This window comes from Ammospiza caudacuta, chromosome 1 (assembly GCF_027887145.1).
Source record: "Ammospiza caudacuta isolate bAmmCau1 chromosome 1, bAmmCau1.pri, whole genome shotgun sequence".
Classification (NCBI taxonomy): Eukaryota; Metazoa; Chordata; class Aves; order Passeriformes; family Passerellidae; genus Ammospiza; species Ammospiza caudacuta.
This window is the reverse complement of record NC_080593.1, coordinates 106,971,816-107,210,795: the sequence shown is the minus strand read 5'-3', so window position 1 is coordinate 107,210,795 and position 238,980 is coordinate 106,971,816. Positions and strand designations below refer to the sequence as shown.

Below are 238,980 nucleotides of genomic sequence, written 5' to 3'. Positions count from 1 at the left end.
CTACAGCTTCAAAAGAAGTGTCATTAAATAATGAAGTTGACCTCACTGTGGGTATATAAGAAAAAAATGGAAGCACAAATCAGTCCTCTGTTGAAGGCTTTTTGATTATATGAACTGAATTTCATGAATTTTTTAAAGAACTTGGACATTTTAGATGCCTGAAGCAAAAATAAAATCGTGATTTACAGTCCACACAGCTCCTAAAATGCAGTCAATGGAAATGAAAGCCAAGATGCTGATCACAAACATACAGTGTATTGTCTATTAAGAAAGGCAAGTACGGTACCTTCTCAGATTCCTTTCAACCTATTTGAAATGCAGTCATGATTAAAGGATGCAGCTAAGAGTTTGTGAAGCCTTGCTGCATTGTTCAAAACTCCTGACCACCTGAAAAATAAAAAGGGAGAAAATAATCAGAATTACTCATGTCAGCATATAGTTTATAACGAGACAAAAAACCTTCCTGTGGAAACCTGGCCTAGGGTGAAGAAAGGAGCACCAGTGACTATAAAAAGCACATTTTTCTTTAGAGGAATACTTGGTTGAAAGTGCTTGGTTGCTTCTCTATATTCTACCATAAGTCCAAACTCAGAATTTGCACATTTTTGGCACTGAAGTCACTATATGACAGATTAGGAATTTACCACATTAACATGACAAAGTTAACTGTTGTAGAAACATTAAAAAATATATAATAATGCAGATAATGCAGAAGCAATTATTTTACTATTTATAAAGAAACATGGGTGAGCAGTTATCTGTCCTGTAGATCAATGTTCCAAATTAAATCAGAATTAGCTGGTTGCTCTCCTATCTGTCTTTCCATAAAAATATTGAAGGGAAAACATTACTAATAGAAATTGCACTTAATAAAAGAAAATACACCTGAAATATCCCAAGGAATGGTAAAAATGGTGTAGCAAGGAGCAAGCAAAAGAGTAACTTCTAAAATACCTAGGGCTGTACAGAACACCAATTAACATCAGGAAAAGATTTAAATTAAGTTGTCATTGAGTGGACTTTGACAAGACTTTCTTAGGCAGACAAACTGCTTTGGTTTCTCAATAGCAACAGACCATATTTTGCCAAAAGATTTAAAGGAATTTTCCCTGGTGCTCGCAGATGGGATTTTAAGGCTTAAAGCTGGGACTACAGGCACAGGCCCACTGGCAAAACCAGAACTCAGCTGTACACCCCAAATTCAAACTCCAGGTTTTAAAATTAACGCCCTCAAAGCTTCCTCCTCCTCCTCCTCCTCTCAATTTTAAGCGTCAGCCTGTTTAAGAGAGCAGCTGTATCGCTCTCCTCTGGCTCAGGGAAGGTTTTGGGCAGGATTGTTGTGTCCTGAAGGAAGGCACTAAACAGCTCTATTGCCAGGGAGCACGGATGCTGCCCCCACGTCCATCCCTGCCACGCTGGCAGCGTCTCTGGAGCAGAGGGACAGCAGGGATAACACAGAGCCCCCGACCAAACTGTAGGGCTCTGCACAGCCTGCAGCCACTGCAGAACGTCAGTAATCCAATTCCAACTGCTCCTGGCTCTGAAATTGCTATTTTTCAGACACGTGCTGAACATTTCACCTGCTAGTAATGACATTTTTGTATTTTCTTCTAATTACACTCAAAGCTAAGACCTTTGGCCCTAGGCCACAGACCTCTATTCAGGCTGCACACATTCTCTTAAAGGCCCTGAGCCTTTGTTGTCACTCTCAGTCTTTCATCTATTATTTATATCCATTGAGAAGAGAGATACTCCACCATTTGTGAAGCTTTAAAGCTTCTAATCATCTTAATTTCTTCGCCTTTCAACCAGTGCTTCCCCTTATGGACCAATGCCAACAGTGTGACAAAATAATTTTTCAAGCCAAGATCCTCCTGGACCCTTCCCAAACCTTGACACACACTGGGCTGTGAGTGCCTTTTGTCCTTTGCTGGCTGCTTTTGCAAACACAGACCTTTGCTCAGCTTAGGGGTGGGGGGTGCAGATCTGCTTGTCAGAGCATTCAAGGGAGTTTTCTTGGGGTTTTTGTGTTTTTGCACCATTTTCTCTCTGCTAAAAACTCTAACTCAATTAGTACAGCTAAATCAGAGATGCTGTAGGGAACCTTATCTCTTTTAAAAATATTAAATACCTTCTTAAATGCCATCAACCATGAATTTTAAGTTTCCTTTTTTTTTTTCCAAAAGCTAAACTGCTGATTTTTATACTGTTATGTGCCCACTCAGAAATTACAGATAATCACACAACATTTAAGACACATGAAATACCACTGACCCTTTTCCTGAATATTGACAACATTAATTTGCCCTGACCATATAACATAACATGACAAAAAAAAGTTTTTTGTCTTATGTTCAGGTCATCTCCTTCTTATCCTTCCTTATTTGCAAATGAAATAGGAAACAAATCAACAGCATTTTTGCCAAGATGCAGAAGATCTCCTCAGAATTCATCAACCACCAATCTTCATTGCCAAGACCTGTGAGATCTGCTAACGTGACCCACATCTTGGCTCTTTCTTCCACTATGGTCTGCCTTACTTTTGATTTTTAACAGTGCTTCCTTGTTGCCTGTCTCCTCTGAAGACCCCCAACCCCCACGTCTTTTCTTATTTTTACCATTTGCTTCAACCAGCAGTTCACTTGAGACTCATCCATCTTACAATGCCCAAAGTGACAGATGCTCTCAGGAATGACCATACTGTTGAGGGAACAAAAGATAACATCACCTCTAGGAACTCCAGGAGAAATACAACTTCAGCCCTGAGACATGGTTATCCTGGCAGAGACAGCACCATAAACCTCTCTCAAGTGAAAAAAAACCCAACCAACAACTGTGGGGAAAAGGAATCTGACACAATTACAAGCAAAAAGAGTATTCTTTCCACCCTAAGCTGTCGTTAGTGGTGTTGATGAACTTTTTATTTTCTTTTTTTTCCCCCCTAATACCCCACTGAAGAATTTTGTAGAATTTATTTGTGACAAAATCAAGAGAAGAAGAGAGAATGGAGAAAATTCACACAAATAGTGTTTCAGGACCCCTACAGACTTGAGTGGAGGAAGAAAGCACTTGGGAACAGCTTCAGCAGAAGGTCACACAAGTCCTTTGCCAAAACACAGACATTACCTTGTTAAAATCTACACATCCTACAGACCAGCTGTCGCTCAGTTAAATTCCACAGGAATTCAGAATCATCATGCAAGCCTGTGCCCTTGAAAAATGCATACTGTAACCAGAGTAAGATTACTTTAATGTCACAGCTGCTTGATAAACGTGTAATCTGCAAGTAAAAACCCCTCAGTGTTTTGACATTTGAGCATGCATCACTTAAAAACAAAGTTAAATTAGAATGATAGATTTTCCAGCCAACACCCACATATCCAGCTACGGAGTGATGCCTGTTCCTAAACAAAAATCTGTCCTCTATGCTTGTAAGACTGAACTAAAAAATGCTGATCCCAAAATTCTCCATCCAGTCAGTGGAACAGGACTTTTTGAAGAGTCCTGGGTGGTAGAAAATATTACTTAAAAAAAAAAAAGGAAGGTCATATTAGCTTTTCCTGGTGATATATTTGCCAAGGTGACACCACAAATGCTGAGAACCCCTTGTCTGCAGTGAGATACAAAGAATTTCCCTGTCTCTCAGTAAAGCTTTAAACAGCATCTCATGTTCAGTTTCCAAACCCTTCACTTCATGAAATAACCATCATTGCAGTACATGAGACTGGGAACATGTGAGTTGTACAAATGTAAAGTTAGAGTTGTAAAATAAAATGGGGGGCCTGATAATCAAACATCTGTCCAGTATAAAGTCAGGGAAAAACCATAACATGAACTTCTTAAGATTTATTGATTGATTTTATTCAGCCATATTTATTAATTTGTGATGAGGTATGATTTTAGGTCCCCATTCTGATGTAGAGTGTTTCTGCTCTGCTCTCATAGCAGATAACATCAAACTACCAGACTGTAAATGCAGAATTAAAGTATAAATACACCATTTTTAAAAATAGGCCATTTTCCCACAGTAGGCCGTTCTGCAGTGCCATTTTGGACATCCAACACACAGAAATTAAACTAAAAACCACTTTGGTCTTTCCTAAAGAGGATCCCAGTTCTGGGCCTCAGACCACCTTTAGAGTTCCTCTCCCATTCTGAGCCCCTGAGTGATCTGACACCGAAATCTCTGACAAAATCCCCGTCAGTTGGGAAAAAAATGAACAGGAAAATCTACAGAAGACCATTACCAGTCTATGATTGAAAAAGTTTTGTGCAAGACTCTGCTTTCCACCTCATATCTCAGCAACTGGCAGGGTTCAAGGCATACTGCAACCACCAAGAAGAAAAGAAATGAGAAGATTGCCTCTGGGGGATGTACTGGGACATTCTGCTGAGGTACCTGAACCCACAAACGCCACTATACCTTGAGTGTCACCATGTCCAGAACAACTTTCTGAAGCTCCTTCTAACCCAAATAAATCAAATAAGTAAATAATGACGTCTGCACTGAACATCCTCACAGGAAAAAAAGGCTTGAAAATATTCAATGCTTTCACCCAAAACACTTGAAGATCTTGGCATCAGATATGATGAAAAAGTAGTAAACTGTATCCTGCCTTAAAAAATCTGTACTCTGCACCCAAATGGGCATCTTATCAAGCAGCCAGCCCTTACACATTTTATCTCCAAATATTTATCACAGTAGAGGGAAGTGTTTATAATTAATATGCAATCCATCTTCTGCATGCTGCTGCTTTTAAACAAGACAAAATGTGAGTAAAAGGTCAAAGCTACTAGAAAGGGCCTTGAAAAAAACCTCTGCTATAACAACCATTTTGCTGGAAGAGACAAAGTGTAAAATAGATTACTGGAGCCAAACTCCATATGGAATAGGGCAGACCAAGGGTACTGATCCAAACAGCAGTGAACAGTACCAGACCTGTCAGTATTAATGTGTTTGGTAACTCTAGACTGATTTGAAAATCTCTCATTCCATGAGATTCACATTTTCCAATTGAAGCTGAGCATTTTTACATGCATCTGTGCAAAATCAGTTCTCATTCAATGCAATTTTAACATGGAATGACTGAAAAATTGATAATAAACTTACAGGTAACTTCTGTCATTACCATTAAGTTATTGACACTGAAACATGACCTTGAAATGACAGCTTCATTAATGCAAGTTTTACCAGGGAAGGTTTCAAAAAGCCCTGATTAAATTAACTACTTTTAAACACAATAGGATCAATATGTATGCAGAGAATGTACACCCCCATGGCAAGTTCTGCTTGCTTGATTGATCAAAAACAAAACAATCCTGTGGCTTTCCAGATCTCAGCTGGTGCCAGAAATCCACACAGAAAAAAAAAATCCATCTAAATGAAACTCTGAAAAGGTTTACCCTTCACCAGTCTATTTGCACTTCAAAAACTCCTTAAGTCCTTCAGCTAAACCCCAGGGTTGAACCATTTCAAAAATGAGAGGGGGATGGCCATGATTTATCTTCTTTCTGTGCTCTGGACAGAGCTGTAAAATCTGCCTGCTGGTGTCCCTGTGTGCTACAGGCTCCTTTTCATGAACCTTGGACACTTACCCATTTTAGTTAGAAACAACTCTGCTCAATTCCTTACTGCCCTTTATTTCCTTCCATCAGACACAAGTACCATTTATAAGGGAAAATTTTCATTTTTGGGCACCAGCATGCAAGCTGATTAAGCTAAATCAGCAAAATGGCCAAAATTAGCATTTTAAAAGAAAATATAGCAGATCTTATTCATACCTGTAAGGACTGGCTGTTGCCTTAGTGAACTTGTGCTCATGAACACTTGTTTAACAATCTAATTTAAGCCTATCCCTTATATTTACTAGTACCAAACACATTTTTAGCAATAGGCTCAAATAATTTTCTGATTGTAGATATTCAATGTGTTAGGTCACCCAGGATGCATTTTCCAGGCTTCTGTACTTCAAGGTACATTACCAATAGAAGGAAAATGGAGATTTCATGGGTCACAAACTTCTGCATCACGAGGACCTTCAGTGCTGCTATCAGCCTAGTAAAACTGAATCAATACACTCTTGTTTTATTTGTCTACTATTAAAACCACTGCACCCAAATTTCTACAGGGTTGGGTTTTTTTCTGAAGCAAAAATACCAATTGCACAACTATACTGACTTTCTTTGAACACAGTTTAATGCTGTGATATTCAGCTTGAATATTAAAAATATAAACACACATATATAATATATACATAAATCCTACAGCACCAACACTGTGGAAGAGCACAAAGCAAGGGCACTGAAACTTGTTTGTTTCTACTTCAACTTGTTTGTACTTCAACTTTTCTAAAGCTTTCTTCTACTCTTAAGACCCAACCCTATAAACCACATATAAGTGGCACAACTCCTACCAGTCTAAATTCTTCAGACTTGGGTAAACAGATAGACTTGCTCTCAAGGGAAACAACAATAAGAACAGATTAAATATTAAATATTTTTGCATGGAAGGGGCCCATTTATTTCCAAAGTCTTATTCAGATTCTACTTTTATCACTGACTTTTTTCTCTTCCATTCTAAAACAACACAAATGGATGAAAAATACGTTATGAAAATATAAAAACATTGCACATCCTGCCACAGGAGGCTGAGTCTTAATTAGACTAGAGTGAAGCTTCAAAAACATTGACATTGTGCTTGTTTTTGTGCAAGCCAAATACTGGCCCTAACAAAACTGCAGGACTAATCTGGGGAAAAAAAAACCCAACCAACCCTAATCAGTCTATTAATCCCCACTCAAATCCACAAGGATACTTAAGTAAGAGGTTGTGGATATAAGAAGGAATGGCATCTTACTCAGCATCTGACATGCTACTCAACTTAACTCCTCTGAGTCTGAAACTCCCCTTTGCTCCAGAAAAAAAGATGTTTAAATAATATATTCTCTTTTTGCATATGCTTTTCATATTAAAAAACCCTCTCCAGTATAACTTGGTTTTTTGTGAAAACTGTAATAGAATATTTCTTTGACTTTGTCCTTCACTGGTTCACATTTCTCAGACTGTGATGAGGCTGTTTGTAAACTTTCACCTTTCTCCTGGTGTGCTTGCAAAAATTGAGTATTCCAGCTGCCACCTCATTAGCAAAACACTTCAACTTCCCTACATGAGTCAACATTTGCTATTTTAATAAAGTTTTCATAAAGTTGGAAGTTTGTCTCTTTTTACCACATCCCCTATTACCAAGAAAAAGCTTTGTAAAATATGTATTGTAATAAAGAAGTTTTGAGTATTTGTGTAGCCATCTATTTTTTCCATACTTATTTATTCCTGAGAAAACCCCAAATGGACACACTGACCAACAGGATTTGGTACTTCTATTTCAAGCACAGTGAATGTCACCACACCACAGCCAGGTAAACCCACTTTAGAAAGTGAAGTCCAAGCAGACAGAAGAAAAATATCATAAAACAGAAAAAAAAAGAATTTGGAAAAACAAAACACCAGTAAGAAATACCCTGTGGATTCATTAGCAACCAGGGTGGCAGGCTTTCCTCTAATTCCCTTTAAAAGCCCATGACTACCTGCAGAGCCTGGGAGTGCAAATCACATTAGTGGAGCCACCAGATGACCAAAGAAAGCACTGGAGGCCTGGTGAAACCAGTAAACAAAGGGCAGCATTCCAGCTGAATGCCGCTGCTAGAGTCAGCATTGTAAGATGCTTGGATCTGATAACCCAAAAACCAGATTAGCTGCAGGCAACAAAAGAGTAAAATGAGAAACAAAGGGGTCATTTTGACACACGAAGAAATCATTTCCATTAAACCACCTTGAGTTTACTGTGTAGTTATAAAAACTGCTCCTACTTGAAGTGACATTTGAAGCAATGAAGCTGTGACAGTGCAGTGCCTTGGAAAAGCTCCTGAAATAACACATCCTTGAACACCATATAATTTAAAGAGGCAAACTGGCCTCTTTGTCTTTGAATCTTTATGACGTTTTAAAGGTCTAATAATGATTTTTAAATCTGTTGTATAAGTTAGAAGACTTAACACATATGGCTAGGCTGGGGGAACAGATTCACTAGTTTGATCTGTATTTAAAAGTCTCCTGCAGAAAATGCACATACTACAATATTCTCACATAATTACACAAGAAGGCTGCCTTCTCCCCCCAGTCCCCATCTCCTCACGTGTGTGCCTCACTTACTGTCAACACAGGAAAGAATCATATTATATTCCTTATCAGAAGTTTAAAACAGGATTTTTATCCTGAAAAAAAAAGCCCAGGCACACTATAACCACAAGGACCAAACTGCAAAACTCAAACACAAAAGTCTGTAAGAATATGCAGACATCAGGGAGAGAGAGAGAAGTCAAAACTTTCCAGGGTAAAATTGGAAAATTTGCTGCAATTTTGTCTTATACACTCAAAGCCAAAACAAGTCTTTTTCTTTCTTCACAAGACAGTAAATTGTCCTGCTATGAAATATTCACGAGCTAGAAGAAATTTTCTGAAGAACACTGTGGAATGCAGAGAACATTTCAGCTTGCTGGCTTTGCTCTCTGCATCTCTTGCAGCTAGCACAGAACACAGAAGGGCTGATACATGGTGAGGGAACAAGCCTTCCTGGAACACCACATTTCTTCCCTGGGTTTTGAACACATACAGCAACTGAACCCACTAGCATCAGTAAGGATGGGATCTCACATATGCAGCATATCTATCCACAGTCAGCTGATTCCTCTCAGTGACAAATGCAGAGAAAACAGACCCAGAAAAACATCTCAGCAGAGTCTGGTGGGGACAGCATAAAAAAAACCTGCAGCTGTTTCCAGATATAAATATATGGTATGCACTAACCTAGAAATCCTGCTCAGTGAAAGGCTTGTCAGAATAAGCTTTACAAACACCTTCTGCTACTTGGTGAATTTTTCAAAATACAGAGCCATGAAACACATCTGAAAGGGCAAGATGTAATGCCCTCATCTAATTATAGAACATGGCCATCTCTGGGGACATCTGTGCCATCATACCCATCAAAGCCCAAGAGACCAATGGTATGGAGTAGGTACTGTGCACATACAGTTCTTCCCTGCTTCCAAACCACTCTGCTCTGGAATACTACTATGGCATCCATGCTGCTTCTAGTAATTTTGCCACATACATGACCCAAGAGAAAAAGATGGATGGGGAGAAGACAGACAGAGTAAAAGCCCCTCTGCTCTTATTGTTCTTTTAAAGATATCTTCTTACCCAAAAGAGCACTCAGGCATAAACATGCCTTTATAAATCCACAGAAGGAAAACATGAAAGGTGGGTGTGAAGAACAGAATCAAGAAGAAAGGAGATTTCAAAAATAAATAGGACTTGTGGGCAAAATATGCACACATATGTGCTGTAGAAATCTAGTTGGAGGGGAAACACAAGATGCTCTTGTACACCTGGCTCATCTTGAACCCTTATACTGAGGACATTCAGCCTGTCACCATTCAAAGAAACTTGTGTTTGTATTTATAGCAATCAGCCAGTCTGAATGCAAAGATGGATGCAGCTAGTAATCACATAAAATCATCCACTTTAATGCAGTTGGCCTTCGTGCTGCAAAGAGAAAACAACATATTTGGTAGTCATGAAGAGTTAGATTATGACTAGTGATTTTACACTGCATCTTTCCAATAAAATATCAGAGCACTCTAAGCAAAGAAGCAGATCAGTTCAGAATATTAAAAGCAAAAAACATCTTTAAATATTTAATACAAGCAGACCCCATATTGGAATTACAAATGGCTTTCCCAAGCAAGGCTATTTATTTCAGGTTGTGTTGCCTAAATGCTCCCATCACTAAGATATTCTAGAAAAACAGAAACTCCATCAGGGCTTGCTGTTTATGTGATGTTGCTTGTGCAGAAACACTGAGTATGGCCAGACCTTCCTAAAAATGCTAATGTTAAAACTTTTCCTCTCTTTGAGGAATTCTAGTTATTTCTATATAGGGGCAAGCACTGACTCACAAGTACTCCCCTAGCTGGGAATGCCATGGACCCCGTTCTGGGCAGTTGATTGAACACCTGGGAGGTAGAAGAAACTGGTTTCTTGTTCCTAAGGTCATTCAGCAGAGCTGGCACAAGGTCTCTAGAAAGACCCCCACATACACAGAAAAATTGATGGGTTCCTTATAGACCTGATAGGAAAACCACAAAGAGACCAGGGCATCTTCACTACTCATGCTGATCTACATCCTCTATGACTGCAGTTTGGGTCTGCATCTTTTCTCACATCAAAACTGCTTTGGTTGAGAAGCTTTTTATATGAAGACTTGCACAATGCCCAGAGAGTTTCCTTGAGCACAGTTTTGGACCACAAATATTGGACATTGGAATAGTTATCCCAGTAGACCAGGAACCATTCATAGAGAAATTATGTCTAATCCAGACACTGCTTGAAGTGCCATGCTAGAAGTCCAGGAATATTTACAGAAGTGGCTATGGAAGCATTCTACCTCAAAGTGGGAAGAGAAATCAAGCTGCTTTTTGAACAATTAACACAGAAATCTAGCATACACAAAGAGACATGTGAAAGCTGCAGGACTGGGAAAGCATACTGCTCTGCATTCACAAGGAAAAGACAATTGTTAGTGCTTTTATTCAGTCCTTCCACATCTCCAGTGCTCTCATGAAGAGAAACGAAAAAAAAAATATGGCCACAGGAAAAAAAAAAGGTCTTTCAGAAATAAGAATTTAGTAAGACAAAATAGAAAGAGAATACCTTGTCCTCTCTCACACACACTGAAGTAGAGAGATCTCATGAAGACTAGGAATAAAAAAAAGATCATTCTACTTTTGAAGTACAGGAGGGGGCGACAGATAAAAACAGTGCTAAGGAACTCTCTGTGATGATAAACCTGCGAGTCTGATAAAGGTGGGCTAAGGAGGATAATGATAACCATAACCAACTTACACTGAGCTTTTCTGAATGGAGCTGACTTTCCTATGAACAGGTACAGGGCTCTGTTTTTGTCAGGGCTATTTTAGAAACTAACTCAAAATGAAAAGCAAATACAAGAAGATCCTGAAAAAGACATTCATATTCCCACCAGCTAATTATAACAGTAATCACAAGTGTGTAACAAAACATATATCAAGATAATCTAATCCTCTCTACAGCTCTTGTTTTCTCTGAAATGGAAGTCCCCCATCTGTCCCTCTCTTCTTTCAAGGGCAAAGTCTCAATTTCTGCTAAATGTATTGGTTTTCAAGGCCATACCCACACATCAAAATGCTTTGATGGAGTGAAAAATAATCTTTCCACAGGATTCAAAAGGAAGACTATTTTTTGCTCCTCACTTAAATCTATTGTTATTGTACAGGCATTTTCAGAAGGCAGGCAGTGTAAAAGCTATACAGGTAAAAAAAACCACAAAAAAACAACAAAACTGACTTCAATGCCTGTCACCCTTGAAATTCCTAATATGACAATAAGCAATACTTCCCCACCATATCCTATATGCTTCTGGTGCCTTCCAGAAAGCCTTTTTATCTGATGCTGGGAACAGACTCCTGCTGCAGATCTGAACGCTGGGGACTGAAAGTACTGCACAAATGACAGAGAGTTGGGGAAAATGAGTGGTTGGCTATAGAAAGAAACAGGAAATCAATTCTCAGAAATGCTATCTTTGCTTCAGTGCTTCTGTTTGGCCTCTTCCTCCCACACTTGCTCTCTGTCCTTTGCCAGCTTCCTATTTTACCAGCTCTTTACCTTGATACCCAGCAGTGAAGGAGGGAAAATTTACCATGATCATCTTTCCTCTGCTGGTGCATTATGTGTCTGTCTTAAAAGCAGTGTCTCGTTTACCCTGGCCTAGGTTTGGCTGTCATCTAAAAACACAGCAATTCTTTCTTTCAGCCTTTCCTGCTTCCCCAAGTATCAATTCTCATCCCATCTAATGACAGGGTTTGAGAGAAGCACATTTTTCTCATGGAAACTATGAGAATGCAGCAGAAGGATGAAATTATTGTATAAAGAATAAACAGACATATTTTTTTAAAAAGCAGGGGCCAGCTGGATAACAATTCCAGATAAGATTTAAATAAACATATGTGGGAGGTAGCAGGAAAGGCAGTCGGTTCCTCATGCTCAGACGCACACAGGTAATGACCTCTGTCTCTTGCTCTCCTAAAGCTAACAATGCTGGTTACTGCACTCATCCAGTGAGCTCTGGAAAGGATCCAGTGCACTACTGATTACATTTCATCCACAGTTAGTTTAACCTTTGAAACATGACAGTCAGTGGCAGTGAGCAGGCCAGCACATAAGGTCAGCTCAACCTTGTTGGTCCCAGCATTCTCCCAGTGTTTGCACAGAAAACAACCTGGTGATCACGGATTCCTACCCTGCAAATAACAAAAGGGCCAACAGGGATTGTGCCAGAATGCTGATTTTATTGCAAGGTGTCATTCATGGCCATTAATCTGTCAAGATAGAAAAATACAGGTTCTCCTCTTTGAAAAAACCAAAATAGTATTAGACAGAAAGAGTCTCATTTAGGAAGGCAGAGATGTGACTGATCTGCTGTCAGGTACCAGGCAAGTGTTGCACATTACTCCTCCAAGAATAGAAAGACAAAAATACCAAAGAGAAAATAAGTACGTTCTGAAATAATGGTGAGACAGGTAGGTCAGCAAATGTTACAGGAACGCTTTGTGCTCAAACGACAGCTAAAAAACCAATTCCTGTTCAATTGTCCATTTTTCTCAAGTTACTTCCTTTCCAGAACAGCCTCTTTTGAAGCTCACTTTTATCTGCTGTGCACACAATTTTAAAATGAAAAAACAGCCTTGAATTTCTACAGAAAAGTATAGGACTTAGCAAGATCAGATACATTATCTCTTTCTAAATATTATTTCTACATCTTAACAAAGCCCTTAGTCTTGGGAAAACATGCACAGGGAGAACAACAAAGATATTCTAGGCTTCAAAAAGCTTCTAGTTAGTTATTTAGAATTTACCACATTTTTCTTAGGGATAGATTAAAAGCATTTTTAAGGTATTAAAGTGGGAAAAAAAAAATCAATTTTACTCAGAAACAACTGCCCTCTAATATAATAGCAGCGATGAGGATTTTTTTTTAGACCTGCTTAACTATCCCTTGGAGCATATGCACTTGGATTTTTCTTTGGATTATTTGTGTGTTTGTGTGGACAGCTCAGGGAGCACAGGCCTTTCAAGAGCCAGTAAGAGGTGAAGAAAAGGTCATTTCAGCAGAATTCATTTTCTCTTAAATTCTCAGAGAAATGCTGCTAAAAAGAGGCAACAACAAACCCATCCCCACCTCTTCCTCTTGCTATTAGCATTTCCTAAGGTCCTCTCTGCTATAATACAGCAGTATCTTTGGTTATAGCCTATCAACTTCTCAACCTCCTCTAACACAAATGCTGGCAACAGACCTGTTAGGAGCAGGAGCTGGACTAGACCTCCAGACAGCCCTTCCACAGCACCTCAGCACTGCCCTGAGCAATCCACTCGCCCACGAGCTGCATCTGTTGCTGCTCCAGAGGCAACGCATCCCCTCTGCTTCCATTCACATCACTGCAAATCCCCATCACCAGGCACAAACTGGAAACCTTGCCCCTGGACTTTCCTGGAGGCAAATCCAGGGTCCTACAAAGTAGGCAGAAAGCCATGTGGGCTTGCAAAAAGAAACAGCTGTGCACCAAAGTTTACTGTGTGGAGCAGTGTTAATTCTTGTATTTAGAGTTGGAAAGGGGATGATGCTTTAAAAGCTCACAAAAAAAACCAAAGCCTTTGGAAAATCCTGAGTCTTGCTCTCTGAGCTCACTCCCTCCCCACTCTTCACACCTCCCCACCCCCACAAGTCTCTAAAATAGCCTGCACCTTTTTGTAGGTAAAGCTCAATACAGTTTCCAATAGTTTGTGTTCCTTGGAGCTGGCAGTACATGTACAGGGAAATATGCTGCCCTGACCTACAGACTGGCTGCTTCCCCAGGCATCCACACGAGCCAACAGGCCACACAAAGGAATACAGTTACCCCCAGTACACAGAGAAGTGGGTGCTGGAATACACTGGGTAACAGGAAAATCCAATTCCAGAGAGCAGGACCACAGAGCAGAGATGCTTCAGCAGCTCTCCTGACAGCAGCAAGGTCAGGTCAGGACCAGGGTGAAAGAAAAGCCCTTCCCAGAGCAGGGCTGGTGCAGCAACTGGCCACCTCTGGCTTGGAGAAGGCTCTTCCACCCTGGCTCAGGAGCTGTCTGGGTGGGCTCCATGCAGCCACAATTCCATTCCCGCAGCCAAAATGTCTCAGCATATGCAAAAGCTCAAATGAGATGGTGCCAGGGAGTGGGCACGCAACAAGGCTCACCAGTGCTGGGCTGGCTCTGGATCAAAGTCAGCTGGCCCTGGATCAAGGTCACCTGCCCTATGAGGCACTGGGGTGGACATCTCAATAACAAAGGGGAACAAGTAGCAGATAACAGAGAGAAAAAACCCTCAAGGTTTGGAGATTTTTTTGAGGGCCTTGAAAGAAAATATAAAAACCTTGGTCTAACATTATAAAGACCAAAAAAAAAAAAAAAAAAAGAAAAGAAAAAAAGAAAAAGCTGGCAGAGGAGTGCAAAAAGAAAGGGAACACAATCAAGGTGAAACTCAGAAAACAACAGCCACACAGACCAGGCATAAGGAGACATCTGCCTAGTGCAATGAACATAGTCCTGATGTGGTGAAGCTGGAAGCTTGAACCATGGTATTTCCCTCTCCAAAAGAAAAGTAATACAGCTAGGTCAGAGACCTTACACAGGACACAGCCATGGTATAGGTGGCTTGTGCATAGTGGCAGAGAAAAGACACATAACAGAGGACAAGGAGCTAAACATCCTGGAGGAGATGCCAGGGAGAGAGACCAAGATATCAGCTCCAGCCCAGGGAGACCAGTGATTCACTTTATGGCCTGAAAGCACTTCCCACCAAAGTTCACACAGGAAGATAATGTCCCCCTCAAATGAACTTATGCAGATGGCAGTTCATTTGTCAGAGGTTAAAAAGAGCCACTTCCATTTTAAAAGGAGAACACTTGAGGTCCTCAACAGACAAGAACTAACAGAAATTCAGTATCTGTATGTGAGCAGTTTCTGCTCACGCCTGTTATCTGATTTTAGTGGAGTTTACACCACCAGACCTACAAGGCCTGCTGGTCCAAAAAGGGAGATGATTACATCCCATGAAATCTCATACCAAGTCTATATTTCTCAAAAGATGCAAATGAAAAACCCATGGATTGCACAGACTGATGCTCCTGCAACATAACTTCTGAATTAAAAACAAACACTCCAAAATGGACAACTGCTAAAATGATGTGAACCTGGATGCTTCAAGCAAAAACACTTGTGAGGCAATTACCCTTTTTTCTCTTGATTTAGATTAAATCCCCACTTTACTGATGCTAACCTTCAGTAAGACTTAAAAAATGACTGCTTTAGAAAGTATGCCTTGCCCAGTCTATTAGCCAGTTTCCTGTGCCTTTCTCACATGAACTTGTAATCATTGATAAGGTTTACACACATCAAAATAAAGTTTCAAGATGAAAATCACCATTACCTCAACACAAAAACATTGTATCATGTCAGCTGTCTGATACAACACACCAAGCACAATGGCAGAAAGATGTAAAACAAAACATTTCATTTCACTACCGCTGAAATCAGCTACTGAAACGTGTTCATTGATTTTACTTCATTAAAAAATAACTGATTGTAAAAGAAGTATGCTTGGCAGGATCAAAGCCTATCCTACAGGAAACACACACACAAAGCATTTGGAAATGAGGGTTAATTTGGCATGCAATTTAACAGCATTAGCTTTTATCAGCAGCATTTCAAGGTCAGGCACAGTCATGTTTAAAATGTTTGGTTTTGTTACAGTTTCAACTACAGTGTACTAGAGTTCAAAACATCTTCAACCACAACTAATAAAGTAATGTGGCTCTTTAACTCTCCATTTTATTAACTCAAGACTTGACTCTTTCAAGAAAAAACCCAAAACTGTATCAAATTAGCAGATTACAAAAAATGCTCTTCTTCATCTGAGCATGGGATTAAGTTAGATAGATTAGGCCATATGGAAGGAGTCCTTCTACTGACATAGGTTGTTCAAAATTTAAAGAGCTTTCGAAGATAATCTTTTAATATATCAAGTGACTTAGTTAAAATGACCTCATATTTCAAGTAGTGAATTTCTTAAAGTCTACGATTTAGATTTATTCTAAGAAAAACCCCATTTTTTCTTTTTTACCAAAATCTAATCTGCTCAGAATTAAAGCTATTACTTATATTTATTCCTAAAAAGATTAATTCAAAATGTAAGATCAATAATTTTTTATTATACTTTAATTTATTCAAAAACATACAAAAGGATAATGAATAAAAGAAAAAACAAAGCAGATTTGCTCAGCTCCAATATGAAATACTGCAAACACTTACTGGAGATTTTCCCTTTCATTGATTTATAAACTCCAAAAACTAGTGAGTGGTTGCATGTTTTCATGTTCACTGTTATGCTGTGGAAAAGTTTTCTGCATCTTTTTGCTGAAAGCTTATTCTATATAAAGAGTCCCAAGTACCAGTAATGCTGACAGACTTTAACAGCAGTTGGCACCAAATGTTTCATGAGATCAAGTCCACACAGCACTCAGAACAAACACTTTGATTAATCAATTACTGGCAGAACCTCACAGTACTGTGGATGTGTGCCTAAGAGCTTTACAAACGCTTACAGGACAGTGATGTTAGGGGGCTGAAATCTCTTAAGCCTCTTTCTTTACAATTCTCTGCCATGGTTCAGAAGAATGCCACCCCATTACACCAAAACCAGCACGGAAAACAGCCACTCTCCCCTCTTGCAGGAGCATAATTAATCTTGTGACACCTTGACAAAGCAGCTTGTTGATAGTCAAAGAAAGGATTTTTCTGATTTCCTCCCAGGACAGGAGATGGTCTTTATCCATCATCCCTTCTTCCTGATCTCTTCTTCCAGAGTCCCCCATCAGCAGAACTGTCTACAGGAGCGGACAGCAGGAGGGAGAGGTCTGACTGATTGATAGGGCCCAGTGCTCAACAGTGCTATTTAAGTGCAGGGACCTATTGTTAGAATCTTACTTTACAGCAGTTAAACAAATATAATGGCAACCAATTCAACCATTGTGCCACTAGAGTCAGCTCAAGCTAATAAGTAAAGTTAGCTAATTACACTGATCTAATTTAAAACCCAGACAAATTGTAGAGACAGTCAGCATTACTGCATACTGAAAGAGCAGAAATTGTAAAGAAAAAAAGTTTTGCACAGATTATGTTTTCTGAATTGAATTACAGTTCCTTCTCACTCTGCCTTGTGAGAAGGATCACACACTTTCCTTCTCTCCCTGGGCCTGCTCGGTACTCCTAATTAATCAAATCATTTTTCTCACAAAGCAGTTGAAATTTCCTCCTCTTCCCTTACTTACCCCAAATTCTAACATATCTTACTGTTAAGATTGTAAGAAATTCCAGTTTTCAAGGGGAAAACATTATACGGTGGCTCCTTAAAGGGGGATACCATACACTACAAAATATACCAAAGCCCACACTAGTAACATATCTTTGAGGATACTGATTTGGTGTAACCTAAGTACAGGTGTCCTGATGTAAAGAAGATTCTGCACGCTTCTCAGAAACAGATACTCAGTATATAAATCACTGTTTGCATGTAGAAATGCGTATTTTTCTTACATACATATTATATATATATTTATATAAATTTTGTAGTTTCTCTCCACTCATCTCCCTCACCTTCCCAAAAAGATAAGCAAAATATTTGGGCATAATTATATGTTCACTTAATTATTTTCTATACTTACATAAAGGTGGACATTGTGTTAATCATACTTTTACAAAACTCCTAATTCTTTGATAATTGCTGGTCACAGAGGAAACCACTCCAGGTCACAGAGGACCAGGGCATGGCACTCTGTGAACTGTTGCCAGCCAGGGCAAGTCCAACTCAGTTTAAATGTATATTAGTTTCAAATATAAATCAGACCACAATCTGTGTCTCACCAATGGAACAACCAAGGCAGAGCCATATAAGAGCCAGTGTTTTCTTACTGAAGTTGCCAAGAAAAAGACCTTCATCTGGGTCAGAGGAACTTGGTAACTGCTGGGTTTAACTACACCATTCTGACCTTGACTGATTCATTCAGGACTTACCGTTCCACAAAAATAGCTGCCTGTGCTATCTGGCCCAGACCAGCTCTCCAAGCAATCTTCTTTCATTCATTTGTACCAGAACAACTACCACTATTTATCTCTATGAGTAAAATTAGCCATTCAAAAAGTGAACATGGTGTTTGTGCCATAAACTACATGCAATTTCAAGGGATACCAACCAGGCTGGAGCAGTTAAATATTATTTATGTCAGAGCAAGTGTAAAAAAACTACACATTCTTTCTCTCAAGAATACTGTAAGGAGGAAGATCTCCCTGTTTCTTCACTGGCATTTTATGCTTGCAGATATTGAGGCAACAATAGGAACAGCCACCTGCAGTCTCCTACTTTTCCTTATGTAGTTTCCCCAGCTGGGTTTAGAAATCAACAGACCATTAGGTCCTTGTGCCAACAGGATAGATGAAGGAGAGATGGGGAACACTGGCATGGGTGAAGAGACCATCCAAATCCCAAGACCTGGAGTTAAATGCAGGGAGGATGCCAGCTGGGAAGCAAAAGGGACATAGGTTGAAGAAGCAAGGTGGTCTCTGCTGCATGTTGCTAAAGAAGAAAGGAGACTTTCTACACTGGAAGGGGCTAGGCTGGAATTGATGAGACACAGAGCAGCAAAGCTAGGCAATCTGAGTCCAGAGGAACACAAGGGCCGTGAAACACAAGGCTATGGAAAACAAAAGAATATTGGAACTTCAGGGTGCAAAATTTGAGGTTATTCTCTAATCCAAATATCAAATGCTACTAATGGAGATTGTCACATAAGGAATGCAAAAATACAAATAAGACCATCTCCTTTCTTCCCCATATCCCTAGGATGAACTACCAAAAAAGCTGTATTCCTCCATATGCAAGTCATCTTTTTTGCCTCAGAAATAATAATGCATATTTTCTGGATTGCAGTCCCACCTATTTTCTTAAACTGGGAGTACTGAGTCAGACTAGAGGGGGGAAAAACATAGATCAATAAATGGTAAGTGCAAGCTTTAAAAATGCCCAGGGCCAGGCAAATATGAATTCCCTGGAGTAGAGGAAATCACAGAGTTTTCTGTCCATAAAAGCTCTCTACTCCTCAGCTGAACATTTCACCTCTCTGTTGTCAAGTCAGTGGCAAAAAATTATGAAGTGTCTACTGCCACTGTATAGAGTATTACTGCATCACAGGAACTGGACAAGGGCATTAAAAATCACTAGAGAACTGCAAAGGGTTATTTTCAATGAGACTCCAACTATGCAAGAATCACTAGCATTGTACATCCAGCTGGTCTGTATTCCCTTTCCTATTTGCAAAAACCAAAAGCAAGGTGAATGGCTGTCAGTCAGAGGTGAAGTTTAACAGCAAATACAACAATTTCAGTATCTGACTGATGAATTTTGCATTCCATGCCTGAAAACAAAGGAGCAGCTCTCCCCCAGTGGTGGAATGGGAGAGCACTGCAGCAGCTCCTGTGAAGATAAGACATGCCTTTGAGTCTGTTTCTTTTGTTAACAAAGCAGGAGCTGACCTACAGCCCTGACTAGGCTGTATCTTCCCAGCACACGCAGAGCAAAAATATCTGGAGGGAGGAGGCAGCTCAAGAAGCAGAAAGAGCCCACCCACAGCTGCAGGCAGCTTTGAGGGCATCATGTTCTGAGCAGTGGACTGCATAGCTCACATGGAGCTCCTTGCTGTCCTGGGGTCAGTGTCTATCCCAGTCCAATCTTTCTCTAAAGTCATGTTTGGGTACCTTTGCACTGCACTGAAAAAGCATATGAAGAAATACCATGTCTGTGGGTTTTCTGTATGATGATAGAATGGATCAGGACATTCACAAACTGGAAATTCCTTATAGTAAATTGCCACTTTAAAAGAAGGCAGTGCATTTGTTACTAGTGCTATTCCCCTGTATATATTAAGTAGAAGATTGTCAGCACATGCACATTCATTTAAATTCATTTAAATTTAAATTCATGGAGCAGAGCTGTGGATGCTTTTGTGTTGGAAGTAATAGTCACAACATTGAGTACAAAACATTTTCCTCCCTATGCTAAATACTTCTTGGGCACTTAGGTACCAGCTAGCAGAGTTTGAATGTGAGGTTCTCTTCACCAGAAACACAGAATTCCTTTGGAAAGATGAGGCCAAAGGGCACTTGGGCAATGAATTCATTCTAGTGAAGAAAAAGCTATGGATAAAGACTGCTTGCTGCTTTACTAACAACTTCCACTAGTACTTTCTGGCTTGCTTAGGATTCTAAGTCATAATTTACGGCACCATGACAAGGTTTAACCAGATCAAATGCTTCTTCCCATCCTGATGTCTGAATTGCAGATAGAGGGAGGTGCAGTCCTATTAACACCAGGAGCTGTAGGTGTAATATCAGTCTCTGAAGGAGCACCGAAGGAAAAGCTGACTCCAGCAGTGAAGCTCCATCCTGAAGCTGAATGACTACTCAGAGTATTGAAAAAGAATATTCTGACTGACATTTTCTCCCTGCTGACCCTCTGAGGGGGGTTTCACCAGTCAGTTGTTTGTAGGATATGATCATCTCCCTTCACACAGCAAGAACTTGACTTTCCACCCCTATATTGATGGGCAAGAACCTGCTATCAGCTTTGTCCAAGCAGAGAATTTTACTGAGCTTGTGATTAAGTTCTGATGCATAAAAATAAAAGTCAGGTCCCTGAGCGCTAAACATGCAAATACTTGTTAGTCTACATTTTTGGAAACAAAATGTATTTCTGTACTAGAGGCAACTGACAGTGATGAAGTTTCATGACAAATTGTGTAACTTTTTCTTTGCCAACTCATTTATATGGCAGGAGTTTTTGACTTTCCACAAATTAAAAGTAGGGAAACTACAAGTTACTAAACAGCAAACACATACCACTTGTTTCAGAGAGAGCAGAAAACAACACAGAAAGAAAAACAAGGCATAGAATAAACAGATAAAAGCCCAGTACATAAAATAGGCTTAGCTGGGTTTTTATTTAACAGCACTAAGTAGCGAGGAACAAACTCGGAATTTTGAAAGTTCCTCTGACTTTTTGCTTACAGCCACAGCTGTACCTTCCAGCAATGCAGAACCTGGCACCTGAAGAAGGAAGCCCAGTGGAGTGCTCACACTGTCTGTGGTACACAGCTAGCAGAGATTAAATACAATCTGCCCTTCCGAAACTCAAAGCAATAAGCAACTCTCATTTACAACAGAATCTTCTGTTCAAACATTCAGCTTCAATGAAAAAAACTTAATGTTTTTTAGAATACAGTAAAATAAGACTTTCAACCGTGACCAGTAGTAAAGTATAATTGTTTTTAGAGATAACACAACTTTGCTAAGTCACCTATTTAATTTCTTTTTCCACAAAAGACCTCAAAAAACAACCCTCCACTAGAATTGCCAAAGAAAACATGATTCCTCTCAATTATGAGTCTCTCTCACCTGTGCTCTAAAAGACAAACAGCAATATAAATGGTTTTCAAAGTACTCTACAAACTACTGATTTATAATTTAAGATGATTATTATAAATTATTTGACTGAAGAAAAACCAAGTTATATCCAAAGTTTTCATAGGACTACTCTTAGCCATACATGGTGTTAATAATTCAGGTCAATATTTTTCAGTGAGGTCTGCGTTTCCATGAAGCTCTACCAAGAGTTACAGCAAAGGCAATGAAAGAATTGGGTAGTACTGCCAAAACACTTCATGAACCTGCATAATCCCTTTTGCAATCAGCTCTTAAATTTACATATTAACAGTGTGAGGCAGATAATAAGGTAAAAATACAAGTTAAATAAGTTTGAACACTCTTAAAGCAATTTTAACTTTATTAAAATTCTGTCAACATTTTATTCCAATTGCCCTTGTTTTGAAATCCTGACTGACAGATCTTCCAGCAACACTCACCATCACTGTCCAAACCCAGCATTGTTCCAGCCTTACAAACAAGCCCATTACAGCTCTGTGACTATCAAGATTCAGATGCTCATTAGCTGCAGCAAAATATCAGATCTCCAGATGTGAGATTTCCAATGCAGGCCATGCCACCACCAAGAGCAAAAGGCAAGACTGGAAATATAGATGTTTATCGTTTTCAGAGACAAGAAAGTGGTTTAGAAGAACAAAGACTAGGAACAGCTCATTCCAAAATATGATTCAACTCAGATTTGGGCCAGTCATTTAGAGACTTGCCGTCAACAGCTCTTTGATGTACAATAAGAACATAAATTCTAAAAGCAGGATTTAGAAAAAAGAGGTTCTATGTATTTTTAGATTGTTACTTCAACCTAATTTTGAGTCACTTAAATTCAACATGCGCAATTTAGAGAGGTATCTGAATGATTTGTGCTTGTTCAGTGCATGTTGTTCTCATCATTTAGAACATTTCTTATCTTCAAAAAGTACATTTTGTCCTCTGCCCCTCAAGCATGTACACCAAACACTAAGTTACAAAGAAAAGCAGATACATTGAATAATGCTTGTTTATAACTGAAATGAAGTACAGTAAACAATATATTTTTTCCTTCCCTTTCTCTTAACACATACCCAAGATAAAGAATATCGTTATTCCTTGCCTTTTAACAAGTCAGACACCATTTTTGTGTTTTGAAGATACTATTTCAATTATCATTTATGTTCCAATATTACACAGATTTAAAGCTGCACCTATTCTTCACACCATCACCCATTCCTCAGTGTCCAACCAATTAACATCAGTTTCCAACAGAAACACAGATTAATCACTGACTGTGGTGGTTCCACTTGAACACTGTGGAGAATTGAGGAAACCCTTTATAGGACAACTTTTAGCCCAGAACATGAACATATAATCTAGTGTTTTGCAAGGCTGGTAACTAGTTTTTTGTTGCTATTTTATGTGAGACATCTCACAAGTATGAGAGCTCTTCTTTTGAAAGTAACTGCAGTGTGGCATGAGAAAGCAGGTGAAGTTAAGAACAGAACACTTGATAATGCTGATTTTGGAAAGGACAGCTGAAAAGGAAGGTTTTACAGAAAAGTGCTTTTTCATGTACAAAGAAATTGTGCATTATACTAAGCCCATTTTAGAGCAAATATGATCAGAGAGGTATGACAGTCTTCACTTGTTTTCTTTTGACATCCAGTATGTTTACACTAGAGACATCTGAAGACCAATTCTATAAATCTTGGCAATGGAAGCAGACAATACAGAGTGGTTTTTGTCAGTCATCCATGGGCAGCCTGGTAGCTTTTATAGATATTTACTCAACACAGCTTTCAGAAAAAGAGAAAAAAATGGAAACTGCACACTTGTCATCTGCAGATTTTATTCTTCACTTCCATTGTTTGCGTTATGACTTGAAACTAAAAATTTGTAAATCACATTAAAATAAGAAAGAAAAGAGCAAAATTTTAATCTCAAGAAGCAGATAAATAACGTGAGAGAATAGTATAAAGATGTTCTCTTACATAGTAAAAGTTAAAATTATTATAAGTTCTCTGGAATAGGTGCATTTTACATCAATAGTTTCATATAGTTCTTTAATGAAAAATCAGTTTATATCCATTTAATAATAAACCTAATTGCAGTAGTAGCTATCGAAGAGACTTGTGAAACTCCACGCTTTTTTCTAACCAACACAGTCTCATTTTTGCTAGCATATTATCTAATTATCTAGTATTGGACTCTGGAAATGAAGAATGCAAACAAGTTTTAACCTTACCATTTCAAAATATTAAAATTTTAGTTACTGAATAGCTATGACCATTTGCAGTATTCAAAGACTGTCAAGTCAATGACATTTAAGCCAGTCTTACAAACTGCAAAACTGCAATATGCTTCTCAATTGAAGCAAGTTATCCTACTTGCAACAGGGATGTATCAATTTTCTACTCTTGGCAATTTAAAAACAAACATATTTTGTAGGATTGTGTCTGCCCATGACCCACCTTGCTTACATGTGGTTTTGCCCAGTGATTCATACAGCAACACACAGAAATAGATTGTATAACACTGCAGGCACTAAGAGATGGTTTTTATTTTGATTCAGTCCAGTCCAACCAGCCAGAAATGGAACAGATTCAGAGGGTCTTTTCTAATACTTCATGCAGCAAAATAAACAAACATCACACCAATACAAGTATTTCAGTCACCTTCTAAATATTACATGGAATTTATTTGCATATAGATTTTCCTGTGAATTAAGTGAAAATATCCGAAAAAGCTTGACAGCAAAGAGACTACTGACATATAAACATCATATGTGCTTGTTTCAAGAACATGGCAACAAATAGGCAGAATGTGAGCAAAACCTCTACACAGAGTAAGCCTCTCACTCTCCCTACCAAAGAACAGGCAAGAAAGCTAATACAGCATAACAAAAAGTGGGAGACCTAATTAAAGACCTAATCTTAAGAGCAATGTAAAGAACTGACTTCACATCTTGTGCTTCTCTACTGCAGCAAATGCTATATTGCCATGAATTCACACCGTAGTGAAAAGACAACATCTTCAAAATCAACTTCATGTTTAAATGCTGTTCTTCCTGCTCTGTCTTTTCTGGTGATAAATACTTGGAAATCAATGAGGAAACATCATTTGAAGTGAGCCATTCATCATGTACCGAAAATGGTAAGTACCCCATAAATTGCAGTGATCCGTTTCCTATTAGAATCACACAACAGAAGGCAACAGCGTTTCCATTAGCAATTTTTATGACCTCTGTAGGTAGAGGATAAGGCTAGGAAATTGCTTATTTTTGTCAGCTATAAAGCAGTTGTTGAGTGGGGAAGGAAGAAAATTTTCAAGAGAATCAGTTATTAGTGAATCAAAGGGGAGGGGGCAGGGGGAGATACAGCAAACGCTGGCTGCACCAACTGCACGTCTTCATACTTAGGAAATTTGTGGATTGGCAGTTCTCCTATGTAATACTAAATATTTTGGTAAAAATTACTGTCATTAGAACCTTATTAAACTGTGTGTAGGCACAAAAAATTTGCTTTAGTTGCCTGCAACTGCTGCCTAATAAACAACACTTCTCTAAACCTAGAAAATGGATTCATTATTTTAAATGTTCCTCTAAAGCCAGTGTTACAAAAAGGACAAAATAAAAATTCAGGCTTTAAAACAGAAAACCAAATTTTATTAAACTAAGCACTGTATATTACTCTGTCACTGTTTCCCTTCTCCATCCCATCCTGTGCAACACTCTACACTCTCTGCACCAAAACCAGGCAGGATGACCCCACTAGGCAGAAAAAAAGAAATAAAAACTGCAGGTTTTGATGTGCCCCTTTACAACTGACAGTATGACTGCCCTCCCAAAATACCTGCCCTTAAAGAAGAATGAAGCTTTACAAATGAATAGGCTTTTCCCAGAGTTCAGGGAGTGGAGTTGGGAGGAGAAAAGAAAGGAAGAAATAAATTAATTGAAAGAATATTTGAAAATAAAGCTAACTGTATTTAACACAGAAATGCTTTTTAGATTCAGTTTGATATACCAGCAAAAAATTACATTTTTAAGACAACCTCACCCTAAACCCACAAAATCTCAAAGTCCATACACCAAAATATCATCTAGTCTTGTGAAACAAGTTGTAGGAAAGCACCTTGTGTGTGCCTCAAAAGTTAAAAAACCCAGGCAAACAAACAGCCAATGATAATTATTAAATTTAAGGGATAGAAAACCAAATTAAATCAAATAAAATTGTTATACCACTCCTGTGTCCCAAGATTTAGCATGAAAACCACTGGGAAACTCCTCTGACCTGCATTATACACTAAGACAGTCTGAAGGAACATCAAGTCACTTCTGTCTCTACTTCCTCTCCTTCCACATGCAGAGCACTGAATTAACATTGAATAGGTCAACAGAATTCCCACATCTCAAAAACTGTAAATTTGCATTTATTTATTCAAGTTTTTAAGCTTAATTCTACCTGAGCTTCCACCTTACAGAGGGCAGTGCAAGCTACTTGATTTGTTTGAGCCAAAATCCCATGGAAATTCAGATCCAAAACCCACATTTGCTCCATTCTGGCTACACTGGAGCCAGGTAGCTAGGTATGAGTGTTCCCCTCAGGAATGACTGGTATTACCTCACATGCCACCCACAGATGAGCCCATCCCACACTAATTGTTCAGCTACTTTTTGTTGCCAGCAGCCAAGAATAAATGAGTGTTTATTACAGTCATGAAAATGAGGGGCTAGTTAGTCTTCGTAAGTGAGATTAGTTTCACCTACATGAAACCTCACTAATTACTTTTTCTTCTTTCAACATTTCAGACCAGCTTGCACACACACCTCCTTCTTTTCCTCAATGAAAAGTCAGTAATTCTAATTTTCTGGAACAGCCAAGCATATAATTGTAATAATTTGTGGCTTTAGCTGTTTCCCAGAGAACAGATTTTACTCTCCTAACTGTGTTCTCAGGACCTTCTTCATAAACCTTTGTAAAATCAGAGCTCAGAATGTGATTTCAGCATAAAAGTATTTACCGTCTGTCTGTGCCAGTGTACCTGCCATACCCAGGACAAAACAAGGAAACCACCACACATTACAAACACATTTGTGGAACAGGTTCCATACAGAGTGAGGCCTAGTCATCTGCAGTAAGTTAGGAAAAAACACAAAAACACTTTACAAGGGTGCTTTGATTGAACTTTTCTTATGAAAGGAGTCCCCCACTGTGCTGCCCCACCTGACAGCTGCCCCAAATTCAGCCCTACCATCAGAGTGGCAGGTAGATCTTCAAAGAAGGTTTTCTGTGGGCTTGCCAATTTTCCTAAAACTATGTATTATGCTGCAATTTCTACATTTAATCCTTGATCCGCCTTTCTGATACTCTGGGACTCATTCCCAACCATCCCGCTTCACCAGCCTCCTTTTTCAGCATTCCTGTGTTCTGGTGCGTTGTTTGAGTCCAGCCTCGGCCTCAGCCCAGCGTCTGGGCTTTGATGCTTACTCTGGCACACCGGCCCTTCCCACGTTCCACATCACAGCCAGGCATCCACACCCCTGCCTTGCCCCCAAGATTAATGTGTTTGGACTTCTTTGGTCTCTGACCTTGGGTTTTCCTGACCCTGACTGTGACCTCCTTTCTATCCCAGCCACAGCCTGACCCAACAACTAAGCCAAACCCACCAACGTCCTGGCTCCAGCAGTGTGTGATCAGACTGCTGTGAGTATTTGTGGCGATAATTAACCCCCAAACAGGGGAGGAGGTGGGCAACCATTAGTTGATGGTCTGTTTTAATGGAGACAAGCAGAAGTCGAGCCAGTATTCCCACAGATCAGTGAGAACACTGTGGTGCTCACTGTGGCTCCCGTGTCTGCTTGTCCCGCTGGGAGCAACAAAGCTCTTTGGAGTTCCTCTCCTTGAGTCAGGTGCTTCATGTGGAACACCAGTAACGAGGCAAGACCCTGTCACTGAAAAGATTTATGATATTTACTGACAGTATGTATTTGGGTTGTGTGGAAAGGTCGTAGTGGTGGAAGAGTACAAGGATGCCTTCCATGAGAAGCTGCTAGAAAGTTCCTGTGTCCAACAGAGCCAATGCCAGTGGAGTTCAATACAGACATGCTGCAGAAGAACACCAAGCCCATCAGTGACCATGGTAGTGCTTCTGGCATAACAGAGCTAAGAAGGGGGAAAAGTTTATGTGCTACTGCAACTGCAGCTGGAAAGAAGGGTGAGAATATGTGAAAAAGCTCTGCAGACAACAAGGTCACAGAAGAAGGGGAGGGAGGAGGTACCCCAGGCTCAGCAGCTGAACCCCCTGTGAACCTCACATTCCCCGTGAGGCAGGATGTTCTCCTGCAGCCAGGGGAGGTCCGTGTGGAGCAGAGACCCATCTGGAGCCCGTGGAGGGCCCAAAACACTGCTCAAAGGAGTCTGTGACCCCTTGGAAAACCCACACTGGAGTGGGCTTATGGCAGGACCTGTGGGCCAATGGAGGGAGAAGCCCAGGCTGGAGCAGATTTTCTGGAGGACTTGTGACCCCCTAAAGGACACACACAGGAGAAGTCTGTTCCTGAAGGACTGCACCCTGTGAAAAGGGGACCCTCTGGAGAAGAAGGGGAAGAGTGTGAGAAGTCCTCCCCTGAGGAGGAAGGAATGGCAGAGACAACGTGTGATGAACTGAGTGCTGCTGCAGGGGAGCAGGAAGAGAAGTATCACAGAATATAACTTCTGAGTGGGAGGGGACCATAATGTTGAGCCCAGAAACAGGGGTGGAGTTGGGGAAAGGTGTTTAAAGAATTGCGTTTACTTCTTGTTACCCTATCCTGAGTTCATTAGTAATAAATTGAAACTAACTTCCCCAATTGGAGTCTATTTTGATGGCAATGGGTGAGTGATCTCTTCTTGTCCTTATCTCTACCCACAAGCCTTTTGCTGTATGTTCTCTCCCCCATCCAGCTCAAGAAGGGAGTGATAGAGTGATTTTGGTGGGTATCTAGTGTCCAGCCAGGGTCAGCCCAAAACACCGCAGAAAAGTGACAAAAAAAAAAAATTTATCCTTTTTTAGGCATTACAATGGATAAATTTCTGTGGAAACATATTATTCTGATATAACCCTACTGTTTCCACTCCCAGCTGTTTTGTCAAACTCCAGACCAGTCCCTTTCCTTAATCTGAATCCTGTTTACTAGGCCACACTGTGCCAGTTCTTGTCACTCCACAGGGGTCTCATCCCACTCTTGAAGTTTTATTCCAATTCATCAACTCTCTCCCATCATCCCAAGACTCATTACAAAGGATATTGCCTATTTGTATATAAATCTGTCAGAAACACTTGGTTTCAGTACCCTTTTTCCCCCCTCATCTCAGCAGTTCTCAGGTTCCTCGTCAACACATTCTCAGTCTTATTGCCCAGCTTTGCCTTCAACACCCTTCACTTCCCTTTCTGATTCTCAAACACTTCCTCCTCATCCAGCCAATCTTGATTTCTTTTAACATGTGCTTTCCCCTTTAGTTTCCAAGCCCTCAGAATTTGTTATGGCCAGTCCAATCTCCTTCTCAATTTGTTCTACATCCTTCACTCCAAGACTCCCTATCTTTCTCAGCCTCCTTGTTTACTCCCCCCCATGATGATTTCCATTTCCTCACCATCTTCCACCACACATCACCTAAATCCAACCAGTAAAATCATACAGTCACACACACACACACAACAGCCACCCTTAAAAACCTCCTCAGCTTCAGTGTGTTATCTTCAGAAGGGTTGTAAGGATCAGAGGGTACAACTAAAGGCTGTACAGCTGCAGGCAGAACCATAGGGGAGGTGGAATTTTAGCAGTGCAGCATGAGCAAGTTTCTGAGCATGAATAAACTCAAAGTTTTGGGTCTTAAATAGCTTTGGCTAGTTTCTGAAGAGACAGCAAAGATGTAAACTCAAGATTAAATCTACTCCTGCCAAGTACAAAGTAATTAGACAGCAAGGATTAAAGAAAAAAAAAAAAAAAAAAAAAAAAAAAAAAAAAAAAAAAACCACCAAAACCAATCAAGAACAATGTTTTCACAGTATTTTCCCTTCTGCAAGAAAAGCAATTGCTCCAGCTGTGTGCCTGATGCCAAAAACTGCAAACAGCTGAAGTAAGGGCACAGAGTAGCCTTCAACAGCTGTTCAACAAGCCAAAGTTTCAGCCATATGACTGAAGTCTGGTAAAGCACTAGGATACTATACTAAATTGTGTCACAGAAACCACTTGCAAATCTCAGCAGATTATAAATTTCACCTATAGACAACAAAATAATATAATTTGTCGAAAGGTATTTACTGTTTGTTTTTGAAAGTGACTCTTCCTTCACTGCGTGTTTTAACTTTGGCAAGACTTTTAACCTTCATTTTGCCACCACTACTCCCCAGCTCCCAAAGGGAGGCAAACAAGAACATTTAAGCTTACACTCAGCTGTTGCATTGATACATCTGGCTTTAGACCAACTTCTTTAACTTCAGACAAATTTCATATGGATTTGCTATTATCAAACACAAAGTCATTGATTGCATAATTCCAGCCTCTTTTGAGACAAAGATTCTTATCATAAAGCCAAAGTCTTCTTTTTAGTAATTAATAAACTGTTTTGTAAACTGATAAAATTAAGTTCTAGCATCACATCTACCATATTCCTACCATACCTGCATCAGAAGGCCATAAATTCAGGCAAGATTCAAACTAACCAGCTGTATGTTGATGAAACTTTCCTGCGTAAAGAGAAAAAAGAGAAAAAAAAAGAAAAAAGATGACCTCCACATTTAGTCTTGGCAACAAGGAAAATAAAGTCACAACAGCAAAAATTTCACAGGAAAAAGATTAGGTCATCTAATACCTCTTGTCTTCTCAGGCTATTAAGGAGGATACTTCCTAGCACTGTGTCCACTCCAACTGTGACTCAGCTTCCTGATGTCTGACCTGCCCTCTCTCAAAATACTAGTCTAGGATTTTACTACTCCAGAAATCACTCAGCACAGTAACTGGAAAGTATGGTTTTTAAAGTAACAAATAATAGCCTTCATGTCTCCACTTCAAATTTTTAATCACTGTGAGGGGTAACTGAACACACTGCAGTGCAGACTTCCAGCATCCCACAGATGTAAGGTCACTGCATTGCAGAGGAATTAATTCAGAAACAATTTTAAGCTCATGGACACTCAGTTTTGAACATCTGAGCTGGGAAAGAGAAGATACAACCCATGGCCATTTGTCCTACAGCTGCAATTTCCTCCAAACACATTCTGTCTGTCAGAAAACCAAAACAATTCACTCACATATTTTCAGCCATAGGTAAGTAAAGAGCTTTATTTAACATCCTGGGCTTAGCTTGAAGATACCAATATTCAAATTTGTTTTAAAAACTTATTTTTTTAAAGTACACTACAGTCACCACTTACAATCTGTAAGTGCAAAACCACCAATTTTTTTTCCTCCATTAAAGTTTATAGAGGTTAGAAGGAAAAGAAAGTTATCTCAAAACCACAAAGTATGTTTTAAGAAGTTAATTCTCTTTTCTCTTTTAAAGATTACAATAATATTGCTAATCAAGTAGCACCACACAGAAAAATAAACCTAGTGAAGGAGTTGCTCTCATTTTTCATGGGAACATAAAGGAAAACTATCCAAGGCTAAAGTCGCTTACATCAGAACAGAAGCCAGGCAGTTGCTTTGATTCCATCACCCCTCCCAAAGCAGGGAAGATAAGTCAATAAACTGACCCTTTAAGAACTGTCTAGTTCAGTAATTGTCATTGGTATCCAGTTGGCATTAAAAAAAAAGTAGTCATGATCATGACCTTTGCATTTCTGCAAACATTAGCCATTGTCATGAGGGAGACCCCTTTGGCCTCATAATTCACATGCTGTTAACAACCAGCAAGAACACAGCGTGTGTCAGTTACTAAATAATGTAAGAAAAATAGGATGTCACACATACCCCACTGCTCCTGTGCACAGCCATGAGCATTGAACTAACCTGTATTACACTCAAAACTTTAGAAAGATGAACATTAATCTATTTTTTATAATAATGTGATTTTTCAACTATATTAATACTACTTTGCGGTATGATGAAGGATTCTTTGGCTTTTTTGTATTATTTCTAATTATTTTGCACTATTTCTGTTTGCCTGGCTTCCAAGAGAAACATGGCTCATATTACATGTTTTCTGTCAACCACCTCTTAAACCCACAATTCCATGCAAATGAAACAGAGGAACAGAGCTCTGAAAATTATTTCAGTTTCTCAATATTCATGAGGAAACTTAGCCAGTTAGGCAGGACATTTGACTTTAATGGCAGTAAAACAGGAAGCCATTGGAAGGGCTGATCCTAACCACATCCTAAATACAGAAAAAAAATTAAATCATTGTTTATTAACAAAGAAAGAGACAAATCTTTAGGAAACTAGCTTCTTAAGTTCTGGCAACCCTGGAATTGCTTGTTAATATTTAATTTTATTACCTGTCAAACCAACATGGTGCAGACAAGACACCTGTATGCTGCTTTCACCTGGCTCACTGCCTGCAGAAAATGCACTGTGAGCATAGAGCAGACCTGGAACACTTTCTGCAGCCCACCTCACCCAACACTGTGGCCCACACTAATCAAAGAAGAATAATGGAGGGGTCAGATCAACCTAAAAGCAGACACGCCTAAAAGTCAGGCTAGAGGCTGCATTTCCTAGGTCACACAGTGGCCAACAGCAGATACTCAAAGAACACAAATTCCGTGATGTTCCTGCAGTCGTAAGTATCTGAACTATTCTCCCAACCTCCACTCATCTGCAGCTCAAGGCTCATTTAACAGGAACCATAAATTTATCCAGCTGCTTTAGAAAACACCATGCCTGGGACCTGAGAAAGGAGTGTGATAACCCACCTCACACTGGCAATTATCACCTTTTGTTTGCATTCAGCACAGCCCCTGCTAATTTCATTTGATGCTCCTCAGTTCTTTTCCTCCAGAAGACATGAACAACTCTCACCTTCTGCCCCACAGTATTTTATGGACCTCAGCTGTCTGACTTGCAGGGCTGAAGTCTAGTCAATGTAGTTATTCCTTACATAATAGTAGCCTTTATACACTTGGATTGACCTTATTTATTTCTCTGTATTTTTCCACTCTTAATATGTGTTATCACAAAAGCAAGAGGAAGGAGACAAATTGCACATGACCTTCAAGATGCAGGTATCCTAAAGATGCTCTTGCACGGCAGAATAATTTTTTTTGCTTTGGTTTCCTTTTTTCCCCCATTAATGCCTCAACATTTGCTTTTCTTTGTCTTTCCCCCCCTCCATTACAGACCATTAAGATAGCACGTTAATGGCATTGTTTCTGGGCAGTAGCCCATTCAGAGCATCTATACAAAACTGACAGACATCCAGGCACTTTCTAAGATATATATATATACTGAGATATTTCCAAAAGAGAACATTGTATATTCCCTGAACTGCTATTCCAGTCCATCAACCAGATGGAAAAACAGTAGGACAACTGGAATTCAGCTCTATCCTTCCTCTTCTGTTATTACAGTATGCTTGATTGTTACACCAGTTTGCAGGGAGAAGGAAGACATTGCATGTGAAAGAGAGATAATAAACCATAGGTCAACTTAAAAATGGCAGCTGATCAGCCCAAGAACACAAACAAACCTCTTTGTCAACTCATTCTGAAATTTCATACAAAGCTGTGCTGCGTTCAACTATAACAAGTGTGTACTAGGTAATAGGTTTCATTAGAGAAATTTCAGTACAAAAGAGGATTAAATCATCACTGTGTGAAAACCGAAAGATAAGGTGGATTTCTCCTCTCTCCTCTCCTGGAAGCTGGCAAGGATCAGTGAAATTAAACACTGCCCAAGGCAATTGTTAAAAGCGGTTTGGCCATTAAAGTCATGTCATCTGGTGACCCAACTGACCTACATTAAACCCAGGCTAAAGGGCAATGTCATCTTTCTTTTCCTATAGATAGCATGACTTTGCATCTTCAGCACAGATGGAAGACAACCCCCTTGGCCTTCTGGTTTCCACTGGTTTCCTTGCTGCAAACCAAAGTTAGTTGCAACTGATCTTTTGTACTTCTTTGGCCTTAGGAGTACTTTAGTTTTGTGAAACAAAGCTGAAAAACACCAAATTTCTTTCCATAGGGTTATTCAACCAATACCTATCTAACCAGAGGCTGTAGAACCCCATATACTTAATTAAGAAAAAGATTAATAGGCTAATGCAAACATTTAAAAAATTGTCTATTTAATTATCACTGGATACATTCCATTTAGTCTGAATAAATGAAATGTGATAATAATTTTTCTATTATAACACTAAGTGTCAGATGAAGAGGTTACTCAGTGAATTCTTTACTTTAGCTCTAGTTCACGACCAACAGCTTTTCCACACATGTCAAAAAATGGGACATTCTTTAAGACTTTTGTGTGGAAACTCCAAGAAGTCAGTTTATAGGAAAAAAAGAGGATGAGAACAGAATAGGTTTGTACTGCTTTTCATCAGTCTCTCTTTTATGAAATAACTGCATAGTTATTGAGGAGAACCCTCAACTTACTCAGTCACTGTTTCTTATATAGCAAATGGCGTTCAGCACAGGCTGCTTGAAGAAGATATAAAGTAGTTAAATCTTGCAGCCTTAAAAGAGTTCTTGAATTATTTCTCTGTTCTGTTCTCCCAGAGAAAGCCACTTCATCAAAACCCAAAGAATATTCTTACATTTCATTCCATCTCTCTTCAATGCGTGCTGCAAGATACTTATTTATATTGCAAGAATTTTCTCTGCCAACAAAAGACACTTTGAAGAGCTTCCACTGTGCCAGAAATTAAATTTATAGGTTGATCCTGCAATGTCTGTGCCTCTTCAGCAGCCATCATTATCAATGGGAATAAACTGGTAGGCTGCCTAATGGCTCAGAAGAAAACATTTGCATCTGCTGCAGATAATGCAAATTTATAACCATTTATGAGTTATAAATACTATGCAATTAGTCTAGAAATTATATGTCTGCTAAAGCATTAAGTTGTTTTTATCCACAAAGAATAAAAGTCATTCCCTTGTTTGAGCCAGGAGCACACTAAACATTCCAGCAACTAATTCATCTTGTTGGTTTTACCCACACTTTCAGTCTTTAAAATCTTTTAAGACAACTGCAGAAATGCATGCCATATATAAGAATGCAAACAGCTAAGTCAACTCAGAGTTTAAATTCAATTTGCTTTTAACAGCCAAACCATACAGAAAAAGAAACCCCTCCTGTTTTCCCTGATGCTCAACCACAGTTGGTTCTTACTGAAGTAAATACCCTTTTCCTCACTGAATGGTAATTATTTACTGTTGAAAGATCTACAGGTAAGTAAGAAGTAAATTCTTCTGGCTGCTATTTAAAAATAAAGGCATGCAAACATCTTCCATTAAAAAAACCAAAAACCAATCAAAACTAAAAAACACAATGCTGAAACAAAAAACAAACGAACAAACAACAAACACAATGCTGAAAAAAAAATCAAGGTTGCCAAACTCTGATCTCAAATTCAGTGTCAAGACTGGTACTGCTACTTATGAAGCCAGTAAATCTCCTAGAATCTAATCAGCTACCAGCATGTTGAAGGGAAGGACATGAGAACATGTACCGGATGACTCATTAAAGTTTAAGTTTCATATAACTTTATTAACATCTTTTAGTTTGTCTGAAATAATTATCTTGAAAAGAAAGGAGCCTATCCAACAGGAACCTTTCTTAAGATTATCATGAAAGAGAAGTTTTCAACAGGAATTAAAAGTGGAATCTAAAAAGTTGACCAAAAAGGGATAAGAATCATGCTAAAAAAAAACAAAAAAAAACAAAAAAAAAAACAAAAAAAAACATGTTTTTGTGCAAGACTTGCTCCTGCCTTTTGGATGGGGGACCAAAAGAAGGAAGGAGCAAGATTGATTTTCATTATCAAACTGGGAGGCTCCTTTGAGGCCCATACAAATGCTTTTAAATTATATTTGATCAGATTTGGAATGCCAAAGCATGAACAAAACACCCTGATATCCTCCCTGCTCCCTAAAGCGGAGGCTCCCTCCAAACTCCTCTAAAACACTCCATACATCAGAGATGGGTGGAAGTTCATCCCTGTTCCAGTAGGGAAGGAAGATACTTATTATTGGATGGAAAAATTCTGCCAGAGGGTGCTACAGCCTCCTGCCACATTAGTTTTCAGTGATTATCCCCAGTTGGCAAACAGCAGTATGACTTTTCTGTTTGATTTATTTTTTAAACACAAGTTGTTGTGGCTCCTTCTGCATTCAAGTCTGTCCTTAAAACCTTACAGTTCAGAGACTTTTTTTTTCCAACTAAGGAATTTACAAGCCCTCCTAGTAAGCTTACAACTGACACATATCGAATACTGGTAGCTTTGAATCTCAAAAGCTTTGCAAAGCACTAATAATAAATTTGTTTTCCTCTTTTGTTCTACAACTTTCAAAAAACTCAAATAAGTGCTGAAAGTATAAAAACAGGTTTAAAAAAGTTTAAAAAATCCCATAAAAACAAAATAAAAAATTTAACAAACAATTGCATTTTTATGATGCACTACATAATTTTTTGAGTTGCACACCTTATTTCTTTTATGTATTATACATATTTTTAAGTGAGATGGAAGGAAGATGACCTTTCCTTCAGTAATCTCACAAAAGTATACCTATTTTCATACATACATATACATTCATAATTCAGCTTTTTGTATGTACCAGAAAAATTTAAATCTTATCATATATAAATGGCTTATTATAAAGCTACATGTTAGCCGCCATTTTGATGTCAAATCACACTTCTGTCCAGGGCAATGTAAAAACCACAAGTACAAAACTATTAAGGAAATGACCTAATCAAATTAAAGGCTTCCCTGCAAACACTTTAAAATGATAACTTGTGAGAGCTGCGTGCCAAGCACCTTCTGTCCTTGGTTGCAGGGACTAATTCAGTCTGCATTCGGCTTCACCCCTCTGGCGTCAGCCACCCATCTGTCACCTCCCTTTTTCTGGGGTAATCTGCTCTGTATTTATCTGAACACTAGACTCCTAAGTCTTGTCTACCTCAAGAAAGTTGCCTCTTGCTGATATTGGGGGTAGGGATGGTTGAGACCAGGCATATGCCTGGCTGAGCACAAACCACCATCAGCAGCATCTGCAGAACTGTAATAAAATGGTGCTCAACAGGGCCCCTCCACCACCATCATTTATGCTTCCAAAGAAACTATATTTAGCTGCCAATAAGCAGCAATAAAGTTGTTTCATGTAACCCACCTTTATTAAAAAAGTGGTCTAAGGGCATTCTCTGAGTCTTGCCCAGATGGAGACAGCATGGACATTGGTGGGGATTCCCTTCAGCAGCACGGGGATGTCACCGACTGCATGGGTTTGTCCAACAAAGGGCTCTTGAGTCCATGGCAAAAGACTCATTTCAAGGACACTCAGGGAGAACATTACCTGTATTTCCCCTGTCTAGCAGGATTCTTCTCAACTAGGAGCATTTTATTTCTGTCAGACAAAGTGGAATCATTATGTACCATACCTCAGCTGTGTAACACAAATTATCATGATGTAAAGACTTCACTACTTTCACTAAATTTTTTTAAAAACAATTCTCCTAAAACAAATGCTAAAGATCTTTGTTGCACAATGCACTCATTTGCAAGAAGTCAGCAGGTAGTAAATCAATTTGAATATCGTATTCTTGGAGATACACTTACAAGCCAGACCATCTCATCTATAACCCATTTTTACAGTGAAGATGTGAACGAGCATATTTCTGCTTGATCTAAATGGGCAGAGGAGCATCAATAAAGTGTGTTCAAGTACAAGAGTTCTGCCTTTTTCTTTGTTAGAAAAAAAGGTAGGTTTTTTTCCCAGCTGCTTAATTTTTCAAGTATGATTTCACAGATGCAGTAGATAACACAGCTTACAAAATTCGGGTCACTGTCTCAGATGTACTGTAAATAGAGTGACAATACTCTGACACAAACACAAACTTCAGTTTCTTCACAGTTCTAGTCAAAAAAGGCACCAAGTCACATTTGGTACTCCTCACATCTGTATTCAGAGTTCTGTAATTAACACGCTTTAAAAGAAAGCATCTTCCTCTGTCTAAAATCCCCACACTAAACCAGTGTGACATTTTGTGCGTAGCTTCTGAGATGTAGCTGAAAATTTACACAAGGGAAGGTAATTGATTCATTACATCTATTTCTACTATATTTCTTTTTGTATTTTTTTTTTTGGTCGCCATTTCAAAAGGCATTGTTTAAATTGCCCTAATCTGCAAACAGCAACAATAAGTGTAGCAAATACTTGACAATGAAGATGTAAAGCCTCTAAAAACCTGTTACCTTAGTAACCATGGGAATGCAGGAGAATAAGAATACACGCAGTGTCAGGTCATCATTTTGGATTCCACAGGGCTTAGGTTGAAATACAGTCAGCTTTCATTAGCTTTTTGTTTTTCCCAGTAGGTCCTTGGACTTTGAAACAAAACCTGAATGACAGCTATGAGCAATTCCAGCCTCACTCCTCATGAACCACACCAAACAAAACAGCTCTTCACTGTGGACCCCCCTCCTTTGCACCCACCATGACTCGAAACAAACATTATTTATACTGCTGACCCCTCTGGATATCACTAATAAATTGCATTCCAAAAAGAAGAGTAAAATGAAGACCCACTTTCATGGTACTTAGATAATTCACTTTAAACAAACGTACTGCAAGAAAAAAAACAACAAAAAAAAGGTCAGCACATCCTCCCAGGATATTTCTGTAAGCCCACAGTTTATTACAGGCTTTATAGAGTATGTTAATTCAACACCAACACTAAGAATAATTTAGCTGCTTATTTAAGTAACACTTTATTTCCATTTTACTCATGAAGGGGGAAAAGAAAATTAAGAAGATAAAGAATTGAGATCCATGCCCCCACCCCCACCAATGTCTGTTGGGAAGCTTGTGGTCAAGACCGAACAGAACAAAGATCTCCCAGCTGCTGGCTTTAGTTGGTTTAATTTTAGTTCTGTCCCCTTTTTCCTTGCTGCTATCTAGTCACTTAGGAAAGCGATCTGAAAAAACTTCCAGGCAAAACCATTGGAAAAATGAGCCAGAAATTTAACTGCATGAGAATAAGGGTGGGGAAGGAATGAACATATCTTTGCTCAGCAAAGGAAAAGAAAAAGTAGAAGTATTGGTTTACTTGGCCATCATGTGATGACAAAAACCCTTACATCAAAAAGCTGGAGAGTAACAGTAGTTCAGAGCCTTGCTTTACATTGGTTCACTTATTTTTCAGCTGATAAGGTATTTCTTTTCTATTCACAGAAACTGCCATTCCAGGATAACATAGACACACATGAGAGTTACATCTTCCACTGACTTGCAGTCTTCTGCAATCCTTGACCCACATATATAAAGCAATACCTGACAGAGGTAACACTTGTTTAACATGCAATAGTCCAGATTCTCTGGTTTTATAGTGCATTATATGAAATGTCTGGATCAGGTTAAACATTATGAGTAAACACCAAAGTTACATTTTCAAAGCACTGATCATAGTGCAAAACAGCAGTGTATCTCCAGGCAACTGCGACTTACAAGTTAAATCAAAAAGAAGATCTAGATTAAATCAAATCAATGGAAGAATACTTTCTGATCCACTCACATGTTTTTTAGATATATATGGGAGCGGTTATTCCCTATTCCTGAGTGGGAAATGGGCTCATCTCTACAAAGGAAAGCACACTCACAAGAACATTGAGCCAACAGGTTACAAAATAGCTCATTTTATTCAGAAATATGCAGAAGGTACGTTTTGAAACATTAGCTTAGGCCCCAGAACATTAAGCAAAGATTAGAGGATGGATACAGCCCAACATGCTCAAGGCCTGGAGCTCTTTTAAAGGTGAATGTTCACCTAAGCAGCAACTTCTAACACAGAACAGGGCTGTGGTACACTAGGAAGTAACTCCATTGAAGAACATGGGGTTCTTCCTTCCCAAAGTTAAAGTTTCAATTTTGTAGTTTCAGAAAGCTATTTGCTGGAAACAAAAGGTTCTCTAAAAGCCTTTTCTTTGTTGCTTCCTCCCTGAAGTGTCTGTCAGTGGTGCTGATGGCCATACCTTCCTGGAAGGGAAGCCTGTCACTTGCACCTTTGGTGCATGTGGTTTTGGAACTGGGGATTTTGGCTGGGGAGGAAAGGGTCACATCATTCTTATCCTTACAGCATAAAGTCATTGCTACAGTGACCAAACTCTGTCCTGCAAAACACATATAGGCCTTTTTATCACAGGAGAGGAAGATTTCTCAAACTCGTACTAAGGGTGGCACTGCCGTCAGTTCTGTAAATGTCAGCTGAGTCAGAACTACAATAGAGACATTGGCATGACAATGACATAGTACCTGAGGCACATACAATGAACTCACAGAGCATGGTGAAGCAGCTCATCATGACCCTACCTCTGTGCTCCCCCTCCCAAAAGAAAACCCCTGCCAAACACCCTGACATTGAATAGCGGTTCTTCAGACTCTGGTTGGCTGAAGAGCATTCAGATGGGAAAAAACGTTCATAAATAATTCCATCCTTGCAAAAGCAACATGAGAAGGTGAATGCAAGCAGATGCCAGTCTTCTACCAACTTCCCTTTCTAGAATTACTGCCATCCTGTCTGTAGGGTAAGCCACAGGTACTGCGCCTCCTGACTGGCAGATCTGGAGATGCTCTTATCTGGGAACAAAGGGCATGTCAGATCTGTTCTAAGGGGAGAAGCGCAGTACAACCCAGGCAGAGAAAGCACAGAGACAAGTGCAGGACTGTATTCTAACTGTGTCATCTGCACAGGTCACAGACTCAGCTGCTTGCCCCAGATGCCGGAAGAACTGGACTTTTTGTCAGTTCCCTACCATTTGAGTCATCCAGCTTAGTAATGCTCTTTTAAGGGTTCCGAGAAGAACAACCACTCATCATCTTCTGTGGGTCAGACAAAAAAATGAATTCCAAGTATCTAGAACAGGGCTCCATTTTTCATTTATTTCAAGCCTGAAATAAAATTCCCAGTTTTTTTTTTTTTTCTTCACAAAAATAACTCTGCAGGAAGAAACAAAATTTAATCAGTTCTTAAAACAATTCAGAACAGTTCCTTCACTGCCAAGTTTAAAATCTCAGGTCAACATCGACCTAGTTAGCACTAGTTCTACAAAAGATTTTTTTGATCTCAGTATAATTTCAAGACAGACAGAAAATACCCAAAAGGCATGTTGGTGGTACCTATCACTTTCTAACAAAAAAAAATTGGCAAAAAGCAGCACACACATACGCAGGTTCAATTAATTTTACACCTGTCGAGTGTAAAATCCAAAAGTAGGATTTCTCAACCTAAAAGAGAATGTATGCTTAAAAACACTTCACAGTATATTTGGCTCTAGTGGTGTGTGAAAAAATAAAATAAATCTACTCAGTACTGATCACTTCCACCCCATTGTGTTACACTGCACCAGTCAAGCTTGGCATGCCACTCAGTAGGTAAACTGGATCAAGGAATTAATCTAGCTGAAAAGTAACCTGGAAAACTACACTGTTTTTCAAGTAGATCAGTTATTCTGCCAGATCCCACCATGCTCCAAACAAACAGCAGCAAAACAGAGGGAAAGGTTGAGACTGGAGTGAGGAAATGGGCAACCAACAAGAAGCCAAGGGCTGATGGACCCCAAGCCACAGGCTCATTCACATGGTTTGATGTGAACCTCCCTTACTGAGCCAAATCACAGATGCAGCTTTCTTTTGAAAGGATGAAAATCTCTCAGGTATCCCTTGACTCACCATGCACTAAATCACTGTCCAGTAGGCATATTGCCATTGGCTTCCAAAGGAGCTGAGTCCACATGGATCCAGGACCATGCTGAAAGCTGCAGGCAACCTACCTGTGGAAAGCAATCTGGAAAGCACATGGGAAAAATAGAAGAGAAAGGGAAATTAACTTTTCTAACACCTCCAAGTTTGTGAAGTGACCTTTGGGAATTACCTCCAAATTTCATCTACTGAGTGACAAGTAGGCTAAACTCAAATAAGCAAAGACCTGTAAGATGCCAGGACATTTGTATTGAAAGTCTTTCCTTCTCACCCTCCTCTGTAACACATCATAATGGAAATACTCCAGGAAAGAGGTTCAATGACTGAAGGAAATAACAGTGACTATCATCTTCCTACTGCATTGGGTGACTTCACTAGTTTTTTTGCATATATTACCTGTCTCTTTGTGTCACACATGCCTTAGTTCCCTTTCAGCAGATACCTGGAACTATGAAATGCTTCTCTGAATGCTGAAATTCAGGGCAGGGAAGAAAGTGGCATTGGAATGTTTTAAAATAATCACAGCTACAGAGGCCACACACATATTGGCATATGCATGGGCCTTGTACTCTGCATGCATAAAACTAAAGGAAAAATACAGGCTTCTGCAATATAAATAAAACAGATGATTTAAAAATAACTCGAGTTCAAATCTATCCAGCACACTACTACTAAGCAAACATCAGGAGGCAGTCAAACAGAGAATGATTTTCTGACAATTAAGCAAGAACAATAGCAAATATTCCATTTGCAACAAGAATCTGGGTTTTGTTTTCACAGAAACAGTGGGGATTTCTTCAATAGTGACTTCAATTAACTTCTGCTTCCCCCTGACTGACAAAAGGCTTAATGGGCCCAAAACCATGGCTTCTTTTCCCCAACAATTTCAGAGTGAAAAACCAGCTTATTACATCTTCTCTGAGAATGTTTCAATTACATTTATTACACTTGCCTACTGTACTGCAGGCATTCCCAGAGAGCTAAAAACCTAAAAACCAAAACCACAACACAGAAAAATAAATCCCAGTAAAACTAGTCAGGAGCCTCCAAAAATACAAAACCCCTTAAACATTAAAAAAATTATTAAAATTAATAGGTCTGTTTTGTGGTTGCCACAAGGCAACCTGCTGATTCAGGGCAATGTCACCAACAGTATTCTTATCTGTAAAGGGTAAGAATCAATTGTTTGACAGAAACAAAGGAGAGCTCAACAGGAAATCAACCAGCTTGGGACAGATGGTCACTGAATCAAGTTTCACCCCTCCCCTCTCCAAAAATAGGCTTAAGAGGCATTTTCTGTTACCAAGCAACAGCCCAAAGGAAGGCATAAATCTTTTCCTACGTGTTATTCCCCTCCTCCCCGACACACATACATTTCAATCTACTAGGGCGGTATGTTTGTGGCTTTGTTTATTTTCCACATATCAGGTAGAAGGGTTTATTCTGTGCAAGGACAACGCCTTTCTGCATGCTCACTAGCCATGATTCCTTTTTTTGAGGCAAGAAGGGGGTTAACTGTATCCATGCTATAAGAACTACCATGAAGATGGGTTACAAGCAGGGATCCAATGCTAGTTAGTAACCCCTCCTTGCTCTGCCAAGGTGACCTGAGAAATTACTCCCTAAAGAGGGGAGTTCCTAATCACTATTTTATATAAAACAAAGATGACCCTCATCACATCCTGACAAAAGGTCACCACCTTTTTTTTTTAATTCATCAGAAAACCTTGTACCTGCTTTAACCCATGAAAATCCTTAAAATTTAATTCCCAAAAAAAGCACCATGATATCTTTAATACAACACACAGCCCAGCAGGCTTTTAAATAATTTGAATTTCAGGAGCATTAATTCCCCAGTACATCAAACACCCTAAGTGAGAATTGGGGTGTGGGATGAGTAGGAAAGGATAATCAACATTTACTATTCTGGTGAGCCAGTGGAGGAAAGAAGGGCTGGAGTGGGGGGTGGGATGGAGGGGAGAAAGAGACCCGAAGAGGCTGTTTGAGAGATCAGGGAGCAGGGGGAGGGGAGCAGAGCCCGGGGGTGAAGGACAGCGCCTCTGAAATTCAGATTAGCATCCAGGGAACAAACTGGTTTGTTTGACCCCCCCCACTCCATCATACAAACTGAGAACAGATCGGCAGCCAGCAAAAATAGATGGGAGTTAAATTTAGCCACACAAAGAGTAATCTGTGATAAATTAAAAAAAAAAAAAAAAAAAAGAAAAGAAAAGGTTTACGGTTACAACCCTCACAGAAATTAATTACATGGGGAAGAAAAAGTCTCACTTCAGCAACAAACTGGGTAATCATCCTTTAAAAGCAGAGCCTGGATTACTGCTGACACATACTTAGACTACTAAAACATATGGCCAATAAAAAAAAAAGAAAAAAAAGGGGGGTGGGGGGAAGGGAAAGGTTGTGACAGCATGTGGTCTGCAAGAGCTTTATTTACTCCCTCCTCAAGTACTGCTTGCTTTAGCCAGCTGAAGACCTTCTGCAAGACACAGCCTATTTTCACTGGGTATTTCATGTACTCCTTTGACACCAGTGCAGATACTGGTTGTCACCACTATGGTGGGTAAACACGGCCATGGGCTGCTTCCCTGACCAAAGGCCTTGGACTTTTGAATCCATTTCACCATAAAGTCACCTCAGTGGAGACGCCGCCCCGGCTTTCTGCACACGGCAAACAGTTTTCACAGGCAAACCAGAGACTGTGATGTCTAAATTCAATTAATTAAAATTAAGTTAATTGAAATTAAACAGAAGGTTTGAACACAAAAGCCAAATAGCTGCTTGTACGTGTGCCAAGAACACCATTTGTTCTTTGAGGTCTAAAGCTTTCTGACAGGAGCATGAAGCTTAGCAGCCCAAGGACCTGAGCAGGGGACTTGAACTAAGGGCCCTCCAGCCTCAGCCATAAAAAACCTTAACAGAAAATCATTATTATCCTATAGTGCTTCAAAAACTCCCAGGCCAAGAACACATATTTGGTTTAGAGAGAGGGAACCTGAGGCATGTAGAAGCCATGTGCCATCTCTCAGTGGCAGAATTTGGAAATAAACCGGATCTTCCGCAGACCCAATCCACATTACAATATCACCCTGAGTATGCATGTGAAAGCAAGCAAGTTGTTATTTATGTAAATTCATGGCCAACATCAACATTTTTACAGCTGTTTTTTTTGGCCTCTTCACAGCTGAACAAGAGACCTGTAGGTTAAATCCAATTCTTTACCAAAACTAATCTCTCCAATCAGGCAGGCAATGATAGTCATCCCAGAGTTATTCAGGAATGGATACACTTATTTTTCTAACACATTCAGAATTTGGCTAAATAAGACATAAACCTATAACCCTTCTCTAATGCAAGTTAGTAATTTCTCTATAGATATTAAATTAATTATGGAAGGCAAGGGTTTTGTTTCTTTTGTGCATCAGTGTAAATGGTGCTAAATGCACCAGAGTAGCAAAAGCTCCATATTCTTTACCTTCTAATACACAGATCATCATCTGTGAGTAAAACATACATTAGAGCTTTGCACAGGCATTTATTTTAGTTTTAAAAGAGGTGTTTTCCTTTATATTAAATATATGTACTTTAGACCACTCTGCCATGGTAAGAGAGAGGGAACCACTTAAGAGGGGAAAGCAAGGTTGTCTTCTTTTTCCCTCTTAAGTAAATCATCATGCTTTTTCTTCAGTGACCAAAGAAATTTCCATATTCCCCAGCCAAGGTGATATTTCCATACACATTGCATGTTTTTTGGTTGAAATGTAAAAGGACACAAGCTCACCTCAAATCTCTTTCCATAATTCTATGATTCTATGAAATGAGGTCTGAGAAAACTGCATTCTAGTATCCTTTCCTTAGAAAAATCACAACAGTTTTTCTTTGAATTCTCCATTTCTCAAACTGCTGGTTTAGAACTCTAGGTCTTCTAACACAGTTTATTGTAATAATTAGTTTAACTTGACTCTTTACCTTGAACTGAGCCATTCAACAGCAAAATAAAGTTTTTATATGAGAATGATCCAAACAAGTCCCCTTTTTTGCCATAAAATATAATAGCAATAAACAGTGTTCAGAAGATAAGAGCATTCCTCAGTCTTATTAAAATCATAATAGCACTACTTTTCATTAAAGGATGGACAGAAGAATAGAACAGTAAAGAACAGTGATCATCAGTTAAAAGCTCTGTTAAGTAAAAATAACTTTATCCATAGAAACAGAGAAGCAATTACAAAAGGATAACCTACAGGGATAGGTAAGCCAGTGAAAAACTGCAAGTACATAATCGCAAGCCTCATTTCCAAAACAAAGAACATCAGAAACTGAGTATTATCCTTCATGTGGCTATATGGTGGCACTGCATTTAACTATTTACTCCCCAGGCTGACATCAAAGTGTTAAAAGGGAACATTTCGCTTAAAACAATTTTCTGCTTATATATTTAGTTTGGGGCTATTTTTCCTGGCACACATAATGACAGAATGGACACAAGATTCACCCGTGCATTCTCTTATCTCTGCATGCTGGCTGAAAGGAGCACAGTTTATGTAATTTATTCCGGATCAGAAAGGCAGTGTGACAACACAGAGAATAGACCACATTTTCAACAAGCATTTCCTAATGAGAAATTTATCAGTCTCTCTCAGCATGAACTGCACTTTAGAACAGGGAGGACAGAATTGTTTCAATTAATTCATCCTGAGGCCAGCCTCCTTCCAGGCATATGGCCTCAAAATGCACTTGCTTCTGTCTTCGGGACAATGAATCATAAAACAGTTCTGCTTTCTGGCTCTTGTTAACTTGCCAATCAGCTTCTTCTTGAGATGGAATTTCTCAAAGAAAATTCAATCTGCAGTTGCAAATTTCGAGCTCTCCCCCCTCCACTCCCCTTGCTATGTTTTTTTACAAAACCTTAATCACCCCCTCTTTATTCAGATAATCATTTGAAGCAGGAAAAGGTATTTTATCATCCAGCCTCCATTCCTCTTTTCATAATTGCAACAAAAAAAAGCACAACCCCCTTCTTTCCACACTTGGCCAGTTTTCCTCTACATATGGAGTGTGTTCAGCTCTAATATGTCAAGGAGAAACTGCAACCCACATACTGAATCATCACATAAGAATCAATATGTCCAGAAAAATAAAACATATGGACACACATACAACTCAACAGAAAGATGCTGGAGGGCGCATCATTGAAAACTGCAGTTCCCAAATCTCACTAATTAACAAAATAAGTAGTAGAAGTGATTGACTGAAATAACAAGTCTCTCTTTTTTATGCATGCATTATTTTGGCCCTGAAAAAGGTTTAAAATTAATACTCCTGGGCTTATTCCAAGTTTCCTTAGAGTAAAACATTCAATTATGAACGTGAATCTAGACAGACTTGTTTTTAGACAATGCAACAATGTCAATCCATTAGCTATCATTATTATCCTTTGATGCTCAATCTTCCATCCCAGACAGGCCAAACAACCTCTTAGGAAATCACTCAAGCTTTGCAGCCTTCCTATTTACACATGCCCAGCGATGCCTCAATCACCAGACCATTCCTGTTGCCATTCACCAAGGCGACAAGACCAGCAGAGAGCTGCCAGTAGCAGAACTCATGGAGTCTCTCCATCAATGTGTGTGTGTGACTGGATGTGCAACCAGCATCTGCAACACTGGATGTGCAACCAGCACACATTTCTGATGATATACAGAAAGCACATCTGGCACAGAGCAGAAAAATGGCCAGAAAGAAGAAAAGTGGAAAGCAGGTCGCCAAAACAGTTCAGGCTGTCTGTAGCCTGGTTCCTTGAGTATTTTTGCAAAGGCCCTGGGCCAGATGAATTGTTTCTGGAAGCTGTATCTTAACAATAGGTAATACTGCCAAGTTTTATGGGTTTTGTACTACACCATTTTATAACAAACAACAGAACTCTGAAGGTCAACCAGTACAAACTCACACTCTTGGCAGGGCCATATTGGAAATCCCATTAAAACAACACGTATTATGATGCATTTTGGTTCATGGCTGATCTGCATTGATAGTTCTGACTTATTATCCTGTCAAATCTGTGAGGTTCTCAGTGATTCTCAGCTGGAGTACAATGAACCAAGGACTGAAGGTCTGTTTCTTAAAAATAAAAAGCCCAAGGTACAAGCCAGCTTTTGTTACAGGAAATTAAATACTTTATTAATGCAAATGCTTCATCTGTTTCCCAACATGCAGTTTTTGCAATTTAGACAAACTGTTAGTGACCTATAAAGTAAAGATCCAGTCGTGTCAAGGTTATACACTGAGATTCATGCTGTTCTTGTTTATACAGTGAATCAGAATAGAGAACAGTATCAGTAAAGTATCAGTATAGTCTGAGATAAGAAGCACCAAAACTACCCAGCATCTGTTGCATTCCTCTGTCTTTTTCAGCCCTAAACCCCTGAATTGCATGTTTATTGAATTCAAAGTTGAGCCCATTTTCACAGGAAGATTCAATTTAAAAGCATCTGGAAGAACACTGTTTTTTACTGAAACTAAGTCCCAGATCCAATTCTCATTTATTACACTGCTGGGACAGCATCCTTTAAACATGGTAATCAAAAGCAAACGTGTTTTTTTGCTTTCAAACAGACATCAAAGCAACAATGTTAGGATGAATTTTCAACTGTTCTAAGTCTACAGGTTATACAGATCTGCCTTTTCCAGCAGGAGGGACTCTGGCAACACACACGCAACTTCACAAGTTCAACTTGGCAGTTAATCTGTCTGGCTTTAGCACATAATCAGAAATGGATTTACTACAGTGACAGCAAATGGAGCTGAAAACCTACACTGTGCTATGTAGGGGAGTGCTTAACTCCTATTGCAAGCATGGCCTCCCTCCTTCTACACCAAGTCCATGCGACAACTGGAATCTCCCCAAAGCCCAGCTTGACAGAAAGCCAGTCAGCTGTGCTGCAGATGAAAACTGAGCATCTATCTGCACAGACACCAGACACAAGACCTCTCTCAATAAAACAGCCAAGCTGGACAGTCAACAAGCAACACTGTTCATTATGATAGCTGAGAGCAGCCAGAAGAATCCTTTTTTTCCCCTTCCTTCTCAGGCTTTTCTGCCACAAGGTCACATCTGCTGTTTAAAATTACATTGGGTTGTTGTTTTTCTGTGGTGGTGGCCTTTGTTTAAAAGCTTCCAAGGCATACTGTTTTGAATAACATTACTAGTGGCACATCTACTACCCACTAAGAACTTCTGGTCTCTAAAGGAAAACTGTCAACAACACAAAAAAACAGTATAAATAATCTCAGCCAGTCAATCATTTAAAAAAAGAATCTTCTTTAAAGACCTATTAATGAATTGGACCAGTATGATATTAGACCTCAGCATTTCTAATTCCTGTCTTCTTCTCTTTAATATATATATATATATGTACATCCACAAACATACACAATATCCTCTCTAGCTTTGAGTACTCTGGAGAAGGCAACTCCTATGTATTTTCCATGCAGCACTCAAAACATTTTCAGATGTATAGTGAGAAGGAAGAGTATTACTAAGTGAATGCAGCTAAACAGAACATAAAAACCTGCATGTTTAGATGCCCTGTCATTTCATAGCTCTTGACACAAAAGTTTGTGACTGCTAACGTTTTAATCTTTGTGCCCTTGAAATCCAGCTCACCTTCCACATCTGCTATAATCATGACTGTTATTTCACCTTCTGCCTCCAAGTCCACAGTCTGGCAGACAAGTTGTCTTCATCCTTCTCAAAAGGCTTGGAAATTGAGTGCTGATTACTCTACTGAAAAAAAATATGGCAGGCACTAACTGTCAAAATTTACAAAAACTGCTACAAAAGGGACTCTAAGGATATGCATATTTTTCACTCTGGACTTCTGCTTTGAATATCCCATTCAGTGTGCCTCTGGCATGCCTGTAGGCATTAAAGTGTTCTTGAATGGCTTTGCCTTTCCCTTCTCCTCTACATTTTCTTCATAACTGCTCTTCTGTGGGGTGGTACTGATCACTTGGCTAATCCACCTAATTTCTAATTGTTCTCACAACCAGAAATTTCCCTCTAAGAGGTTAAGATTCAAAAGAGTAACAACAGTATCTTAAAAACTTATCTATACATATTAATTTTTGAAAGCAATTTTTACAAGAATGGGAAACCACCATGTTCTTAAATGTCACATACAACACGACTGGCAGGAAGCTGTTTCCCACTTCTTGATTCAGTGCATTGTAGCTGTAAAAAATCAAGACCTATTTCACAGTCTTCCCAAAGGAATCACCTAATTGCACTGAGAATTTGATTCTGCATAAGTGGTTTAAAGAAATTACAAGATTAAGCTTTCTTTATTAAACAGCTGTTCTCCAAGTGCACCAGAAGTGTAAAAGAGCAGGAGAATAAAGCCATCTAATTCTGCAAGGCAACACAGAGTTTGGGAGACTTCCTGAGAAGCCACAGAGAGATGGTCAGCGAGGCAGGAACAAAAGCAGTAAAAGTAGATGGCTTGCTCTGCTGAATGGCAAAACTGAGATGCAGTCGTACACTGTGAAACACATCATCACCAAGGAGATAAGTAAGAAGAGAACTAATAGCAGTGAAGTACTGTACCAGCAGGAAAAGGACACGGGGCTCAGGACAGGGAACACAGCACTTGGCTCTGCAAATCCCAAACCAAGCCATCAAGACACAGTTTTGTCACACAGGCTCTTCATTCTGAGTGTGGGCAGGCAACAGTAATATTTATAAAATGTTGCTGTGAACACCTGTTTCACCAGTGATTCCAGGGTGAAGAGGCAGCTGCCCAGAGTCCTTACAGCACCAGAGGCAGCTGAGCTCAGCTATCTGCATTTGCTGCTCTTTACCACTACACTATCTCTCTGAAGTGGGTGTGATGGAGAAAGAGCTTGGATCTCACTAAGCCCAGAGCTTGGATCTCACTGTGCCACACTTCACTTTTTTTAAATAAGTGATCATTTCCTCTTCACTAGGAAGACTGTGGAGGATCAGGCTCTCAGCAATTTCCAAACACTCCTCTAATTACACAATTACTCCTGAGTGATAACACCACAAGGGACCATACAACTCAGGGTATACACAAGTCTCCCTGAGCACTGGCATTACAATTGCATATGACCACCTCTATCTTAAAGGACAGCTGGAAATAATGCTGGGATGGGGGGAGGGGAGGTGGCATAAGGGAATTCTACCAAGTTAAAAGCATAATTTAACTATCACACTCCCAGAAAAATTGTGCTTAGGTTTCCTTATGCCTACAGATCTGGGAGTCTACAAGAAAGCAAGTTTTGAAGTTGGAGGTAGCATTATAAAAGAAAGGGGAGGGACAAATCATAGCTCTCAAATATGCAGAATTCTAGAGGTAAAATGTTTCGTATGCACACTAATTCTTTATGAAGCCAAATTTAAATTTATTATGGCTCTAGAGAAAGACAGCAGCATAAACAGAGCCTTTCAAAAAAGGCTACTGATTTCCCTGAAATTTCGGTGCTGTGCACTCCATTCAACAGAGAAATCGGTGCTGCAGAGGGAGGTGCAGCAGAATTTGGTGCAAAAGGACAGGAGTACCAGGAAAATGTTCAGCAGCTTGAAATAACCATCTAAAGAAGCTTCACACCGTAAGTTCTAGGGAAATATTATCACTTTTGGTGAGACACACAGATGAATCTTCATTTTAAAAAGGAAGACTATTAATGGAGTGTGTTTCAGACCACTGTTACATTCAGTAACTAACTTTGTCACTTGCCTCAAAGTGCCCTGATCAAATCACACCAAGGGTCTTGAAAAGAGCTAATTACAAACAGTGGTGGAGATAGGAGACAGAACAAGAGGATCTTTGCACAGCATTTCACAAAACTAGTCACTCCAGGCTTGTTCATGGAACCAGTACAACAGATGTCTGGTAATCTCTTAAGTAACAGTATCTTAGGTCTGCCAACACTGTTTTCTGTGCACAGCTCCAGCAGTTTGAAAAATTACCTCAAAATAACCTCTCTAAAACCTTACATGACCAATATTAATCATATCTTGTCATACTGACTCAGGCTGCTCCCTACATTCTTACTCTTCTAGTGATTTTATGTCACAACATATAGTTCTTCCTATCTTTTCTATTTAATATAAATATAAAAAAAATTAAATCCAAATTAACCAAAGCACTTGACAGTACATGATGCAATATTTTCAGCACAAGTATATGGAGGTTTTTCACTAAACGTCTGAGGTACCATGGAACTTAAAATGCTAACTCAATGAGAATAACATTAAATACATTTCAATGAAAGTAGTAATTTACACAATTCTCTATGGTCTGTCATGTCCCGAAAGGATTTCACAGAAATTGTGACATTATTGTGTAACAGAATAAGACAAGAGAAACCAGCTCACCAGGCTTCGGCAGTCATCCAAACCAAACCTAACTATATTTTAGAATCACAGAATCATAGAATGATTTAGGTCAAATAAGACCAATATGATCACCGAGTCCAAGTATCAACCCAGTGCTGCCGAGTTCACCACTAAACTGTGTCTCTAAATGCTATGACTACACTTCTTATAAATATCTCCAAGGCTGGTGATTCAGCAGCTTCCCTGGGCAGGCTGCTACAATGCTGGACAAACCTTTCCATGCAGAATTTATGTGGAAGTTGAGGCCATTTCCTCTTATCCTATCCCTTGTTACCTGGCAGAAGAGGTCAATAACCATCTAGCAAGGTGGTCCCCTCTGGGCCTCTTTTTCTCCAGGCTAAGCAATCCTGCCTCCCTCAGCTGCTCCTCATAGGACTTGTGTTTCAGAACCATCATCAGCTCTGTTGCCCTTCTCTGGACATGCTCCAGCACCTCAACACCCTTCCTAAACTGAGGAGCCCAAACCGGAACACAGGATTAAAGGTGCAGCCTCGTCCAGTGCTGAATACAGAGAGACAACCACTGCCCTGGTCCTGCTGGCCACATTATGATACAGGCCAGGATACCACTGGCCTTCTTGGCCACCTGGGCACACTCTGGCTCACGTTCAGCAGGCTGTCAGCCAATACCCCTGAGTCCTTTTCTACCGGTACATTTCCTGCCACTCTTCCCAAGGCTGTGGTGTTGCACGGGGTTATCATGACCCAAGAGCAGGACTTGGCATTTTACCTCATTAAACCTCATACAGTTGGCCTTGGCCCATCAATCCAGCTTATAATTTGTGTAAGAGCTCCATACTTCTGTTTGATACTTCCAAGCCAAGAACAACAGTGTACGAAATTTGGCTGTCCCCACTGTGAATAAACACTGCTCCAAATTTCTGTGATCTACATTCCTCCAACAGATATCCTGTGTTTTTCACTTCCAGATTATAAAAACCCTAATGATTCTGTTTAATTATTAAGAGCCTAATGCTACTGGATAGTTCACCAACACATGCACCTTGAAAGAATGGCTCCTTGATTTGAGATCATCTTCACTACCTACCTACAAATTCAAATCCATTAACAGGGGATATAGAAGCTTGCTCAGAGTTGCAGATAAGCTTTTGCAATGACTTGCTGATGGTTTATTAACCAGGTCTCTCCTTATTATGTGAGGATATCTTCAGAGTTTTTAGAAACAAGATGTCTTTGGGTTATACAAGACATAAAATTGGTCCATGAATGTATCTCCACAAAGAATACAATATGAAACAAAATGACCAGGTCTGGAATTTTAAAAAATAAAACCTGAAACTACATTAGGCAAAAGCATTTTGAACATATGTAAGTGTTCAAAATGCTTTTGCCTAATGTAAGTGTACACATGCTTGTAAGTATTCTTACAAGCAATACTTTTCTTAACATATTAAGGAAAGTAATGACAAGACAGGATTTGAGGAAAGTCAGCAATTCTGAAAAAAAACCAACAACACATTAATTGTAAAAGTTTAGTGTTGTTTTATGAGTGCTGCTGTAATCTGTTTCAGGATATTAGAGATCTCTTAATTGCTCACTATATCTAATGAACTCCGGTTCACAGGACTAATTCTGTAAAAGACATGATTGTCAGAATATCAAGGCTTATTACTCCTTCATTTGTTGGTTTTCCGAACAGTTCCTCTGCTCACAATTATGTTTTAGAAACAAAAGAAAATGCATCTTTTGCATTACATGTAAGAAGAAATGATTATGCAAGAACAGGCAAAGAATATACATCTCAAAGAGGCTGTTCTTCCAAGGTGTAAAGTATCTGAAATGCTTTTTTACGTTATTGATTTCACAATCCTTTTTTGGCAAGAGTCAAGATGTGATGCCTTAATATCATGTCCAAGCTCCATGTTTTGTTAATTACGTCCTACCTAGCTAAATGCCCCCCATAGTTTCAATTAGACATGGTATTCTTCCTCACTTCCCGTCTTGATTATTGTGCACTGTTGCTAAGCGCTAGTTAACAGTTGCCACATTTACCCAAAGTTGGCTGTGTTTCAGTGGTCATTCAAAGAATTAAATACAAAACATATGGTACAGAACCGTACAAAGCAAAAAAAGCACTTTTAAAAGCCACGTGCTTAATATAAAAGGTACTACAAAACTGGTTACGCCACTGAGAGTAAAATCCTTACAGTCCTATGCCCACTCCAAATTTCCTAGAAGCACTGAAAATTAGAGTGAAAAGCATTCAATCTTTTTTTTCAGCTTTCACTAAAAGGTTTCCTGGAATATATTTTTGACATTATACTGAGTCTAATTTTACACTGAATAAACAGCCCAGCATTCATAGTGTGACTGGTTTCAAGGTACAGACATTTTTCCTTAAAAAAAAAAGCTTAATTTTCTATATCCCATAGTAACTAATGAGAGTCTCCTAAATTTGACTCCAGATTTTCTTTACATTGTATCTGCAAAATACTTGGGACATGACTTGTTGAACTGCCAAATACCAATGCCAGTAGCTATGTGTTTCGAAGACCTTGAACCAAATGTGCTTATTTTGAATTCTAGACAAACTTTTCACACAGTCAGATCACCCCTCCTTTCATCTGTGATGTCCTCATGCCATTTTAAGAAACTTCACATAATTTAATTATCCCAGTAAAAAGCTCAGTAATCAGCTCGCCTATTACTATTTATTCCTTTAGTAATACATGCCGGACTTAAAAACTGCCTTACCAAAAAATCCTCACTATTTATGATTGCTACATTATCTACAGCCAAACCCAACCAATAAAAATTCCTGGTATGTACAAATTGTTTCTTACAGCTAATTTTTTTTCCTGTTGAACAACTTGGAAAAAAATTGTTTTGCACAAACACTACTAACAGTAAGTAGAAATAAACACTGTATTTTTTATCTGTATTTACAGATGTTGAATTAAACCTTCAGGGCTCAGAACCGAATCATTTAAACAGGCAGGCACATATTGAGCATTATTCATTGACTTTCTGGAGCATTTTGTTGGGAATACTTGAGAATATGTGAGAAAAGTAGGCATATGTACAAAATTCACCAATGTTAAAAATTACAAATAACTAAATATTTCTCAACAGCTCTGAGAATACTCACACAATCCCTATTCCTTTGCAAAGAGGTATTTAACAAGCTAATCCTCCAGCTTCATAAGTGCTTTTGTTGTACTCACAAGCAAATTCAACAGGATAATGTTTAAAATCTGTAAAGATTTTTTTTTAATCCACTAGCACATATGTAATAAGTTTTTCAATCAAAATAAGACCCATCCTTGTTTCTCTTTAGAGGGCATATCCCTTCATAAAAACCAAACTTAGGTGTGCCTTACAGTATTTAAAAGTGCTGAAAGCTTTACCTGTCTCAGAAGCAACATATATAACAGTACCTGAAACTGAACTATGCACCTATTTGCTTCACCTCTCAAACAAGAGTAACAATTGTGAAAATAAATTAAATAAAATAAAGCTCCAGTAATTCCTAGTCAGGCAATAAGACACAACACTTTCTTCTCAGCAGCCTTTTTATTTCCATCTTTTAAAAAGCTCTCAGTAACAAGGTATCAATGAAGTATGAAGAATATGAAGTATTATTTCAATAATACCTAAAGTATCATTCATTGGAAAAGAATGAAGAGGCAGCAATTCAAAGAAAGGCAAATGGAATAATGTAAAAAAAGGTCGTATTTTGAGCCTATTCAAAGCAAACATGCTGACAAGCAGCAGACATGGGAAATATTTTTCCACGGGGGTAACTGAAAGAGTCTCCCGCACTTCAAACACATCTAACTATTGATAATTCCTAAATTTCAGAATACGGATAAACATTTGCAGGCTTGGGGCCTAAACAAACAGCAACGCTTGGCCCACCCGCTGAGCTGGCCGAAATCCTGTGGTGTACACAAAGTTTTCATCTTTCGGAGGTTTCGGGGAGCGCCGGGAGCGAAGGGCCGGACCCGGCGGTACCTAAAGGCCCCTGGATACATCTGTCAGCTGCCGCTGGGAGCCGCCGCCGCCTTCATCCCAGCCGCCTTTCCCCCGTTCTACCCATACTTCCCAACAGCAAAGGAGCCGTGTCGGTCAGCTGCCCCGCGGTGGAAGCTTCACGGACGGGCCGCCGGGGGCACGGGCCGCCACCGCGCGTCGGGGCCGCCGCGTCTCCCGGGGACACCGCCGTGCCCCCGCCACAGCGACAGCCCCTCATCCCGCGCGGGGGGCCGGCGCCCATCCTCCGCTCCCTCCTCAAACCCGGCTTGCACACGTCCAGAAGCGCCCCCAAACGCGCCCGTCCCGCGGGCCACCCACGGCCGGCGCTCCCCGCCCCGGGCGCACCTCCCGCGGCCGCGGAGGGCGAGGCGGCCGAGCGCCCTCTGCCGGCGGCCGCCCGCCTGGCAGCGCGGCGCGGGGGCGCGCTCACCGCCCGCCCGCTCCCCGGCCGAGCCACCTGCACCCCCGCGCCCGCTCCGTCCCGAGGCTCGGCTGCCCGCCGCCCGCCCGGCCTCAGCCGTCGCTTTGCTCCCGCAGCCCCCCGGCCGAGCTGCTCCCACCCCCGCCCGGCCCCATCCGCTCGGGTTATTCCCCCCGCCCCGATGCACGACGCCGGTAACAAAGGGCTGGAGCCCACCCAGGGGCGGGCGCCCGCAGCCCGCGGGTGACACGGGTGCTGCCGCCGCGCCGCTGGCAGCCCGCAGCTCTCCGCCGCCGCCCCCGGGGCTGCCTGCGCTCCGCGGGGTGACAGTGCCGGGCGCGACTCCGCCAACGGAGATGCCGCCGCCGCCCCATCCCGCTACCTTTGGGCCCTCCCAGAAACCGGCGAGAAAGCGAAGCAAAGCCCCGTGCCGCTCCCTTACCTTGCTGGGCAGATAGAGAAAAAGTTGAAGCACTCTCCTTCTACACCTCCCTCACTTTTTTGTTTAAATTTAAATATTTGTAATTTTGGGGGTTTGGTTTTGGCTTTTAAATTTTCCCCTCCCTCCCCTCACGCCGAGCACTGCGCTGAGGCAGTCCCTCCGGGCGCCCTCGGTGCCACCGTCTCTCCCTCTCTCCCTCTCCCTCCCTCCGGGTCTCGGTCTCTCGCTCTCTCTCGCTCTCTCTCTCTCGGCGAGAGGAGGGGAGGGGAGGCGAGGGGAGGAGAATGGGGCGGACCCGCAGGTGCCGCCCCTCCTGCTCTGTCAGCCGGAGGAGAGGGGTCGGGGGGCGGCAGGCGCGGGAGCGAGCGGTGCCCGCGGGAGTACCGCGCTCAGGTGCGGGGGTGTCCGGCGGCAGCACCCGTGTCACGGCCCGGCTGGGAAGGGGTGCCAGCGGCGTGTCAGGGACCGAGAGGATGGAACGGGAGCTAGGGTGGGCATGAGTTAGGGAGGAGGCAGGTGAGGCTCGGGACGTAGCGGCAGAGACTCGGTGAGGACGGAGCGAACTAGGGTGCTTCCAGTCTGTGAGGGAAAGAGCACTGAGGGGAGCCAAGCTAGGAAACGTCAAAACCCTGTCGGATATTCAGCGTGGGTCGTTGGCCGGTAGGGCAGAGGATGGCACTGGGAGTGCCCTCTGCCCTGTGGGAGATGGCCCTGCACTGCACGCTGGTCAGAGCTGTGGGCAGAGCTGAAATTTCGGCGGGAGGTTGTGTTCGGGTTTAATTGGCAATGGAGCTGGTCCAGCGGTGCTGAAGTAGAAGCTGAAGGGATTTAGCATACTAGGAGGTTGCTGGAGGCGAACAGTAGAAGGGCAGTCTGCGTATATTTGTGTCTGATATTAAATTGAACTGACACTGTGTCTGACATTTAATTGAAGTGGGTAAAGATGAGGGGGTCTGCGTTGGAGAGATTGGAAACAGAAGGATCTGGAGCATTTAATTAGATCTGTAAATTGTGTCCAAGTGGATGGGGAAGAAGCAGGTTTCGATTCTTGGTATGTACAAAGATGAAGGTCTGACATAGCAGGAGCATGGGAAGGAGATAAGAAATATAGCCAGGTGCTCTGAGGGTAAATATCCATTGAACTGGGGAAAAAATTATTTTGCATTTCCTTCCTTCTGCCTTGGATTGATTAAGCAAGTGTATGAACCATGTCCCTTTTTGCTTTTCACAGGACGTATTTCTTGAGAGCTTTTCAAAAAGTCTTTCTCATCTCTTGGGACCATAGGGCTCAATCCCATGCTATGATAAAAATGTTTTATCTTTCTGCTTCAACACCTGAGAAAAAAATGTACAGTGACAAAAAAGTGGTAGTGTTTGTTCATTTTCTTTGACAGGAACCTGCTGCAGTGTGACATAGAGAAAATAAGTCCAGTACTTTTCTCACATCCTTTTCTTTTGTACTTGCTGGTTAAAACACTAAGTTCCAGCATCCTTCCCATCAAAAAGTGGGAGGGAAAAGAACTGTCCATACACATTGGAGAAAGTAGAGGTGGCACAGCAACAGCGTGGCACTGCAAAAATGCTGCTTGGTCCAGAAATGAGAACAACTGTGGCAGGAGAATAAATGTGAGGAAGTTCTGGAACTCATGGCTATAGCCAAGGCAGAAAAAGGCTAGATTCATTTAATGCTCAAAACCAAGGCAACTCCCAAATAAAGCTTTGCAACTGGGTTGTTCACTGGTTGGCTACTTTGATTCTGATTTCATGCAAATTTTATGTGAATAGCTACATCAATTGTTTTTGAGAGGGCTATTCATATGCTTGAATAGCTTAAAGCTGGGCTTCAAATGGATTACCTGAAAGACAAGCTACCTCCATTAGCTTAAATATCTTGGTATCTCTGCATTTATAAGGTTGCTAATAATATGACCCTTAACTACAGGTAGCTAAGAATTTAGTTGAATCAGAGATTAAGAGAGTTTACCAAAGCAGGTCCGGCTTCAGGATCAAACTTTTGTCACTTTGCCAGTTCTAAGAGGTACATTTTTATGCTGTGTATAGCAACTCTGCTGTTGATATTGCACACAAATATAATGGAATTAAGTAATGTCAGTGTCAGTCCTTTTGAGATAATGTTGCCGTGTGGCTCTGGACACATTTAGATAGTAACTATTGTTGTTATTAAAGGTTTGTGAGAGATTTGAAAGCATATCAAGGTGCCTGTATAATACTGTGCTATAGCTTGTGATAACTCTAACTCAGATTACTTAATTATACCTAAATTGATCCCAGTAATTGCAGTCTAGATTTCCCTCGAAATTTGTGTTTGAATTTAATCAGAGATACGTACTGAATGAGTGAGAATTATTCTGGCAGCTTTAATGCAGTAAATCTTTTCCTATTTGGACTTATTTTTGTTTTGCTTTTTTGAAAAGGAAGAGATTAATTATATGTTTTCTTCTAACTTCTTATTTTGACTATCAACATTTACAGCTTGTAGGGTGGTTTCATCTGCACCATCTGTGGGCCATATTGCACATCAGATGGCAGGATAAAATCTGCAAAGAAAACGTTTTGGGACATAAAAGTCTTTCAGGGTTTGAAGCCATGATATTCACAACACAAATGTGCAGAGCCACTCGTGTATCTGAAACAGAAGAAGCAGAATGCCAAAGCAGCTGCTGGAGTGAAATAAAGGAGAGACCACACAGTTGGAGGAACATGATGACATCAAGAACAAAAGAACATTTGAGGGAAAAAGAAAGCACAACTTCAAGCAGTGAGAAATTGAAGTCAATCATTCAGAATTATTGACAGCAGATATGCACTCACACAGCAATTAGAGACTCACTTTGGGAATCAAGGTCAATTAATACTGAGGTAAAGAGACAGCATCAAAAAAAAAGCACCTTGTCTAACAAACAGCATTTTCTGATTGCTAACAAGGCAACCTAGAAGAAAATTGTCTATCACTGGTTGGGGTTTGGTCATTTCCGTACTCACAAGGCAAAATACCATCACCTTTACTGTGTTGTAAAGGACTACTGTATAAGAACACTGTGTGATACTACACTTTGTGCAAAGATTGATGGGCCACTGCCCAGTGGAACGGCAGAAGTTGATAGGTATCATTCCGACCTGAGCCTTCATTGTTCATCGCATTTCACTCTGCACATGAGTGAAAGTCTCTTCACTTTCTCCATATTTGCTGGGTTTGAGAGCAATAGGAATAAGATCCTTTATGATATAGTGCTCTGGAAGTCCATTTCCTTCTTCCAAGCCATAAAGGCAAATTTCCAACAGATTTCAACCTTTTTTCTCAATCCTACAAGCAAAGGTTTTTAAGTTCATCTTAGATCATTCTCTGAATTGCAGCTTGTGTTGATTGTTGTCATGCCTGTTACATTTAAATATTCGCTGATAATCTGATGTATCCAGCCTCAGGAATTAGGTTTCAAAAAACACAAATAAATAAACAAATAGTCACACAAGAGAACTCTCTGCTTTAATTTCTTATTATTTGTGAACTATTGATTCCATACATACTAAACCCAGTAATTTCTATCCTGTTTTAGTATCAATGTTTTAGTTGATCAAGCCTATGAAACTTTTGGTATTAAATTTTGCCTGAATGAAATGTTGGAATTCCACAGACCTGGTATTGTCATCATTAAAATCTGATTGCAGACTTTGCTTTGATTTCTTTTTTGGGGCTAAAGCAAATCCCACCATCCTTGATGAGTAATTCTGGTTTGAACCTTCTAAATAAGTTCTATCCTTCTATATGAATCACCAATGACCTTTTAAGGTTCATTATACTTTACCCCTTTATTATTTGGATCTTTCCCTAGTTGTAATATTGTAATTAGGATTAGGACCAATACAATTTGGTCTATTTAACATCGAGGCATCTATGAAATGAGCTATTGCCCCAAAAACATTTATTCTAAATGGGTAAAATAGGTGGATAGGATGAACCAGAAAGCATGAGATAGAGATGGGGTGTGAAAGTACATAAAATTAGATGTCTTTAATGCAGACAGTCTGAGGGCAGAGGTAAACTGAATTCAGATCTGATGCTCAGACACTGCTGTAATTCCAATTCCAAGTCATCATATCTAGACTTCCTTATCACTATTATTTCATGGTAATGTTTTAAAAATCCATATTTTGGCATTTGTGTTTTTAGCATGAATATTTAGCACACCTCCTACCAAAAGTTGACAGTGCACAGCAAGATAAAGGAGACAAGAGTGTTTCTTACAACTAGTAAGGACATATTTGCTTTACCTTTCCATTACTCACTCCATAGAAATTGAGCAACTCATTATCAGGCTTTTCTGGAAGTTCAGCAGTAGTACACAGTCAGTGATAGACATATACTTTCTATTCCATTTTGATAGGATTTAAGGTCATTTAGAATGACCATTGTTAATGAGATAATCACAAAAAGAAAAGGATAGTTGTAGCAAAGTTGTGGAGTTAATCAGATCTCAGTCACACTGACTCTAGAAACTATAACAGAGTCTCCATTTTTTAGAAACTTCTATAAAATATTTAGTAGTGTCAGCTCTGGTTTACCAATTGGCAACTGTACAGCATCCATCATGAAAGGCATGGCAGGATGCCATTTCCTTTGCTAGGAATCCTGTCCTTAACAGCGGCCTGGATGCCAGCTAAAGGGAAAATTAACTACATGAGAGACAGTGAATGAACTACATGAGACAGTGTGTCTCTTCATAATTTTTTAAATATGTTTGATTCAGATAAGGCAGTGAAAAAGGACTACCCCTTTTTAGTACTACCACACATATTGCAAAAAAGTATGTTCTCAGTTATGGAAAACTCTAAGTGAGCACTTGTCAAAGCTGACTGTCTACATAGTTTTTATGTTTCCTTTTTTTTTTAATACAAATTTTGATGTCATATTTCACTTTCAGTATTCACTGATCATTCAGTGAATCATTTTTATTAGCTATTGATCAAGGAATCATTTTTGTTACCTATTCTGTGCATTACTTTAGAATATAGCTGAGTAAAATGAATCACATTGTGAATTCGGGTTTTTGATCATGCCTGGTTTTTATACACCATGTGATTAGCACAATCCATTTTTACCTCTTTCAGTGAGAAGATACAGATTTTTTTACTATACAACGAAATGTTATCAATACCACCATCATTTTTAAAGGGAAATTAAAAGCATGGTGGATGCTTGAAACTATTCAAGAAGTGTTTTCTGATTGTTAGTTGGATTTGTTCACTTTAACTACATTATAAAGAATTTCCATGTATCTTTGAGTGCATAGTTAGTATACTCATGAGGCCCATAGATCAAAGATTTGTTTTTTCCCCCTGGGACATCTAGATATTGATTAGTCTTTTCTTCGTCAGGAAATACTGTTTAAAAAAAATAATTTTGCCAATGCTACTTAGCTAATTGTATGTAATAAAAGGTAATACTACCTGTTGTTGAAATGTTTTCAAAGTGCGAGACCATATGAAAAGCAATGTCAACAAAATGGAAAAGGTATGCATAATACAAGGTATGCATAATACTAGCTATTCTATAAAATATCCAGTCTGCTCTGGATTTTTCACCATGGGCTGCTCCTTCAGAGACGCTACTGGAACTTAGATCCATTACTTCTAATTGACACATCTCCATTGCCAAGCACATCCACTCGAATCAAATTATTTTATAGCCTAGAGTGAAATAATCCTTTTAAATAGGGCTCACTTACAGAGGAGGCAGTCTTCCCTAACTTTTAGAGGTATAAAACTTGAGATCTAATCTATCTTTATTTATAGACAGTGAAAATGACTTGGCAGTTTCATCTCATTCTTAAATGAACACCTTCAAAAGGCAATCCCTTTTCTCTTGTTCTCATTGACTTTTGAGTGAGTTTAGAGACCTAGGGGAGACTATGCACCTACACATCACCAATGGTGGGGGAATGCAGACTGTCTCCTTGGGATCACCGGATCATTTACCACAGGGATATAAAAAATTTCTCCCTGTTGTTCACCATTTGACTTGCACAACAGAGCCACTCACAGGCTGGCTGTGAGTCCCCTGGCTAATATACAGCAAAAAGAAAAGTTGCAATTTCATATAAGCATTTACATTTAGAGCTTACAGAAATGGGGGTTTCTCATGGCACTGACATAGTTTGAGGATTAAAGCTCAATGGCTGGTTTTATAAATTTCAAATTTGCAAAGCTTCCTGTAGTTGTGATCACTAAGAGAAGTGACTCTCATAAAAGTTGGTAAAGAATCATAAAATAATAGTTTGGGTTGGAAGGGACATTAAAGATCATCTAGTTCCACCACTCTGCCATTGGCAGGGACAACTTCCACTAGACCAGGTTGCTCAGAGCTCCATTTAATTTGCCTTGCTAGTGTTGGCTGACATTTGTTGGGATATTTATTCTGAATCCAGCTGGGAAATGGCAATTAGTTCCTTTGCTACTTTATTTTTACTGCCCTTTTCTTAAACAGATATTTGCACTGCATAAGATGTGCTCTTATGAACTACAAGTATGTTAACAATAGCAGAGAAAATGTCCCTGAATCCATACTGGAGTCAAAACATGGAAATTGATAATTTTAGAGGTGAAAAACAGTCATCTCACAATTAAATCACCCATGTCTTTAGTGGAATGTCACCCATGGCCTAAGCGTAATATTTGTAGTGCAAGGAATTTTTAGTGTTTTGCACTACCTATGTAGGTTTATCTATGTATCTGTCTATCTAGCTAGCTATCTATCTATCTATCTATCTATCTATCAAAAATAATTTTTATTTTGGTTTGTGAGTTTGTTTTGTTTTTGCCAGAAAGTCACAGATGTGTTTGAACTTTTGGTGATCTTACAAACGGAAAATACTTTTAAGGTGAGGTAGATAAGACTTCACAAGCCCTAACTATTCATGGGTTTGTCACTGTTTCCTTTACACAGAAAAATTTCCTACTTAAAGCAGCCTATGGTAAAGTTACTGGGTTTGTGTAGCTGCCAGAAGTAACAGCAATTCACTCTTCTCCCTGTTTTCCTATTGGCTCCATACACATCATGGTAGACCAGATTCCCTTCCCACTAAGGAAACTCAGTCCAGCATTCACTGTATCTTAACTGGCTCAAATGCTGTCTTAGTCTTGTGGAGGCAAACATCTAAGCCTACACAGATATGTACTCCCATATTTATAAAATCTCCATCTTCTCCAGAAAAGTTTACAGAGATACATGAATGCAGAAAGAGCTTGGCTCAAGAAGCACAGAAAGAAAAATGGGTGTGTGCCATGGGGTGTGACCTGCCAGCAGCTGGGTTTTCCACAGTGAAGGTTTCCCACAGAGCTTCAGAAACATGTCAGATGCCTACCATCCCTCTCTTGGGCAGCTTCCAGGGTCTTGGCATTGAGGTGTCTCAACCTGCACTCTGCAGGTGTGCAGACAAAGAATGCTTTAGTTACTCATCTCCCAGATGTTTCTCCTGTTTCTCCAACAAAAGAGAAAAATAAAACAAACCAAGTTAAATACCAAAAAAACAAGTACCTATATGCCTACAAATCTCATTGCAAAAATAAATTTGTATGTGAGTTATAATGTATTAATTACAAATACTTTTGCCCAACTATCCCTCTTCTGTTTCTTTCTCTTTCTCTGGTGTAACTTTCATGGGAGATTAATTTAGGCCAATGTCTCACAAAACTACTGATTTAATACTGAGATTCATCTGTGTCTCAGGAAAACCAGCTGTTTCATCAAATTAGTGCAATTTTCTGTCTTTTACTGTATTATCATCTCTCAAGCACACGGTACTAAAAAATGCACAGTGAGTTTGTTACCTTTGCTAACAACTTGCTGTAGAGCTTTTGGATTTCTGTGGGTCTTCTTGTGACATCAGGTGGAGAGTCCCTGCTAGCATTGAAAGCAATCTGGGATATGTGGGTTGGCCAGCAGGAAAGGCTGCTGCACTAACTCCCTGCATGGCTTTGCCTTGGAGTCCGCAACAGCCAATCTGTGGCCCCCAGACCCAACTCAGACATGGTTGGATCCTCATGACTGCAATGTGTAGTTTCAGGTCATGTTTTATTTCCATATTGCTTTTTTGTATCAGTTTCTTGGTACCTCCTGACAGTGAAACAGACAGGATTGTGATTGCTGTCTCCAGGGAAGGAAACCTGATTGCTTGCTCCGCTGGTTAGAAACAGTTCCAGAAACAGCTGCTGCCCAGTCAGCCAAAAAGAGCAAGAAAATCCTGAGGGCTACAAAACCTGAACTTATTAATGCTGTGGATTAATCTCTATTCATTTACCTTATTATATGTTTATTGTATTGAATGGCCCATGTTCCAGTACCTCCAGAGAAAGGGCAGATCCAGGTTATGCAAAACAAATTCCTCTGGGTTTTCCAGTTTGTTTAAAAAGAGGTTTTGTTCATCTGAATTAACAAAAAGTCATTTAAGTCTCTTAGTATGTTCACTCATGATATTTAGCAATCTATGAATTTATATGGTATTCCTGTCCTTCTCTGCTTTTTGGTTGGTTAATTGATTGGGCTTTTTGTTTTTGTCTTGTTTGATTTTGGGGTTTTTTTTTTGTTTTCTCTAGTCTGTGAGGAAGGTTTTTCCTCATAAGTAAGTTCGGCTTTACATAACATTTTGTAGTTGAAAGTCCAAAGATTTTCTTGGGTTTTGACACCCCCAAATTAAAATAAGGCATGCTGTTGTCTGTCTCAGCAGGAACCTCCTCAAGAGACTGCCTGAGAGTAACACTTTTCCTAAAGTACCAAATGAGCTTTGTGGTGTCTTACAGATAGTGGCTCCAGCTGTGGTGACAGCTTTTAGTGTTGCCAGAGACTACTCTTGGTGCTTGGATGCTGTCTGCATCGGCTGTAATCATCAGCACCAGGAACGTGAACATTATGCAAACATAAACTTGAAAATCACAAGACTTTGAACTTTTCAATTCCAAATAAAGTTGAGGGTAGGATAAAAAGCACATCACTTGTGAGGTGAAGAGTCGAGGAAGTAGTCCAGTGCTGTCAGCAAGTCAGAGCTGAAAACAGACAGATATTGGGAACAGTTTATGAAATCTTTCAAGAGATGCAACTAAGGAGGGAACCAGAAATCACTAAAACTGGCCTGAGAAGATGGACATGAAATGGAGGCAGGTAAGCACAATGCTCATTAAAGTCCTGGTCAAAACAGAAGCTGCTCTGACTTCATCAAACACTTTGGTCAACTACCTGGTCATTTAACTGCCTGCTGACTGGGAGAACAACGTGGCTGCTCAAATCTTATCTGGTTTCACTGAGATGAGTTGCGGAGCAACCAGTAAGACCAAGAGCAAGCTGAAGAATGTAAATGCCACCTCCCTGCGTTTGTCCTTCATCGCATCACCATCAAGCATACTGCCTTCCCTGTAAACACCAGTTGACACTTACTTGCCTATCAGGGAACAAGAATGGAAATTCCATCACAACATTTGGGGGGGGAAAGCCCTTTCAAGGACTGGTTGCCTGGAGGCACTGAGGAATCTCATACCTTGGCATATTTACAAGTGACTGGAAAAGGCACAGAGTAGCATGTGTTAAATCGGCCCTGTCCTGAGCAGGAGGTCGGAGCAGGTGCTCCCCAGTTGTCCCTTTTTTCATCATCAGTAAGCAACTGCAGAGTGACTCAGTGAAAAAGAAAGGACGCTTTTAGGCACTTTCAGCCTCCTAGTTGCATACACTGTGCTGCTGTCACTAAAATGAAAAGAAATAGCACAGTGGTGAGGTGTTAAGGTGCAGGCAACTTGCAAATACATAAATGATCACACGGGGACACAGGCAAGTGTTGGCATTGGCCACTCTGCACAAAAACAGTCCAAGAGCAAAATATGAGGGCAGAGGAAAGGGTGCTTGAGGTTGAGGAAACCCTTGCAAAAAGAATGAAGGGAAATTTGAAAGTGCTGAGTTGATAGTTTTACTAAATTATCTTAGTGGTCTTTCCCAACCTAAATGTTTCCATGATTCTGTGATTTAATTTGCTATTTTCAGAAGTACAGTAAAGAAATACTTACATTTATCCTCAGAAGCGCATAAGGTTTTCATGTTTCAGATAACTATCCTATGGGACATAATTTTGTTCCCAGTCACAGGTAGAAGCTGGAAAGCTTGACCCCAAAGGTACTTACTTCCATCTAGGAGGAAAATTCAGTTGTATTGAATGGTTTCAGTTCCAGGAAAGTTATTCTTGATAACAACCAGAAATCAATCTTTCAGGTATAAAAAGCTTTGCTTTCACAAATGTCAGTGTTCTGCTTGCTATATTACACCATTTTCTTGTCTATAAGAGAAGTCCCTGGACCATTAGGAGCTCCTTAATGTGTGCTTTGGGTCTAATATAGCAAAATGACACTGACCTCTCCCCCCACTAATGTGGCAACATCCTCCCAGACCCAAACATAGGAGAACTAGACCAAATATTTCCACATAATGGCAAGATTACTAGCAAATCTCAAAATCTTCCTTAGCCCAACTCAAGAGCTCACTTGCCTGTACATCTAAAGGTTCCCCTATCCCTCTAGGTCCTCTTTCAGGGGGAGTTTCTGTTCAGTTGCTGTGTCCCTCTTTCGTGAGTCTTTTCCAGAGCCACTGCTTCAAAGCATAGTTTCCCATCTTGATTTTGTGGCCTTCATTCTCTGTTCTTAGCTATATAGATTCATGTTTACCTGTAATAGGATAGCATATTACATGCTTGCTTTTTGTTTACCAGCTGATTACATCAGTGGCCTATTTTTGTTTCTGTTCCTCTGGTCTGTTGCCATAGGGAGAGTTTATGGGTTTTTTTCTGTACCACAGATCAAAATGGAAAATAGCCAGGAGACAGTCTAGGTGGAGTTTCACTAGTTAATACCCCTGAACAATGAATGATACTGCACAACGAGTGTTTAACATTAAGATAGAGTTAACTACTGGATTGTGAGCTGATATACTGATATACCATAACCTTTCCATCAAAGAGCTGCACAAAACTAAAGCCTTATGCATCTAGCAGCTTTATATGAAAATGGCTTACTCTTATGAGAAAGGTACCAGATTATCTCAGCAAAATCTGTTTTTTGTAAATCCATGCTACTTAGTATAAATAATATACTTTCTTTTATCTTGGTATTTACTTACACAGTCATTTTGGGTAGCACATATTTCAGGATGTGGACTTCCATCAGGCCCAGAGCCAGAAGAATCCAGGCAATGTCAGGGCTGGACAGAAGTTCACTTCCTAAATTGCCTGGGTTGCTCAGTGTGTCTTTCAAATACTGTTTCATTATGAACTTTTCTTTTGACCCTGTGGAGATCCCCTGGATTTCCAGGTCTTCTGAAAGTGAGTTTTAATGACAAGCTTCTGCCAGCTCGTAAGAAGTTCTGGGGTGCTGACACATTTTCTGATGTTAGAATGTCTGGAATTAGTGGCTGCTGTTCTGAGCATTTTGACATGTCCACTCTTCCTCCCCAGCAGTGACCCCACTTGCTTTTACTCCCAGATGCAGAACTGAGGTAGTCATTGAAATTCCCAAAACAGGCCAATTGCAAATCTTTGTTTGGTCTATATTGTGCATAGGCAAAAATCCTGGGCAAACTTGAGTAAAAACTGAGGCAGTCTTAACAAATCCCTTCAAAGTGTTTCCTACTGGAGCACAGCTATGTTGCTTGAAGCCCTATGTGACTGTTATGTTGCTGTGTCACTTATATACTGTCCCCATACAGCAATTAATACATTATTAAAATCCCTTTGTTACCATCATTTAGAGAAACCTTCTTCTGAAATATTTATTATCTGTATTTATGCTGCTCTTCATCTCGGCGGCGTCCTTGCCCTTCTGTGGTGCTACACGGCAGCCGCGTCTCCTGGCTGCGTGCCGCCTGTCAGTCTGTCCTTCCGTGGAGATCCCGACAAACCCTCCAGCACCGGCACTGCTGCCTCGGTGTGGGAGGCACACGAGAACGTGCTTCAGTTCCCTCGGGAGCCGGGGGATGGATGCATCGGCGGTGGCCCGGGCTCCCGGGGAAAAAGGGACAGGGCCGCCGGGGCTCGCTGCAGTACGCAAGTAGCGCCGCGGACGTCATCCTCCCACGGAACCTTCCCTCTGCGCCTAAACCAATTTTTTTAATCACCTTTTTATTTTCCATTATTTTGTTTCTTTTTATATATATACTATATATATAGTTATAATTTTCGCAGCTTCCCAGCCTCTCGAGCAAGCCAGTCCCCTCAGGGCGCGGGGCCGGGCCCGCGCTGCCGCAGCGCCGCCCAGCGGCCCCGAGAGCGCGGGGAGCCGGGCCGGGCCCGCCGCCGCCCGGCGCTGCCTGCCCTGGCCGGGCCGTGAGGGCTCCGCGGCACACACCGCAGTAAGTTTCGCTCCCCTGACCAAGCTGGTTGTTCTCTCCCTTCCTTGGGAGCGGTAGGTGCGGGAGCGAGCCGGCCGCTGCCCATGGCTACCTGGGAACAGAGCTCTGCACCGGGGATGGCATACGTGCTTGCTGGGCTGAGCCCTCCCCTTGCCGCCCCAGCTACCTTCTCCCAGCTTTTACACGTGTGGATTTATCATCTTTCTCTTGAATTATCCCTGTTCCGGGGCAGTATTGTAAAATTTAAGCAGTTCTTCTCTATTACACATATAAGTAACTATTTTCCTTTCTGTTTAGAAACAGCATCTCTGGTTTTTTCCTTCCCTGTCTGGGCCAGCCCTGGAGACAGTAAATGTCTGTGGGCGATGGTCCACAGGTGAAGCCTCTGCCCCGCTGGAGAATGTGACAGTGATTCATGTAGTTTCTAATCGGCTGAAGTTCCTTGTCACTTAAACTATGCCACAATAAACCCACAGCAAATGGTGCCTGAGGAAACATTGTGAGCCCGACTGTGGAAAGAGCCTGTGCACATCTCGGGGAGTATCTCTTCTTCTGGGATCTCTCAAACACTGCTGTGTCAACCTACAGCCCGTGTTTATAGGTGCCAGTACACTAAATAAGGCCAATTCATGGGAGAAATGCAGATTTAGTCTCATTTCTCTCCACCAGACATCTATCTGAAATAAAGTGTTCTTGACTGTAGATGAGGGTGTGTGAGCACACCCCGTGTTAAGGATAGGGTGGAACCAGGATGTCGCCTGCCTGAGAATGTGAAACAGCCGCTTGGCAAAGCACACAACCCCTGGAGACGTGCCCAGAAAACTGGAGCACCCCACAAAAGAAATAAAGCAAACAAATAAAAAATGCAAGCAAAAGAGAGCTCTCACAGTGGCTTCTTTACTTGGGTCAGAGGCAAGTTTTTTGGTTTTGTTTTTTAATTTATTTTGACATTCTGCTGTAAACAACACCCAGGGACAAAAAAGGTACTGCCCATCTATCCTTTGGCTGCTGCCCCTAGGACAGTCCCCTCAAAATCCTTGAATCCTTTTCTATTTAGTGATATGAGAGGATTTAGGCTCAAAGTTTCACTTTGAAGTCTGCCCTCAAGATCCCATTGTACCCACTTTCTCTGGATGAGCTGGTCACCTCAGGAACCAGCAGCACCCTATTGCATCAAGTTCCTTTCTTGTAGTCACACTTCAAAATTCCATCCCTGCACTGCTCCAGCTCTCTTTGGTGCCTATCCTGTGATATTCACATAGAAATGGCACTGTAAACTTCATAATGATGTAAACTTTATCATTATGTATGCTGACAACCTGGGACAGGGCTGAATTTTGGCAGACAGGGCTAGGGAAATACAAACAGTGCACATGATTTATAGTGTGCCTCTTTATAGGTAGAAACCCGTATCTGTTCCTGAGATCATCCTGAGTTTCTTCACTTTCTTCAGCATACAAGGAGAGAGGCAAAGGGTGGGTGCAAAAGAAGAGGTCAAAAGAACATGCAAGGTATCTGTGGCAAATTATGGAAATGGCTGCAATACAGAGATTATTAGATTTTGATTTGGATATGAAAGTAAAGGACACTGACTGGCAACACCAACCTGCAGATGACAAAATAACAAGAAGCTGAAGACTGGCTGATGACATTTGTTCTGACAGTATCAATATAAGCCCAAGTGCCACCTGCACAGAGTTAAGATTGTTTCAAACAGAATTCTGTTAAAAGCATGAAAGTTTTTCTGATCTGACACTGGAAGTCCTAAACCCAAATTTACTGTGTCCCCACATTACAGTTCGTTAAAATATCTTCAATTTTTTTCCTTGCATATTTCTCTTCTGACTGGCGGTCTGGCACTATTTCGGTTATAAAATTCAAAATAGCCTTTGCCTGAGGTGACTAGATTTTCAGGGAAGTGTTTCATGGAGGATCCATCTGCTGTCTTTGAACACAGCAGTCTGCATTGAGACACTAGATCACACCAATTTGGCTTGTTTGCAAGTGTAATTTTGGTCCAATATTTGAGCTGCTTTTTGGAGAGAAAATGCAAAAATGAAAATATAGAAGACTTGAAAATTAAGAGGAAGAAAAATGATGAAAGCATTTTTTTATTATTTTAGCAGAACTTTTTCAGTAACAGACACAAACCAAACAATTAACCTTTATATTACTTTCAATCTCCAGAAATTTATCTTTTGTGAAAGAAATTTTATTTGATTAAGCCCTTAAAATTTATTTTTTATAATAGTTTATATATGGCAGACTTTTTTATTTAAAAGTGACTTTTGGTCTAATAGTTCTGTGTGTTCTGATCAACTCATGGAAAACTTTGTTACATTCAAGAAGACTCCCTTTTGTTTTGTCACTGCCAACATCAGAAGCTACTGTGAGTTGTAGGTATAGCATTGTCCTTCCTGGTATACACTTTTAGATCACCGAGTTTTTTGAGGTTTTAGGGTTTTTTTCCTAGAAACAATGCATCCTCAGTGCTGTTAAAATACCATTAAGGATTTTTTGTGTGATTTATTAAGGAAACACCATTCCTGGCAAGTGGGGAGCTGTAGATGTTCCAGAGAGAGCAACTGAGATGTATGGATGGCTTGTGAGTAATCTGCAGTTACAGCATGAAGCAGCTCATTCTCAAGGAGGAGTCTAAAACATCACTGCAGTGTGACATCATTGCAGTGTGACTACTCTTTAGTCAATGGGACAAAATAAAGCTCTAACTAGAAAGTGCTTGCAACATTTCACAATGTCTAATGCATAATAGTAAATCTCTGAGGTATCAAGCTAGAAGAGATTAATCTCTTAAGTGTCAGTTAGAAGAGATTTAAGCCTCAGGACTTGGTCTCAGGTCCTAGTATTGACACTAGCAAATGCTTTGAAGGTAGGGAAAGGAGTGCCTTATTTTTATAATTGCTGTTCTTTGGCTGAAATACTTAAACAAATTGCATTTTCTTCTTCTGAGAGCTGTTTATCCCAATGCAAATGTAGATACAAACAAACAGAAATAGCTGGTGTTTTCAAAGCCTGAACATCTATCCTAGCTTCCCCAGTTTGGTTCTCAAACTACAGAGGCCAAGCATTCCCAGTGCCAAACTATCATTACCCCGTTGGAGATCACTTGGGAAACCAATAGATTTTTTAACCCCCATTCCCATACTTGGAAATGTATGGGGAAAACAATCTGGGGAAAACAATCATTTGCCCTAAAGATTGCCAGGAGGATGACAAATAACTTCTATATAAATGTGAGTGGAGCTCCAGTTGAAATCAGCAAACTTGAGCTACAGCTGGCAGGTTAAGTAAAGATGGAGTTTTACTCCTAGGGATTTTATCTGTGAGATGGCCAGAGCTCAAAGGTGTGAATTTGGGCTGGGGGGACTCCATCCTTTTGCTAAACACACCTTAATGGCAAGGACAGCCTGCCTACCTGTGCTTGGGTTTTTCACTGTTTCGGGCTTATATGCATATTTGTATAAAATGTAACATCTAAAATCACCTAAAACACTAGGTCATGGAAGTCTAGCTGTCTGATAGAAAACAATCATGAAACAAGGATCTGTATTATTCACATTAAATTTTCAAGAGAGTCAGGTGATGCTGCTGTAGCATGGCTTTCTTCCCCTCTAAACTGAAGACTTGCAGCAATATTGTTAGGGAAAGGCTTTGGAGCCCTACCACTGAAGGCAATGTCATGAAAAGCTTGTACACTGCCATGGCTCATAGCCTCCTGCTGCTGAAAGGTGTTTGCAGCTCCTGGCAGTCTCCTGATGACAGCAGCTGTCAGTGACAGATGTCATTTAGCAAATTCTAGTCTGGCTATAGTGATAAGTACTGAGAAAATGCACAGCTGAACTCCTGTTTTTATTTCTCTTTCCTCATTAATGTTCCCATATAGCTCTGAAATCACTATTGCTGCAAACTTTTTTCAGTTTCTGTTTTCTTGCAAGGAAAAGCTTAACTTTTCATTTATAAGCTGACTCTTCAACAATAATAACAAGACAAAAACTTGTGCTGGAGAAGAGCAAAGAGTTAATTTTTTTTTTCTGGCTGGCCCCAAGTGACCCCTTGTTCCCACTGCTTTTGAAATTACTGGAGTTTGCTTAGCCTGAAAAATTACAGCTATAGCAAAAGTTATGCTTTGCTGATCTATTTTTAAAAGGAACGGCAGAATTTTAAAAATAGAATCCCCCCTTTTTTCTAACTCTGGCATCTCCAACCCAAGTATGTTGATGTAATTTCCAAAGCACTAAGAAATGTCTTAGGACACATTTAAGTCAGATCAGCCAAATCCAGGATTAATGAAAAAATGAGATGTTCATCTGGTCTGGAATGAGATCTTTCTTCCCATCATTCTTAGTTATAAAGATATCTTTTGTGCGGTTAAAGCTAAATTTAAGCCCAGCCTGAGTGTGTTTGTGTAGTATCTACGTGTGTTTTGTGCATCAGCAGCACACTGCATTAGTAGTCTGCACATACAATTATGGATTTATGATCTTTGAAGTCAGCTAATACAAAGATTTATATATTTGCAGCAAAAAAAAAAAAAAAAAAAAACAACCAAGAAAAACCTAGGAAGTAATAAGAATAGGTGTTTCTTAGAGCTACAGTCTGATTTGCCTTTGACTTGAGTTGGTTCGCTCCATTATCTTCAGAGGAATTAGTCCTCTCCCTGATTTCAGCACCAGAAGAAGAGGAGAAATCCATCCCTGAATGTATGACAAGGGAGATCTGCTTTTCTAGAGCTTGCTTTTGTTTCAGACCATAGCCCTGCGGTGGGGGAGCACTGACCGAGGGAGCAGACCCTGTCCCGGGCATTAAACCGTGCGGGGTTTCTTCTGACCAACGAGTCCCAAGGAGCTCCTGAAAGACCGGGGCTGAGGCCGTCTCGGGTGAGCGATGCCGAAGGGGCGGCCCTGACCCTGTCGTGCGGCTCCCGAGGGGCCAGAGTGCCGGGGGGTTCCTGCCCGCTCCGGGTGATGCTCCGCTGGGCACGCCCGGCTGCAGGAGTGAAAGTCTCGTTCAGAGAAGCGTGGACTGAATGGAGGACACGGTAAGGTGAGAACATGCTGATTTAATATATGCACTACTATTTTGCAAGGAACCGTCTTACAGGCTGTTTCTTTGTCAAAGCATTCAGCTACTGTAATAGGATTTCAATGTATAATGAGTTGAACTTTATTAGATCTATAGTAGCAGTTAACTAGCAAAGTCCACGTCTAGCTATTTCCTGCTGCTACAATGTTTTAATAACAATGATACACAAAGACTTGTTTTGTTTAGCATGCACCATATTTTTGCATTGTAGACAAAGTCTTGATTCTCTTAGTCCAAGACAAAGTCTCACTTGTCTCCGTTTGAGACAAAATCTCAGGACAAAAAATATGTATTTGAAATGCCCCAAACTACAGAGGAGTAAAGAATCAGATTAGCATCAACTTCTGCTTCTAGCTACAATGAAAACAAAGATAGGGCAAGTATGTATTTTCTAACTGGAGGGACACATTTAGGAAAGATTTCGTACCTCATCATTCCCTAATTATGAAATCAGAAAAATGAAAATATTCTTCTCATTCTCTGCACACACACCCTACCCCAGGCAGACCTGTTCTTACTGTGATGAGATTTGTTTTCCTACAGCAGAGTTTCCCTTTGAGAGCTCACAGGCATGGAGAGCAGTTTTGTTTACCACCCCCAGGTGCAAAACTCGTTAACTAATGTTTATTTTTGTGTTTTCAGCTTTCAGCAATGGGGCAGGTTGATGGATAGTGAAGATGGTGGTGGTGGGGAGAATGGTAAGGAAAATTCAGGAGCTGGTTTTACACCTTTCAGTTGTGCATGCTCATAGGCAAAATGGCTAGCAGCCTTTTAGCTACACTAAAGAAGAAACCCCAGCCTTGGCAATGGTGACCCTTCTACCTTGGTTTTGGTTTGTTTTTTTCAGGATGGTGGGAAACAAAGCACAGCCAGCCCCCTGACTTTTTGCAAGTTATAAATGCTGTACAAAATTTTAGTTTCAACACCAGAGAATGTTTTCTCCTGTTGTTCAGAGTGACTCCAGATGCTGATGTACTTAGTTACACAGCACAAGTAACCCAACTGGAATGAAAAAGCAAGGTAATTGAGTTTACATTCATCTGTCAATATTCCCAAGGGACAGACTGTTCAGCCTGCCAAGTTTGCTCTGCTTATGCATGCAGAGCATGAACTTAAACCGACTGGAGATTCCCACAGTAGATTCTCCCTGGTGAATAGGGGATCTCTTCTGCTGTAATGTGGTTACACATTCCCCCATATCTCACAGTATCAGGAGATGGGCTGAATGTTAGGCAGGAAAAGAAAGAAAAAAATCATGGTAGAACTGAGTTTTTCTTCATCAAATGTTTGCCTGACCCAAGTCCAATTATTAGAGAAAAAACCATCAGCTTCTTCCTAGGCTTTTCTATGCTTCTCACTATTATAATATCTGGGAGATTCATATATATTTCTTCACCTTTCTATTCTAATGAAGTGAAGGATTGTCATCCCTATATGTGAAGCAGAACATGAGGATCAAAGCAAAGAGTTCCTTTTAACTTTGAGTGAGCAGTCTGGGACAATTGTGAGCGAACATTTGGAAACATATAATCATAAAATATGCTGAGTTGGAAGGGAGCCACAAGGATCATTGAGTCCAACTCCTGGTTCTGCACAGGGCAAGCCCAAGAAATCACACCATGTGCCTTACAGTGCTATCCAAATGTTTCTTAAGCTCTAGCAGTGTTGGTGCTGTGACCACTTCTCTGAGGAGCCTGTTCCAGTGCTCAGCCACCCTCTGGGTGAAAAATCTTTTCCCAATATCCAACCTAAACCTCCTCTGGCACAGCTGCATGCCATTCCCTTGGGTCCTATCACTGATCACCGGAGAGAATAGATCAATACTGGCCCCTTCCCCTCCCCTCATGAGGATGTTGAAGACTGTGGTAAGGTCTTCTCTCAGTCTCCTCCAGGCTGAACAAACCAAGTGATCTCAGACACTCCTTGTATTGCACCCAAAACTGCCCCCAGCACTGGAGGTGAGGCTGCCCCAGTGCAGAGCAGAGCAGGACAGTCCCCTCCCTTGCTTGGTTGGTGATGCTGTGTCTGATGCCCCCAGGACACAGCTGCCCCTCCTGGCTGCCAGGGCACTGCTGACTCAGATTCAACTTGCCATTGACCAGGACTCCCAGGTCCCTTTCTGCAGCACTGCTTTCCAGCCTCTCATTCCCCCAGTTTTCAAATTGCTTACCTTTTTTTACTTTACATGGCTTTGTATTTGACTGTCACCCCTTATTTAAAATAGTTCTATAGGGGATCTCCATGTAGCTAGACCATACAAACAATAACAATCTCTATCCCAAACACAGGAGCAAGTCAATGCCTGTAGCAGAGCAGGCATACAAGACACGTGTGAGGGAATAACCAACTATGGCCAATATTCAGTGCATGTTGGAAATATATGAAAGTAAAACCAGAAAAGATGGGAGAATCTATGAAACAAAGGAACAAAAGATCATTTGATCCTGTGGTCTGGGAAGAAACCAGAGAATGTGTCTCTGAGGAAAATTGAAATTAAGAGCCTCTTCAGCTGAGCTCTGTGTGGCAGGAGCTGGTAAGGACAAACAAAGGCTCTGCCTTCTGATGGTTGCTTCTGCACCATCTGAGGAAACAGCCTTGTAACCAACTCCAGGGAAAAGTGGCTCCACCACAAATTTCTTCATGCTGTAGAAACAACCCTCAGCACATTGGCTCCAATGCCATGTTAAGGCACAAGTGCACAGACAAAAGCATCTGTCTCCCAGTTGGAAAGGCAGGCCAAACAGCAGCTGCCAGTGCACAGCAGGTTTGCTGATATGTGGGTTGGATCCAGTGTGTGCGCACACTATGTAACTGGCATAGACAGGTGCAGCAAATCTTGTAAGTCAGATTTAAGAGTGGGAGGACTCAAAAAAAACACAAGTATGGGAAGCCAGGATGGTTTGTGCAGGCAGGTCAGAGTTACCTTCACATATGTGCTATGCCCAGGGCTGTTGAGCTGGGCTGCCCCTCCTGAGCTTTCCTGTTCTTGTTGCCATCAGTTGTCCCACTGACAAATCTGGCCCAGGCAGTGGCAAGCTGTATTTTCCCTCATGGCCCACTGTGAGAACCTGGGCTTTCACCATGGGTGGTGGTGTCTGTGATGAGTAAGTAACCTTACAGATAGGCAGAAACCAGTCCTGATGAACCAGCACTCAATCCATGTCACCAAGTGTAAGCAGAACTTGTTGGCCCAAGCCCCCTGGTCTCTCCTGAAAAGACTGGCAAAACTGAAGAGAACTGTGGGCAAGCAGGAAGGGGCCAGACACACAAAGGAAGCCAAGTCTGAGTGCCAGTAGTTGAGACCCTGAGACTTTCTGAGCTCAGGCAGCCACAGGTCTAGTTGCTGAGCCTCTTTCTTTGTACTTTCCCATGAATGAGGGACATTTGTCCTGGCACCAGCCAGCGACCAGAAACCACAATTAGAGACACCCCTTTTCATGTCCATAGGGATCCTCTGTATCTCAAAGCAGTGACAGGGTGGTGGGAAGAAGAGGATCAATCTCCAGCTGTGCATTAGCATGCTGGGCAGTGGCACCTGGAAGTAAATCCAGAGTGCCCTAGTCAGTGTGGGGTATGTGTATGAAGAATGTCAGACCATGCAGTGGCATCTCCCTGGGTGTAGGGGACTTTGGGCAGGGTAACAGGACCATGTAGCAAAGAGCAGATTTCCAAGGGACCTGGGTACACTCTGTGGGGCTCATTGTGCCCTTCCTGCTCTGACTGCCGTTGCAGCTGAGGGATCTGTTGTTACTCCCATGCCTCAGGCAGCTGTCGCCTCCAGTGAGAAACAGGGAAATGGGAGAGGCAAATGAGTGAGAATGGGGTAAACAGTATTTTGCTCAAACTGAAGAGGGGAATGTCCTTGCTCAGCAGTTGTTCTCAGCTACCCCAGTGTCCCAGGGCAAGCTCCCTTTAGAAAAACAGAAACTGATCCAGGCCAACATCCTTCTGTAAGAGAGAGCTAAGAGGATACCAGGATGGGGAAGCAAACAAATTCACCCCTTTTCAGACTGTGTTCCTCAGATTTGTTGCTCATTCTCAATTCTGCCCAAGGTAATAATCACCAAGGGCATTTTCCTCACTTTGTATAGTGCAGGAGAAACCTGGGTTTCAAGCCTTTGGCAATTCCTCAGAGGATGGATACACACTCTCCCAAAACAAGGTTTCTTCCTTCCTGGGAAAGTAAAGCCAGCAGTCCAAATCAGAGTTAGAGAAGCAAATATATTTACATAAAATACATAACACATTAAAATAATAAAATAAATAATTAATTAAATTTATTATCAGGAACTATGAACTATTTATGCAAACTAAAATTCTTAACCTCCCAGAGGCAAGTATTCAGGGCATGGAGAAACTCTTTTGAGGCGCCCAGCAGCACTGACACCAAGCAGCAGCTCCATACTTTTCCCAGGAAGGTGTAAGAGCACAAACAGGCCAGCAAAGCTGGAAGCAAATAAAGCAATTTTCCTAGCTGTAAGTGTAGGTTACTGTGCCCTGGGTATTATCACCAGCTCCTGGCAGATTTGCTGGTTACCATGCCCTAATATGCAGGTTCCTGCTTCCAGTTTCTGTTGTGCCTTTCTGCCACAGTCACTTCTTTCCCCTCCCACATGAATTGCTGTGGAGTAAGGAAAAAGGCAGCAGCCCAGAGGGACAAAATGAAAGGCACAAAGAGCCTTGTGGCCTAACTGCTTTATTTTTCTTCTCTCTCCAAGCCAAAAAGTTCCTGAGCATGAGCAAGCCAAAACGTAACTTGGCACCAGTGCCACAGATAAATGTCAGTATTTTCCCTGGCAGCTAGAAACAAAACTGTCCAAGGGGATTTGTCTCTTAGAGGATGGCCTCCCTGCTGCATAGGTTTCTCACAGGCTAGGCATTCCCCAGAGGGAGGTGAGTAGGGTTTTCCTCCCTGCACCTGCAGCAGGAGAACCCCAAGAGCTGCCCTGGTGCTGGAGGTGAAGCTGCTCCCTGGTATGAGCTCCCCAAGAGGTGGTGAACTGGAATTTAGGTGCACATGGGGAAGGGCAGGCACAGCAACACTGCCTACCTGATTGAATTCTGTTATCACCATGGGGTATGCATACAAAAAAGAGCAGGCTAACGTGATTCAGAGTAGCCAGAGAAGACAATTTACAGACCTGCCTCTCTTGAATGCTGCAGAAAGAAAGAAAAGCCTCATGGCAATTTGGAGCAGCCTATGAAGTGTAGCAGGGTAAATAACTCCTTGCAAACAGCAGTGGAAACAAAAACAGGATCAACAGCTGCTCTACCCAGCTCACAACTCATCCTGCCTACTCCAGGTTGAGCTCCTGGCTGATGCCAAGTTCTCTTGCTTTGGAAGAAAATGCTTAACAGTTTGATCAGCTGAGATTGCTGGACAGCATCTCTTGCAGATAGACAAGCATTTCAGGAACCAGTAGTGATTATGGAATGGCCATAGAATGGCTGTTATTTCTCATCATCAATATGGACGTATGGAGCTTTGAAGTACACACTATTTTTAGATATCTGGATGCATTTCTGATGAAGAGACAGCTTTCAGTCACTACAGTCCAGTAATTCTTCTTGTTTGATGCCATTATTTTTCCCAACATTATTTATTGATATTTGTCCTTACATTTGTTTCCAGCAACTTTGTATAGGAATACTATAAAAAGATACCAGTTTCATCAGCAAATGAAGTAATTCATGTATTCCACCCTGGATCATTTTTTCTGTGTAGTTTTACACAGAAAGGAAACCAAAACAATCATGGATGGATATATGCTGTGGATAAACCTAACTACCACTTTTTTTTTTTTTATTTCTGAAGAATATTGAGATTCAATTAGGATTATTGCAGAAAAAGGACTTGACTTTTTTTTACTGGTGCACATGGGAAATGCTGATCACCTACATGCTTCAGTAATCCAGCATATGTGTGATAGCTCTTGGTTAATTCCACTTACTCCCTCTGCAGTTTAATCTGCTTCAGCCAAAACAGAATCCAAGCCCATGTGTACAATTTCCACAGTAACAACTACAACAAATCAGACATGGTAACATTTGTGTCCAAGGATTCTTCCCCATCTGGTGGTAAGGGGAAATATCAGAGAGAAAGGCCATACCATTCTCCAGCTGGACAACAATTACTTGGCTGGTATGAGGCTAATGCTCCCTGCACAACCAGCAGATTTACAATTACTGCAGTCAGAGTTTTCTTAATATCTGGGATGAAATCCTAGACATCAAAGTGAGAAAAATTTCTGTCCTAAATGGAGAAGTATTTCTTCTCATTATGTACACTGCTCAGGACTGGGGTGATGAATAGAAGGCTTGCTTAACAGAAGTCAGATTAGGGCAGTCTTCTCTGTTTAGAAATATTTTATTCACCGTAAGTCTTTTTAATGGGCTGTTGACTGACCCTTTGCTTCAAAAAACAGTAAAAAAAGTAGCCAGTTTGTTTGTAGGCTCGTATGTCTGGACATGAGAGGTGACAAATGACATCTACCAACTTGCAGTATGCCAGATTTGCAACCTGCAGACTTCTATGCATAGACTGTGAAATAGAGGTTTGTTTTATACAAGGACTTCACTGCGGGACTGTCTCTAAGATATAACCTGACATTTTCAAAAGCGGAAAGAACTGCACGAAATTATGTGCTCCCCTAGTGTCTGAGTTGATTTGAAGCCACAAAGTCAACCCTGGAGTTTTATACTGACTCCACATACTGAAGCTATGAAGTTACACTTCCCCTCTTTCTAGTAACCCTACCAATAACTACTGTTTGCAAGCAGAAGACATTTTCATTTAAAATCAGGATTTCTCTCAATGCTACTCACTACTGCACATGCAACTAAGAAAACTTTCCAGCTGTCATAACTTTCATTCCACAACGAAACTGAGATGTTTGTTAAGCATCAAACTCCAGTCCTTGGGACAATTAACATCTTGGCAAGTCTCCTGCTGTGATATCTGGTGGACAGTCATCAGTACATCAAATTATGCATGCTTGCAATTTGATCTTGACCAACGCAATTTCCTTCCCCTCGTTAGGAATTCTTTCACTGCCTTTATGCCCAAGGGATAGATGGAAAAGATAACTGTACACAAACTGCTTCAGCTCTGAAGCTCATACTGAAAAGACAATTTTACTTCTGTTTATACTACTACTTTGCTCTACAAAAATTATCTTAGCAATCTGTGAAATTCAGCATTAAAAAAAACCCCAAACCACAGGGAAATGTATTTACATTTATCCAAAGTGGTTCTTTTGCAGCCTATATAAGAGACAATGGCTTATCTAAGGCAGAAATGCAAAATGACACACAGGGAATTGTGATTTGGTACAATTTTCGTCATATAACTTATTGCTTTTTAAGCATTTAAGAAAACAGATTTGAATTAACTGACTGTGGAAATTATTTTATGTGTACAAGCAATATCAAGAGGCAGGAGAATGCACAGACTGGTTTGCGGCTGCCACAAGTTACAGAGCCCTAGAGAGTTCATATTATACAGGCCAGAGTAATCTTATTAAAAAAAAAAAAAAGAAAGGAAATGTCTCACAAACCAAATAGAACTCCATTGTCAATTAAAATGTTCTGATTTAGATTATTACTCATACTTACATGGTATCTGCAGAAATATTTTTTAGGTATTTGTGAAATTTGACATATTTTGGAAAGTTTAACATTTTTATTACTTTCAACAGACCTTTGAAATTCAAAGTCATTCATCTCAGAGACAACATTTTTCCTGTGTTCTGTGAATTTCTATGTGAGAGTCATTGAGATGGAAACTGTTGGGAACCACCACTGCTTTTCTCTTGTTGGTTTCTCTAGGAAAGGTCAAGGCAGTCTGCCAGAATAGTAATTGGGCAACATCACAGTTTTAAAGACCCAAGTTCTTGCTGACACTGAAACAGTAATAGAAGATTAAGCATTAGAAGAAATTGTACAGCAAAAGCAGAATGAAATTTCTGGACTCAATTTAATATAGATGAAGCTTAAAAAGTTTTAATATGATAGAGGAAACAAAACTTGATTTCTACTAAGTGGTCTTCCAGCTCCAGACCAAATAACTCCTACTTATGCCTGATACTTCAGACCCAATTAATTAAACGTCTGCAATGACTCAATAAAAGGCAAGAGTCTGTGTTTCTCTATGCATGTCACAGGGGACTTCCCTCTGATAGCTTTTTTCTCCCTTGAAAATAGGCTAGAACATCCAATTCCCTATGCTCCAGTCATTAAATAGTGCCACTTAAGCTACAGTTCCATTCCTGATACATTAGAAAGTGGCAGATTTAAGACTCTCTGGACAATCTTTTTTTGTCCCTCCCCATGTGCATATGTTTCCTTACAAACCCTTCCATGACACAGTCAGATTTTAGACTTTCCCACAGGATGCATGCCTCATTCTGTACAACACAGGATAATCACACCCAGTAGCAGAAAGAAATTAGCATAGCAGTCTGGTATTAGGAAATCTGGTATTTCCTAATTTTCCTAATTTCCTTATCCTTCTAAACAATATCCTTTAATGTATTTTTTAACATTACAATTTAAATATATATGTATGCGCATTTGAGTATCTCTCCATCTATCTGGATCTGTTAATGTATTGGTAAACACAAAAGAAAAAGATAAAAGTTGTTTGTTTTTAATTCTTTCAGAACCGTTTGATCTCTCCGCGCTTGTTTTAGCAGCTGCCTGACTGTTTTTCCTCATATGTAAACTTCAAAGTCAATCAGAGGTCAAAACTCTGGACAAAGACAGAATAAGGAAAACAGTGGTGCCTGGCATATGTGATGGGAAGAAGCAGAGGATCTGGATTGTAGAATATTGTGTGTTCCTGGCCACAGCAGGGGGGGGAATTATCTACCTCTTGGACACAACATTTCCTGATCTGAACGTTTGATATGGCTGTCGAGGCCTAATACTTGCCTGGAAATGTATCTCACAGAGAAATGAAGGGTACAGCCATGCATAGAAGGACTTGACATTCACTGCTATTCTTGGTTCAAGCAGTCTGAAAATAACTTAATAGATTACTGTAAAAATGCTGCAGAAACCCAGCTGGTTTCTGTTAAATGCAGAGGGTTTCAGGGGTGGGTATTGCATTTGATTCCCAATTAGTTATTTGCTGTTTCTGGTCATAGGAAAATCAAAGGAAATGCAAGTACTGGAGCAAAGTAATGTGGAGCATTTTCTGTAGGCATGTGCAGTTGTGGTACAGGATGTGTCTTCAGTTCATGTGGTTTTTTCCTTCGGGAGAACATCTGCCTTTCCCCCCCTTCATCTGTCTGCAGAATCAGGCCCCTGCTTGTGCAGAGCCCGGCAGAGGACCATGAGCAAGAGAGTCCCTCCGGCTGGGGGCTGTAGCCTTGCAACTTGCCTGGCACCTGGTAAAACAGCCTGCAGAAACTGGGAACACCTTAGTGATTCACACATCCTCGAAGCAGCTCCTGCCAACAGAGCTGCTGCTGCTGGAGAGGCCCAGCAGAGGCAGAGGTAGATTCCTGTGGATGTGTGTGTGTTTGTGTGTTTGGGTTGGAAGGGACCTTTAAAAGTCCTCAGATTTTGTGTAATTATGGGAATTTGTTGAAATGACCTACAGAATAATTTGCTCTTCAAAAAAATAGTAGTTGGTTAAAATAGTGTTCAGCCAACAGAAAAGATGGAAATGGGACCGGTGCCAATGCATCTCCCCCAGTCTTCTTTGCTTTCATAAGTTTTGGACACCTTTTCTTTTTCCTACAGAAGGTTTAAAATATGTGATTTGTACCGTATGGGCCAGACCCAGGTATCCCTGAAGGTATCCCTGAAGGTATCCCAGGAGGTAGGAGGCTTCTCAGCCGTATAAATTGCAGTGAGCAATATTGTAGGGGGGGGGGGGGGTGTGTCAAAAATGCCAAAGCAAACCTGGTGGTCCTTCTGCAGGACACTGGTGGCAATAACTTGAGTTACAATATAATTTAAATTATTGTTATTATTAAATTATTTCAATTATTTCCCTCAAATAAATTAGCTTGTATTTGTTGCTTCTTCTACTCCCACATTAAAAAAACAAACTCAAAAACCCAATCAAAAACATGCCCAGGTTCTAGTTAAGCTAAAAGCCAGGCTGTGAACCTTGGGACTGTGAGCTGTGCTACCTGACAATATTTTAAAAAATACAAGAATGACACTTTTAAGCTCAGGGAAGCAGACAAACTTTTCCCAGCTGCTTGAATAGCAGGCAGAGGTGTAGCCTGCCACTGGGTGAGAAAGAAGCCGTGAACGGTTGTCTTTCAGCTTGTGGGATGGTAAATGAGTAAGAGATCAACAGAAGGAAATGTTATAGGCCTGGCTGGCTGGTGTGACAGGCAGAGCACACCTTTCTCCTACTGTGAGCCACTCTGCGAGGGCTAAGGAGAGTTTCACTCTCAAAACTCCTTCTAATTCGAGGAATGTAATTAATGTGTGGCTTACTATCCCCTGTTAACATGAACAGAAGCAAATTATTCTCTGTAGCTTCTCATTCAGTGGCCTTTTTCTATGTAGTTCAAGGCCATTGAACATCATGCTTTCCTTTAATTACCTTTCTACCAGTTTTTGTTTTAGTTAAGTGTTAATTTTCAGACCTGCTTCCATAAGTTCTGCAAGAGCTAAATTTTTTCTCACTATTTATCATAAGTCCACCATTAACACCAAAGTGAAGGAAAAAAATCCAGCAAGAAATCAGTGAGAGAAAAGGAAGAGAAAGTGTGAAGAATCTCTGCAAAAAGCCATGTAGGAAAGGGATGTAAGTGGTATAAAGAGCAGCTGAAGAGATGCAGGAGAGAGCAGCTGGGAAACAAAAGCAGAAAGGCTGCTGGAACAAAGTTGGCTGTAGGCGGCCCGGATGGGAGGAAGGGGAAGTGGGAGCAGAAATGGGAGCCGGGAGTTTGTGTTTGGGCTTCGAGTGGAGGGTGAGGAGCTTGCACTGAGGAATTACGACAGGAAGGAAGCCAGTGAAGGCAAATAAAGAGTGGAGATATAGTTTATGTAGTGAAAAAAAGATTAGGGGTAGCATTGGCCATCATATGCTGGCGGACTGCAAAACAGATAATCAGCTTGAAGAGGCAGTGTTGATTCTACAGGAGACAACCTAGAAAAGAATACTGTGGCTTAATTTTAATCCTTTTTTAACCCAGGGTCTCTCCATATAAAGGATGAGCATTGTGTTGCCCCTAGCACTAAATGGAGTGCGTTGTGTTTTGTGCCTTGTCATTGATTCTAAATGCCTTTTGTGTTTCGGGGCTCTGAAAACAAAGGTCAAGTACTAGCAAATTCTGTTTTCTGTGAGAGATTTAATTAAATCCTAAGGACAAAGACAGAGTACTAGAAACAGCTATTGAGTGTGAAAGATGGGTAAATTTGCATTAGCATTTCTCTATCAGTTTGCACATAGCTTTGTAATTTGGTTTTTTGTTTGGTTGTTTTTGGGGATTTTTTTTTTTTTTGGTGTGTGTTTTGATAGACAGGAGAATAAATATTTTAAAAATCAAGGTAAGTCTTACAGATATTATTTTCTGCATGTAAGTTGTCCAATACATGCTTGGAAAAAGATGAGAGGAAACAGAGTGAGAAAGCATATAGAGTAGGATGGAACAATTTCTGAATATAGATTTGGCCTAGTATTTAGTGAGTTTAAATTGTAGGGCTGGAAATGGACTGGGCTGCCTAAGATACTTTTGCATCCTTTATGGACAATAGCAGCAAACCAGAGGGTTTCAGCAATTAATAGAATACTGCTAATCAAACTTACTCATGAATAATCTGAGTAAATTGCTCAGGTAACTATGCTGTGGAAAACTCTGGAATCAAAGGGGAAAATATTTGTCACTTATTCAATATCAAGGCATTATTGTATTAGTCTATTATGCTTTAGAGGGTCTGAATTTTACCATGCCAACCTATTTTTTTCTAATTTAAATAACAAAAAATGAATTAACATATTAAGAAAAGCCATGTTACTGAAACTGAATACAGGTATCTTACTGGCAGACAGAAACCAAGAGATGCCACATGGCTGCCCCAACTAATACTTCAATTTAACAGGTGATAAGGAAGGAATTCTTTCTCAGCTGGTGATAAAGCCTCTGAAGCAAAGAGGCTTTATTGGTGCATGAAGAGGCAAAGTATTGGTGCATGAAGTTGGGAAGATAGACATGATGAAGTCATATGTCTATGGGAGCAGGAAACCATCCAGTTTGCCCACAATTTTGAAATTATGTATGAGTAATGCAGCTCCTTCTCCCAGCGTCAGATTTGATGTACAGGAAAAATCTCATGGACAGTGGGTGTAAAACCAGACAAATAAGAACATGCCATAAGAAAGGAAAAGTTGGAGACCTGGATATGCGGAGCAGATCATGTTCCTATGTCTTAAGTCCCACTGGGGGATTACCCTTCCAGAGCAAAAGTTCAGTTCTCTGCAGATGCAAGGGGAGACATATTTCATAGACGGGCAGCCCCTGTGGCAGTCAGACTTTGGAGGTCACAATGAACCCACTACATTTTACCTGGAAGCTAATGGATTGCCCCCTGGGGTAGACCTGCTAGGCCCTCTCTGCTCCACTAAGGCATTTTCTCTAATAAATAAGCTTTTGTGCTGTGCCAGGGTGGTCTTCTCCCACGCTTCCTGCACGGCTCTGCACCTCTGTGCAGAGACATCTTGCAGATATCCCTGCCGGCAGACATGACTCATTTTGGGGAGTCTGCGTGTGGGGTTTTGCAATAGTCTGATCAGGACATGAAAAGAGACATTAACGAAATGTCTGTTCAGAAGTACAAGGCACCCCACCATGCTCACGTAGATGCTATAAAGATGACTGCTGTGAAATGATCTGCTGGCTGCCCAGGGTGAGGTGGGGGGATTAAAACCTCCACCCAGCTGAGAAGAATGATGGCTAATAGCTGATTGTCTCCCACACTGCAGGACACATACATTTCTTTCCTCATTTTCCCATGGTGTGGCATTACCTCCAGTGCTTTGCAGGCACTTTCCCTCAGACTCAATCTAGTCTAAAGAAGCCCAAATGAAAGACTGGATCCCATGGTTCGCATCAGAAGAAAGTGGGGGACTTCAACTTAACAAGATGCAGAGCATGCACCCTTCTGGTAGGGGATGCTCTGGATCCAGGTTTGAGAAACTGGTTTAAGGACAGTTGCAGTTATTGCTGTGTGAGTGATAAGTCTGTGATGTTTCAGTGCCTTTTGGGAATGAGTCAAGAAGGAAACAGCAACAACTAACCAAAAAAAAAAAAATCATGAGGTCATCAAATAGTAGAAGTACTGGCCACAAGAAATTCTTGCCATAGTTACCCACAGTGCAGATAACATCACTGACCACTGACTGTTATAACTGCATGATTTTTTATAATTGGACAGATTCCTATATTCAAATTACTGAAACTACAAGTATCATATCCAAACTATAACAGAGTTCAGGTTTCCTTCTGTGAAAAGGTCTTGTGTTTATCCAACTTGAAGTAGTGCCCAGCAGGCCCCTGTGGTGATGGTGCCATCATTTTCTACATGTTCAGGTAGCAGCATTATGCTCCCAGCACCATGAAATGCCCATAGGAATTCAGACCATGTCCATGCCGTGCTCAGCAGATGTGATGGCATAATCCAGCTGATTGAGGAACAGCTGCACAAAGCTTCAGCAGGAAGTGGGATTTGGGGCCTGGGCAAATAATATGATGGTCTGTGGAGGCTGATTGTGTCACTGTAGGTGCCTCAGCCAGCTAGCTAGAAACTAGCCCAGGTAAGTCTGGAGCTACAGAGGTGTATGTCCCTTTTCTGCATGCACATTGACAAGCAAGGGATGAATTTCTGGTCTTAAGACCTGGAGCTAGTAGGTAAATCATGTTACCTGCTTTGACTTCAGCCAGCTGGATTAAACAACCACATCTGTCAAAATGTTGTGAATGTGGTCTAAGCTGCTGTGGATATTTTACAGTATAACATTTCTGCCTTCAAGGAATATAAAATTATGGCATGGCCACCACCAAGGAGTGCTGGGAACTCCATGCAAACAGGCAAACAAAAGACATTTTCATTAAAACAAACTCCATAATAATTTGGACATAGTACTTACAGTTTCAATAATCTGTTTAAAAGAATTTAGTCTAGTTCTGAGTTATTCCATAATTTCAGCAAAGTTTGGCACAAAAATTGGAGTGACTGCAAAGGTGTAATGATGTAACTCTTTACAAATACTGCTTTGCATATGCATGTTCCAGCTTTGTTTTCATTGTATAAGACTCCTGAGGGACAGCTTTGTTTGCCACAGTACCTTTTGTTTCTGTGGTAAAGGTTCTAGAACATCAGCCGGAGGCAATTTTGCAAGTATGAGTATGGCTATGGGCCACGAATGAGTCAATCACCTTGTACTTTTTTTAATCCAGTGCTTTATAGAGCAGCCTCATCTATTCTTATGCCGTAGAGGCAGCTTAGGACAATGCTGACATTCTCCAGTCCTGGTGGATGGGCTTTACCCCTCTGCCTAAAAATTCTCCATCAAGAATGTATTATTTTGCATCTACTACATTTTTGAAATGGCCTGTTCCTGGCCTTTGATTTGTCCCTTTGACAGATTATTTTGCTATAATCAAGTTAGGAGTCTGTAGAATCATAGAATGGTTTCTGTTGGAAAAGTCCAACCATTAACCCAACACTGCCAAGTCCACCACTTAAACCATGTCCCCTCACGCCACATCTGCACCTCTTTGAAAAGGAGACTCAACCAGTTCCCTCGGCAGCCTGTTTCAATACTGGACAATCCTTTTGGTTTGTCAGGAAAAACTTTTTCCTAATATCCAATCTAAACCCTTCCTCCTGCAACTTGAGGCCATTTGTTCTTGTCCTATTTCTCTTCTCCATTTCAAATAAGGCAGTTCTGGGGATTTGAAGTAGCCATAATTATAATAAATATTATTATAATAATTAAGAAGCAAAATAATGAGGTAAAACTGATATAAAATTGCCATCTTCTGAGTATCAAGAGTTGAATTTTCCAACAGACTTGCATAGCATTTTATCACAGGAAGAAGGAAGTTTGATGTCTTTATCGTCAAGAAGGGAGGAAGAGAAGAATAAGAAGGTTAACTCTTTGATAAGAGCTTGCTCACACTTTCATACACATAGTTTTCTGCCTCTGATCACACCTGTAAAATTTTCATTTCTGGAGTTTGGCTTGGTATGGCCAAATGAAAGTAGAATTATAATAAAAGTCAATATATAAACAATCTTTGTTGTCTAAGACTAGACTCTCTCAAACCTTATAGATGTGTTCAAAGAGTACCAAAGCTCTACAAAGGAAACAACAGTGGTAGCATTGGTATAAAATAAGGTTTAACAGATTGCCTAGTGGCATGAGATTAAAAAAATATCCTGATTGTGAACAAAATCAGCTTCTGGGATTTAGTTATGAGAGTTCACCAAAAAATTACTAATTTAACTGATTTATAATTCCTGAAGTTGCAGTGAATTTGAATTCTTTTTCAGTGACTAAACTTTTTTTTTAAATATCTGGAAGATAGTCATATGAAACACATGCATTTTGTAAAACTGCATATTTAATGGAATTTGAGTGCATTTAATTTAAGTCATGTAGAATCTTGTGACACTTCATAATATCAAAGCAATTTTCTCTGACTTGTGTTGAGAAACTTTACACTGTGAATGTCAGGAACAGCAACTTCTGCCATTCTGTCCTGAAAAGGATCACACGGAGCCCTCTCTGTTTATACCAGCAAAGTTATGAGATGTGTCATTTAGAAGTTAATTATCTGTTAAGGGCTGAAACTGTTAAATATTTCCCAGCCCCAAGATAAAAAACATGGCTTTTTATGGATTTGTCATAGTCTTCATCACAGCAAAGCATTTACAAGGAGCATAGATATTTAGGACAGCATACATAAAAACAAAGCCAGGGCAATCGAAGCTAGTTTACTTTTAAATTCAGCCTAGTTTACTTTTAACTTTTGTCTTCAGAAGAACTATTTGAGCAAGGACTGCAAAACTAATCCAACCAGAGGAAATGTGATATGTGTATGCCAGGGAAGTAGGAGTAAGGTGGGGTGGGAGAAATTTGTTTTAAGAGAGAGCACTTAGGGTTCTGAACTGGAGAAATAAGAAGAAAACTCCTTAATCTCAGCGGTGAGTCACAGTTAAGATAATAGCAGTGTAGAAAATCGGATTCATGATAGCTTTTAAGAGGCCTAAAATGATGATAATCACTCTACTTTCAATAGAAATACATATTTATTTATATTTCCATTTATACAATGTAAATATATAGACACAAAAGATGTATTATTTCTGCTTATGTCCTGGTGAATGAGACCCTAAGGAGATTACTTTTTAGCTCCTGCTTTAATATACTCCTACATTTCTGAAACCTTTATTTTTTCAGGCATTTTTTTCCACAGTTTTTTGTTGACTTAGAGTTGAATTTGTTTGGCTTTTCAAAGATTTCCAACAAGAAGTACTTGGGCCATTTTTAAGCCCTGGGATATTGAAAATAAAAAAGCTTTTTCTCAAGGAAGAATTTCTGGTATATTGACATTTTCTGTACCTATCAAGTGGCTTTAATGGGAAAATAGTGTTTGCCATGGAAGTGGTCCTTTCTAGGGTACGAATCTTTCAACATTCCAGTGGAATTTTGATTTGCTTTCAAATCAGTTTGTGAGCTTTTGACATACATTGGTTAAAGGATCTTTTTCCTGCACCTTTAAAGCATAAAAGCAGAGGGAGCCTGTGCTGTATATGCACTTGTGGCTGACGTTGGCCTAAGCCATATGGCGACCAGATATGGGAGCTGCTGTCTATCTCTGGGCTCACAGCTGCCCTCCTTTCCAGATACAGCAGAAGTTACTTTGGGAGTGTCTATGCTGTTTGTACAAAGATGCCCTTGTCTGCAGGCAGCAAACACATCTGCGTTTGCACTGGAACAGACAATGCCATCCAGTTTACTTCCTCCCTTGCAGAAGTTTGTTTTCAGACCGGATCCTCTTCATCAGACTGAGCCATGAAGTTCCAAAAGGTATCCCCCCTCTATTTCTAGTTTTACAACAATGATTCAGATTCAGGTGCCCCATTTCTTACTCATCATTCACCATTTGCAGACAGTGGGAGCAGGTTCTCCTCAGGGTTCCAGCACAAGTACTACAGTGCTTGAAAATGCACTGTAATAGGGAACAGCAGCAGCTACCCTCTGCTGGCAAGCTGGGATGCATTGGAACAGGAAAGGCCACAAGCCTGGAGCCTCACACCTTTATTAAATCTGGTGACATGCAGGAAAAACATTTATTTACGTACAGGTATATGTTGCACTGTTTCAACATCAAATATATGTTTGCCAACAGATGTTTGAAAGATACTGCGTGTCTATCCATAGGAAATTGTCTTTTGACCAATTACATGCAAAAGGATTTTCTCATGCTAGCAGTTCTTATTGCCTAGGCCACTTCTATTCTATTTCTGTTAGAGGTCATATGTTTTGCCTCATCAAGAGCCAAGATAACTTTTCTCAGCATGCTGAATTATGACTAATATCTCTCTTTTTTTTACTTTCTCTCTCCTACTCATAGAGCATTTTAACGTGTTCATTGCTCAGAGCACTTTCCACTTCAAGCTTGCAGTCGGTAATTCCCTGAGGAGTCTTTTCAGTGCATAGGTGAGTCCTCAAGGGAGGTGAGGGGGCTGCAGCGTGGTCACCACTGTGACTGCAGCTTTAAACCAGCTACTTACAGACACCAGCATTCATTACCTAACGCAGCCTTTACTTTCCAGGTTTTGCAAGCACACTAAGATCAATGCTAGTGTGACTTTATCATTACTCCAAGTCAGTTCAGATGTCTGCTTGAGCATCCATCACACCTTGCCTGAAGCAGGAAGCTCCTGCAAGTAGCCTGTTCCACAAATGGGCTTTAGCAATGATAAAATATTTTGCCCAAGGACTGGATTTGTTGACCAGTTTTCCTCCCAGGGCTTCAAGCCATGCTGGCCTGTGCTATTAACTGTCCCTAGGACTAGAGCAGAGGCTAAACTAAGCCATTTTTACAGGGCAAAGAAGGAGAGAGGGCGGTGGACTGAAGGCAGGCTTAATATGATGTGATTTAACCTTCATGCTGACTAAATTGGAAGCTGAATGTGAGGGGACCTCATGCATTACTAACTTGGCCTAATATGGTGAACAGGATATAGTCTCATTTCTGTCTTGTGCAACTCTTCTGAAGTCAGCAGCTACTTCAGGAACACGGGTGTCCCAGCCTGTTTTCTCATTCTGAGAGTGTATGCCTTTTAATGTGCACACTCAGTGACCTGAAAAATGTAAATGGCATTTCACTTTATTACAAACTCTTTTGCTTAATTCTTCTTAGCTTTTTCACAAGAAGATGGGAGTAACAGTACCTGCTCAGAGAGGGCTGAGCCAATACTTTGAGTATTCCACTGTTCTTGCGTTCTTGCTGTTTGCTAAATGTTCCTGAAATGAGCATTACTGAAACCTCTTACATGCACAGTTTTATTACTCTCATGTACAAGACTGTTATTTGCAAAATAAACAATATTACTTGTACTTTTTATGAGTATTTTATCATGGTTTAGAGGAAACCAAATGTAGTAATTTGACAGTTTACTGATATTCTGTACTTAATAAGAAATTTCAATCTCTGCCAAACAATCAGTTCTTAAGTCAGTGTCATTTTGTATAACAGAAGAATCAAGAACATTTAAATATCTTATAAAATAGGCAAGAGAATATGGATATGGGGACCATGATTTTAGTTTTATTAGGCTTATCAGTTTGTTAGTTTACTTTGTATAGACAACTTACTTAGAAACACTTTCAAGAATTAGAGATGACATGGTTTTGAAGAGAGAAAAAATGATCCTTTAGGTTTCCATGTTTTATCAGCTCAGTGTTTACAGGTCATGTATATGTTGAGTAATTCTTATCTCACTCAAGAAAACCTAGTTCAATCCAAAATGTGACATAACAAAAGCAACAAGAAGAAATGATCCATTTTTAGTTTATTTATCAGGAAGATAAAACAATTCAATGTTCAAAAGTTCAATGCAGTAGCTGGTTGTGTAGGATGGGGATTCCTATGATTTCTAAGGGGCCAATGCCAGAAATATGTAAGTTCCTAATCATATAGACACAAATAGTCTGACTGAAGTAAGTGAAAATGGGCTTTAAGATCCCAGCATGTGAATGAGTGTTCTCTAGATTAAAAACTATTACATTACACTCTCACGTTACAACGTGAGTACTTATCACACTGGACACTTAACCCATACCTGCTTTTAAAAATTAGAATCTATTATCCTTTTTGATGCTGGTAGCCAAACTGCCTTTTACAGTTTCAAAGCAGTGCTCAGAGTTTCCTAGACAGCTGCATGAGTACCTCCCACACAAATTCTATTCTATTTGAGACAGACAGACAAGCACTTTTAGTCCACCACAGTTGTGAGAAAAGCCCAGTCTGACAGACATGTTTGAAACACAGAGTTTGCACGCAGATGAACACAAACACAGCAGCTTTGCTCACCACAAACACTGGTAGAAGTTCTCAGGTGTACTGCTCCTTCACTGGCAAATAAACATGTGAGGCTGGGCCTGTCTGATGCCCAGCTCTCATCTCTGTGAATTCTCCAAGTCGCCAAGCAATGGGATGGTGCTTCTCTCCACTTTCTGTGTTGAATCTGGGCCACTGCAAAAAAAAAAAAAAAAAAAAAAAAAAAAAAAAAAAAAAAAAAAAAAAAAAAAGGCAAAGAGCAAGACACAGCAACAGAGCAAGACCCATGTAGCTTTGTTTCAGGGAGATCTGGAGAGGATGCAAGGTGTTTTGCGTTTCCAAGAGTACCTGTAAGTTATCCCACAGACACTGGATAAAACACATAAGTGGCATCTGTTGATCACAGTGGTGATCCTGCCCACTAAGCTGCAGAATCAGGCTTCCTCTTCCATACACTATTACAGGCTCATGAATTTTGCATTATTTTCAGCTAGGTGCCTCAAATCACCCTGCTCAGGCCTGGCATCATCCCTAATGCTTAAATCAAGAGCACTCTGAATTAGGCTCTGTATCTCTAGTGATGATTTTCATCTTGCTTGAGATGAAGACTGCAAGAAACATTTTCTGTGTATTTTAGAAATTACTTACTGCTTCACATATGAAATGATCCCAAGCATACACCCTGTAGCTTGCAGAAACGTTCTCTTTGGACTTTGCTTGCTGAAATGGAACATCTGCATTTCCAAGAGCAACCAAACCCTCTGAATCAAAGGGCTGTGGTAGTAGCCAGCACAAAACAACAGAGCAGGAAATGTTGCTGTAGCCTGTATTTTTGCTTTAACTGAACATACTTCCCAGCAGAAAACAAAAACAAAGATGCAGACAGCTGTGGATAAGAAAAAGCAAAATGCAGAAAGCCATTTCTTATTTTTTCTGAATAAAGCAAGACAGCAAGTACTGATATTCAATACTGAATAGCTCAAACACTCTAACATTTGCCTATTGTTTCCTAACCAAGACATGGAAAATAACTTGTAGTGCTAATGATTCAGTTGCTACTGGGAACTGTTCAGTGACCAGAGATCAATGACTTGACAATCTCTATGCAATTTACAGTGATCTTTGTAAAAATGCCATTGCCATTTATGGAACTGCAGTGGAAGTTGAAGAAACCGAAACAGTACGGTGGCGTCTGCCCAGTAATATTTGAAATCATTACTTTGCTCGAGTCTCAAGCTGACCCACAGGAAGGTCAGGTTGGACATTAGGAGGAATTTCTTCATAGAAAAGGTTGTTAAACATTGGAATGGACTGCCCAGGGAGATGGTGGAATCACTATTCCTGAAGCTGTTGTAGAAAAGACAGGATGTAGCATGTTCTAATTGACACGGTGGTGTTTGGTCAGAGGTTGGCCTGGATGCTCTCAGAGGTCCTTTCCAAACTAAGGGATTCTGTGATTGTTTCCTTATTTGAAGAAAAGTTTCCTGCTGCAGTCTGAGGGTAAGGTTTGAATTGGAAACACCAGCACAGGCTGCACAGGTTACATGTTTAGTGCTGGTATTTCTTCTTTCTGTTGGTGTGCTACCTTGCTGTTGTCTGGACGTAAACCAGAATGCTTGAAACTTCTGGCACTGTGGAAGCTGGCCTCTCCTTCCCTGGACACGCACGATGGCAGAGTGGCTGCCACTGAAATGGATCTCTGGAGGCCAGCTTCTCCAGTCCCCCTGATCAGGTAGGACAGAATCGCGGAATCACAGAATGGGTCAAGCTGGAAAGGTACTACGGTGGCAATCTGGTGCAATCTCCCTGCTCAAGCAGGATCATCCCAAAAAACATGGCAAAGGATCGCGCCCATGTAGTTCTGGAATACCTGCAGCGAGGATCACCTAAGGACCACCGACAGCGGCTGCCCAGGGCCTGGCTTTTGAAGATCCGCAAGGACGGAGTCCGCAACAGCTCTTGGGGTGACTCTCACTGCCACTTGTCCCCCCGTGCCAGTGCCAGTGCCCGTGCCGTGCCGAGGCGGCGGGAGCCAACAGCGCTGTGGCGCCTCCGGGGAGCCGGGGGGGAACGCGGCGGCAACATCCCCCCATGGCACGGGGAGCCCGCGACAAGGGGCGCTTTTCCCGGCGGGATGCGGCCCCTCGGCTCCGCGCAATTCCCGCCGGAACCGCCGGGCGGGGGCGGGCGCACAAAGACAGCGGCTCCCGGAAGGGGGATCCCGGGCTGTCCCACGGGGGCCGGCCCGAGCCGATCGCGCTGCCTCCCGCCCGCTCCCGCTTTTTCCTTCACCTGGGCAACGAGGCTGGTGAAGAATCTGGAGCGCATATCCCATGAGGAGCGGCTGAGGGGGCTGGGGGTGTTTATCCTGGAGAAAAGGAGGCTCAGGAGTGACCTTACCGCTCTCTACGACCACTGAAAGAAGGCTGGAGCCAGCTGGGGGTCGGCCTCTTCTCCCAGGCAACAAGCAACAGGACCAGAGAACACAGCCTCAAGCTACGCCAGGGGAGGTTTAGATTGGACATTAGGAAGAGTTTCTTCACAGAAGGGGTGATTAGACACTGGAATAGACTGTCCAGGGAGGTGGTGGTGACTGCCCTGGAGGTGTTTAAGGAAAGACTGGGTGTGGCACTCAGTGCCCTGGTCTGGTTGTCACGGTGGTGTTCGGTCATACGTTGGCTTGGATGGTCTCGGGGTTCTGTTCCAACCTCACCGATTCGGTGACTGTGATTCCTTCCCAAGCGCGCGCGCGCACCTCCTGCCGCCGTCCCGTCCCCGCCGGCACCGGAGCCGTTCCCCCCGCGCATGCGCCCCGTCCCACTGTTCAAACAGGAAGGCGGACATGTTGGTGCCTCTCGCAGGTTCCCTTGCAGCCGCCGGACCTCACGCTCTCCCCTCCCCTTAAGCCGCCTCCTTCCCTCCCCTCTCACGCCGCAACGTCGGGTCCGTCCTGAGGCGGTCCGGGCTGCCGTCCCGTCCGTGAGGCAGCGAGAGGCGGAGAGGGAGGGGCTGAACCGGCGTTGGCAGCGGCGGGAGGCAGCGAGAGGAGGAGAGAGGAAGAAAGATGCTGCTGCGGCCGTTCCGCCGGTGAGGTTACTCGTCCGCCGCCCGCGGGGGCAAGTCGCCCGGTGCCTTCCTCGCTTCCTCGCCCTGTGCCCACGGACGGACCGACCCCACGGCGCTGAGACACACCGTCGAGAGGATTCCCCTAAATTTTATTTTTCCATCAATTTTTTGCCTTGTTGGTGTGGCTGCAGGCTTTTGTCTTTCTTCTGTTCTTTTTTTATTTCTTCCCCCCCCCCCCCCCTTTTTTTTTTTTGCTTCTCCTCTTCTGTTGTTTCTTCTGGTTCACCGGAAAGAAAGCCGCGCTCCGGAACCTGGCACCGACCCGCCGGCGCTGCAGCAGCAGGGCGAGGAGGAGGGACCGCTACGCTGGAGCCCAGGACGGCTTTCCCGGCTGGGAAAATGGGAATGCTGAGGCGGTGGGGCCCGAGCAGAGGAGGGAGGGAGAGGAAACCTGCTGCTGCGGAGCTGTGAGCATCCCGGGAAGCTGCGTGCGTGCCTGGAGGAGGGGGAGAAGCAGCCTCGTCCCCCGCCTGCTGCGGGCTCCCCTTGGATTCTCTGTCCCCTTGGCGGGGACTTGCCCCAGAGACTTCTGTGATTGAAGGGATCTCGCAGGAGGCTCTTCCTCAGCCTGGTGTAGGCTGCAGTTTCTCTTTTGTGCTCGCCTGTTCCTGTTTTTTTTTTTTTTTTACTTTATCATTATTATTATTTTTTAACCTTAACTTTGCTCTGGAATAAGGGAAACTTTTTAACTCCGGAAACATGTCGACGGGAGAGAGTTTTGAGTCTCGGTTTGAAAAAATCGACGTGACTTTGAAGGACCCCAAATCCGAAGTGAACGTGGACTGTTTGCTGGTGAGTACGGAGCGCCGATGGGCCCCCGGTCACGTCTCCCCGAATTCCTTACCCTGTGGGACCGAATCTCGCTCTCCTGGCTGAGTCACCGCCCTGCTCGGCTCCGTGCTGGTGTTTTGTTTACCCAGCGTTGGGCTGAGGGTGCGTGAATGTGCCCGTGTGCCGGGAGAGCGGCTCCTGCCAAGGAGGCGCCTGCCCAGCCCTGCCTCACACTTGTCATCTCTCGCTGCCGGCGCTGCTCTGTGCCCCGCCGGCTGTCACAGGGGCGGCGGAGCCTTTCTTTCCACAAAGGCGGAATTCGTGAGTGCCGCTCCTCTGTGTGAGCACAGGACGTCAAATAGCTTTGACACCAGTTCTCTCTCCAACAGCTTTTTTAAAGACTGAGGTCCTCTTATGCTGTGGTCATGCACTGCAGCGCTGACAGTCGCATACAACGCGATTAATAAGCCCTTACAGGTGGGGGCAGGTGTTTAAATGCATTTTAAACTGGTGGTTGTGCTAGGCCTGCTCGCTTGTTGTTTCCCTAATTGATCACACCTAATAGCTGGGTCTCACCAGTGCTGTCAGTGTTAAAACCGCATCATAGGAAAGCAAAGCATAACACTTCCTGATATAAAACCAACCAACGTCATTTGGTGGCTGATGAGAATTGGATGCTCTTTTAGTCCTCATTTAGTTCACTTAGTACCGCAGTAAACTGCATGCCAAATACAAGCCAAATACAAGCAATTTGCTTGGGATACATCTGGGTCCCTAGATACGCCTAGAGATGTCCTTAAATAGTACCAAAGTGTAATTTGTGCTTTCACACTGAAGTAGAGGGCTTATTTTCTTTGGAGCAAGTGATGGAAGTTCTTTAGTGTATTTTTTTCCCTGGCTTTCTGTTGTCAGAGAGAGGAACAAATAAATTGAATTTGTTCCTCGTATGAACTCTGACATTTGGGGTTGGAAGGGAAGGGAGGTGTGGGGGTGGAGATAGCTCTTAATAGTCATTCTTCATTTTCTGCTGCATGGTTCTTGGCAGAAAGCTTGCTCGAGCATAAGGCGGTGAATAGATTACCAGAATAATGCAAGAATCTGGGCAAGTTCACAATATTGTTTACTCTCTTTAACTTATTACAGGTTTGTGAGCTTCTGAAGTGTTGGCATATCAAACCTGCATCCCTAGATAAAAGCAGAGCCTTGTGGATGCTGCTGTCACAAAGGAAAATAGTGCTGCATCTTCTAGTTAGCTTGCTTCTCTTGATCTGCTTTACCTATCTGTCATCTTAGAGCCACAGCTAATGAGGAAACCTCTGGTTCCTAGGATATAGTGTGTCAATTTTGGTACCTCGAGACTTATCAGACATTTTTACAGCCAGGTTCTATTGATAGGTGTCAAGAGTATAAAGTCAGATAAGAGTTCAGAGTTTATATTAACCATGGCTCAGTTTGTTAGTATGTGCTGAAGTGCTGGCAGTTCTATGGAAACCTTCCTACAGTGGTAGGAAGGAGTTGGCAGGTATCGGACATGCAGTTGGTAGTATCTTTAACTGTATTCCTTAATCTTATAATCAGTTTAAGGATTTGCCCCATTTCAGTTATCTTAATTGTGATTAGGAGCTAAGCTGTAGTCAGTTTGGGAATGAACTTGCTGGGATGCTTCCTGTCATGCTTGTTGAAAGTTTCAGAACATGCGTTTGCATTACAGATTTTAAGGTCCTTTGAAGTGACAATTTTTTAGGCAATTTCTTTTAAACTATTATCAATTAAAAAAGAAATGCTGCTTCTGAGGAAATCACTTGGTAAGCTAACTTTCTATGTGTTTGGTCAATATATCAGTCTTAACTGCTGGCAGGATATATACTTTGCTTCACTTGTTCTTGGGGTCTTTTCCATAGAAGAATTTAAGTATCTTAACATTTTCTAAACGGCTTAAATATTTTACACCAGTTCTTAATGTGAAGATTCACACTGCAAGCATCATTCTTGGCCCAAAGTACTATTTATATATCAAATCCATTAAAATCTGTATGGATATGCTTTTAAGGAAGAAATGCTTAGGTGTAGGTGTGATTGATCTGCATTTGAATACCTTCTGAAATGAACTCCCCATTCTCCTCTGGGCAAGTCTCAGTTAAAGAGGGAAATTTGACAGACTTTAGACGTGGTACACTTAACAAGAAAGTTAAATCATATTCTTCTGATCTGACTACATACAAAAATTCTTTCTAGTAAAACTTTAAAAATCTAAAATATTTTTATCTTTAATTAAAGTTGTGCATTGATGTTCCTTATAACTGCTTTGGCTTTTCCTAAGCAAAGGTGGTAGCTGACTGTGTGTGTCTGAGTGGAAATACAGGAATAGCAGATACACAGACACTTCAGCATCTGATACTCTGTATGTGTAGGTTTAAAATGCTGGGGTTCATTTAGGTTCAGGGAACATTTTATTTGGCTGTATGATGAAAAGTCCCAGCAATGCTCTTGGCTTCTCTTAGGATGGTTTTATCCTCTAACTTGGTTCCATTTTTCTTCTGCTCTTATATTTCTTCCCCATCAGTTTGTACCCTTTGTGAACTAACAGGCAAGACACGGACTAACCTTTAAATCAGCTTTGTAGCCGTTTTGGGTTTTGTTGACTGTTATAAGCTAGAAAGAGTCTAAATTTAAATGTGCAGTAGTATGAGAACTCTAAGAAAAGAAGGTGGGGGTGGGGCCTGATACAAAGGAAGATGTGTTTGTTACCGTTTCAGGAAGGTGTGGGAGAAGAGTGCTGACAACAGAGCAGAGCAGGCGGAAAAGGCACACTGAGGGCCTTGTAACTTCAATTTACATGCTGCAGGAAGGAAATTCATAAAGCCCAAGTGCAGGGCAGAGATGTGTTTATTTTTCCTGTTTGCTCTTATGTAATAAAAAAGAGAGTAAGAAAATGAGTTTAGGTTGCAACTGTCTGTGACAAAATTTGTTTCTTTGAGGCTTCCATGCACTTGATTTAGTATTAGGCAGGGGAATAATAGATAAGCTGTTTTGGTTTTTTTTTTTTTTTTTTTTTTTTTTTTTTTTTTTTTTTTGCTGAGGCCTGAGGAGACTCAAGCCTGATTTAAGTATAGACAATGTGTCACAGCATCATGTAGTGCATTTTCTCAAAATATTTGTTACTAGGAGTCCTACAGTCCCCAAAAGATATAATAACAGTGAAGGTTGTGTTAGAGAGGTGTCACACTGTGGGGTGAGCAGTGGTCAGATCTGGTAATTTCCATAGGGGTGCTGAATAGGCCCAAAGGCAGTGAAGTGACTAACTATTAACTTGAGCTAAGTGAGCTTAAACACTGAAAAGCAGTATTCAGTGAGCATCATTCTACAACAGTTTTTGGAATGAACCCGTGTTTTAGTAAATTCTTGGGTTTTATGGGCTTCCGGTTTTTGGAGAGTGGGAGGTAAGGGGTGTAATAAGTGTGGAGATATGGGACATTTTGACCTGAAATATGTTTTTGATTCTAAAATAACTAGTAAGTTTTCATGGAAATGTGTTTTGGTTCTCCCTCTGTTCAGGTAGGTGCTCACAAAGAGTATTTTCATGGTTTATACAGGCACTTGAATTATTATATATATTCTTTTATATGTATATAACAATATAATATTGTAATTATTCAGGTAGTCAGTTACTTCCATAGTTGATTTTAGAAACTTCAGACTTTTGGTGGTCTTAATCTTTCAAGTTGTCAAATATTTCATTTGCTGAGCAGTTTGTCTTCAAAATAACTGACAGCAGTAAACATTGCAAATCAAAGCATATCACAAGCTTGTTTTATCTGCTCTGAAGAGGTTTCCATTTTTGTTGCACCAGAAATGCATAGCTACAGAGCTTGATTCACCTGTTTTTCCTAGGCCTGTTTCATCAGCTAGATGAATTCATATTCATCTGTCTTGCATAGGAAAAGGCAAGATGATCTCCTCATCTTTGATATTTGGAGTTCTGTATATCTATGTTACTAGACATATTTGCCTTCTGTTAAATGTGTTAGAAAGCACTTCTGAAGACTTTGTGATTAGGGATTTGGATAATAAAATTTTAAAAAGCAATAAATAAAAAGGAAATAACTGAAAGTATTTTTACTTTAGAGGTATCTGTCCAAATAGCTGTTGAAATCATATTGGCTGAAACTACATTAGCTCTGCTCTTAAAGTCTGAGTGATTAAAAGCTAGAAAAATTTGGTGTCTGAGAAGCTTCCTTGATTGCTGATGAAGCTTCTTGTGTGTGGGTGTATATATATATATATGTTTTTATTTTTTTTTTCAAGAAGCAGAACTTCATGAACAGTTGCAGATTGTCAGCTTCAGGATTCTTTAAGTTGTCTGAAGCTGGTCCAAAGTAAGGAAAGTTGTTGTGACTGACACAATCTCCTTGGACATCTTTCAGCCATTCTTTAGATCCCAGTGGAAGGTCTGCAGTTGCATTGGGACAATCACCAGCATCACTACAGACTGGGTGTTGAATGGTTTGAGAGCAGCCCTGTGGAGAAGGATTTAGGGGTTTTATCTGAATTTCTTGCTCATCTGTCAGAAAATGTCCTTTTTGACAGGGGCTGTTAGTGTCAGGGCAAGGGTTTTAAATTGAAACGGATGCAGATTTAGATTGGACATGAGAAAGAAATTTTTTACTGGGAGGATGAGGATGGTGAGGTGCTGGAACAGCTTGCCTAGAGAAGTTGTGGATACACCATCCATGGAAGTGTTCAAGGCTGGATTGGATGGGGCTTTGAGCAGCCTGATCTAGAGGAAGGTGTCTTTGCTATGGCAGGGATTTGGTACTAGATGATCCTTAAAGGTCCCTTCTAACCCAAACCATTCTGTGATTTGGTAGTTAGATTCAAAAAAAGACTTCTGGCTGACCTAGAAATACAATTCCATGTCTTCAGGTTACCTTATCTGAACTTTATATGCAAAAATAATTTATGTTAATTATTACTATTAGTTATTAATGTTAATTAACATTATTAACAATGTTATTTAATGTTAATGTTATCTACTCATCACTACAGATTATGAAATATAAAGATTCATGGTAAGTTAATGATAAAATAGATCTTGATATGTTAGTCAAAGGTAAAATGCAACTCTAAGTCGGCTTTGAGCATACAGTAATTTGATGGTTTCTTATTTCAGGTTGCATCTCTTAAGAGACTTTTAGTAATATGTTAGCCTTTAGAAATTTAACAGTAGAGATGTGGAACTGTCAAAATGTTAGCATTTGTTTCATGGTGTATGGTAGATGTTAGAGAGGAATTAATAGTTAACTTAGCCAGTTCTTCTGCTTATAAACTAGAGGCTGTGTAGGAAAGTAATTATTTATTTTTCCTATAAAAAGTTTTAATGAGAAATGATAATAGAAAGTTGATGTTGACACGTTTCAACAAGAGGAATAAAACACCCAACTAAGCTATAAATGCTCTTACAAAGTAAAAATATTTGTAAACAATGTCCTTTTCCCTGGCAACTACAGTGTGTTTTTTTTTGGCTTGAGGGAAGGAAGAGGGAAACACCTGGAATTTGTTTGCTGGACAAATTGAAAATCAACCTGTTGGTCTGTGAATCTTTGAGGACAGTGATAGTTTCAGGAGCCACTCATTGAGAACTTAATAAATACTGAGGAGCCCTGTGAGCAGATGATGTTGGTAGCTTCACAGTTGCTGTTACCAGAATTCCCTGGGTCATACTTGAGTACTATATAAAAATAAAAAGCTTTTTAAGGTCTCTTACTAAAGAACACTGAGATGTTTGTCTTGATACAGGATGTTTACCTTATATTTAATAGGTCCCAAACCATGTAATTAAAATCTTTTTTTGGTGGATGTTGCTTGATTCTATTTATCAAAACTCCTTTGTTGTCAAGAAATTGCAATTCCAAATAGAAATACTAAAAAGCTGAACTTTTTTTCCTGAGAAAAAAATTGGAGAATGGTTAAAAACTTTTCTGTCTTTGCCTTCAATTGTCCAGTCATTCCATCAGCAATAAAGCCAGAAGGATGATGAAACAGTACTGGTGAAACTGCAGGTAACACCCAGTTATAGCTCAGTTAAAGCAAATGCAAATAACACCATCTTTTAGCTTCCTTAGCAAGCTGCTGAAATTAACCCTGAAATTAATGCCAAGGCACACGGTGTGGACAGCAAACAGGAGGAGCAGGGAGCCGCGCGCAGCGGGAAAACTGGAACACTGAACATTGGAACAGGCTGACACCGGAACACTGGCATGGAACAGGCTCCCCTGGGCTGTGATGGAGTCCCTGTCCCTGGGAGGGAGGTGTAGATGTGGCGCATGGGGACACGGTGTAGGGATTGTGCTTGGCAGTGCTGGGGAAATGATTGGACTCAATGACCTTACAGGTCTTTCCCAGCCGAAATGGTTCTGTGAACAGTGATTGAACAAGTGCTGAAACAGGATCTTTGAGAAGAAGAAAAGTGCTTTGGAGCTTCTCTTGTCCTCGGTGTTTTGCTGTGCTGAGCGGATGGGATTGCCTGTGCTGGAGTCTGCAGGCAGCAGGGCAGAGCTGCTGTGTGGTGTCTCACCTGCAGCAGGGTGTCAGGGTGTGAGGTGTGTGGGGCATCTTCAGTTACAGCTGGCTGGAGGCTGTCTGGACCAGCAGGAGCTGCTTGGCTGGGTTGGCTGCCCATGTTGCTACAGGAGAACCAGCACAGGATCAGCACCAGCTTTTGACTGGAGCAGGGGTCAAAGTCTATTCTGATACTCAAAATCTTGTAAAGGATTGGCTTTCGCTAGCTGAAAGCTTGCCACTCCCTCTCAATATTTATACAATAAAAACTGTCATGGGGACAGTATGTAAGATCTCTTTATTAGTGGATCCTATTTGAAATCCAACTGCAGATTTCTTTATATCAGCTTCTCTTATGCTTTTATACGCATTCATTTTTCTGTTCTTACTCAGAGCTCAGAAATACGTGAAGATTTGCTTGTTTTTTGTCAGTTGCATGGTCTAAGATGATGCAAAGACTGTGCTTGGAAATCTCTGTAGGAAACACTGCACACACTAAGGCTTCATTTTGGACTCTAGATTGGAACTACCTAAGAGTGTTTCTAGCTTGAGTGTGTCTGGGCTGTGGAGCTTATAATTGAACTGGAAACACAAGTGGAACATGTCCTTGTTTTTTCTTACAGATCTTCATGAGTCATAATATTCATTTAAAAAATCCTCAAATTCTAATAGTTATGTAAATATTGACTAATTGTCTTTTTATGTTTTTTCTCTAACAGAGTAGAAAGCAGCATAGTACTTAGTGCTGCACTATATTCAGATGTATGAAATGCTAAGGTATGAGTATATGCAGAAAAAAACTTGATGTGAGATATCTACATAGAAGATGGCTGTTTTCCTGTGTAGTCAGTGACTGCTATGAAAATACTGTGGAGGCTGAGCTTAATTTTTAGCAAATAAATAATGGCCAAAAAAACCCCTGACTACACAAAACTAAGTATGTCATCTGGAATGTGCTTTTTGAAGAAGAGGAAGCCAGAAGATTGTCTTGACATCTGGAAATTTCAGCTAGGAAATTTTTTCCTGTTTTGTGGTTGGAGATGGTACATTTTTCAGCAGATGGTTAGTAAAACTTGTATTATAGCCATAATGGTTATTTCCAGTGGGAAAGTGTAGAGGAACAGTGGTTTCAGGCATTCATCTCCAGCTGGCTGCTGTTTGATCATTTGTTTCTTTTGTCTAAATCACTTACTTTGGATGGTGATTTGGAAGTCTGCCTTCTCAATTTTTATTACCTTGTATTGTGGGAAAGTAGTATATTGTTGAGTACAGATGATGGTTTTTTCACAGAATGATTGAGGCTGGAAGGAACCTCTGGGGGTCCCTCATCCCCCTGCTCTGATAGAGTGGTCTAGACCAGGTTGCCCAGGAAGGCTTTTGACAACTCTGCAACCTCTCTGGGCAACCTGCGATTTTCCACTTCTCAGAATACTTTCTCTGTTGAAGCTTCACCCAACAGAAAATAAAATTCACCAAAACTAAATAGAAAAGTCATCAGTACTCACTTGGCATTTATTTGCAGAGTTCTGGCCTTCTTGTTCAGTAAATCTGTTTCTAGCCCAAATAATTTTTTTGAAGGTATCTGCCACAGAAGATTAGAAGAACTTTTTGCGTGGAGGCATTTGTAGATTTGGATATTTTAAGCATAAAAATTTGTATCTGAGGGATCAGTTGCTGTGAATTTATAAGCTCATATTAATTTGTGAGTGTGGTTGAAACAGAGGTAGGATTTTTCTATTGGAGCTAAAAAGAGAGTCATTGCTTTGTTGTGATCTCCAGTTTGCACTCCACTAGTGCCGCTTCAGTTTTTCATGGTTATGGAGCCTTGTGTTTTCTGTATGTGCACACAGATAATTTTCCTCTTGACAAGCAGTGAGGGGTGCTGAGTAGGGCTTCCTTATTTTCCTGGAAGTGTGAAAAACTTTTTGATACTGACGTGACAGGAACATCTCCCTGAGAGACTGGAGAAGAGGAGAAACTGCTTGTGGAGTTTTTGGGCAGAGTCTTCAGAGGAGAAACTTCAGCTTCAGACTTTGACTTCAGAGAAGCTGAAGTGTAAGGTGTCAGTACAACAAGCACCATCTTCCTAGAGTATGAGATCTGGGGACTCATTTGGCTACAAGTGTTAAAATGACTCTGTCAAGTAGTTAAAGAGGGGAGGAAACCTCTCCAGCCAGGATCTAACCAAGTAGGAGGGGATGGGGAAGATTCCAGGAGGGGTGAGGTGAGGGTGGGACAGGAGTGCAAGTGCACTGGTTGTAGTTGGCTTGTGCTTTTTGCAGATCCTAGGTTGTACAAATAATACTGGGCAGGACATGAAGCTCTGGTTGAAAATAGAGATAATACTCATGCCTCACAACTTTGTTGTGATACTCTGCACTGCTGTCAGTGTAAGAGGTGGAATCATAGAATTCTCTTCTTTGTTATTAAATCTGATTGTACAAATGTGTTTTTATACTAATCTCTTCTTAGAAAGTAGCTTTGATTGTAGGCATGTGAAGAATCCTATTGGTATTGAGCTGAGAGAATTTATTCTTCCCTTTCAGAGAGGGAAGGTGGTTCTGCCACTTCACTGACAGTTTGTTTGTTGCTCTAATACATCTTCTGTGGGTAGCTGTCCTCCTTCTTCAACTTACTACTAAGTTCATTGGCAATTAAACAAACAATTGCCAGCATAACAATGATACAATTTTTGGTGGTCTTGGGATCGTTCAAATCTGGTGTTACATGCTATATATCCTCTTTTGTGGAAATTCAAGGCTGAAAGTGGCACCAGCCAAGTGGTAGACTCACTAGAAATTGAAATTTTTGCTCTGCTAGTACTGGCAACAGTCACCATGGCTTTTGAAAGAGCGACCATTGTTGCCAACATTTGTGTAGCAAAGATGGTGACAAAAATAAAAGAATTGCCCATGAAGACCTGTGAGTGAAATCTGAACAATTGATGTGATTGTGTATTTTAATGGGTTGCTTTTTGTTTGAGCAGTAGGCTTGTTGGTTGTTTTTTTTTTTTTTTTTTTTTTTGTCTAACACACTGAATTTATAATTAGACATGTCATTAATGAGCTAGGCTTTCTCTGTAGCAGATAAATCAGTAGGTTTCCTGGGTGAGCTTTTGTGTGCTGTCTTTTACTAAAATGCCCATGGCTATTTTTAGCCTTTCTCATACTCCACAAACTGTTTTGTATACATGGGTTTTGGAAGCAGCGTGACCTTCAGGTGTTTGGAGATAGTTTTGACTTGCAAAATCTGGTGGTCAGAGAAATTATCAGAGCTAGTCACAATGTGCTTCTGAGTCAAGCTATGAAGACTCTTGGTAGGAAAACCATATTTAGGAGAATTCTGGGTTGTTTGCCTAAAGAAAAAAGTTGTAATACAAAGAAGGTCTTGTATCACATATCTTGCAAGCTCAGAGCTGTTAATTGATTCTGCATGGCAGATTGGATTGGAGTAAGGAAAGGACTAAAAGTCTCTCTTGTTCTTGATGAGTGTAAGGTCAGAGGAATCTTTGAAGTGTTTTCCTTTTGTTTTTTTTTTTTTTTTCCTGTCCTCAAATGCCTTCCGGCTTTGATAAGAAAGCTTTTGTCCTTCTGAATGCAATGTGAGCATAACACTATTATCATTAGTGGTTTGGACTTGGGATCGAAGCAGATACCATGTAGAGGCAAAACTGGGGTGTTGGATGCTGGTGCTGCAGGAGCTGCTTTGTGTCTGGGACTGCAGTGACGGTAGGCAGCTCCTCTGTGCCTTTCTGCCTTCTGGTGTCAGGATTTTTGGTTGGTGTCAGGGAATAGTTGGGATGGCTCCATTGTTCTTTTCTTTGGTTGTCTCTTCTTTGAGCTCCTGTCAAAGAACAAAGTCAGATTAACTTCACCTTCGTATAAAGAATAGTTTCTGTCATAGATCTTTGGAAGTTCATGGGAAAGAAGGGTATGAGAACCATGAGTTTTAGAGGAGAGAAAAAGGTTTTTTTTCTTTTTATATACCCTATTTCATTGCAATTTGACAAACTCCTAGATATGGTCAGGAATAAAAGAAAAGGTTCATCATAAAACCACTTATTTGCAGGTTGGGAAGTTTCTTTCAAAGTTTCTGATGCCCTTGAAGTAGAAACTTAATTTTTCAGTGTAAGATTCAATCAGAATAGGCAGCTGAAGGTTTTCATTCAAATCTGGCTGTCTTGTGAGAGGTTGACTAACTCTACCAATGCAGGACATCTTTTGCTTTCTTTCCTGTATGTTTCAACATCAAAAAACTTACCTTACAGTGGTGCTGTGTTACTTATATTTTGTGAGAATAAATAGCAGTGTTCAGCAAAAATGTAATTCTTCTTTCAAGTTGAAATTCTAAGCTTTTTTCTGAATGATAATTCCACTTATAGGCCCTTACATGTAATTTAGGAACAAGTCTTCTGAGCTGATGGGTTAGCAAAAGTGGGAAAAAAAAGAAACAGTCATGAGTTTTTGAAGAATTACTTCAAAAAGTAATATGATGTTTTTACAAAGTAAGTTGTTTTTCTTTCAGAGGAGTTGGAATCAACCTCTTTCATAACAATGGAAAAATACACAATCTTTAACAAATAACTTGCAACTTAGAGCTAAGCTTGTGCTTAAGATTAGATAATTCTCTGTATATCTTGCTTCCCTTGAATTTCAGCATGATAAACAAATGTCTTTCAGGTATAATGAAGTGCAGCTCACAGAAATGAGCTGGTTTATTTGTTAAGCTTCCTTCCCACATCCAGAAGAAGGTGGAAGCAGTGTTAGCCATAAGAGCACCTGATGAAGTTGGGCAGGATAACCATGTCTTCATCTCTGCAAAATACAAGAATCACCTAATTTTTAAATCCAGAAAGGTGGTGTCTGTTGTCATGATTTTATGTTCTTCAGCCGTCACATAATTTCTGTTTCACTTCTGCAGTAGAAATAAAACCAATAATCATGTTCTGACAAGGAAAGGAGAAGCAACTAAGGGGACAGTCAACAAAAATTATTTTGTCAGTAATGCCAGTCTTGTCAATTTATAGTTTCCAGTTAATTCTTAAACTTGTTCAATGGGTATTTGCCTACCGTAAATTACTTAATTATTGACAGTTATAAAAAATAACTTTATCCTTTTGATGTTGAGGTTGTGAAAAGTCAGTTATTCAATTTAATTCTTACTCTTGTTTGAGTACTAGTCAAATATCTCTTGAAAAGATAGGAGGTGAAATGAAAATTGGTGTGCCATGTTATCCTCTTGCCTTGGTAAATAAAATATCAACAAATAGAAGCATCAGTGCGGTATCCTTGATACTGTGATACATCTTTCTTTGCTTTTGAATATTTTAAGCTGCAGAACACAACAGATTACATTTATGGTGTGGCAGGGGTAGGGTACAAGAACAAAAAAACGCGCTTTGTGGAGAAGGAAGTCTTGTCTGTATGGAAGATAATTACACAAATATGAGGTTTGGAAAACAGGCAGAGAAATTAGTAAGATGATAATTAAAGATGATTTTGGTGTTAGAATTGTTTGTTTGGCCTAATGTGCCTAAAGTTAGGGTTTCCTGATTTCTTCAGTCTTTTTCTGAGAGTGTTTTGTATTTCTGTTTCCTGCATCTAAAATAAGGAAGTACTTCCCCCAACCCCCACAATTTGTGGTTTGATGGCATGGAGGCAAGTTACTTTTTGTACTCCTTTTAAGGGGTAGGGAAATTTCGCTGGTAGTACCGTTAAGTATTCGAAAAGCAGACCTCAAGCTACAAGGACGTGTGTCAAACATGAATGGCCAACAAAAACCTCCACAGCAAGACTTAAAGTCAAAAGGCAGGCTTGAGTCTGTTTAACATTGCATCTTCACTGGTATGTTGCAAACTACTTTTTAAATATAATTAGTTGCTTTCAAATTCTTTAATTATTTTTGTGGAATCACAGAAGTACAGAGTTGGACCCACAAGGATCACCCTGACCTTGCACATTTTACAAACCCCAAGGATCACACCATGTGCCTTAGGGTGTTGTCAGAATGCTTCTTGAACTCTGTCAGGGTTGGTGGTGTGACCAGTTCCCTGAGGAGCCTGTTCCAGTGCCTAACCACCCTCTGGGTGAAGAACCTTTCCTAATACCTAACTTAAACTTCCCTTGACACAGCTTCATGCCATTCTCTTGGGTCCTGTCCCTGATCACCAGAGAGAAATCAGTGTCTGCCCCTGTACTTCCTCTCATGAGGTTGTTATAGGCTACAGTGAGGTCACCCCTGACTCCTCCAGGCTGAGCAAGCTGAGTGATCTCAGCCACTCCTTGTAAAGTCCTGAACCATCTCAGTGGCTCTCCTTTGGACAGTGTCTAATAGCTCTGTATCTTTCTCATTTTGTGGCACCCAGAACTGCCCCCAGCACTTGGGAACTGCCCCCAGCACTGGAGGTGAGGCTGCCCCAGTTAGAGCAGAGCAGGACAATCCCCTCCATTGCCAGGGTAGTGATGCTGTGCCTGATGGCCCCAAGATGCTCTTGGCCTTCCTGGCTGCCAGGGCACTGCTGACTCAGATTCAACTTGCCATGGACCAGAACCCCCAGGTCCCTTCCCCTGGTGCTCCTGTTCAGCATCTCATTCTGGTCTGTGTGTACATCCAGGGCTGCCCATCCTTGGTGCAGAATCCAGCACTTGTCTTTTGTTTATGGTTTGTGGTTGCCCAGCCCTCAGATTTGTTGATGTGTCTCTGCAGGGCCTCCCTGCCTTCGAGGGAGTTAACAATTCTTCCCAATTTAGTATCACTGGAAAAATTACTTAGTATTCCTTCCAGTCCTGCATCCAAGTAATTGATGAAGATGTTGATGAGCACAAGGCCCTGTGGAGGGATAGAGCCCTGCAGACCTCTGCTAGTGGCAGGTTGGCAGTCTGATGTCACCCCATTCAATACAGCTCTTTGTGCCTGACCCATGAGCCAGCTGCTCACCTGTCCCATGCTGTGTTTATCCAGCTGAATGCTGGACATTTCATCTGGTGGGACACTGTGAGACAGTACTGAAAGCTTCACTGAAATCCCAAAAGATTAGATCAGCTGGCTTCCCTGGATACCTTGGTGGGTTACCTTGTCCTAAGAGGGAATTAACTTTGTCGAGCAGGACTTTCCCCTCAGGAGCCCATACTGATTGTGACTGATGACTGCATTGTCCTTCAGGTGTTTTTCAGTATGCCCCCAAATAAGCTTTTCTCTAATAGTCATTGAAGTGACATTGGCAGGCCTGGAGTTTCCAGGGTCATCCTTCTTGCCCTTCTTAAGTTGGGACAATGTTTACCAGCTTCCAGTCAGCTGGAACCTCTCTAGATTCCCAAAATCATTAAAAAATCGAGTGGGTTATCTTTTTGAGTTAGAGCTGTAGTTTTCTTAAGTTCCGGATGTTCCCACAAGTAGGGAAAACTGATGTACATGGACAGAGGCTTATGACTGCAAAAATCTGGTTTTGGGTAAAGAAAATGAGTTTCTCTGCATGCTAATGCAGGTTAGTACATGAACCTAGAAATTACTGTGCTTCAATATAAGTAAATTTTTACAATACATTAGCTTTTTTAGTAGTATGTTCATAATGTTCATCACTCTCTTTGCATTGAATGTGTGATAGAGAATTACTGTATTTTTAGGGGGTAAATTGTATACAAAGAGGAGCTTAATGAAATTTGATGCTTTCAATGGAAAAATGTCAGTGCTAGCTGTTGGAACTGTGCTGTGCATGTATATGAAACTGTTAAAATGAAGATACGTGGACTTTAAGTTGCACTTAAACTGCAGTGTCCAGTGCTCAGCTGATAATGCTCAGTAGTATAAAGGGAGACTCTTCCTGTTTGCCATAGTTTCCAGTGGTGTAATCGCTGGAGGAAAGGAGGGAGATCACTAAAATGTTCCATTGACCTAATTAGCAGTTTGAGGGTTGTGATAAATAAAGTTTATTAGTTCTCGGAAATAATTTTCCTTCTTGTTAGCCTCATCTACTGAGTAGGTAGTGGTTTTGTACCTTAATGAATTCATATACAACTATTGCTTGCTTTTTACACCTGTGAAAAGCTTCATTAATCACTCAAGATCATAATTAAATAAATGAATTGGATAAAAAGAAATTATTAGTACCTCCACAGACTTTTATATACATGTATACACAGTATATGTGATGAAAAATATAAAATCACGACTTTCATTTTCCTTTTAAAAAAATCTGCAAATTCAGTAGAAGTACTCTTAAGTTTCAGAAAAATTGATAAGAGTTTTTGTTTCCAGTACTGTGCAGTTATAATTTTCTACACTAGATTTTATTAGAAGGAAATTGTGATGAGAATATTTCTGTATAGTGAATGGTGACACCAAAATTGCACAAGGAATAATCTACCTAAATTTTGCTAATGTAAAGTTGAAATAACTTTTGTGGGACATCAAATATGTATTATTTTACAAATATATCAGGACTTGTGGTGGTCAGTAGGTTTTACTCAGGCTTGCAGCCTGTCACAAATGGGGTCTTGCAGGGTGGATGCTGGGCCTAATGCTGTCCGGTGCCTTCCTGCATGACCTGGATGGTGGCATTAAAAGTAGCCTCAGTAAATTTGTTGATGGCATTGAACTGAGTAGTGAGGAGACCTTTTAGAAGGAAGAGACATTTTACAGAGAGATCTGGATAGGCTGGAGGAGTGGGCAAGCAAGAACAGTATGAAGTTTAAGGAAGCCAAGAACAGATCCCAAGGTCCAGGCTGGGATCTGTGAGGTTGGGAGCAGCCTTGCTGACCTGGGGCTCCATTGGACAGCAAGGTGGGCATGAGCCAGCAGAGCATGGCTGCAGCAACAAAGGCAGAAAGGCAGATTGGATCCTGGGCTGCATCTACAGCAGGGTCAGTAGCAGATTTGGAGGTGTGATCATTCCACTCAGTGCTGATAAGGCCACATCTGAAGGGAGGTGTCCCGTTCTTGGTTCTGCAATTCAAGGAGAGCTCTAAAGGAGGGTCACAAAGGTGCTCAAAGGGCTGAGAACTTGGTTTGTGAGGGAAAAGTGAACGTGCTTCCCCAGAGATGGCTTGGGGGACCTCATCACAGTGTTCCAATGCTAAAAGGACAGCTACAGAGAAGATGAAAGCTGTCTTTTCAGGAGGAGAAAATGAGCCAACATGTACATTGCCATGGGCATTGGGAGAGGTTTATGTACAATGTCCCGTGTTGCATTGGGGGAGATTTACGCACAAAAAATGTTTTACTGTGGCAATAGTCAGTCATGGTAGCAATGTCCTCAGGGATGAAGTAGAGTCCCCATTGGTGGTGGTTTTCAAGACTCAGCAGGGTGCTGGGCAATGTCATCAAGGCTCCCTTTTGCTTGAACAGTCGGACAAGGTGAACTTTTGAGGTTCCACTAAATCTAGACTGTTCTGTGATCCCCCGTCTTTGGACAAAACATCTTTACAGTTTCACTGGTTGGTTTTCCCTTTGCTTTTTCCTAGCTTTGTTTCAGAGCCTCAGTGAAGCTCTTAAATCAGTGCAACAACATGTTTGCAGCAGTGCTGGTTAAGTAGAAAGTAATGGTATGTGCTATATGTATAAATTGTTTCCTCAGCTATCAAGGTCCCATTTTGTGACCTGTGACACTGTACAGGATATCAGGATATGATATCTGTGCTGAGCACTGCGATGTTAATTCCTCTTTTAAGGGCAGACCTGGTCTCATGAGGGTGAAAGAGACTTAAAGAGAAAAACCTTTAAAGGTAGTGGCCTGGAGACATGGAAGAAACTCAACCACAGAATGCATGCATAAAAAAATCTAAGTTTCTAAGGACAAAAATATAAATTGCCTTTATTTTCTTAAATATTTTTCACTCTAAATGATAGCTCTAAATAGCAATAGTATCGGAATTTAAAAAGGAAAGCATCAGGAAAAGCAGCTTCCACAGAGTTAATTTTTGTCTCTTTGTGACATTTAATACGCTAGAAGTTAAGATGAACTCTGTCTGGAAGGAGGGAAAGAATATTCTGAGAGTTTAAACCAGCAAGTTCACATTATCCATTTAGATTGGAAAGATACCTCTGTTAAGGTAGGAGGAACTTGCAAAATGATCAGAGCTAGTAGTTTTGTCTTATGATGGTTTCAGGTGTGATTAGTATATGCCTCCAAATTAAGAATTAGCATAGAATGAAGTTGTCAGTAAATAGGATGTGATTATTCTTTGTGAGTATGGAAGTAATACAGGTAATTTGGATATGACAGGTTGTTACCATATACAGTCAGATATAGCCAAGCAACATTTAACTTTTACTAGATGAAGATTCGTAGTTTATTTGGGCACAAAATGAAGGCTATAGGTACACTTTCAAAAAATAACCGAAGTAATTGGTTGAATCTGTATTTCTGTTAGAGCCCTAAGAATTATATAGAAACAAATTGTCTAAACTCTGCTCTTAAAGTGTATTTTATTTCTCTGCTGATTATTTTTCTGTAATAAAACTTAAAAGTGCAAGATATTTGTTTTAGAATTCCACTGTACAATAAGACTGGTATTGGAGGGTTCTGTAGCAGCAATCCTCAGGCCAGTCCATCAAGAGTGAGGCCACAATCTTTCTGCAGCAGCCTCTTGTCTCTGTTTTGCAGGCCAGCATCTAACACAGCTACTGCCTTTGTGCTGCATTCAGGAGCTGTAGTATTTAGCCACAGGCCTTTTAGAACTTACCTCCCTCTTATGTTTTGGTTCTGGGGCAGGAGGACGCCTACCGTGATCCATACTGTGATCCACCAGTGAGGTGTATTAGAAGGTGATCCACCAGTGAGGTGTATTCTATTTAGAAGACATTGGAAGAACTCAGTGGAAAGAGCAAATCAAATTCCATTTATTACTTATGGTCTTTTCCCACTGGCCATTGGCATTCCGCATGCACTTTTGAAGAAATGAGATGCTCCAACATCTGTGGTGCCAAACAGGCAAATTCAGTCACTGTCACTGTGGTGTTGGAAGGAAAAGAAATTAAATCAGGATGCCTTTTAGTCATCCCTTTACCATCAGGCTCCTGTTATGTTTCTGCTAGTTCAGAATAATTCAGTGTGTTGGTAGTTGACTCTTGACAGAGCAGATCTAAGCCATATTGGCCTTTTAAGGCACTCAAAGGTATGCTTTTCCCCTTTTACAGAAAATAGCGTATTTATTTTGAGGATTGATAGGAATGTAAGCTGTATTATCCTGATTTTGGGTTTGTAATTTTTAAGATCATACTGCTTGTAATTAAAAATTTTTAAAAACTTGGGACTTAAAAGTCAAAATATGTTTTTGGCATGCTCATGACATTGAACAGCATTTGGAAACACAGCAAGTCGGGCTGTAGGATATTCAGATGATTTTCTGCTGTTAAGGTTAACTTCTATGTAGAAATAGTTTGTAAGAATTTAGAACTGTTCAACTTAGCTTTTCTTCTGAATTTTCTTGCTTGTGTCTTCTGGACAGCCATGGATTTTTATATTGGTTTTCAGAAGGAATAGCTTATCTATTCATAGGCTGGTTTTCTGTTGTTTTCTTAATTCTTTACAGCAACATGTACAAAAAGAGGAATTATCTCGAAAAAGTATTATCTCAGTGTTCTTATTTGTGAAAGCTGGCTTTTAACTGAATCTGTTGAACTGGATTGACTAAGTGTCATCTTCAGAGAATAAGCAGATTAAGAGGTTTTTCAGTGAGGTAAGGTTAAATAAATTGGAAATTTGTCATGTCATAGTTTAGTAAAGGGACAAAACTATAAGAAATGACCAATTTTCATATTTGTCCCTTAATTCTATATTGGAAGAAAAGAAGGAGAGCTCTAAACATGTGAATATGACATGATCTTAGAGTTGATCTACAGCAGTTCAGAAAAGGGAAATTCAGTTCTTTACAGTTTGCTGCAAGTTACTCAACGTGTTATCTTGACTGAGGCAAGTAAGGGGGATTTTAAATGTGCTTTACATGATAGTATTAGGTGAAATGCTGCATTGCTATTCTTCTCTGAAGACTGCATATAGAGCTTTGCACCATGAACTACTTGTAATTTTGCAAGTGAAAAGGAGTTTGTCTCTGTTGTGTCTCTGTTAAAGTATTTGGTACTTATTTCTCTTCCCAAGCAAACAGTTTGTAAAATGTGATTCTGAATGAAAGTGGTGGGTCATTTTCAAAAAAAAAATATTATTATTTGATATGCTTGGTTGTTTGGGATGTGTAAATCTGTGTATAGAGAATGCTTGCATGCACACACTTCCTGGTGTTAGACCTTTCTTAATGTCAGATGGTTGGGTTTTTCCTTTTTTTTAATCTGTAGTTCAGAGTTTAGTTAAATTTAATGATAGTTTACCTCAATGCCAGTGCATTTTGTTTGAATATCACAAAAGATACAACTGCCTTCTTCATTTTCTTTTGAAGTCTCTGAGGCTAGATACATTCAATTATAAAATGACCATGACTGGTAACAAGCATCTGTTTCCAAAATTACTGTTTCCATCCATGTTTTATGTAGTTCTTCAGAAATTGGCTCTGTGGTCCAGCAGACTTCTGGAAAGTGAAGTGCAGGACATCTGACAAAAGTGTGACTCTAAATTCTTGAACTGATTATTACTCTTAATTACATTTCAGAATATCTCATGTTGATACTGCATAGTATTTAGAAATTGGAAACCTGCTGTCCTCAGTGTTTTACAAACAGAATTTGTATGAATGGGAAGTGGCAGATACTGCCTGACCTCATTTGACATGGTCTTTGAATGACTTGGTTTTTTAATATTTTTATATACACATACAATGTATCTCTAATCTCTTAGTTCATGTAGATTTCCAAGAAATCAGTGCTTTTAAAACGACTTCTTTTAAAAAATTAGATACTGGAAAAATGTTCTCATAAAGCAAATCCTGGGGTAAAAATCATATAGAATTTGGATGGAAGTAAAAAGTAGCCTTTCAATTCATTTTGGTTTATTTTGTAAAAAACACATTTTTATCAGGTTTGCTCTCTGCTTGATGAGAAAGTAAATGACAGCTACTCAAAATGGTCTGTGGGATGAAGGAACAGAAAATATCATGTTAGTGCCCTCTGATTTGTCTCGTGGCAGGCTTTTATGGTGTTACAAAAATATTGCCTGCCCTCATCTCCTGTAGAGATTAAGTTAATCAGCCCAGGCTCAGTCTTGCTCCCTTGTAAGGACAGGCAAGAGAGACTTTGACAAGATTCCATGGTTGTGGCAATGGTCCAGACAGCCCTGGCTCTCTTTCCTCTTGGGTTAACATTTGTTTTCTCCTGTGTTCTAAATGCAGAAGAAAATCATGCCTTTGGAGTCTACTGTATACTGTTTGGGTGGTTGGTTTTCTCAGGTTCTAGAGTGCTATGGAGGAAGAATGGTATTGGGGAGGAGTTGACATATTCTTGTGTTGTAGCTGGACAAGTTGGTAGAAGAGTTGCTTTTGCAGTTCTTTCTTAGTATTTTAGTATTTTTCATCCTTATGATTGCAATATATGAGCTTGGTGAAAGTACCCAGTGTTGTAGAAGTTGAATACCACTGTTTTATGAAGTTCTGCTCTCTGTGTCTCATGCTTTAGCAAGTGTATTAGGAATGCATGTGTCATGCTTGAGCAATGGAAATGTTGGGAAAAAACTTCTTTCTTGGTCTGTGGAGTCAGTGGCTTTAGTTTTCCTCAAACTTTAGTCTCAAAGCTTGAAAAGGCACAAAGAAAAACTTGAGTGCGCGTCCCTAACAATCTTGTAAGCGTGATAAATCACATAATCTTTGGACTTCCTTGAAATTAAAAATGTTGGATCCTCTAATGGATTTCTAACATTTCCTCTCCTTCTCTAGTGTTGAAATACTGTACTTGAAAATCCCAGATAAACTGGCTTATATTGTTGCAGTATTACATATGGTAAAATCCTTACTGATTATGATGAGACAGACTCACAGTTTGTAGAAAGCCACCCTCAAGTTTTCATGGACAGCTTTGGTTCTGTTCTGTCATTTCAGTAGTGGAACCATGTGGAATGTGGAACCATGATTTCATGTAAATTTTTGATTTTATAGTTACACCTTTCTTTTTTCACATGCAGTCCAAAGCATTCAGGATTTTAGTCACGATTCTACTATGGTGTCAGAAAGGATAAAAAGAGTACTTAGAGATTTGGTTTAAATCAGAGAACTGTAGAATGTTTTTTGGTTAGAAGGGACCTTAAAGATCATCTAGTTCCAGCCACCTTGCTATGGACAGCCACTATCCACTAGACCAGGTTGCTCAAAGCCCTGTCCAGCTTGGCTTGAAGACTTTTGGGGATGGGACATCCACAATTTCTCTGAAAGCATCTGTTGGGGGAGTATTTTCGACCTGAAAGTATTCACTGTTAGTGACTTGAATATATACTGAAACATCCAGTATTCATTAAAATGGTGTAACTAGTGGCATTGTCTGTATATGATACCATTTTTTCTTCAGGTTGGTTTTGAAAGAGAGCTTGTCTCTTCACACTTAAAAAAAAAAAACCTGCTTGAGGGTAATGGGTAAAACATGTTTTTAAAAATTTACAAATTTAATTAATTGGGTTCTGGACTCTGGAAACAATCTGTTAGCAGAACTGTTTTGGTTCTACATTAACAGTGAAAATTTCCCAAAAATGTGGAAAACTTCCTGTTTTGTTCCTGTTAGTTACAAAATCCTATTAAGTCTGACAAATCTAAGTGGTTGGAAATAGAAATGACTTGTCTATAGCTAAAATAATTCTCATGGAATTTTTATAACCTTTTTTAAAAATAACATCACTTGAAAGTCATTTTTGTGGGTATATTCATCATGGAAAAAAGAACAAATATAAAAAACATTGGTTTTATGTATACAGACATCTTTTTATTGAAAGTGAAGTTTTTCTTTTAATTAATGCACAAAAAAATCTATGGGCTTCACTAGGGCTTGCGATACAGAACTGCCTAATGATGCACAAATTCTTAAATAGTGTTAAGTTCTTGTTTAGTTGCATATTTCAAGTATCTGCTGGACGTGTGATTGCTTGTGCTGGAATGTTTATTGCAGAAATGTAGCGAGAGCTCTGACAGGAGATTGCGCAATCAAAGAAGCTTCTCAGAGTTGATTCCTTGCTTCAGTTGTGCTCAACTTCCCATATTTTTCGTTTTGCAGATTGGTTAGCATGTGACACTAAGGAAAGACATTGCTTTACAAATCACTAATTCATTTTCTGCAGAGTTTTTTTTAGCATAATTCTTTCATAATCTTCATTTCTGGACTTCTCTCATGTAATTGTAGAAGTGTTTTGACTTGCAGAGTTTTAGGGAAGAATTTCCCTTTTAGTGGTGGGGAAGGGGAGATTTTGTGCAGTGTTTCCAGACTGCTAGAAAAATTATGATGTTCCCACTCTTTCTTGAAAAATTATTAAATTAATTGTCTGTGCTCTGTTAAAAAAATTAGGTACTTTTGTTCTCAGCATCTGTTTCCAGTCCCCAGATTATTTTTCTGTGGGGTGGATTTTATTACTACCAGAGGGCTTTTTTTCCTTGATGTACCTTTTTAGAGTCTTTTTTTAAAGCATAATTATTGAGCTAATATAATCTCCAAGACCAAATTGTCAAAGCTAAAGAGAGAACTTCCCTTTTTATTGTTGTATAGTTTATTGTTCATGTCTGTAGTTAGCACTTAGTTATGTTTGCAGCAAACACAATCCAGGTCAGGTGACAGCAGGTTCAGTGTGGCTGATAAGGTATTGTTGCTTTACAGAAAAATTAGCATCCTTTCTAGTGACTTATTATATTGCATACTTTGATGGTAATATTTTTTGTTTGTTTGTTTTTCATAGCAGAGGTATCACTTTTCAAGCAAAAGCATAGTGTGAGAGCTAGAAGCAGCAATTTAAGCTGTTGATGGGAGAACTTAGACTAATTTTAGTGTAATGTAAAGCTAAGAGATCTAAAGTTGCTTTACATATTTGACAGCTTTTAGAAGAGCTAAAGCAATTTTATCGATGTTGTTTTCAATAACTCCTATGAACGTGTTGCTGTCTTGCTATTTCACATCTTGCCCAAGTGACTAAACCTTACTTTCTGAAGTCAAGTTTCATGGATACCTGCCTGGAAAAAACATGGGAGGCAGACAGCAATTTCCTAGGCAACAGATGTGGAGGGGGTTCTGTTTCCTTTGGTAAATACCACTATTTCCTAATGGAGATGTGCAGTTTCTCTTCTTTTGGTGAAGTCTTTAGTCGACTCCTTGCAGGTTGCTGCAAAAGAAGCCTTAGACTTTTGAGCTGGGACTGGACCAGTTTGTCTTCATTCTTTGCTATCTCTGATCTGTCTTTATACATTTTGTCGAAGGGAAGTTATATACCAGTATTTGCATCCATAGTGTTAATTTTTATCCATGTTACTTTTGCTTTCTAATGAGCGTTTCTTAGAGTGTTGACTCCCATTGATCTAAATTCGTAGTTTTGAGTGTTTGTGTTTCAAATGAAAAGGTTGGGAGTCCCAAATCAGAACAGCAGATCTCTCTGCTGCCTGTGGAAGAATCTGCCCTCACAGGATAACCAAGAAAGCTGTGGGGACCTCAAAGACTGTTTGCTGATATTATTTACAAGTGATGTTTGGCTTAAAAAAAAAAATGAAGTAGCTATCTTATATCTTAGTTGAGGGAACAGGGCTTGCCTTATATTTTTGGCTAGCACCATCACTTTGAGAAGTGGAAAGGATGTGAAGTCACTTTTTTCCACGGTGAGGTATTTCTGTGGATAGTGTGTCAGGTTGTTTGCTCATCTCCAGTTGCAGTTGTTGCAGTAGCTGGGAACTCTAGACCTGTGAGGCATTTCCTAATGCCAAGTGCTGCAGTGGCTGTGGAATGCTGCTTCCATGGTGATAAACATCAGTCACTGCTCCTCACCAGGACTCCTTCTTCTTCTAACACTATTTTAATATATATGTTTTAGGTGTACTTGTGTTAATGACATTTAATACAGTTTTCTTGAAAAGGGTGGTTTTAACACTGTACTTATGCTTTATTTAATTCTAGTGTTAGCCAAACGTGGCTTGATAAATCATTTAAACCTAAAGTAGGCTATCTATTGTCTTATTTTCTACACATTAAAGTATAAAGAATATCTGTAGCCTTCCAGATAGTTCTACAATGGTGTTAGTCTTTTTATGTAAAGTATTGTTTTCATGGTAGAATGTGCCACATTTGCTATAGAAGCTTTGAAGTTTGTAAAACTTGTCCAGAGAGCATATTAACCAGTGCAAGGGAACATTTTTTAAGGAAATGAAGCTGCAAGGATCCAGCGATCTCACTTGCTGTGAAATGAATCAGTATAATTTGACATAATGGCAATCAGGTTTTACTCCCATTTCACATGTTCCTGAACTGTTTTCAAATTATATGGTACCTGTTTTCTGCCTAGAATTTACTCAGTACATTCTTGGTGCTGCATTGGTCTATGTTCATCATCATCCTTGAAGACACTCTCATCTGATAGTTGTTCCTAAAGATGCAATACTAAGTGGAATTAATTCTGATGACAAATTGAAATAATAAAGCAGTAATGTAATAAATTGAAGTTTGCGTGTAAAGACTATTGACCACAAGAAATTATGCAATTGTAGTAAAATTAATGTTGTAATGTAGTGTTAGAATTTGGAGTGAAAAGAAACACCCACTGAAATACATCTTCTGGAATATGTCTTCAAACAATGTCAGTTTTCCATAATTTTAGACATAAAATAGTCTCACTGATAGATGTCATTCAGAACAGATATAGTGATTGGCAATTTCTTCATCTAGTCAGTGGACAGAGAGGAGCTCTGGTGTGAAGGATCTATGACTTAGACTCTGTTTTAGTGAAAGACTGAGGTGTGCAGTGGGTGCTAGCAGTACTCCTGCGTGCTTACTGTATATTGGTTGATTTCACAGATTTACACTACATTTTGTTTTAGTTTATTTTTGGAGATGCTTCAGGTGGTAAGATCCATTGCTGGAGTGACGAAACAGCAACACCCAGAAATGCATATGAAAAAAAATTATTACTTGTATGTGTATCTGTCTGTAGACTTGTACCTGTGGTTTCCTAAAGTGCTAATATGGATATAACAATATTGAGAGGCCTTTTGGCTCTGGTGTTAGTTTCAGTGGATATTTTGATGCATGTGATTGTGTATATCAGTATAATGTGAGATATCAGTATAATTTGAGCTATCTGGATTGATTTATAATCTGGTGAGTCATGTAGGAAATGTATATTCCAGGAATTTGTCAGTGCAAGTATTGAACAGCTACTGTTTGAGCAGAAGGCAAGTACGTGTACTTATACATGGGAGCACACAGAATGTGGGTGAAGTTTGCAGCTACACTTGAAATAACCCTTTAAAATGGTCAAAATGAAAGCAATAATCCATACTGCTTACAATAATGCTGTCTTGAAGTTTCAAGATCTCTTTATTCAGTTGTTAAATCTTCACTGAGTCAAACTCTTTGCTCTTTATTGAGCTAACACCCCAGCCCCCCAGTATTTCTGTTTGAAAGGCTATCTGTTTAAGCAAATTTGCAAGAACTCCTAGGAGTATTGCTGCATATGAGGGCAGCAATTCTCTGTAGAGTTCTGTCGTGCTGGGTGATGAATCAAGGGCTTTTTACCAGGCTCACATGTCAGTTTGTGTACTTTGCCTGCTGTAACAATTTAATGAAAATTCTTAAGTGAAGTGCCTTAACTCTGTCTACATTTTCTTGTCCACTTTAAAGATGAAGTGTTAAATTGCAGTTTTCTCTTATTTGGACAGCAAAATTAATGGGTATGATTAACTTAAAACTTAACGGGATCTTTTGTGTATTTGATTAGAGATTGCCAATAGTGCTACATTTATCTTAGTTGACCAGAGAATTATGTATGACAGGATGTTATTGTGAATTATGATGAACATGTGCAAAACAAGGTGAGTCAGGTTTGTAGATTTGATAGTGAGGGGGGAGATCATAGTGCTATAGGGATAGGAAAATGGCTACAATACAGAGAACCAAAATATGGATAGTTAGTTAAGTCGCAGATTTTAAGAGTTACTTTTGTCTCTTGAAAAAAGGAAAAGTGGCAAAGAGTTTAAACTTGGGTAACTGCCAGTCTGTCCAAGAAATGCAAATTTTCTATGCTGGTAATACTCATTAGGTATTTTTTTAGTGCTTTGAATGCTAAATAAATAGTAGAGTAATTAAGTGTCTCAATAACAAAGTTTCAACTGAATTTTGTGTATTTTTGACTTGTGCTAGATGATACTGCATCATAGTGAAATGTGTATAAATAAAATTTCAAAATATAAAAATGCTATAATTGTACCCTGATAATGTTGATCATTTATTGCATTTTCTACTTCATATCACTTATGAATCATAAGATATGTTTTGCTAAATTGGAATTGGTTAATAGTATATATTTTCAAATATCCCTATAAAATTATATTAATATTAATTCATACATTTGAATGAAACCAGCATTACAGAATTGTAGTAAGTTTTGAGATTAGGGAATGTAGTTGCAGAGTGAAGAGCTCTAGTATAGTCAGAGTGCCACTGGCAGTTTGATGCATTAAAACTTTGGAAGTAGGTATAGATCAAAATTTGGGAAAAATCCAGTTAATGTGAGACTGCTTAGGACAAACTGAAGAAAGCCAGTCCATTGTAGATGAATCTAATGAAAAGAGGTTAGCATAACAACCTGAGAAATTCAGCGTTAAGAGATTGTGTAGTTAAGGTATGTGCTATTGGTAAGTTTTGTGTTACAGCATTCTGTATTTTTAGAACAAGTGAAGGGAAAGTATTGGCAAAGGCAGTTGGGCTTGGCTACTTGTATGAATGGATGAATAGATGGAAGCTGGTGATCAGTGTATTCAAAACAGATTGGTAATGAAGTTTAACAGGTGTGTGGTATTTCAAAGTCATAAGGGATCTAAAATGGTGAATAATGATCAATTTATGATGGTAGAGCAGTAAAAATTAAAGATCTAGCAAGTCAAAGAAGAAATTAATAATTTGTGCCTGGCTGATTAAAAGTGGTAGGTAAAATTAGTCTTTGAATGTTGATTGAGTGCATGGGAGAAAAACCTCTCATCTTTACTTATGTTGAACTCGCTTTGATTTGTAATGCCTAGTTTTGTGAAAGAATCAATCTAGTACACAGTGACTAAAAAACTAAGTAGATATTTCAGTGAAGAACTGAAAACATAATGAAGCACAGAACAGGAACTGTTGTAATGCATTGTGTACTTAGGGTGTGCTCACAACTTAAATACAACATGCAGTTTCTCCCTATGTGCCCCTGCCCCAGTTATAAAGTAAATGGTGGAAATAACAAATCACCAGAGGGTGCTGATGGTGAGAATTGAAAAAACTTTCATCCAAGGATAATTGGAAGAGAGTTGGCCAGTGGTGAAATGCTGCAAGTGGGTAAAGCTGTGTCTTGAGGGAGGTGGGTAAAGAGTCATTGTCCCTTTTTTGGCTGAAGAGTGGTAAACTTGAGATGAGGTACACTTTTGTATAGCCTGTAGGTGGTGGAATTCATATCTGTGCAACACTGTAAGAGCAAGAAACTAAAACAGAGAAAACATTTAGACAAAAATCACCAAAAAAAAGTTGTCTAGAAAATTTTCATCATAGTTAGCTGTGACAGTGCCATTTCTGGCTCACACATACAGCTGAGCAGTGCTTGCTCGTATCCTCTTTCCTGGACACACTTTCTGTCATCTCCAGAGCCAGTCTATGCATCTAGACTGACCTTTGGTTTTATTCCATATAACTATGCCTTTTAAACTTTTAATTACGGTGTATTAATGAACAAAATTCAACCAACAGAGTATGTTGAATTGTTGGTTTCATAAGGAAGAACTCTGCATGTTGTAATGACTCCCTAGTGTGCCCTCTTTAAAATTTAAGGATGATATGAGGTCTTCTAAACAGATAATGAAACTATTGAATGAATGTGATATAGAAAAGGGCTGTATCAGATCATGAAACTGACTGAAGAACATTAGAAAAGAAGTTTTTTCCCTCCGAAAAGAAGTTTTAATCACCTCCGAAATACTATTACCATGTAAGTGGAGGTATAGATAATTTATCTTAGTAATCTAATTTAACTGTTACAAGGAAAATACCCTTGAAGGCCTGAAAGCTTAACAGGAAAATTGCTCTGTAATGACAAAATAAGGTAGAACGTAGTGTTAGTTGAAAATACCTCTAAGCCACAATATATGTTTCCAAGAAGTATGGAATGTGCTGTATTTAAAGATACATACATGGCACCCATCCAAGTGGAGGAAAAATCCATCATAAAATTGAGGCTGTCTTGTTTAATACAGTGCATGGTTGCCTGTTATAATGACATCTTGTCATCCTTTAAGAGGAGAAGAGCATGGCTGCTATAGGTCTTGATGGAAGGGTGATGTCCCTTCCTTTCTGTGTTGGCAAAAAAGTCAGATGACATATTGAAAGACTGACCAAGATGGAATGAAGAAAGTTGAGAGATGAGCTATCTCAGCAGCCACTGGCGGTAATGATCATGTCCATTTGGACTTAACCCTTTCCCTGCAAGGCATTATTTCTACAACTCCATAGTGTGTTCCCTTCTCTCTGACTCACTCCGCTTTGAACCAGACTCACTTGGAGCTTGTGTACTCCTCCCTATTTGTCCTCTAGTGATACCATTTAAAAATAGCTGTGCTTCTGTGCTTCCCTTTGTGCTGGGACAGCTTGTAGTGTTTGCAAGTTCTTCTGTTTTAGCTAATGTAAGTAAGGCTGTTTCATATTTTTTGTTATACATTAGGTATCCCAAGTATTTTACTTCCATTAATTATGATTCCAAAAATTGCTTCAAGCTTAGTCTTATATTTGCAGTCTGACACTAAAATAATACCAAGGTCTTTTTTTCTTCAGAAAGTTACTTCAGTTGAAGAAAAGAATTGTTTTGAGAGTTAAGGATTTGCAAGTCTCTTAATTATAGAATATCACCCACCCTTACCTTTTTTTAATGGGAGTTTTGAACCAGTTTATTCTCTGGATACTGTAATGAAGGGGAGCTGATTCTTGAAGAGCCTTTTAAATAAGCAATTCTTGGCATGTAGCTTCCTTAGATATTGTTTGCATGATCATGAAATATGATTTCAAATGAATGGAAGATCAAGAGCTTAAATCTGTATTTCAGAGTTGTTAAGTATTTTAATTGATAGAGTTCATATATAAGAACTGGAAAGTTAAGAACAGAACAGGAAACTTTGTATATGGTGAATTCTGAATTAAACAGTATTGAAATTTGCTTTTGCATGTTAAAAGTGAATTTGTATACTTTTCCCCATCTTTAAATTAAAACTTTAAAGAATAACACAATAAAATACCTAACATGTCTTAGACATCAAGGAAACCATGACCTTTTCTGTACTTACTGCTTCTTTAGTCATGGACTTATATTTTAGTATTTTGAAAGAAAAAGTATGATACAAAAGTAAGATTGATGTTACGAGTTTAAACATATTGCCATTTTTTGTATTGGTGTTTAAAATCTCCCTTCCTATAGAGAAAAAGACTGAATTTTGCCTTTTGAAGCAAGCCCTGAATTGAAACAGACAATTGCATAACCCCAGAGCCAACCAGGATTTGATAATTTTGTGCTTCTGCTTGGCATGGGGAAGTTTTGTGTTAGTTGTGGACCTGGACAAATCAATTGACTCTACAAATTGGAAGGCTTCACAGCAGATTGAACCCCAGATTTTGGTAGTTCATTGCCATCTCTAATTTGCTTTTAAAAATCACTGGATGCGACCCAGCAGCCTCTTAGCCGGTGTTTTCCTACTGCTTCACACAGCATGGAGATAAATGCACAGAAGCTGCTGGTGGACTTTGTACTGCTGTGCAAGCAGTTATCATGGTTCACCCTTAAATTTATTCAACAGAACCAGAGAATTTAATTTTTTTCCTGGATTTCCTGGATATTTACCATGTGTCATTGGAAGAGGTGTCTTTTAGTAGTATTTGCAAAGTATTTCTCACCAGATTAGTTACCCTACCTTCATAGCTTTATTTCTGTATCTACCTTGAGTCCAAATTGTTGTTGGCCTCTTACTCTGTTATTTCTAGTACTGACTGGTTTAATGTTGTTTCCTTGCAATTTGTTTTCTTTTTTCATCATCAGTGTCAGTCCAAAAAGATGATCCTTTAGTGCATAAGATGCAAAACTGACTTTATTTTAGAGAAGTGAAATACTGCAATGCTTTTTTTGATTTGTGTTATTTTCATTTTAGCATTTCTTAGTTCAAAATGAGCCACTGCAGGCAGAGGTAGCTAAAAAATGGAATATTTGTATGAAATTGACAATTTTAATAATAGCCAGCCTTTAAAGTAATTCTGATTATCCTTGTAGGTACTCGTGTTCAAATTCTAGTGTGATTTTACTGCTTACTCTTATTATATCTGAAGTAAATAATTTCTATCTCACAAACTTTAAAACTGAGGACTGCAAGCCAGGAAATAATTTGATTTTGATAGCACTTGGGATTTTTTATAAAGTTAAAAGTCAGTTGTGAAGACTGAGGTGAAATATAGGTGAAATTGAATTTGAAGTGAAAGATCAAAGACTAATATTTCAGTCTAAATCAAATGTGTTCTCCACTATATATTCCTGGAAAATAAGCTTTCAGAAAGCTTGTGCTCTAGCTTTTGTTCATGCATAGTTACTTGATATACTTAGCAAAGACTTATGGATCAGTTTTCAATCCTGAAAAAAAGGATTGGAAAATCCTTTTAAAAGCTAAAAGCAATCAAATTAGGTCTAGTCAGATCTGAACTGATCAGATCAAAGATATGTCTGGTCTAATATCTCACTCCAAGCAGGTTAAAAATAGGTAACATTAACACCTAGCTATGAATGGACAAGTACATCTCTTGCATGCTTTGGTAGCATCCATCAATTTGTATTTTAGGACCTTTGTTTTTGCCGTTGTCACTTACCTTTACCTGAGGGAGAGAGGACTCCCTAATGCACTTTGATTCTTTGTTACATAATTCCTAGAATCCTTGATCATTTTCAAGTCAAAGCCAAATCTGTGATTTTCAGCCCAAAAACTGGGTTTAGTCTTTCTCCAAGAAGATGCTACCCACTGAGGAGTCATTAATACCTAGTGACAAACTTAGACTTAAACTGTAAGTCCCAAAGTTCACAGCACTTAACAAGCCCTTAAAACTATCTCTTTCTTTGTCGTGTTTGGGTTTCCTGATGGTGTTTGGTTTGCCTTTGTTTGTAGGGATGTATGCTGGGGTAGTAGTGCCAGATGGGCTTGTGGCTGTTTGTTTCTAGACTTAAGTAGGAGTGTATAAAGCCAACATCTTGTTCATGAGAATTCACACTGAATTCAGTGGATAAAATGCAGGGGTTTGATTTTGTGAATTAAATTACCATCTTTGTTCTATTTGCCAGTTGCCATTTCATGTTCAAGTGCCTACTGTGTGATGCATTGTGACTTTTTAATATTACTGAACTTCATTAAAACTGCTATTCTTTTTTGTATTTGGAAAAAGTAATTATTTTCATGTAAGTATGGAGCTAATTAAGGTAATAATACATAGAAGCATATGGAATTAAATTTTGATGAGTCCCATGGAAGTGAAGGAGTAACAGCTGCTTCACATAACTGCTAACAGTCATTAAATAAATGTGAATGATTTCATTTGCATGGAAGATTGATAGGGACAACTGTTTTTTTTTAACTTGGCTCTTTAGTTAGCAGCATGGGTAATTATTTTTTCAAATACTTAATTTTGCTTGTTGTTTTGTTTTTTTTTTTTTTTTTTTTCAGGATGGATTAGATGCTTTGGTATATGACTTAGATTTTCCTGCCTTAAGAAAAAACAAGAACATTGATAACTTCTTAAACAGGTGTAAGTATTTAATGTTTAATTTACTAAATAACAGAAGTCTGTAATATCAAAAAGAAAACACCTGTTCTAGCTATTTGAAAGGCAGCTAGGGGTTTGGAGTGCACTGAGTTTTTGGGTGCAAGAGTCTTATTTATTTATTTCCCACTGAGCAGTGACAGCTGCCTATGCAAATCTCATCCCCAGCAATTGAATGTCCAATCTGTTGCCCCTGTAAATGGCCTTGTCTGAAGTGGCACAAAGCCTTTTAAGAGAAAGACCTGTTGTCTTTGTTAGGGCAACTCCCTGGATTCCCATAACTTGTTTTCTATTTTCATGTACTAGGATATCATAACCAATTAGCAATAAAATGGCTTATTGATGTGTACAATGTCATGGAATCATATTAAATATTTGTTCACTAACAGAATTGGAGCATTATTTTGTAAGCTTTTGGGTTTTTTGGTATAAAGGTCTCTTTTAATGAAAATCTTACACTGCATGGCTGATGCATTTACTTGTGTATGCAGCTGATGTGTCTGCAGAATTCTCTGCATTTACTTTGTATTTTTCCACTGCAAGATTTCCTGCACATTATACCCTATAACAACATTTTAAAATAGTAAAGTTGATTTTTAAATAGAAATGAGTTCCATAATTTTCATAATTAAAAAAAAAAAATCAAGATACAGACAAAGAAAATCCCAGAAAAGGTATTTATGAATCAACACTAATCTGAAGGCTGCCAAACTGGCAAATTCTGAAGATCATGGCAGAAATGTTTGCTGATTGAAGACTTGTTTCTGCCTATAGACTAAATGGGCAAAACTTGAAATTAAACTAATACTGTTAAATTTTTACAGCCTTAAGCAATTCAATTCTATAATAAAAGTGGGTTTTTTTGTTAATACAAAATAATTTGACTAAAATAATTTTTGTCTTTGGTTTGACATTTATGTGGAATGTTTTTTTGTTTGTTTCCACGGTGTTTTCAAATGGTTTACTGGGTGCAACTGTAACCTGTAATAGTGAATTTGTGGTGATTATTTTACATTAATCTCCATTTGTGTGAATATTTGAGTCCACTAGATCTCTTTGATGGCTCATTTGCACGTAAGCTGGTTACTGAAAGCCTCAGCTCAAATGTTCTGTTTAACTTGTCACAGTTCAAACTGTATTGATACCATATGCTGAGTTACATGCACATTTTGTATACTCAGTTATTTACTGAGGAGGTGTGGTGAAACTCTTGGAGAAAAGAGAAGTTGTATCAGGCAAAGGAAATACTCATTGCAACAGATAATTTGAATGTAATTTTTATGAGTAGTGAAATCATTAGTGTGTCTCAAAAAGCTTCACTTCTGCAATAGGGGCTGAGTGAAAGAAAACTTTTACATTTACAACCTGATAATGAATATCTTTTAGGTATAAATTATATACTGTGTAAGATGTGACCTGAAGTAATCTGAAGGTGGAGAACAGAACACATTAGTTCCCTTCAAACTGCCTTTGAAACATTAACTTGCAGTGTTTGCTGAAATATGAAAGCAAGCTGTGGATGTGTGAGTAGTGGCCTTAGAGAGAACTGTGAAGTCTTAGTTTGCCTTGAATTTCTATTAAAAAAATAATTTTAAAATTTCATGTTTATTTTATTTTATTAGGAGACTGTTTATAATATCTTTCTGCAGTATCAGCTGCCTGGTTGCAGAATTATCACAGAATTATTGCAGAAATTTAAAATAAATTTCTGGATGGCAAATAAAATGGGAGTTTGCTTCCTTTATTTTGTAGACTGATTGCCCTATGAACTACTCCTTATCCTCTCTTTACTTCTCCCTAATTTACATTGTATATTTGTGGAGCCTCCAAAATCTGCCTCTACTGGCTGAGGTTGTGAGGATGATTTTTGCAAATGTAGAACCTTATTGTTTCTCTACCGTATAGAATTAACAGAATGAAGAAATGAGTATTGCAGGTGTCTGAGAGCCCTGCTTGCAGTGGTGACTCAGTTTATTTCAAGGCAGCATCTGCGCCTATACCCAAAGTTCAGGGCAAGTTGGGAGAGGGTGATTTTGCCATGGGAGCCACCCCAGCTGTTCATACAGCATAAACTGGGCAGGTCCTCCACTGGTCCTGGGAGATAAGGAACTGCCTATTGAGGTCTATTGCAGCCTGATAAACCTTGTTTAACAGATCTAGAACGTGGAGGTCGAATTTCCAACACTCTTGTTACTATAACATGCTCTCTGAAAATAACTGAGTGTTAGTATGTTAGTGTGTATCTCACTTTCAGTAAATTTCAGTAAATTTCAATTTGCAACTGATCAGAAGCTTGGCTTACATAATTTTAAAATCCTTAGTTTAGCTTGCTCTTCAGATATATTTTCCTTAATTCTGCTTTGTTCAAAGGCAATGCTTGTGATTGAATACCATTTAAAGGATTCATATTGTGTTTAAGCTTTTTTGTTCAGAAGAGGTGAACCTCCTGTTGTGAGATTACTAGGGAGGAAGTTAGCAATAGCTAGAAAATTGCCGTCATGAAAATTGCTGCATTTTAGTTCTGTGCAATCTTGCTCCTCCTCTTCTGTAAGCCAGTTGTCACCAGGGCAAATAAGGCAATGCATTATTTGTTGGAACTACTGAATATTTTGATCCTTATGTGGAAGAATTTGTCAGAATTTAAAATTTTGCTATAATTTACTGGAATAAGCCTGTGCTATGCTGCATTGTAAATGGTTACTTTACATTAGATAATAAGGCTGCAGAGTATTTATTCAAACAGAACTATGTTTGTTCCTCTTGAGGTAATAAAATCTTACTGAATTTTTATTGTAGATAGGCAGCTTTTGTTTTAGATTGGGGCCTCTGTAGGTAGAAATCTAATGATAATTTTCTGTTAATTGTTTTGTCAGTTTTTAGTGTATGAACTTAAAATATCCTGTTTCTTTTCCGTTCTCTTCCCCTGTCCTTACTTCTCTCTAAACTTTGCTTTTAGGCCTAGAATACTATTTTTGAAAATAAAATACCATTGCATTATTTTTTTATTAGAAGCATATCTGTTTTAGTAGAACTTCCTGGCTTTTAGAAATACTAAAGCACGAAGCTTTTCTACGTAGTCTCATGCCAGTGTTGACCCACATGGATTAAAATAGACTGTTTTAATCTTTTACCAAATTTGGAATTAGAATTAGAATATCTGCCCACTGGGACTTTGTAAATTATTCTAGTTTATAGAATGACAGGTTTATATAAATAATTGCAGTGATTCCCACTGCATGTTTTAAATTAAAATCTACTTTTTTTGAGTATTAGGAATCATGAAAGTGCAGAAAGGCATAACTTTTTTTCAAAAAATATTTTTTCAAGTGTCTTGTAGTATATTTTCTTATACACTTTCCCAGTTGTGTTGCATATTTATTCAGAAATAATATTTGTATACAGATCAGCTTGCAAACAGGATCATGCTGGATATGAAAGTTTTGCATAGCTTATTTTGTTTTAAGGTAATTATTTTAAACGAAATTTCTAAATTAAGATCTTCTGTAGTAGGATTGTACGCTAGAGTCATTGCATCAGGTTATATCAGGTTTTGGTAACTGGTTGTGAGAATAAGGTCATGCATTCTTGCAGAGAATTTTTCAATAGCAATGTAGGTTCTTTGAGCAGCAGTTCTTCTATAAAAACTATGGAAAATTGAAGTTAGACAAATGGGTTTAATTAAGTTGGCTATATATGAAATGTAAATTTTGTTCCATGTAGATAAAGACACAGTAAATAAAATGAGAGATCTGCGCATGAAAGCTGAAGATTATGAAGTGGTGAAGGTGATCGGTAGAGGGGCATTTGGGGAGGTTCAGTTGGTAAGTTGAGTTTCTATTTGTGCATTTGAATGTATTCTGTAGTATTTGTCATGCGTCTGTTTCTCAGTGTAGTGTTCAGAAGATACAGTCTTAAATATTAAAGCCTTTGGCTCAGTGAAATTTTATTCCTTTACAATTTATGAAAATGTTTTTTGAAAATGTCCTTTTTCAGTCCTGTCCAATTGCACAAGTACTTGTTTTGCATTGTAGTCTTCTCTCTTAAAATGGAATGTGTATTACTCATAATCAAGAAAATTAGCCTTTACCACTACTGTTTACATGGACATGTGAAGAAGTCTTAAGGGCTAGAAGAGTTTCTGCCAGTTCAGGGACTACACCAGATTTTTGTGGACATAGTTCTCACAGATGAGAGATGTGTGTTGTTTGTGATAGGTTAGCAGCCAGGCTTGTTAATCCTGCTTTATTTAATCGAGTGCTGGTGGGAGAAACTGGAGATACAGCAGCAAGTATACACATCTGCTAATGAGCTCTGGAAAATGCTTATAGTTTTAACTTTATGGTATTTAACATCACTAACTTCCAATATTTGTCCTTTTAAAGGCACATACATGCAGATTATGTGACTCCTATACCTATGGACTTCTGTGTTGAAAAGTTCTAGCAAGTATTTTAAAAGTAATGCATTGTCAGATATAATTATTTTGTGTATGTACAGTATAGAATCCTTTATAGTAATGTGAAGAGTCTTACAAAATGTGTTAAATAGTAAAGCAGGAAAAGTAACATTTTCAGTGATGTTCTTCATGTGTTAATATGGCAAACTAATTCTGTGTGTCACATTTGTCTTCACAGGTAAGGCATAAATCCTCAAGGAGAGTGTATGCCATGAAACTTCTGAGCAAATTTGAGATGATAAAAAGATCTGATTCTGCATTCTTCTGGGAAGAAAGGGATATTATGGCTTTTGCTAATAGTCCCTGGGTTGTTCAGGTAAAGTGATACTACTTTTAAAATATTGTCATTCTAGAATAGCTTGGTTGCAACACTGCATGACCTGGAATTACACATTTTGAAGTCTGTTTTTTTGGTCTGCTAGGGTGTATATGACTAAGATAATAGCAATTTTGTACAGCAATGCTATACAAAAGAGCAGGTATAACACTTGCTTCAAACTGTATTTTGTCACATTTACATGATAAACTATTCTCTTTATTATTAAAACTCTTTGCCAGATATATTTTGGTGCATCTGCTCTGTAGTAGTTATTTGGATCATGCAGCATACCAGTAAGCATACCAGAAAGAGGTACTTAAGACAGAGCTTCTGTAAATATTAATTTCTGTGTGTATCTTTGCAAATTATGCCTGCTGTTTATTTTTTCCCCATTTCAGTGTTCTCACTGACAGTTTCTTGGGAGGCGCTGCTGCCTTTGAAGTTCTGAGGAACATGCCTGAACCAATCACTGAGCATTGTGTGTGCACATGTCATCTTGTTAATTTAAACTGTTCTTACCCTTAAGCATATAAATTCTTCTGTTAGGCTGGAATGACACAAACTCATTCAAGATTTACCCAAGTCAAATGGGTAACTGCTTTACTATCTGTCTGGGTGTGATTGTGCAGAATAAAACTTAGGAATTTCATCTAATTTTAAGTAAAGAAAAATCTGCTTGCACTACTCATGTTGAGCAGAGGGCTGGCAACTTTAAAGGAAATATTTTTATTGTTTAAAGTTTAGGCTCATTTTCTATATAATAAATAAATGTTGACAATAGAAAAATAAACATTTACTGATAATACAAATAGAATGGGGCAGATGTTTGCAACAGAGTAATTTTGTCTTTGTATATGGGTGCACTAACATCCCAGAGAGAAAGAAAAAGCATTTGTCTAAATGTAATGAGCTTTCTTTGAAATTATCTCAAAATTGATTTTAGCAAATTCACTAATCATAATTTGTAACCAGAACTCTACTTTTTCCAGGGTAATATAAGGGGATGGAGGATCTGGCTCTGGAGGTTAACTTCTTTTTAGGAGGTTTGCTGAATGATGCAGAGTTGGTGAAGTTATTGTAGCAATTCTATTACTTTGGAAATCAGCTTGCACAGAAATGCCTTTGATTTGCCAACAAGCAAAGAACATAACTGGCTTATTTTTTGGTTTTGCTTTTCTGCAGTTATTTTACGCATTCCAAGATGACCGTTACCTGTACATGGTGATGGAATACATGCCTGGTGGGGACCTGGTGAATTTAATGAGTAACTACGATGTTCCAGAGAAATGGGCAAGATTTTATACTGCTGAAGTTGTACTTGCATTAGATGCAATTCACTCAATGGGTTTTATACACAGGTGAGAAAGAAAAAGATATTACACAGGGTTGTTTATTTCCTGATGCTGCCAGAGTTACTTCAGTTTAGGCAGTTTTAAAATTCAAGATACTACTTCTTTATCGTTATTCCATAATTATTCCATATTAGAAATTGAAAAATTGTTGCCATCAGAAACTGTAAGTCTGAGGTGATACAGTCAAAGAAAAGGTTTTCAGGGGACTGATGTTCCTCAGTTTGGGGAGCAATAAAATTGTCCCACTTTACCAAGAGGTAACAAGAACAAAAGTGGTGTGAGATGCTGGCCCCAAAATGGTTCTTTTACTTTGATTAGAAAAAGCTGTTTAGGGAATTTGATCACAGTAGTATCCACTGTTAGGAATTAATTCTCTGCTAGGCATTTGAAGCCTCAGTGACCCATTAAACAAGAATCTGTGAACAATGTGAGGAAAATCTCCCAGCCATATGTTTTCTTGTGAGGGGCAAGATGGAAAATTGAGATGCAGAGCAAAGGGACTTGGATTAGTTTCATATTATGTACTTGCCCTAAAGTGAAATGTAGTCTTTTGTTGGATAGGTTGAGAAGTTTTCTTTTTGATATTTGAACTTGTATCTGTTTCTAGCTTTTAATTATATTGACTGGGAGCAGAAGAATAAAATTTCCAACAGAAAATACAGGAAGAATTTGAGTAGTGTGTAGTATACACTACAGTATATACATTTTCAGTTGGTAATTTGTTCACAAGATCAGTGTTAACACGTAAGCTTTTGCAAAAAAGGCTAACACAAAGCAAAATAAACTACTAATCCATTGCTCGAGTAGGATCTAGAGCATCATTAATTATGGAGCTATGCTGCGTCTAATGGGTAAATTATCTGGCTGAATGAATCATTTGTATGTGTGTATTGCAAGCTTTAGAAAGCAGGCATTAGAAGATACCAGCAGCACAGAGAGGGTTTTTTCATGAAAATTTAGATTATTTTGACACCAGGAGATTTTTTTAAAAAATTGTTTTCCCTTGTAGTTAATCTGTTCAACTCTGATGAATAAAAAGGAACTTAAGAAAATATGGGCCTACTGCTTAATGGGTCAGGGGCTGAGTGACAAAGGACATGGGAATGGCTGAGGCTGCTGCCTTCTTTGATAAGGTCTGCTTTCAGGCCTCTTGGGTCTTGTGCCCAGTGGCAGAGCTTGGGAGAGGAAGGCATTGCTCTGGCAGAGGAAGACCAAGCTGAGTCCAGTTGGGCAAACTGCATATGCACATGTCCAGGGCACACGGTGGGACATGCCATGGGTGGTGAAGAAGCTGCCAAGTAGCATTATGATACTGCTCTCTGTCACCTTGGAAGGTGTGTTGGAATTAGGAGATCCCAGATGACTGGAAGGAAACAAATGGCACACTTGTCTCGCCCCAAGAAGGGCTGGGAGGAGGGAGTCAGAGGAGCTGAAGGCTAGGCAGCCTAAAGGCAGTTGGATTAAATTGTCAGGAAACAGTTTCCAAGCATGTGGGTGGAGAGGTGATGGTGAGCAGCCTGCATGGATTTATGAAGGGTAATACATGCCTTCCCAAAGCAATTACCTTCTGTGTTGAGATGGTGGGCTTCACTGATGAGGCAGAGTATGTTTGTCTTGACTTCAGCCAGGTTGTAGATGTAGCTGGGTTAGAAAGGTGCAGTTTGAACAGGCAAAACTGTCTAGATCCTCCTTGAGTAGATTGTGCTGTCCAGCAGCAGTCAGCTACCAGTAGTTCCCCAGAGGTTTGGTGCCAGGATCAGCACTGTCTCTGTTCACAACTTGAACAGTGTTCAGGAGGACAGGAAGCAGAACTTAATAAAAAAATTGGACCAGGCTTGAAGTTGCGTGGTGAAAAGATGAAAGGCAATGGATGACATGAGTTGCAATGGGGGAATACCTAGCTATTCATTAGGAGTTGTTTTTTCCACTATGAGGGAGGTCAAACAGTAAAAGAGAAAGGTAATGGATTCTTCATCCTCAAAAAAAGAAAACTTGCCTGGATTTGACCCTGAGTAATGTAATGTAACTTTGAAGTCCAATCTGACTTTGCAGCTATACTTTGATCAGGCAGCTAACTGAGAGTCTTATAAAAATCCCTTCCAACCAAAATTATGCTGTGAATGTACTGGTACATTTGCACTACATTTCATCTGACAGTTATGGCCAGAGTTCTCCTTTGAGAACTCTGAAATACACTTTCTCCTGAAATTTGTGTTATGCTATCTTGGTAATTGATTTTTACTGCTATTCTGCTTCAGTATGTTGAATGACATCAACATGCTACACTTGACCAGTTACTTTATGAAAATTCTGTAGTGGAAGTACTTGGACAGTGCTATAAGTTAATATTCCTCTTCAGTCATGGGAAAATATTTGAATAATAGAATTTTGAAAATGGCATTCAGTTGTTCCCTTGAAATAGAAGTGGTACAGAAATGAAGCTATATTTTCAATGCCTGTTTGACATAATCAGTGAATGTTTTTTAGGAACTTGAAGTTCAAGATTAGTGTCCAGATCTATTAAATTTGGTAACTTAAATGTTCTAATTGTAAAAAATGTTGTTGTTCAGCAGTCTCTGTTGGTCATGATACTTAGAGAAAGCAAAAAAAAGTGGAGGCAATAGTGGTGCTTTAATGTTGCTGTTTTTCCATAAAATGTTGCATCTGAAAAGCAGTTGACTTCCATTGTGTTCATAAGTTAAATTTAATAAATTGAATGTTTAGTTTACTTTTTAAAATACATATTTTTCTTTCAGAGATGTGAAGCCTGATAATATGCTGCTAGATAAAGCTGGTCATTTAAAATTAGCAGATTTTGGTACTTGTATGAAGATGAACAAGGTAAATATATTTTTTATAAGGTTAATGTATTTTAAATAATATGTTTGTGATTTGACTTTTATGTTTGTGAAAGGAAAACATACTTGAAAGTGAAAAGAAAAGATACTGAAAAGTTTTAAGCTAAATGAGAAGAGAGTACTCTGTTCTCTTATTGTTCTTCATGGCCTAGTGAAAGGAACTAGATATGATCTTTAAGGTCCCTTCTAACCCAAATAATTCTATGATTCTGTGATTCATGCATCTTATTCAGTGACAATGCAAAGTGCAGAAATGGTTCTTCAAGTACTGTTTTTTAGAGAAGAATTTTTCTGAATTTTTTTTCTTTTCTGAAGTCAAGCTTTTGATTGTATTTAGATGCTCAGGGTAATTTTTTAAAGTATTTTGGTATGAAAAGTTAATGCAAAGAAATGAGATTATTTTTACGTAGTGTGCCAGAAATTAAAGAATCAAAACTGACATGCCAGTTGCTTAATACCAGTTTTACTTATTAGCCATTGCTGATATAGCCTGAGGACAAATCTGAGGGAAACCGATGTGATAGAATTATTTATTTTTAAAAATGCATTCTGAGGTCATTAAAAAAAAATAAAAATTCAACAACAGTATTCATGTCCTGTATAGCTCTGTTGTTCCCTACACAAAACTGCCTGGTTTGTAAGCCTGCACATATATTTGAGGAAAACATATTTGGAAATCTGAAGTACATGGTAGGTAGTAGAGTTGGTGTAATATGTGCAATCCTATTCCAGGAGATCCGAGTAAGTTACTGTACTTAGCTGCTAAATAAAAGGCACCAATGAAAACCAAGTGCAGGCTATGTGTAAAAACCCTAGTAGTTTTGAGCCTAGTCTGGGTTCCTCTATTCTTTTGAAAGCGAAAGGCTATTCTCTAGAAGAAAAACTGCTCAGCATAGGAGCTTAATTTAGCATTTACTGCATATGCAGTACTAAATTTTATTTGCTTAATTATGTATTTTTATGCCAGTTTTTCCACCGATCCATTTCTAGGAATGGCATGGGATTATTTCAGGAGTGCCTGAATGGCACTGGAAAAGGGTGTGTGGTTACACCTTCAGCATTCTGGATGTCAGCTCCAGTGTGACTGATCTCAGTTCTGCAAGCACTTTCTCAAGGGTGTGAGGAACATCAAATGTTCTTCTCATGTTGCCTGTTTTGAGGTCTCTACATAGATTTTCAAAGCCTTATCTACCTTTAGTCTTCCTAGCATTCAGTATCTTGGGTCAGAGGCCAGAAACTTGCAGTTCAGCTGTTCCTGTTATCAAAATCCCTGATGTTGACCCATTTATGCTAACAGAGGAACTTTCACTGTTTACAGTACATCCTGTCAGCAAATGACAAATTTATACTGGCATGAGTGGCTGTGTGGTGTGTGCAGGGCCTAGATACAATTCTGATTACTTCTTGGATACTAACTGAGGTTTTCAAAGCAACTTCCATTGTGTTTGACAGATCTAGTGCTTTGTTGTAGCTTAGCAGCTTAGACTTCAAAAATATATATAAAAAAAAAATTAAACAGGAATGTTTGTTGACAGAATTTTATGTGGATCTGTTGATGTTGCTTAGGCTGCATAAGCTCATGGAACTTACTGGGAATTTTTGAACTTATATTTGGGCCTGGCTGTTTTCCTGTGTTTTGTAGGAAGGAATGGTACGATGTGACACGGCTGTGGGAACACCAGACTACATCTCTCCTGAAGTATTGAAGTCCCAGGGAGGGGATGGTTACTATGGGCGGGAATGTGACTGGTGGTCAGTTGGAGTCTTCTTGTATGAGATGCTTGTAGGTGAGTAGTAGGATCATCAGAATTGACTGCACTACTTAACTGGACTCCCATGTTAAAATCACTCTTGTTTTTAACATTACAGCTCTTCTGGCATGAGCTGTGGTTTACAGATCCTGGCATTTACAGAATATATTTTAGAAAAATTCTGACAGAATTCTCAAACATTTGTCCTTGCCTCTTTTTCACTTGGTTGCATACATTGTTGTGTATGTAATTCAGATATTTAATTCAAAATACAATAATTTTGATCTGCTTTTTAATGTTTGTTCTGCTTTTTCAGGTGATACACCTTTTTATGCAGATTCTTTGGTTGGAACGTACAGTAAGATTATGAACCATAAGAACTCCCTTACTTTCCCTGATGACAGTGACATTTCTAAAGAGGCAAAAAACCTCATTTGTGCCTTTTTAACTGATAGGTAAGGTTTATATTTTATTCATAATGAAAATAAGCCTTCATTAAGAGTATTTCTTGTCATGTTGGAAAAAACAAGTACTTGTTTTGTGTGCATTTTTAAACTGCTCAGGAGAGGTGAAGTTCTTAGTGCCTGGGCAGGAGTACAGTGTAACAACTTGGCAATTGCCTGAGCTGTCCATGATAGTGGAAACAGAAACAGCAGAGCTTCTAATAGACAAAAGTTAAAACCAGGCTGTGTCTGAAATGTAGCTGCTCTGCTCATATAGAGCTCTTCTTATGAAAACATTTGAGTTACGTGTACATTTTACCGTAGCTTGAGAGGTATTTTATTGTCTCTGTTGTTAGGTTATGCTTTAAGTGAGTCTTTCCTTCAGAATAATGTATGGAATCTCATGTGTTTAACCAAAACACTCTTCAACAGGGAAGTGAGGCTAGGACGAAATGGTGTAGAAGAAATTAAACGGCACCTTTTCTTCAAAAATGATCAGTGGGCTTGGGAAACACTCAGAGACAGTAAGTATAGTGCTTTTTTCAGAAATAATGGTCTGGTTTACCTATGTATCATGTTAGCAAAAGGACTGGTGTATTTTGTTTAAAGGAGTTTACAGTTTTATTTATTTTGTACCAAGCAAAATTTTCTTAGTGACTTGAGTGATGAACTGATTATTATCGTACTATTTTGCATTTTTTCTAGCTGTAGCACCAGTTGTGCCTGACTTAAGTAGTGACATTGACACTAGTAATTTTGATGATCTGGAAGAAGACAAAGGAGAGGAAGAAACATTTCCCATACCAAAAGCATTTGTGGGCAACCAGCTTCCCTTTGTAGGATTTACGTACTACAGCAACCGTCGGTATGTGTGCAGAAAGCAAATTAATGCTGTATTCTTTGTGTGGCACTCTTTCTGACTCTTACCAACCAATATCTAGGTTTAAATCTCTTAAGATACTTACTAATCATTCAGAATACTAAAAATTACACTCTTTTAATACTTTAACAATGATAAAGTACTGCTAGACATCATTACCTTAAAATATTCCATTGTGTTGTTGAGTGTCCTATTCTGCATTGAGAAGATGCTGCAGAAGTGATGCTGCAGAAGCTAAGCAAGAAAATCCACTGTTGCCACTACCAGGCAGAGCTGCCTGCAGAGCACTGAATTGTGTGTAGACTCATGAATCAAGGTTTGAAAGTCCATTTGTTTTACTGCATATTACTGTCCCTGAGCTGAATATGAAGTTTCCATACTTTCCATCAGTGTTTCAGTGTGTGGTAAATTAAACCTTGGCTTACTAGAAATATTTCCTACTTGCCTGCTTTCTGCTTCATAATTTTTCTTTTTTTTTAAGTACACGTCCACTAGACAGAGTGAGATCGTGATGCTGTATGGCTTTCACTCCTGCTTAAAAGACTTTTAAATTACATCAGTTAAACTGTATTAATTAATGCTTTCAACAGTCATTATTATTGTAGGCCCTGTGGATAGGTGCATCTACATTCAAAAATCTCAATAACTTTTTAGTGCTTGGAAAGCTGCTTTTAATTGTGGTGTTAGTCAGGCTTAAAATGGGCTAAAACTTCTAGTCAAACTGTCAGATAGAGACTGTTAGTTTTAATAGCATTTCTGGATAGGAAAATCTTAAAGGAAATAAATCTGGTTTTCGTCCTTGCATGGAAGAGGAAGCACTTTTCCAAGCCTGTGGTGAAATTCTTTCCATCTCTGCAAAGAGTTGGATTTATTGTTACTTTTTGCCATGGTGAGGTGTAGAAGGACTTGTAGGCTTTTCATACACTTTGGGTGAGTTCAGCAGTTCAAGAGTTTCACCTATTGTTCTCGCTTTAGTCTGTAATTTTGGAAAGTTTCCATTTTTGCCTTGCAGGAATATTTTGGAATATATTGTCAAGAAGTAGCATATTAGGAGCATGTTAATAACAGAATTTCTTCCTTCCCTTTTGGGGGACAGTATCAGGAATTTGGAGAGCGAAGTGGCTGTGTTCTTGCTGTCATTGAAGAGTTCAGCTGCTCTCTGCTACTATTGTGACTTTGTAGGCCTACTAGAACTATGATGCTGGCCTAGAGCTGAATTTGGTCCTGTAATATTCTGCTGGTGTGATTGTCTTGAAAAATCTGAAATGACTATTCATGCTTGCTAAGCCTGTAATCCTAACTTTTGTTTTCTTTTTGTACTGGAAATAGTTCAAGCATTACAACAAAAATAAGTCTGTATCTGGACATGTTAACACAGATTCTGGAAACCAGCTGAGAACACTTTGTAGCCCTATCTGGCTTGTGAGTTCTCTTCTAGATCTGATGGAGCTGGTGCTGTGCCTAAGTATCACATTCTTACTGCTCAACAACCCTGGTGTGTAAAATAGGGTGGCTTCTTGTACTGCAAACAGCAAGCTTGTTTCCATAGGAAACTTTCATTTCCACTTTGTAATTTGGTTGTCTGAAAGCCAGATTGATGTTTAATTTCACCATGGTTTGGAGATGCCTTTATTTTACTCTCCTTGATCTTTTGGAGAGGTTTTTTATATCTGGAAATATTCACGTGAAACAAAAAGGACGTGTCCATCTTTCTCAGTTCATGTGTTGGAGTGTTATTTCTCACATAATCTGATGCACTTAATAGATGCTTTATGTCTCTTTAGATCAGTTAGCAGGCCAAGAATATCATATCAAATAGCAAAGGAATTTGAAAACAGTAATTTGTATTTATTTACCTAACTCTCCAGATTCATTGCAACTAGAAATTTATGGTATTTTTAGAAAACATTTACATCAAATAAGAACACTGGCTTCAGGGCAAACTTTTTGTGTGTAGAACTCTTAGTAACTTTGTTGAAAGTTACACAATCTCTGCAGACTTTGCTTCATTACTGCTACTTGCTGCATAAGTGCCTGAGTAAATATTTATGGGATGAAAGCCAATGAGAGTGTTGTAACTAAGGAAAGCAAAGATTTTTTTAATGGTTATTAAAAAAAAGAAAAGTGGTTGCATTGTATTTGGCAGAAATCCTTTTTTTCTGGAGGCCTTCTATTGCAGCTTTGTACTTTAACCTTTCAATAAATTGAATTTTTCAATTAAATGTGCTTAAATCTGATTACATTGCTATTTGATTATCCACATTTTGGAGCAATAAATCTGGGAGTTATATTTTAGGATGTCTCTATTATCTTAATCTTTTTTTAATAATCTTACTTTTAAACAACTCTTGAAATATAACTCTAAAAATTTTTTTGCAGGTATTTAGGTGTCCCTGCAGAAAATTCCAATGACAACAGAACAGGCTCCAGTGTGGACAAAAGTGTGGTATGTCTTCATCTTTGTTGTATCCTAATAAAGAGTCTGCAGTATATATAAATATATATACTGCATATATGCCATAAACTGTTTGAGTTAGAAATGTCTCAAATTATCTTAGTATTTGGGATCAATGAAATCAATGCATGAGTTTTAGCTCTTTAGTATAGCCTCCCTAAGAAAGTTAATGGAAAAGCAGCATTTCACTTCTTAATATAACATTGGTTGTCCTGAATTGAATAAAATAGCCAAAACTTTTTGTGGAAAAGGATTCACAGTTTTTATCATTAGAAATATCAGAGTACTTGTGCTGTGCTTCTAGAGTGCCTCATTGATCCTGGGTTGCTTTGTGGCAACCATGGAGTCTGGACTTCCAGTGAACTCAGTGGAAGGTGGAAGACAATGTACCAAGCATGAGCATTCTGCTCCTTCACAGGCCTTCCCCACAAGCTGTTGGGAGTTGGGGCACTGATGATCTGCATTTCTAGAGCAGCTCACCTAGCAAGAAATGCTCAGGAATGCTTTCAGTTAGATATTCCCAAACATCTCAGCAGTCAGGTTTCCAGGAAGATATGCTAAGGTGTTTGAGACTTGGTTGAGTGCTTGGATTCTATGTAAGTTCTGATATAAATCAAACTGTTCCCTGAAAATGGTTTGATATGTTACAAATTACATTATTTCCAGAAGAAAACATGGTCAAAAATTGATAATTAACTTTAAATCTTGGCTTTGACTAATCTGTGTTCCCTTTTCTCTTAAACTAGCAATGAAAAGGTTTAATGACACATGGCACTACCCAGAGAAAATTTGTACAGGGCATGGCAACTGGTTATGTCCTTTACTGGGCTAGTGAATTTAATAATTGAAATATCTTGATTTTTTATTTATATTGATGTGTTTGATATACTTTCTTTTCTTTATAAGTGTTTGACTGTTGATACACTAAAATTTTAAAACAAAGCCAGACTTACCAGTATTTGAAAGTACTTAAAACTGTGTGCTGGCTTTTGGCTGACTTTGAAGAGAGTTACCGAGTGGACTTGGCATACTCACTGGAATACTACTCAGTGTGTAGTTGAAAAATCCTCAATAGTTCTGTCCATGTTGTCAGACATATTCAAATGTATTGTGACTTCAGCAGTTTTGGGAGGTGAAGGTCTGGAAGAATTTGAGTGATATAGGAAGGTTTAAATTGATATTAAGTCTTTATTACAAGGTATGTTTCCCCCACAGTTCTTTCTCAGCTGTTTTTCTTTCATTTCATGCTGCAATGAAAACAGTAATGTTGCCACATGGTTAGCAAATCAGTTAGTTCCAGAAATATAACACAAGATGCTACCTGGTCTCTGTGCATTTTGATGTCTGTGTTTTGAATGTCTTTGAAGAAAGACGTGAGTGCTACAAATTTCCAAGAAATTACTTGTTTGGCAAGTGTGTAAAACTTAAGAGAATTAGGCCATGGTGTTGTGTGAAAATAGAATTCTATATCCATTTAACTGAATATCAAACCTCTTTGAAGATCTGATTGCTTACTTTGGTTTAGTGCTGCCATAACCACCTGTAAACAGTTTAGATTTTATGAAAAAGGAGATTAAGAGATTCTTTTGCACCGAATCTTAGGTTTTCTTCATTGCTCAGGGTACAGAACCAGTCTCACTATGCTGAAGTGAGTAAGAAAAAAGAAAAAAAAATTACAGTTCCAGAGAGATTTTTCTTTACTTCTCTGTTGCCGAGAGAAGAGAAAGAAGAGAAGCTGACAGGCTTTTCTTAAGTCCTTTCCTGCCCTTCTTCCTACTCAAAATGGAAACCAGGAGCAAACTAAAGCTTAAAGGCGTGCTTTTATACTGAGTTAATTGTATGTAACTCAGGATTTTCTGGAGGTATTCTTTAGTCTATTGATAGCAGATTGTGCAGAGCTTTGCCCGGAAGCCTGTTGTCTCTACTGATATAATTAGACTGCTCAGCGAGCTCAGATGGGTCCCTGGGGTCCAGCCTAATGTGAGAACATGCAGAGGCGCAGAGGCGCAGGAGGATGCGATAGCAGCTCGGGCGAACCGGGGGCAGTACAGAAATGCCTCAGTCGCCAGATGTCTTTGTAGACCTGCTCTCATCTATCCCATTTAGTTCCTCTGTGCGCCCTGTCTGGAAGGGCTATAACATGAGTGAAAGGAAATGGAAGAGCAATCACATGGAACCTTTGTTATCCTCTGGTTTGGGGCATTTGCTGTGGTCCTTTCTTATTACAGTGAGAGCCTCTAAACAGTCTAGCTTCTTGCTTTGTTTCTCAGTGGTTCATACCAAGGAGATAAATGTGTTATGTACTGGTCTTTTCTTTGTCCTCAAAGTCTAGATTTAGAAGCCATCCCTTATTTTTAACTACAAGCATTGTCTGATCCACATAGAGTTATGTTCTGTGTCACACCAGTAATTTGTTTTCCAGAGCTGCTCTGTTAAGTGTTGAAATGTCTAATTTTTGGAAGCTTTTTGATATTTTGGAGTTAAAACGGGAAGCAACAAAGCAAAGCATCAGAAGCACTTGAAAATGTTGCTTTGAAGAGAGTCTAGATTAGGAATCTAGTGCTTCTCTGTGCAGTTCCAAGAGCATTGAAGGAAATACGTAAAAATTAAATAGGCTGAAATCTTTACAATATCAGTGGAAAGGTTTATAAAGAATCAACCAACATGAGGTTGACTTGATGAGCTCCTTCATCATGTTAAATGAGGATTTTGATTTTGGAATGGGATTATTGTGCCTAGATATTCAATAGAAGGTGGTAGATATTTTGAGACTACATGAAAGGAATTAATTTCTGAGTTTATCTTGCTGGCAAACAGTACATGCTATGCAGTAGTGTGCCATATTAACATCTGAAGTTTGTTACTGTCTTTCGAACCTTGGTACAGTTCTAGCTGTAAAAATTACCTCTGACTAAAAAGGTGAGAGCACTTTCTCCCATTGCAGTAACTGGCTGGCCTGGTTCTGCTTCCTGAACTTGTTAGGAGCTTGAAGATGCACTGCAAAATACACGTGGTGGTCATGCTAGAAGAAATTTTGAGACTTACTAAAGTGTCTTCTTACATTTTTGCAGTAATATATTTAGCCAGGTACTGAAGATATGTAAAACAAGGAGGATTTGATTTAGCTTAGCCCTGTGAATTTTGAAGATACCTAAAATTTCATGTGCAATCAAATGAAAAAAACTGTCTTACTTTTTGTAATTTGTGGGAGGGCAGGGAGGAAGGGACATGCATCACATTTTAATAAGGTAAAATGTCTTATTTTGGTAGAAGAAAGTAAGCTGTGATACAATGTAAGCAGAACTGAGTATTATGAAATACTTTTTAACGTTTCTAAATTTAATGCATGTTCTTTCATGTACAAATACATATTTAAAGCTGGAAAATATGCAGAAGATGATCTATGAGTTAGAAGAACAGCTACATAATGAAATGCAGTTGAAAGATGAAATGGAGCAAAAGTGCAGGTGAGCCTTTGAACTTCAATTGTTTACATAATTTAAGTATATCTAACACTTCAGTTCTGTGGTACTGCTTTAGGAATTACCAGGATAACACTAAGAGTAGTGTTGTAGTTCTCCAAGGGAGTTCCAGGCACATATCTAAGTCATTCTAAAATTTTCTTGAGTATGGTATAGAGAAATTTTTTTTTCATTGACAACCCTGTAATACATGTTCTTTCTGAGCACTTAAGTGTTTCAGTTTACCTGATATCTCTGTATTCAGATGTTTTATTCGACTAAGGTACATGCTATGCTCACAATGCTGATTTTTTTTTGAAAATGTGAAATTCTGTATATATGGCATATATTGGATTATTAAAATTAATTAGGTGTTTTCTAAATACAGGGTACTTGTTGGAAAACCACCTTTTTTTTTTTTCTGTGGCTGACATTTAAGAACAATAGTTTGCTTTCTGAAGTTTTGTTTCTACCATGCTGAAGTAGCAGCTATGTGAGAATTGGCATTTTTCCTGCAGTCACATGAACAAACAGTTGAGATTCCCCTTTTCTGATAATCAGACATTTTTACTGAGAGTCATGCAAATGAAATTCCCCTTCAGTTACTTGTCCTTTTGAAGTCTTTTCTGAAGAATTGAATAATCCCAGGAGGCAGCACTAGGTATATGATGCAGGAAGAATTTAGTCTTGTGAATTAGAACCATAGTATGTAGCTGTACCAGCTCCTTAGGTGCAAACTGGTAACTGAAATGGTCTAGTGGGAATTTAGGCTGTGTGACTCTGTTGCTTACTTAAACACAAGCTCACTGTTGGCACATTCTGATTGCTCTCCACAAGCAGAACATACAGTCTTGAAGGATATTCAGTAGCTGTCTTCCTGCAGTACTATTGAAGCTGTCAGAGCACAACTGTGTCTTCTGGTTTGTCATGCCATTCACTGCAGAGTTAGTAGATAGGAGATATCCCTAACTATTATACCTGCCTCTTCTTTTACCTGCCAGGCAGCCTTGTCTGGGTCCTCTTTGTTGGTTCTTTGAAGAGGGATGGCTGCCTGCAGGAATACAATGGATGTGTCAATGCTATTGCCAGTTAAATGATTCACTGTCCATTTCACCACACTCTCTGTAGTTCAGTCTTCTAATACATTGATTCAACAGAGAGACTTTCAAATAATATCATTCATATACCTTTATCTGTAGTAGGGAGCTGTCTGCTGTGGAATTAATGAGCTGTTTTAAATATTTGAAGGTCATAACTAGAGGAAGTTTTAACAGTTTACCAGGGTATTCTAATCTTTAGGATAGCCTGTTGTGTACATACACTGTTTTTTGCAGATTAAGGGATAGAGTGTGACACCTAAAGTTTCACATATTTAATCTGTAACAAAGCTGATAAATACTTAGTGATATATTTTACAAATTATTTGCAATGGTTGATTGTCTTCCTCAGCTTTAAATGTTCATTACAAAATAACATTAGTCAAAATATTAACATTCTCTTTACTAATGGCCATGAATCAGTTCACTAGAAAAACAGTAAGTATAATTTATCTGTTAAATGATCTTGTTTTATTTTTAGGTCTTCAAACATAAAGCTAGACAAGATAATGAAAGAACTGGATGAAGAGGTAATATTTTTCTCCCCTGAAGATGCCTTAATTGGGTAAAGGGTGGAGTTAGGAATAGCACTTTCATGATTCTAAGATATTTTTTCTGAGACTAAAAAATAATTGTTCTGTGTTCCAGTTCGAGACCTAATGATCATGTTTCAATACATAACATTGGGAGATTTCCTTACTTTTTTATTTGTAGTCATTTACAAAAACTTTTCTTTCTGTTAGTCATGCTGATTTCTGTTTACTTTGATAAATATTTTCCTTAGTCTTGCTTGTTGCAAGTTTTCTGGAGTTTATCAAAGTCAATTACTACAAAAATGCAGATGATTTTCTATTGAATCCTTCTCTTGTCTCTTAATAATTTTAGTAGTTACTTTGGATATAATTGTACTAACAACAATTTTTCTAGTAATTGTATAAATTTGTCATGTAGAAGTTAAAAAAGCTGTCTTTTCTGAAAACCTTTCCAAGGAAGCTAGAAATTCATTCATTTGAAACAATCAGTTTCCATGTGTAATTAGTTGCGGAGATCATGCAACTGGTTTAGTGATCATTCCTTAAAATGTAAGTATAAAATACCAATTCTTTGAATTTTAGGGAAATCAAAGGAAGAACTTGGAAACAGCAGTGTCTCAGATTGAGAAGGAAAAGGTGGTATTACAACATAAAATAAATGAGTACCAAAGAAAATTTGAACAAGAGAATGAAAAAAGACGTAATGTGGAAAATGAAGGTATGCAATATTGTCCAAACGTTGACACTGAGGACATACATTATGTGTTTTGGGGAGTAATTTAGTGTCATAGTATCTTAAGTGTTGTGCAACTTTAAGATTTGAAAAGGGATCTTTTCAAATTATGAACACAGATTTTGAGGTTTTTTTTTTTATTATTTTTAAATTCTGTACTCTGCAGCACTGTGCTGTGTTGTTGGTCTGCAGGCACAAAATTCGACATAAAAATATATATAAGAAGCAAAAAGTCAACAAAAACCTATCAATGCAAAACAGTATTTTGGAGCATGTTTGTGTGAAAAAACAAGAATAAAACCCTAAGGTTTTTATAGTATGCTGTATTAATGGTGCAATTTCTCTTTAGTGTCCACACTAAAAGATCAGATGGAAGACTTGAAAAAAATCAGCCAGCATTCACAAATTTCAAATGAGAAGATAACACAGTTACAAAAGCAAGTACGTTGTTTGTGCTCCTTGTCTTTATTATTTCTTAGATTTGAGTATTCAAATGTAGCAAAACTGGCTCCATAGTCTTTATATTTGAGAATCTTTGTCTGGTTTACTTTTACAGCTAGAAGAAGCAAATGATTTGCTGAGGACAGAATCTGACACAGCTGCAAGACTGAGAAAAGGCAACACAGAAATGAGCAAGTCGTTAAGTCAGGTAGAATCACTGAATAGAGAACTGCAGGAAAGGTGCAGAGTTCTGGAAAGCACAAAACTGCAGGTGGAGAAAGATTATTATCAGCTACAAGCAGCTTTGGAGTCAGAACGAAGGGATAGAAGTCATGGATCTGAAATGATTGGAGAACTGCAGGGTAATTATTCTGAATTTATACCTTACCAAAAAAAGTTGTGATAACCTTTTTTAAGTGAAGTAGAGTTTGGTCACGGGAGGAAAGCCAACCTGCAAAAAAAAGGTGTGACTGAACAATTTCTGAAGATTGGATCTGGCTTCCTGATCATGTTGAGCAGCTCTTGGGAAAGAGAGAGAGAGAATATCAAAATCAAAGAGTGTCAAACACTGATAGTGAGTCTGGGGCTGTCCTGACCAAAAGTCTGAGTCCAGTGGTGCTAAAATATGAAGAGCTGATACAGTGCTAGAGAAGATGCAGCACCATCTTACTGCCTTGTGCAATAGCCAAGTTGGTATATCTTGGACTTGCTCTTCTTTCATGTGTGAAGAAGGCTATTATTTTGTTAAATTGCATTTGTTTTCTTTTATGATGATTCTACATTACTTTTACAAGTAAGGTTAAGAGCACAATAAGGGATGCAGATACAGAATCCTTTTTTTCAGGATGATTAAAACTTTCTACTATTTGTATTGATTCTTCCAAAGTAGAAACTATTCAGATGCATTAGTTCATGCCTGTGGCTTTGCTAATGTACCCTGACTCTTAACTTTCCATTTTGAACCATCTGTCTGCAGTATTCAGTTTCCATGAGGTCCTTTTGATGAGGACTCTCCTTTCCCTACTAAAAGAGAGCGTGTAAGACAGAGACTTTTTACCAGGGTTGGTAGTGACAGGACAAGGGGCAATGGTTTTAAATTGAAGGAGAGTATGTTTTCATTAGATATAGGAAGAAATTTTTACAGTAAGGGTGCTGAGACCCTGGGACAGGTTGCCCAGAGAAACTGTTGTTGCCTTGTCCCTGGAAGTGTTTCAGGCTAGGTTGGATGAGGCTTTGAGCAGCAGGGTCTAGTGAGACGTGTTCCTGCGTGTGATAGGGAGATTGGACTAGATGATTTTCAGAGATACCTTCCAAACCACGGGATTCTACTTAGTATTTCATATAAACTCTTATGCCACACAAGGGTAGATGCTGTGGGGTTTAAGGAATAGTCACTTCTTCCATGTCATTACGCTTAAAATCATGGGATGGTTTTTTTTGGAAAAGACCTCTAAGATCATTGATGCCAACTATTAACCCAGAACTGCCAAATCCACCACTAAACCACATCCCTAACTGCCACATTTACACATCTTTTGAACACTTTCGGGGTGGTAATACCACACCTTCCATGGGGAGCCTTTTTCAGTGCCTGACTTCCCCATGGTCTGAGTCACACTTAGGTGAATACATGTTGTGTTAGTACCCAAAAATCCATTTGAAATTAACTTTCTGTATAATGTGCCTTATCTACCCGTTAATGAAGTTAGCATCACTTATAGGTGCTTGTTCCATAGCCTAGCAGAACTTGGGTTAATGAAAGAAATTCTGAATATTAGATAATGGAAGTGATGGAAGGCAGGAGCCATTTTTGCATGATTAGTTTTTGTGAATTGTTACTCATGATGTGCATAAAGAGTGTCTAAAAAGTTCAGTTTGCTCTACAATGTATGGCCTTTGCATGCCTGAACAATTTGAAGTATTTGAAATGTTTTATGGGCCCAGAAATCAATAAAAGTTGCAAAGACAATTGATCTAAGTAATGTAACTAATATTGAGTGATACTTAATTTTTTGTGGCAGTTCGAATTACAGCTTTACAAGAAGAAGTAAAAAACATTAAAAACAATCTTGAAAGAGTGGAAGCAGAAAGAAAACAAGCACAGGATATGCTTAATCATTCAGAAAAGGTATGGTGAAATGATGTTGAGGCTGATGCTCTTTGTCAGCTTTTAACTATATTTTTAAATGTTATTTATGTTTCCAAGTCCTCAGGTAGTTGTTCCTTGTAGCATTGTGCAAGAAAATTGTGTTTGTCATTCATTATCATTGATTCAAGGATCCAATCCCACTGCCAGTAGCAAGGAATTTTTTTCTGCCTGCCTAACTATGACTGCAAAGATTTGCTTCTGAAAATCTATAAACTTTTAAAAAATCTGGTTTTGTTTTTGTGGGGTTTTTTGGGTTTTTTTTGGTGGGGGGAGGTGTTTTTTCTTTTTTAATCTTTACTGGATTTTAATTTGACTGGATCAGTGCCAGGCAGGCTTTTTAATCAACTTTGGTGCGGAATTTTTTTCTGTCCTTCCGTCCTTCCTTCTAAATGTTCCTCTAACATCTCTGATCCCTTCCATATGATGGAAAAACAAGTTAACAGTAAGAGGAAATCCTACACCCTTTCTCCAGACAGACCGCTGTCTGGTGAGGTCAGGTAAAGACTTGCTGGGCTGTGTGGTCTGTGGGAATAAACCAGAGATAGAACAGCCTGTCAGGGAAGGGGACAAGCAATTCTAATTTTTTGTTATGTGAAGAAGCCATTCAAAGCCCAGTGCTTGTCTCTCAAAGCACATCTCCAGTGCTTGTTTGGTGAATTACTGTCAATGCCTGACAATCCTAGCAAGGAAATAACCCAAATCCATCCAGGTAACAATAATTCAGATTCCTCTGTGCTTGAGGATGTCCGTTTGTTAGTTGTATGTTTCCAGTTTAGGTGACTACCGATTATACAAATGGAGAAGTTTCCGTTTTCTTGCAAATTTGTAGACTACTGAAAAAAAGTTAGTGAAATTTTTTTCCAGAGCACTGAGTATAGTTTTGGTCTGTTACTGTTCTTTGCTAAGCGTGGAAAATAACATTGATAATCTCTTGATAAGAGAAATGTAATACTAAAAAAGGGAATAAAAATGTGATTCTTCAGGTATTAGAGAAGTCTGATCACTTTTTCCTTATCTTTAGGAAAAGAATAATTTAGAGATAGATTTGAACTACAAGCTGAAATCCTTACAAGACCGGTTAGAACAGGAAGTGAATGAGCACAAAGTGACAAAAGCGCGGTTAACTGACAAACACCAGTCGATAGAGGAGGCAAGATCAGTTGCAATGTGTGGTAAGTGTTTCCTGCAAGTTTCAGGTGAATACATAATAAAACATGTTCTGATTATGATATTTCAATACACATTGTGTTACACTGTAGTACTCTTGTACCAGTGTTTGATCCCTTCTATAAAGAAAATGTGTATTAAAATCTTAAAACATGAAAACTACACATTTTAAATTATTTTCTCTAACATGCTACTTCATAAAAATTGTTTTGTTTCTTAATGTTTTACATACCTTACTTTAAAGCCTTCCTTGCCTTCTAAAATGCTATTGAATCTTGAGATTCTGTCTAATGCTAAACAGAATTGAAAGAATGCATTATCAAGAGAGATGTCTTAGGGCATTCATTCCTCTGTAACTGCATTGAAAATAACAGAGTTGTATTAGGCTTGTCTGAAGTGAAGTGAGAATTTTTTTTAATAGATGTATATCCATGAATCAAAGGTGTGTCTTGATTTTGTAATTGAGTATGTCAGGTTTTCCTGTGAAGGTCATCAGTACCTAAATGTGGCTTTTAGAGGTAACAATAATGGTAGCATTTTTTTTCTTTTGCTACTATCCATTCATGGAAATGGAACTTTGCCTTACATCAAGAATCTGTGCTTTTTATTTCTTTCACTGTTTATCTTTCAGTTGTCATGATAATATTCCAGTGCTTTGAATGAAGAATGGAATTATTTTTATTTTTTTAGTGTTCCTTGTAATAATGCCAGGATCTTTTTTCTTTCAAAAAAAGAAAAAGAAAAACAAACAGTAGAAAAGCTGAAAATCAAACAGCAGAAATCTTATATAGCTGAACAAAAAGGTCTGAAAAATATTAGGATATTTATGACTGTTTTTACAAATGCACGCTTGCAGATGCTATGTAATAATTTTTGTTATTTTTATTTCCTTAATCTTTTTTAGAAATGGAAAAAAAGATAAGGGAAGAACGGGCAGCAAGAGAAAAGGCAGAAAATAGAATAGTTCAAGCTGAAAAACAGTGTTCCATGTTAGACTTCGACCTGAAGCAATCTCAGCAGAAACTGGAACATCTTCTTCAGCAAAAGGAGAGACTGGAAGATGAAGTAAGTAAAAGGTTCATCACTAATAATTTTCTCTATAAACAAGAAATTAGAGTTGAACTGAGAAATAGAAAATTAAATTCACTTATACTGAGCTCCTTATGTAATACAACTCTCAGTAGAATTGAGGATAGTTGTTGGCCTAAGTAGGTTTAGGTAATTTCTGCTTGTTTCATAACTCTAGCATGTCTTCCATATTTGAACTTCAATTCAATATAACACTTTTTTTTGTGTGTTTTCTCTTTTTCTAAAGAAAAAAAATCTGCTTGTGAATTTGACTGTGCAGTCTGATTGATGTGGATGATTTACAGGTCTGAGTTTGTGTTGTCTAGTTTGCATTCTTTCCTTTTGTTCAAGGAAATGCAATTAGAATATTGAGTGTGAAAACTAGGTACTAAGACTAATAGCTTCATTCTTACTTTTTCTTTACAGGACAGTGGGAATGAAGTTTATAACACCTTTCTTAGGGGTCACAACTCATGTAAATTAGTTTTTATGTACTTGATAAGCTGCATTTTTTTTCTAGGGTGAGAAATTTTTAAGATCTGAAATCCATGGAGAGGTTTGCAGACAATTTAGGTTCCTTCACTTGTTGTCTTTCAGATAAGTTAAATTAGGGACTTGGAAATAACTAAAAATAGGAAAGCTTTATAATTCTGCAGCATCATAGCCATACGTTCTAAGGGCAGCAGCTTTGTCTGAGATTATTGCACTGAAGTGTTTGGAGATTTGACATGTGTTACACAGTGTAGCATCTAGTCAGTAGTTTTTAATATAAAATAATCCATAGGTGAAACCTCTTCAGCCACATGCAATTGGTTATGTAGCAAAGGCTCCTAAATGGAAATATTTCTCATTTAGGTAAGGAATCTGACACTGAAGCTAGAACAAGAGACGAATAAGCGAATAATGGCACAGAATGAATTAAAGGCACAAGCTTTTGAAGCTGATAACTTGAAGGGTTCTGAGAAGCAGCTGAAACAGGAAATCAATACCTTGTTGGAAGCAAAGAGATTACTGGAATTTGAGTTGGCTCAACTTGCAAAGTAAGTAAAAACGTGAAGTAAAATGGAAAAAATTGCGTAATTATACATGTACTATTTTGCCTGTTCCTGCTAGTGAATAAAGTTCTCTGGAGCATAGGCATTTTTTCCTAAACTGAAAGAGTATTTTTAGCTGCATGTTATGATTCCTATGTAGCTGCCTGTTATGATTTCTATATAGCCTTCAGTGTTGGAATATTTTTGTTATGAGCTACAATTCAGAACAGTTCTTGGCTCACCATTCTATGTTAAGGCACACACACATATACATGATTGTGTGTGTATATATATTTGTATATATATATGTGTGTGTGTGTGTGTGTATGTATATTTATATGTGTATATATATATATACATATATATGTATATATATACGCCTTTTTTATTTGAATTACTTTTTTATGGATTGACTCTGATGCTACTTACTAAATCATATGGGGGCTTTTAGTACATGGGAGTCAATAGTTCCCTTTCATTGCCTGATTCATTTTCTTAATGTTTCTTTATCTTAAAATGAAGACATTTTTCATTAATTAGACTTCTATCATATATTCTTTCAGCTGGCTTAATGTTTCTCCATTTAGAGTACTTCTTGGCTTCTAAATTACATACTGAAAGGATCATTGTTTTAGAATAAGAACTGTGTTAAATCAGAATTCTAAGATACAGCAAACTGTTGCTCTTTGTGAAGTCATATGTATGCAAATGGAAGATCATTGTAGAGTGCTGTTCTGGTTACAAATTGTCTTTTGTTAGTAGCTGACTTTTTAAATGTTTCCCTTTTTTTAATTTCTTCAAAGACAGTACAGAGGAAATGAAGGTCAGATGCGAGAGCTACAGGATCAGCTTGAAGCTGAGCAGTATTTTTCGGTAAGACTTGTAAGGAATTGTGTGTAAGGAATTTTGACATAAAATCATTTAACAGTAAATAGTTGAAACTAAAATTGTTTTAATGCAAGTAACAGCCTTGCATAAATCAGAAAATCCTGCTTGAAATACAAACGAGGAGCAAAATATTAGAGAACATTAGATGTTGTATCTAAAATGTTGTTTTCTTGTTTGTCAAAGCTGACATTACATTGAGTAACTCTTACCTGAATTTTTCATCTGAGTTGTTCCGATCCTGAGATTAGAAAGGAGATAGTTTTCTGATTCAATTGCAAACTTTACAGAGAGTTGAAAATCTCCAAACTTACTGGAAAATAGCTCATGCTATTCATCTGCCACACATACATTTAGGAACCCTAGACCCAGTAGCATTCTGCATGTATTCCTTATTCTAAAAATCTACCTTCTCTGCACCTGAATCGCTGAAGGACCTTACTGGGTACTCCAGGTGGCCAAAATGTGTATTTCGTGGATGTAGTTTAGTCTGTTTTGTCTCTGTGAAAAGAAGCAATAGGATAAAATTCTCTGTAACACCTGAACTTCAAATACATTTGTGAATATGGACAGACTCATTTCACTTTGGGAAATACTTTTAAATTTGGTTTTTCCTGGGAGAGGCAGTAAAAAATTTTGTTTACTAAACTGCATATGATTATCATTTCATTATCTGTTACAGAGCCTTTTTCTGCATTTCTCCATGACATACTGCTTATAAGAAGATGCAGAGCATTGTGTTTCTCAGTTTCTTCTTTTTTCGCTAATTTGTATTTAAATAAGACATTCATAATTCAGTCTGAATATTTACAGAAGTAGTTTCCTGTAGAAGATCAGATTTTAACTTTCAAAATTACAGGTGATGGTAATAATAAAAATATAATAATAAAACCCAGAAGTAATTCCCAGCAGTAAGTAATTTACATAAATCGGACCTCAGCTGAATCAGTTACTAAGTTTGTACAGAAAAAGCTTAAGATTCTAAGAGAAAAAGTACATGGACACAAAGAGAATGCAACAGGTGAAAGCACAGAATGATGTTGGGCTTGTTGGATGAACATTTTGAGACAAGTGATGCTCCAAGATGCAGTTTTGCCCTGTTGTGTCTGGGAGACCTGTTCTGCTGTGTCACAGTGCCTTCTGTCTCTTTTGCAGCACCTGTATTTGTGCAGCTATGTAGGGAAACACAATAGAAAATTGAAAACTGATTTGATCATATCAGTTCCCTACCCAACAGAAACTGTAACAAAGCATCTGGGAGAGGAAGGAAGGAGGAAATTTCACTAATGGCAGTATTGGCATGTGTTGGGGTTTGACAAGTTCAAACTAAGTAGTCTGAAAATGAGGAATTTCAGAATGGAATTTGAATAATGATTTTTTGTTATGCTTTCTTTTACAGACACTTTACAAAACTCAGGTTAAGGAACTGAAAGAGGAAATTGATGAAAGGAATAAAGAAACACAAAGGAAAATGCAGGATTTGCAAAATGAAAAGTATGCCCATTTTGTTTGTCACATACACCTAAGTTTTTTCTTGTAATACTGTCTCACTCATGTATACTTTGAATCAGATCTAAGATGTTTTAATTCCTTTAGAAAAAGGCCTCAAAAGTGTTCCATAACACCTTGTAAGTGGCAAATACATAGGATGTTACCTATACTGACTCACAAAGCCAAATATGGTTATTAATATTTGCTTTGGATATTATCATGTCTGTAAGAAGAATAATGACTTCTCTGAAAATTTACTAAGATTCAAAAATTTTGAAAAACATTCAAATTTTGGTTATCATTTCGCCAACTTTTAAAATTTGATTGTATTATCCTGATAATTACTTAATATATTTCTATAGTCGGTAAAATAATTTGAGAAAAAGGTAACGAAGTCTTTAAAATTTAGTATATTTCTGATTAGAGCTAAACTAGTTATTATTAACAACCATGAATTGTGATGTACTATTTTCTAAGCTATCAAATAAGAAAAATAAAATTTAAGCTTGTTTTTCCAGTTTCTTAATTTATTTGATGTTCTGAAGAAGGAGACTGTGGCCTTACGCATCAAGTACAGTTTCTTCTAAAGTCTGTGTCTCTTGTTCTGCCTGAGGATTGACATTGGAAAGCAGTCTGAAGGGCAGAGGTTATGTGCAGTGTTCATTTTGTACAGCAGTTTGGTAGGCTAAGAAAGGGAGAAAGAAAAGATGCTGTGCTAATAAATATGGTGTAGGAGGAAAATATGTGTGTCTCTGCAAGTTGTTCACGAGTGGTAACCAACATAAAGAAATGGGGAGAGAGGAGAAGGTAGGCAAGAGTTCCCTTATTCTCCTTGTGGTTATTTATTTTCTTACTTCTTTTTATAGATGCTTTGTATTCTATTCCCTCTCTATTCTCTGCAATCTTATGTTCATCCTAAACGTTTCTCACTTGGATATAAATATGGTAATTATGATAATGGGCAAATGTGGATTAAGTATCTTTTGTTGGTCCATTCTGTACATATAATTTAGTTTTATTTTCTGTTCCTCAAAGACAGGAGAATCCATATTGGTGTTTCATGGATGATTGAGATGTTAATGAAAATCACAGTAAGCTGGCTGCTGTAGCTTGTGTGGACCATCAAAAGATACAAGTGTACAGAATGCAGTTTTTTAGCTCTTGCTTTTCTTAAGAAACTAAGATAATGACCATTAGTTGAGTGGTATAATTTGGGTTTGATAGTTTTCCTGAAAATTTGGAATGTTTTGCATAGGAAAAGGAAATCTTAATGTCCTTTTTACAGAGAAACACTCGCTGCCCAGTTGGATTTAGCTGAAACCAAAGCTGAGTCGGAGCGGTTGGCACGGGCGCTCGCTGAAGAGCAGTATTATGAACTGAATCAGGAGAGTAAAAAAGCTGCATCAAGGCACAGACAAGAATTGACTGATAAGGACATCATCATAAGAAGGGTAAATTAACTCTTATACCTGTATACATCTCTTCTGGCTGGAAACCAAAATTCATGGTTTTAATTAATGAAGTCCTGTTGTGATCGTAAGTGATAACTAATTAAGTATCTTAAGTTTTGGGCTCACTTGGAACCTTTGCATTTCATCATGTGACAAAATTCACATGATGAATGTGAATTCATCAAAAGAAAATTTATTAATCTGAGCTGAAGCCAGAATGAAAGTCAAGTGAATGTCTGTAATTCAGTTATTAAGCCTTTTGTATTTACTTCTTGTCATTGCCAAGTGTATTATTTAAATCTTGTCAATTTGTAGAGCTGTGTATTAGAGACTCTTATTGCAAAGTAACTTAGTCTTTAAAAAAAAAAAGCCACTTGAGATTCTCAAGTTTCACAACCCAAACCCCAAAATGTAATTTTTGAAGACGCTTTATAGCATAGCTTTTGAATGTTAATATGAGCTTGATAAATGTCTTTGACTGAAAAGTCTCAAACAGCAAGCCATATGTAGCATAGTTATTTTTTCATTGTTTTTTCCCATTTAGCATCAGCTGTGCATGTATTCTTAAAAATTCTGGGGGTGTAAAGTTCCAGGTGTAACTGAGCTTGGCTCAGTTGCTCAAAGCTTTCTGTTAATGCTACCATGGATATTCCATCTCTGTGAAAAGATAGTGCAAATAGTGTTTATTTCATGAATTTGCTTTTTTAAGCTTGAGATTTACAGAATACCACTATTTCTTAAGCAGCATTTAGAAGACTCTGTGGCATCAAAAGAATACCCTCTTGCCAATATATTTTTGGTTTCAAGTTTCCGATAATTTTGTCATACAAAACCTTTATTTCAGAATACAATTATGTATGGTTTTTCACATGTATTTGTTAAGTGATCCTGGCTGTGGCAGTGAACATGGTCACATATTCAAAGTTGTTGAGGTTTTCCTTTCCAACTTTTTTCTTTTTTTTTTGCAAGCTCTGTACATATTTACCTATGTCTGCTTTGTCTTAATCCAAATTTAGTTTTGTTTTTATCCTGATTTTAATGATTTATGCAGTAAATTGTATAAATATGCATATTTTCATGATTAGCAGTGAATGCCTTGTATCTACTCTAAATTTAATGCTGGAGTTATAGCATCTGTCAGCCACTTTTTTTTCTGGGTTCATGGTATCAGGCCTCTACTTACTAGTTTTTCCAAAGTACAACAAATTAAAATTGCCACATTCCATAACTGATAATCTAACTCTGCTTAAGTTGATTTTTGTTTCCACATGACAGTGTTGTCAGTTCTGCAGTGATAATTTTTTTGTCTGGGACCAGGTGCATTTTGAGCCTTCTGGTAAATCAAAACAGCACAAGAATAGTAGCATTTTTTACAAGTTCACATAGGCAGAAGGTGTTCTAAGTAAATGGTTCTTATAGAATTAAGGGTATTTAAAATAATAGTATTATAGATAGTTTTAGAATTTATGTCAAATTCTTTATTCTAAAATGTGTTTCTTTTCATGTAGCTGGAAGAAACTAATAACACTTTAACCAAAGATGTTGATTTAATAACAAAGGAAAATACAGAAATCAGTGAAAAATTTAAGAAACAAGAGGAAGGTATGTCATATTTGGAGTTTTAATTTATCTGTTCTGATGCATGCCTGAATCAAGCATATGTGAAGAAATGGAAAATGGAAGAAGACATTGCTGTTTATCTTCCATATTATTTTGGGCTTGCTGTTGGCTTTAGTATTTCAGCTTTGTGCCTTTCTGATATGTCCTTCTGGTCATTTTCTGTCATTGCAGTAGTGTTAAACTGGTAATTCTTGTCTTTGTAAATTGTATTTTGCTCAAAAAGGGAAGCAACAGGACAACAGTATGGAAAAAAAGATGCACTTACAGAAGTTTAAAAGTTTAAACTTTATAGAAGTTTAAATTAAGTTTAAAAATAATTACCTTGTACTAAAATACCTCAAAATTGAATATTATTTTAACAGATTACAGAATGAAAAAAGAGGAGGAAATCAGTAATATTAGAATGCATTATGAGAAGAGCATAAGCACTGAAAGAACTCTGAAGACACAGGTACAACTTTTTATGCAATTTAATAGCAATTATTACTTTGCATTAACAGAAGTATTTCAGGTTTTTTGCCTTTGTGAGCTAACTCTTAGTTCCTTTGAAATCAAGCTTATATTCACCATGATGTAGAATATGCATTGTTAAATTTACATTTGAAAGAACAAGTTTTGATGCTGTATACTTTTCAGTATTACTTCACTTGTGAGTAAGGGCCATTTGTGTTGGTGAAGGGATTTGTCTTTTAATCAGATCCTTTAACTAGAGGAACTGAGAAGTTTTTTATGAAACATGCTGCATATGTAATTTTTCTTACTGGTTCTCCTTTTTCTTAACAGGCCGTCAACAAACTGGCTGAGATAATGAATCGGAAAGATTTTAAAATAGACAGAAAGAAAGCTAACATGCAAGATTTGAGAAAGAAGGAGAAGGAAAACCGAAAGCTCCAATTAGAACTTAATCAAGAAAAAGAGAAATTCAATCAGATGGTTGTGAAATACCAAAAAGAGCTTAATGAAATGCAAGCGGTAAAATAATTTAATTTTTTAATCATACTGTGGAATATATATATACGCACACACACATATATATATACACATACATATATATCTGTGTGTGTACATGTGTATCTATAGGTATATATATATAGATATATAGGTATATATATAGAGATATATCTATGTATATATATAGACATAGATGTAGATATGAGTTTTGTTTTCAAAATACTTGGCAGCCATGTTTTTGGTCACACAGTAACTATGTGTGTGTGTATAAATACAGCAACTAGCAGAAGAATCTACGTACAGGAATGAGCTCCAGATGCAGCTGGATAGTAAAGAGAGTGACATAGAACAACTACGAAGGAAAATCATGGACCTACAGCAAGGAATGGATTCTACCAGTGTTGCCAGTCTTCCGACAGATGAAACAGATGGAAATCTTTCAGGTATGAGAAAAGCAGATTTGAACCACTTGGCTGTGTTGCATACACATAGTTCTGGAAGGTATTGTTTCGAACAATTACTTGTTATTGCTTCTTAAAGTCTTCTGGCTGTCTACTTCTGTATCACATCTCCATTTTTTTCTTTGTTTCTTTTTTTTAAATTTCATACCTAGGTTGCTTATATTTAAGACTTAATTTTTTCTCTCATCCCACTTCCCACTGTATGGCTTGGTATTAGCATTGTTTATATGCACTTTTGAGGAAGGAGTGTCTTTACATCTCTTGTTTTACAAATACAGTGATTACAATGTGCAGTATTTGATGAATAGAAGACAGGGCCAACACTTCTACAACATCATGGTTATATTTTATATCTTGAATGCAAAATTGTCTTGATCTTATCTCTTCTTATTCAGTCGTGTAGCACCTCTGTGACAACTGGCAGTAATTGCTGTTGTGAAAAATAATTGGAGGAATTTCCATAATAAATTTATGGTTGTATGATACTCTGATTTAGCAGTTGAAAATAAGAACATGCAATACAGCATAGCCAGCCATTTCCATGTATCAGTACCAGGCACTGTACTTTGAGACCCACTGTTAGACTGGTTAGTTATTTACCTCTCTCCTTCCCCAGAGTTGGAAAAGTGTAATCAGTTAGTACTTCCACATGATCCACTTCTGTGTCTCTCAATACAGGAAAAAAATTTAGTGTAATCAGGTGTGCTTGACAATTTCTGCACATCATAGCTAGGTATATCTTTTTTCTATATGCTTAAGTAATTTTTAGAATTCATTGTGAAGTTTTTAATGTAATTTTGATAAGTCTTAATTTCATTGTAGAAAAATATTTTTAGACATACAAAACCAGAATACTATTTTGGGTATTTTATGACTTCAGTGGATGAGTAGTTAGATAAAAGTACATAGAATAATTTTAGTTGTGTCTTTTCCTGTTAATGCACTTCATGCTGCTCAATTGCCACATTCTAGAGTTTATCCAGGAGTCTTAGAGTGATTGAAATTTCAGGTAGGTTATCAGTCTTAGTACATCTTTTGATGTAGTTACTCCTTTCTGTGTCTACTTATGTTTCCTATCTTCCCCTAGTTATTTTTCGATTTTTATTTTTAGTTAATACTGTAATGAATTTCATTTTAGAATAGATTTTTGTTCAGATAATAGTATAGTCTTTTTCTCTGCAACTTCCATTTTGTTCAAGAAGCCTTTGCATTCTGGTGTTTGCTCTGGTAAATTGACATCTGGTAAAGATTTTGTCTTTTGACAGCATCTTCAAGGCAAACTCCCATTGGAAATTCTTAGAATTTTTAGATTGGTTAAGGAACATTTTTTTTCTTAGCTGTCACCTGCTAGAAATTCCTTCTGGTATTTCTGAAGTATCAGTATTTCTCAGGAATTTTTCTCATAGATTCTAATTTTCAGCGTATTCCATTTAACAGGGATAAAAAGGAAATCAGAGGGATTTTGCATATTAAAGTGGATTTTTTTCTCCCCTCAAATTACAAATTGGAATCCACCCTTATTGTTTTTAAGTGTCTTGTAATTGAAGAAGATTGTGGCTCATAATTTTAGTAGAAAATTTCTGAACTCTCTTCAATTGAGATCTTTAGGGTTTTTTCCTACAGCAAAACAGACCAGATTTATTCTAGTCAAAAGAGTAGTTTTGAACTTCCTCACTTCCCTTCTCAGCCATTTTCATTTGATGGCTGTTGTGTATTACATGGAAAACATAAATGCTTCCATCTGGCTGTAGATACCTTCCCTGTTTTTTTCTTGAGGGCAGTAGTGTGTCAGTATGACCCCATTGTGTCCCAGACCTTGGATGGACTGTAGGAAAAAGCTCTTTCTTTGTCTGCCTCAATAAGGAGGGTTATTTTCAGTTTTACCTCTGGAGATGTGTGCAGTCAGGCTTTTGGCTGCATAATCCATTGCTTCCATTTTGGGGCAGAAATTTCAGTCTGTACAAGATCTTTTCAAGTCAGCTGGTAATTCCCATTGTTAATTAGAACATGGCAGTTCTGGTGTTCTTGGGTGAGGTGTCTACTTGTTAGCCCTCAACTATTTCTTTTTTGCCAGCTTTTCAATTCTCTTCTCTTTTTTGCCCTTTTTTCTACACATGCCTCTGATTTTTACTACAGTTGTCCTGCTGGTTTGATACAGGTAGGACCTCTAATACATATTATTAGGACTTATCTAGATTTAGATCATGTCCCTACATGCTGCTTTGGTTTTGTTTTTGTTTTTTTGACTGAGTTTCTGGGTTGATCGGGATCTGAATAAGAAGCAGTTTGGTAATTAAAGGAGATTAAGTGACATTCGTGTAGTCAAATTTCACACACTTGTCAAAGAGCTAAGCAGAGGGTGAAAAACCAGTGCAGGAGCATTGTAAAGATGACAAAGAACCCAGCCAGACTTCAGAATAGAAATAACCCATGCCACAGAAAGAGGAAATTATCCAGCACAGGTTTTTTCCTGCCAACCAGGTAATTAGTGTACAAACCAGAAGGTGACACATTACAGCATCTCATTTGCTACAGTTTTGTTGTGTGATGTTGCTTGTCTTCAACTGTGTGCCAAGTTCCCATCACTCCCACAACCCAAACATGGCCATTCCTTCAGAGCACCTTGAATAGCATCTTATTTTTAAGGGCTGGATGAGATGAGTGGTCAATAGCTGGTGCACCAGCTATTAAGGCAAAGACCCTATTAAAAAATTTTTTAGCAAATAAATGGTTGAATTCTATAATAAGTAATTATAGTATGATTTATTCATTTCCCTGTCAAAATAAAAACATCACCGGGGGAAAAAAAAATATACAAAATAATAGAAGCACATATAAAAGAATGATTCCATGGTCATGATTCTGGCAATGGGCAGTTTTTGGTTTAATTGAGAAAAATTTTTATATTTAAAAAATTGAAAAAAAATCTCTATTTAGAAATAGACACAGAGAAATCACATGATAACACACTTCACAGCTGCATTTCTCTTGGAGCTGTTTTTTGTCTGCCATTGGCTTAAATATTCCCTCAAATTTTGGTAGCTGCTAGGACAACTTACACTCTCCCAAGATGGGGATTGGCCCCTTTACACAATCCAGGCTATTCTCAGGCTCTTGCTCACTTACATGGAAAAGATTATGTGGATGAAATTTTTTCCTTGTATTCAGTTCTAGGCATGTTTTGTAACTCTCACTTCTGATTATTGATTCAGATAGCAGCTCATATCTCAGTTGGTGTCCCCAGTGTTAAGAGTCCTTGCTGAAACAACTGAGGTATTTGCTTTTAAATTATGCCTTTGGAATGACTCTTCCTCCTGGCTGGATTTAGGGAGTCTTTATACTGGCATGATTGTAAACAAAATTCTTTTTTGCCAAGACAGAACACAGTCAGGAATATGAGGGTTTTTTCTCGTAATTGTTACAGGGCACTTAACCTGTTGTGAATTGCTCCTTTTCATCTGATTGGCAAGATCATTTAAGCAATTAAGCTGCCCTACAGGTTTAGCTGCAGCACATAATATTTTACAGCATATGTTGTTATGTTTTGCACAAAGATAAGGTGAAATAATAAATGTGTGGGGCACTTAAGCAGCAGTTTTATTGGACTCACATAAGACTTCCTGAAGCAGCCTGAATAAACCTGAATAAACCCCAAAGAGAGATCCAGTCAGAAATCCTTGGTGCAATCCACATGAAATTATAATAGGACAATCTGCGAAAGGAAAAATCCAAATTGGAAGAATGGAAAGAATTAGCAAGATAGTATCTACAAGTTTTTGGTTGCTGTGGAAGACTCTTAGGAGTAGGAATTCTTGAGCATTGGAAAGAGATGCTCTGCTGTTCCTGAAAGCACCCGCATTACTTAGCTCCATAAGTCTCATAAACACGTACAGTCATGGTTGTCTTGTGTGATTTTATTGAAGTCTTACTGTTAGCACTGCTATCATACTGAATCCCTGTGAATCCTGGTAGTCTGGATACTAGCCATGAAGATGTTTGGAATAGAAATCTAAATTTAAAATACATACAGAGATAACTACATGATCTGTAGCCTTTATGGAATTCTTTCTTCATATCCTATTCAGATATTTTTAAGGCCTATCTTAGACTTTCTAGATTGCAAATATGAGGTATCAATTCTGGTGTTTTTTCCAAAATACAGAGAAGTTGTCAGGCAATAGTTTCGAGCCTATTTTTAAAGACAGGAATGGAAGATTCTTTTTTAAAGTCTAGATAGCCCATATTTTCTTAATTACTTAATCAGAACACTCATAAATATTAGTCTTCCGGATCAAATATTTGTGAAATGGCCAGATGAGCATTTGCAGTTATGCTAAGTCTGTCAAGAGAAATGAAAATGCGCTATAAGTATTACTTGAGAGGAACCTTTGTGGTGAGGTTGGAATGAAGGAGCTCATCTATCCTTTCAAGAGTACATTTGGTTCCAGACAAATTTTAGCTTTGTTGAAAAGATGGTCAGAAACTGTTACTTTCAACTGCAAGATGTTATTCACAGCTCAGAAATCGTCTCTTATTAAAATAGAATTTGCTCCCTAAAATAGACAGAAAAGAATGTTGTTGTAGACAGAAAAGAATGTTGACAGATTCATTTGAAATACCTCATTTACTTCCTACTTCTTTTGAAATTGTTTTCAGAACATGCTGAAGCAGAAGGAAACCTAGAAAAACTTATACTGTCCCTATAAGCATCTTTTAAAATTCATCATCATTGGATCTTTTCAGATTTTCATATGCCACAATTTCAACAGAAGCTTTCTTTGCTTTTTTTAACAAGTCATCCTTCCTATACACTTTTCCATACTTTGTTTTTTATTAGCAATTCATCACTTTGTTTTGCAATGAAAACCTGAGTTCTAGGATGTTTCTATAATTTCTAAAAATGGAAGAATCTTCTCTTAATGTAAAACTTAATCAAAGTATTCAAATCAAGGTAAACATATCTGTGAGGCCTGTAGACATGAAGGAAATAGGTTTTCTTTTCCAAAGCTGCTGAATATCAATAACTGGGGAGTGTCTGGGATAGCAGAGGAGGTAGGCTTGGGGGTGTGGGGCCCCTTACCCCCCAGTCCCCACAGTTCTTATGCAGATGTGAGAAGGCAGGGAGGTACAAATTTCCTTCATTTTTGTGGGAAGTTTTCTTACAGGAATGAGTTCTGCTAACATGCTTTTCTTCCAGTTGATCTCAGTAGTTCAGTGGCCCTCCAGTATTTTGAAGCTATTCTCTGTGGAGAAATGATGGGAAAAGATTCCATATGCCTAAGTGTAGTCCATTTCTAAATATTGCCTGCTGTAAGGTAATGTGGGAAGGGCTTTTACATGCATCATTATAATGCCTTGCTAGGCTGTCAGACCCATTGTAATTCTGTATAGCTAAGCATATGGACAGTAACTTTGGTACATTTGAATGCATTTCAGAACTTGCTGGGTTACACCTCACAAAGAGTAATTCCAGAAGGACAGAAGGAACCAGTAGCTCCTCAGGGCATAAATAGTTGTGGAGAATGTTTTAGAAAATTTCAACTTAAAGTTTTTGAAGTTTTCAGTGCTACTATAACCTTGCTTCATAATTTTAAATTTTAGAAGCCACTCTCAGTTAGCTGGAAGGGCTTTCTAAATCAACAGTCCACATTAGGCAGAATGCTACTTTTTCTGTGGCCCTTTTTTGTATCATGCTAAATTGTTTCACTAATTTAATGGTGGGAAAATAGGGTATTACATTTCTCTTTGGATATTTTTTCACTGAAAATTTGAGTAAAACACTTGTCTCTTATTCTTTATATCTAGTTGATTCTTCCTGCATTCCTTATTTAATTATCTCCTATGCTTATCTTCTGTGAGTAATGGGACACCCATGTAGCTTTGCTTGCTCTTGTGCTGTCTCTCCTTTTTTTGTTTCCTGTGGAAAATGTGGATCTGATTTATTTTACTTCCTGCATCTTCCTGCTGAGTATTTTCATACAGCCCCTCTGAATGTTAAATCATGTTTACATTGAAAGTCTCCTAATTTAAACTGTAATATATTTTCAAAGCAAAGTCTTTCCTGCCTGGCTCTTTGCAAACTATTTACATACAGTGTTAGATGTTGGCATCAAGGAAAACAGCTTTACTTTTATTGTGCAGTAACTGTGTAATCAGATGTTGGCTTGTGATGAAGCATGAATTAAATGCTTATATCTTCATTTTATTTAGCTGTGCTTTTTATTCTGCATTGCTGAATAGGTAATTGCCCATTACTGCATGTAGTACATCTTCCTTTCTAGTGGTAGTTTGCTTTTGTGCTATTCTGCTTTATTATTATAAATACACAAAATTATTAAATATGCATTTTTTAAAACCAGAATCAAGACTTGAAGGTTGGCTTTCAGTACCAAACAAAGGAAATATAAGGCGGCATGGCTGGAAGAAACAGGTACAGATGCCTTTTTTTCTTTCTTCCTCAGTTTCCTTGGAAAAGCTTCTAGGCATGTGGTGAATTGGTTTTACAACTTGTATTTAAGAAACAAACAAAATAATTAAGAGTAATTCAGTGTATGTACATTATTGAAGAAAAAAAACCCCAAGAAAATTCAAGTTCAGTATGAAACCTTTAGTAATGACATTGTGCAAATTTGCAAGAGGGGAGGAAATGCTTTACAATGAGCATCTTGGAACCATTAAAAATCACGTTTCTTCGTTGAGTAAGCATCTTTATAATTCTGTTACTGAAAAAGAACCTCTTTGTGCAACTTGGCAGCACAGAGTAGGGAATACCACACTTAAATGTTCTGAAGGTCATGGAAGAGTGCATCGCACTCTGACTTGCTACATATGATTTCCAAGGATGTTTCTGTCTCCCTTACCTTTAAAATGATAGGTTTCTCTTAAAAATAATTGATTTACTCTCAGAAATGGGATCTCTGTGACAGAATTCCCACTCCAAGTAAAGCAATCTTGTTGTGCCTCTGCAAAGGTTATGATCTGTTTCTTGAAACATCCAATATTCAAATTGAGGTACTTAGAACCATTTTCTGATTATCTTTTCTGGCTTTTCAGTTCCACCCCTTTTATCATCTTTCAGAACAACTAAATACAAAAGTGAACATGGTCTCTAGAATTTTTTTCAATTTTAAAAGCTAATTGTATTAAACAGTTTCTTTTCCTTCATCTTTATATTCAAAGACTGCTACTGGGAACTACTGAGTTGTTAATCACACTTTTGAAGTAACTTCCTAATTCTTGTTGAAAGGTATTTCTTAAGTGCTTCTATTTATATTCACATTCTACAACAGCCGGAAATTATTCCCATAAAATTTAAAGGAGAAGGGATTCATTCCTGTCAGAGAAGCACTTGAGGGTTTGTATTGAGTCTTTAGCTGCTGTGCTCCTTCTTTGAAGTACTGCTATTTTCAGTGGGCTTCCATGGCCTTCTTTATACACTCCAAGTGTTGGAGTTCCAGACCTGCCTATTTTTACATCAATATCAGACCTTGGTGATTTGTCTGTAAGTTAAAACCACCGCCTATTCTGGCTTGCTGGGAGTGAGTGATAAGTTCTGCCCTATTTCAACTAATGGCCAGTCCCCTTTCCCCCACCCCTTTGAGTAAGGGAGAAACAAAAGCAGAATTTATGGCTTAACAGTTTACTAAAAGCACAAAGCAGGACTAAGACAAGCACAATAAAACCAGCAATATTAATAGCAAAAGTACACAGAAAGAGATGGTGCTTTACCCACAAAAAAGGTGTTCACCACCAGGAGCAAAACCAAATAGCAGATGTTCCTGTAGATCTGTTTGATTGCTAGGGCTGCTTGAATCCTCTTGTTATAGAATTGATGATGCCTGGCACAAATCAGGTAGCTTTGTTCTGTTCTGGATTATATAAAATACTGTGTCACTTTTCTGTCAGGATGCTTCTAAGTACCCTTTTGTGGTTTTTTTGTAAAAATGGAGATTATTTTTGCATTCTCTGACAAATGAAATTCTAAACTGCTGATAAATGCAACTTCTTCAGTGAAAGACTATCAGAATTTCTTCAGGCATGCCCAGTATAGGCATATTTACTTGCCTCAAGATATTTTAGGCAGTTAATCCATTCCTTTCCAACACTTCCCTAGTTTGAATGTGCTCACACTTTGGAGGAATTTGAGCTGCAGATGGATGGCTCAGTCATGAAATAAATTGTACTGATAAGGTTCCTTAACTAGCTGAGGCTCATGTCAGTGAGTCACAGTAGTGAGGGACTGTGTTCACTCAGATGTGCTTCTGTTGCCTGAACTGAACTGCAGTTGTTTCAGCTGCTGTTGTAGCTGAAACAAGCTGGCAGGTGGTCAGCCTCCTCAGGTGCTTCTCTTCCTAATTCTCCCGCCGTTTCAGTTTTGTGAAAGTGAGAGGTATATGCAACCTCAAATATAGGCACGCCCAGATTAAATTAAAGGAAAAGCAAAATCATATTATGAGTGTAATTGGATTGATGCCTGAGTTGTTACAACTTGAGCTGCTGCATTTCTGTCTCAAATGTCAGTAATACTAATGGTTTTGCCCAGTGCCCTCTGACTTATTTAGCTTAAGTTAGAAGAGGGCGAGTGTGGAAAACTTACTTACTTGAGAAAAAACATTTGTTACTCCTAAAGCTAGCACTGAAATTGATTACCCTTATTTTTATCTGGAGCTTCATTTCATCCCCAGTGAAGGTGATAAAATATCCTTCAAAAACCGTTGTAGAACAGAACTACTGTCAGAATATTTTTTTATATGTTCACCACAGGATATTGATGCTGTTGTACATAACTTTTTTTTGTGAGGTTAAGTTGTTCTTTCACCAAGGCTTATCTATAGTGTGATAATTGAATTCCTTTACAGCCAGAATTTGCATTTGTGATAGTTGTCATCTGAAGGGCTTGCTCTGATCTCTGAAAGGTGAAGTGCACACTTCAAAGATGAAAAAGGCATTAGTTTTCTATTGGAGTGGATAAAGGAATTGAAGTACAGTCTTTTTCTTCAATGGGAAAAATCACAAGAGGTTCACACTTAGTGCTTACAGAAGCTGATCAGGCTTTCTATTAAGGAATTGTGACAAAATGCCCTTTCATGGCTTTTTTTAGATGCATTTCTGTAGTTGAGATTTACAACTGTAGCTCACACCTTGCACAGCACATTTTAAACATGCTGTTGTATAAACTTAAGGTGACTTTCATTCTCAGGTTTTGAGGTCAGCTTCAATGCTGTGTACAATGAGGTTGAAACCTCCCTTTGTAGAAGGAGTAGACATTTATTCAAATTATCAGTATCTGCAAGTGCAGAAACCCATCCAGTTACCTGCCAGTACTTGGACTCGAGATGAACTAGTGGTGCATTCACTCTCATGCTTTTCTGTCCTTCTGGGTTATATTATACGTGAATCTGGAGATCAGTGTAGACAGAGCTGCCAGTTTCTCTCCTTTTAATCCTCCTTAGTATCTTATATCTTACAGTTCCTTCTAAAACATTTGAAACTACAGGGGAGGGAGCAGCCACAGCTGTCACTGAGCTTATGCTTGTGGACAGTTCCAGCAAAGATCTTAGACTAGCAACTCCCAGTGAAGAGCAGGAGGCAGTGAATTCCAGACTTGAACTTACTGGGATGGGCTTAGGTTAGAGGTGCTTGTTCTTCACTATCTTAGTGTATTTATGAGTACCAGACCTCTGTTTCTGCTGATTCATTTGGGCTCTTTATTTTACCAGTCCATTACATTGGGAGTGTAGGAAATAGCAGGAGCCATGGGACTCTGTTTTAGCCTACCAGCAGTTTGGTGTGAAGTAGCAGTGAGTCCTGCAGGCCTGTAGAACTAGAGAAGTTTTTGACAACATTGTCAATAAGTGATAGCTTTTACTTTGTGTCACACTCAGTGATACAGTAAATTTCCTAGTGACCTGCCAGTGGCAACTGAAATTTGTGAGTTTGTGTACAGATGGACCTGCAGAGTCATCACAAGCATTTTAGAGTGATCCAGGGACAATACAGTCACTGCAGCTGTAGCACTGCACAGCTGTCTGTAGTCTAGCTGCCTTCAGGGTGATTTGAATATCTCCTGATGTTAATTAGAAACCTTTCATTTACTCTGGCTTTTTATGTGCATGTGGGAGTACATTAGGATATATTATTGCTTTTTAAAATGCAATTTCAACTGTTTTACCCTTTCTTTCCACAGTATGTGGTGGTGAGCAGTAAAAAGATACTGTTCTACAATGATGAAAAGGACAAGGACCAGTCTAATCCATCTATGGTACTAGATATAGAGTAAGTAAAGTCATTGTTGATTTTGGATACAAATTGACAAAAGAGTATTGTGTGTGAAATAGCAGATAGCAAATCCAGAAGCTTGAAATAAAAATACCATAAATAATTTTTAATTTCCCATACTAGTTGGAAAATGTCTATCTGTATTTTAGTGTACCATTAACAGAACTTTGACAGTACTTGCTCTTTGTCCTATGATTGCTATAAGTTAGAGAAAAAGAGAAAGGATCATTGCTGTTCTAGTCCAAAGCATTTCTAATTTTTCCAGCTGTTTTCTGTTTGAAGTGGTAAAATATATTAATTGTGATTCCCTTACATTGGTTATACATGAGGAAAATGGTATCAAATATCACTGAAGCCCCTCACTGGTACATGACTGTGATGTTTGAACAGCTGATTGACATTATGGGATTTTACAGAATAGTAATTGAAAAAAGGTTTTAGAATTCATGAATAGATGTATCAAGGACTACAGTGGTCTGGAAGGACTCTCAAACTCAGGAAGTGCTTCAGCTGCCAATTGCTCATAACCAGGAAAAGAGTTATTTTTTCTTAGAACTGTTTCGTACTCTGTTTTCATAAACATCTGCTACAGCCACTGTTGAAAACAGGATCTTGGGAGAGGTGGATTTAGAGTCTTGACTCACATGATGTTTGTTACAATTTAAATAGTTTTTTTCAACAGCTGGTGCCCCAGATTTCCTTTTGTGGTCTTTTGGCATAGATTGTTCATCAGTGTGATTTAGTAAAAAACTACTGGATAGTATTCTACTTAATATGGTTGCTTTCATCCAGGTTTTCACAAATTTTTTCTAGCAATAATGTTAGACTTCCTAGTGTTTTGAGGTAGTATTTGAATGCCTTTATCTTAAGTAAATTTACCATGATGGATCTTGAATCCATTCTAAGATAACCCTCTTTCCATGCTGTGAATTATTTTGGTCTTATGTGGGTAGACAAAATCTCTATGGTTTATGAATTAGTTCCCAAAATCATATTGCAGTGTTGAAGTAGGTCGTGTTGCTTGCATAATTTCTGAGAACTTCAGAGCAGTTTGATAATTGTTCTGAACCATACATAACTTTTTAGCATTTTCTGATTCATGTTTCTTCTAATCTAGTAAGCTGTTTCATGTCCGGCCTGTAACTCAAGGAGATGTATATAGAGCTGAAACTGAAGAAATTCCTAAAATATTCCAGGTAAAAAGATATAGATTGTCCTGTCTATTTAACTCTCTTGAAAAAGTGCTGGTTTCTTTGAAGAGGATATGAAAGTACTTAGTGCTTCAACAGTAACACAGCAGTGTTCTTTTTCAGATTCTCTATGCTAATGAGGGGGAATGCAGGAAGGATTTGGAGGTAGAACCAGTACAGCCGGCAGAGAAGACAAATTTTCTAAATCACAAAGGCCATGAATTTATTCCCACGTTATACCACTTTCCAGCCAACTGTGAGGCCTGTGCCAAACCTCTCTGGCATGTCTTTAAACCCCCTGCTGCCCTAGAATGTCGAAGATGCCATGTGAAGTGCCACAGAGACCACTTGGATAAAAAGGAGGAATTAATTGCACCATGCAAAGGTATACTCATGGTTTTTTTCTGTTCTGTATTCTCCATGTGGTTAAGCCAAACCTGCTGAACTACTGGAGGTGAATAAAAGCACTTCAGTTTAATTTTAAACTTAAAACTGAAGTGATTTTAGATGTGGAAGTTGCTGTTAAAGCAATAGGCTGTTGCAGTGTTTATGAACAGGCAGCTGTGGCAAACCTTTGTAGGGAGGTCTGTGGTGTAGCTGATGGAGCTCTGCTGAGGGCCCTGAGAGCACAAGGTTCCCTAGAGGTTTGTTCCCAAGTACTGGGCAGCTCCTTGGTGCCCTCACCATTTCCTCTGCACTTATACCTGACCCATACTAGGGACAATTGCAGTGGCTGTATTAGCAAGCTCTGCTGAGATGCTGAGACCTTGCAGAGTGGTTCTTCAGCCACCTCACAGACTGGAGGAGAAGTTTCTCCTCTGTGCTGCTGTGAAGTGGAGCATTCAGGGTATGTACTCTGGAACTTGGCCACAAGGCACTCATACAACTTCCCAGCTTATTAAAATTGTAATTAGTGTAAGTTTCTCATTTCTCCAATGCTCATGTTAGACTCAAGAATCTTAATGCAGAATGACAAATCGTGAAAAACATTATATTCATAATCCTCCCTACTGTTTGCTGTCTTCCAAAAATATATAAACAAATGCAATACAAGAATGTATATAGGTTCCATTGTTCCTTCCAGTGGCACAGTTGGTGTGTCATAACTCTTACTTTGAAAAGGAGCCTGGGTTTTCACTGAATCATCTTCCTCCTTTTTCCTTGTAGTGAGCTATGATGTAACTTCAGCAAGAGATATGCTCTTGTTGGCATCCTGTCAAGATGAACAGAAGAAGTGGGTGACACATTTAGTAAAGAAGATCCCTAAGACACCACCATCTACTTTTGTTCGTGCTTCTCCTAGAACTTTGTCTACAAGATCCTCAGCAAACCAGTCATTCCGAAAAGCTGTTAAAAATACTTCTGGAAAAACGAGGTGAGAAATAAGCTACAAAAACTACAGAACTTCTTGGCTAAAAACCCCTCCGTTTATAAGTCCTACTTGTGAAATAATTCCACAGTTATGGCTGTTGAAGTGCTGATACTTAGCTCAAATTCCAAAGGAAGGAGCAGAATTTTCCTATTATTATGGCAAATTTATCAGCTCTTCACATTTGGAAAGGTACCTCCCAATGCTTGGGAGGGAGCTGCTTTCATTTTTATTCCTGTGTGAAGGCAAGGCTCAGTGGATATGTCAGTAATGGCATTTAGCAGCAAGGGTGATCCACAGTCATCCCATCCATGGATTGACTCAGAGCTTGCCTACGCTAGAAGTCTTCTGCAAAAGGGGCTGAAATGAGAAATTTACAGATTCTGTCTGTTGTTAGGCCAATTCTTTTGTTGTGAGGCCAGTTAAGTATTAATTCTGTTCTTCCGGCCTGCTAACTCATTCCAAGTTATCTTCTGTCCCAGCAGTTGTTTTTGTAAACTATTTGTTACCCTATGCATAATGGACATTTTACATCCTGTCCATTAACCAGGACATGATGTAAAATACACTTTTTTAATGCTTAGGTTGCTGTAATCTGATTTTAACCTTTATTAGCTTCCTGATACAGTATATGTGTTGTTTTCTCCTCAAATAACTGAATGAATTGACAGTATGGAGTAGAAACTAGTGTCTCAGTAAGGAAAGAGTCTTCCCAGATTGGCAGGGCTACCAAACATTCCTGGCAATAAACGCAATGGAAGCAGACCTTTATTATATGTTACACCCCATGTCTTCTTACATTATTGTATAAGGAGATATGGGGTATATCATGAAACATCCTCCTTGAAGGGAACAGATGAGGAAAAAATATGAAAGACAAAAGGGGCATTGATTTTCTTGTTCCCAAGACTTCCACCCTAAAACATAAGTGATGATAGAATGGTTTGGGTGGGAAGGGACCTTAAGGATCATCTAGTTCCACCCACTCTGCCAGGGTGGATCAGGTTGCTCAGGGCCCCATCCAGCCAGGCCTTGAACACTCCCAGGGATCATAGTTTTGAGATCGTAATATATTCAGTGAAGCCCTTCAAGATAATCCCATACTTCTTTATTTCACATTTAGATGTTTAGAGTTGTAGACTTTTTCTTCCAAAAACTCTTAAAATTGATTCTGAGTATGCTCTCCATTTATCCGTGAGAGGTCCTCTGGTAGCTGTAATAACCAGCTTTCATGCATGTTCTTATGTGAGAAAAATCCATTTTCTTAAATCAATTAATTGATTCTTTTTCACTCTCTTAATAGAAGCCCTGGTTTGGAGTTACCTTTAGCAAGGATAAGTGTGCAGCAAATCTGTTATAGAAGGAACAGATTGGGATATTTGAAAGTTTACAGTAACTGTTAAAGGAATGGGTATGTTTGGGGACATCAGTTACCCAGACTATTGCTGTTATTAATCCTGTTGGCATTGTCCTGTTGAGAGTGTTACAGAATCACAGAAATGCACAACTAGGGAGTGGAACTTTAAAAAATGAGAAACACCGTTATTAAAGCTCTGTTTTTAAGATCTTAAAGATACAATGAGTCTAATAGCTCTCCAGCACCAGAAGGAGGACCCCTGCACATTCCTGAGCTTTATCTTGTGTCAGTTCATGCTTCACAGATTACCAGAGTGAGTTGATCTATTTTTCAGCAGAAAATTAATCCAGGAATGTTTTGCCTAAAGGAAAACCAAAAAACCCAGAGCATGACAACAAATACAATCCAACCCTAACTCCACAAAAGAAAAGCTTGTGATTTTCTGTTGGGTTCAGAAGTTACAGAGGTTTGGGGCAGAGCCTCAAGAACAAAAGGAGGAAGGATGATGGTGATGTCAGGTCAGATCAGCTGTTCCAAATACTGCAGCCTTGCGTTTTTCCCAGCTGCCCTGGTGTACAACCTCTGCTCACACCTTTCTCCATCACCCAAGGAGATCTTCCAAGTTCTTAGGAAGAATAAAGCTCTTAGGTTTTCAGAAGTTAATACCTGCATGATGTCTTACTTCTTTAGCTCCTTGAATTTATCTGACAAGCTGTGACATGGATCAAACAGTTAACATTTACATGACTCTTCTAGACTGACCCCAAATCCATCAGTGAACTTGATGACATAACTGATATCTTCCTTCTTGATGATATCAAATACTGACAGAGCTTCTAGAACATGTAATTAATTACAAGAAACTCTGTTTTAATGCTGCATATTGTAGTCGCTGATTGTGGAGAAAGAGTCCTATTGAGCATAAGCCATTTAGAGAGGCACAGCACTTGAGCAGCAGGGGTGCTGGGTGTGTGTGTGCTCCTGCCTGTCGTGGTGCCTGGAGATGTCTGCAGGAGGCAGGTGGGGCCCTTGGAGGGGCTCCCTGGGTGTCTTTGTGACACTCTGTCCCCATCTGACAGCTGGCACTGGGTTGACTGGAGTGCAATGGGGCCTGCATGGCACCTGCAGAGCAATGAGAGCTGACAATGAAAAGATTCAGAGTTCCACTGAGCAAAGAAGCATTAGAAAAAGGCCAGGCTGGAACTCTTCATTCTGGCAGCTACACTGTGGACATTTTTGTGGTTTCCTCAGACAAATTTTTTGTGGGTTGTATCTGTGAACTAGACAAGTACTGCTCTGATGGACTGTGCCCAGCCTGTGCCCTGATACCACTTCATATTCTGTCCTGTGTGTTTAAAAAGAAGAGGTGATGGATTTATTTTAGGAAAATTCCCTTCTAATTTGACAGCCTGTTGCTACTTAAAGGGGGGGATTTTCCCTCTTTGTCTTCTTTTCCTTCTTTTCTGTCCTTGGATCCTAGATAAGTGTTTGAAATTATCCATTTTGGACCCTTCCATGAAAGTACACAAATCAGTTTCCTGACTGTCAAAAAAATGTAGACTAACTGTGCCAAGCTAGTGAGTAGATCAGTGCACTGAGAAGTGCAGGGATGGCCAAAGCTGAGGACAGGTAAGTTGGAGGATGCTCTGGTGGGGTCAGGGATAAAGCAGAGGAACACCAGGCTTTTTTCCTCTCAGGAGGCAGTCAGTTATTGGATCAGCCTCTATGGACTCATGCATCCTGCAGTTCTCCTCCTCCCTCACCACTTTACCTAGGTGTGGGAATAAGAGAAGCAGCAATGATTTTTTATGGGATATACATATCTGGCTTTTACTGAGTATCTGAAAATTGTTCTCTTGTCAGGCAGTATAGCAGAACTTGCCCTCGGTGATGGAGTCCTACCATGTAAGCAGGCATTAACTGTTTTGTTGAATGGATACAGACTTGAACACATGCTTGAAGACCTTTCAGTACATTTCATCCAGGGTCTGACTCACCTTTCTTTGCAGTCAGTAGGCAGTGCTTCCTTGACTTCATGGAGAGGTGTCTCAGACCCATTGAAAGGAGCTTTGCATATAAAAGTTCATCCTAAGTTCTATTCTGCATTTTAAGAACTTATCACTAACGACAATGAATCAGAACTTCATGATGAACTTGCTGGCATTTGCAGTACTGCCTCGAGATCAGAACCTACACTTTATAGCTTCCAGTCTGCTGATTTATTCACATTGTATTAGCACAGCTGAGATGTTTTGTTTTAATACAGTTGGACTTGGGCACTTGGTCAAGTTAATGCATGTTTGAAGAGGAAAACAACCAGCCAGCAAAATGTCTGTGCATCAGATGAGCTCTGCAACTGCATGTGCGTGCTCTGAGCCTAGAGAGCCTTTTCTTGTCCTGCAAGTGAAAGAGGGTCACCTTGCATTTGCCATGAATACACCCATGATTGTTGACTCTTAATTGCTTACTTGTAAAGCTGCAGTAATACTATCATCTGTTTGATCTCTGTGTTTGCTTAATGTTGTTTGAAACTGAGAACAGTTTGTGGAAGATGATGTAGGTATGATTTTAGTATTGCACCTTGTCAGTTTAAAAAGAATTCTGTTAAAATCAAGTATTTTCTTCACTGAGGCTCTTGGCAAACATGCACTAGTGTTACAAAGCTAATTTTTATATTTGTTATTAATTGTCTGTTTTCTTTTTTGTTCCAGCTAACCACATGTACAGTGCTTAATGGAACCTCATGGGATGCAGTCAGAGAAACAGGGCTTTTTTTAACCACACAGAGCAGTGCAGATGGGCTGTTGTTCCTCTCAACATAACTATAACAGGCTTCAGGGTTAAGATTGCTATTACTGTCTCCTCCTTGCTTTGGCACAAAAGCACGCTGAGGGTGTTTAATTGCGGGTTTGCCTCAAGGTAGATTAGATTAATTATTACTATGTAATGCAAGTTAAAGCAAATAAAGCTTAGCTAGGTATATAAAAAGGTGCTGCCTTTTGGATTTTTTCAAAAAAGCCTGTCAGTCACAATGAAACGCAGCCAACTTTCTTCGTACCAGTGAAAGAAAAAGACTGTTAACCCTGTGAAGGGGATATTTATATCAAGATGAGCATATGAAACGGAGTAGAAGAGGAAGGTTTCTCAGTGAGAAGGACTGCAATTGCTTTCAAGACTCTTAAATTGTGCTCTTGAAGACTGCAGAACTAGCTTAAAATGAAGCCTTATCACTTGAACTTCAGTGCCTTCACTGCAGAGTTCTTTACAGCCTTAATGCTAACCACCCACTATGGAATGGATCAAAGTGTTAAATATTTTGCATTATGCTTTACAAAATACTGATGCAGCAGGTTTGTAAAGGGGGGAAAACAAGCAATTGCCTTTAATCTATGCATTTTTGCCAAGCCATACTGAATTATTTTATTGTTAGAGGCATTAGAAACTAACAATAAAAAGAACCACCGAGTTTGGAAGCATATTTTGGGGTACATCATTTCTATTACTGTATAATGTATTGCCTTACAATTTTAAGTGATAACATACATTAAGTTAACAAACATTTAAGAATTATATGCACTGTTTGAACTGTAAATTATTCTTAGAACACTTTTACTTGGTTTTACATTGTTCTTTTAGTGCCTTAATTTGAGATAATTGTATTATTGCCATGTCAATAAATGTAGAAACCTAAAACTAAACAAAAGAAACCTCTAAAAAGCTATTGCATATCAGTAGTTTTTACTGAACTATAATTGGTTGAAGTATTGTAGATGCTAGATACATTTCTAAATTAAGTACAATCTTTGAGTGAGAATTCCTCTTACAAAGAAAGACTGATTCTTGTTAATAAGCCAAGAGATGAGTAGGCAATGCAGAAAAAAAAAAGACAAAAAAAGCTCTGGGTGAAATTCAGGAATTTCAGTAAATGCTGTCAGACTCTTGCTTTGTAGCAGGAATACATTCATGGTATGGGCAGTATGGTTTTATTTTATTTTATTTCTTAACCAAATACCTCCTCAATAATTTATATGGCTTTGCAGTTGTGTATTAAATAAGAAGCACTGGAAAACTGATTCGTCCTTAGGACGATTTGCATGTTTCAAGTGGTATTGAAAGCCGCACTGATGGATATGTAATAATAAACATATCTGTTATTAATATGGTAATGACTCTGTGCTCATTTAATGAGAAATAAAGTAATTTATGGAAAGACCCATTTGAACATGACTGGCATGGTGTTTTCTCCTGATTGCAGCTTAAACATATTTCTAAGCATTCAGACATTGCAACAGTTTCCAAGTACAAGGTGCATTTGCATCATAATGCCCAGGGCAGTCTGGAAGGTTTTGTTTTCTTCTTTTACTATTCCTCATGAATAAGTAAATACCATATTAAATGTTTTAATTTCCTTATTCTCATGGCCTGCTGTAGTAGCCTAATTTGTATTTATTATTCAACCACCACCCTTAGCTGGCCTTGTGATTGCTTCATCCTTCATGATGCAGGTTTGGAGTTTCAGAAATTCCACTTATTTGTGGGAGGGAACACTGTTGAAAAGACAAGGCAGTTTTTGTTGGTGGGGGGTTTTGGGATTAGGCTTGTTTGGGCTTTTTTGGAACAGCCATGTACATCCCATGAAGCTAGCTGTCCATAAATCTCCCTGGGGAATCCATCAAGGCCTGCAGAACAATAGAGCAGTAAGGCCAAATTACATGTGAATCATTGTATGTCCTTTGATGGTCACAGAGCGGGGAAGTACAGATAAATTGAAGGCATTGATGTAACTTCAGCAAGTTCCTCTGTGTTGAGCTCGCTGTATCTGAAATGTCAGCAATATCAAAGCTGTGGCTGGAGCTCACTGAAGACAGCTTTCCAGATCACCACTCACATTGACAGTGAGCTTGTCAAGCAATATGAGGGATAATTGGGACCTGCTTTAATCTCCTGTCATACTGGGAAGGGAAAAATATAGTAAGATGATCAAACATATCTACTTAAATATGTATATTATAATAGGAATTTGGAGCAGTTGGAAAGGCCTGTGGTCTCTCTAGACTCAGATTAGGTTGTGGATTGCTTTTCTGCTTTCCTTTATGTGTAACTGGCTACCTCTGCAGGCTCAAAACCTTTTGCTTGAGTAATTTATTAATAAATAGTAGTATCATGTAATTTCGTATTTCATGAATCTGAAAAATAGCATAAGCCCTGTTATGAATAGCTAGTGACTAGTGAGAAGAGGGATTGTGGAAAAATGGTTTTTGCTCTACAGACTGGCACCTACTGTCATTTCCAGAGTGTTTTAGAAATGCTGAAGTTCTGCAGGTTTTTTTTTAATGCTGATTTTGATTGAGAAAACAGCAGCAGACATAATGAAGTGTAAAATTACATTGACTTGTGTGTCTGGGATAAATTGCAACTAAAATGCTGTAATAATAAAGTCTAGACGTGCAAATTACAGTTTGTGTGTTCTGGTACACTGATGTTGGCACTTGTTTACTGTAAGCAAGGTGCCTATCTACAGGAATAGCTACACTTTGAATAAAAAAAGCAGCCAAATGTCTCTACTGTTAGGAAATGTAATGCTTACAATCTCAACTGAAAGTCATCAAGATAGCTGAAACATGTAAGCTGTGAAGAGCCAGCATAAATCACCATGACTGCCTTTATGCTGGTGAAGCTGTAATTTTACAAGATGCTTGACAAATCAAAAAGTTCAGATTCTTACATGATCTTTGTTGTTGTTGATTTGCCTTCACCTTTTAATTTTTTTATGACTGTATTAGGTTCACTGACATTAGCAGAATGCAAAAAATCTGATTCTCTCTTCAAGCTTCCCTATTCCTGCTGAAGGCAACAGGAAAGAAAATGGAAAGAGTAGCTAACTGTAGCTAAACAGCCTGGTAATAAAAAGATAGGGCCTCCTCCACAGGTGAGATTTTCCTACAGTAGCCACTGAGGCTGTAGCCAGAAGCAAACTGGGAATTATGCAGCAAGAGGAGGGGGGATGCAGCTGAGCTTCCCTCTGAGCTTGTGAACGCTGCTGGGATTTTTCTGATGTATTTTAAAAAATGCAGGTAGAGTTTTGTTCTTGTTCCTTCCCCTGGATGTACACTTGTGACTCAGAATGTAAAACGTTTGAAAACTGCTGAAATGGAAGATTTAACACAAAATGGAAGCAGGGTGGCTGTTAGTACTCTAAACTCCTCCTGGATTGCTACATTTTCTTTGCTGAAGATACACAGAAGATACACTGGAGTGTGGCTGCCTCATCCCCAGAGGTGTTCAAGGCCAGGTTGGATGGGGCCCTGGGCAACAGGATCTAGTAAATGGCATCCCTGCCCGTGGTCCCTTCCAACCCAAACCATTCTGTGGTAGACAGGTTCCCAAGAAGATGATGCTCCCCACAGAAAACAAAATAGACGTTAATTCACCTGCCAATACGTTGAATGAGGGTAACTCATCTTGACCTTCAGAGAAACAAGAAATGCAAATACAGTATTTTACGTCCTGAGTGTCTGTTATTTGAAGTGAATCTGTTCTGTCCCAGGCACCACACAAGTGCCTAAAGCACCTGTGAGCCCTTGACCCCTTGTCAAGGGGTTTGGTTTCCTTCCCCACACCTCCTGCTGGATGGCAGCACCTGCTTGTACTGTCTGAGGATTCACCTACCACTTGTGCTCCTTGGAACTGAGCCACGGGAGCTCCCCCAGCATAAAAAACCTTTTCTAAACAGATCTGGACTTGCTCTGAGCCATCCTCCAGCACCCATAAATCCTGCCAGGCCTGTTGGCCGACGTGCACTACAGTGCTGAAGACACAGCCCCAGCTTTTGGATCCAAGCTGGTCTGTATCCAACCAGCTCAGGATGGGAAGGAGTCCTGCTCAGATGGCCCTGTCACAGGCCACAGGGACACAGCAGGGCAAGCACTTCTGGTGTCCCCCACCCAAGGTTGCCCTGGGGCCTGCCTTTAAAAGATGCATTTAATAATGTTCAACCAATCTTTTACCATTTGACCGTCATCAGGTTTATATTTATACATCAGGCTGCACTCTTTGTCTCCTGATCTCAGCACTCCTGATGTGAGTTTGTGTAAGATTCAGGAAAACCAGTGTCTATCGATCCCCTCCTTTAGGAAAAAGGCACACGGCTGTTACTGCAGGAAGGAGCCTACACGGTCTCAGAGGAAAAAAGATGGAGACAGTGGTTCTTCACCTTGCAGAGGTCAGGATGGTTTTTCCTGCTGATACAAATCCCGTTTCTTCTCCTTCAGCACAGCACCCTCTAGTGCCTTTCCCAAATTTTGGAAATGCATGGTCTGTGACTGCCTGAGTCCTGATCAGCTAAGGGTTTCCCTAAAGGGAAGGATTCAGTGCAGCTTCAGACCCCAGAGCATTCCACTTCCATTGAGCTGGCACGAGTAAACGTGACTCTATGTATGTCACTTTTGGTACAAAGAGCAAAACATCCGACTGGAGTTATCCCACATGTAAATTCACAGGCAGGCAGCTGGGATCTGCTCTCCCTTGAATAGATGGTCTGCAGGATCTCACCCTAGAATTGGACCAAAGCTTTTCTAGAAAGCTTCTTTCAGCAGGTCCAAGTAACATAAGATTCACCACTTTTGCTGGTCAATTTTAACAATTAAATCACTTTTTAGTAATGGTAAACTCCATCTTTATTCAAGATCCAGCATAATCCAGCAAAATCTCAGCATAACACCCTTTGAAGCTTCTCTGTGAAATGTAATCCTTGCTTCCCCAAACCTCCATGTCCCATCTAGGAGCCTACACTGAACAATAAAATCAACTTTTGCTCTTCTTCTCCATGACAAACTGAAAAGACAGAAATTTCTAAGTCTTTCAAGTTAAGGCTTACGTTCAAACCCTGGATTACTTTTATGGCCATTTTATATTTCATTCTTCTACTGTTTCAAACTGAAAATCACATTTGGGGGACAGCAAGGAAAAGATCCTTCTTGTTGAGGATATCAACTCTGGCAAAAGTATGGCCAGAACATGCCAACAACCAGGCAGGGGTATAAGCTGTGGAAGAAGCTCTGCAAAGAGCTGCACCTGTAAGCAGCAGAGGAGTGTTGGGAGCTAGGAGGGGGTCTAAGGAAGGGATGCTTCTCTCTTGTCTCATTCTTTCCCTTGCATCTTAAAGCACTGGTTTGGTTTCTTTAAGCACATCTGAATATCAAGAGTTTTTGTAGAAGCAGTTGAGATTTGAGTCTCCATGTCTACTGGTTTTAATGTTTACAACTTGGGGTTTTATCACACTGAAGGCTCCTGGCTGTTGCCATCACGCCCATACTTCAGTGCTTATCTATCACTTGAGCCTAAAAAATATTGCTGGTTGATTACTCATCTCCTCTCCCCCCCATGAAGTTCTTGTGTTGGTAATTTTAGCTCCTACTTCACTCTTTCCTATAAACCAAACCTATTTCATCCACGAGAGCCTTTTTATTTTTTCTGCCTGCCTTCCTCTGCCTTGTGCAATCAGAGCTTTTGGGCAGGCCCCTGGGGGTGCAAAAGCCCAGCTCAGCTCCCACAGAATCGCAGCGTCACAGAATGGGTCAGGCTGGGAGGGAGCACAGCAGGTCCAACCTCCAATCTCATCCAACCTCCCTTCTCAAGCAGGGTCATCCTGAAGCACATTGCACAGAACTGCATCCAGGTGGCTCTTGAGTATCTCCAGTGAGAGAGACTCCACAACTGTCTGTGAAATCTGTTCCAGCGCAGGGTCACCCACACTATAAAGACATTCTTCTTGTGTTCAGGTGGAATTTTCTGCGCACTAGCTGACACTAGTTGCCTCTTGCTCTATTGCTTGCCACCTCTGAGGAGAGCCTGGCTCCACCCTCCCTTTAGATATTTATACACATTGACGAGGTCCTCTCTTATCGAGGCTGAACGGGCACAGCTCTCAGCGTGTCATTGTGACAGAGATGCTCCTGTCCCTTCATTGTCTTTGTTGCCCTTCTCTAGACCCAGGAGCTCCAGGAGCTCCCTGTCTCTGTTGCTCTCGCTCCAGCCCTGCGCCTTCCACAGCGACGTTCCTTGCCCGCGGCACCAGCCCCGCCTGCCCCTCATTCTGGCGGTCGGGCCCGCTCCAGAGCCCAGCCCGGCCTGCTCTGCCCAGGGCTCGCAGGACTGACGGGATCCAGCTCGGCCCGCTCCCAGCCCGGCCCGCTGTGCCCAGGGCTCGCAGGACTGACGGGATCCAGCCCGGGCCCACTCTGCCCAGGGCTCGCAGGACTGACGGGATCAACCCGGCCCACTCTGCCCAAGGCTCGCAGGAGCAAGGGGATCAAGGCCGGGTCCGCTCCCAGCCCGGCCTGCTCTGCCCAGGGCTCGCAGGACTGACGGGATCCAGCTCGGTCCGCTCCCAGCCCGGCCCGCTCTGCCCAGGGCTCGCAGCACTGACGGGACCCGGGCCGGGCCCACTCCCGCCGCCGGCCCCGCCCGTTCCGGCGGTGCGCGCGCACTGCTCCCGCCCCGCTTCCGCCGCCCGGCCGCGCTTGCAGCGTCATCCCGGGGGCTGGTTTGAATGAGACCCCGAGCGGGGCCGGGACCCGCCGCTGCCGCCGCCGCCCGCCCGCGCCCGCCCGCGCCGCATCCCGCCGCCCTGCGCCCGCCCGCCCCGCCGTGCGCCCGGGCCGCGCCGCTCCGCCATGCCGCTCTTCTCAGGTGAGCGCGGCGCCCGCCCCTCCCGCCGGGCCCGGCTCGGGAGCGCTGCCCCGGCCCCGGCGGCGGCGGCGGGAGGCGCCTGGCCTCGCACGTGCGCGCCCATCCCGGCCGGGCCGGCGGCGGGAGCGCCCCGGGAGGCGCGGCCCGGGGTGTGAGGAGGGAGGGAGGGAGGGAGGGAAGGGAAGCGGGGAGGCAGCGCTGGCCTGGCCCTGCTGGCGGGAGGGCGGGTGTCAATCGCGGGCCGCCGTGCCTCGGCACTGCCCTGTCTCGGTTTGCTCTGGGCTCCTGCTAAAAGCGAAGTGGTGCTGTCCTTGTGGTGAGCCAGAGCGCGGCATCTCCGCCTTCCAGGTGTGTCTGCCTCCGCTCTTTGAAGTCCATTATATCCTACAGGCTCCGATGGGTTGGAAAAGCCCAAGTCCAACGTTTGGCCAGGCACCACCATGTCAAGCAGACCAGGGCACTGAATAGCACATCCAGCCCTCTCTTAAACACCGCCAGGCATGGTGACTCCACCGCCTCCCTGGGCAGAACATTCCAGTGTCTAATCACCCTTTCTGTGAAGAAATTCTTCCTAATGTCTAGCCTAAACCTAAAATTAAAGCTTTCTTAAATTGTACTTCATCCTGCTGGCTCTTCTTGCTGTGAGGAAAGGTTTCCGTGGAAGACTTCAAGAACAAGGCCGCCAGTGACACTTCTGGGACCAGTTACTGCCTTGATGATATCTCACAGATTTTGCCTGTTTGGGCCTTCAGCTTTTTAGGTAGTATGCAGCCTCAGTACATAGCTTGTCCACTGTTTTGACTGTGGTTAGCAAATTGGGATCCTTATGTCAGTGTAATGATTTTTCCTGAATTCATCCAAATCTCGTGGAGTCTCCCTCACTGGAGATACTCAGGAGTGGTTTGGGCACAGTCCTGTGGCATGTGCTCTGGGATGGCCCCCTCGAGCAGCGAGGTTGGATGAGATGAGCCTCTGTGTTCCCTTCCAACCTGACCTGTTCTGTGAAGTGTATGTGCTGTGTTTTCTGATCAGCAGGGAAAATACGTTCTTCCTCTTTCTTACTTAACATTGTTTTCAAATTAACGAGTTTCTCTTTTGTTTTGCATGAAGTCTTGGTTGCAGTCTCTGAAGAGAAGACAGTCATGATCTTCCATTCTTCCTCTTGAGTGCTGCATTGTCAAAACCAGCGACACTACAGATTAATAATTGCTAACTCTTCTGCATATTTAGCAGTGGAAGCATGACTGTTCAAAAATTCAAAACCCAAAAGTCTGTGCAGCTGACTTGTTCAGTGACTGAGTGGGTTGTCTTCCTGGAAAATGGGAAAAGCCTTGTGCTTCATAGGTCTTAAATATGCAAAATAATAAATGTGTTTTTAAAAAAAATCTGAACATTAGGCAAAATATAAGATACTTTCTATTAGAAATACTGAAAAGTTGGTCATTTGAGTTCCTTTGTAGACTAATTTAGTCCAACTCATTTAGACTTGCTTTTGATTATTCTGTAATATTACACATCACAAGCATTGCATACATCTGAAATCTGAACCTTATTGAAAGGGTTTTTAAAATTATGACTTCTAAGAGTTTTGTGTTTTGAAAAGGTATGGTTGCTGTAATATATTTAAGTAAAACCAAAGCAGAGGTAGAAGGATGTGGCTTTCCTACAGTCTGGTATTTCAGCCACTTACTGTGCATTGAAGATATTGGTGTGTGCTCTATTTTACAGGTTTTCAGTAAAATCTCAGCTTGCTAAGGAAGCCTTATGTACCTGTGTTAGTTCTTGGAAGTGGTCAAAGGTGTGTCACTGTTCTGTTCACTGTAGAGGCACACAGCTTATTCCAGGCATTTTCTGTCTGCTCTTGGTCATTACCACAGTGAAATTAACATTCCATTGTGCCATTCTGCCTCCTGTTTCTGCTAATGATCTTGTTTCCAGCGTCGAGGTTTATATTTTTTGTGACTAAATTTCACTTTGCTTCTTAATTCCCATCCTGCACCTCACTGGGGTCAATAGCCTTGCTTTTAAAGAGCGCTGTATTGTTTTCCTCTGGAGGAGGACGGAAGTGCTACGGATAACTGAGCTGGAATCGCACCTCTGAACTTCCCTCAGAAAGTTCAGTTGTTTGCAACAAGCAGTGCCAAGAGAATGGGAGAGTTAGTTCCAAACTGCTTTTCTGAAGACCTGCAGAAAGATTTCTCATGCTGTTAGACAAAGTTACTGTTTACAGGGTTTCTCTGTATTTTACTTTTCACTTGTTTTGTAGGATTTTTTTAGACCTGCTGGAGGTGGTATGTTCTGGTGGATGAGGTGCTGTATAGTAAAGGTGTTCCCTACCTTCATTATTGACAATTTTAAGAGCCGAAAACAGAATGTTTTGAGACTGTGTGAAGTCTTGGTAATCTTGGTAATTGCATTCTTGAGTATTAGGAAATAATCAAGTTTCAAAACATTTTGTTTGCAGTGAATGTAAAATGGGGAAAAGAGAAATTCGATGGCGTGGAGCTGAACACTGATGAACCTCCGATGGTCTTCAAAGCCCAGTTATTTGCACTGACTGGAGTTCAGCCAGCCAGACAGAAGGTTATGGTTAAAGGAGGAACTCTGAAGGTAGAAATCAGTTTTTTATATTATGTCTAACTTTGTTATGTGTTAACATGAACAATGATGGTGTTTCTGGGTGTTCCTCCAGAAGATGTTTTGTTGTATGTGTTAAACTGACTGCACTTTACTCATTTATACAAAATAGCTTGGTGGGACACTTTTTGTCACTTTTTTATGTTCAGACTCTGAATGCAAATTTCTTCTTTCTCACTTGTTTAAGAGAAGTTTCTTGGATGCTTCTCTACTGGGGAGTTACTGGTTTAATGAGACGTAGGCAGTTTTGCTGCAAAAAGTTGTTTACATTTAAGCAGTGTTGAACAATGCATGGGAAACCTAATTGAAAACACAGCTTGGCTGCTTTTTATTTTAGTCAGATGAGACTTGATAACATGTAAATAGTTAATATTGTGTAACCTTGGATGAAACACAATTGTATATTTAGAAATGTGATTAGTATTAATGGCAATACTTGCTACAAGTATCTTGCTACAAGATAACTAACTTGTCTTTTATTTTATTTCACAGGATGATGACTGGGGAAACCTAAAAATAAAGAATGTAAGTTCTGAGCAGTAAATGTTACTATTCCAATTTTTTATTTTGGCATTTAAAGAAAGGCTTGAAAGTGCTGGCTGTTTCTGTTTGAATGGGCAGTGCTATCTCAAAAAGTTATACCTTGATGAAAAATAATTTTATAGATGTCATATGTAAGCATGCTTAGAAAGGTCTCACCATTGATTTATGAAAAAACTTCTTTTTTGGTTTTTTTTTTTTTTTTTTTTGCATCAATTGGGAGCTCATACTATCTTTTCTGGAGTAGTTGAGTGCATATATTTATTTATTCCATACAAGAAATGTTCTGGATCAGAGCAGTGCTGTCTTACCTGTGATCATAAAAATAAGTGATGTTTTTTAGAGAGATCTGCTGAACCTGGGTACTGTCTGCAGACCCTTGTACTTGCACATCCCCAGCTTGGACAGATGTGTTGGTGATGCCAAAGTTACACCTCTGCTTATGTCCTTTTTTACCAACCTGTTGAAATGTGCTCTTCTGTGTTTAATAGCTGCTGTTTTTAAAGAAAGCATTAGTAATGGTAATTCATACATTTGGCTAGTTCAAAAAGAAAACAGAAAGTGTTTGTGTTGCTTGCCTGTATAATATTGCATCAGCGATTCCCACTGATTTTTGTTGGGGGTTTTTTTGTGTCATTTTTGTTACTGTGCATCTCTTGTAACCTCTTGTAACAGCTTTACTCCAGGTCTTCACTGGGCGGATTGAATTAGGTAGCATTGCTCTTACCCTTGTAACTAGTTAGCAGCCTGTAGCTGCCTCTATTGTAGCAAAATTTTTCAGCAAAAAGTGCCGTACATAATATTCTTGTCTTTTTCTGCATGTGGTTTTGCTAATAGCTGCTTTTATTCATTTTAATAATGTTATATACAATTTCTAGGGATTTATTTACAATGTCAAAACAGTTTCTCTTCATTCTGTTGTTCATCCTTTTCCTTGTCACTGTATGTTTCAAGACTCCAGATAGTCATTTTCTCCTCCTTTGACAGATCTTATTGGGTAGATGTGCTCCTGTTGAATGCTGAAAGATTCCTTTTCATAATATGCTAGTCCAGCAAGCATGGAAACCTGATTGACTTTTTTTTTTACCCCTTAAGTGTTAGTTCTCTTGTCTAAACTGATATGGTAGTTTAGGTTATTTTTCACTTTTCAACTAGTTTAACCCAGAACTTGCCAGGAAAGCTCACCAGATGTTTCAGTGGAAACATTTAGCATGGATAATTCTGGGGAGTTGTTCTCAGTAGGTACTTCCTAGATAAGAAGAATTGAGGTACACCCTAAAGTCACAGTAGTGCAGTATCGGTTCTGTTAAGCTAGGAGATAAATAAATAAATAAATAAACTGCGTTTATTTTTGGGGAAATAGCTGAAGTGTGTTAAGAGCTTGAGGGTTTGAGTGGAAATAAGTGTCCCTAGACATGGATTGCTGTTTCTGCTGTGTTTCCAGGGGATGACCTTGCTAATGATGGGTTCCGCCGACGCGCTTCCAGAAGAGCCGGTTGCTCGCCCCATCTTCGTGGAGGACATGACAGAGGAACAGTTGGCCTCGGCTGTAAGCATGTTTCCAACTTCAGTTTCTTGTAAACCTTAGTAATGGCAAGTTCTTAAATACTTGCAGTTGCTTAAAAGTGGGTTTTGAAACTGTAGTGTCTGTTTAGCATCTTCACCAAGAATCATAAATTTACATTGATGACCTAACTGGGAGCAGTAAAAAGAAATCTGGGATTTAATTTAAAAATCATACAATTAGTGCTGTTTTTTCTTTGAGCATGCAGCTTAGTAGATTTTCTAAAAATAGCATTGTGATATTTTTAAAGATGAAATTGTATTGCCCTTACTGCATCAGTGTCCTGTATTTTGCCCAAAAAGGGCCTCTTAGATACGCAAAGTTATTTTCTGCATCTTTCATATCTGTGAGGAGAAACTAGGGCTTGTTTTAGGGTGGGGTGTATTTGGGGATTTGTTACTAGTATTAGGTCAACTTTGTGAAAAATGAAAATAAGTTTGACACATGTGTTTTGCTTTGTGGAAGTAAAGTCTGAAAGAGCATAAATAATCTGTTATTTTCTTAATGAAGAAACTCCTGAGTTGCCTTTTTTACAGCTTGAAAGGCTTAATTTTCTCACCAATCATTTGAACTGCAAGCTTTTTCCTTTTTCATATTTAACAGGCAAGATTGTTGTCAACTGTGCATGCAGAGTAGAAACACTTTGGTGCATGTCTGTATGAAAAAGGATCTGTAGTTCATGACTGGGTTTGTGTGCTTCAGGATTTAGTGCTTTCCAGGCCACCTGCAGGTGAAGGGTTTATGGATTTTGGAGTAACCCCATAGACAGACATTGAGATAACTGAGAGGCAAGCAAGGAGGTGATTTCACTATCAGATAGCATTTTGAAAAAGTTGGTCATATGGAAATTTTGTTACACATGAAGATTCAGTTGTTTGCAGTGCATGTGTTACTTCTGAGATATGCTGAATGAGTTCTCTCTTCCTAAAATAATCTATTTGTATTGGTATGCAGTATCACTTCAGTTTCAATAAAAGTATGTGTTTTTCCCTGACAAATACCTAAGTATTCAGGATTACAGAAAAAGAAAGAAAAATTCTATTAGGTGGTGATTTATAGTTATTTCTGAAGCTGGCTAGCTTACTATTAGTTGGCCTTTACATTGGTCAAAACTTCAGAAATTCACAAGTTGTCTGAAAAGAAAAGATCAAGTTAATGATCTGTTGCAGATTTCTGGAGAGAAGTTTAAACAATGCTTTTGTTTCAGAGTTTTACTGAAAACTGATTTTAATTAAAACATCAGTGTTATGTACAAATGTATTCATGTGGAAATTTCACGGAAATAGAATTTTAAGGTCAAAACTTGAATGGGATTATAGTTGAACTTTCTGAATAATTGCGCACTTGAAGAATATATTCATTAAACTAAACATGCACAGAAAAACCCCCAAAGCATTCCTGAATGTTCCCTAAAAGTATCAAATAGTGTAATGATAAATATAATCATAAAGTGGATCTGGAAAGCCTCATAACATTTGATGGAATATTCCCAGTTTTATGCATAATTCATGTTGATGTCACATTATAGTGTTTGTACAAAAATGGTTGCCACTTCTCTCTGACTTTGAAGCACCCTTGTGAATTTTTTTGGTAGATGGAATTGCCCTGTGGATTGACAAACCTTGGCAACACTTGCTACATGAATGCTACGGTTCAGTGTATCCGATCCGTGCCAGAAGTGAAAGAGGCCCTTAAAAGGTAGGACAAAAGTACTGTGACTAAAATGTTTCCTTTAGCTTATGAAGATATTTTGCAGAATGGTCATCTTAATACTGGTATGGATTATCATGACAATCTATTACTCTTTAGGTCTATTCGAGATTAACAGAATGATCAATTAAAGTTTATCCTATGGCTGTGTTAGTCTGTACTATAATAAAAAAGTTAAGACTTTGTGTTTCTTGGAACTGGCTTTTAATAGAGACAATGTGTTTTGCTTAGCTAGAAAGTAGTTCCTGTCAAGACCAGTTTAAAATTCTAAAATAAGCTACTGAACTCTTAACCCTGTTTTTTTGCTGTTAGTTTTTATGGTCCTGTTCTGCATAAAAGAATCATATGGGAGTCCTGTTCCTTTGAGGAATATTTCCTGCAGTGGTTCCATTGCACAGTATTTTCAGCTGTGAAATTCTGAGATTTGCTACTTGGAGGTACTGCAGGAAGTTCTAAGACATGTCTTCATGGAATTTTGTTTTTGCTAATTTGTTCTGAATGTAGGATAACTTTTCTGATTTTTGTTTGTTTTTGTTATTCTAGACTGAAATGTGAACGTGGCTAGTGGTTTTTTGTGGTTGGTTGATTTTTTTTTTTGTAAGAAATATACAAGAAACTTGAAAGTCATGAATGTTGAAGGAAAAAAGAATACCTGCCAATGTGGCCTGAATATATCCTCCTGATGAATTGTAATGAGAAAACAATGAGTATTTATAAAAAAGTGAGAATTAGGTAGAGCATTATTGCCATCTTAGGGCTAATTTAATTCCTTTTCCCCTGCTTTCTTGATTCCCAGCTGGATGTTCTGTATTACTGTAATCACTTGTTATTTAAGTAGTTATAAACAGTTTTTCATTCTGTTAGCAGGTGAACCTTTATTATTAAGCACTGAGAACTACTCGTGAAGTACAGAAGTTTGGTTTCAGGGTTTTTATTGGCTGTCAGTGTTATCATTTTTGGAAAGTCTTTATTTCCATGTGAAGGACTCTTGAGTTATGACACTGAATCTGAATATTGGACAAATTTACCATAGCAAAAAGCAAAATGTAGCCCGCGAAACTGGCAGACTGCAATACAAGATGTGGCCGTATTGTCTGTGGGAAGTCAGATTCACACTCTGGTTCAAGCTCTGCTTTTCTCTGGAGATTTAGCCTTTTTTTGGTCTTCCTTGCTTGATGACAGCGTGGCAGGCTATAGGGTGCATAGCAGTGGGAAGGTGTGACAGGACTCACTTGGGAAAGCTGTTACAGCTTCTTTCCTGAGGCTTGCTCTGCTGATCTCCCCAAGGAACTCCTCCCTGTTCTGTAGCATGCCTGGGGAAAGTTTCCTGCTTGTCATCTAGCAATGGTCAGAATTTCAAAAGTCCAGTCTGAGATTAGAGAATGTGTGAGTCCCTCCTTTTGCTTGAAGGCTTTGGGGAGTCCATCTGTTCCTCATCCAGCTGCTAAATTAGGAATTTAAAGAAGAGTGGTAGGTTCTTGTCATACAGGTGGACTCCCATTCCTTTTCAGTCTAGGAAATACTTCCCCAAGAAAACATCTCACTTCTCACTGTTTTGCTTCTGCTGTGGAGGGAGGAAGCAAGCTTGCCCTCCATCTCTGTGCATTTTATCTGACATCTATCCCTGCAGGTGTTTTTTTTTTCACATGTATCTGAAGAAGCCATGGCAAATGTTTCAGAAATGGGGTAGCTTTTGTTCAGACTTTCTCAGTTTCTTTAAAAATAAAACAAGTCTTCGAGGCAAAAGGATTAGAGAAGCAGCAGTGATGTAGCCAGACTTGTTGGTCTGCCTTTACTTACTGTCTGAAAGATGCCAGTTTTCCTTTGCTTCCATGCTTGCAAAATAGCTGAAACGTTGAGGTAAATGTGAGTGAATCTTACTTTTGGTTACTTCTGGCTTGGTGATAGATTTCCTTTAAATGAGTCCAGTTGCTGCCTGCTTCAAAAACCTGACTGTCCTTCCTGTTTGTGTTTAATTGCATGCAAATTATTTTTCTTCCCTTTTAGGTATGGTGGTGCCTTAAGAGCTTCAGGAGAAATGGCCTCTGCTCAATACATTACTGCAGGTTGGTGTTTAGAGTAGAAAACAGGGGTTTAGGCAAGTGTGTGATCTCCTGCTAACTGCAGATGAAATTTGCAGCTAAAACTCTGTGTATTGTTCTTTAGTGCATATGCCTTAGGAATGTCAGATCTGCTGGCACTGGAGGATTCATTTTGTCTTTAAAGGCTATTCTGCCCCTGCCTGCAAGGTGTTTATCTCTGCACATTGTCAGGCTGCAGGCTAAGGGTAAGATACTTCAGAGTGATCTAGGCTTAGATAGAAACAACTTGTATCTCTAAATTGTTTTACATGTAGGCATGAAGTAATTGGAACTTCCTAAAGCAGATTCCATCCATCCATCCATCTATTGGTTTGACCCCTTTGTGCAGAAATACTTTAGTTCTTTGTTTCACATAGTGGTAGGCTAACACCATACTCCTGGGATATGTATGTCACTGGTGGTTTTTAATATGATTTATTGCCTGAGGATTATTGTTGCAATGGAAACTGATGCTTTATCAATGGTCTTAGCCTTTGCCCTAAAGAGCCAGACTTCATAGCTGGAGTGGAAAGGAGAGTCTTCAAAACAGAAGTTACTCTTTGTTGTGGTGGTGTGGGTGCTCACACTGTGGGAGCTCACGGTGGCCCTGTGTCTTCAAGCTCTAACTAGAGTCCTAGTTAGACCCCATACACTTGAACAAGGGTACTACTTGTCCACTTTTTCTTTTTTTACTCTATTTCATTGCCCCACTAAGATGCTGGGCCAGGACACTGGGATTTCTACCAGTCCATTTAAGGAAAAACAAAACAATATAAGGAAGGAAAGGTCCAGTTTGTGGGTATGCCTGCTGATCGAATTTTGGGGTGGTAAGTTCAATGGTTACTCTATACAGCCATGCCTGCCCCTCCCCTTTTCACTGCCTTTTACTTCGTGTCCCTTGTTTTCTTTTTAAGGTGACAGCTCTGCTTCTTAGGAATTTTAATAGTTTAAGTAATTTGTAGTTAATTCTTGGGTGCTGAGCTGTTCAGGAACTCCTGCATGACACTTATGGCATTTTTTTTTAAATTGCTGTGTCATATCAGTTGCACCTCTTATCAAGGTCAGTGAAGACATTTCTGAAAGAGGAAGCAACTGACCTTGGTTCCCTGTAATCTTGCCTATGTTCACTTACTGGAGAGAACAATTCATTAGTCTCTTCACTTGTAAATTAGTGACCATGCAGATTGTTGCCTACCTCACAGGGTTGTTGTGAGGATTAACAGGTACCTTTGGAGTGATCTGTGGATTTAAAATGCTGTAACTTAGGTAGATAAAACGTATGCTAGAGAATGGAACAAAAAAGAAAGCCATGTGTGTTGTCATGCAGTCAGTATCATTCATTGGATTGCACATAGTTATGAGCTCTCTGCACATATGCATACACATACTTGTCTTCCTGGGTCTTAAGCATGGGTGTTTCCTAGATATTTTATTAAAGTTTTTTTGCCTTGTAGCTGGTGAAACTTAAGTTGCTCTAGAGGATAGATTGTGAATGCCTCCTGGTTTCTCTTGTGAAAGCATTGTTCCTCAGATGTGTTCCAAACAAAATCTTAATTGCTCCAATTTTTTTTCCCCCCTGTTAGTGGCCAGGAAAGACAAGGCAATATAAGCCAAATTCTCAGAATTGCCATCTTTATGCTTTCAAAGTTGTGTTCAGAAAGGAGATCATAGGTGCACCTGTTATGCCACCTGGAAAATTTGGTCCTGCTTTGGAAAGATCAAATTGGACGCTGTTAAATGATCAGTCTTTAAATGTTGTTGCTGTTTTACTGTTCTTTTTACACTTCCTGCCATGTTTGAATTGTTTTTTCGCTTCTCAAAGCATTCACTTTTTCTTCAAGCTCTTAGAGACTTGTTTGATTCCATGGATAAAACCTCCTCCAGTATCCCACCTATCATTCTCCTGCAGTTTTTACATATGGCCTTCCCACAGTTTGCAGAGAAAGGTGATCAAGGCCAGTACCTTCAACAGGTAAAGACCAATTATTAGCTTATTGTTTAAAATTCTGTAGTATGTTGGAAGTTGAGAACAAGAACATTTTAAGACTTTCCTTCTCCTGTGAAAATAATGACTCCCAGTAAAGTGGGGTGGTTTTTCTGTAGAAAAGTTGTATAGAAGTTGAATGTAGTATCAAGTGCTAGTTTTGAGAATGCATGATGGAACTGGGAGAAATTCTTAGTTAAGGAATCCTCATCCTTTATAATTGATGGGTTTAATGTTACTAAATCATAATGCTTGTAGTCAGATTTAATCCTGTGCTCCCTTCCTAGGATGCCAATGAGTGCTGGGTGCAGATGATGAGGGTACTACAGCAGAAGCTGGAAGGCATAGAAGGTGATACAATTATGGAGGTAATTGTAGTCTTACTCTAACCAGAATAAGGATTTATAGTATTTCACGTATGTTTTGTTAAGTATTATCTGTTTGTGAGTTCTTTAACATGTGTCTGGAATTGTGAAGTTGCTTTCTCATGTTTCTGATCAGCATAATGCTACTGTGGTCCTGTCAGTGATGCTGTGGAGTGTGCTAAAGGAGACCCTTCCCTTTGGGCTGTGTAAGGCAGTGTTGCACCACGCTGGTGGTGACACCCTCTCATGTATGTGGTAGTTGGCCCTGATAACCTGTGAATTCAGCACAAAGAACTTTTTTTCTGAAAAAAGTGTGCTGCAGTTTTAACTTGAATGGTTAATCTGATACAAGAAATTGCTGAAAGTTTTTCCCAAGATTTTACTTTCTCTTTTCTCTGTAAACTGTTTTCTGGAGACTCTTGGCAGGGCCTTGAAAAACTATCCTGAAACTTGAGATAGATTTAAGCTGGAGGGCTAGGGATTTATGTTTTTTTTTTTTTTTTTTCTTGCTTGTTAATGGGCTTCAGGTTGGATTTAACAGCATGTTATAAGCATATTTGTTTTGAAACTTCTATGCTGTGTAAGATTGACTGACTAGAAGAAAATGCACCTATAGAAAAATGAAGGAATGAGCTTTAAAGAATTTAAATAAATGGGGTAATTTTGTCTGTAGAGAAGACTGTATTTACATTCTGTTTAAAGTTACATCATAGGAGATTTTGTTTTACAGACAGACTCTGGAGCTACAGCAGCATCCTCTAAAAAGAAGAGTTTAATTGATCAATTCTTCAGCATTGAATTTGAAACAGCGTATCCTAAAGACTAAGGCAAGACATAAACAATGATGATTTCACACTTTAGCAGTTGAGTTCAGGGAGGATGAAAAGCATTGTTCAGAATACTATGGAAAATGAAGGTGTAGGTTGGGGAATGGGTCATGATGTCATTCAAGAGTACACAGAACTTTAAGATTGGATGTGCTTTGAGAGAGAGGATGATGTGGGGAGAAGGAATGGTAATGAAAATCTACAGATTAAAAAACCCTTGCTGAATTTCAATAGCACATTTCCTCCCCAGAGAAGATTGGTCCTTACCAGCTTTAAGGATGCTCACATGCTTTATCCAGCTAAAAGTAATTGTTGTCCTAAATAGGCTTTTTTGGCTTGTAAGAGTGTGTTGCTGACATACCTGGTGTACTAAAGATGCACAAAAGGTAGCTTGATTGATTTCTTAAGAAATAAATTAGGTGCCCACAGTTGTATGAGTAAGAAACAAATGCAGCTGACAACTTTCTAGTGGGTTCTTTATAGCAAGAAAAAGAGGATTTGACCACATGGGGCACACATCTCATGGCAAGCAGTACTCTTTTCCCATTTCTCCACCCCAAAATCATGGCTGTCATCAAACTGAGCACCACTTTCAGAAAGAATTATACACTGTGCATTTTGCTTGTCTGAAATAAGGGAACATCTCCATAGATGAGGTACTGTATCTCATGGTTTGGTAGTAATGAGGAATAAAAGTATTTTTTTAGGTTAGAATCATGCATCTCTCTCCCTCTTCTGCGATGTTTGTTGTCCTTAAAATAGCTGGGAGTCTTGGAATGTGTAGCTAAGAGGAATGATACATAGGCCAGTATCAGCAAGAAGACTTGTTAGAAGAGTTGCAGGCTTTCAAAGTGTGATTACAGCAGCATTTGTAGAGTAGCTGCAGTCAGAAAAATACCTGGTTGGAAGGAGATGGATGAGAGAAAAGCATTGGGCTAGAACTATGAAAAGAGGAGAGGACAGACAGAACAATTAAAAGGAATGTGTAGAAAATAATGAAGGAATTAATTTCATTTCAGTGAAGGGGACAGATACAAGGCAGAGAAAGGAGGCTCTGCATGTTGAAAGAAGCAGGAAGTCTGACCAGCAGCAGCAGTAGAAGAACTTTATTAATCATAAGCAACAATGGAGTGCAGTGTTGCAGGGAGGGCTTTGTAACTGTGTGTTGGCAGCCAGTTAATTTGTTCTGTGTCCTGGGGTTGGGTGGTGATGGGGGAGAAGGAAAAAAAAGCAGGCCTTAGGATTTTCCTTTTTTTTTTTGGTATGCTGTCTGCCCCTGCTGCCCCTTGTCATTGGCCACGAAGGAACAGATTGGTCTGAAGGAAGGGCTCCTTCAAATCTTTTTTGTACTATGAGAAGTAAAAGTACTGTCTCCACAAGCACAGAATTACCTAAATTGCTGTGTGCTTGGCATGTTCTTTTCACTAGAGCAGTAGTTCAGCTCTTGGTGCATGATGGTTTTCCTTAATTTTGTGAAGCATGAAATGTACAGAAGCCGAAGAAGAAGAAGTAACTAAAGGAAAGGAGAATCTCCTTCAGCTTAGCTGCTTTATCAATCAAGAAGTGAAATACCTGTTTACAGGACTAAAATTGGTAAGCTATTGCAACTTTTATTAAATTGAAATTCTAAATGGCCTGTGTATTTCTCAGTTGAAATTCTAAGTGACCTAAATGCACTTAGTTCTAAGTGCATTTAATCTGTGACTTGGAATTGATGTCTGCTGTCCAAACATTATGAAGTTTCAGGAATCTTTTTGGTGTTCATTGGGAAGATGGCTGTGAAAAGGAATTGCATGTTAATGTCAAACAGACTTCAGCAGAGCGTTATCTTGACCCTGACATGGTGTTCCCCATGCAGGTAACCAAGTGCAAGGCAGTTTCCTCTTTGTTTCTTCAGCTGGGTTTCACTCCAGACTGAGCAGTATCATGATTTATGCAGCAGTCAGTTCTCAGAAGGTCCAAAAGTCAACTTGGAAGTGGGCTGGCATTTTGGTTCCTAATTAAAACCCCACCAGATGATGTAACAACTAAATTTGATATGGCAGATTTTAAAGGGGGTGTAATTTTCCACCAGACAACATCATTCTCAAACTTAAAGTAGAACTCCTTAAGGTTGTCTGTGATTTTTAGGTGTGTATGTATTTTGAAATTGTAAGGGCTTTTTGGGGAGTCTGAAGTAGAAAGGAGAGGAGCTACTGCAAAACCTTTGTAGTAACTGTGTAAGACTAGGGCAGTGATCTGGTTTGTACAGGACTAAAACCAAGTTGTATGATTCTCAGATAATCTTTGTGTATCTCTGTCTTCTTTTTTTCTTTTTCCTAACAGAATTTAGAAGGAAAAGTAGGATAAAATAGCTAATGCTCACAAATGAAAAAAAACACTATAAAGAAAGAAACTTCACTTTCAGGCCAAAAAAAATCTACAACTTATGCTAGATTGCCTGGAGCAAGAGAATTGCAGCACTAAGAACCAAGCTAGTCTTTCCCAGAATTTTGTTAGGAGACACCAGCTGTCAATTTAGATGCAGCTCTGGCTACTTGAGACTGAGAGCTGAGAAATGTGCAAATATTCTTCTCACATGAAACTTCAGATTTTCTTCAGTTGTGTTCCAAGCATATGATACATTTGTAACCAAGTCCAGATACAATTCATAATAAAATCCAATTGTGAGTTCTACTCCTGTGGAGCAACATTTTCTGCAGAGAAAAACTCAGTGTTGTCAGGGCTCAGGAGTGAGCCTGGAGCTGAAGGAATGAATGGGCATAGTCCTTTCTGCCAAGGAATTTCAAAATCTTATGTGTTGTAATGGCTGACAGCAGCACAAGAGACTGGCAGAACAAGATTTAGTTTATGGTTTGTTTAACCCTGTTGTGCTTTTCTCTAAGCTGTGTTTTCTGATGAACATGTGTTACTTCTTTCTCTTGCAACAGCGTCTTCAGGAGGAAATCACCAAACTCTCTCCAACACTGCAGAGAAATGCACTCTATATCAAATCTGTGAGTGGTACTTTCCTTGCTATGTACAATTCTTTTCATTGTCAGTTTTCTGTTCCAAACCACAAAGTTATTGCTGCAACACCATGTGATTTATGTTTATAAAGCATCTGAGTATCCGCTACCAAGAAATTTAAGACAAAGCTTCAGAAAAGGAGACCTTATTTTATTCCTGTGGGTTTGTGTACAAATACATTCCCAGAATAGACAGTAATTTAGGATGACCAGTGTTGATTTGATCTGTGAATATTTAAAGTAATAGCTTTTTCTAATTGTTTTTTTTTTTTTGTAGTCCAAAATTAGTCGCTTGCCAGCATACCTGACTATTCAGATGGTTAGATTTTTTTACAAAGAGAAAGAATCTGTGAATGCAAAAGTTCTTAAGGTAAGTTTTTTGCATATTGAAATTCAATTCCTCTGTATGTTTTCTGTGAGTTTTTATTAAAGGTAGACAATGAGGACTTGAAGACTACTTTCTTAATTGTTCACCTTTAAATTGCATTAAAAAACATTAGAGTGCAGTTTCATTGCTCAAGTGCCAAGTAGTTTTGTTCCCAGTTGTGATGGTGTGTGGCAAACTACACTACCTAAAATAGACCGAGGAAGGAGGTGAGGGGCAAAAGTGAATTTGTCCCAGTACTGCTAATATTACATCATGACAAAAACCAAGATGTTTTTTGGTTTTTTCTCACCAGTGGTTCTGAGAAGAATGTTTAACTAAGGAGGGGGCCATGCTCTCAAGCTCTGAACCGTGTTCTAATGTTGATGGGAGATGTTTATGCTGTCACACATTTCCTGTATTAGTTATTTTAATTGTCTGGCTTTCTGATGGACAAATGCAGGAACCAGCTGCCAACAGCTGAATGTTCTGTTTTGCTTTCTGTTGGCCATGGCTGACAAACCTCCCAGGCTGCCCAGGAGCATCATGATAAGTGCTCCTTCCTTACAAGAGGAGGAAATGAAATAAGGATTGAAGGTACATGTTAACTATTTCAGGAGGTAGTTTGGACAGCACAAAATAACATTTTTGCCTGGGTACAGTCATTCTACATGCTTGCCTCTTTTTTCTTTTCCCTTAGGCCTGCATAGGTATTTCCATAGTGTGAAAGTATGACAGCTAGCAATAAAGAATCTGAATTATTGTTAGTCTATGCTGAATGGAATAATTTATAGTGGCTTGTTTGTACTGAATTAGACATTTTTCAGTGAAAGCATTGTAGCTCTTTTGGTAAATACTGAAAGAAGCCCAGTAGGTCAAGTTGCCATCAATTTGAAGAGGGTTGCATTTAATTTGATTGTGTTGTCTTCCCATGGGAGAATGCTTTAACGTGGAGTACCAAATCCTGCTAATAAACCTTTGTCTTTTACTTCCTAGGATGTCAAATTTCCTCTTATGTTGGATGTGTATGAGCTGTGTACTCCAGACCTGCAGGAAAAAATGGTTTCTTATCGATCAAAATTCAAAGATCTAGAAGACAAAAAAGTGAATCAACAGCCAAAGAACGTAAGTCTCCTGACGCTTTCACTAATTCATACCTCTGAAACTGGGGTACTAATAAGGACTAGAGAAAACTTGATGTCCCTAAATATATTATTTTCTTACATAGCAAACTCCTTGGTATTGAGCTTGAGATCTTTTTATCTTGTGTTTTCATGAAAATGGTGTGTTTGCTTGATGAGAAATGTTAAATGCTGTAATCAGACAGCATGTATTAAATACATTACAATGTAGTGCTTCTGTTTATCAGTGCTGTGCCTAAAAGTTTGCTCTAAGTTACACAGAATTATTCTCTTCAAATATTACTGTTGGGTGGCTGCTCCCTGCTTCAGTGGGGTGTAGGAAGCTGTTCCCTGCTCAGCAGCTGGAAAGGGTTGTACAAGGCACTGTCATGTGCCTGACTGGTAAAAATTAGAGTATGTGTACTAGTGAGCTTAAAGTCAGCACTGTAAAAACTTGGAAAATGGTCTCATGTCTTATCCTGTCTACATAATTCTGACTTCCCTGTCTTTATTGAAGACAAAAGTAAATGAGCTAAAACTGTCATGTTTTAGGCATTTTTAAAAGTTTGCTGGTATTTTTCCTGGCCTAACTCATGGAAAATTCTTTTAAGCATTTGGATAAGGCTTGCATCCCCTCTTACACAGATGGGAGCAAGGAAAGAGTGCTATTTTTGAACAGAATGTATTGGCACTGAGAGTCTGTCTCTGCTATTTTCTTATTGTCACTTCTGCTGCTAGCAAGCCCCCACCAAGGAATAAATCTGCAATTGCAGAACTGTTTCATAAACAAACCCATATATCTCGTGGGTGAGCACTGCAGGCAGTATGTGCTAAAATATATTTGCTTTAAAACTGATCTTCTTCAGATAAGAGTTCTGTATGTCCACCTATAAAATACAATAATGAATTTCTTTCAATTTGAACAAAAATGTTTAGACTTAGAAATATACTTAAATTAATGGAGACTTGGGATTTGATGTGATTGTGCTAGAGCTTTTATTAAACTGCTCCACATTAATTCAACTCACTCTCTTTTTTAGTCTAGTAAAAGTGATGGTGCACAGAAAGAAGTTAAATATGAACCATTTTCTTTTCCTGATGGTGAGTACAGGGAAGCAAATCGACTTTAAAGTAACTTCCTATTTACTTGTGCTTAAGTGTACCTGATGGTAGCACTATTTTGAGAACTCTGTCTCTTTAATGCTTTTGAAAATTAATCTTCAAAGACTGACAGGAATGGAAAGATTAGGTAAACCAAAACATTGAGATAGTGAAAGGCATAATTGCCATCCATCTGACAAGCTGGTGATAATAGAAGACAGGCACATCAAAAGACATTTGCATGTAATGTGCATGCTGACTGGTCAGTGTGTGGTGGAAGGCTGAAATCCAAACAAAAACTTAAACTGGACTTCTAAAAGTGCTGTGGTGGTGCTGGTGTTGCCTCAGTTTTGGAGAGGCTTGGAGCCTGGAGGCCCTAAGCACTCAGCCTGTGCATTAATTACATCAGTAATACTTTGGGGTACATATTTATTTCATAAGAATGCACAACATCTTCAGTTTCCTGAGACTCTCCTGGCTGAGAGCTGCTGCTTTAGTTCACAGTGGTTTTGTACTGTGCTGTAGCTGGGCTTTGGCACACACACCTGTGGTGCTGTGGCCTGGCTGATGCATCAAGCAGGACTCAAGGTTACTTTTTCTCTCCCCTTCAGATATTGGCTCTAACAATTGCGGCTATTATGACCTGCAAGCAGTGCTAACTCATCAAGGCAGATCAAGTTCCTCTGGGCATTATGTGTCTTGGGTTAAAAGGAAACAAGGTAAAAAATAATAAACAAATTGCAGCCCTGTTAACCATCTGCACAGCTCCTTTCAGCAAAGGGGCTATTAAGCAAGCTTAGATTTTATGCACCTAAGTTACAAATGATGCTCTTGTTCTCCTTGCAGATGAATGGATTAAATTTGATGATGACAAAGTCAGCATTGTTACACCTGAAGACATTTTGAGGTTATCTGGGGGTGGGGACTGGCATATAGCTTATGTGCTACTCTACGGGCCTCGCAGGATTGAAGTCGTCGAAGAAGCAGCTGAACAATAGTCTTCCGTTCTAGCCCTTCTGCCTAGGTGTGAAATAAATGTTGATTACTGATCACTTCTTTAACCCCAGAGCTTTAGCAAGTGGATAAATAATTTGTTCAAACCTTCTCATGTGCAGAGGGATATTGGTTTAAAACTGATCCATGTACCAATTAGTCACTATGGGACTGGACTGCCCACTGTGGTGGTGACAATACTTAAAATAGCTTTAATGTCTTGCAGAAGATAATTTTTTTTAATGAGCCTCTCCTCCTCCTTCTTCTCTAATGTCATCAAGTATTTATTACACACCTACTCTCACATTTGTTACTCTTGCATGGTTTATACCACAGTTCAGTAGCTGTCCATCCTTTGCCTTACCTGGCAGTTCTGTTAGGAAGGTAGAAGAGAAACTGTTGCCTTGTTGTGTAACTCAGTGCTGCTGCCCGTAGCCAACAGCTGTGGCTACAATCAAGTATTTGTCCAGCCTGACCTGCTGATTCAGTCTGTTCTGTTGCTGGCATCTCATGATTTCAAAATAAATTGTGATCAACAATGCGTCTCCATTAAAAACAGCTCCTGTCCTGGTACTGTAGTCAGTATGTGTTTATTTTCACTTCTTGGGCCACCACTGATGGATGTCTCAAAGCAGTCATGGAATAAAGTCACTTTTTTTTTAAGCTGTAGGGATGTGTCTCCTGTCCTGTTACTCATTATTTAGTAGCTAAGTCCAGTGTGGTGGCTGCAAAACTGGGCTTTGCTTATTTACAGGACCTTCTGCAGTAATGGGATGTGTGTGACTGCTGTAAAAAAAGCCTTTCAGCACTACAGCCTAAAAAGCACTTCAGCCTTTCAGGCTACAGGCTAAAAAGCACTAGCAGGGTCATCATGTACAGGTTCCCAGTGTTGATGTGTCCCAGTGCCTTTTGAAGAGCTGGTCCATATTCATATGAAATACTTTCACTTCTCTTGGCAGGGTGGTGAGTTTGCCTGTGCCTCACTTGATCAGAAAGGGTCTTTTACCCTTCCCTGGGGACATGGGCATCAGCTGTGGCCACCACACTCAGCTCTTCTGCCTTGCAATTGTTACTCCAGTGCCACTGTCCCTGCACAGCTTCACCTGGGAGCACACCAAAAGCCTGGGGCCCTATTTTAAGTGGATGCTTCAAGGCAAGCATCCACTTAAAATAAAGCCCATTAAAGAAGCCCCCAAGGCAGTACTGGCTCTGTTCCTGCAGGCCCCACAGAAACACCTCCAGGGTTAAGTTCTTGTTCTGCATCCTGTTGCAGGGAAAGGCAGGATGGTGTTGGTGCCTGGTTACTGCTTTATGGAACTACATCCTCCCACTGTCATCCTCAGTTTGCCCAGCACTGAAGTTGTCAGTCACACCTGCACAGCTCCTCTCACAATATGCTCAAGTCCCTTTATCAGTTGAAACTGTTGAAGTTCATGCCTTCTACCAGCCCCTACGTGCAGCAGGAGCTGCAGACCTGGGCTGTTATTTCCAATAATTTTCTGTATCTCTGCCCCTACCAACCTTCACTGAAGCACCCTAATCAAATTCCTGATCACATTTAAGTCTGAAGTGGGGCAGCAGGTACAAAACTCTTATCGATGGCTCTGCAGGCAGGAACTGTCCCGTTTCTGTTTCAGTGACAGAAACACTACACAAACTAGCCACAGACCAAGTTGTAGCTAGCTGCCACTTAACACCACAAAAATCTCACAATTTGAGGGAAAATAGCTTGTACTCAGACAATCATGGCCTTAAAATGAAACCTTCACAATTGCCTGTGATAAAAAAAGTCTTTGTTTACCAGTACTCAGGGGTGTTCCTACACAGCCAAAGAATGAGAAGCTAGAAGTAATCACTAACAAAAACCAGCATGGAAATCCCATGATCATTGACTGAACCAGTGCTTCAGTGGGAGAGCAGGACAGCACTTCTTCCCTGGAAGGCAGTGCTGTGCCTTGGAGTGCCATCACAACTCTCTCATTTTACCTCTTTTGACAGTCCCCAGCTCCCATGACCCCAAAGAGTGACTCCAAAGTCCTTCACACACAGTCCTTCCCTGCTGTGAGGAACAAGCTTGCCAATTCTCTGTCTAGCGGGAGCAGTGTGAATTCTGCTGGTACCAAACTCCCACAGCCTGCCCCAAAAGCTGCCAGGACTCTCCATCCTCCCTTTCATGTTCTACCACCAAAGACGAAGCTTCCTAGTTCCAGGCCATGGCAACTAATCCTTTTCTCAGACACTCTGGACAATCCCACAGTAATATTAAAAAGCTTTATATCATTTACCGAACATAAAATACCTATCAAAAATCTGTTACCTAGTGACAAAATAACAATTATCAATGGCAAGCACCAGAAGAGTCACAATTACCAACCCCCCAGCCCCAAGTCAGTCAGCTGGCGTCTGAGGCGAGTTAGCTGCTGCCCTCGGTGTCGTTGGTGAGGCTCTCAGCCAGCTCCCCGAGGCCGGCCTTGGTCAGCGCCGTGATCAGGTTCTCGGGGGTGGCCTGAGAGCCCTCCTGGTCCTGCCAGGCCACCAGCAGCTGCTTGGCCCTCATCTTCACATCCTCGCTGTCCAGCTCGATCTGCCGGATGTCAGACTCCTTCATCTCCAGGTAGGGGGCCAAGGCCTTCCACTGCTCCCCCAGCCTGCTGGCAAAGGACTCTATCTGCTCGCCCGTCATGGCTTTGTCCCGTTGCACCTCTGGACCTGGGGAAAACACAGAAGGCAGCAGTGAGACACAGGGAGCACCTCCAGACACTGCAAATGAACCCTCCCCATTTTAAATCCTCTGTTTATTTACTGACAGACTGACTTACACCTACTCGAGCTCTGAGAGCAGATTTTCACAGGTGTTTACCTGGGTTTCAAGAGCTATGTCCCTTAATGCCCATAACATAAAAAGCAAGATTTTCCTTATTTATTTCCTTTTATATTGAGAGAAGTGCCTAAGTCTTAAATACATCAGAACTGCCTCCTCCAAATGAAAACAAGGATTTTGACAGACTTCAACACAAGTCAATGATAACATTAAAATACAGAGTGATCTTTAACATTTAGTTGCATTTTGGAATTTTTTAGTCACCTTACTCAAAGTCAACCCAGGTAAAAAACCCCAAACAAACAAACCCAGTTTCATTTCCTTTTTTCTCATGTTCCTATTGGCAGTAGGGCTGTGACAATAAATTTCAAGTGCATCAGTACTTTAATGAATTTTCTATCATTCTGGCATTGACATAAAACCCATGGAACACTGGGCTCTGCTGGGAAGCCAAGTGCTATAGTGATTACAGATGGGTTTGCACATTCACAGCTTATTGAGGTCTACAATCTACAGCTTACCACCTGTGTTTATTTCACAATTTTAAAGAAAAAAATAAAAAATCGAAATACATAGAGAAATTAATCATACTTCTAATTAAAAAAAATATATTTTAAAAATAATCTTTTATCAAAAATTAGTCCCTTCTTGTGCCACCTGAAGAGAGGTGGCACGGAGTAGAAATTTCAAGTCTCTCCAGCCCTTATCAGTCACAGTCATTTATCTGACCTAAAGTCACATTCAGGAAAAGGACAATAGATGCAGAACAGCAAAACAATAAAAGCCCTCAGATCATTTCTCTTATATCTAAGCACAGCAGACCATGGCTCTGCCATCACTGCTTTAAGACAAGATTTAAAGAAAGATGTAAATCCCCCACAGTGACACCACAAAGGCTGAGTGAATTAGCATTAAGCTAAAGAGGAAAGAATTTCTCTACTATTGCAAAGGAGACTGTGGAGAAGGTCAAGTGCTGGATGGAAAAGGGCAACATGAAAGAGATTCACAGAAGCCCACAGGTGGCTTTCCACTGACAGAAAACAGCTTGCAACAGAGGTACCCAGTGTCTGGCTTCCATGCCCTGTGCATCCCATCTGCCCGTGCTGGATCCAGGAGCTGGGACACAAGGTTACAACCCACAAGGGTGAGATGAAGGCATGAATGAGGATGGAAGAGGGCAGATTCACAGACAAAGGAGATGGGGAAGGAGACCTAGGAGCAGGACATGCCAGGATTAAAGGCAAGAGACAGACACAGATTGTGGAGAACAATGAGTGAGATGATGTTTGCCAGGAAGGTTGCTCTTCTTCCAGAGAAACTTTTGCCTCTAAGGTATTTTAAATGAATAAGAAGTAAAGATCTCTGAGTTGGAATATATCCATTTTTGAAAGTTCCAGTTACTACCCCAGGAGGGGCCGGGGGAAAGTGCTTACCCCAGTGATTAAAGGGCAGAGAGAACAGGAAAGTGGGTGAGGAGCACTCACACAGGCTTTTACACAGCTGACATTTCAGCCCTGAACACCCAGTGACACTGGCAACACAGACTACATAGCAGAAAAGGTGAAAGAGGCTCCTAGTGAAGTGCTAATCCAACAGGCTGGAAGCTTTCAGCACTGCAGGCCAGGACACTGGGAGGCTGCTCCTGTGTCCCAAAAAGGCTGTACTTGTTGGTGCTAATGCACTGGGCTAAGCAGGACTGATTGCCCTCAGTGGAAACTATGCTAAAACACAGATTCTGCAACACACATCAAGAGAAAAACTGGAAAGACTGAGAATATACAAATCTTACTTTCATTGTTTTCCTTTAATAAAGCATCATTATCTTCCTCATCTTCATCTTCACCTGTTTTTATTTCTTCAGAAGGAGGCTACAATGAAAGAACTAAACATCACTGGATGAATTTTGTGTTCAAAGAGAAATTCTATAGCTCTGTGCTTGTCTCTGGAAAGTGTGTTAGAATGGAAAGCCTGACACAATCCCACATGAGAATCAAAAATCCCCCAGAGTCTCCTAAACACCACTAACATCAGTAAGTTCTAATAAAATATATTACTAACTAAAAAAAAAAAAAACTCATCAAAGCATCCACTGAATTAATAGGATTCTTCCTTTTCATAGTAACAATAACTAAGCATTTCATAGCAAGCTTTATCACTTGCTTAAAAAAAAAACCCAGCCAACCAAATTTAAGATCACTACTGATGAACATTTTTTTAAAAAATCATAATTATTGTTATTCATTAATTTTATTCCACACTTGGGAATTCCCCAAAGTTTATTTACTTTCAGACTTCTGGAAGGTGGCAATCAAATACACAAACAACAAACTTTTCACTCCCTCATTCAGGTACTGATCAGTCAGTAGGTTTCATCTTTTTCTATATTTCAGCCACAGGCCTTAGGTACACAGTTGTTTCTTGCCATAGCCTTTGGCACATGACAGTACCACCAGGAATATTGCATGCAGCCACACCTTAATACATTCAACAAATTACAATCCCCACATTTTTTCTAAACTTGCTCTTAGCTTACAGTTAACTCTGATGGCTGGACAAACAAAACATCCATTTATTAAACTCCAACCTTTAGACCTCACATCACAGAAAAGAAGGTCTCAGTAGAGAAGCAGGGGTTTGTATCTGCAAGACATTGGTGGGTTGTGTGCCAATTCAGAGGTGTAGAAAGTGCCCTTTCCCCACTGGCAGTCTCTCTTATCACTATGTATAAACCCATCTGAAAGGGCCTCCTGGACTCAAACTTGTACTGTTGAACGAGCAAAGAGTTAATGTCTTAATTTTACAGCTCCACAAGATTTATTCTTGTTTTGCTTATTTTAGAAGTCAGGGAGCTGACAGAAGAACTCTGGCAAACTTTGCTGTAATGTTCTGGTAACACTTTTAGCACAGCACCATCAGCTGCACACGCTGCCTCTTTTCCTGCCATCCCTGTATATTCAGGAGCCATGATTCCAGCCTATATCTTCCATAAGAAATTAGACTAATTTTATTTGTAATTTTTACTTTAGTGTACAAACATTTTTCCTGGCTTATTTTTTCTCCCCCTCTGTACCAAATGGGCTGCACAGGTACAACCAGGAAGTGAATGAATTCAGCATTTATTATTATAGGATAATATTACTTACAGGCAGCTCCTTGGCTAGTTTGATTACCATGTTTTCTAGATATTCAGGTAAACTCTTGAACTGTTGGTTTGTTGGCTGGAAGAAGTGGGGACTTCTACGTGCCAGAAGTCTCAGTGCTCTCCAGCCATAGTTAGAATTGTTCACAGCCCTACAACAAAACACAAGTTTGATTATTAGAGTCTGGCATCTATAAAAACACAGAGAAAGATTTGAGACATTTAGTAATATAATTCTGTCCAAATTTAATCTGTTTTTGTACATTTCTGGAGTCCTATACAGATACTAGTAATGCTGAGAACAGTCTGTTTTCTTTAACAATCCAAATATGAAACAGATTAAACTTAAGTGAAACACAGAGATAGACATACTTATACTTATTTTCAACCATGTTTTCAGGGTCTGCTTGTTCAATAGCTTCCTCAAAAAATTCCTCCAGTGTTGGCATATATTCCCTAAAAAAAAAAAAATCAAATACGGAGCTTAATATGCTTCACAAACTTCTCTAAAATAGACAGTCTTTGTTCCTGCAGACACATCTCTAGCTCATCTACTGAGGAGAAAAATACAAATCACAAAACAACCCACTCAAATTTAACAACTTTAAATAAGCAAAGAAACTGTTTGATACATGTTGTTATAAAATTATTAACTGCATAATCACCAGTGTGCTAGCAGTTGCTAGCACTCCCTATTATATACATTTAAACCTCCTGCCATACAAAGAAGTGGTATCAACATCTGTCAGCAGCATTTGCACAGCTCACAAGTGCTCAGGAGTCTAAAATGGTTGCTAGTTTTGTGCCATTTGACAGCAGCAAAACATGGCTGTCGCTGCCACCCCCCACCTCAGCTCCATCTGCTCTCAGAACCACTTGTGGTGGGTTCTGACAGGTACCCAAAGCAGCACCAAAGGAACCCTGACCTAAAAACAGAACAGAAATGAAATTTCACACCATCAAGATGGTTAGCTGCTGAGAAGACTCTACCCAAGAAACACAGATTGTGTGAGAGCTGTAGGTTACTGAGAGCCAAGACTCTCAGTGGTGCAAAGCAAGCTCAATGATCTGTATTTCTCCTACCCAATGCTGACAGAGACACACCTGCTTCTGCAAGGGAGCCTAGCAAAGGGCTGGAGCAGGGGGTAAGCACACTGGTCTATAAAGTCAATTCAATTTTGTTCTGAAAAAGGCATTTTGCCCAGGGCAGCAGTGCCCCATGGATTATCACTGACTACTGGAAAAAGCCAGCACCCTGAAAACCCATCTGAGTCCTGCCACATTATCCCCAGAACAACCATCTAAAAAGGGCACAGCTAAGGAAACATTACCCCATTTGAATGGAGAAGTGAAGAACCAAAGCAAAAAGCTACACTTGACCACATACAGTCACAAAAAGCCCGTAACAAAAACCTGCAACTGAATCTGGATGCCATGGCATCTATTTCCTGATTACCATGCATTTTCTTTGTTTATCTACATTTGTTAAGGGCTTTATTTATTTTTATTTAGAGGCATTGCAGCACAATACAATCACACACGTAGAACCAAAAGCTTTGGTTCCAAACACAACTCCACCTTCATCCTTTGGACTAGTAAAGAGAAGTATCCTGTGAAAGGCCTTCCTGTACATCCCAGCCTCACAAGAAAGGAGGGCACTTCCTCTGCAAAGCTCTGAATCTCTAGAAAAGCAATTCCTCCACCCAGGAAATCTGCACAGCTTGCATCTCTCCTCATACAGCCAGACTTTACAGTCACTACTAGCAGAGTTCTCTTTGGGAACTGTCCCATTCCTTCTCCAAATTTTCTTACTCTGTATCATGTCTGCACAGTAAAAGAGATTTTGGTATCTGTAACAAAGAAAGTTGTGTAGCAGAGTATATTTTAAGCATTTCCTACAATTGTGCAAGCATAAGGGACAACCAATAATTACATCTTTCTGTATCTGCCCCACAAACAGACACAGTATGTGCTGGAACAATGCCTGGTAGTCAATTTCCTCTTATCTAGCATTGTTTAAAGCACAGGCCTGCTTGAAAATCAAAGCCAAGCAGCATGCTAACTTCATCAGAGCCAGACTTGGCAATCTTCCTTCATTATATAAGGTAATTAATTATACAATCATGTTCTATAAAGGGGAGTCTTCATCTGATTTTCAGCTTAGATTTTACTTTAGCAAGCAATGAAAATTACTGGCAGCATAAACACTCGAATAAGTGAGGAAAACTGTAAAGAGGTTTCAGGGCAAAGATTCATACAACCACCTTCTCTAAAGGTGTGAAATGCACATCTCCCGAGATCATCTTGTACATCTTCCTTATGCCAATTTTGTAACTCTCTAATTAGAGTGCTAATTAGTTAGCTTAAACAAAGACACACCCATTTTTTACCTACCTACTCTCAGATTTACAGGCTTCCATATTATCAGGACATAAATTCCAAAGGCGGGTCAGCTCCTCACTGAAAAGAAAAGCATAAGCACACATTGTTTATGTTCATCATCCTACCATGCCACACTCATGGACTGTTTTAAAGGGATCTGTAAAAGATGGTTATAAGGAAAGAAAGCCTACTGCAAGCTTTAAAAGAGTGATATATCCTTTGGCTGTTCTTTGGCAGTTCCAAAGTAAGGATGTTTGAAAATTGGTGTACAGAAAAAACAGTGGGGGGAAAAACCCCAAATACAAAATCCCTCCCATCAATTAACTAAGCCAAATCCAGAAATTTTGTAAAGGAAAGAGAAACCAACATACTTCCCCATAAGGATTTTTTTGTTTGATCCTTTTCCTAGGAAGTCCTCTGGAGCTGGCCTCTTCCTCACAGGCCTCATTGGCTTAGAATCAGGAGGTCTAAAGAAAAAAAAAAAAAAAAGATGCTCCTTAGTGTCAAACCAGTAATATCTCAAGAACAAAAAATGCTGTTTCACCTTCACCTTTCACCTTGAGATGGTGCCAAGTTAAATCATAATGAAAGGACTGAGGGACAGTGAGTCTAAGGGTGGAAGGAGGCAGTGGGGAAAAGGAGTGAGAAGGCAAAGTAGAGATATAGGATTCTGCCAGACACCAAAATTAGTTCACTCAAAAATGTAAAGGTCTACCAGAGTCCCAATAAACAGAAGGAAAAAAATCACAATTGTGCCAGCAGGACGTGATCTACCCTGCTGCTGGGATCATGGTTGCAAGGTCTCTTTCCCCAACTGCACCTGATTTCATTTCATTTCAGGGGATTAGAGAATGGAGATCCCAGAGCACTGAGGTTAGGGCAAGACCTACCCAAGCTGAAACTCTGGATGAGATCTAAAGGAGACAGAATATTTATAAAAGTCAAATTTCATAAGTTTACTTCCCCACAATCCCCCTGCAACAGTAATTTCTCTTTTCTAACAGCCCCCCATCCTTTTATTTACAAACAGCTGAAGTCATGAAGAGGTGGCTGCACATCATCTCTCCAATAAAAGGGAATCTCCAAAGATATAATGACCCACATGCTCATTACCACAAAGAGGCCAGTCTGTGTGTACAATGAAGAAGGGTGGAAGAAAAATGTTTGGTCATCCCCTCAAGACAGTCAAGTAGACACATGGAGTCAAAGTTCAAGTTTTGCCACTAGTTAGTAACACAGGAAACTTTCAGTGGTGAAAGCCATCTAATTGTCATTCCCTTTAAGGTAAGTGATCACCATCAAGTGGCAAACTAATAAATAAATTGTGTAAGAGAACTGTTACACAAACTCCAGGTATGCTGCCCTGCCCAAAGCCATAATGCCAAAGGCTTCATTAGAGGCAGTCCAAAGGGATAAATGAAAAAGTCAGGCACTAACCACTTCAACCTAGGGTCTGCTGAAAGCAGGAGGCAGCAAAACCTGCTCCAGTCTCCTGGACCACTGGATCCCAGTACCACAAAATATTGCCCTGAGACAAGGAAGAATGGTCTCCTGAGAGCAGACACACCATAAGCACCTCCTCCCTGACACACTGCAAGCCTTATGACTTTTGGCAGAAATCTAAGAGCCTGCACTCACTGAAGGGACAGGCAGCTGTACAGATCTCCAAGTTGTGTGAGTGGTTAATATACACCATGGGTAGCAGACTCTAAGTGGAACCACCATTTCAAACAAGCAGCAGAAAGCTTCTGCACCATAACAGTTACCTTTCTTTCACAAAGCTTGGGCAGCCCTCATTTTTCCACGAGTTCCAGTTTTCTTCAGTATTTAATATATGCTGTAGAAAGACAGAAAGTATTGCACATTATTAGGATCATAAGCACTTTCAGAGCCGACCCCAAAGTTTTAAATGGAGCTATTAAAACTAAGGGGAAAACTTTGTTCTAGGTTGTGTGTTTCAGTCACTATCTTGAAGGTCATCAGTACAATCTTAAGCAACTATTGATTTATGCAAAAACAGTGTAACTCCTCTCTTCAAAAACTGTGGGAAAAGCTTTATCTCCCCTGGTCTAGTCAAGAACATAGATGCAGTAAAGGCAAAAAGGAAAGCAAAAAGACAAGTTCTAGGGTTTTGTTTAATTTCATTTGTATTTCATTTCCATGTCTTTGGGCATAGGACTCCTATCCGCAAAAACTTTGAAATGTTTTTTGCTTTCCAATAACCCACCATCCTGTATGTTCACATGCACATACAGGCACATCTCTGTTTCTCCCCCAAAGAAGGAAGAAAGAGTATTAATGAAAACATGGGATAAAATATGACTACAAAATAAAAAGACACTTTTTTAAAGACCATTTTTTAGTAGGATGAGGTAAAAGTTTTCTCAGATATAATAGGTGTGTTACAAAAGCTAGTATAAGCTGAAGCTGCTTTTTTATGTGCTATATAGACTTTGTTCAGGCAGGCATCAAAATACTCACCTCTACCATTTTTGAGAATCTTTCTCCATCTGGAGGATTTTCTGAAAGAAGCTATGAATGGGAGAAAAGAAGGTGAACTTTTTGCATTGTATCTGTTGCAGAACATGTAGGAAAAGAACTCCAAAGAAAATGGTGGCTACTGCTTTAAAGGTGGTTGATGCAATATTACATGCTTAATATTCTTCCATGTAATTTTTATGAAAGTAGATACTGTACCAACCTGGTAGACTGCTTTTGTAGTATCTTCAATCCAAAGAGACTGTTCATCTGTTAGAACATAGTTTGAACTGGAAAAAAAACCAGCACATCAGAAAGTGTGTTGAGGACACAGAAGTTATACTACATACCTTCTGAGGGGTGTTAAGAGGAGACCTGAGGAAAGTGCTTTGAATGTGAACTGCTCTGGTCCCAGGGCACTTATTAGTTTGTGGAATTTATTAGATGTGCTTGGAGACTACACTTTCAAGGTGTAGATTCACCCAATAGGATGCCCATTGAGTGATTCAAGATCAGACCTTGATATTGGACCCAAAATACAGCAAATGGACATAATGAAAAGTGCCCGTTTCCCTCAAAAATACTCACCAAGTGTTACACCACCTGTACCTCATGCCATCCTTGACCACCAATAAGTGACCATTTATAATGAACATTTTAATGCAATGACATTGAATGACTGTCACCTCAAAAGGACTGATCTGGAATTCAGAAGACCTGAATTTCACTCCTTCTCAGCCACTAGACTGCCTTGATAAATGATCTGCAGAATTAGGATAATGATCCTAGTTTACAAAGTTCTTTGAGCGGGGTTTACAAAAAGCAATATATAGCAGGTGGGAGACAGCTGCCTTGTTAAGGATGTTAATTATTATGTGCACATACAGCCCAGGGCACAGGAAATGAGAGAGATGGGTTTTTCTTCAGAATAATGTTAGAGACTAGGAACAGATGGGGTTTGGTTCTATCCCATGAACTGATAAAAGCAATAATCACCATTGCTATTTCTTGCCATTTTAGACAGAGTTCTGCAGTGCACTAAAGAAAAAACAAATCAGCAACCAATGCCACATTGCAAAGCAGGTATAGATTCAAAATGATGCCACACACAAGTACCTTGCACTGGTCTCAACAACTGGGTGCTGCCAAGGAGAGTATCCTTCCCTCTCATGGCTGGCACTCACTGTAAGCAAGTTTTAGTGGCCTCTACTTCTGAGACCCCACAACTCACCAACTTGGCAGAAAACTCACTCTGCAAAGATGAGCAGATTATGTTTCTGCCTGTACAGTAACAAGTCCAATCAACACAAGAGCACAGGAGGGCAAAGAATCAGGCAGAGGAACACAGAAATTAATTGAGACCTCTGCTTTCCTGCTGTAAAATAACTTCAGCCATACCCTGTATTTACCAATCCAAGGCTCCAAGTTCCACAAACTCAGAATAAGTAGGCAAATTATTTTAAAATATTTTGGTTTATCTCCAAGTTCCTAGTTCCCCATCCCCAAAATACAAAGTATTTTCACATTACCTTTTAAATTTGACTTGTCCCTTTAGATACTGAAATAGTATTAGGTACTGCAACAAGATGTGACGACGGAAGTTACTGTCACTCAGCTGTAAATCCATCAGCTAAACAACAATAAAAAAGCAAAAGATCTTTAAATATTTACTCTCTTTTAATTTATCTTTGTAAAGGCAACATTGGAAATGAAATCCAATAAACAAATGGCAGTGTTACTGAAGACACTTATTCCAGAAATAGAAGCCCTTGAGTCATTAATTAACAGAGGGAACTCACAAAGAATAAAACAGAAAAAGGAACAGAATAAATCTATCTAAATAAAGCAGCCAAACAGTGTAATGGGATATCCAGAGAAACTGTGGAGTCTCAACTGGACATAGCACTGATCAACTGCTCCAACTGACAGCTCTGAGCAGGGAAGCTGAACCAGACGTAGGTTCCTTCCAACCTCAATTGGCCTGGAATTCTGGAAGGGAAGCCACATACCTTTTCACTAGTTAGGAACTTTGCAAAATACACATGTTCTCCTCCTGTTTTTAGTTCTTCCAACTTTTTTCGGGAAGCCTGAGTGTCATCCAATTTGTAACTTTTGAAAACAGCCAAAACTTCTTCTGAGTACTACAAAACAGAGTTATTTACCACATGAAGACAATACTGAACCTTAGCAGACGTAAAGCCAAGTAGTAAAATACTTGGTAGATCTGCTATCAGCCCATTGAAACAACCCATTCGTTACTGATGTGCAGGACTGCTCTGAACACCACAAATGAAGTGAAAATGTTATCATGTCAGAACATTTAATCATGTAGAATATTTAAAGTATGCTAAGAAAAACAACATTTTAGGTTCTGAACAATGATTTGTTGTTTAGACATCATGAGGAAAAAAGATTCACATGACGACAGTGCTACAGTAAAAAATTTCATCTGAAAGACCAAAGTCTGGCCTTGATCAGTTTCTGAACTGCACCTGTGGTGGTTTTTGTGGGTATTTTTTTTTGGCCCCATTAGTAATGTCATAAATTAGATTTATATTAGGATGTTTGAGCAGATGTCAGCTCTTATTTCCAGTACACAGAGAATGAAGATTAAAAAATATCTAAGCTTCTTTGAATTAAATACTGAGTGACAAATTTTGAAGAAACAGGACCTCAGCAATAAATCCTCATCAACATTCATACTAAGCAAAACTGAAACAGCTGGCTGAAAGGGACATTCAAGTCATTGCTTCTACAAAGAGATTTGCTTTGTTAGAAACCAGTAATCTTTAGGATGCCACTGGTATCAGTATGACTACTCAAAAATAATAGCAAGGACTAGACAGAGCTATTTATCTTCTTGGAATAAAAAAACTCACCCAAACCCACAACTTCTGCTTTTTGCAGCTAATAAACCACAAAAAAAAAAAAAAAAGAAAAAAAAAAAAGAAAAAAAAAGAAAAAAAAAGTACTTCTGGCACTGTTGCAACATATGAAGTATTTCTGGTATTGACATACAGTAGGAAATTTATTGTACATTTCAACACAATATATTCATTTACTGTAAAAGGCTCACTTAAGAAAACAGCAAAATGCTTTTCCTCATGCACTATCATTTTCCAGCAGCCTGAGCCTTTGAACTGTTCCATGCTCATGCAGCCACTGCTACTCATGTAAACAATGACCTTTACTTAGGCTGAATGGTTGAAGCATGAACTCAGATTACCTTAAGAAATGTTTTCCATGACACCTTCTCATAGCACTGCACAGGATTTCTAAAATAATCTTGAAGTGACCAGAATTTTCTATACAGGTTATAATCTATTGGAATGGAACTGTGGAAGAAATAATGAAAAAAAAAAAGAACATATTGAAAAGCAATATACTATATTCAAATTCACTCAGGAATGTACAAACCCAGAAAACATTATTCACTTTGGAAGTAAATTAGTGAGTCAGTAGTGAACCATCACAGAGGAATCTGTAACTCAAAATTTGTCCTTGTAAGAGTTTTCCATTCAGTCTGTTGTTATTTTCTCACCATAAAAGCAAAAAAGTAAACAAAAGGGATCTTAAGAGTTTTTCACAATCTGTGGCATGAAGGGGAACACAGATTTTTCTCCTTAAGCATCTACTAAAATCCCTGAATACATATTATCACGAGTTTTGTGGAAGAAATTTGTAAAACTCGCAAAACCAGAGTGGTTCTCAGCCAGGGTATCCAACTTTTTCAAATCTGTACATTTCTGTTTTCCAGACAACTTAAATAATTAAGACATTGCCAGGAGCCTTCACTGATTAGATACATCTAATCTTCAGAGGGCAGAAGATGAGGAGAATTTGGATCTCAACATTTAAAGATATTTCCCAAACAGCATTTTTCCTTTCACTTTATAAAGCTTTGCTTCAGCTTTTAAACTTCTGTCAGCTCACCAACTTGTTGGTGCTTCATCATCTCCCATTTCACCTTCTTCCACATCCATTCCTTCTTCCCTCTCCTCGGTGTGCTAAATAGGAAAAAATTATTTAAGATTTATAAAAATGCCACTACAGTTTGCACAGAGCTCTCACAGTGTTTTTTACTGTAAACATTCAATTTGGGAATGCCTATTCCCAAAACAAGAGCTTGGTCCGGCAGAGGGACAACCAAATTATGAACCTACAGTCCCAAACACTTTTTGTGCAAACAATCCTAAACATTAACTGCAGAATCAGTGAAAAATTACATAGGAATTTTCACCTTCTGTCCCAGAGTGCTCTCATGTTCATTGGTATTGAAAACAGTGACATTTTCCAGGTTAAACTGACTCTGTAGGTTAAGCCCTGTGAAAAACAAAGAGAAAGTCTTAGAAGCTGTGAAGTTCCCAAGTCTGTTTATGAAATACTGATATTCAATTCTCAGAGCAAAAACTTACATCTGAAACCAAAGCAAATAAAAGTCACAACATCAAGGAAAGATATAAGAACTAGGATGCAAATGCAAAGTGATTTGGTCCAACTGGATTTGGTCTGCAACCATCACAGACTTGAAAGGTTCAGCTTATTTAGTCTCAATGCTAAGTGTGATGAAATGCAAAAAATCTCACCTGACTTTTCTGAAAGTGGAAATAACCTAGCCAAGAACAGCTGAATTCTTCCACAAAAGACTGTGTTTTGTGACTTAGATAATCTTCTTAGGAGATCTAAATATTGTAAAAAGTAAAGAATATTAGTATTTATCCCTCTTTTAATTTCTCATGCAACAGAATTCAAGACTTGATAATTACATGACCTACAGAGCTAAGGAAGCTCATAATTGTAAATTCAAATGCCAGTGACTCCCTCTGATCAGACATACTTCTTCCAAATGCATTCTGCCAATTCTCCTAACACCTTCAACACCAATAAAAAATAAATTTTAATGAATCCTACTCAAATATAGCCTTGGATACAGGCATTGTCATTGCTGAGGAATGACATTCTTCTATAATGATCTCCACTGATGAAAAGTTCCCTGAGGCCTGAATGACTTTTATATTAATAACCAAGAATATGTATCTGTTCAGAGTGATGCACCTTTTAACTTCATTACTTACTGAGCACATGTGAATTTAAATCAAATTATTAAACTAATTTTCATTTCCTGAGATAGGAAGTTCTTTAATACTGCTCTCCCCTCCCCAAAAAACTACCACTCACCATTGCACATGCGCAGCAAGTAATTCTTCCCTGCAGAGTAAAAAGTGTTCTGAAACAGAGTAACAGTATTTAGAACATTAAAAGATCATAAAACCCTCTTGAGCAGATTTAATCCAATCACAAGATATGAGTAAGTATGAGTCACTCCTACAGATAACTCTAAATTTGAGTCTTCCCTTACATAACAGGCAGGTTTCACAAAAAGGCAAGTCCCACAAAGTGCAAGAAAGCATGAAACACATTTACATCCAGCCTTCATGAAGAAAAACCACGTGTGACAATGAACTGCAAGAACACCAGCCATGTTTTTTTTCTTGGAATGCACTAATTTTTACACTCATTTCCTTTATTACTCCATGTGTGATTTATACAAATAAGCAAAGAGCACACACAAAAGATTCACAGTGTTCACAATACTGGTGATCTGGAAGGAGAAATTGGTAGACACTTGGATTAACAAGTTTGTGAATATATCAGGGGCCATAATGTAATCTGAAACAAATCAACCTAAATGACTATGGGAGGAGGTTCTAGTTAGAAAATCCAGATTAGGAAAACACCGAGACATTAGAATGCTTTTCAGGTGCATCTCTGGAGTTCCTGACACTTAAGTGTCAGCCACAAAGACAGTTAAATTCTGTTCCTTAAAATGGTTCTTGTAGACACAAGCTTTGGCCAAATGATGCAACATTCTGCAAAAATACCTACCGATTTCCATGTAGCAACATTTTTCTCCACAAAAGTGAAAATTTTGTCACACTGATCCAAAGGGAGGCAATCCAGAACATCCCCCAAAAGCACAAAAGGAGTTGATGCAGTGCAGATACCTATAAGGAACAGGGAATTTTTTATTCAACAAATTTGAACTGAAATACAAAACAAAGAGATGAATTACACTTGAGGGACATTTTATTAAAAAAAATAGAAGAAAGAAGTTCTTCTGTGTTCCTACAAATCCTAACAGAAAACTTGGGCTAAAATGTGAACTTTCACTAAAGCTATTTCTACACATATTCAAATGAGATTTGCAAAAGCTTTGCACTAACATAAAACAAAGATAAAAAAAAATCACTGTTATAACGACCTCAAAATCTGAAACAATGTCACATCTTTCTGCAGACTGCAGGTGAACTTTTTCAGACTTCTATATCCACAGTTAGTCCCTCTACACACATCCATGAAGGCTGAGAGCCTTTTCAAGCACCACTAAAACAGTGCTCCAAGTCCATCCACCCATGCTCTGCAGGCAGTGCCTGCATTGCTCACAGCACAGCTCTTGTTATTCTACAGCTCATAAAACACACATGTAACTGACCTGTACTTACTGAAACAAACAATTCTTGATGAATAATGTGAATAAATAAACTAAAGGAAGAGAGCTAAAGTCACTTCAGAGGAGAACAGCACACTGATTTCTAACACAATCTGTTATTGAAACAGATTCAAGTATCTAAAAACCAGCCATATCCTGACAGGAGATGAGCTCAGATACACAGGAGATATTATTTCTGCCTCTGCCAAGTCATTTTACCTCTCTGCCTCACTGGTCTCATCTCTGAAATTATGATGGGAAACTTCTATCATTTTAGAGTGCTGGACAAAGAAACTGCTTATCATGCTGCAACCAAATCCATCCATCTTTCTTTCTTAACAAAAAAAAAAAAGGAAAAAAAAAAAAAGAAAAAGATTCCAACGCAAATGTCACATATATAACCAAATTTAATTATATTATACTTAATTTCTCTTCTGAAACTAAACACTAGCATAAGAGCCATATATCACCAAAGGTAACCACAGGAGATGATTTACAGAAATCAAGATTTTAAAATTCCCCTAAATGGTCCCTAAAACTGCCAAAATATTTGAAAGAGAGATGCTCTTTCAATGCTCACCTTCTGTGACTCCATTAATAGCAAGAGAAATAATTGCCAGGAGATTCTCACATGGAGCTTTGTTTATCTAAAGAAAGAAAACACTGTTGAAATTCTCCAGTCTGACCATAATGCATCTAACAAAACAAATTCTTGTTTCCAAGTAGGTATATTTAAAACAAATACTGACATTCAACTTCCCAAAACAATCTCTGAAATCTGACCTATCAGTTAAGCGTAGTAAGTTTTTATTGAGAATTAAACTGTTCCTGACTGCTTCCAGCCACTAAAGACCCAAATGCACAGTCATTTGCCTCTGAAAATTAATATCCCACATCCAGACTTCATTCAAATATTATTTGATCATACACTATTTGACTCCTTTCATAATTCTTTTCAGCTGACAGGGCAGCTTTGCTACATTAGTAACAAATCACAACATAGTTTTGATTTGGGGAGGCCAACTCCCCTGCCAGGGGCAGAGACACCTTTCACCAGCCCAGGTTGCTGAAAGCCCCATCCAGCCTGACCTTGATCACTTCCAGGGATGGGGCATCCACAACATCTTGGGACAACTTGTTCCAGTGCCTCACCACCCTCACAGTGAAGAATTTCTTTCTGACATCTACTCCAATCCTACCCCTTCCACCCACCTTTAAAGTACGTCTATGAACTGAACTGCTAGAAAAGGCTCAAACAACAGCTCTCACTACAGTGTGATGTCTGTGAAATACAAGATTCTACCTACCTCCTTGAATCATCTGTATTTAATCTCAATTACCTCACCATTACATAGCTCCTGTTTTTAATAAAGTTTTCTTACATTAAAGTAAGTTGCTGCTACATTAATATACTAGCCTGCTAATAGAAATGTGAGCTTCAACAAGAGATAAGCTTCAGCAATTTAAAATACTTACTATTTCTTCTTCTACAACAACTCTAAAAGCTTGATCCAAGGTACACTTCTTTTCATTTTCACTGCAAATGCAAACATTCCACCTTAGTTAGTAACAGCCCTCAGGCACAAGATTCCTAAAACTTATCTAAACAGGCAATTAAAAAAAAAAAAAAACAAGTGACCTTTACTTACCTTCCAGGAACCTGGTTAAACGCATTCAACAACGGCTTGATGCTTTTGTTAATCAGAGCCTCTCTGGTGGATGTCTGACAAAATGCAAAGAGAGAAAAGCTACAACACCAGTACAAAACTAAAAGGATCTTCCTCCTTTTTCTGACAGTGGACAGAAATAACAAGGAATCTTTCTGCCACACACCATGTGTTAGTAGAGAGACCTTTGTAACAGGAAGGGCAAATAACAAGCACATGGGAAATTAGGCACATGAGCTAACAGAGCATCTCACCTCAAACGGGGGCTAACAGCCTGGTGAAAACAGCATTTCTAAAGGACACACAGAGGATCAGGCTCTTCTGACCAACCTGTATCTATCATTGTCTCAGGTGCTACATTCACAGCTTCAGGTGATTATGATGCTTTGGGACACAGATCAGGGAACACTGAGTCGGAAGGGACCCACACGGATCATAGAGCCCAACTCCCGGCCCTGCATGGACAGCCCCAAGAACGGCATCGTGTGCCTCAGAGCCTCTCCCTATCTTCAAGGGAATTAACAGCTCCTCCCAATTTCCTACCACCTGCAAACTCGCATGGGATCCCTGCGAGTCCTGCGTTTATGAAGATGTTAAAAAGCACATGACTCCTGCTAAGAAGGTGGTCTAAAAATGACTATTTCCTGTTACAAAATCGCTCTAAGGGATCGAGTGCTTGTGCCTCGAGCACTTCTGTGCAAATCCCACCCTCTCATCTGACAACCCGAGGGGCTCCAGAGGCCGGGAACACACGGAGTCCCCCAGCTCTGGGAAAGGAAAAGCATCCTTCAGCAAAGGCAGCAAGTGCAATACTCCCGGACGTTTTGCTGCGGGGGGCACGCTACACTTTCATTGTCTTGCACATTAATTTTTGCTAACCTGAAGACTGATCCCCCCACCCTTGGCCGAGCCGGGGCGCAGCCCGCCCTCACTCCCACTCCCACCCCGCCGTACCCCGGCCGCACTCCGCGTTCCACAAAGCGGCGCCCGGGCCGCTCCCGGCAGCAGCTCTGGCCGGGCCGCGGGCCCAGAGGCGCCGAGGCACAGCCCGGCCCCGCAGCTTTCCGTCCGAGCGGCAGGGACGGAGGGAAGGCTGGAAGGACGGAGGGAAGGCAGGGGGGATGCAGGGGAGGCTCACCGTGAAGCGGAGCCGCGCCTCGGGCAGGCTGAAGAGCGGCGGCGACATGATACCGGCAGGCGGGAGGGGGGGGGGGGGGCGGCGCTGCGGGCGCGCGCCGATGACGCTATGGCCCCGCCCCCCGGCGGGAAGAGGGAGGTGTGGGGGCACCGGCGGCTCTGGGAGCGGGACGGTGCTGGGAACGCCCCGGTCCTGGGAACACCGGGTTGTGCCGGGGTTTGGTCGGGAAACACCTCCGGGATGGCCGGCTCTAACCGATAACCCGGCACTGCTAGGCCCGCCACCCAAACACGTCCCCAAGGGCCGCTTCCAGGGATGGTGGCTCCACCGCTCCCCTGGGCAGGCTGTTCCAATGCTTGGCAGCCCCTCCTGTGGGGCGATTGTTCCTCATATCCAGCCTGAAGCTCCCCCGGCGCAACCTGAGGGCATTGCTCCTGTCCTGTCACTTGTTGCCGGGAGGAGAGGCCGACCCCAGCTGGCCGCAGCCTCCTCTGAGGTGCTGCAGGGGTGATGAGGGCGTCCCTCGGTGTGCCGGTGTTAGAAGGATAAATATTTGCATTTAATTCTTGTCGGTAGAATTGGCTTGATAAGGTTTAGTATTTGATATGTTTCAATGATCTCATATGCGGGGAGGTTAACACAGCTTGGCGAGAAGGAGATAGCACTGAGAGTGGATGTGAAAAATGCGTACTATATGATTGCCTTTTTGCAAAAATTAAAGTGAATATTACATGTGTTACGTTAGAAAGTTATGCCGTATTAATTTTTTAAAGTAGTGCGTTAAATATAGCTTTAGGTTATAACATAATGTTAAAATAGAAACTATATATGTGAGATATTTTTTTAAGAAAGGAATGAGGTACTCGCACCAGATAGCAGCCACAGGACACCTAAATCTTTCAGAGAAAAAAGAATTTATTGCTCCATTTTCAGAAGTAACAAACTCTTCCCACCTCGCTCAGTCCTGAAGACGCCGTCAGGATTAAGAGGAGGAAGCTGACGCTGACCAGACAGAATCCTGTGTTTGAATGGAATTTATGCATCATGTATGAGGTGTATGAATATGCAACAGGTTATTATTTTTAAGGGTTAATCCTCTGTTAACGTGGGTCCTTTTGCAGGCTTATTTTGCCCAGAAAAGGTACCTGGACCGTGCGTAACTCTTTGTTCTTATTGTCTCGTATTGTCCTAATCACAATTGTCCACATTTTTATTACTCTAATTATATTACTAATTTTATAACCATTTTATTACAATTAAACTTTTAAAATTTTAAAAGCAAGTGATTGGCAGTTTTCACAGTGGACACAATAGGATGCAGAATTTACAGGCCACCAAAATGTTTGGCAGAACTCCTGAGATAAGGACGGAATTAACAAAGCCAGCTCTGCAGCTGTGCTGGAATCGGCTGGAGCTGGGTAAAAGGTAATTCTGACTGGGAGATTGTGACTCATAGGCTCAAGAAACCCACCAGCTTAGGAGAAGGCCTGACCATATAGACTAATTAGCATGAGAATAAGGAATTATTTAACCAACAGGAGATAGAATACAAATTAATAAGAGAACTATGTAACTCGTAGCCAGTGAGCATTGATACCTTTGTTTGCTCAAATGTATAAATAGTGAAACATCCTGGTAATCAGCGTGCAGGCTTTGTGGATTTGCCCCTCAGCAGCCCTGTCTGCTTGGGGCTGTAAATAAATAAAATACCTCAACTCAGCTTGTGGCTTGGCTTCTTGAATATCAGGTGAAATAACCTATTTTGAACAACAACCTGAGCCTCCTTTTCTGCAGGCTACGCAACCCCAGCTCCCTCAGCCTCTCCTCATCAGACTTGTGCCCAGACCTTTCATATTTCACTATTGCTAAAGTGGAAATGACTCTTCAGCTGTAGGTGTTGGTTATTTTTTTTCCTGATAAACAGCCCTGGACCACAGTCTGCCAGCATTTTCAAAGTATCACTGAAGTAAAAATGATTAGGGAGTTATTTATATCATCAGTAAAATCACCTATGTGCTGACAATATACAGGTTGAGCAATATCCTACAGATATCTCCTGGGCTACAGAAATATTTCCAGCAGAAATTACATTTATCATGACATAGAATCATGGAATTGTTTGGGTTAGAAAGGATGTTGGTGTCTGGCCAAAAGCTCAGGTGCTGCCAGACTCTTGTTCGAAGGTGGGAAAAAGCTCAAACATCCAATATCCCGTTCGTGTGGGAATAGGCGAGTAATATTAAAATTAAATGTATTAAATTAAATGCAAATATTTAAAGTAACACATGAAAGGATAGACGGGAATATGTGGGGTTTTTTTAATGATGTGGCTGTAGTTAGCTTTTGTACCGGGAGAGGGAGGTGTTTGCCCAGAAAAGGAAGGTGCAGCGGGAGGGGCAGCCTGAGCCGCGCTTGGCGGCCCTGTTCCAGGCGCTGCTCCGCTGCCAGCCCAGCGTTTGTCACCTCCTCTATAGCTGAAACCATTGTTTGACACGGCCTGGAAAATGTGGGCTATGCCAGAGCCGTGCCAATTCATGTCAGACCATGGGGAAAGGGGCTTCATAACATTGGAAACAGGCTCCACACGATCTGTCTGTCTGAGTCACCTGCGTGTGCTATGAGACTTGCTGAATGTCGATCATTCAGGCTTGGGAGAAAGTTGACTTCCCCCCCCCCCCCCCCCCCCCGCCCCCCCCTCCATTTCTCATCTCTTACTTTATATAAATTAGATCGTATTATCAGCTGAATAAAGGGACACTCTAAATGAATAATTTGAGATTATTCTAGCCCCCATCTCTTGCTGTAAGAAAGAGAACCAAAGAAGAGCTCTCTGAATTGATTTTAAAAAAAGCTTTAAAAAGATGGTAGAAAGTGAAAGTAGAAGTGTTCTAAGGAGATACTGCTAAAGAAAATTGAGTCTCTCTTTGACTAGAAATATTCCTTAAGCCAAAACTAATGTTTTAGATTAACAGAGAGAACTGCCAACATTCTGAAAAAAGCAGTGCAGTATGTTTGTTAATGAGTACAACACGACTGAGGAGTTGTTTTTTCTTGGGGTAGGAACAGATAAAGAGTAAGAACAGTGTGATTTAATAGTGATTTATAGCCATCCCTTTTTCTATACCGAATTTTTCCTGTTTGGAATGGTGTTTGATGCTTTCTCACAGAGAGGGGATGAACGCTGAGCTGTTAGTGCCCGTGTTGGGTTGTGGGCAGATGAGGCTGCGGCGCCTGAAGAAGTTCTCGCCCCAGCAGCTGCTCCAACGCGGGCAGGGACCGCCCCTTCCACAGCAATTTTTAGACAGAGCTCAGCAGCGTGGCACCTCTGCTTGCCACGTGGTGGAGTCACCGTGCAGCATCTGACAGCATCGCTTGGGGCCGTCCTCATCACCTCCTTAACAGAGGTGCCAAACCCTGCTCTGGGCTGCCGGGCAAAATCTGGTTCTGGGGGTCAGAAACTCAATCAGAGGAGTAGTGCTGTGTACCTGTAAATTAAAATGCCGCAATTATCCTGGATACAAAGAGGAGCCAGTGATATTATCAATGTAGCTAATTATAAATTAGATAGCAGTATGTTAGAAAAAGCTGTGTCTTCTAGTATGTGCTAGGTGGGAAGCTAAGGGGGGAAAAAAGAAGTAAATATTGCTTTCTGTAAAAGTATTATAAGCAAAATAATTTTTTAGCCCAGATTTAAAGCTATCAGCAACTGAAAGCTCAGATGGATGAAAGCAAACAACAGCAGCAGTATCTCAGGACACCTCTGTACTCAGAGGTCAGTTGATAGAACAGGTGTTCTATCATCTTATGTCAAGAGGCTGGGTAGATGGAATTACAAATCTTCACCCAGATGCTGTCTTTTGGAGTAAAATCCTGTTCCAAGACCAATCTGAGTTTCCATTTTAATTTCTGTTACCATTCCTGCAGAGTGGAGACTCTGAAGCCTCCCACCTCTGAGGGCACTGGGGCTTAGTGCTTTGTTCTCACTCCTTGGTGCCAACCCTCGTGTTTAAGTGCTTTTCTTCTCAACCCACTTCCTTCCCCACCACCTTGCACACCCTCCAGTGTAGAACTACAGGCATGAAAGGTGGATAAATTGCCTTAGGAACCTGGTTTAAATAGCTTACCTGTTATTTCCACAGCAGTCATGGGAAGTTGCACAAAGCAGTTTTATCTTTTAAACATTGATGAATACAAGGTGTCCCACCTTAGGCACTTAATTTTAAGGTGGCATCCTACCAGCCACTGTAGCTTGTTACTGACTGTGAGATACAATTAATAATGTGTGGACTGATGAGGGAGAAGCTAGATTAACACAAAGCACAGCCCCTCAGGAAAATTTAAATAACATTTTAATAAAGTGAATAATAGAGAATCTTTCTGCATTTTATTAGTGTATTACACTTTTCACCAGAATATACATATAAGTTTTATGTTTGTTGAATCTCATGGTGATTTTCTGGTGCATTTAATACTTTCAGGATTTTCTTTTGATTTATTGAATGAATTGCTGGGGATTATATACCATATGATCCCCTTCTCTCATACCAGTTACAGCAGAAATATTTTACTGATATATTTTGTATTTTGGTGTAATTTTTCAAATAATTTGGTAAGAGTGCCTAAGAAGGGTTCATTTATCTGGTTTCACCTAGAAGACTGCTTCACATGTGAATCTGAGAATGACTGATTTTTCTGCTGCTCATCTTTTATCTGGGACATGGGACTTGCTGGCATACAACACCTGGAATATTGCCAGGTATTATACTTTATTTATATCAATTTATAACTGCAGATAGGTGGAAGTATGGTCACAAACAGCAATGATTGTCAAATGGCCCACTAAGGACTTAAAGGACCAAGACCAGGGATTTGACCTTAGAGTCAAAAACTTGCATAAGTGTTTACTGTATATTGTTTTTTTTATCCCAGTGCAGAGAATGTTGGGGGGGGGGATTGCCAAAAGAATTTACTAAAATTCCTATCTGTGTGCTACCAGGACAATGGAAATCTGGCATTTTTTCAAGAGCAAGGTCTCACAATATGGATGCTACTCACAAAAACCATGCTATCAACAACTCTTCCCATCATATAGCAATATTTTTTGGATTCTAACCTAACAGTACTACTGTGATTTCAGCAGAGAACTTGGATTAGTTGGACATTTTTAAGCTAGAATTTCCTTACAATGTGCCTCTCATTTTGAGCATACTCTGACATGGAACCCCTTTAATTGAATTCATGAGTGCATTATAATGTCAAACTTGGTTAATAAAGAATGCAGGAAGACATCTTCTGGACCAGATATTGATGCTTCTATACCACAAGTGCCTGGGGTTGCTTTCACATCTGCCAGTGGTATGAATTCTGAATGAATTCTGGTATGAATATTGTTGTTTTGTGATTATGCTACTGAAAAATGATACAATTTTTGCAAATTCAGTTCCTGTGGATCGCACTACTGAAGCTCATTCATTGTCATCTTCTTTTTGACCTTCCTTGTTAATATTCAGAAAAAATACAGCTCTGCCCCAAAGAACTTCTAGTTCAAACATACACATAAAAAAACATACAAAAGCCAGTGGAAGAGGTAGGCAACTAATTCTGATCATAAACTTTTGAAAACAGCTTTTCTTTGACTACAAATTTGAAAAGAGAGAGCAAAGATACCCAGCAATCCAGGACTGGGGTAATAAGGAGGAAGTCAAGAAAGTAAGAATAAGAAGAAAAGAGAGGGAGAATCCCAGAAAGATAGGTGAATGGAGGGAATGTGATGACCCACTCTTAAGGGGAAGGAAGTGGGAGTAAGGGGTAAGAAGGGGTCAGAGTTATGAGTGCTGGAGGGTGAGCTTGGTCTCAGTGGAGAGGGAGAGAAGGAACCCTTGGAGGAATGAAATAAGCTAAATCAGGGAGAGCCCATCTTAACACAAATGTTCAGCCTGCTTTGGAAGAAATCCACTATGCTGCAAATATTTTAATTTGGGTGCCCAAATAGTTCTCTGTGTGGGGCTTGGTTTATGAGGAAATGGTCCCCACCAGTGTTTAGTCCAGTCCAAATGACCTATGACATGCATAGGCAAGAGGAAAAGAAGGAATCAACTCTTGTATTTCAAGCTACAGAGGTGCAATCAAGAAAAGCCCTGCTGAGGCTGCATAGCAGGAATTCATCCAAAAATCTCCCCAGATGAGGAAAACTTTCTGGGTGAAGTTTTTATATCAGAAGTTTTTGCACTCTGCTGTATCTCTTCTGTAGTTCAGCACAGGGTATAATTTACAAGAGGGGATCCTCTAGAGCAGTTGCTGCATGATCACTATGCGCTGTTCTCATATGTTGGATCTCCTTGACAAAGAATAAAGAAAGAACGGGAAAATGTTTTAAAAATGTAGTGAAATTCAGTATAGTATCTTAAAATATGTAAGGTCAACAGGTAACAATTTTATTAAGATACTTGAAAAAACCCCAAAAAGCATAGGGAGGACCAGCAGCAAATTGCACACGTTACATCTCCCAGCTCACTTTATGAATATGTTCCTTTTTAGTAAATCTGTGTTTGGGTTTTGCTTTGGGTTGGTTTTTTTCAACACTGCAAAACCCATAAGCTCTCCATACCCAAATGGAAGTTTGCAAAGTACCTTGCTCTTTGGGACCTGTGTTTCACCTCAGCCTCCTGCTCTCTAAATGTCATTTTAGATTGTCCATGCATTGTGTCCCCCTCTCAGATGGATTGTGGCTGGAAACTGCCAGCCTACGGCAACTGATGACAATCTTTAAGAGCCATCTGAAAACAAAGTGAAAAAATCCAGCCATGTCCATGTGTAAATTCTAACTAAGGCATGTGTCATTGATAAACTTTGCTATTGGGGCTCTCTGTTATACTTTATTTATGTCAACTTAAAGCCTGAAAGAATGTTGCTTTGGCTGCCTTTCAAAACCTGAGAACTAAGCATATGTGGATTCATTGAAAGTGAAATTAGTCACTCTTATTGCTTTAGAGAAACCAGTCACTTCAAAATCCCTGCAATATCAATATGCCTCCCCATGATATAAATGCCCCAGAGGTTTTCCTGTTTTGAACATTCCCTTACTGCAACTATCTAACTACAAAAGCACAGTTCACCTACCGAAGTATGGAAAGGCATTTGGAAGTATAGCTTGTTCAATCAAAACATCTGAACGGACTTGGAATCAGTGGAGTGTTTACATTTTTGTCAGTTATCTCCAAGTGCTTGCTGCTATTAGAAGCTGTCTTTTTCCAGGCAGCCTTGCTTGTCATTCATTACTGGAGAAAGCTCATGGAGAGATCCAGTGTTCTTGAACATTGCAATTTGTAGAAAACCTAAAGCTGTTTACCCTCACTCTCACATGCATATTCATCCACACCTTTGCCAAGGTGAGCTGTTTCTCTAGGTGGAAGAAGACAGTGCAAGTCCAGAAGATCAAGTGTTATTGCCATGGTGCAACCCACTATGGTGATGCAACCAAACTCCTTTCCAAGGGCTCCTCGTATCCTGTGTGACCATAACGTGTGGCAAGCAGGTTGCTGTGACTCTGTCATGGAAAGTCTTCTCTAGTCTCCCAGGAGGAGAATCAACCCAAGTGACAACAAACAAAAAAAGGGAATGCTAATACCCATGATGGCAAAATGGTATTGGTTGATAGCAGAGCCCTCTTAGGCTCTGAGACTGCTCAAAAGATGTCCCTAGTCATTGCTGGGCAGAATGGTAATGCTGCTTTTTTTCTTGGGTCCCTCCTGGATGAAGAGCCTTGAAGCTAAGCTCTGGAACATCACTCCTGCAAAAGATGTAGGAATGGCAGACTCCAATGCGTTGAGATGAAAGGTGAGGGGTAGAAGACCTACTAATTTGTATTCAAATTTAGGTCTCATAAATAGTATTCATTTATATTCAATTTTTAGGTCTTATAGATAGCTCTGTTCCTTCAACAAAGCCAGATCCCTATCATGTGTGGAACTAAGTGAGGATCCCAGCCTTCATAAACTCATCTTCTGATAAAATAAAGGGATCTTTCAGGATTTAGGCGAGAAAGTGACACTGTGGTGGTCTGTTGCCCTTACAGGGGGCCTAGGACAAGTATGCTTATCTCTTAGGCACTCAGTTAAGTACCATAAATTAGATGGGATGGATCTCAATGACAGAAATAACTTAATGATCTCCTCTACTTCACTTGTGCTGTGTTCTGGCAAGTGGAGCAGACCAGCACACTGGCAGGATGCTTGCACACACCCACCCTTCAGCAGGCTGCAGCCTAGGAGTAATGGCTAAATTTAATTGCTCAAGATAATCTCAGATCTGTTGCTTTTCCAGATGTCTGCTGACCTTAGATGCTTCTTACAAAACTGAAGAAAAATTTGATCAACCTTCTCGCTTTTTCTGGGACTTGGTTATGGTCCTGAGACAGAGAACCATGAAACCTGATTGCAAACTGCATGTATCAAGAGATACATCTAACACTGTAGTACCTGCAATGTCACTGTGATTCCTCTCCTTAGTTAGCTGGTTCCTCAGACTCTCACAAGTCTGGATTCTTTGTGTATTCACAATCATTATATTAAAAATTTCAGTTTCTTCACTACATTTGGTATTGAATTCTTCATAATGAGACTTAAATTCTCTAACTATTTTAATAGTTTGGCATAGTTACTGGCCACTGGCCTTTTTATTGTTGAGGAATTTCACAATTATGTGATTAAAACAAGAATGTTTGTATGGCAGCGTAAGAAACTGAGCCCCTGAGCTATGGTTTTGGATTTTAGACCAGTGGTTGGAGCTTGTGCTCAGAGGTGTGACAGCAACAGATTTGTAAAAACAATTCAGGAACAAGATTTCACTAGATCATTGTTAATAATACAGTCTGCTAGCATATACTTTAAGCATGGAGGTAGCTCCTAAGAAAAATTCCTAGACAAGTTCCTGTGCTTTCCTGAACTTTGGGATCTGGGCAAACAGCTGAAGGAGAACATTCGCTACCACACAGAATTTCCCCTGACTTTTGGGGAAGAAGTTGAAGGGGAAGGAGACTCTGGAATTAGTTTCAATTTCTTTACTTTCCCTTGACTCTAAGTGCCAGTTTAAGTGACATTGTGGTACATTTTCTCCTTGTTTTCATGTTGTTTTGCACTCCTTAAGAGAAGGTGGGAGAAAAAAAAAAGAGAACTCATTGCATGGAGAAATATGTGCAAAGAGTTGCCTAGCACACAAAGTCAGTCCACCAAATGAAATATATTTCCCCCTGAATTTTTAGGTAGGATTGGTAATCTGAGGTGCCCCTGTACTTCACAGCAGTAGGGATGCTCAGGTAACAGTGTGGTTTCTAACCTGAAAATAAAATACCCAAATGACAAAATATAACACCTGACTACAGCTTTCTATCAATCACATTTTTCATGTTATATATAACTCATCTACTTAAGTTTCACATATAAATTACTTCCCTGGGTTACCCAAGGGAACAGTAATAATTTTCCAAAGTATTCACCTGAAGGTTCCTAGGATTATTCAGGTATCTATTAGACTCTAGAGAGACTAAATATAACCACATGGAGTCTTCCTTTAAAATCCATGTCTGGAAGATCTATTTCTGTTTCAACAGCAGGCAGCAGGGCCATATTCTTGGTGAAGCTGTAGATCTAAGAAATGTTTTAAAACTTCTGTGCCTTCTTCACATGAGAAAAGTGTAAATCAGAGAAAGATGTGTTGCAAGAAAGGCCATCTGAAGCAGAGCAAGCAGTACACACAAATCTTATCCCAGCTTTTTGAGTTGGGGGCATTTGGCAAAGGGGAAATTGGGAGGTGCTGCTGGTGGGATCCATCTTCCTGGAGCAGTGGTGATGCTGTTTGCAGCCAGTCAGTGTTGCCATATCTCACTACCTGTGCCCTTGTTCTCACAGGTAGGGGCTGGTAGACCACAGTTTTGCAGTATGTATGGCAACAATGCAAGCTCATATTTTTCTCTACAGATACAGCACAACATTTTTGCTGCTTTTACAAAAGGAGGGATAGAGTCAACCTCAGAGAGTCCTATTCTTAAATCTACCCCTTAAATTCTGTCTACCTACTCAGTATAGGCCTTTCATGTAAGGAGAAGCAGTAATTGCTTTGGCCAGCTGCTGTCTGTTTTGTAAATGAGGCAAAGGGTTGTTTTCCTTAGTCAGTTACAAATATCTTGTGAACTAGTGCACCTTTTCTGTGTGTTTATATTTCTACTTCATCTTTCAGCCAACTTTCTTAAAATATTTTGCAGGTGTTTCTGTGGGAATACTCACAAACCTATTCTTTGGTTGAAAAAATTCACCAGCATCTGTAGTGAATAGTGAGGGAAACTGGAGTGAAGAGTCTTTTAGACATTGATGAATAGGACCAATGATCTGTTTAAAGCCAAGCAAAAATTTAAGTGATTTACCACACCAGGTCTTTAGATCTTTGCCAAATGTCATCAAGAAAACTGATGGTAGTACTCATATCTCCTACAACTCTGCCAGCCTCAGACTTTATGGCAAACTACTGTTTTATTTAGTAAAAAAGAAATCTGATAAGCAAGAAAGAAAAATGAACTGTTTTTGTGACAGACTGCTGTACATAGAAATCTTGTGTGACAGTGGCAGGATTTAATCTGGTTGACTCCCCTGGAGAAAGGACTTTATAGCCTGAGTGTGTTTGCAGAGAATCTGGGAATAGAGGGATGGACATCTGCTGGGTAAATCCTCTGTTGCCAGGCTATAAGAGTTTTTAAAACACAGAGCAAATTCCACCTGATTTCCTGGAAGAACATTGAGATACCTCTAATTTCTGTTGCCTAAACTACAATGGCATTCAGATAGGGGCATGAGACAGTCTATTTTAAATCTCACAACCATGGTATGAGCACTACTAGAAAAAACTGCTGCTCCATTAAATTCAAATTCTGAAGTTAAGTGTTATACTCACCACAATGCTCTCCAAGATTTTTCCTTCTCTCTCTGGATGGTGTGTAAATGATAATTTACATGAGAATTTGCTCTGATATAAATTTGCTATGCAACTATATATAGTAGCAGGATTAGAAGGCAACTCAAAATATCCTTTAGCTGATGCTTCAATTAATATATAATTTCAAGTGCACACACTTCATGCTCTAGAATTTCATGTTTGTGCCATTATATAGTTGTTATTATATGAACCACACCAAATGACATCCAGGCTGTACGTGGTGCTGGATGGCATTAGGGACGTGTTTGGTGAGCCCTCTCTGCTGTCACCTAATGGTGCCACAGGTTCTGTGGGGTGGCTGAGATGTTCACACAGGATGACATATCTGACACAGCTGGCAACCATGCCCTTGGCAGTGGGAGAAGATAGCCCTGAGCAGTAAAGCACCAAGGAGTAAATGTCTGAATAAATCCCTTCCTCTTGGTTTTTCATTCTCAGGCAGCAATCCCTTTTGAACAGAAGCAATGGGTCTGATTCTGTCCTCCCACAGGTATTATACACCGTCTTCTCCGGTGTGTCATCTCATGTGAAGGAGAAGCATGTGGTGTGCACTCCCTCCCAGTGCCTGACAGCCCAGGTCACACTGACAATAAATTGCAACAAATACTTTGTTTTCTCTAATCTCTACTTATCACATATTTTAGCTAATGATAAAACAATTTACCTGTTCTAGGTTTGGTGTAGTTTCTATTTTTGTTTTTGTTTTCCCAGCAGAACTTCATCTTCTTCACCTCATTTCTTCAACTTCTTTTTCAAAATGTTCAAAATTAGGTCTGTACCTTGCAAGATGCTGTATGTGCATTGGAAAGAAGCTGACCCAGTGTTATCTGGGGTCCTTGAGCATGGGAACACCTCTGGCTGCAGCATCAGCAGTGAAGGGGGAGAGCTGCCTCCATCCACTGTGGTACAAGAGCCATGTACTTCTCAAATGGTGACTGAAGTGTCAAAACAAGGCTTGCCTGGGCTCCAGGAAGCTCGTTCTCCATGTGGAAGTACTGTCATTCCTCCTCCCATACTCATGGCGTGAGTAGCCCAGAGCATGGCCAGAGTGCTGTGGGAGCCAGTTCCAGATGGATTTGTGCAGCCTATTACATGGTGTACACTCACTTTCACTGTCTATCTGTGCTTGGAAAGAGAGCAGTATTCCTGGCTCTTTTTCCTGCTTTCACAGCCGCATATTCATACAAAGTTTTTACCCTGGCTGGTATGATCACAAAGGAAATAGCGCAGTAGCCTCTCAGATTAAGGGAAAAGAGCAAATCAAAACACATCAGTCTCCTGAGCCAGAGTCCCAACCAGAGGGTTGGGAAAAATGCCATGCACGTGATTTTGCTGCATGCTAAAATAAAGGGAAGGGAAATGAAAAAATATATCACCATGTCCTTTAAAAAATTGTACCTACAGAGTTGAAGCAACCACAAACTATGCTGTACAGATGGTTTTTCTCTTGCCAGGGAGAAGTGCAGTGAGGCCAGAGTCTTTTAATCTGTCATATATATAACTGAAGATTTGCAGTTGGAATCAGACTTGAAAATGTAAATGGCTTTTCAATTGCAGAGTCTGGTCCTTCATAATGGCTTTAATTCAAAGCTTTGTCTGGGTAGAACAACAGCTGTTCTGCCTGTGGTTTTCCTTGCCTTATTTTATTTTTAGAATTTCCTCATATGTAAGATGCCACAAAATGGATGCAGACTGGGAGACCTCCTAAGACCTGAAATAAATAAAGTGCTCTCCTTCTCCACAAAAAGAGTTAATTCACCTAGTGGAGAGTCCTGACCTGGACTTTTGACCACCTTCCCTCTCCTAACATGGCTAATCTGGATAAAATGGTATCCAGAGATCCAATCTGCCTTTGAAATTAGGGTTTTTTTCCATTAAATCATCAGCCGGTGACTGCTGAGAGTCCCCAACTTTTGCATCTTAAATTTAAAAATTGGGGAAAGTCAGTGATTGGTCATTTAAAAATGCTACCATTAAAGCAAATTCAAGGGTATTTAGAATTGAAGTGTCTCTGGTGTTCAAATTCAGCAACTGTCTGTTTTTAAAAATGAAGGTACCTCCTCTTTGTATCCCCTTTTTCAGCATGTGTACATTTCTGCAGCTCTTGTTTATTAAAGATCCATGTTTGATTTCATAAAGTGCACCTGTTCAAATGTTGATACCAATGAGAATTTAGTATAAAAATGGGAGCTGCAAGTCCAAATACTGCTGTGGACATATTTTCCACTGCAGACAGTGTTTTGTTGCTTGGAGACCTACTGTAGGTTCTTGCTTTTGTTCTTTCTTCCAAAGTTGAGTTTTGTACTTCTAATACAGATGGAAAACTAGAAAATATTCTGTGTTTCAAAACTTGTGTAGGAGGAAAAGGACACGTAGGAAAAACCAACTAATCACCAAAACAAAAGCCTCAACCCAGCTCCCAGAAGACCTGGAGCCACCAGGAATTTTTGTTTGTGCTGGGAAAGTATGACATGACTTCAGGCACCAACTGAATGACATGCCTCTCTTGCAAAGCAGGGATGTGTTCTTTTCACAGCTGAGAATGGGAATTACGAGAACCATGACACTGCCCCTGTTATGTTGTTTCTGAGAAGAGAGCTCCTCTGTGGTTGATCTTACTAGAAACCACAATCAGGGCTCATTATGCTCCTCAATCATTCTCTGTATTTTTTTTTCTTCCACTCCCTGAGCTGTCCCTTTCTATTTTTCTCTGTTCCCCTTCTGTCGTCAGCTCTTCTCACTTGACCTTTTCTCTTTCTTATCTCCTGCAGTTTCTTTGAAGCACAGCAGGAAAGCAGGGTTGCCCCAGTCTGTCAGATGATGGACCAGTGACAAGGCTGTGCCTGTAGGTAAGTTTGCTTCTGCCAGCAGATAGCATGAAGCTGTCTGTTGTTCAGATAGCAGTTTGTGCTGTTCTCACAGGCAATAATCCAGGAACATTATTTGCCTGCTACAGTGGAATACTGCAGTGCCAAGGATGCTTTGTCTGATTTTAATTTCCAGGCTTTTATTTTGGCATAATAAACCAAAGTGGATAAAAATACATTGTTGCCATTCAGAAAAATGATTCATCATCTGTTTTATATGAGTGTGGGTAATAGAGATGGAATTAAAGAAATGTCATCTTTGCAATATGCCCAGACTTCTGAATGAGAAGGATTCCTAAACAAAATCCTTCCAAAGTCACATTTCAGAATTGTAGCTTCCATCAGCAGGATCTCTGGCAGGGCTGACAGGAGCATGACTGCAAACATGGGAAGTTTGGAAGCAATCCTTTGAGCCTGACACTGATGCCTGAGCTGGGGATCTGTGCCTTGGCAGGACAGATAGAAAAAGTAGAAGTCA

At 39.5% G+C, this 238,980-nt stretch overlaps 3 protein-coding genes across 7 annotated transcripts; 2 read left to right on the top strand and 1 right to left on the bottom strand.

Annotated features, from left to right (window-relative positions):
- The first annotated feature begins 97,381 nt into the window (after window positions 1-97,381).
- Window positions 97,382-180,768, top strand: ROCK1 (Rho associated coiled-coil containing protein kinase 1). 2 transcript variants are annotated; one of them, XM_058801818.1, is made up of 33 exons: window positions 97,383-97,853; window positions 129,206-129,287; window positions 133,023-133,123; window positions 133,937-134,074; window positions 135,260-135,435; window positions 138,186-138,270; window positions 139,930-140,074; window positions 140,355-140,493; window positions 140,914-141,005; window positions 141,187-141,346; window positions 143,741-143,807; window positions 147,195-147,283; window positions 148,856-148,904; window positions 149,490-149,625; window positions 149,990-150,081; window positions 150,197-150,443; window positions 152,103-152,209; window positions 153,252-153,402; window positions 154,302-154,462; window positions 155,321-155,505; window positions 156,303-156,372; window positions 157,784-157,878; window positions 159,161-159,326; window positions 160,835-160,928; window positions 161,309-161,397; window positions 161,730-161,918; window positions 162,175-162,340; window positions 168,718-168,788; window positions 172,545-172,633; window positions 173,754-173,832; window positions 173,950-174,211; window positions 174,994-175,201; window positions 179,264-180,768. In XM_058801818.1, exons 1-33 carry the CDS (start codon window positions 97,761-97,763, stop codon window positions 179,265-179,267), a joined length of 4,077 nt encoding a protein of 1,358 aa, XP_058657801.1. In that variant the 5' UTR covers window positions 97,383-97,760; the 3' UTR covers window positions 179,268-180,768. The 2 variants fall into 2 exon arrangements, 1 of the variants encoding a protein (XP_058657801.1); XR_009274547.1 differs by lacking the exons at window positions 168,718-168,788; window positions 174,994-175,201; window positions 179,264-180,768 and having other exon boundaries at window positions 97,382-97,853; window positions 173,950-174,106.
- Window positions 180,769-186,165: 5,397 nt separating this feature from the next.
- Window positions 186,166-205,200, top strand: USP14 (ubiquitin specific peptidase 14). Of its 3 annotated transcripts, none has more exons than XM_058801500.1 (16): window positions 186,166-186,242; window positions 188,707-188,852; window positions 189,372-189,404; window positions 190,864-190,968; window positions 192,578-192,681; window positions 194,701-194,759; window positions 196,616-196,746; window positions 197,046-197,126; window positions 197,854-197,933; window positions 199,429-199,543; window positions 200,881-200,946; window positions 201,236-201,328; window positions 202,319-202,447; window positions 203,484-203,544; window positions 204,156-204,263; window positions 204,391-205,200. In XM_058801500.1, exons 1-16 carry the CDS (start codon window positions 186,227-186,229, stop codon window positions 204,540-204,542), a joined length of 1,479 nt encoding a protein of 492 aa, XP_058657483.1. In that variant the 5' UTR covers window positions 186,166-186,226; the 3' UTR covers window positions 204,543-205,200. The 3 variants fall into 3 exon arrangements, with proteins under 3 accessions (XP_058657483.1, XP_058657488.1, XP_058657495.1); XM_058801505.1 differs by lacking the exon at window positions 186,166-186,242 and adding an exon at window positions 186,849-187,002; XM_058801512.1 differs by lacking the exon at window positions 186,166-186,242 and adding an exon at window positions 188,023-188,040.
- Window positions 205,201-206,794: 1,594 nt separating this feature from the next.
- On the bottom strand, window positions 206,795-224,715 carry THOC1 (THO complex subunit 1). 2 transcript variants are annotated; one of them, XM_058805500.1, is made up of 22 exons: window positions 224,653-224,715; window positions 223,497-223,570; window positions 223,324-223,384; window positions 222,428-222,494; window positions 221,244-221,362; window positions 220,536-220,584; window positions 219,944-220,039; window positions 219,598-219,680; window positions 219,291-219,364; window positions 218,584-218,692; window positions 217,367-217,498; window positions 216,887-216,987; window positions 215,581-215,647; window positions 215,361-215,411; window positions 214,646-214,716; window positions 213,770-213,793; window positions 213,251-213,346; window positions 212,892-212,957; window positions 210,870-210,953; window positions 210,502-210,649; window positions 209,148-209,226; window positions 206,795-207,246 (listed from the first exon to the last, which is right to left on the bottom strand). In XM_058805500.1, exons 1-22 carry the CDS (start codon window positions 224,698-224,700, stop codon window positions 206,951-206,953), a joined length of 1,995 nt encoding a protein of 664 aa, XP_058661483.1. In that variant the 5' UTR covers window positions 224,701-224,715; the 3' UTR covers window positions 206,795-206,950. The 2 variants fall into 2 exon arrangements, with proteins under 2 accessions (XP_058661483.1, XP_058661492.1); XM_058805509.1 differs by lacking the exon at window positions 213,770-213,793.
- Between the last annotated feature and the right edge of the window lie 14,265 nt (window positions 224,716-238,980).

Bases quoted from the DNA above. Each gene is read 5' to 3' on its own strand.
- ROCK1 (XM_058801818.1), top strand. From the start codon at position 97,761: ATGTCGACGGGAGAGAGTTTTGAGTCTCGGTTTGAAAAAATCGACGTG. The intron at 133,124-133,936 runs GTAAGTTGAGTT...TTGTCTTCACAG, and splicing joins CATTTGGGGAGGTTCAGTTG to GTAAGGCATAAATCCTCAAG. The intron at 173,833-173,949 runs GTAAAAAGATAT...GTTCTTTTTCAG, and splicing joins AAATTCCTAAAATATTCCAG to ATTCTCTATGCTAATGAGGG.
- USP14 (XM_058801500.1), top strand. The intron at 201,329-202,318 runs GTAAGTTTTTTG...TTTACTTCCTAG, and splicing joins TGAATGCAAAAGTTCTTAAG to GATGTCAAATTTCCTCTTAT. The intron at 204,264-204,390 runs GTAAAAAATAAT...TTCTCCTTGCAG, and splicing joins TTGGGTTAAAAGGAAACAAG to ATGAATGGATTAAATTTGAT.
- THOC1 (XM_058805500.1), bottom strand. From the start codon at position 224,700: ATGTCGCCGCCGCTCTTCAGCCTGCCCGAGGCGCGGCTCCGCTTCACG. The intron at 218,693-219,290 runs GTGAGCTGACAG...TTTCTTCCACAG, and splicing joins GATGAAGCACCAACAAGTTG to TTCCATTCCAATAGATTATA. The intron at 212,958-213,250 runs GTATGTTGGTTT...TTTTCTTTTCAG, and splicing joins AAAAAAATCCTTATGGGGAA to TGAGGAGCTGACCCGCCTTT.